Consider the following 288,358-nt stretch of genomic DNA (forward strand, 5'->3'; position numbering starts at 1 on the left):
AGCTCTGGCTTCCTCATCCTCTTATGAGAACATCAATCCCATCACAGGGGCTCCACCCTCATGACCTCATGTAAACCTCATTACCTCCCCAAAGCCCCACCTCTAAATATCATCACAATATGGATTAAGGCTTCAACATATGGATTTTTGGAGAGATACACACATTCAGTCTATAGCAAGATTTAATATTATTCACAGTTATTTTAAATTCTCTGCTTGTTCTACCTGGGTTTTCTCCAGGTCTAGTTCTGTTGATTGCTTTGTCTTTTGCCATTTTTTTTTTCTTTGCTTTCTTGTGTCTGACAATTTTTTAGTTTTTATTTTTGGCTAGGTTGTGCAGCAACTTTTGTATATAGTCCATTTTTTTCCTCCATCAGGCCCTACGTAGCCCCAGCCAGGTTATGCTGTGACTCAATTTTGATTATAGGCCTGGTAGCCAGAATGGGGACAGCTTCCAAAGGCACCTGTTGCCTTATGGGGGAAGACCTGTATATGGTCTTTATTCATGTTAGGGTGGGAGAAAGGGAGAGAGGGTAGTTCTAGCTCTTAGTGGGCAAAGGGTGGGCCTCTTCAGCAAATACAGAATGTTCAGAAACTTCTAGGGAGTGAAAATTGTTTGGGGCATCCATAAGATATCCCCATCTCATCTTCCAGGTTTGGTCCTAAACTTGACATAACATACCTGGCTTGGTTGAACATTTGTTGGCTGTTAGCTACTTTTACCATCAAATCCTGTGCTTGAATTTCAGCATTTTTCTTTTTTATTGAAATATAAATGACATATATCATTATATTAGTTATAGGTGGACAACATAATGATTTGATACATTGCAAAATGATTACCACAATGATACATACATTGCAAAATGATTACCACAATAAGTTAGCCAATATTCATTGCCACCGGTAGGTAAAAAATTTTTTTCTTGCAATGAGAACTTTTAAGATCTACTCTCTTAGTAACTTTCAAATATACAATATAGTATTATTAACTATAGTCACTACACTGTAAATTACATCCCCAGGACTTACTTTATTTTATTACTGAAAGTTTGTACCTTTTGACAACCTTCACCCATTTTTGCCCACCCTCTACCCCCTGCTTCTGGAAACCACCAACCTATTCTCTGTATCTATGAGTTCAGTGGGGGTTTTTTGTTTTTGTATTTTGTTTTGTATTAGATTCCACATATAAGTGAGATCATATAGTATTTGTCTTTCTCTGTCTGATTTATTTAACTTAGCATAATGCCCTCAAGGTCCATCCATGTTGTCACAAATGGCAGGATTTCCTTCATTTTTATGCCTGAATAATACTTCATTATATATATATATATACTATTTATTCATTCATTCATCAGTGGACACTTAAGTTGTTTCCATGTCTTGGGTATTATAAATAATGCTACAATGAACCTGGGGCTGTAGGTATCTTTTTGAATTAGTGTTTTCATTTCTTTTGGATAAATACCCAGAAGTGGAATTGCTGAATCATAAGGAAGTTCTGTTTTTAGTTTTTTGAGGAGCCTCCATATTGTTTTCCATAGTGGCTGCACCAATTTACATTCCTGTCAGTGATGCACAAGTGTTCTCTTTTCTCCACATCCTCACCAGCACTTGTTATTTCTTGTCTTTTTGATAATAGCTGTCCTAACAGTTGTGATTTTGATTTGCATTTCCCTGGTGATTAGTGATGTTGAGCACATTTTCATGTATGTGTTGTCCATCTGTTTGCCTTCTTTGAGAAAATATCTATTTAGATCCTCTGCCCATATTTTAATCAGATTGTTTATTTTTGCAATTGAGTTGCATCTCATAATTTTTAATTGATTGTCAGACATGGTATATAGAACAGTAAAAATCAATATAAATATTTACATCTTGAACTAGAAATACCTCTTCTGCTGGTCTGTTAGTGGGGTCAATCTAGTCAAGAGTTGAGCTCATTTTTTTTGTTGTCATTTTTGCTATGGTTATATTGGCTATAATCACCAACTTCAAAATCTTTTGGTGTTACACTGTGTTTAGAAGGAGGTAGGTTTGCTAGAGGATTTTTCTCAATGTTCACTTTCCACCCTCAACTTTAGGTCTTCCCTGTGTGCCTGCACATTAGAAAGTGTCTCTTTCCGTGTTTTTATACACTCTAAATGGTAGACTGTTGTTGCTTGTTACTTGGTGTTCACTAGCCTGGTGGTGGGGAGGTCATGATAGTTTTCTGTTATCCTAGATGAGCCTCAGTCTTTGACAGGCCCTGTGCCCCGCTGTCTGGGGGTGGAGATTTCTCAGTGATCCTGCCCTCTCCAAGTGATGAGAGACCTCTAATTATTTGAGTCCAGGATGGTTTCCTGTCCTTCTCCAGGGGTAAGGGTTTTTTTGTTTGCTTTTTGTTTTTTCCCCATTCATTTTTTCCTGCCTCCAGCAACAATAGGTCTCCTGTGCCTTGAGAGTGACAGGACTTGGTGTTCTTTCTCCAGTAGGGTGACCAACTCCTCCTGATTTTTCTGGGACTGTCCCGGTTTTAGTTCTGAAAGTCCTGCATCTTGGGAAATGCTTCAGTCCCAAGAAACTGGCTCAGTTGGTCATCCTCTCTCCCAGTGGCTTAAGGATTTTATTCCTCAGGGAAAAAAGGTTCAGGTGGGGCTTTGTGCCTTTCTTGCAGTGGTGGTTGCTACCCTCCTCCAGGACTGCCCAAGTCAGGAAACATTTTTCCAGTTTCTTGTCCTACCCCAATCTTTCTCATAACCATCTGGTGAGGTACATAAAGAAGAGCCTGTTATTGGGTGCAAACTTCTCTTGTGTCTGCAGCTTCTGGGTGTTTTCTGTGTTTATGCTAGCTCACACAGCCGTTAGCAATTCACTGAAAATTCAGCTGAATTCCGGTTATCTGCTTGTATGGAGGCCCCATCTTGTGCTCTGCTGCAGGTTTACCAGGTTGTTTCATCATGAAGGCACCCTTCTTTTCTTACATTTCAGGCTAGTTAGTGGCCCTGCAACCTCACCTCTCTGATAGATTCAATATAAGTTATGATTTTCAAGATTATTGACATTTTCTTGTTATTATTGATGGAACAACACTCTTTCTAGCTGCCTACATTCTAAGCAGAAATCAGTACTTGGTTTCTTTAGAAAGAATATATATATTTCAGTTTTGAGGTATAGTGTTTTATAAATGTCAATGAGATCAAGTTGGTTGGGAGTGTTGTCCAAATCTTTGGTATCTTACTGAATTTTTAAAATCGACTTGAACTGTCATTTACTGAGAGACAGTTGCTAAAATTCTCAACTATGATCATGGAATTTTAAAAATTCTTTCAATTTTGCTTCATGTATTTTGAAACTCTGTTATTACAGAGTGTATATACATTTAAAAATATATTTTCTTGATGACTTGATTTCTTTATTATTATGAAATATCCCCCTTTATCTCTAGTAATACTCTTTGTCTTGACATAAATGGCTATAAATAAATATATATATATAAAAATATATATATATATATATATACTTATATATAGTCTTTTAAAAAATATATTTATTTATTTGGCTGTGTTGTGTCTCAGTTGCAGCACACAGGATCTTCGTTGTTTCATGTGGGATCTTCATTGTGGCATGCGGGGTCTTTAGTTGCAGCATGTGAACTTCTTAGTTGCAGCATGTGGGATCTAGTTCCCTGACCAGGGATCAAACCCAGGCCACCTGCACTGGGAGTGCGGAGTCTTAGCCACTGGACCACCAGGGAAGTCCTGTATATGGTCTTGATATAAGTTGATATAAAGTTGATATACATATAGCCCCACTAGCTTTCTTATGTTCAGTATCTGTGTTGCCTATATTTTTATTCCCTTTTATTTTCAATCTGTCTGTGTCTTTTATCTTGACAATACCTTTCTAAAAAAACAGCAATTTGCTTTTTCAATTATTAGTCTGACGATCTGCATCTTAAGTGCATTAAATTTTCTATGGATTTCTCTTTATTTTTCTCTATGGGTTTTTGTTGTTATTGTTGCTTCATCATAATTGAAAGTCACCACATAGGAGTGAAAATTTCTTCTCTTCTATGAGGAGCTTGTCACTTGCTAGAGTTTAATTCATTTAGATTCTTTGCATTCTTGGCAATCTAATGAGTTTAACAAAACAAAAACACTTCTGTGTACCTGAAGGGCTTGTCAGTTTCTCCTTTTGCTTAGGACTGGGTAAATCCTAACTAGAAGCTATGAGTATTTTTTTTTCCTAGGGAGCAATATGTCAGCCTCCTTGTTCTCCCGAGAGACTTTATTCTCATTCTTTTGAAAGATCATTCTATTTTTTATGCTCTTGTAGGTAAAATTTTAGATGCCAAGGCATTCTGTTTGCAGGACTCAGGGAGGGCATTAGTAGTAGAGTCACCTGTTTCTTACATAGAGACGTTCATCAAGTCCCCCTGTTTTCAACCCCACCTCTCACTCCTATTCTCCATTGTACTTGACTTTTCAGAGGCTCTAGATGGCAGATTGTGATGTTTTCCTTGGATGTGTTAATATCATTCATGCATATTTTGACTGCTGCTTCCTCAGCCTTGGATCATTATTGTTGTGAAACTTATCACTTTGCTATATATCTTCTAGAAATTTGTTGAACACTCCTAGGAATCTTGAACTTGAAGATTATATCAGGATATTTGCTAAGTAACTGGAGAGTTAGAGCTGAATCCCAAGCAGCCTGATTCCTGGTCCAGTTTACTTTTCCTTAAACTTATCACTGCCTTATTTCATTCTCCCATATTTCTTTCTGTGTTGAGGTTTACTGAAGGCATTAGTGAAGAATCATCCAAGGAGCCACACTGTAGCAAGGATTCAGCTGACAGCTACCCCTGCAAGTGCACTCATGTTGATGAGCCAGCGCATAGCTAAAGACCTAACTCCATTTCAGATAGTGCTTCTTTGGACGTCACTGGAAGATGAAAAGGGAATCCTGTTTCATTCTCAAGCCTACTCTAGGGCCAGTGAAGTTGGTGAGGTGGACCTAGAGCATGCATCTTCTCTTGGAGGTGATTATGTAGGAGTCCACCCTATGGGTCTCCTCTGGTCCCTGAAACCTGAGAAGATATTAACTAAACTGCTGAAAAGAGATGTTATGAATAACCCCTTGCAGTTCCAATTAAAACTTTATGATTCAGATGTAATGGTTACCCACACCGCCATCACTACTCCAAAGGTCAGCCTGACTTTGGAGAGGTGGTATGTAGTACCTGGTGTCACTGGAATCCAAGTCAAAGAAAGCCGCCTTCGGGGAGCCCTCCTTCTCCCTCCAGGTGAGTGGAATTACCCTGGTTATTGTCATCTTTTTTTTTTTCCTCTTTTAAATCCCTTATCCTCCTAGAAGTTTACTTGGATGTGGATAAAATAGAGAGCATTTCTTTCCTGACTCAGAATCAGAGTTAACTTTGGGTCAGAACAAGAACGTGGTGATAACTTCATTCCAACTCAAGTTTTATCTCAGCAATTCTGGAGCCTAAGGATGTAACAGTAGTTTATGGAGTCCCTGCATTATGAGATTTCCATAGCTTTGGATTTATGTGAAATTCATTCACATTGAAGCCTAGCTATCTGAAGACCCACATCCTGATATGGAACTGTATCCCAGCTTCTTTTGGGGGTTCTGTCATGTCTGAGTTTTAATTTAGGCATAGGTTATTGCATGATTGTCACAATAAGCTGATGATATAATGGATTGAAATATTGCAAGAAATATAGAGGATGCAAAGAAACTTTATACCCCCTAGTTCCATAAATATTGCATATTTATAGGATATTCCATAAATCAGCAGCTAATATAACATGCTCCCTAATGGCTATAAAACTTTTCAGAACATTCAGTTTCTCATAGTGATCTCAACATACCAAAAAGTGGTTCAAAACACTATTGGTACATTTCTCAGAGTTTATTGTGGGGACTGAATGAAGCAAAGTTAATTTCCCAGAAGTAGCCCTCAGTAGGTCCAGGTTTCAGGTGTGTCTGAGGTTGCCTTATTCAGACATGTGCTTTGATTTGGGACACAGCCATCACATCGTCAGGATGTATTCCCCCTCTCTCCCTGCCTTTTTTTTTTTTTTTTAATAGTCACCTTCTAGAACTGAGGTGGGTTAAGGAAACCTGAAATGTTAGAGGTGGTTTCTGACAACATAGAGTGTTAGATGGCGTAAAAGGAAAAAAAGCTTCCCTTTGCAAATTCACCATGACCCATGCACCTTTTTGGGTAAATTTGAAAATTTTTTACCCCCAGTATTTAGCATATAGACCACTTTATTGTGTGTAGGGGTCAGGAAGTAAGTGGCACAAACCTCCTTGACGCTAATATTCAGTTAATCTGAATATTCGGCTCAGTGCTTTGTGATAACCTAGAGGGGTGGGATAGGGAGGATGGGAGGGAGGCTCAAGAGGGAGGGGATATGGGGACATGTGTATGCATATGGCTGATTCACTTTGTTGTACAACAGAAACTAACATAGTATTGTGAAGTAATTATACTCCGATAAAGATCTGTTAAAAAAAAGAATCTGAATATTAGTTCAGGCCTTTCACCTTGGGATGATGTGCTGGTTTAGGGTGTGCTATTTGCGAACGCTCTTAGACATTGTGTGTGCTGGGTCTCCTGATTTGGGTGCTTATTCTGTTGGGGTACAGAAAAGTGTTGTGTTCTGTGGAGCCAAAAACGGTTGAGTCAGGTCTCAAAGAAGTTCTCAACAACAACATTTTTCCAGAATAAGAGGCTCAGTACTCTTAAGTACTGTCAATCAGAATATGCAAAAACATCCCTATTCATGTATTCAAGTGGTACTTTTAAACCAAGATGTATTCAGTATCACTTTATTTCTCCTTTTCTCAAGGTGAGAAAATATAGCAATATTTTGTTTTGACAATTCCCAGTACTCCTTTAAATCAAGTCACTCCTTTCAAATATGGATAGGATCAGGCTTTCTTAGCTAAAATCACTTATACAATAATAGTATATCCCCAATAAGGGTATGATAAATTACTTTCAGTATGTGAGCTCTGCTTTATTTTGGAAGCAAGCTGCCTACACAGTGAGTGTAGAATGATACCCTGACCATCCCTATTTTGGTGTAAAATTTCATCACTGTATAGTCAGATGAGTGTAACAGAGCAGTGTTAAGTCAGGATTTTAGCTAACATAATCATTTCAATACTTTTTTTTTTTTTAAAGCCATATACTTCTTTGAGAACCCAATTAAATCTGTGGGTGCTCTCATCAGTAAAATGCACATATAAATGTATAGTCTTGCCTGTAATTTCAGGACCTTCGCTGATTTCCTGAAGCCTATTTGTGTAGGTTAAGAAGCCCTTGCCTAATTTCTTTGGCTTTCTTTACTCCAGCACTATAGATATGACTGATTAAGAGTCCTGAATTCTCTTTGGCTGTAGAGATTAAACATGTCAATGAACATGGTGTCCAGTGAAACTTCTGAATATTATGCTCCATTATATACTCAATCAGCTTTAATTCTGCCCCAGAAAAAAAGGCTGAAAATGTGGAAATTCTATTGAAATTTTATACATTAATTCTAAAATTTGTGATGCATTTCTTCATGTTGTCATATTTGTCTTCTCTTCTTCTCACCTTCCCTTCATACTCAATTCTGTGGTTTTTTTTGGTTTGGTTTTGTTTTCAGGAGAGGGCCGTTTCCCAGTGGTTATTGATTTGTTTGGTGGACTGATTGAAATCCGAGCCAGTCTTCTGGCCAGTCATGGCTTTGCTGTCTTGGCCTTGGCTTACTGGGACTATGAAGACCTCCCTTTCCAACTAGAGAAAGGAGATTTGGAATATTTTGAGGAAGATGCCAACTTTCTCCTGAGACATCCTAAGGTAAATTTGACCTTTTCAGTCAGTTTCAATCCCTATTTTTCAATAAGCATGATATTCTGTGACTTCTTTTAACTTCCAAGTATGATTCTCCCTCAGTGAACTTGAAATTCTATTACATATTTATATTTTACACATGATTTATTTTGTATCCCGTGTCTTCTGCTCAGAAAGATGAAATGCATAGTTAGCCTGTGTCTGTCATGGAATCAAAGGCATTGGCTTTGGATTCAGACAGAAATGGGTTTCATTTCTGGCTCCATCCCATCTGGTTGTGGGAATCTGGGCAAGTTACTAAGAACCCCTAATCCTCAGTTTCTTCCTCTATTAAATAATATTGTAGTGACACTACTTCATAAGGTTATTGTGAGAATTAAAAGGAATACTAGGGCTTGCCTGGTGGCGCAGTGGTTGAGAGTCTGCCTGCCGATGCAGGGGACACGGGTTTGTGCCCCAGTCCGGGAGGATCCCACATGCTGCGGAGCGGCTGGGCCCGTGAGCCATGGCCGCTGAGCCTGCGCGTCCGGAGCCTGTGCTCCACAACGGGAGAGGCCACAACAGTGAGAGGCCCGCGTACCGCAAAAAAAAAAAAAAAAAAAAAAAAGGAATACTAGAAGCCAAGTGCTTATTAGAGTAACAGGCAACACTAAATACTCAATAAATCTGATCAGTTATTATTATTATCACCTTCTCTGATAATTATTAAATCACCATACTTAACCAGGTAGATAATCTATTTCTTTGAAGAGTGGGTCAGAATTTTTAGTTACTTGACAGGTCTTAAACATAATGCTGTAGTACTTTATAATCCACATACCTTCTTTAAATTTTAAAATGTGCTTTGCTGTTGTAAGAGGGTTGATGCATGTTAGTCCTTATTTATTGCTAATTTTTTTTCTTAATAAGAAGCAGTCTAAGTAATTAAGACTCTGTACTGCATCCTTTCTCATATAAGGATCACCAAAGTACTGTGAGAATTGCAATTGTAAGATGAGCAACAATTGCTGACAATCTACTGATGCACTGAATTTTTAAATAGCTATTTTTGATGCATATAATGGAATTGTCCTTGAACTATCAAATAGGCATTGTTATCATTGTGCTAGCCCTCTGCTTGGCTTAGATGAGAAAGTAAAATGTTATGTGATTCTGCTTTTCACTCTTTTAGCTTGGGTCGCCTTGTAGGTGCTGCGTGACTTTTCTATCATTCTTTCTACCAATATCACACAGATGGCTAGTTAGTGACTAAGCCAGGCCTGGAAACCTGATTTCTTTCCTAGGCTCTGAGTATTTCCATTAAGCCTGCTTCACACTGTCTCTTCTGCAGGAGGATAGACCTCAGATACTTCAATTCCTTGAAAGTCTTATTTCTCCATCTGTTGATTTGAAGTGTCTTCTAAGGACTCTAAATTCCCCAACTGAAAATTTGGTGGCAGAAGTTGTAATAAGAGTTAGTGTTCTGCCAAAGGCCAGAAGTAAATTAGATAAAGCCTGCATATATCTGAGTCACCTTTTTTCTGTTCATCCATGTTATACTGGCTTTTACTTTATCTTCCATGGCCAAATCCATTCTGAGTTCTCATCTCTCCTTGCCATAACTGTGACTATATCTTTTAACTTGATATAGAATTTCAGAGCTTGAAAGTTTCTTTTAACCCAAAGGGCAGGGGGGTGGGTGGTTCAAGCCACTTCTCTTAATATGCAGGATGAAAAATGGAGTGTATATATGACTCAGTTTGTTTCATTTTTTTCCCCTTTACCATAAGAATTTCTCACATTTGTGTCAGCTAGATACAAGTGGTACATTCATTCATATTTTTCTAAATAGTAAGAAAAAAACCCCAAACATTACTTAATAAAATGTCTTTTTTTCCTAAGAAAATCTAGGGAATCAGTAAGGCTTTAGAAGAGATGTGACTCTCTGAAACTATCCTTGCATGGGGCCAGTGCTCAAGGAGAATGAAAGCTTTATTTTGTACCATAAAAAACAACATTTCATACCATAAACAACAACAACAACAAAAACTTTAACTCCTTCTTTTCCTTTGCTCTCCTATACCAAATTGGTAACTAGGAGCTGTATATTCTGCACTCATAACTAACTCGTTGTCTTGTTTCCTTTTTTTTCCTGCTGGTGCTGCTTAGCTCAGGGCACCATTATTTCTTGCCTGTACCATTGCAATAAGCTTGGCTTTTCTGCCTCCAATTTTGCAAGTCAGAGTCATAAGACTGGTTTTTCTAGAGCACAGTTATTTTACTCTCTTGCTTAACCATCTCCCAATTTACTAGGCTTCCTAGTCAGGCTTCCTAGCATGTTAGATAAAATTTTCCATAATCTGACTTCTGCGTACTTCTGCCTTATCTTATGCCTCTCCTTAAAATCTGTCCTGATTCTCCTCTGTAGTTTGGAAAAGAGTAAAGGCTGCTTATTAGCATGTTCTTCAAAGTCATTCCCTGTCAAGCTGCTGTTTTCTTTTCCAGCCTTATTTTGCTACTTCCCGTCTGATACTCTAAACTCAAGTAATGAAGAGCTACTATGGTTACCTGAACACACTGCTCCTGAGTTTTAGCACGTGTTCCTCCCATGGTGAATCCATTAGGAATGTTCTGGCTATGTTTCCAGAAAAGTCACTGAGTGTGGCTTAAACAATATCAACATAAGGCATTTTATTCTCTCATGTAACAGATCTGGAGATAGGTGGTTCTAGCTTTAGTTTGGAAACTCAGTGGAGTTTCTTACTGAGGAGACTGGATTGACATTTCTGTAATTTCCTGGCCTTCTCCTCAAGGTCACAAGATGGCTGTGGCAGTTTCAGACATTAAGTCAACATGCCAGCATTATCGGCAATGTTAAATCCATAGTATTCAGTCAGTAGAACCTGACATATTCTTGAAGGAGCATTTTCCTTGGACATTAGTTACATATTCCAAAACTCTAGAACTGGGCGTGTGGGTGGGATTAGTACATGCTTTGTTCCCACTGGCCATTGAAGTTTTTTGGTTGTTTGAGATTGTAGGGTTTTGCTAAATGATGGATAGAATCAACATCTCATTTCTATTATTTTTGGGACTATTGACCTAAAACAAATAGACCTTCAGATATTTCTCTAGTAAAGATGGGTTTATTTGAGATCAGCAGAGAACTGCAATTTGGTGTCTCAACCATGGAGAGCCACGTGCAAGTCCCAACACAGCAAGGGAAAGAGAGCACTTTTATGGAGGGGAAAAGGAAGTGGGCGGGGGAAGAGCTAGAGTAAACAAAGACTCTATGACCTTTCATTGGCTGAATCCTTGCCAGGAAAGAAGAGGAGTATTTCTTCTTCTAGTTGGACTTTGTTGTGGGGCGTGAGAGCTCCCCCTTCTAGTCTCCCAACTCTATTTAATTGAGATTTCTAGTTTATTAATTTTTTACATTTCCCCCTTTAGATCAAGATCTTTCTCTGAAAACATCACTGATCAAGAGTCAGGTTTTCCAGTTTCAGCAGCTTTTTGTCCCTCAATGCCAGGAAAGACCTTTCCTGGGTGTAGTGTCTCACACTGGAGGGCAAGTGCATAGATTGGAAACCAGTTGAGGTACCATGCAAGTAACAGGGAGGGACAACTATCAGGTACTTTTAATCTAAAATCCATATGTTATCAAGATCATCTAAAGCATTATGTCATCATCAAAAGTAGGCAAACTTCCAATAGGCCTGGTCTGAATATCTTGGGAAAGTTGTCTCATCAGATGTCATCTGCTTCAATTCTGGGAAATCTTTACTTTCAGGTCACTAGATGATATGCAGGTCTACTCAGGGTTTGATACTTTCTTTAGATGTGTCACATGAATCCAAGAGTCTATTCCTTGGAGTTTGGTGCCTAAGGGCCTTTCCTGTGAGGCTGAAGAGAGCTTTTATGGAAGTGTCTTTTCCAGTAGATGAAATCTCCAGGTTATAGAATATGAATCATAAGGTCCTTGTCTCCCAAGAGTACACTGTGAAAAGATTGCTGTACCAAAACATAGTTATTTTTAATAGAAGCAATTAGCCCTTTGCAATATTGGAGTATCTCTTCTTTTATCAGTTGTGGGTCAAAAGAAGCAAGAGCCAAAACGTTGGGTGTCATTTAACTGTCACAAAGGGTGAGAGTTTATGGGTTCCAAAAATTATGGATCTGAGATTTAGAAGGACCAATGGCAATGTTTTTGGTCAAAGTACTTAGAGGGCCTGTACCAATTTTGCTAACTGAGTCTTAATAATGCCACTGGTGTGTTCGACTAAGCCAAAGGTTTGAGGGCAGAAAGTACAGTGAAATGTGTAAAACCAGCCAAACAGCACAGACTTATCAAAGCACCTGGTCAGTAAAAGGGTTCCTTGATCACTATGAAATTGAAGAGGTACAGATAATCTTTTCCAAAAGGACTTTAGCCACAGAAGAGGCAGTAGCCTGTCTGTAAGGGAAGGCAACAGTCCATTGTGAAAACATACAGACCATGACTAAAACATATTTATATCCATGAGGTGGAGAAAGTTGTATGAAACCCATTTGTCAGACCTCGAATGGTCTATTAGGCAGTTAAAAATGTCTGGGAGCAGTATGAACAGGCTTCCTGGGTTGTATTTTGGACAAGTGGGACAAGTGAGTTATGAACTTTTCATGGGTTAGTTAGTGTTTCCCCAATATTGATTCATGAATGTTGTCATTTTGTCAGTAGATCAATAGTTTAACGCATGTGCAGTGGTGAGGAGTGGGAATTTTAGAGTCTCTGGTAGGACTGGGTTGTTACCTGGTCTAAACCAGAGCTTTCTCTTTTTATCAAACCAACAATTGTTGAACTTCCAATCTTGTTCTTCCTTTTCTGAGGCCCATTTTTGGACTTCTCTAGCGAGTTTTCTTAAGTTACCACTTGGGGAAATAACTCTTTAGACCATGACAAAGGTTTGGCTGCTGCTGGTCCCTTTAAGGCCAGACTTTTTTTGCAGAAATGATTTCTGCAAGGTGATTTCCTTAGCTTGCAGAGAGTCAGGGTTAGAATGCTCCCAAAGTATTAATAATAGCTAAGGCAGCAGGTAAAAATTTCTGAACATAGGGGCCATTTAAATTTTTATTTCTGCTGGAAGTAAAGAAGCCATGTTGCTTCTACAACATTTCAAAATCATAAGTTACTCTGAAAGCATATCTGCTATCAGTATAAATATTGCCAGTTTTCTCCTTGTCTAAAGTACAAGCCCATGTAAGAGTGTATAATTCAGCCTGTTTGGCCAAAGTAGCCATAGGTAAAGATTCATCCTCAACAACATCAAAGGAGTTGAAGTAGCTTACCCAGCACAATATTTGCCACTAGCACCTTTTAAATAAGAACCACCAGTGAACGATGAGAGGTCAGATTTACTCAAAAGATTTTCCTGTAGATCATTATGAGCAGTCAGGAGGTGATCTCTCAACGTTAAGCTGTCAAAAGGGACTTCGTCAGTGATGTAGAGAAGAGTAGCAGGGTTAAGCTTAATACAATATAGAAGAGTTATGTGAGGGGCAGTTAACAGAAGGACTTCATGGGGGTGAAGTGGCTGACTGAGAAATGTTGAGAGTGATGAGAATTCAGGAAAGCTTCTAATGCATGAAGTACAAAAAAGGTTAAAGGGGATCCCACAACGATTTTCTCAGTGTTTTTTTTTTTTAACATCTTTATTGGATTATAATTGCCTTACAATGGTGTGTTAGTTTCTGCTTTATAACAAAGTGAATCAGTTATACATATACATATGTTCCCATATCTCTTCCCTCTTGCGTCTCCCTCCCTCCCACCCTCCCTATCCCACCCCTCTAGGTGGTCACAAACCACCTAGCTGATCTCCCTGTGCTATGCTGCTACTTCCCACTAGCTATCTATTTTACGTTTGGTAGTGTATATATGTCCATGCCACTCTCTCACTTTGTCACAGCTTACCCTTCTCCCTCCGCATATCCTCAAGCCCGTGCTCTAGTAGGTCTGTGTCTTTATTCCCGTCTTACCCTTAGGTTCTTCATGACCTTTTTTTCCCCTTAGATTCCACATATATGTGTTAGCATACAGTATTTGTTTTTCTCTTTCTGACTTACTTCACTCTGTATAACAGACTCTAGGTCCATCCACCTCACTACAAATAACTCAGTTTCGTTTCTTTTTATGGCTGAGTAATATTCCATTGTATATATGTGACACATCTTCTTTATCGATTCATCTCTTGATGGACACTTAGGTTGCTTCTATGTCCTGGCTATTGTAAATAGAGCTGCAATGAACATTGTGGTACATGACTCTTTTTGAATTATGGTTTTTTCAGGGTATATGCCCAGTAGTGGGATTGCTGGGTCATGTAGTAGTTCTATTTTTAGTTTTTTAAGGAACCTCCATACTGTTCTCCATAGTGGCTGTATCAATTTACATTCCCACCAACAGTGCAAGAGTGTTCCCTTTTCTCCACACCCTCTCCAGCATTTATTGTTCCTAGATTTTCTGATGATGGCGATTCTGACCAGTGTGAGATGATATATCATTGTAGTTTTGATTTGCATTTCTCTAATGATTAATGATGTTGAGCATTCTTTCACTACTTTGTTGGCAATCTGTATATCTTCTTTGGAGAAATGTCTATTTAGGTCTTCTGCCCATTTTTGGATTGGGTTGTTTGTTTTTTTGTTATTGAGCTGCATGAGCTGCTTGTAAATTTTGGAGATTAATCCTTTGTCAGTTGCTTCATTTGCAAATATATTCTCCCATTCTGAGGGTTGTCTTTTCATCTTCTTTATGGTTTCCTTTGCTATGCAAAAGCTTTGAAGTTTCATTAGGTCCCATTTGTTTATTTTTGTTTTTCTTTCCATTTCTCTAGGAGGTGGGTCAAAAAGGATCTTGCTGTGATTTATGTCATACATTATTCTGCCTATGTTTTCCTCTAAGAGTTTTATAGTGTTTGGCCTTACATTTAGGTCTTTAATCCATTTTGAGTTTATTTTTATGTATGGTGTTAGGGAGTGTTCTAATTTCATACTTTTACATGTACCTGTCTTGTTTTAGCAGCACCACTTATTGAAGAGGCTGTCTTTTCTGCACTGTATATTCTTGCCTCCTTTATCAAAGATAACAGGACCATATATGCGTGGGTTTATCTCCGGGCTTTCTATCCTGTTCCATTGATCTATATTTCTGTTTTTGTGCCAGTACCATACTGTCTTGATTACTGTAGCTTTGTAGTATAGTCTGAAGTCAGGGAGCCTTATTCCTCCAGCTCCATTTTTTATTCTCAGGATTGCTTTGGCTATTCAGTGTCTTTTGTGTTTCCATACAAATTGTGAAATTTTTTGTTCTAGTTCTGTGAAGAATGCCAGTGGTAGTTTGATAGGGATTGCATTGAATCTGTAGATTTCTTTGGGTAGTAGAATCATTTTCACAATGTTGATTCTTCCAATTCAAGAACATGGTATATCTCTCCATCTGTTTGTATCATCTTTAATTTCTTTCATCAGTGTCTTATAATTTTCTGCATACAGGTCTTTTGTCTCTTTAGGTAGATTTATTCCTAGATATTTTATTCTTTTTTTTGCAGTGGTAAATGGGAGTGTTTTCTTGATTTCACTTTCAGATTTTTCATCATTAGTGTATAGGAATGCCAGAGATTTCTGTGCATTAATTTTGTATCCTGCTACTTTACCAAATTCATTGATTAGCACTAGTAGTTTTCTGGTAGCATCTTTAGGATTCTCTATGTATAGTATCATGTCATGTGCAAACAGTGACAGCTTTACTTCTTTTCTGATTTGGATTCCTTTTATTTCTTTTTCTTCTCTAATTGCTGTGGCTAAAACTTCCAAAACTATGTTGAATAATAGTGGTGAGAGTGGGCAACCTTGTGTTCTTCCTGACCTTAGTGGAAATGGTTTCAGTTTTTCACCATTGAGGACGATGTTGGCTGTGGGTTTGTCATATATGGCCTTTATTATGTTGAGGAAAGTTCCCTCTATGCCTACTTTCTGGAGGGTTTTAATCATAAATGGGTGTTGAATTTTGTCGAAAGGTTTCTCTGCATCTATTGAGATGATCATAGGGTTGTATTCCAATTTGTTAATATGGTGTATCACGTTGATTGATTTGTGTATATTGAAGAATCCTTGCATTCCTGGCATAAACCCCACTTGATCATGGTGTATGATCCTTTTAATGTGCTGTTGGATTCTGTTTGCTAGTATTTTGTTGAGGATTTTTGCATCTATGTTCATCAGTGGTATTGGCCTGTAGTTTTCTTTCTTTGTGACATCTTTGTCTGGTTTGGTATCAGGGTGATGGTGGCCTCATAGAATGAGTTTGTGAGTGTTCCTCCCTCTGCTATATTTTGGAAGAGTTTGAGAAGGATAGGTGTTAGCTCTTCTCTAAGTGTTTGATAGAATTCGCCTGTGAAGCCATCTGGTCCTGGGCTTTTGTTTGTTGGAAGATTTTTAATCACAGTTTCAATTTGAGTGCTTGTGATTGGTCTGTTCATATTTTCTATTTCTTCCTGGTTCAGTCTCGGCAGGTTGTGCATTTCTAAGAATTTGTCCGTTTCTTCCAGGTTGTCCATTTTATTGGCATAGAGTTGCCTGTAGTAATCTCTCATGATCCTTTGTATTTCTGCAGTGTCAGTTGTTACTTCTCCTCTTTTATTTCTAATTCTATTGATTTGAGTCTTCTCCCTTTTTTTCTTGATGAGTCTGGCTAATGGTTTCTCAATTTTCTTTATCTTCTCAAAGAACCAGCTTTTAGTTTTATTGATCTTTGCTATTGTTTCCTTCATTTCTTTTTCATTTATTTCTGATCTTTATCATTTCCTTGCTTCTGCTAACTTTGGGTTTTTTTTGTTCTTCTTTCTCTAATTGCTTAGGTGCAAGGTTAGGTTGTTTATTTGAGATGTTTCCTGTTTCTTAAGGTAGGATTGTATTGCTATAAACATCCCTCTTAGAACTGCTTTTGCTGCATCCCATAGGTTTTGGGTCGTCATATCTTCATTGTCATTTGTTTCTAGGAATTTTTTGATTTCCTCTTTGATTTCTGCAGTGATCACTTCGTTATTAAGCAGTGTATTGTTTAGCATCCATGTGTTTGTATTTTTTACAGGTCTTTTCCTGTAATTGATTTCTAGTCTCATAGCTTTGTGGTTGAAAAAGATACTTGATAAGATTTCAGATTTCTTAAATTTGCCAAGGCTTGATTTGTGACCCAAGATACGATCTATCCTGGAGAATGTTCCATGCACACTTGAGAAAAGTGTGTATTCTGTTGTTTTTGGATGGAATGTCCTATAAATATAAATTAAGTCCATCTTGTTTAATGTATCATTTAAAGCTTGTGTTTCCTTTTTTATTTTCATTTTGGATGATCTGTCCATTGGTGAAAGAGGGGTGTTAAAGTCCCCTAATATGATTGTGTTACTGTCGATTTCCCCTTTTATGGCTGTTAGTATTTGCCTTATGTATTGAGGTGCTCCTATGTTGGGTGCATAAATATTTACAATTGTTATCTCTTCTTCTTGGATTGATCCCTTGATCATTATGTAGTGTCCTTGTTTGTCTCTTGTAATAGTCTTTATTTTAAAGTCTATTTTGTCTGATATGAGAATTGCTACTCCAGCTTTCTTTAGATTTCCATTTGCATGGAATATCTTTTTCCATCCCCTCACTTTCAGTCTGTATGTGTCCCTAGGTCTGAAATGGGTCTCTTATAGACAGCATATATACGGGTCTTGTTTTTGTATCCATTCAGCTAGTCTGTGTCTTTTGGTGGGAGCACTTAATCCATTTACATTTAAGGTAATTATCGATATGTATGTTCCTATTCCCATTTTCTTAATTGTTTTGGGCTTGTTATTGTAGGTCTTTTCCTTCTCTTGTGTTTCTTGCCTAGAGAAGTTCCTTTACCATTTGTTGTAAAGCTGGTTTGGTGGTGCTGAACTCTCTCAGCTTTTGCTTGTCTGCAATGGTTTTAATTTCTCCATCAAATCTGAATGAGATCCTTGCAGGGTAGAGTTATCTTGGTTGTAGGTTTTTCTCCTTCATCACTTTAAATATGTCCTGCCCTCCCTTGTGGCTTGCAGAGTTTCTGCTGAAAGATCAGCTGTTAAGCTTATGGGGATTCCCTTATGCGTTATTTGTTGTTTTTCCCTTGCTGCTTTTAATATGTTTTCTTTGTATTTAATTTTTGATAGTTTGATTAATATGTGTCTTGGTGTGTTTCTCCTTGGATTTATCCTGTATGGGACTCTCTGTGCTTCCTGGAGTTGATTGACAATTTCCTTTCCCATTTTAGGGAAGTTTTCAACTATAATCTCTTCAAATATTTTCTCAGTCCCTTTCTTTTCCTCTTCTTCTTATGGGACCCCTATAATTTGAATGTTGGTGCGTTTAATTGTCCCAGAGGTCTCTGAGACTGTCCTCAGTTCTTTTCATTCTTTTTTCTTTATTCTGCTCTACAGTAGTTATTTCCACTATTTTATCTTCCAGGTCACTTATCCGTTCTTCTGCCTCAGTTATTCTGCTATTGATCCATTCTAGAGTATTTTTAATTTCATTTATTGTGTTGTTCATCATTGCTTGTTTCCTCTTTAGTTCTTCTAGGTCCTTGTTAAACATTTCTTGCATTTTGTCTATTCTATTTCCAAGATTTTGGATCATCTTTACTATCATTATTCTGAATTCTTTTTCAGGTAGACTGCCTGCTTCCTCTTCATTTTTTAGGTGTGGTGGGTTTTTGCCTTGCTCCTTCATCTGCTGTGTGTTTTTCTGTCTTTTCATTTTGCTTATCTTACTGTGTTTGGGGTCTGCTTTTCACAGGCTGCAGGTTCGTAGTTCCCATTGTTTTTGGTGTCTGTCCTCAGTGGCTAAGGTTGGTTCAGTGAGTTGTGTAGGTTTCCTGGTGGATGGGACTAGTGCCTGTGTTCTGGTGGATGAAGCTGGATCTTGTTTTTCTAGTGGGTAGGTCCACGTCTGGTGGTGTGTTTTGGGGTGTCTAGCCTTACTATGATTTTAGGCAGCCTCTCTGCTAATGGATGGGGCTGTGTTCCTGTCTTGCTAGTTGTTTGTCATAGGGTGTCCAGCACTGGAGCTTGCTGGTTGTTGAGTGAAGCTGGCTGTTGGTGTTGAGATGGAGATCTCTGGGAGATTTTCACCATTTGATATTACGTGGAGCTGGGAGGTCTCTTCTGGACCAGTGTCCTGCGGTTGGCTCTCCCACCTCAGTGGCACAGCCCTGACGCCTGGCTGGAACACCAAGAGACTGTCCTCCACACGGCTCAGAATAAAAGGGAGAAAAAATAGAAAGGAAGAAAGGAAGAGGATAAACTAAAATAAAGTAAGATAAAATAAAATAAAGTTATTAAAATAAAAAACAATTATTAAGGAAAAAATTTTCAAAATAAAGAGAAAAAAAAAACGGACGGACAATACCCTGGGACAAATGGTGAAAGCAAAGCTATACAGACAAAATATCACACAGAACCATGCACATATACACTCACCAAAAGAGGAAAAGGGGAAAAAATAATATATCTTGCTCCCAAAGTCCATGTCCTCAATTTGGGATGATTCGTTGTCTATTCAGGTATTCCACAGATGCAGGGTACATCAAGTTGATTGTGGAGCTTTAATCCACTGCTTTGAGGCTGCTGGGAGAAATTTCCCTTTCTCTTCTCTGTGCGAACACCTGCCGGGGTTCAGCTTTGGATTTGGCCCCGCCTCTGCGTGTAGGTCACCTGAGGGCGTCTGATCTTCGCTCAGACAGGACAGGGTTAAAGGAGCTGTTGATTCGGTGGCTCTGGCTCACTCAGGCCAGGGGGAGGGAAGGGTACGGATGTGGGGCGAGCCTGCGGTGGCAGAAGCCGGTGCGCCATGCGTTCTCCCGGAGAAGTTGTCCCTGGATCCTGGGACCCTGGCAGTGGCGGGCTGCGCAGGCTCCCAGGAGGGGAGGTGGGGATAGTGACCTGTGCTCGCACACAGGCTTCTTGGTGGCTGCCACAGCAGCCTTAGCATCTCATGCCCGTCTCTGGGGTCCACGCTGATAGCCACGGCTCGCGCCTGTCTCTGGAGCTCCTTTAAGCAGTGCTCTTAATCCTCTCTCCTCGCGCACCGGGAAACAAAGAGTCAAGAAAAAGTGTATTGTCTCTTCGGCAGGTCCAGACTTTTTCCCGGACTCTCTCCCAGCTAGCCGTGGCGCACTAGCCCCCTTCAGTCTGTGTTCACACCGCCAACCTTAGTCCTCTCCCTGGGATCCAAGCTCCAAAGCCCGAGCCTCAGCTTCCAGCCGCTGCCCGTCCCTGCAGGTGAGCAGACTAGCGTCTCGGGATGGTGAGTGCTGGGTAGCACCGATCCTCTGTGCAGGAATCTCTCTGCCTGGTCCTCCACACCCCTGCTGCGCTCTCCTCCGTGGCTCTGAAGCTTCCCTCCTCCGTCCCCTGCAGTCTCCACCCGCGAAGGGGCTTCTAGTGTGTGGAAACCTTTCCTCCTTCACAGCTCCCTCCCACTGGTGCAGGTCCAGTCCCTATTCTTTTTTCTGTCTTTTCTTTTGCCCTACCCAGGTACGTGGGGAGTTTCTTGCCTTTTGGGAGGTCTGAGGTCTTCTGCCAGTGTTCATTAGGTGTTCTGTAGGAGCTGTTCCACGTGTAGATGTATTTCTGATGTATCTGTGGGGAGGAAGGTGATCTCCGTGTCCTACTCTTCTGCCATCTTCTCCTGTCTCTCTCAGTGGTTTTAACTGAAAGAGGTGGGGCCTAATGACTCTAAGGCAAGGCAGGTATTCCCATATTACAGGGTCCAGTTGCTGGCTATAATACCCTATGGGTCAATGGTGGTCCCTGTGTTATGGGATGAGTACCCCAAGGGTATTTCCTTTTTCATATACAAAAAGGAAAAAGGAAATCTGATAATTGGGATGCCCCAGGGCAGGTGGGTTCTTCCAACTCTCCTTTAAGGCCTTGAAATCTACGTCATCTGATTTTTCCCATTAAATTTCACTGGGGTTGTTTTTCTTGAATAAAACATACAGAGGTTTGGCCATAAGAGAGAAATTTGGGATCTCATTTCAGCATAACCAACTAACCCAAGAAATAGTCACAGATAGTGTTTAGTTTGGGGTTTTGGGAAACTTAGGACACTATAAAGTTTATCTGGATATAAGTGTAGTTCTTGTTCTGATATCAGATGCCCTAAACCTGGGTTTGGACAAACTGCAGTTTTTCTTTGGTAATTTTATGTCCCTTTGAGGCTAAAAGCTTTAGCAAGTGGATGCTGTCTTCCTATGAGGAGGCTTGAGAAGTAGAACAAAGAAGCAAATCATCCACATATTGCAACAAAATAGAACCTCTAGGGTAATTCATATCATCCAGATCAGCCTTCAGGATTTGAGAAATAAGGAATCAGTTAAACCTGAGGCATTAGTGTCCAAGTGAATTGTTTTTCTTCCCAAGTGAAGGCAAAAGTTATTGGCTGGCTTGGTCAACTGGAATACTTGCGAATGCACTGCATAAATCAATTACAGTAAAGAATTCACTTCCAGTGAGAATGGATGTTAGTAACATATGAGGGTTAGGAACAACAGGGGGTCGAGGGATAACAGTGTTGTTTATTACTTGGAGGTACTGGATGAACCTCCATCCTGGGTCCTTAGGTTTTCTCACAAGTTAAATAGAAGTATTAGAAACATTAGTACAGGGATAATGGTGTCTTGAGACCTGTAATCTTCTATTATGGGCTTCATGCCTTGAAGGGCATCTTTACTTATAGGGTATTGATTAATTCTGGGAAGAGGTTTTGAGGGACTTATCTGAATCGTGATGGGAGGCATGCTGTAAATTTTGCCAATATCAGGTGGAGATTTGGTCCGTAGGAGGGTGGTAGCTGATTCAATAGGGACAAATAATCAGAGTTTTCAGAATCAGCTCTAGGACTGTCAGAGCTGAAGCAATTAAAGATGTCAAAGGGTGATTTAATTTACATGATCGGTTACTTTGATGACTATTGTCAAATCTAGAATTATTTCCCCCCTTTGGGATAAAGAAACTCTGCCATGCATACTTCTTTAAGAAGTCTTGACCTAATAAATGGATAAGGGCAGAGGAACTAAGGAGAAAAGGGTGTGTATCTCTCAAAGGGCCTAAACAAAAGGGAATAGGTTCAGAGATAGGAAGCTCTTGGGGTTCATTAGATATCCCACTGTTTGAACTGTTTTAGTACTCCAAGGCAGGGACTGCTTTGTAGTAGTGGCACTGAGTACCAAGATTGTGGTTCCATTGTCAGGACTGGAAGAGATTCATCCCCAATCTGGAGAAATGTTTCTCCAATTCTATTAAGTGGGAAGATTAGGAAGAGCCCCTGTAGTCCACCCGAACCCCATTGTTGAGAATTCAGAGGACATTGGAAAGACTGGTTAGAGGGCAGAAGGTGCCTAAAATGCTTAAATTTGTAACAATCTTTTTTCTGACATCCTGGCTCTTTGTGACAATAGCTCTTTGTAGCAAACTGGGGGGGTTTTGGTTTCATTTAGGGACCTTCATTTGCTGGAGTTGAAGATTAAGAATTTCAGTGGTTTTTCATTGAGGTGACTCATTTAGAGTGAGAGACAGCTGGTTTGCCAGATTCACTAGACTCTGGAGTGGAAAACTCTAGTTTCCCATCCCATCCTGGTTCTTTTTACTAGAAGGGAATGGTCCTGGTTCAGCCCATTAATAAATATAAAGTTTAAAGCTATCTGAGTGGAATCAACCTCTAAAAGAAGATCAGAATTTTCTTTAAAAATAATCTGAAGTCGATTGTAATAGTCATGAGCAGATTCATCAGGTTTTCATGTAAAAGCCTGAATTTTCTTCCAGTCAACAGGTTTTGAAAAAGTCACCTAGCAATTGCCCAAGCTTGATCATATGTAAGTTAGCAGGTTGGTCTCCGTGTTTTACTCTTAGGTGCTGATGGAAATAATCAATAACAATCTGTAATAGGAATAGAAAAGAATTTTATTTGCCAAACTGAGGACTGTAGCCCAGGAGACAGCCTCTCAGATAACTCTAAGAAACTGCTCAGTTGAAGCACGGTTTTTAGCATAGTCATATACCTTATCAGAGCAAAGAACATACATCAAACACGACAGGGGTATATTCTTCAAGTGTCCAAAAGAGACAGGTTTAGTATATAGAGAGTGAGACAACAGGACCCTGGTGTCTGGGAAGTGAACCTTTTCTTTCAGGGAGTGTTAATATGGATGTCGTAAGAAGGGAGTTTTTTTATCCTTATCTTCAAAACAGACATTCTTTACTTTAATGGTTAAAGCAGATGTGTTGTGCTCCCCCCACCCCCGCCGCCTTAGGTTGGCTCGGATGCAACCACTGTCAGCACCTCCCCCTCCTTCCCCGTCTTCACCCTTCCTTTCACTCCCTTCCCCTCGCTCTTTGGTTACGTCAGACGGACACGCCGATGAGCCAATCACGGCGCTGCGTTTAGAGGCCGGCAAGCGGAACTGGTCGGATTGGACCAATAGAAGCCCTCGGATCCGGCGCGCCCCAACCGGGCAGGGGTGCCGGGTGGGCGGTGCTTCTCCGTTAGCATGTGGGCGGGGACCAGCAACCGCAGAGGCGTCGACGACGGCGTCAGCGACGACTACGTTCCTCAGTCTTCGGGGTAGGCTCGGCGGCGCCGGCAGGGCTACGCGGAGCTGTCGGCGGTGGCCCTAGGGAGGCCGCGGCGCCATGGCGGGGCGGTAGACGTGCTCAGGCCGGCGAGGCGAGAGGCGGCGGTGTTCATCCGGGCCGCAGCGCACTTCGGCGGGGCCGGGGGTAGGGAGGACCGGGTCGGGGGTCGTCCCGGGCAGCGCGGGGCCGCGGGGCGGGGCTCGCAGGCCGTCGGGGTGCAGGAGGCCTGGGCCGCCGCGAGGAGCCACCGCAGGCCGCTGGTCCCCGCCGCCGGGCCGCTCGACGACGACGCTCCCGCGGGGGCCCCGCCTGAGCAGGACGCGGCCGCGGCGGCTGCGAGGCCGCGGGAGGCCGCGGAGGATGGAGGAGCGGAAGGAGGAGGGCGAGGCCGAGATCCAGGAGCACGGGCCCGAGCACTGGTTCTCCAAGTGGGAGCGGCAGTGCCTGGCCGAGGTCGAGCAGGACGAGCAGTTGACCCCTGAGCTGCAGGAGGAGGCGGCGGCGGCCGCACAGTCCGAGCACAAGCAGCAGAAGCTGTGGCACCTCTTCCAGAACTCGGCCAGCGCCGTGGCCCAGCTCTACAAAGACCGAGTGTGTCAGCAGCCAGGACTTTCTCTTTGGGTTCCCTTCCAAAATGCAGCCACTGCCGTCACCAACCTTTACAAAGAAAGCGTGGATACCCATCAGCGAAGTTTTGATATTGGAATTCAGATTGGCTATCAGCGACGCAATAAAGATGTGTTGGCTTGGGTTAAAAAGCGCAGAAGAACTATTCGTAGAGATTTGATCAGCTTCCTGTGTGGAAAAGTTCCTCCACCGCGAAACTCTAGAGCTCCCCCAAGACTGACTGTAGTGTCCCCTAACCGAGCTACTTCAACGGAAACTAGCTCATCTGTAGAGACTGATTTGCAACCCTTCCGGGAAGCCATAGCTCTGCATGGTAAAGCCGTTTAAACATATTTCTTTGGAAAAATGGTTAAGAGTGCGCCTGTGGACCCAATTTCACACTTAGGTTTAGGTCCAGATATATTGTCTGTTTTTTGTCTATTCTAGTTACTACTTGCTCTAGAAATGTTTAAATAGAATGTAAGCTAAGAACTTATATGGGCAATTTTTGGATGTTAGCCAGCCTATCCTAAAAAAAATGTTTTTAGAAAGTTAGTTTGAGCTGATTGGTGTTACAATAACAGCATTTTTTGCAACATTTATTAGAATTTATTGCTTTACACACTTATATTGTACATGTTTCCTTACTCTTCTGAGTCAAAGAGGAAGTTCTTGTGTCTTAAGAATACTATTGCATTTATAATTACCTGGAGAGCCTAGTCAGTTACGGGCAAGTAAGGCAGATAACTGTTGGGCTAGTTCTCATGGGAACTCCCTTTGACACCTTAGGTTATTGAGTGTGCCTGTAGAACGTGAGCGTTGATGACCCAAGAGGGAGTGGACAGATGTAAGAATAATTAACTTGACTTTCCTTATGTCTGTTGTCCCTTAGGGCCTAGCTTTGATAGGACTGTTAGAGAACAGGTCCATCACCATCTCCCCAGGCCAGACCTGCCATAAAAAAACATTCTTGGCTGAGGGGTTTAAGTATTATTGGAGAAGCCTGGGGTATGTAGTCAGTAAGTTTGTTGTTGCTTGTTCTCTAATACTGGCTTCCAGATAGAACTGGGAGAGGTACTTATAGGACATTCAATACTGCTGTAAAAATAAAACGACAAAATTATAAGACTTGGTTGAAGCCAAGATGAAAACATGGATTGTTCAAGTGACTAAACAGATAGAAGTAATTAGTGAGTTAGGTCATGAGTCCTGTTAAAAGTTAACATATTTCTGAGCCATAGTGTAGGTCATCTAAAATAAAATAACCTGGTGATAAAAACTGGGATGTATACAAAGGGCTTCTATATCGTCGAAGCTTTAATGCTTACAGAGATTCTTGTTCTCTTTGGCAAACATTGATTCTCTATCTAAAACCCCATTCAGAACATGGGAGTTGGAAAAAGTGTTGTGTTTTTTCCCCCTCCTGATTGTGAGTTTGTTTACGATAAGTTAAAAACACAAAAACATTTTATTGCAAGAAAGTCCTTGATGTATGGATGCAGTACGTAAGACTGCTTGCTGTTTCTAATATAGTGGAATAGTTGATGCTATCAGAAAGTTTGAAACTCAGGCAAAATGGAGATTGATCTGTTCTACTGAATTAGAGTTTCACATCTTTTACCGTTGTTCGAAAAAAATTACTAGAAGTGTACATAGTTTGTCAGATTAATTTTAGTGCATGGTAGTATTTGATGTAGTTGTGTTTTCCTTGAGCATTTTGATTTCCTTTGTCATCAAGTGGATTTATGATTCATTCCATATTTCTCTTGTTGAAGTGTCTTTTTTTCTGTATTATACTCCACTATAGAAGGTAGTTTTAAGAAGCATAAATGCCACTCTTGTTATAAAATCTTAATGCAGTTGTACACATTGTAAAAAGGGCAAGCTAGCAGCCCTCCCCCCTCCAACTACTACTATATTCTCCTCATCCCATTACATTTTCTTAAATTGAAAAAAAAAAAAAAGCAGATGTGTTGTGTGTGTTTGACAGGCTGTTTTAGTTCACACGAAGTTCAAGCTGAGCAATGTATAAGCCGAGATGACTTCTCCATACCTCAATGTGTGAAAATTTTCTCCATCGGGGGAACTTTCAGGATTTTCCCAATTAGGAGTTTTCATCTAATGCTGGGCCTGGCATTCACCGACAAGCATATGAACTAGTAGATATACGTTAGAAAAACCAGGTTTATAAGTTTGAATGACTATATTAAATTACTTACCAAACCTGTGAGGGTCTTCGGTTACTTTGGGAAAATCTTTGACTATGGCTCACAGTTCAGCTTTAGTTCAGGAAATATAAAAAATAAAGGCTTTGCATCCTCAGAAGGCTTAGTTTTAAAGGGACTGGCTCTGATAAGTTCAGAGAAAAAGGGTGTGGGGAGAGTTTCAGAGAGAAAGGGTATTTGGTAAGAGAATTCATATGAATAAATTGAGGGTATAGAGGAGGTGTAGGTGGCTTTGAAGGGAAGGAGGAAAATGGTGCCCGGGGCAGAGTCTGGGCATGAGTGAGGGAGGGAGACAAGACGACATCAGAGGCAAAGGCTGAGATGAAGAAGCCAAAGAAGAGTTTGAGGCTTCAGGAGCCATTTTATCTTTTTAAATCATTCATTTGCCTCAGTTAATCTTAAAACCTTATTTTGCAGAGAGGCAATTGTAGACTCCTGATAATGTTAGGAAGTCACTATGGATGAAAAATTAATCAACAGTTGATCTTAAGGAGAAGTAGAGAATTTTATTCAAGCCAACCTGAGGATTTTAACCCAGGGGACAGTCTTTCAGAAAGGAAAAGGACTGTTCCTTTTGAGGACTGTTCCACTTGTTTAGAAGTCAAAGGCACAGTTATATACATTCTCAAAACAAAGGATCATACATCAAAATGGCACACTGATGTTTTATGTAAAGTTCACCAAAGATATGTAGTCCAAAAACTGACATCATTTCCACTAAGATCAGAAACAAGACAAGGTTGCCCACTCTCACCACTATTATTCAACATAGTTTTGGAAGTTTTAGCCACAGCAATCAGAGAAGAAAAAGAAATAAGGGAATCCAAATCGGAAAAAAAGAAGTAAAGCTGTCACTGTTTGCAGATGACATGACACTATTCATAGAGAATCCTAAAGATGCTACCAGAAAACTACTAGAGCTAATCAATGAATTTGGTAAAGTTGCAGGATACAAAATTAATGCACAGAAATCTCTTGCATTCTTATACACTAATGATGAAAAATCTGAAAGAGAAATTAAGGAAACACTCCCATTTACCACTGCAACAAAAACAATAAAATACCTAGGAATAAACCTGCCTAAGGAGACAAAAGACCTGTATGCAGAAAACTATAAGACACTGATGAAAGAAATTAAAGATCATACCAACAGATGGAGAGATATACCATGTTCTTTGATTGGAAGAATCAACATTGTGAAAATGACTGTACTACCCAAAGCAATCTACAGATTCAATGCAATCCCTATCAAACTACCACTGGCATTTTTCACAGAACTAGAACAAAAAATTTCACAATTTGTATGGAAACACAAAAGACCCCGAATAGCCAAAGCAATTTTGAGAAAGAAAAATGGAGCTGGAGGAATCAGACTCCCTGACTTCAGACTATACTACAAAGCTACAGTAATCAAGACAGTATGGTACTGGCACAAAAGCAGAAATATAGATCAATGGAACAGGATAGAAAGCCCAGAGATAAACCCACACACATATGGTCACCTTATCTTTATAAAGGAGGCAAGAATATATAGTGGAGAGAAGACAGCCTCTTCAATAAGTGGTGCTGGGAAAACTGTACAGGTACATGTAAAACTATGAAATTAGAACACTCCCTAACACCATACACAAATATAAACTCAAAATGGATTAAAGACCTAAATGTAAGGCCATACACTATAAAACTCTTAGAGGAAAACATAGGTAGAACACTCTATGACATAAATCACAGCAAGATCCTTTTTGACCCACCTCTTAGAGAAATGGAAATAGAAACAAAAATAAATGGGACCTAATGAATCTTAAAAGCTTTTGCACAGCAAAGGAAACCATAAAGAAGATGAAAAGGACCCTCAGAATGGGAGGAAATATTTGCAAATGAAGCAACTGACAAAGGATTAATCTCCAAAATTTACAAGCAGCTCATGAAGCTCAATATCAAGAAACCAAACAACCCAATCCAAAAATGGGTAGAAGACCTAAATAGACATGTCTCCAAAGAAGATATACTGATTGCCAACAAACACATGAAAGGATGCTCAACATCACTAATCATTAGAGAAATGCAAATCAAAACTACAATGGGGTATCACCTCACACCAGTAGAATGTCCATCATCAAAAAATCTAGAAACAATAAATGCTGGAGAGGGTGTGGAGAAAAGGGAACCCTTGCACTGTTGGTGGGAATGTAAATTGGTACAGCCACTATGGAGAACAGTATGGAGGTTCCTTAAAAAACTAAAAATAGAGCTACCATATGACACAGCAATCCCACTACTGGGCATATACCCTGAGAAAACTGTAATTCAAAGAGTCACGTACCACAATGTTCATTGCAGTGCTATTTACAATAGCCAGGACATGGAAGCAACCTAAGTGTCCATCAACAGTTGAATGGATAAAGAAGATGTGTCACATATATACAATGGAATATTACTCAGCCATAAAAAGAAACAAAATTCAGCTATATGTAATGAGGTGGATGGACCTAGAGTCTGTCATGCAGAGTGAAGCAAGTCATAAAGAGAAAAACAAATACTGTATGCTAACACATATATATGGAATCTAAAAAAAAAAAAAAAAAGTGGTTTTGAAGAACCTAGGGGTGGACAGAAATAAAGACTCAGACATAGAGAATGGACTTGAGGATATGGGGAGGGGGAAGGTAAGCTGGGACGAAGTGGGAGAGTAGCATGGACTTATATATACTACCAAATGTAAAATAGGTAGCTAGTGGGAAGCAGCTGCATCACATGGGAAGACCAGCTCTGTGCTTTGTGACCACCTAGAGGGGTGGGATAGGGAGGTTGGGAGGGAGACGCAAGAGGGAGGAGATATGGGGACATATGTATATGTATAGCTGATTCACTTTGTTATAAAGCAGAAACTCACCATTGTAAAGCAACTATACTCCAATAAAGATGTTAAAAAATTAAAAAAAAAAAAAGAATGTTGTCTTTCAAGGAGTTACATTGCTGGTGTATGAAGAAGGGAAAATGTTGATCTTTATGGTCAAGCAGGCATTCCTGCTTTGAGGCAATTTGGTTAATGTATAATCAGGTGTACATTGCACATAGGGAGGGCCCAATACAGACAGGGACTATGTTATGCTTAAATTTTCTTGTCTGGACTCAAAACATAAATTTTATTCCATCACCTCAAAATACCAGTCAGAATAGACATCCCATTCAGTTCTGAAGATTTTTGAGCTCTTGTAATCCAATTTGGTTTTAAGAAAATTAAGTTCAGGGATTTCAAAATTACCCATAATGGCCATTGATATTCTAAATTGCGTGTGGTCAGGTCAGTCCATTTAATTAGAAATGTGCATGAGGAAGAACCAAGGTTTTTAAATATAAAATTGGCTAGAGTCTCAGTGTGGGGGGGGGTGTGCTATCAAAATATTTATATAACTGGGATCCCTTTTCTCAGAGATTTTTCTCTAGAGTAAAAGAATAATTTTCCAACAGCTTAAACAATTTACAGCTCAATTTAAACAGCTTGCATTCACAGTGTCTGCAGGCCTAATACCAGCCAGTTCTAAGGGAACAGCTTAGTTCTGGAGGAGCCAGGCCAAAGGCTTCTCAGCTAGTTCCCATGGAACAGCTCCTATTGCAAAGGAAGGGCTGATGGCTGAACTGACTGCGTTTCAGTGAAACAGCCCCTGTACCTGAAGGAACTCAGCTGACAGCTTCTCAGCCAGTTTCAATTGAAACTGATCTCAGAATCAGATTGAAGTGTCAAAAGAGTACTTGCATACAGAGCAAGGCTTTAACCAGAAACAATGAAACTTTAAAATAGATCCCGCACACAGCCTGAAGAGCTTCAAATGCAAAGAGGTGTCAACTGAAAAAAAAAAAAAATGAAAATAAGGAAAAAGAAAAGCACAACCTCAAATTTGAGAATTATGTTTTTGTGACAGACAAACTGAGGGCTTAAGCCCAGGAGCAGTCTCTCAGATAGCTCTGAGGGACTGCTCTGAAGAGGTAAGAGAGAAGCCAGGATATGTAGGAGTTTTGCAACAAAAACCTGGTACATCAAAAGATTACTATTAATTAAATAAAACCAGACATCTCAAGTTAATGAATTTAGTGCTTTTCTATGTACAGGAAGATGCAAGAGTCTGGACTCACTGAAATCATTCCTTTGATATGCACCTCAGCTATCTAAAGCCAGCATCCTCTTTGTTTCCATCCCAAGTTTCCTCAGGGCTCTCCATGGGGGGTTGGGGGTGGGCAGGTGCGGCTGTAAATGACTGATGGCTTGATGGCCACAACATCTTTTGTTTACTGATATGGCAGACCGCATTCTTATTCTACAGACCACAAGGGCTCAAATCCAGGAGAAAGATGTACCCTCAAACTCCAGGGTCAGCAAGAGAAGCAGTGAGCAATAAAGGGCTCAACCATGGATACTGCAACTCTTTGCTCGCCAGCCCTAGAACCTTTGGGGGTCTCCTCTGGTCCTTGTATGAGCCACCAAATGTTGCCCTAAAACAAATAGAATGCCAGATATTTCTCCAGCAAAGATGGAGTTATTCAGGATCAACTGAGATTGCAATTTGGGGTCTGAAACCATGGTGAAGCATGTGCAAGTCCCTGCACAGCAAGGGAAGGAGAAGGATTTTCTGGAGGGGAAAAGGAAGATGGGAGGGCTTACGGTAAACAAAGAGCCCAAGGCTTTTCCCTGGCTGAGTTCTTGCCTGGAAAGAAGAGCAGTCTTTCTACCTTTTGGGCTCTGCTGTTGTTGCAGGGTGTGAGAGCTCCCCCTTCTGGTCTCCGGATTGTATTTAATTGGGGTTTTTGTTTTTTTACAGGTCCTTAGCCTGGGTATTGGGGTAGTCTCCATGTCCAAAACAGCAGAGACTGGACTCTCCATGGCTCTTCACTAAAGCAAGTCACAGCTGCCGCGCTTATTAACGGGCCCAACTTTATTCTTGACATTCCACAGGTATATCATGGTCACATAAATCAGCTCTGGCCATTCTCTCCTCATTCACTATCCATCAGTACCTTAGGATTAGTAGAGTTACAGCACATTTTTGAGGATACTAGAGCTGAAGCCAGTGAGACATTCTTTCTCCCCATTGAAAAGGCCCAGGGACATTTCTTCTTCATTGTGGGAGAAGAAGATATGAATGTCAACAGCAAAGTATATGCAGAGCAAGCCACAGAACAGCTGAGGAGACATGGGAAGAACGACTGGACCCTGCTGTCTTACCCAGGGGTAGGCCACCTGATAGAGCCCCCCTACTCCCCACTGTGCTGTGCCTGGAGGGTCTCCAATCTCCACCTCTTCATGCACTGGGGAGGAGAGGTGATCCCACATGTAGCTGCACAAGAACGTTCTTGGAAGGAGATCCAGAAGTTTCTCAGGAAACACCTTATTCCAGTTGTGACCAGTTGTCTCTGAGAAGAGCAAATATTTCTGGAAATACAGAAGCAATAGGATGCTTTACCAGCCTCCACTTGATTTTTTTTTTTTTTTATCATTTTAAAAATTACCAACACAATGCAGAATTTATTGTATAAAAAAATAGAACATTAAAATAACCATAGTTCTAGCCTGGGAGAAAAACCCCTGTTAAACCTGTTTTTCTATTAGTATGTGCATCTTGTTATTTTTGGTGTTTTTTTACAAGGATAGAATTTTTTTTTTTTTTAACATCTTTATTGGGGTATAATTGCTTTACAATGGTGTGTTAGTTTCTGCTTTATAACAAAGTGAATCAGTCATACATAAACATATGTTCCCATATGTCTTCCCTGTTGCGTCTCCCTCCCTCCCACCCTCCCCATCCCACCCCTCCAGGCTGTCACAAAGCACCGAGCCAATATCCCTGTGCCATGCGGCTGCTTCCCATCCACTTGATTTTCATGGAACAATGCTTTTGACCTCTTCTTGTAAGAAGGAAGTTATGGCAAGAGAAGGCAGGAGGACTGCGAATGGTATGCTTTGACTTTGGAAAAGGAAAAATGGCTTCCTCTTAATCTAATATCATAAACTGAGGCGTTTATGTTTTTAGAAATATAAACTTAGAGCTCTGCCTGTTCTAAAATATTTCAGTTTACAATTACAGCAATTCTTAGGGAAAAAAATTACCAAAATTGAACCATAGAATCCCCTGGCTTGTAAAACAATCATGAATAGAATCAGGTGCTGATGAGTGATTTCTTCTTTATTTTTAAATTTATTTATTTTATTTTATTTATTTTTGGCTGCATTGGGTCTTCGTTGCTGTGCACGGGTTTTCTGTAGTTGTGGCGAGCAGAGGCTACTCTTTTTGGTGGTGCGCTGGCCTCTCATTGCGGTGGCTTCTCTCACTGCCAGGCACAGACTCTAAGCACGTGGGCTTCAGTAGTTGTGGCTCGCGACCTCTATAGCACAGGCTCAGTAGTTCTGGCACACAGGCTTAGTTGCTCTGCGGCATGTGGGATCTTCCAGGATTAGTGCTTGAACATGTGTCCCCTGCGTTGGCAGGTGGATTCTTTTTTATGGTTTTCTACTCTTTTTGTGTGTGTGTGTATATTCACTTTTTTTTATCATCTTTATTGGAGTATAATTGCTTTACAATGGTGAGTTTCTGCTGTATAACAGTGAATCAGCTACACATATACATATATCTCCTCCCTCTTGCGTCTCCCTTCCACCCTCCCTATCCCACCCCTCTAGGTGGTCACAAAGCATGGAGCTGGTCTCCCCATGTGAAGCAGCTGCTTCCCACTAGCTATCTATTTTACATTTGGTAGTGTATGTATGTCCATGCCACTCTCTCACTTCGTCCCAGCTTACCCTTCCCCCTCCCCATATCCTCAAGTCCATTCTCTACGTCTGCGTTTTTATTTCTGTCCACCCCAGATTCCATATATATGTGTTAGCATACAGTATTTGTTTTTTTCTTTCTGACTTATTTCACTCTGTATGACAGACTCTGGGTCCATCTACCTCACTACAAATAGCTGAATTCCTTAGATAGGATGTAATGAGTGACTGTGTCTGTGTGCCAGTTAAATTTTATTTATGAACACCAATGTTCATAAATAATTTTCTATTTTTTTCCAAGTGTTTACAAATGTAAAAACCATTCTTAGGGGCTTCCCTGGTGGCACAGTGGTTGAGAGTCCGCCTGCCGATGCAGGGGACGCGGGTTCGTGCCCCGGTCCGGGAGGATCCCACATGCCGCGGAGCGGCTGGGCCCGTGAGCCATGGCCGCTGAGCCTGCGCGTCCGGAGCCTGTGCTCTGCAACGGGAGAGGCCACAACAGTGAGAGGACCGCGTACCGCAAAACAAAAAAACAAAAATCATTCTTAGTTCTGGGCAGCAGAAAAAAGGGTTGTAGGCTGGATTTGGTTTGCAGGGCATAGTCTGATGACCATGGGTATGGAGCAATGCCAATTACTTTGTCCAAGGTCAAATTGGAGGTATGTTCTCTAAAGGGCAAGTCACAGGCCAGATATTCCTGAGCTACTGAATTGCAATGGATCGAAGTAGAGGAGATTGATGGATAATCAAGGTGAAAATGAAGCAGTACAAAAGTATTTTGAATCATTTTGTAGGTATGATGGGGAGCCAATAAATAGAGTAATAGAAGCAACATGAGGACACTTCAGTTTTATCTGCCTAAACTCTTATTATTTTATCTGCTTTCTGATACCCTCTCTGTTTTAGAGTAAAATTATTCCATTCAATATGTGTGGGGCTGTTAGCCTCCCTCCTCTCTCAGTCACAGAAGTTTTCACATTTCTGAGACCTGGCCAATCAGAATACCTCACTCCTTTAATTATAATAATCATGTAATTGCAATGGCTAATACCCCCTATGAGTTTTACTATGTATTAGTTATATATGTTACATGCTATATATATTAGTTATATATGCAATATGCAATATAATAGTTATCGTAATGAATATAATCAGTATAATTTTTCTTGTTTCCTGTTTTGGACTTTAGGAAGAATGTTGGTGTTTGGCCTGCTATATATCCTTGATTTATATTTTATGTATTTTTCTTTTAAACCAGGAAGGTTTGGGATTTTTTAAGTGTTTTTTCAGCATTGCTAGAAAAAATTATATGGTTTTCTCTGTAGATCTATTAATATGATGAATTATTTTTCTAGTATTGAATCATCTTTACATTTGTAGACTAAAACTCAGTTGGTCATGATGTATTGTTAATTAACAATAAATAAAATCAAACTTTTTTTGTGGGGTGTTTTTGGTCAGGTATTATATCAATGTTGTACGTGTTTCATAAAAAGAATTAAAAAGTTTTCCTTTTTTCCTATAGTAGTTTAATTAGGACAGAAATTATCTCTTCTTTAAAAGCTAGTTGCTCTATCCTGGGTATTACATTGTTCCTGGCAATTTTTTTTAAAAGACAACCTGGATTTTTATTGATATTTAGTATATTATATCTTTCTATATTATAGTGGATATTTTCAATCCAAATAAATTCTTTATATATGTATATATACTTTTTTGCATTTTATATATCAGAAAAATCAGAAACATTTAAGATTTAAATTAAACTATATGATAAAGTCTAAAAAATATAACAAAGTAAAAGAAAAAATCCCAGTTCTGGCATATTAATGTTGCTAGAGTTAAAACAAATGAATTCCACATTAATTTTATTTAATTTTTGAAATTATACAAACAAAACTTTATAGAACATTCTGGCTTTTTTTTTTTATTGTGGCAAATAGACAAAACATAAAATTGTCACTTTAACCATTTTTAGGTGAATATATGCTGAATTATACAGTGGTTTTAAGTACATTCATATTGTTATGCTACCATCACAATTATCCATCTCCAGAAGTTTTTCCTAATTGAAACTCAAAGCCCGTTAAACAATAAGTCCCCATTTCCCACTGCCCCAATCTCTGGTAACCATCTTTCTGTTTTTTGTTTCTATGAATTTAACTACTCTTTATATAAGTGGAAACACAATATGTGTCCTTTTGTGCCCAGCTTGTTTTACCTTCAAGATTCATTTATACTGTAGCCATGTGTCAGAATTTTCTTCTTTTTTAAGACTGAATAATATTCCACTGTATGTATGTATACCAAAATTTTGTTTATCCATTCATCCATCAATGGACATTTGGGTTCATGTGACATTTTGACTATTGTGAATAATGCTGCTATGAATGTTGGTGTATAAATATGTGAGTCCCTTTTTTCAATTCTTTTGGGTATATAAGTGGAACTGCTAGATCATATTGTAATTCTGTGTTTAATTTTTTGAGGAACCATCATACTGTTTTCCACTGTGACTACATCATTTTATGCTTCCACTATCAACGCACAATTGTTTCAACATCTCCACATCCTCACCCACACTTGTTATTTTCTGTTGTTTTGAAAGTACCCGTTGTGGCCGGGTATACCTTGAGTGAGGTGGCTTTATTCAGCTGAGGTAATCCCTGAAGAAGACTGACAGGTAAGATTTATGTCCCAGCAGTACTTCCAGCAGCTGGATTGTAAATCCTTTATTCCTGTAGGAGGATCACAGCATCACTGTGTCCACCGCATTGGCTTTCTGAGTTGTTACATATGGGTTCCCCCTCTCTATTTCTGAAATTTCCCTCTCTGCCTCACCTGGAGTTTAACCTTCTCAAAGCCATCCCTCTTCTAGTGGGGCTGTCTCTTTCTGAGAGTAAATATTCATAATTTGTTAGACTTATATGTCTTTTAGGTCACTGAAAGTGTGTTTGTTTGTTTTTGTTGTTTCCCATTTGTAATTTACTGATTTTCAGGAGAAGGGAAGATTTAGAACTAAGCAGCCACCATATTCTTATTGAAACTGAAAGTTAGGAAAATTCGTATAATTATCTTCGGGGTTTTTTTCAAGTCTTTGGGATTATTTGGATGAGCTGGAAGAAGAAAGAGAAATCTAGCATGATTCCCAGGTTTTGACTCAGGAAACTTGCCGGATGGACAACATTCATTGAGATAAAAAGTGTATATAAAAGAGAATGTCTCAGAAGGTGAAGAATTTGGTTTTGGATATGTTAAATTGGAGATACTTGTCTTATGTTCAGGGGGAGATAGAATCTGGTCACAGGAGATATGCCTGAGTTGGAGATATCAATCTGAAATGCTCAGCAGTTAAATAGGAAATCACCCAGGGAGAACATGCAGTATGAGGAGGGATGAGTGTCAAGGAGAGATTGCTGAGAAAACAATAAAATTTAATGGACAGGATAAGAAACAGGAACCTACAGGGAGGGCTAAGGAGGGCTAGTTGGAGAGGGTGAAGACATGCCAGATATGAATCATTTCACAGAAACTAAAGAAAGAAAGTCATAAGAAGCTGGATATGACTACTGTACAGTGTAGGAAACCAAATTCAGGAGGAAGTCTTCAAGAGGAAGACTAAAAATCTTTCATGAGATTTGAAAATTAAAAAATTCTTGGTGAGCTATTTTATTGGGATAGGACAGAAAATAGAGTGCAGCTGGCTGAGTGAATTAGAAAACAGGAGGTAGAGATTATGTGTTGCAGAACTCCCAGGCAAAACAAACTGGCTCATGATTTGTGTTTTGTTTATGGTACATGTTTTGTTTTTGTTATTAATTTTAAGTTAATATTGTCGGCCCTGGAGGTATCTTGGAATGGTAACTGAATCACAAATTAATAAAGAAGAGATGGTGTGTTAATGTGTATAAGCTTGAGCTAGAAGCATCTGAAATTTAAAAAGCCTTTCTCACTATTGCAGAGATTGGCACTAGCCTTGAGGTACTGTTCAGAAGAAACCCAGATTCCCCAAAGTACACACTTATTACCTCAAAGTCCTATCCCCTAGTTTCTGATATTTGACCCAAGTCTAAACATCAAGCTCTGTCATTAAAAAATTAACTAAATTGTATTTGTCATTTAGATTTCAATTTCACATGTATATAAATGACATTATATGAAAAACATTCATCCAAATTTTTTCTAATACTTTGGGAAATAACATACTTGTATGTTATTTCAAGTGATCCTTGCCATATTGTCCACTCTATATTTACTAGAGGCTTACGTTTTACTTCTAGAATCAAGAGTCAAAGTTATAATGCCAAGAAAAAGAAACATACCTCCTCTTAGCTTTCAGCAATGGTGGGGTTGTGTGTACATAAAATCATATTGAGCAGATGCTCACTAAACATTTTTCCTTAAACCCCACAATGCAATATTTTAATTTTTGCTTTAAGGAATCTGATGCATTTTAAAGAAAACTAAAGAGAAAAATGGTCTTTTATATTTACCCATATTTTTATTTTTCTAGTGTACTTTATTACTGCCTGAATATTTGACTTTCTGTTTGCCGAAGAACTTCATTTAACAATTCTGCTGGCAATAAATTCTCAGTTACTTTCATCTGAAAGTGTCTTCATTCTTGAGTGACATTTTCACTAGATAAAGAATTCTGGGTTGACATTACTTTTAAAGATGTAATTCTGCTGTCTTTGTCACCTTACTTCCGTTTCTGATTAAAAGTTAGCCATCAGAATGTTGTTCATCCACATGTAATGTGTCATTTTTCTCTGACTGCTTTCAAAATTTTCTTTTTATCTATGTTTTGGTATTTAGAATATGATCTTCCTAGGTGTGATTTTCTCTGAACCTTTCTTGCTTGGGGTTCACTTCTTGAGATCTATGAATTAGATCTTTCCCCAAATTTTGGGGAATTTCAGATATTATTTTTTCAAATAATTTCTCTGCTTTATTCTCTTTTCTTCTTCTAGGAATGTGAATGAACACTTGCACTTTAAACTTTTCTCTGGATATTTCCCAGAAATCCCTAAGACTTTTTTTTACCCGTTTTCTTTTCAATTTTTTTTCTGTCCTTCAGGTTGGTTAATTTCTATTGGTGAGTTCTCAAGTTTTTGACCCTTTTTTTCTAACTCCAGTCTTCTATTAAACCCATCTTATGTTTTTCCCCCAAATATTTAACTTTTTTTTAGTTCTACTATTTCCTTTTTTTGGGTATATTTTATTTTATTCTTTTATATTAAAAAAACTTTATTTAAATATAGTTCATTTACAATATTGTGTTAGTTTCAGGTGTGCAGAGTGATTCAGTGATACATACATATATATATTCTTTTTTTATATTCTCTTCCATTGTAGGTTATTACAAGATATTGAGTATAGTTCCCTGTGCAATACAGTAGGTCATTGTTCATTTTCTATTTTATATATAGTAGTGTGTATATTTTAATCCCAAACTCCTAATTTATCCCTGCCCCCCTCCTCTTTGGTAACCATAAGTTTGTATTCTATGTCTGTGAGTCTGTTTCTGTTTTGCAAATAAGTTCATTTATATCATTTTTTTTAGATTCTACATATAAGTGATATCATATATTTGTCTTTGTCTTCCTTCACTTAGTGTGAGAATCTCTAAGTCCATGCATGTTGCTGCAAATGGCATTATTTTATTCTTTTTTATGGCTGAGTAATATTCCAGTATGTGTGTGTGTGTGTGTGTGTATCTTATACTAAGTTTATATATATACACACACATATATATATATATATATATATAATATCTTTATCCATTCATCTGTTGATGGATATTTAGGTTGCTTCCATGTCTTGGCTATTGTAAATAGTGCTGCAATGAACATAAGGGGTACATGTATCTTTTTGAATTATGTTTTTTCTCTGGATATATGCCCAAGAGTGGGATTGGAGGATCATATGGTAGCTCTAGTTTTAGTTTTTTAAGGAACCTCATTACTGTTCTCCATTGTGGCTGTACCAATTTACATTCCCACCAACAGTGTAGAAAGGTTCGTTTTTCTCCACATCCTCTCCAGCATTAATTATTTGTAGACTTTTTGATGTTGGCCATTCTGGCTGGTGTGAGGTGGTGCCTCATTGTAGTTTTGATTTGCATTTCTATAATAACTAGCGATGTTGAGCATCTTTTCATGTGCCTTTTGGCCATCTATATGTCTTCTTTGGAGAAATGTCTTTAGAAAGCCCTGGAATAAACCCATGCACATATGGTCAATTAATCTATGACAAAGGAGAGAAGAATATACAATGGAGAAATGACAGCTTCAATAAGTGGTGCTGGGAAAACTGGACAGCTACATGTAAAACCTACACCATACAAAAAAACTCAAAATGAATTAAAGACCTAAATGTAAGACCAGATACTATAACACTCCTAGAGGAAAACATAGGCAGAATATTCTTTGACATAAATTGCAGCAATATCTTTTTCAATCCGTCTCCTAGGATAATGGAAATTAAAACAAAAATAAACAAATAGGACCTAATTAAAAGCTTTTGCCCAGCAAAGGAAATCATAAACAAAACAAAAAGGCAACCTACAGAATGGGAGAAAATATTTGCAAACAATGTGTCCAACAAGGGGTTAGTCTCCAAAATATATAAACAGCTCATACAGCTCAATATCAAAAAAAAAACAACCCAATCAAAAAATGGGCAGAAGATCCATGTGTTCTGTTTTTTGTGCCAGTACCATACTGTTTTGATTATTATAGCCTTGCAATATAGTCTGAAGTCAGGAAGCATGATAACTCCAGCTTTGTTCTTCTTGCTCCAAACTGTTTTGGCTATTTAGAGTCTTTTGTGGTTCCATACAAATTTTAGAATTATTTTTTCTAGATGTGAAAAATGTCACTAATATTTTGATAGGGATTGCCTTGAACCTGTAGATTTCTTTGGCTAGTATGAACATTTGAACAATAATAATTCTTTCAATCCATGAACATTGAATATCTTTCCATTTATTTGTATAAATGTTCAGTTTCTTTCATCAATGTCTTATAGTTTTCAGAGTAGAGGTCTTTCACCTCTTTGGCTAAATTTATTCCTAGGTATCTTATTATTTTTGATGTAATCATAAATGGGATTGTTTTCTTGATATTACCTTCTTTATAGTTCACTATTAATGTATAGAAATGCAAAAGATTTCTGTATATTAATTTTGTATACTGCAACTTTACTGAATTCATCTATTAGTTCTAATAGTTTTTTGGTGGAATCTTTAGGGTTTTCTATATATAGCATCATGTTGTCTGCAAACAAATAGTGATAGTTTTACTTCTTCCCTTACAATTTGGATGACTTTTGTTTCTTTTTCTTGTTTGATTGCTGTGACTAGGACTTCCAATACTATGTTAAATAAAGTGGCAAGAGTGGGCATACTTATCTTATTCTTGATCTTAGAGGAAAAGCTTTAACTTTTATTTAACTTTTATTTAACTTTTATTAACTGGATTTGTCATGAATGACTTTTATTATGTTGAGGTATGTTTCCTGTACACCAACTTTGTTGAGAGTTTTTATCATGTATGGCTGTTGAATTTTGTCAAATGCTTTTTCTGCATCTATTGAGAAGATAATGTGATTTTTTTTTTTTTTCGGTACATGGGCCTCTCACTGTTGTGGCCTCTCCCGTTGCGGAGCACAGGCTCCGGACGCGCAGGCTCAGCAGCCATGGCTCGCTCCACGGCATGTGGGATCTTCCCAGACCGGGGCACGAACCTGCGTCCCCTGCATCGGCAGGCGGACTCTCAAACACTGCGCCACCAGGGAAGCCCGATAATGTGATTTTTGTCCTTCATTTTTTTTAACGTGGTGTATCACATTGATTGACTTGCAGAATTTGAACCATCCTTGCATCCCTGTAGCAAATCCCACTTGATCATAATATTTAATTCTTTTAAAGTATTGTTGAATTCGGTTTGCTAATATTTTGTTGAGGATTTTTGCATCTATGTTCAGGGATATTGGCCTGTAATTTTATTTTATTTTTTGTAGTGTCTTTGTCTGGTTTTGGTATCAGGGCAATGTTGGCCTTGTAGAATGAATTTGGAAGTGTTCCTTCCTCTTCAATTTTTTGGGAATAGTTTGAGAAGAGAAGGCATTAAGTCTTCTTTAAATGTTTCATAGAATTCCCTTGTGAAGCTGTCTATTCTTAAATTTAAAAAAAATTTTGTTTGTTGGGAGGTTTTTTTTTTAATTTTTATTGGAGTATAGTTGAGGTACAATGTTGTGTTAGTTTCAGGTGTACAGCAAAGTGAATCAATTATACATATACATATATCCACTCTTTTGTTGATTTTTTTCCCATATAGGCTTATTGGGAGTTTTTGAATTACTGATTCAATTTCACTACTGTAGTCAGTATGTTCAGATTTTCTATTTCTCCCTCATTCAGACTTGGAAGATTTCATGTTTCTAGGAATTCATTTGTTTCCGCTAGGTTGTCCAATCCATTGCTGTATAACTGTTTATAATATTCTCTTATGATTGTATTTTTGTGATATCAGTTGTAACTTCTCCTCTTTCATTTGTAATTTTATTTATTGGGTGCTCTTTCTCTCTTTTTTTTTTTAATGAGTCTGGCTAAGTTTATCCATTCAAAAAACTAGCTCTTATTTTCATTGATCTTCTCTATTGTTTGTTTTTATCTCTATTTTATTTAGTTCTGCTCTGATAGTTATTATTTCCTTCCTTGTGCTAACTTTGGGCTTTCTTTGTTCTTCTTTTTTTTATTCCTCTAGGTAGAAAGTTAGGTTTATTTGAGATTTTTCTTATTTCCTGAGGTAGGCCTGTATCATTCTTAATTTCCCTTTTAGAACTGCTTTTTGCTATGTTCCATAGATTTTGAAGCATCATGTTTCTATTTGCATTTGTCTCAAGGTATTTTTTTATTTCCTCTTTGATTTCTTCATGGACCCAGTGATTTTTTAGTAACATGTTGTTTAGTCTCCATGTGTTTGTGTTTTTTCCAGTTTTCTTCCTGTAATTGATATGTAGTTTCATACCATTGTGGTCAGAAAAAAATGCTTGATATGATTTCAATCTTCTTAAATTTATTTATTTATTTATTATTTTTGACTACGTCGGGTCTTAGTTGCGGCACACAGGATCTTTGTTGAGTCATGCGGGATCTTTCATTGCAGCGTGTGGGCTTCTCTGTAGTTGTGGCATGTGGGTTTTCTCTTCTCTATTTGTGGCACGCAGGCTCCAGGGCACATGGGCTCTGTAGTTGTGGCACATGGGCTCCAGAGCACGTGGGCTCTGTAATTTGTGGTATGCAGGCTCTCTAGTTGAGGCATGCAAGCTCAATAGTTGTGTTGTGCTGTTTTCATTGCTGTATGGCATGTGGGATCTTAGTTCCCTGACCAGGGATCAAACCCACATCCCCTGCATTGTAAGGTGGATTCTTTACCACTGGACCACCAGGGAAATCCTAATCTTTTTAAATGTATTGAGAGTTATTTTGCTGCCTAGCATGTGATCTAGCCTAGAGAATGTGCACTTGAAAAGAACGTGTACTCTGCTTTTTTTTGGCTGGAATGTTTTGTAGATATCTGTTGAGTCCATCTGGTCTAATGTGTCATTTAAGACCATTATTTCCCTTCTGTCTGGATGATCTATCCATTGATGTAAGTGGGGTATTAAAGTCCCCTACTATTATTGTATTATTGTCGGTTTCTCCCTTTATGTCTGTTAATATTTGCTTTATATATTTAGGTGCTCCTATCTTAGATACATCTATGTTTATGAATGTTATATCCTCTTCTTGGATTGACCCTTTTATCATTATATAATGGCCTTTTTTGTCTTTTGTTATATACTTTATTTTAAAGTCTGTTTTATCTGATAGGAGTATTGCTACTGGAGATTTATTTTCGTTTTCATTTGCATGGAGTATTTTTTTCCCATCCTTTAACTTTCAGTCTGTGTGTACCTTCATCTCTGAAGTGAGTCTCTTGTAGACAGCATATAAATGGGTTTTATTTTTTTAATCCATTTAGCTACCCTAAGTCTTTTGATTGGAGCATTTAGTCCATTTACATTTAAAGTGATTTTTGATAGGTATGTACTAATTGTCATTTTATTACTTGTTTTATGGTTGTATTTGTAGTTCATTACTTCTAGTCTCTTCCCTTGTGGTTTGATTTTCTTTAGTGTTTTGTTTGTGGTTTCTTTTTGTTTTTGTAACTATTACTGGTTTTTGTTGTGTGGTTACCATGAGACATGTGTGTGTGTGTCTGTGTGTGTGTGCGTGTATTAAACTGATAGTCATTAAGTTCAAACACATTCTAAAATCTCTATATTTTACTCCTCAACACCATGTTTTATGTTTTTGATTTCATATTTTACATATTTATATGAATCCCTTAATTGCTTCTTTTAGTTATAGTTGATTTTACAATTTTGTCTTCTAACCTTTGTCCTAGATCTTTAAAGTGGTTGATCTGATGTCTTTATTATATATTTACCTTTACCAGAGAGATTTTTTCCTTCATATATTTTCTTATTTCTTGTTATGGCTTTCCCTGTGCACCCCCCCCCCCCCAACTTAAGGAAGACCCTTTAACCTTGCTTTTAAGGCTGGTTTAGTGGTGATGAACTCTTAGTTTTTGCTTGTCTGCAAAACTCTCTCTCTCCTTCAATTCTGAATGATAACCCTGCCAGGTAGAATATCCTTGGTTTTAAGTTTTTTCGTTTCAGCACTTTAAATATATCAGCCACTCCTTTCTGGCCAGCACAGTTTCTGCTGAAAAGTCAGCTGACAGCCTTATGGGGATTCTCTTAGTATGTGGCCCTTTGTTTTTCTCTTGCTGCCTTGGGAGTTCTACCTTTATCATTAATTTTTGCCGTTTTGATTGTAATATGCCTTGATGTGGGTCTCTTTGGGCTTATCTTGTTTGGGCCTTTCTGTGATCTTGGAACTTGATACCTGTTTCCTTCTTCAAGTTAGAAAAGTTTTTAGCCAATATTTCATAAATTTCATTTTCTGCCCTTTGTTTCTTCTTTTTCTGGGATCTCTATAATGCAAACATTAGCATGTTTGATGTTGTCCCAGAGGTCCCTTAATGTATCCTCATTAAAAACATTTTTTCTTTTTTCTTTTCTGATTGGGTGATTTCCATTATTCTGTCTTCCAGGTCACTTTTGCATTCTTCTGTAACACCTAATCTGCTGTTAATTTCCTCTAGCGTATTTTTCATTTCATTTATTGTATTCTTCAGTTCTGGTTGGCTCTTTATAATATTTTCTAGTTCTTTGTTGAAGTTCTCCTATTCTTTTCTCGAGTTTGGTGAGCATTTTTATGACTTTTTTTTTTTTTTTTTTTTATGGTACACGGGCCCCTTTCACTGTTGTGGCCTCTCCCGTTGCGGAGCACATGCTCCATTCGCGCAGGCTCAGCGGCCATGGCTCACGGGCCCAGCCGCTCCGCGGCATGTGGGATCTTCCCGGACTGGGGCACGAACCCGTGTCCCCTGCATCGGCAGGCGGACTCTCAACCACTGCGCCACCAGGGAAGCCCCCATGACTATTTTTTTGATTTAATCAGGTAAATTACTTTTCTCCGTTTCATTAGGATTTTCTTTTCCCCCCTGGATTTTATTGTGTTCTTTGGTTTGGAACATATTCTTGTGTTTTCTCATTTTGTTTGAATTTCTCTATTTGTCTCTATGAAATTAGGTGAAACAGATACCTCTCTTGGTCTTGAAGGTGTGTTCTTGTGTGGGAGCATCTCTATGCAGTCTGTATGTGCCCAGTGACTTTGGTGGGAGAGCTTGATCTGAAGCAAGCATGGGCCAGAGCTTTTTCTGGGGCACACTGAATCCATCACCTTGGTGGGGGTGGGCTGGAGCCTGGGGGATGGGGGGTAGAGCTGGAGCCTGGCATGGGCCAGGGCTTCTCCTGAGTTGCACTGGTGGCTGCCACCTTGGCCAGGGTGGACTGGAGCCAGGGGGCAGCTAGAGCTAGAGCCCAGTGCAAGCTGCAGCATCTCCTGGGGTGTGCTGGTGGCCATCAACTCGACGGGGGGCAGGACAGGAATTGGAGGGGCTGGAGCTGGAGACTGGTGTGGGCTGGGGTGTGTGCTGGGGCTGTCTTGGCAGGCCAGCCAGAGCACCAGGCACTTTTCAATGTGCTGCTTCTGTGCTGGGATTGGGAGCAAGCAAGTCTGTGTACATGCCCTTTAAAAGCAGTCTTGGTTTCCTACAGCCCTTCAAAAAGCCTCACTGCTTTTCAAAACCAGACAAGGAGGATTGCTGTCTCAGTGCTAGACCCCAATGTGGGGCTTGAACCCCTTGCTCCTCAGGCAGGATTCCCGTTTGTGGTTTCCCCCTCCTCTTCTGAGTTGCCCACTGGTGGTATGGGTCCTGAGTAGATTGCTTCTCTTCTCCTGCCAGTCTCAGTGTGGTTGTTGTCTTTATATCCTCAGTTGTAGAAGAGCTATTCTACTAGGCTTCAGGTCATTTTTGGAGAGAGTTGTTCTACATGTAGTTGTAGTTTTGTAGGTGAGCTAGGGTTTTCCTATGCCACCACTGATCCTGCCTTCTCTTTAATTTTCTGTAATAGAATCAGGCTTCCTTTCAAACACCTGTTTCCAATGATGATGGAAGGGAAAGAAAACATAAACCAGCTCATTAAAGGTATCTTAATCTTTTCTTGTTTCATACAGCCCATGTTCAGGTAAATAATTAATTTGAAGTTCAGATATTAGCAGAAATGTTTCTATTTCCTTCAAAGATACCCTGTACCCTCTTTTCCAAATCTGGGTGCAAGAGGGCTTGTATAATCTCAGGGCAAGGGTGTGTGGCAGGAACGCTAGATCAAATAACTATTCTTGGCCAGCTTCTCTAACCTGGTGGAAGTGTAACTCATCTGGTCTCCAGGCATTGACCTTTTGTGTGTATGCATTCATAACTCATGGTTGTTCTCTCAGAATGGTCAAGGCCAGGTGGCAAACTCACTCTCACCCTCTGGCTCAGGTGGTGAAACTACTCAAATCCTCTGGGTTTGCCCCACTTGTCCTTCATTGTCCTTCAAAATTCCCTGAGTGTCACCTGTGTCCTTTATAGATCCCTGGTAGAGCTACATACCCCATACCCTGTGCTAAAGAGTCACCTCACACATTGTCATAATGGTCCCCAGGGAGGTTTGCTGGCCTTCAACTCTTAGCTGCTTTCCATGCCCATCATTGTGAGAATATGGGGACTTCCTGAACCCTTTCACACAACAGGAGTGCAAAGAGAAACTTATGTGTGCTGTCTTTGCATCTCTCTCTGCTTAAACACACAACATCCTGTTTTACTCTACTTTCCAGAACTCCAAACAGGAAGCAGGACAAAATCTTCCTCTGGGGTTTCCAGTTTCTTGTAATTCATTCCCACTTTTGGTCAAGGCCTAGACCTTTTTTCTAGGCAGGGATGCCTTCTCCCCTAGCACAACAGGTCCAGGGTCTAGCCTTAATGTAATAAAGCTTCAGAGGAAGAACAAAACAATTACTGAGAATATAAACAAATTGGGAGGTATTAGTAAAGATTTTTCCTTGTAAGTAATAAGTCAGGGTGTACACAGATACAGCTGAACTTATGCAGATGCTACTTAATGACTGAAATATTTTGGAATACATCAGTATTTGGAATACATCAGTATGTTAGCCTTCTCATGTTACAGCTAAGTAATAGAGTCTTGGAGAAATTTTTACAATGAATTAAGAGCAGTGCTGGGATCAGAACCTGGGGATGTAGCCCTAAATTTTCTCTGTTACACTATGTTGAGATTTTTTCCCCATAGGCTGTTAAATTCTAAGGAAATTTGAAATATGTTTTGCTGTATTCACTAGCACTGTTTTTGTCTCCGGAGAGCTAGAAACACTTCCATTTCTATATTTACTCCTATTTAGGGAGTACATTTTTTTAGGTTCTAATGATGATTAGAAATATTGTTAGGTCTGTCACTGAAAGGGAGTCACAGTTTTCCACTGATTGTGCTGCAGCTCTGTGGAAGTTCAATGAAATCCCTTAAGTACACCTGGTGACTTTCACCCACCAGAATAGTCTTCATTCCATAATCACTTATTTTTGCTGCTTTTCTTTCCTCTCCTTCTAAGGAAACCAGAATATATCATCCCAAAATAGGCCTCTTTGCCATAAAAATACTAGCACTTTAGAAAAACAGCAGCTGCAAGAGAGCCCCTCTGACCCTCCCCCTTTTCTTCCTAAAAGCAGGAGATAAAACTCCCAGATGGAAGGTGTCCTCCCTACACCAGAAGGAAAGAAACATTCTTATCATCAAGGACAAGAAATTGAGACTGAGATAATTCTATACAAATAGACCTTGTTAAAAACAATTCTTATCTTCCTTTAGGCTCCCCACATAGTGTAATTACTTTTCCACAATTGCCTCTCTTTGTTCAATCTAATATAAAACAGGTAGGTTTTGCCATTGCTTTGGGTCTTCATTCCTTGTGAGGGCTCCTGTGTCACATAAAGCTTACACTAAATAAATGTGTATGCTTTTCTCCTGTTAATCTGCCTTATGTCAGTTAAATTCTACCCTAAAATTATATATTGATATAATCGTAGAGACAGAGACAGAGAGGGAGAGAGAGAGAAAGAGAGACAGAGACAGAGGGACAGATATTTTAAGGATTTGACTCATGCGATTGTGGGGACTGGAAATCTGCAGGGTGGGTCAGCAAGCTGGAGACCCAGGGAAGAGTTGATGTTACAGTCTTGGGTCTGAAGGCAGGCTGGAGGCAGATTCCTTCTTCCTCAGAGGAATTCAATCTTTTCTGCATGGTTCACACCTGCTACTGACAACTGCTAATGCCTCCCTTGTACATGGTTAGCACCTTACTGTCCAGTGTTCCCACCAATGTCCCCGCTCTTAATTTGCTACATTCTTTGAGGGTCCATGGAGTGCCAGGTCCCTGGTGTCTTCTGTTCTAGGCAGCAGAGTGAAGAAGGTCTGACTCTGTGCCAGCTTAGCATGCATCTCACTTTATTGCCTGGATGCTGGAGCACCCTTTCCTGTGCTTCTCTTAGAGTCTTAGTAAAAACAACACTATTTCTGCTGCGTTCCTCCCCAGCCCACCTCCCATCCTTGGATCAAGTCCTAGGAATTAGTCACTAAGCTGGGAGCCTTGCTAGCCTGCCAAGGTACCTCTCATCCTGTGTAAGAGCTGTGTGCTAAAACAGCCTCCTCTTCTCCCAGACATTCCAATCTGCCCATGACTTCCAATATTGGCCCCTTCTCCTCAAGGCTTATACTTCACTTTTAATACATTTTATTGTACCATTCCCATTTCACAAGTTAGAAAGCAGAAGCCCAAGGAAAGGTAAGTAATTTGCTTGAGGTCAGTCACAATGACAGATGTAAAGGAATCAGGATTCCAATCTAAGTCTTTCTGATTCCAGAGGCCAGCTACACCCCACTGGCTGCAAGAGATGCAAAAATTAAAAGACATGGTACCTTCCCTCAAGGAGTTCACAACCTGGACGCACAGTCTGCAATTTGTAGCTTGGATCACTTGTATATTTTGACAATGGGCACTGACTGATGGGATTAACAATAGGACAGATTTCAGAGGTTCTGGTCCTGAGGAGGCATTTTTGCATGGGGAGGGCTTTTGCTGTCCCTTTGAAGAGTGGTTTGCAAACTGGGCTATGCTTTAGAATCTGCTTTTAAAAGTACAGATCCCAGAAACTTACCCCAAACTTATCAAGTCAGAATCTCCAGCTGAGGGGCCTGGGAATCTTTATTTAACAGACTTGTCAGATGAGTCTGAAACCCGCACCACTCTGAAGATGGATATTTGGGACTCATCTTAGAAACCACTAAAAAGGCAGCTGCCTAAGAGACCACTGACTTAGAGGAGGAGATAGAGACGGAATTGAAGCAAAGGAGAAGAGAGCCAGGAGTTGAGAGGAGGAGTCCAGGGAAGAGGTGTAGAAACCAGACCTATGTGATGAAATAAAACATTCCTTTATGAAACACCTGGATTGAAAGGCACACCAGCTAAACAGAGCCTCTGCCCAGACCCTGTGGCAGCACGTGCTCGTAGCCCTGTCCCTGGGAACTTAAAAAAAAAAAAAAAAAGGAGCAGCTGATGGTTTCTATGGAGACAATCTCAACTTTGAACAGTAGGCTGGGGTATTTTGAACGATCTAAATTAGCAAGCAATAGGCAAGTGTCCAGTGCTTCTAGCCGGCTCAGTAAGCCATCCCGCTCCAGACTGCTTCCTGCAGCCGAATTCAGGGTGAGTCAGGGCTGTCGTGGCCAAGTAGAAAAGGTCTGCTTTCTGATTTCAGCAGCAGGGAACCGGGGAAGGCTGCTTTGTCTTTCTGTGTATGTTTCGCTCACCTCAGTGGGTAGCACAGTTCTCTGAAGAACCAGAAATTACTATCCCAGGTAGTTTATTGTTCAAACGCTGATTTATGTCAGATGCATAAACCTAACCAGAAGACTGTTTAGAGACTATTTTGGAGGTGAAATGCACACTTGGCTGCAAAAGTCAGGGTCCAGCCTAATGTGACCAATGAAGAGATTGTTTTTTATTTACATTTAATTAATTAATTTTTGGCTGCTTTGGGTCTTCGTTGCTGTGTGCAGGCTTTCTCTAGTTGCGGTGAGCAGGGGCTGCTCTTCGTTGTGGTGCGCGGGCTTCTCATTGCAGTGGCTTTTCTTGTTGCGGAGCACGGGCTCTAGGTGCGTGGGTTCAGTAGTGGCTTACGGGCTCTAGAGCGCAGGCTCAGTAGTTATGGCGCATGGGCTTAGTTGCTTTGTGGCATGTGGGATCTTCCCGGACCAGGGCTTGAACCCGTGTCCCCTGCACTGGCAGGCGGATTCTTAACCACTGCGTCACCAGGGAAGTCCCTGGAGAGATGTTTCTTGACTCAAAGAATTTTTCTCTGGGCTTTATTGGGAGGAGGAAGTGCTGTGATGAAGGAAGAAAAGCAACAGGATCCTAAAGGAAATGGAATTTTTGTTTCTTGATTGGTAATATGGTAATTTTAACTTCCACGGGACCTTTCGCTCTCTTTTATTCTTTGTTTCCTGCCTTCTGATGTGTTGATGTCCCGCCAGTTCTTGACTGCCCTTCCTCTAACAGGTCAAGGTCTCCCAGTGGTGCAGGCGTGATCCCCATCCTTCCCCCTGGGACTCTGGGGGGGTCTGAAACGTGCTCAACAATGCAGCTATCAGCTATCAGACCCTATCAGATTGCTTCCATTTTGCTGAGGGCTCCCTCTCCAGCCACCAGGAGGCTATGCCTGTGAGAGGCAGCTGAGTTCTTGTTTCTTGCCCTCTGGCTGCTTTCTATCTTTGGTTTCACTGACAGTCTGCAGTGTACATTAACTGTTTCATGGACAGTCCTGCCTTCTGCTGCAAAGACGTGAGGAACCCTGGAAATTGTATCCCATTGGATTTTGAGGAATTTTCCATCTTCAGAAGTAGCCTATAAATATTCAACTGGGCTTCTGTTCTGTCTTCACACTCTCTCTGAGATATGTCACTCAACTTTTTTTTGTGTGCTTTTTTATCTATCATTTATTCTTTCACTTCATTCCTCAAACATTTACTGAGCGATCACTATGTACTGGCACTGTTCTAGGAACTGAGAAGTAGAGTGTTGAACAAGGTATAATTCTTGCCCGTGAGGAATACTTTACAATCCAGAGTAGTGCTGTCCAGTAGGATATTCTGTGGTGATGGGAATATTCTATAGCTACATGGTCCAATACAGTAGCCACTAGTAACATGTGGCTACTGAGCAATTAAAATGTGGTTAGTGTGAATGAGAAGCTAAATTTTAAATGTCAATTTCATGCATTTTTAAGTGAATTGAAATTTAAATAGCTGTACATGGCTAGTGGGTACTATATTGGATAGAGCAGAAAAGGGAGAGACAGATAAAGAAGCAGATTTTGACAATATCCTATGCTAGTTTGTAATGAGATGGTTGCTTAGACTAGTAAATAGATTGGGGGGTGGTGGTGAAAGGCTTTGATTGAATTAGATGATAAAGCGTGTCAAACACAAAGGGAAGTCCAAGTCCAAGACTGACAGGTTCAGCTGGAAAAGAAATAAGGAGCCCCTTTTAGATTCAGACAGTTTATTACTTATATAGGCAGTGAAGGCAAGAGGTGCCAAGGGTGCAGCTCTCTGGGTCCTTGTCTCACCCACCAAAAGGATGGAACTGAAGCAAAAGGAACCAGACGTCTTCAACAGAGTTGTGAGATATTCAGTGGCTGAGGAGCTGATCCTAGACTGCAACTCAGTGGTCCTAGAGCCTGCAGCTCTGCCCTAAAGGGGTGTAAGTATGAGATGGAGAGTCCCATGCCTCTCTGGAACCAGGGAGGTGGATGGGAAAGCTGCCTCATGGCAGCCTCCCACAAGATAGGGAGAGACAGATGGGAAAACTGTCTTGTGAAGCCTCTTGTAAAGACTGCTTCTCATGCCATGCTCCTGGGAGGATCACAAGGCATTCCACCCAGATTTAGGTCATATGGTGGTTCAAGCTGTTCCTGTGGAAACATGGAAGGTCTCGAGGGTGCTATGGTAGAGCCATTCCCCTGCAAAGAGTCTTAAGTGCTAAGACAAAAGATTTAGACTTTATCCTCAAATGAATCTGGCTGCCACTGGAAGTTTAAAGCAGATGAGAAAATTGATTATTTTTGAGTTTTATAAAGATCTGTCTGACAACATTGTCGAGATTAGACTGGGGAGCAAAAGCAACTGTAAAGAGAGAGAAATAATTGGGTAAAAGGATGAGAGTTTATGGGAATGGAGAGGAAAATCCACAATCATTTAATGAATACATGGGATGTGAAGAGCTCCTGTGCAGTGAAAGTGACAAAGACACATCAGACAGGATCCTGCCTTCAAGAAATTTACAAACTAACAGGAGAGAGTACACACAGCATACATTACTCATTAATATTAAGTTCAAGAATTAAGTGCTCTGGGAGACATGGTGTAGAGAGAGCCCAGAGGAGGGACAGCCCTCTTCATCTGGGTGTCCCCGCACAGTGTAGGTGCTTCATTGATGATAATGACAATTGAGTGTTGAACAGGATAAGTTTTAAGTCTTCTTACAACTTATTTTGAAAATCTGTGAGGGATGGGCCCTGGCAGGCAATAAGCCTTAACAACTAACAAAGATATTAATCCCTATAGCAGTATGTGGATTAGTTGGGATTCAGTTAGAATAAGACAATAGAAATGGAATACAGGGAAAGCAGGAAAAGATTGTAAAGATTCAGCATGGTGAGAGGTGACAAGGAGAAGGTTTGAGGGCAGGGTTAACTTGCCATATACCACTGGAAATATGAATGGCTGAGTCCTCACTCCCACTTCCCATCCCCACATTCTTGTATTTTTATTTGACCTTGTTTTCCTTCTTCCTCCAGAGGGAGATCAGTTGATACTTATTGCTTCAGGAAAGAGAAAAACAAAAATTTTTTCCTGGCCTTTATGTTGCAAAAAGCCTAATAGATGATGTGAATTTCAGAAGTCACAAATGGGTGTATTTCATTTGGTGTCTTTCGTTTGGTCCACGCCTTGGGTTGTTTTTTCCTTTGGTTGGTTGGTGGTTGTTGTTGGGTAGTTTTGTGTGTGTGCATTTTTTTAATAGAATACATTTGAATGCCTTAGATGGGCAGGTAGTCTTAGGTTCACTGCAGTCTTACATTTTGTTCATCTCTGTCCATTATCTACAAATTTATATTACCTGCCTGGCCCCTATAGGTATCTGAATTTGGAACCACTGGTATCCATCGTAAAACAGGTTTAGAAGAATGCATAGTAACATATGAATAGGGTCTCCCAACCCCAAGTCTTTGAGCACTGCCACAGTCACAGGGAACTTCCTTGAGCTCCCAGGAAAAGCAGGATGCTCTGAATTCTGTGATTATATCTCTGCCATCTGGAGGAACAAGGACTCAAAATAGAAATTACTCTGAATTTAGAAAAATAGAAAAAAAATTACATTTCATGCACATGTGGGTTTGTGGACTAAAGTTTACTCCTACTATTCCATTACTAGTCCTGCCACCCTGTACACCAGGGTATATATTTTAACTAAAAGCTTCAGAGTTAGGGAAAGGGAAAGATGAAGTTAAGGTCAAAGAAGAAGTAGGAAAGAAAAACAAGAGGGGGAGGCTAGGAAAAGAATGAGCTCTCATATGTCTACCCTCATCTGGGGAAGATAAGTAAGGTTTATATGTAGGGTCAGACGGTACTGGTTAAAATTCTTGCTTCATCATTAACAACATAGGCAAGCTTGGGTAAGTCATTTAACTAGCTGAGCTCAATTTCCTAATTTACAATGTAAGGATAATAATAATTTTTTATTCCCACAGGTTTTTTGCAAGGGTCAAGAGAAATAATGGTCATAAAAGGGTACTGAAAAGTGAAAAGACTTTACTATGTGGATTCATATTACCCAGTGACTAGCCATTAGTAAGTGCTCAATAGTTGTTTGCCGTTACAGAAAAAAGGGCAACGAGGGGAGAGCTGAATTCCAAAGGCCACTTAAAATTACCAGCCCCTTTACTTGTCAAATAATTGTGATATTTTATTTGTCTTTTCCATTTTCCTGGAGCCATTGCTGCATTTTTTAGTTGTTTGTTAAAGACCATACCCAATGCAACAGGACAACTTGTATTACCAGCTGATGTAAATTCCACTGATAAGTAGCTTCACTGTAAAGACAGAGTGTTTCAATGTGTGGCCTCTTGTCAAATGACTCAGAAAATGGCAGTTCTCCATCACTAATCTTCTGAGTTTTGTCCCTAGTCCTTCAATTCCCTTCTTCCCATTTTAAATTTACCCTCAAATTTATCACTCCATTGGACCATCAGACATATTTGGAATGCTTACTGAAATATAAAAGAGTTTCATAATAAGTAACAAAATGAGAAAAATTCCCTAAAAAAAATTCCGTATGAAAATTCTCTTCTTACACTATCCACACTTCACAATGTTTACAAATAACAAAGTGTCAGGGTGCAGCTGACTACAGTGTGTAAAAATTCATTTTTCGGAATGCAACTTTCCTTCCATATTACACCAATAGAGTTTGTTCACTCCTTTAACTCAGTCCACGGAGCATAAGGGGAGTTTGGAGGAGGTAATTCAGGAAGGAGAGGCACACATCAGCCCACCATGCTCTTCTCCACATCGAGCTCGCCACTAGCCATCAACAGCCTCCCCTAATCTTGCATCCCAAACTGAGAATGGTCTCAGCCAATTGTATGTGATCCTTTCACACACCACCCTATGGGGCTGAACAACATGTAAAGGAACAGCTCAGTGACTGTCTCCCTCCATCATTGCATGCACTATCATCACATCACACTTGAAGTTCAAAAACTGTTTCTCATTTTTCCAATTAAGAGCTCTTGTGGAAACCCTAGTGACATTTTGCAGAGCCTCTGAGTTCCTCAGAAACCCAGTTGAGAATCCCTGGTGTATAGGTATCAAATCTTCTTTCATGTATGTGTGTGTGTGTGTATGTGTGTACAAGTGTATGTATGTATTATTTATTTTTGGCTGCGTTGGGTCTTAGTTGCAGCAGGTGGGATCTTTTGTTGCAGCGCTCAGGCTTCTCTCTAGTTGTGGTATGCGGGTTTTTCTCTTCTCTAGCTGTGGCATATAGGCTCTGTAGTTTGCAGCACGCAGGCTCTCTAGTTGAGTCTCCCAGGCTCAGAAGTTGTAGCGTGTGGGCTTAGTTGCCCCGTGGCATGTGGGATCTTAGTTCCCCAACCAGGGATTGAACCCATGTCCCCTGCATTGGAAGGCGGATTCTTTACCACTAGACCATCAGGGAAGTCCCCATGTGTATGTATTTAAATCCTGGATTTTTCTTGTTTCTTGAATATATAAGGGGGTGTTATATAAAGAACAGATGGCACAAGGCTTGAATAAGTCTGAGGTCTGATAGACTTACAACCAGCTTCTGAAGAGGTAATCTGTCAGACTGTGCCTTGGATCCCTACCAGATCTTCATGCGGGCACACCCTATCTTGTCAGCCTGTGAAAAGTGACTTTGTTTAGCCCATGTTCCAAAGGCAGTGACTGTGGGATTGCTGATCATGTGGCTGCTTCCTAGTCTTTGGTCAGGAAACCTGACACACCATTCACAAGCACACACTGTTGACTCATCAAGTGACCTCTCTCTCTCTTTCTCTCTTTGTTTCACGTGCTCTTGGGAGAACGCCTGCTTCTTATAGGAAATTTCATTATAATCTAACCCCTTGCATATACCTTGGTGCAAATGGCAAAAATCTAGACATAGAATACTAATGACCATTATGGGGAATTTCTGAGAAGTCAGAATCAATAACTTAACACATTTAACAGGAGCTCCAGAAAAATTAGGAGACAAAACAGTAAGCATAGTCAGCTAAGTGCCGAGACCCCAAAATAAAATTCTAGCTCTAAGATAGATTCCTTTCAAAGACTGAAGTCTTCTGAAACCTATCTTCTTCCATCTCTCTTTTCTCTGACACTTATTTATATAACCACAGACCTTCTAAATGACCTACCCTTTCTTTCTTCAGGGGTTTCTCAGGATAGGAGCAATCTAATTTCTCTTTGTCCCTGTATCTTTCTCTCTTTCCTCAAACTCCCGTACTCTACTGCAAGACTGTCTTTCTGTGATTATCTGGTTACAGCTTCTGAATTTTATGGATACAGCCACGTAAAAAGAGTCCAAGGCTAAGACTAGGCTGAGGCAAGAGGGCACCTGGAGTGCAAAGTTTCAGGACTTCAGGGACTTGGTCATGCAAGTAAATTTTGCTACCTAGGTGCCTTCTTGCTACACCTTTAGTCCTTACCTTGATAGAGTGACTGGTGACTCTGGGTCTCCATTCCAAACTGGCAAGGGGGGAACATCCCTGGCACACCTTGAATCAGGTGTCCAGTCCTGATCCTGTCAGCAACGGCCCCCCGGGGTGGAGGTCACATGGTATAAACATAGCTGCTGAGGGTCCATCTCTGGGCTTTAGGGAGCAGTTCTCAGATAAAGAGGGACCCTGACTTGGGAAGAGACTCTAATATTTTATATTACAAAAGCACTATGTAAGTAAAGTATTTTAATTACATTTTTGGTGCTATTTTTTCCTGCCCCTGTTATGAATTTCATAACTCTGAAGCATGCACATTGTATAATTTACTATATGAGTATCAATAGGGTTCCTAAAGTTTTAACACATAGTTGCTGCCCTTGAAGAATTTGCAGTCCACCTGGAAGAATAAGACCAGATGCGGGATGCACGCAGGAATGCAGGAGAATACTTAGGTTAATTAATTCAAATTAATTCAATTTGAAAACCAAATCTATATCGAGTCAATAAATTATATAGAAGTTTTGAGAAGGAAGAAGAATTTGTGGAATAGGGCACGCAAGTACCCCTTCTTAATGATCTCTTTTTGGGAAGAAGGAAAGAGCAGATACAGAGAGTTATAGGAAGGACCAGATCAGAAAATACCAAGGGAGCACTGAAATGTCACATGGGATGTGGGGTGTTCTTATTCATATTACAGGTCCCATTTCCCTGATACATATGAAAGACCCAGGAAGTTTGAATTGATGCCACCTTCTTCTGCCAAGAACTCTGCTGGTATTGAGGGAAAACATTCACAATCATTCTATTTATTCCAAATTATTCTATTGACCATGAGTTTTGAAATGGTCAGTAATGCTGGTTGTTGATGGGGGTCAGGTGGGAGGGAGTGCGTCCTTTGCAGAAAATCACTTTCTTAAAAGAAGCACAAAATGCATTTTTCCTTGACCCTCTCTTTCCTCCAAAGACCTGCTTTCAACAGTGAAGAACTGGGCATTAAAACCCCTCTTCTGCCCCTGCACTGCCAGAGCCTGTTTATTTTCTCCAGAATCTTTTCTGCTCACAAATCTAAACCCCAAAGGTTTCACTTTGCATTCCTCTGTAAAATAAAATCAAGGATCCCTTGGAGGATCAAGCTTTCTGAGAGAACACCTGTTACTACCATTTGTGTGAAGATACTGTTGGAAAAATGATGCATACCTATGTCAAAGTTTCATATGAGAAATTTCTTTTAGGAGAATATTGGAAAGGCCTCACTTTTTCCTTTCCTTTGAGAAACTGGTAACCCTTTCTATGAGACTAATTAGAACAACACAACTGAGGATTGCCTTTTTTCCTTTGGCTGTCATTCATTCAGTGTCTCTGATGCTACTTCATATTTTCCCAGATCCTATTTTATTTTTATTTGTTTATGCCTCCTTTATCTATAAGCAGGTTCAAATCCCTTGTGGAATGAGGTATAGAAGAAAGGAGGGAAAGTAAAGAAAGAAGGAATGTACAGAGGGAGGAAGGAGGGAGAGAGTACCCCCAAATTTTGCTCATAAAATGAGGAGAGTATGAAATAGCTGATCAAATGTATATTTCATTCTCTTTGCTACAAACAATATTTTATGTTTATCACTCTGTTGGAAAGCCACAAAAGCAGATCATGAAGTTTTATTTTCCCTTAAAAAGAACAAATAATGGGAACTCTGAAAAGAGCTGGCAGTCCGTCTTACAATGGCAGGGAGGGATTGGAAACTGAAAAAAGAGAAAAGAAAGAAAGAACAGCATAACATGTTTCTTGTTTATGTAGGTATGGGAGTTGAAAAGCAGCACTGATCCTTCCAATAAACCCTTAATCATGCATTACCCCCTCGGATCCTAACAAACACCAGTGAAATAGGTCACCTGGGAATGATCTCAACTGAAGATATGAAGCTCAACTTACTCAAAACCACAAAACTAAGATTTCCTACAGTGTTGTAATGGATAAGACAGGAGGCTGTAGTGTCAGACCTAGCTTGAATTTCAGGTTCTACTATTAATTATTTACAAGACTTTGAGCATGTCACTTAACCTGTTTCCTCATATGTAAAATGAGAATAATGAGTACTGTCTGCAACACCCTATTTTCCCTCCTCCAAACGTCCTGTGTATTTTGCACTAGTATCCAGAAATCTGCCTTGGCCAGACCTAATATAAGCCTTGTCTGGGCTTCTTCCTTGGAACTGAAGTCTCCAACTCAGAGTTTTCTCTTTCACTGCAGGGTAGGAAATACCACTTGGTCCCTTTGCCGGTTGCCAATGTTCCAGCTGACAGCCACCCCGGCAAGTGCCCTCGCGGATGAGCCCGTGCACATCCGAGTGACAGGCCTGCCCCCGCTGCAGACGGTGACACTCATGGCATCTATGAAGGATGAGAAGGGGAATCTGTACCAGTCCAGAGCCTTCTACAGGGCCAGCAAGGCTGGTGAGCTGGACCTGAAGCAGGCTCCTGCCTTGGGCGGCCACTACGTGGGGGTCCACCCTATGGGCCTCTTCTGGTCTCTGAAGCCTGAGAAGGCTTTTGAGAGGCAGATTAAGAAAGATGTGATGAACAGCCCCTTTTGGATCACTCTGGAGCTATATGACTCCGTTTACTTACAAAAGTCAGGGGAGGTTCAGCCCAGGGCCAGCCAGGTGGTGCAGCGTTGGTTCTCCAGCCCTCAGATGCAGCGGGTGCAGGTCCAAGAAGGTCGTGTGCGAGGAGCCCTTTTCCTCCCTCCAGGTGAGACTAATCTTTTATGATCTAGAAGACATGGTTCATGGAAATAAAAACAAAAACAAAGGGCATCAAACTGTTGGCAAACTAGTATTTCCCACAATATTTTAAAAGTAATAAGCCGTTTCGTTGTGTGTGTGACGGTGGAATTCATTCTGCTCAGCCTGTACTTTCGCTGGCACCTACTCGACCCTCTTGTTGCTCTTTGTGATCTCATTCTCTCCTCTTTTTTCTTGCTCTTAGGGGCAGGCCCTTTCCCAGGACTCATTGATTTGTTTGGGGGCATCGGGGGTCTAGTTGAGTATCGGGCCAGTCTTCTGGCCGCCCACGGCTTTGCAGTGCTGGCCTTAGCATATTTTGCCTACGCAGACCTGCCCAAGCAGTTGCAGGAGGTGGACCTGGAGTATTTTGAGGAAGCTGCCAACTTGCTACTAGCTCATCCCAAGGTATTTAAAATACTTTTCATTTTACCTGGCAACATTATAGCCAAAAAAATCAAAAATCACAAATGTCCGTTCTGTCTATATCACCAGTCTGTTTAGACTTGGGCACACACAGTTGAGTGAAAATGCAGATAATAATACGTACCTTGTAGGATTGTTGAGTTGGTTAGGATCAGCTTAGTGCTTACTGGCACAAAGAAGACAATAAATGGTGGGTATATTATGATTCTCTTCATTTGCTAGTTCAAAAATGTTCAAATATCAGGTATTTCTTACAGTTCAACCTGACAGGGTAAAACAACCGTATCACCTAATGTTTCTATTAAGCGACTATTTGTTAGACTCTATGCTAAATACTTTATATGCACTATCTCATTTAATGCTCATAATTACTGTGCGAAGTTAGTACTTTTGACATGGTCCTCATTTTTCAGATGAGAAGGCATACCCATCTCAGTTAAGTAAGAGGCCAACACTCCACGGCCAGTAAGTGACAGAGCCCTTGGGGCAATGTCTTTGCTCCAAACCGTTAAGTCATCCTGACTCCCCAACTTACATCGTTCTCTCCTGGAGCCTTGACTCTTCTCAAGAAGAGATAGGATATGTTTGCTATTGGAGCATCACCGGTATCCTCATCTTCAGTGTTATCATCATCATAATCAAATATACACGTGATTTTCCTAAGCATATTTGGCTGTGTTTAAAGGATTGCCTAGAAGGAATTAAATCCCAGGTAAAATGTTTTCAAGTTAATTTTTTTTTCCACTTCAAATTTAACTATTTGTGACATTGTATGAGGAGAAAGGGCAATTGCCAAAATTCAACTTGTAGTCAGATTCCACAGAAGAGGTTCAATTCCCACCTCTGCCCCTTGATACTGTTGTAACCTTGAGCGAGACTTACACTTCCTGAATCCCCGTTTTCTTGTTGGAGGGCCAAGCATATAGTAAATGCTCAATAAATCCACCTTGTCACCTGTGCCCATCTGGTTTCTTCCCTCTTCCTTTCCCCACACCCTCAACCCATCTCAAAGTGTTTTAGCTTCTTTCTCAGTACATCACACCCCTCCCTGCCGCTGTTTTAGTCCCTCATCATTGCTCAGCTGTGATGCTGCAATAGTGCATTAATCAATTTCCCGTCTCCATTGATAGCCCTCCTCCCTCACTTCCCAATCCACTCCTCACGTGGATGGTTCCCAGATGTGGATGCACACTGGATTTCCTTGGGGATATTTTATAGTATCAGATTCTTGGGCTCACTCAGACCTACTGAAGTAGCTCTCAAAAAACTGGATCTTAGGGGCTTCCCTGGTGGCGCAGTGGTTAAGCATCTGTCTGCCAATGCAGGGGACGCGGGTTCGTGCCCCGCTGGGCCTGCGCGTCCGGAGCCTGTGCTCCATGACGGGAGAGGCCACAACAGTGAGAGGCCCGCGTACCGCAAAACAAAACAAAACAAAACAAACAAACAAAAAAACTGGATCTCAGAAAGCTCAAGTTTTAAAAGTTTTTTTTTCAGCTGATTCTGATGATAGAAAGGTGCTGGGGATACAACTGTGAGCAAAGTTAACACACAGGGTCACTATGTATTTGCTATTGTTTGTCCAGAATGCCCTTCCTCTCCTCATTTATCCCTCAGACTTCTTCCCTTCCCTCTGGTCCCTGGGCCCACCCCAAAGTTAAGGACTCCCTCCTGTGACCTACTACTTTTCCTAGTGGACTGGGAACTGACATTCAGTTTTTTACAGAATCTAAGTCTTTCATCTTTACACTCCCAATCCTTCCAGGATTAGCCTTTGGTTTAACAAATATGCAAATCCTTTGTAGCTGTAAAATGCTGTTTAAGTATGAATTACACTTACCTAATATTTGAAAGAAACTGGGACACCTCTTTTACTAGCTGGAGAGAAGAATTCGATTCTTCAAAAATCTTACCTGCCTCTGCTCTTGTGATGTCTAATGTTGCTGGTGTATTAGACCCTTTTTGCCTTTATAGAGCTCTGCTTTGGGTGAAGAGTTTTAATTTCTATTTTTTCACTTAATCTTCATAACTGTCCTACAAGGTAGGTAATATTATCACCCCCATAAGACAGTAAGGCTTAGGGAGGGTAAGTAGGTAGTATTCTCTCTCAGTCGCAAAGCCGGTAAACCTTAGTGCCAGGACTCCCACCCCACATTTTCAAACTCTTCCCATCATACTAGCTTACTGGCCTGTAGGAGAGCTCCTTCTCAGAGAATGTCCTGTAATGGGTTTCCTTTATTTTCTCCTTCAGATCCAAAAGCCAGGAATTGGAGTAATCTCTGTGAGCAAAGGTGCAGAGATCGGGCTGGCCATGGCCTGCTACCTGAAGGAGGTGGCAGCCACTGTCTGCATCAATGGGTGCAATGCCATCTTTGAATTTCCGCTCAAGTACCGGGATCTGGTTATAACACCCATCCCCTCGTTGCCGGAGCGCATGGAGTTCAACATCATGGGCGCTTTGTGCCTCCGTCACTACAAGGGGAACCCCCGAGATGCACTGAATCAACACAGTGTGCTTCCTATTGAAAAGGCCCAGGGTGCGATCCTCTTCGTTATAGGGGAGGATGACGAATGCTTCAATAGCAGAGAGTACGCTGAGCAAGCCCTGGACCAGCTGCGGAGGCACGGCAGAAGCAACGGAAGGATGCTGCTCTACCCCGGGGCGGGCCACCTCATAGAGCCGCCCTATTTGCCCCTGTGCTATGCGTCCTGGAGCCGCGGCCTCTTCTGCCCCCTGCTTTGGGGGGGGGACCCTGTGGGCCACGCGGCAGCCCAGGAGCACGCCTGGGGAGAGATCCAGAAATTCTTCAGGCAACACCTTGTTCAGAGCAGAAGCACACTCTAAGGGTGATGATAGGGGAGGAGAAACAAAAAAATTGGATAAGGCAGGGATGTGGGTGGGGGAGGGGACTCTTGATTTCTCTAGATTCACAGTCATCTTGAATCAACTGGAAGGAAATTGGACAAAGTCAAAGAATCAGGTGCATCTGAAATATTTCTGACAAAATTGTGTGTGCTTTGAATTTTTGTAAATTGAATCTTGGTTTATATGCACCAGGTACGTTGCTATTTCAAAATTGTGATACCCTTGCAAATTGAATAACCTTTTGTACCCCGGTAAGGGAAACCTTGGATCCAGGTATTGCCAATCTAGACGAATGTTCTGGAACTTTGAAGTCACTTGTGAAATCATTTTCTGTTTAAACCATTGTGGGTTGAATTTGACATTTGATATGAAAAGTTCCTGATGCCACCATCAAGGGTAATCCTTGCTAGAGATTTCCAGTAGATACGTTAATTCTTTTTTAGAATAGTGATGCTTCTTTTTATTCCTAAAATATATTTCTTTTTTATAATTTTAATCAGGAGTGGGGCTAAATGCTCAAGTGCCTTTGGAGCATTTAGTGAAATTAAATGAGCTATATTTAAAGTGATTAAAAGAGAACCGGGCACATAGCAATTTCTATATCAGAGTTAGCTATTATCATTTTCATGATGCTTTTCTCCTATAATCTGTTAATGTGGTGAATTGCATTCATTAATGGACTAATTTTGCTTATTCATCTAATTCTACTAGATCAGTTTCTCATATTGACTAGTTTGGGCTTTAAAATTTCTTTTGAAGCCAACCTAGTCATTTATATTTTCTCAGAATTTCACCCCTATTTTCTGGAACACATTTTTCTCATAATTTTTTACATATCCCCTGTTGTTTATTTGCATGCTTTCTCCTTTTCCTTTCAGTCTGACTTGCTAAATATTTGTCTATTTTATTAAGCTTTTCTTAGAATAGCTTTTGGGTTGTTTATTGGTCAAATCTAATTTTTCCTGATTCATCAGTGTATGCTTCTTTGAAATAAGTTCATTCCTTCTGCCATATTTGTGTTTTCCTGGCTTTTTGATATGCAGTGTTCTCATTTTGTTAATGTCTAAATAGTTTCTGATTTGCTTCCTCCCTCCCCCCACCCTTAAACCCAAGAGTAATTTTACCAAAGTACAAAGTATCATCCTGTGGATAACTTGCTGGTTATAAGGACCTCACTTTGCAATGAAGGGGTCAGATTGTCTCCACCTGAACCCACTGATCAAATTTAGCATCTCTAAAAATGGTCAATTTGACTTGTTGTGGTTCATGACAAGATGTAATGTGGAGCGCCCAGCACTGCTTAGAACTATTTCTAACAACACTGTTCAACTTGAAGCTAATCAAGCCCTTAGATCAAACTTCTTACTAATGTGGTAGTTAGTGAACAACTTAAATGGTGCTACAAGGAGACAAACAGAGATTGTCCATCATTCTATGACCTGGTCTCTTCACAAGTTAATTACCAACTCACCTTGTCTCTTTTCACAAGTTAATTGCATGAAAAAATATGGAATTTTTCACTTTGTGGGATTTTGCTTTCCTTTTTGCATTGGAGTGAGCTGGGGGATTGTTCAAAATTAAAAGGGACTTAAGAGGCATATCAACCAAATGCTATGTGTGGGCCTGGTTTGAACAAAGTAACTGTAAAAAGACATTTGGGGGATAATTAGAGAACTCTGAATATGACTGGATATTAAACGATACTATGAAATTGTTATCTTGTTAGGGGTCAAAATGGTATTGGGGTTATGTAAAAAAGTAACTTTTTAGAGATGCATACTGACATATTTAGAGGTGAAGCGTTGCAGTATCTGGGGATTGTTTTAAAATACTACAGGAATCTGGCAAATGTGAAAAGTTATTATATCCAGATGATCGGTATAGTGAAGTTTGTTTTCTCTACTTTTATGTATGCTTGCAAATTTTTCATAATAAAAAAGTAAGAGATATAATCGGTATATTTACTTTTCTGCCCCAACAGACAAGAACTTTAGCATGCATTACATCTTTTCTCCATGACAACCCCATTAATTTCATATTAATTTTTTTGGAACCAATAATTATTATTTTTAAATTAATTTTGATTGGAGTATAGTTGCTTTACAATGTTGTGTTAGTTTCTGCTGTGCAGTAAAGTGAATCAGTCATTCGTATACATATATCCACTCTTTTTAAGATTTCCTTCCCATTTAGGTCACCACAGAGCATAGAGTAGAGTTCCCAGTGCTATACATTTGGTTCTCATTAGTTATCTGTTTTATACATAGTAGTGTATAAATGTCAATCCCAATCTCCCAGTTCCCACCCTTGGTAACCATAAGTTTGTTCTCTACATCTGTGACTCTATTTCTGCTTTGCAAATAAGTTCATCTGTACCATTTTTCTATATTCCACATATAAGTGATATTATACATTTGTTTTTCTCTTTGACTTGTTTCACTCTGTATGACAATCTCTAGGTCCATCCATGTCTCTGCAAATGGCACTATTTCGTTCCTTTATATGGCTGAGTAATATTCCATTGCATACATGTACCACATCTTCTTTATCCATTCCTCTGTTGATGGACATTTAGGTTGCTTTCAGGTCCTGGCTATTGTGAATAGTGCTGCAATGAACATTGGGGTGCATGCATCCTTTTGAATTATGGTTTTCTCCAGGTATACACCTAGGAGTGGAATTGCTGGGTCATATAGTAGCTCTGTTTTTAGTTTTTTTTTTTTTAATTTATTTAATTTATTTATTTTTGGCTGCATTGGGTCTTCGTTGCTGTGCGCGGGCTTTCTCTGGTTGTGGCGAGCAGGGAGTACTCTTCATTTCAGTGACTGGGCTTCTCATTGCAGTGGCTTCTCTTGTTGCGGAACACAGGCTCTAGGTGCGTGGGCTTCAGTAGTTGTGGCATGCGGGCTCAGTGGTTGTGGCTTGCGGGCTCTAGAGCACAGGATCAGTAGTTGTGGCACGTGGGCTTAGTCGCTCTGCAGCGTGTGGGATCTTCCCGGACCAGGACTTGAACCCATGTCCCCTGCATTGGCAGGCGGATTTTTAACCACTGCACCACCAGGGAAGTCCCTCTTTGCTTCTTATAAGAGGTTGATGAGGAGTATCCAGTGGTGATATTTTTCATATCTTCATTTCCAGGTGATGCCGTAGACTATCAGTATTCTCCTTACTACTTGAAATAGAGTTATTAGCAACTTTAAATCTAATCAGGTTGAAGAGCCAGTTCCAGAAACGCCAGAACCAATTCAGAAAATTCATCCTTAAAACTGTTTCTTTAGAAACACTCTCAGTACCAAAATCTCAGTCAGGGTTCTCTGGAAAAATAGAAGCAACAAGATAAATATACAGAGAGAGAAAGAAATTTATTATAAGGAATTGGCTCAGGCGGTTATGGAGGCTAAGTCCCCAGATCTGCAACCTGCAATCTGGAGACCCAGGAGAGCTGATGCTGTAATTGTAGTCTGAGTCTGAAGTCCTGAGAACCACAATAGTTAATAGTGTAAATTACAGTCCGAAAGCGGGCAGACTCAAGATCCAAGGAGAGCCGATGTTTCAGTATGAGACTGAAGGCAGGAAAAGACAGACGTCTTAGCTCAAACAGCTAGGCAGGAGGAGTTCCCTCTTTTTAAAGGAAGGTCGGACTTTTTGTTCTATTCAGCTTTCCATTGATTGGGTGAGGGCCACCCATATTAGGGAGGGCAATCTATTTTACTCAGTCTGTTGAATTTAATGTTAATCTCATCCAAAAACACCCTCACAGACATATGCAGAATAACGTTTGACCAAATAACTGGGATCCCTATGGCTCAGTCAAGTTGATACATAAAATTAACCATCACAGGATAGGTAGCCAGTAAATTATTTCCATTTTACAGGTGAGTAAACTAAGCCTTGAGGAGTTTTAACATACCTAAGCCGACACAAGTACAGATGACTTTACAATGGGATTGAGTTTATAGTCTTCCTCCAAAACTCATGTAACTATTATTTCACCTGCCTGACAGCAGTATCTACCCAGGTCGCAATAGCTAGGGATGAAATAATCCAGTCTTCTGTTGTCTGTTATATTATGGCTTCCACTAGAATTTAGGTTGGATATGGTGTCTTTATAATTTTTTAGTTTGGTTAGCTCAACACATAATATTAAAAGACAGACTAGTTCAAAGAAAGAGAGCCTTACAATACTTTAACTGATAATACCACACATACAGAAAGAAAAATTCAGACCAACCAGAGGTGTGTTCTGGCCTCAGGGAGAAAGATTTAGTGAATATCCATCATTGCCCTGAATGAGAAAAACTGGGTCAGAGAAGAAAATCCACCAATAGAGGAAATATAGATGGGTCAACAATAGAAAAGTTATCTTAGCCATGGGACCAGGACTGTGCAGCAGGCCTTTCCCATGGCTTATTCAATGATCTGTATACACTATTCACCTTTAAAAGAATTTTTTTTTCATGCTAACCAAGCAATATTTTAACTAATAAAATGGTTTTCTAGACACCCTGATTACAAGATGGGGTATGGGTAGGGGATGTCAAATTCTGGACACAAATTAGTGATGATTCCACCATCAATTAATAAATGTTTTTTTGAGCTTATATGTGGTGTGATAAAGATAATATTCGAAAATGTATTTACATGCTTTTCTCATCGCATTTCCTTGCTTTTATTTTTCCGCTGGTTCTATCTGAAACTGAGTAATGATTAGTCAAATCCATTTCACTTGCCTTCATTAATCAAGGTCGTTTTAACACTTGCATGTCCTCCAAGCAGCTCCTAGCCTAAACAAGATGTTTGCCTAAGTTATTTTCCAGGACCTTGGAGTCTCAGCTGTGTATAGTTCAAGTTGAGCTAGTTAAGGGTAGCACCATCGACCCTCCAGCTGGGCAGGTGCTAGTGTCCGCTGGGTGACCTTTTGAACGTACAGAGGCCTGTAGCTTAGCTACACCTGTGCAGGACCACGATTATCGCGCACCCTTTCCCAATCACCTTTCCCCACTCCCCCCACGCCTCAGCCTTCCCTGCTTCTTTATTGGTCATCCCATAAATAACCCAGCCCCTTGTCTTCTGAGAGGTGGATTTGAGGTTCGTTCTCCGGTTTCTTCTCTTGCCTGCCTTGGGAGTAAAACCTCTGCTTCGAGCCTTGGTGACTCAGCGTTTTGGCTTGCTGTGCCTCTTGAAAAATGAACCTGGCTCAGTAACAACTTTGGTGGGTCAACCAGGAGGTAAGTTCAGATGGGAATTTTGCCTGTTGGTTTGTTGGCCTCTTGCTGGTGCTGAGAGCCTGTGCACGAATCCAAGCAGCTGCCTGGTCCATTTGTAATAGGACCGTCCTTGGGATTTCTCTGGGGAGGTGCCACCAACCTTCAGCACTTAGTTTCGTTTTGCAGTGAAAAAATGGTTTCGGGGGCTTCCCTGGTGGCGCAGTGGTTGAGAGTCCGCCTGCCGATGCAGGGGACACAGGTTCGTGCCCCGGTCCGGGAAGATCCCACATGCCGCAGAGCGGCTGGGCCTGTGAGCCATGGCCGCTGAGCCTGCGCGTCCGGAGCCTGTGCTCCGCAACGGGAGAGGCCACAACAGTGAGAGGCCCGCGTACCGCAAAAAAAAAAAAAAAAAAAAAAAAAAAATGGTTTTGGGTGTTTGGGTTTGGAAGATGTCTTTTGGGTAACCTCGTTAAAGAAACACACCTATGCCCAGGTTGTTTGTGCGATCCTGACCCGGTCGTGGGTTGGAGACCCACCTGGTGGGATGTGGGCAGACAATATAAAAGGTTACAGCCATTGAGTTACCTGGGTTAAAGGCCCGGGGTTTTGTTTTTTGATCTTGTCAGGTGGGGCAAAATCCCTTAAGGCAAGTCCCCACTGGAGGTGTGATTGCTGAAATGGGGCAGCCGATGGGATTGACCTGGGCCCATTCTCCTTTTTCAACTTCAGATTTATTTAATTGCAAGAAAAATATGCCAACTTATAGAGATGACCCAAAGACAATGGAAAACTTTCTTTCATCGATTTCTTGCAACCCACAACCCGACCTGGGCCGGTGTTCAAAATTTATTAACCACCCTCCTCATTTCAGGAGCATGTAGAATGGTGCTGGGTAGAGCTGGGGAGGAGGCAGGTGAGCTTCATTCAGAAACCCCTGGCGGCCCGATACAGGCTGCTGCCAGCACAGCTGAACCAGCAGTGCATCCTAAGTGGGATGTGATGCTGGGGATAGGCCCAAACTTGGACATTATCGAGACTGCATTCTTGCAGGATTGTGAAGAGAGGGCCGAAACAAAGAAGCCTTAATGAAGCACGGGAGGGAATGCAGAAACGGAATGAGGAGCCTTCAGAATTTCTAGAGAGGATCTTTAAAGCCTATGGGCATATACAGATACAGTCCCTAAGGCCCAGAGAATTTAAAGATGGTTAATATGACTTATTGGTCAGAGGGCCTCTAATACACAGAGGAAAATGCAGAAGGTGGAAGGGGCTTTAGGAAGGGGCTTTAGGAATGCCTATGTCTTAGATTGCTGAAATTGCCTTTAAAATTTTTAATGGCAGGGACCATGTTTAGGGAAAAGGAACAATGGAGAATGAAACAACAGGCCACTCTGCTGGCGGCTGCCTTAACACAGAGAAGAGCTGGACCTCCACAAAGGACTCGGCAAAAGGTAGGGGGCCCCCGGCCCTAAACTTCCCCTGGAATGGTACCCGATAGTGGGTGTCACTCTGGCTTTCTTTCAGTTCTTCACATGTGTAAAACTCGTTTTTGCCCCAGGACGTTTGTACATGCTGCTCTCTTGGCTACTTTCTGTCTATTCATCTCCAACTCATTGTAATGTGTATGTCACTTTAAAGAAGACATAACACTTGCCCTATCTAAATTAGGTCTCCCTTCAAAGCACTAAATGTTTTGTGGTCCTCCTTTTCTTCCACTTGACCCAAAATTCCATAAGGGTGAGAAGTAGGTCAATTTTGTTGCATATTCCCAGTTCTTGGCATGACTCTTGACACATAATAGATGCTCATTAAATACCTTTTGAATGATTGTATCACTCAATCCTGGGATATTTGGACCAAGAACTAGGATGCAAGCAAGAGATTTGATGTTCATTCCAAAATTCCCGTGATAGTAGAAGGGATGACAGTAAATAACAGACACGTTCTAGTACACATCCTGAGTTCAGCAGGGCAAGAATAGTGTAACAGACTTAAGGCAACCTCCTTACAACGAACTAGGGCAATCTGGTATTTGTGTCTGCCTCCAAGACACTTAAACACCCTCGAAGTTCTGGTAGTTGCATATAATAGGGAAGTCAAGGCAATTTATTGGAAACAAAAATGCTATTCCTGTCTCTTCTGCTCTTTAAATCATACCAATAATGTCTGCTCCTCCTCCTGTATATGGCATTATGCCTGCTTGCATTTCTGATTCACTGGAGCTACATACAGTCCTTCTGTCTATTATAGTCTAATTAGAGAGAGCTCTAGAATTTACCAAGAGAGGCACCCACATCTTCAGAACTGCTGAGTGCAGTTTCCTCACCCTTATTTCTGTATCTAAATACACTTATCTTTCATTTACCTTCAGGCCCCATGCAAATTCTCTTTATTTCCAAGTGAGTCACAGTCTCCTTCAGACAAATTAAGTGGAACCCTGGAACCTGTCTATTTGACAAACTTGGCTCTGTCAGATCCTATTCTGGGTGCAGAATCAAAGAACTGAAAGATGTCATAAATATCCTCAGGGGCTAATAGTCTCATGAGGTTGCTTATGTCCACACACTATATCAGCCTTTCTTTTGTTTCTTCCTGCTTCCCTCTCACAGTGAGTCAGACTTCTCAGGCTCCTCTGGGCTTTCTTTAAAAAGAGGAAGAAAAGCTCATTGCAGAGTTCATCCTGAGGTGATAGAGTTCACTCCTCCTACTTACACAGAGGGCTTTGTCCTGGGTAAAAGGCCCATGTGGGGGGTCTCTAGCCTTATGAAATGAATCTCAAATGGCAGGCTTCCAAGATCAATGTGAAGCCAGTGAAATGACTTGGGGCTAAATCAGGGGTAATACTAAGGTTGCCTTGTCATAATGGGAGGAATCAGACTGGCTCCGTGATCCCAGGGATGTGAGCCCAGAGATGGTCCTTAGTTCCAAGTGCCCCAGTGTCGTGTCCTGTGGAGCATCCCTCACTGAAGTCATCAATAACATATCAAGGCCAGGAAACTGGAGTCTGTGGCCAGAGATCTCAGAACACTTCTAATTGGTTCTTCCAGATCGAAACCAGAGAAAGGAGGAGAAGGGTAACCCTCACTTGGTCAACTTACGTTCTTGGAAATGCCATATCTGGTAGTCAGATATTTAGATGGTCTCCCATTGTGATAAGAGATGGGCAATGTAAAATCAATAGAGTCTGCCAGTATTTTTCAGAATGTCTTATGAACAATGAAACTGAGCTCTCATTGCCGTTATTAAATAATTATATATTTAGAAGATGAATCACTCTGAAGTTGGGCAACATTATACTTAGGTAGTTTATACAAGATTGGAAGCCTCAGAGCTTACAAATTATTCCTTCTCATAACTAGAATGCATCTTTCTCATGATGTGCTTTGGTCAGCTACACCATCTAATTATACTCTAATACCTAAGTAGGTAGATGACATTGAAAAACCTCTGAAAAGATGTGGACTTGGTTTGCAGACATTTTGGTGTAGTGGAAAGAATGGAATTTGGAGTTGGGCAGACCTGGATTCTAATATCAATGCTGACGTGTATAGCACCGCCTTGGGGTCATCACAGCTTCTCTGGGTTCCTTGTTTTGAACAACCAGATTATGGTTGTGACGTAGCATCGGGGATGAGTAAGGCTTTCAACACTTTCCTTTCTTGCCCACTTTCCCAACTTTTAGTCAGACTTCACTCAAAAGATGTGTGTGAGTGTATATACATGTAAGTGCAAATAAGTTTAGGCCTGAATGAGACGGGGGATGAGTTTTAGCAGAGGTAACTTTTCCTAAAAATGATTCTGACTTTTTACTGACACCTTAGGAGTATCTATGGGCAAGCTGAAGACAAAGGTGGCTTGCTAGGCATCCAGAATGTGCCTCTGAGTGTCTTAATTTCAAGAATTCTTTTGTCTAAACACACACTCCTTCATGAAAGGACATATCAGTCATGCCTCTATTAGGATTGATCCCATAGGCCTGGAACTGAGGAGGATAAACACTTACTGAGGTCACGTCATTGTGACTCTTCAAATACCTTTGCCCAGTGGATGAAGTTTCAAACAAAGGACACGAGCCAAGATACATTTTGTGATAACTTTTTTCTTTAGAAAAAAAACATGTACAAAAAAAGCTAAGAAGAACCAACGTGGAAGTGTCGAGAAAACATTCTGATAGATACAGACAAGGGAGCTCCCGCTCTCAAGGAAGTTACACATTAGTTATTACCATGCTAGAAAAATGTGATGCAGTTAAAATTCTAGAACAATTAAAAGCCACAAAGTCAAGCTGTTGCTCTGGGGCTCTAGGTTGTAGATGCTCTGATACCCTTTCTGCAAAATAATACTGTGCAAACTGTAAAATATTCATTTTCATATAAAGTCCATACAATATGACCTACAAAACTGAGTTGACAGGGGACGCTGGTACCGGCAGTTTCTTGGGAAAGAAGGCTGCAGTGTCACCTGCCAGCCCAAAGACATAATTGCAAAAAGATCTTGAATTTCTTAACCAGGAGAGGCCATTACCTAAGAATCACACCCAACATTCCTCAAATCCAGGATTTCCTGCCATTGTTTATGTAACTTAGGTGATTTTATTAATATGTTACTTTAACTTCGAATGCAATCACATGTTAAGGAATCAGAAAAAGTTCTTTTTCAAAGCAATACTTCTTTCTACACAATTGATTTTGCGATTTACCATAAACCAACATTGTCTTCCCTGCAACTCAGAAGTTTTTTTTATTTTTAAATTCAAAAATTCTGGAGGAGGCAGCAACTGTGATAATAAAAGATTAAAGTGAATTATTTCATTTCAGTGTCTATAAAACTGAGAAAAGAAGGTTTGTGTACAAATATCACAAAACAACATCAACCATTGAATAAATGTGGTTCTTCAATGCACACCTGAAGAAGAAAATTTTTTTAAAATTCTGGCATAAATATATTAAAGCTGACTAAAAAAAAGAAAATCAGGGCAAGCTACATCACTTCCTCATACAAAAAATGTACAAAACATTAGCCTCTAACTAGATAAACATAATACTTGTCTTCACAGTTTGACATCAAGTAACTGTGTGCCTTGAAGTATCGAATTGGAGGGTGATTTAAAAAAAAAAAAAAGCAGCTTGTGACACGTCAGCCGTTTCAGGTAACTTCGGTCATAGAGGCAGAGTGATTCTGCGAACACAAGCAGATAAAACCTTAGTTGACTCATGCACACATTCTCCCCAGAATATCCTCTTGCTTTTCTGTCTCAAGTTCATTCTGCTCCCGCTCCCTGACATGCTCTTCCAAGGACCCTCGAATTGTTACCTCTTCTATTAAAACTTCCCTGATTTTCAACCCAAATAAGACCATGTCTTATATCATACTTAACTATATTCTATGAAACATTTGAAGATCTAAAAGTAACTTTAGCTTCACCCCACATCTTTTTTTTTTTTAATATTGTGGCTTTAATTTTGAACAGTTCTAATCTTTGAAAAATTTCTATATGATATATTCCGAGTCATGAGTTCCAGAGCAATGAGTTTAATATTTTCGGATGCACAGGGGTTTTTGGTTTAAGGTATCTTTGAATTTCCAGAGAATGTGATCTAGATGCTTTTGAAGTTTCTTGATTTGCTTTATAGCCTTGCATGTGGTCTATTTTAAATGTTTTGTGTGTTTTGAGAAGGATTATATATGTGCCTTAGATCAACTTTATTAATCATCTGTCTTTTATTATATTTCATTTGCTTATTACTGAGAGAAGTGTTAAAATCTATGATTGCAGCTTCGTCCACTTTTCCTTGTAGTTCCATTAATTTTTGTTTATGTGGTTTGTTCATAATAACCCTTATCTCTTTGGTTTTATATAACTTATATATAATCCCACCTTTTTTCAGGCCCAAGTCTTTCTCTTTTGTTTGAACTTAAAACTTCCAGTCCATGGGATTGGTAAGTACCTTAAGAAATGGTGGCTTTAGATCTAATTCATTATGGGTTTCCAGATTCCTGTTTGTTTTTAGGACGCTAGAGATGTATATTCTTGAGAGTTCAACTATGAATTTTAGAAACTGAATATTCCATATTTTTCAAGGTACTTTTGTCTCCTATATTTGTGAAAATTGAGGTTTTTATATTTCTTGCCATAATGTGAAAAATTTGTTTTTACTTTTATAATATGCTTTCTTTTTTAAACTTTTGGTCAATAATTTGGTCATTTATATGTTTATAAGAGTCCATTTAAAAGTGGGTGGTAAAGATAAAGTAGTTTAACAGCCTAAGATAACTAACTGGGTGACTTCGGGCAGATTTCTTTAACTCTCCGAGTCTTTTCTTTTTTCTATTTATAATTTGAAGTCTATAATATCACTAGTTCTAAATCAAGGGGTGGCGAGCATTAGAATTCCTCTGGGACTATTTTCTTATATGGCTTTGCACCCCAGAATGGCTGAATCAGAATCTTCTGGAATAAGGTCATAGGCATCTGAGTCTTGAGATAGATTGGATCCTTCTTTTTTGTTAAAGAAAAAAATATCATCTCCCCCCTATATCGCCCCGCCCCCATCAGGAGACACGGGAGACTTTATACCACACACAGTGAGTTAACACACTGGCTCATCTCTCATTTCTCTGTTAATATAAACTGTGTTCAACAAAGACACAGTTGCTCAACGCTAAGCTTGATTACGCAGGTGAAAGTGGGTATGAGGCCACAGGACGAGGATAGCTCGAAGCTGGTCTCTCTAGGACACAACAGCTCTGTTGCATCACAAAATAATGCTTTGGAAACTCGACCATTTTTGTTCCGTTTGGATTCTGTAATTTTACTTTCTGGCTTCTCTTTAGTTTGGGGAAAGATTTTAGAAAATGTACCGTCTCAACCACAGAAGGCAAATACTCAAATTTGAGTTGGTCTTTTGGAGAGGAGGAAAGAACACTGCAGCTCTGGGGCTCCGTGTGGCAAAGGGGAAAGGATGTCTCTGGAAGAAGGGAAGGGAGGGTGAGGGCGTTCCCTCCCCAGCTAGACAGTCTTCTCCTTGAGGCGCTCTGAAGAGCTGGATGGACTTCACGTGTGAGAATGTGTGCTTTAAAGACAGGTTCATATCTTCTCTCAGATCCCCCTCCCGGGAAGATGGTTCTATCCCAGAAATTACAAAGGAGCAGCTTCTAGTAGAAGCCATGGCTGCTGCTGTTGCACAGGAAGCCCTCGCCCACAGGGGAAAACACAGGGCATATTTATTTTGGAAGAGGTGTAGCTCAGTGTAAACTCTGCCAGCCCTGTGCAGCTCAGCTCACACACACTGTCCCCTAGAGCGTGTTTCCATATTCAATGCTGAGAGTTGTAGATTTCAAAATGGAATTTTCCTTAAACGTCAGGCCGTGTGGTGTATAAGAGCAAGCAGGGCCTTTAGAATTAGATGGGCCTGGGTCTTAATCTTGACTGGGTGACCTTCGGCATGTTACTTAAACTCTTTTTGCCTTACTTCATCTATAAAGTCGAATGATAATGCAGATTGCAGGATTATTGTAAGGACTGAATGTGAGGGCTTGCAATAAATGCTCATTTTCTCTTCTTGACCCGCAAATAAAGGGTATATCCTCCTCACTACCCATGTGGAAAGCAGATGCTTCGTTACTTGAATATCGTACAACTAGTATGGAAGGCATCACTTAAGAGGCAATACTTTCCATCCGGCTTCCTGTAGCTTTATTTTGACTAGCCTGCAGAAGTCCTGTTCATCATTACTCATAAACTTCTATTTACCATGGAGTTTCAGATATTGACTAGAGCCCAGTTTTAGGTTCTCAGTTTTGACTAGAGGGTCTAGTTCAGGTTTTGGTTCTGGCTTGCATCTGTCCATCTATCACATATTTATTTCACCCCTAGTGAATGCCAGGAAATATAGAGGGTAAGAAAGACCTGGTTCATATACTTAATCTCTCAGTCCTTGTGGGAGGCAGATATGAGGGGATTACTGACATTAATTGTGAGGGGCAGTCACACCTGGGGCCCTGGGGTCTCTTTGACCCAAGCCTGGTATTCACAAAAGGCCTCAAATTGTGCCCAGATGAGGGGATATACATGGAAATAAACATACATGGACAGATTTGAAAAGTTCAACTACTGCCTGTAGTGAATAATAAACTAATGCATATTTTTAAAGAATTTTTAAAATCTATATTGCGAATAGCAGGTTTTGAAATCAGGTTGGCACCTCATTTTTCAATGTAAGTAGAATCCCCCAAAACATGGCCTGGATGTCTCTTGGCCTGGTCAACTACTACTGGTCCTGAGGGAGAAGAGAGAATTCTGGAGAAGGTTTCAGACAGAAGGTGATGCTTGAGCAGTGCTGGGTAAAAGGATGGGGCAGAAACAGGGTGCTCTTTGACCAGGACATTCAGGGTAAAGTCGACAGCATTTACAAGGACAGACTGATATGTTTGTGGAACTTGGCAAACATCTCAGCTTGCTTTTCGAATTCACCTTTGTCATTAGTTGCTTCATCTCAAAAAATAGAGGGAACCACTCTGACCTCACCAGGTACAAGAACATAATCAGGGAAGAAAAACTAGGGAGAGTCTATTTCACCATTTCATTACAAGGTTTTATTATTTAGCTAATTCGTCATTAACTGGCATTAACTGGCTATATATAAATAAATCAGTAGTAAAATTTTCACTATGTTATTTCTAATTGGACCAAGTCAAAATTTTCACCTTAATACAGGTGAAGGGAAAACAAACAAAATACTTGGCACTGGGTTTAATGGAGAGCCATAAATATTTTTCCCAAGGTGGAAATAGCTTTTTTTTTCCTGGTTCATTAATAAAATTAGACTTCATTAAATGTGAAAAGAAGTAGGATAGTTTCTCAGATGTCTGATAGTTACTCTTTAAATAGTGAAATATTTTATACCGTATTGATAGGAAGTACATGATAATTCCAGTGGGAGGAGATTTGCTTCTCTTGCACTCTGTAAAAATGATTTAGTAAGGAAATGCCAAATACAACAAGATTTCGAGATAGACTATTACAGAAAATAAACACTTTAGCAGGACTCAGCTACATGAAGAACGTGTCATGACATAAAAACCCTGTTTTATTAGTTATCCCCATTCTGTCTGCTTAAAGAGCTACTCACCCCAGTTTTCCCACTTGCTGGCTATGTGGCTTGGGGAAGAAATTTACTGTTGCTATTTTCATATTCCTCTCAATCTGTGAAATGGGAATTATACTACTGATTCAGTAAGTTTTTGTTCAAATAAAAATATATTTGTAAAGCACCTAGCAACTGTCTCAGGCAAAAGTCAGTGCTTTATACCATGTTTCAGGGCTCATTTCAGGTGGCAAGTCTTCTCCGTGGCTTTCCCTGCCTTAGAATAAGTTTCTTCTTCATCTGTGTTCACAAAGTGCTTCGTGTATCTGATTCAGCATGCCATGTTATGATTACTGATTTATATACACCTTTCCTGATCATCTGTGAGTTCCGTGAGCACAGGACTATGTGGCTAGTTACTCATCTCTGGCATGAAGCAAGGTCCTGGTGTAAATAAGTGATCAGTTAGTACTGTTGCATTGAATTTTTGATGGTCATCAAAACAGATCCAAAAGGATACTTAGTTACCTTTCTTAATGTGCTGCCAGTTTACATCTATCACTGGATGTAACAAAGCATTTCTTTCCAAATGTTGTCCTAGTTACTAAATCAAATTGGCCTCCCACAAGGGTTGGTGTAAATTTCACAAGTGTGTTACTACATTGGAGGTCAAGGTATCCTGAAGCAGTTGGGGTTTAAGTTAGACATGACTAAGAACTTCCTGAGGAAGGGCCAAGCCCTGGAAGGAATACAGGATTAATTGAGGGAAGCTGTGAAGTTCTTGAGGGCCTTTATGTCAGATTTTTATTGTTGCTGGGTGGATTCAGTTATGTCCTGTTTTCAGTAGAGAAATGGATTAGTTGACCTCCAAGATAACAGGCCTGGAGCCTCCGGGTTTGGTTTGCTAAAACCACTTTACTGTACCTGTGCACTTAAGGTTTCCAGAGGGCTTTCTATCCTTGGGAAAGCCATTAGGGGTACTCCACGGGGGTCCTCGGGTTTGGGTTTGGAAGGAGATCCTTGTGTTCCTTTAAAGTTATGGACCACACACATTCCCTGCAGGATGAGGGGAAAAAAGATTGGGGTCAGACTGCGGCCGTCAAAGCCTGGCCATCTCTGCGGGTGGCAGGCCTTCCCCCTTAGAATGTCGTTGCATAGTGACTTGTGAGCCAGTGGGTAGGGACCATGGAAAGACCTGGGGCATGGTTCAGGCTGCCTGCTGCTGAGCACATTCTAGGTGCTGAGGAAGCATCTGTTTGATCACCAGATGGCCAGGGATGCTCAGTCTACCCCCACTGAGCTTGTTTCCTCACCTGTAAAAATGGGAATAATACCTACCTCATAGATTTACAACAATTAAAAGACATGAGGAATGTAAAGCACCTCATGATAACAGCTAACATTTACTGAGGGCCACTTATGTGTCTGGTACTGTCCTGAGGGTTTACCTTACTTCATCTAATCCGCTCAGCAATCTTATAAGGGAGGTACTATTCTCCTCTCCAACTTAGATAAGGAGGCACAGAGAATTTAGGTAACTTGCCCAAGGTTACACAGATTTAAACTCCATAGCCTCTAAATCACACCACCGCTATAGGATTCTGCCTCTTAACAAGTGCCAAACATACAGCAAAAATGCAACGTTAGCTAGTCTTTAACTCTTACCTAAGATGATTACCCTTAAGTTACTTAGCAAATATTCACATCATTTATTAGTGGCACTTTTATTGCTTCCATTAAAACTCCCTCTCTAAATTGCTACCCACTTGTCTTTATTTCCTACTGAGGCCGCTTCATAACTAAGTCTGTTCTAACCATCTTTTGTCTCTTTCCATACTCTCTTCCATTGTTCTGCATCGTTTTTTCTATATCCAGTGCCTCTGAATCTTTCCTGTAGCTCCTCAAACCCCACAGAACGTTCACATGAATATTCTCTACCTGGCTCTCCTCTACCTTACTCTCCAGCTCTGCTTAAACTTCCCCCATTCAGGAAATGGGAGAAGTGGAGGGTGTAGGAGCTCTGGGGTTGGAGAGAGCAGGTCAGATTCCTGGCTTACTGGCTGGGTGGCCATTGGGCAAGTTACTTATCTGCGAGCCTCACTTTCCTCTTTTATAAAATGAAGATAAGAATACTGTTAGGGCAAGATAAACAAAACAAACACAGAACCGGTTGGTGGTTACCAGAGGGGAAGGGGGGCGGGGGGAGGGCAAAATAGGTTAAGGGAGTCAATTCTATGGTGGCAGATGAAAAGTAGACTTTTGGGGGCGAGCATCTGTATACAGATGTCAAATTATAATGTACACATGAAACATACATTATAAACCAAAGTTACCTCAGTAAAAAACATTGTAAGGGTTGTCCTGGGAGCACATGATTTGGTGTATATAAAGTGTAGGGCATGTAGTAATTGTTCAACTAACTTCCTTCCCCTTTCCCCCACTTTCATCTTCATAAGAAACACAAAACCATAATGAGCACAGGCCACAAATATGCTCTCGTTCAGACTCCCCTTTTTCGGCCTCCTCCAAGTCTCTGCTTTGGAACGCTTCCGTTCTCTTCTACAAGGTCCGCTTCTCCCATTTCCCAGCTTGGCGAGTGTATATGTGAGGTGTGTACATGCAGATACAGTGGGGGACAGTGTGGCCTGCCTCCTAACAGACCCGTTCAACAGCAGGTATGGGTCTTACATAAAGATCATTTGTGGAAAACAAATTTTGACATTCATCATCAATTGGGAAGGCAATACAAGACTTAACAGTAACCAAGTGGTAGGAAAGAGGGCTGCAAGTTACTGAGAGAACACAAGTTTAATGTTAAAGCAGAATTTGTGTATGGGGCCTCGGCAAACACAAAGTTTTTGGATTTCATCCCATAAAGACCCCATGAAATTGCTTGGAACAGTCAGTACCGCTTTTTCTCTTTAGCTGGGGTTGAGCTGGATTCAGGACCGATGGGGACAGCAAAAGTGTTTCTTTGGAGTTCAAGCCTTCACTTATGTACTGTTGATCTCTGTTTGTAAAATCCTCTCTTCTCTTGAAGTCACCTGTATTCTCTCCCCCTTTTAAAAATCACCCTCAGGGAAATATCTTCTGAGAGTTCAACATCTCAGGATCATCTCAGCACCACTTTTCCTGCTGCTTCACCCAGAGAATTTGCATTTAAGTCCCTCATCTTTTACTTTAGAAAGAAAAACTGGATCCATTAAAAATAATTTTGAATTCAAATGGAACTTGCCAGTTAATGTTCTGAGTGAATGCGAGCATTTTCTGTGTGTATCTGAGCAGGTAAAAATATTGGGAAACTCTGAGTTAGAGGTTGGGAGAGGCATATGTGCATTTTGTATGTTGGGGAGGACATACATACAGAATCCCTGTATGGAAGGGGTAGGACAAGGAGCAGTTAGGTCATAGGCCTGTGAAATCTATCTGCGTGAGATGTTAGTCTTAACAGGTGCCTTGGACCAGAAAGGACAGAAGGGGAGGAAGGACATCCAGGCTGTGATGGCTTCTGTCTCCTAGGGGAGGCCTGCTGAATGTTATTAGGAGATTGATTTCATGCACAACATCTGCAGGCCTAGTGATTTACTGTAAATCCTTCTGGGTGTATTTTATTTTATTTTATAAATTTATTTTATTTATTTTTGGCTGCATTGGGTCTCCATTGCTGTGCACGGGCTTTCTCTACTTGCAGCGAGTGGGGGGCTACTCTTCATTGCGGTGCGGGGCTTCTCATTGTGGTGGCTTCTCTTGTTGCGGAGCACGGGCTCTAGACATGCGGGCTCAGTAGTTGTGGCATGCAGGCTCAGTAGTTGTGGCTCCTGGGCTCTAGAGCACAGGCTCAGTAGTTGTGGCATGCGGGCTCAGTAGTTGTGGCTCGTGGGCTCTAGAGCACAGGCTCAGTAGTTGTGGCACACGGGCTTAGTTGCCCCACAGCATGTGGGATCTTCCCGGACCAGGGCTCAAACCCATGTCCCTTACATAGGCAGGCAGATTCTTAAACACTGCGCCACCAGGGAAATCCCTTCTAGGTATATTTTAAATCCTGGAAGATAATTTTTAAAACTGAACCTCTATGGTATGCCCATGCAATGGAATACTACACAGCAAGAAAAAGGAATTACTGATAACATGCTTACAACATGGATAAATCTCAAAATAATTATGCTGGGTAAAGGATGCCAGGATAAAAAATACATACTGTATGATTCCATTAATATTAAATCTTAGGGTAATCTAATACAGAAGATCAGTGGTTGCTTAGGAATGAAGGGAAAGGAAGGGTGGGAGAGAAGGATGTATCTGTAGGTCAAAACTGGTCAAATTATACACTTTCTATGCCGTTTATTGTATGCCTATCATACCTCAAATCTGTAAAAATTTAAAAAATCAATATAAGTTAACCAGAACCCTTCTCCAGGAAGTATTATTTCGTTGAGAGGCCACTTACAGTGGAAATAAGATGCCTAAGAGGCATATTCAGATAAGAGTCCCCCTAAAAAGTCTGGGTGTGGTTAGCTGAGGGTTTTCATATCTCTGAGTGGGATATGCAAGTCTGGGCCAGAGTGGAATTTCTTGAAATGCTGGAGAAGGAGCTGCCTGCTTGTGTCAATATTTCGTTCTCTGTTCTTCCCCCAAACAACACTTAGCTTATGCTCCCAGTACGTTCTGAACAAGTATTTAGAGAATCATGGTTTGAAGGTATGCTAAATTGCTTCTGCCCAGCCCCAAGGCCAGGGCTGAAGCAAGTGGAGCAAGCCGTCCTTCCTGAAGCCATCCTACTCCTGACCCACAGGGGGAATATGCAGTCATATTTCTGAAAGAAAGGGCACAGGATACTTGGCGAGCAACTGCAACTCACAAGGTTGGGCCCAGAGGACCTTGGACTTAGACTGGAGTCTGGGGAGCCTGACTTGCCAGGATCCTGGGCAGCCTTTCAGAGGGCACCAGCGGGGAAAAAAGTAGAGGGAAGCTGACCTACCAGAAACAGGGCTACAGCAGTGCCCAGGATGAAGCCCGCGATCACATCGGAGCAGTGGTTCCGATACTCGGAGACCCGGTTGAGGCCCATCAGGAAGGCTGTGCAGAGGGTCCCGAGGCACAGCACCGGCTTGGCCAGTCGACTGCTTTTCGTCTTGATTGTGCTTGTGATGTACATCTAGGTTAGGACAGAGACCAGGGAGTGACTGGCAGCCTCTGCATACGGTGTATATACACACATGCACGGACATACACCACACACAAACGGGCCTGTACCAAAGCAAGAACGATGAATGAATGTACATGGGTCTCGGTGCTTTGTATTCTGGTGGGCATGGGAACAGAAATTACAGTGACATGAATGACTGCATAATAATCAGGTTCAGAGCATGCAGTTTTTATGCAACAAACTAAAGAATCACTTGGGGTATTAGGAAACCCAGATAAGAATCTCAGATGCCAAATAAATCTTCTATGAGAATTAATTTTATGGAGAAGACCAGGTAGGTGAGTGGCAATACATTTCACTTTTTGTGTCCTCCATAATCCTAGCGGATTCTTCACACTTTCAATGAATATAAAAGCATTAGTTAATTGACTGAATTAGAACTTGCAAACCAGTGTGTCACATAAATACGTTTCAGTTGTGCTGGGAAGTTGATTCTCACAATCCTTGTGATAGCTTGATCAGCCCTATCCATTCATTTACTCCAGCATGTTTTAAGATAAAATTTTCTATGTGGGTCACGACATATAAAAAGTTGGGAAGTCCTGATGTAAGTAAAGGATGATGCAACTTACGACATGTGAGTTGTAGGTTGTTCTTATTCCATTGTGAGGAGCTGGGTAAGACTCCTAAGTATTTCATAGGCTCAGTTACCAAATGTGTCCCTTGTGGCTTAGAGTTAGGAAGATGTGCCTCTTTCAAACAAGTAAATACTTTGTTACACAACCTTTGGTGGTGGTTACAAGAAACCACTAGAGGGCGTAATTGATCTATCATCGCTTCTTAACAAGTGTGCTAAATGAGTTTGCAACCCAGAAAAATAGTATGCCAATACTTAAATTACAATCTATGGTGTGCTTGTATGGCCTGAGCACATGTAAGTTCACACAGATGCATTTTAAAGTATTATAGTGGAAACTTAATTTCCTAGAATGATCCTTCAGCGCTGGTGTGAATACAGGAAGATGGGATTTTCTTTGTTACATGTAATAGATACCCTATAAAACTGTGGTTAGATCAGAGTTACATAAATCATATCATTACACCATTCTGAGGCTGTGTAGGAAATGTCACTTAACATCTATACTAGATATATTTAAATTTAGTTTTTTATGCTTCTATATTGTTTTTTAATTAAAGCCTTTATAAATCTTTCCTATAAGATTACAAACTTTTTTTTTTTTTTTTTGCGGTACGCGGGCCTCTCACTGTTGTGGCCTCTCCCGTTGTGGAGCACAGGCTCCGGACGCGCAGGCTCAGCGGCCACGGCTCACGGGCCTAGCCGCTCCGCGGCATGTGGGATCTTCCCGGACCGGGGCATGAACCCGTGTCCCCTGCATCGGCAGGCGGACTCTCAACCACTGCGCCACCAGGGAAGCCCAAGATTACAAACTATTAATAACATGGGCCTGTGGTTAGTTAGTATTCTTCACAGCATTAACTAGTACTTAGGAAATCCTTGTTGAGTAATTTCTGAAAGCACACATAATAGGGGCTCGGAAAAATGTTTACACAATTGGAATCTTGTATCAGGGTTTCTGATTATAGTCTGTCTGTGGGGCATGATTTGAATTGGATTATATCTGAATCCTTGAAAACGTGCTATATAAGCATCTATTCTGAGTAAGATAACTTCTTTCTTCCCAAGAGAAATTTATATCTCACTTGACGAGACAGTAGTTTTTGATGAGTAACAGATTTATTTTTATAACGATGTTGTAAAAATTGATTTCATACAACGATTACTTGAGTTCGATAAAAATACAGAAAAAGGTGCAAGAGTACATTGCTTCATATAACTTAGGTCCTAGATAATCTAAGATACAAAGCAATTATTTTGAAAACTGGAAACTATGCCAAATGCCTGAAAAGACTTTGTTTAAAAAATACGTGGTGTAGATTTTTTTGGGGAGTGGGCAGTAAAGCCCAGGAATCTCACTGAGCTAAATTGGTCTGTTTGTAAATCAGACTTCTGTATTATTTATGTTCATGTTTCCTTAATATGGGGGTAGCTGAAATCACTTTTGATATGTATTCATTAAAGAGTAGATCTAAAAGAAATAATTCGACTTATTTTGGAAAATTGATCCTACAGATGTTATCCTATAAATTGGACAAAAAGCGCCATTGTTTTAAAGAGAATATTCAGCAATTTCTTTCAAACTCTACTAAGTGGACCAGACCTGTAGTCAGTCACCTTTACTCCACCCTGAATGTATGTATTTGGGGCAATGGCATGGACACACTTCCATCAGAAGCAGACTCAGGGAGTGCAGTGACTGTCGTTGAATAAGAGGGGACATGCTCCCTGGGGGTGGGGCAAGGGCACACCCAGAGTCTCTGGGAAGACTGTGTAGTTTGAAAAGGGGTCTTTCCTCTGCCTCCTCCTACCTCACCTTTCACTGAGAATCACTAGACTAGTCACACCCTGAATATAAAATAAGTTGAAGGAAAAGGGGTGTTTTCAGCAATAGTCACTCATCCACAGGTAAATACACATGATATCCAGGAGTGGAACCTTTGCACTGATCCCTCTACTTCTGTACGCTTGGTTCTAAGGAAACAGAGGTCAGAAAAAGGTGAAATGAAGTCATTTCCAAAGTGGATGCAATTAAAGAGCAGGAAAAAAAGATGGACACCATCATTTCTTTTATTTTAAGATGTGAGACACATTTTGGGCTTTCTCTGTGATGAGAGCAAAAAGTTTAGAATATTATACCCCAGTGGGGGCAGTCAAAACTTGTGTGACCCAGGGAACAGTGAGAAGTAAACTTGTGGGTGTTCGGGGTCTTTTAGGATCACCCATCTGTCCTGGCAAAGTGATGAAGAGTATTAGGAGGAGCAGAGGAAAGCCATGTCTTTATCCGGGTTTGCCGCACTGCCCAGGCAGGCGTTCACACGAGGCACACACCTGCAAATTTGTAGACAAGTGTGAGAAATGTGTGCTGTTCTAGAAACAACCAAAGCTTTGGCAAAGAGTGCTGTTCTGGCCAGTGAAAGAACCCCATACCCGGTGCCAGGAGCCTGGGCCTCCGCTCTGACTCTGTGTTCTTAGCTACTCTCTGGGCCTCAGTCTCTGCATCTGTAAAATGGGAGGATGTGACTAAGTGATTATCAACAGTCTTGCCAGAATTAACATCCTCTGGCAGGTCTTAAATTGGGATGTTGAGGGTGGGGGCAACAGCATGATATAATAAAGGAGAAACATATTGTAACATGACTTTAAAAGTCACCAGAAGTAATGAAAGAATGGGGGGGAGGGTGGTGGAGAGACCCATCACAGCCACAACTCCACGTGGGTCATACTCACCGTGGCATATAAGGCGGAGTAAATGCTCAGAGCAGCATGTTTGGAGGGAAAGGACCTCCTAGCCTTCTCTATCACTTCCAGGTCCCCCGTACAGATGTTCCCGTTGTTGATAAACTGGTGGTGCGCCCGGCAGTCTGCGCTGGTGTAGTTGGGCTTGCACACTGTCAGGAAGTACGGCGTCAGGTGCCCCGTGACCACTTGTCCGGCGTTTACAAAAATGTCAGTAGCAAAAAGCCCAAAAGCAAATACCCCTATGAGGAGATTTAAAATAATTAGGAAAGTGACATACCCCATCGATTGGTTTTGTCCCTGAGAGAAAAACAGCAGTGAGAGTCCATGACAACCTATCAGAAAGGTCCTCCCCAGAGTCAAATTGTCCCCTCACCTTTATCTTTCCAGGGACTGGTGCCTGCTTCCCAAACCACTGTTTCTTCCAAATTGGTGCAGTCACGCTGCTGTTAGCATTTCATTATTTTGTATAAGTAAATTAGAAGCAGCGTGTGCTAACGGAAAGAATTTGAATTTTGGAGTCATGTAGAGCTGGGCTCCAGACCCACCTCTGGTGACTCGTTCACGGTGTAAGTTGTTGACCTTCTCTGAATCTTGGTACCCTCATCACAAAGTGGTTGGGGGGAGTGATACCTCAGAAAGGAGTTGGAAAGATGAAATAAAATATGTGCAAAACACCCGCTGCGTGCCTGGCATTAAGTAGTTACTCAACATTAGTTCTCTTTCCGTCTATAGAAAATATCTTCCCCCTGGTCCTGTTGGAAATGCAGATACTCCTTGGAGGGAGTTATCATGGCAGGTGAGAGAATGAGGTTGTTAGAGAGTCGTCCCTAAAAGAGAGAAAAAGATCACTCTAGAAACCTTGATTGAATTGGATGTTTCATTGGATGTTGGAAACAGAAAACGAGGAGGAAGAGTGTTAAAGATGAATGTTGTTGACTGTATCAAATTACCACAAACGGAGTGGCTTAAACCAACACAAATGTATTGTTTTACAGTTCCGGAGGTCAGAAGTCCCAAATAGGTTTCACGGGGCTAAAATCAAAGTGATGGCAGAGCCGTGTTCTTTCTGGAAGCTCCAGAGTAGAATTCATTCCTTGCTTCTTCCAGCTTCTCGCCTTCATTTCTTGACTTGTGGCCCCGCTCTCCCCCTGCCTCCGCAGCAGTCATATCATACGAGCTCTGCTTCCATTGTCACGTTTCTTTCCATGACTCACTCTCTTGCTTCTCTCTTAGAAGGTTACATTGTCTACCCGAATAATCCAGGATAATCTCAAAATCCTTAATCTAATCACACATATAAATTCCTTTTTGTCATGTAAAGTAATATATCCAGTTTCTAGGGGTTAGGACATAGACATGTCGGAGCGAGGAAGGCGTTATTTTACCCACCATGCTGACTTGGCCTGCTTGGCCAAGAACCCCGTGGGTAGGCTATATTTCCTGGATTTTATCTGTTCTCTGGTAAATTCCGTAGGAATATAGGATTACCGCCAACAAGCTTGAACATGAATAAGCAGAATTCCCTATAGGAAGTTTCACTGTGGACCTTTCAAAGCCTATACATACATCTATAGATTACCTGTGGACTATTTTCTGTTAACTATATCAAGAGCAGCTGTGCAGAGCCAAGGTACATACAAGTCATCTGAAGAGATAAAGAAGACTTTTCAAGTGCGACTCAATTATGAGAGAAGTTGGCAAGTGTGAGAGGCAGCGTTAACCCTTGTAAATGTCAAGGATCTGCTATATTTTCAATTAAATTTCTATCCAATTTTGACTTCCATATTCAATGTCTTGAATCTGCAAATTGTGCTGACTTCAGCAGCTAAAAGTCAATCCATTAGAGCAGAAGCAAAGACAAGTTTGGCTGAAACCTTCATCCGGTTTCCATTTTGACCTGTATTGATTGTTATAATTTTCTTTTTTGTGGCTTTGCCAGTATGTGCTTTATCAGAATGAGAACTGGCTCTTTTAATACCTTCAGCCGGCTCACACTCATAGCGTCTGACCTCTGAGAGTAGGCATTCGCTGATCATTCGTGGTAATTTTCACCCACAGGTTCTGGAAGTTTGGTTAGAAATTTTTTTTACATCTTCAAGCAAGATTCTCAAAGACCAGGTTCCTGGCTTTTTCAAGGGGCAGTAAGTCTGTCTAGACATACCTTTCCAGGAAACTAGGGTAACATGTGATTTGAAAAGGGAAAAGTGACAGCATCTTCCTCTGGGATTTTATTTGTCAGAATGCTTCCAATCAGGGCGAATTCTTTCTGAGATAGAGGATTTCTAGGCTCCTTGGATAGGTGTCTGAAGGACCAGGTCCATGGTCACAGTGAATCTGTGACGGGCAGATTTCCACTTTGCTGCCATGTGATATTATTGCTGAAAGTTGCTTTCCCCTCTTCTCTTTGCCTCTCCTGGATTTTGTCTGCTTCTCCTGATGGCTTAACAAGCATTTGCTTTCCAAACATTTCATTCTGGTGTATTTGATGTACCTTGAGAAAGGCAGTCCCGGGGATTCCACTTGCCTGGCATGGGCCATGCCAACAAAGTGTAGTGGAAGCTGCAGCGGTGATTCACAGACAATGTCAGATCCTACGGGGCTTTTGTAAGAAATTCCAGCTATTCCTCTGTTAATCCTGAGCTCCTTGTGTGTATGTTACAAGCCTCAGAAGCCAAACAGAGCTGCTTTTGTCCTCAGAGTCAGGTAGAACACTGTTTATGGTCTCCTGTACTGCAATATATGATTTGAAGGAGATGCTTTTAAAGTGTCTATATATCCTACCTTGGTGGCTAAAATTCTTTAAGTGAGATAATCTTTTTGAAATTTTAACAGATACATTTTTCATTCCTGTAACCCTCCCTAGCTGGTTCTACTTATCTTATGGCTCTGCTCCCAACGGTGTTCCTTGTCTCAGGGGAGCTGATCGCATTTCGGAATGGACTTATAGCAGACACAAAGTCTAAAAGTAAAGCTCCTTTGGCTTGCCAGGGCTATGTGCTTGAGACACGTACTGCTGTTTTTGTTTGGAATTCTGAAAAGACTTGGACGGGAAAACCAAGAGCCATGGTCTATAGGATAAGACCATTGAGTTTCTAAAATAAACCCTAGAATGGGGAAGATGAGGCTGAGGGTGTCTCCCAAGGAGACAGAACCCTGCCTGGTCTGGCTGTGAAGGAGTGAAGGGGCATCCCATGCTCTTTGCCTCATGCTGGCTGTCAAACCCCAGGGGCAGGGCAATAGAAACCTCCAGAATGATTTTTGGAAATCAAGTTGAAGCATGTCCTGTGCCTCCCAGGGATGTAGCTCAGGAGCCCTGGACAACTTTTAGAGAAGTTCCACATCCAGCACAGTATCAGAACTACAGGAGCCTGCACTGGCAATGTTGGAGGGAGGATCAAATTGTTTGAGCCCTAGGGTTCCTCCCAAGACCCATACATTCTGGCATGGAATGGGCTAAGCACCTGTGAATTCCCACATCCCTAAGGGGTGAGGGGCATTGGAATGCTGAGAGGACAAGGAGGCTAGAAAAAATGTGGCATTAGGACAGAGACTGGCATCTGTTGATGGTGTTGTCTGCGGTCCCTGTTTTGATGATACAGATCGCTAAGGTAACCTGAGCGTGCCTCTTCTTTGTGGCCTCAAAGGATCTGACACCCATCAGGCAAGTCAAAGGATGAAGAAAGAGGAGATGAAAGTGTTTTTTTTTTTTAAAAAACAAGTCCTTTTTCCCCCCTCTGAGAATTTTACCAGGATCCCTCTGATCTCAGACAGGACGTCTTTGGACAAATGAGGATCTTTGATCACTAGTAAATTAGGACACGTAGGTGAAACTCTGTGATCTGCTTCTTGCCAAGGAATCAGTGCAGAGTTCTATCCTTTTACTCAACCAAGAATGTAGTAGGGAAAGCAGTGACGTGCGCAGGAAATGCGTACGACAACGATCTTCTCAGCCAAAGGTAACTGGTGTACTGGCAAATGATAACAGGGCTCCTATCGGGATCTCTTTAGGCCTCCCAAACAGAGAACTGGTCAAAATACAGAAGCCAGACTGCTTGTTGCTGAGTCCACACAGGAGGCCTTCATTAGGAAGCCTAGACCCAGGCTGCAGAGTAATAATTAGCAGGGACTGGTGGGGTGAGCAAAGAAAGGAATAAATTCCTTTTAGCCACAAAGAACCTGTGACTTTAGGTGGAGCCTCTGAACTGAAGGCCAATTATTCCATATTAAATTATAAGTGTATAATTTTCCAGTTTAAAATGGCACTTTGCTAACAGCCTCTAATAGAGCACCTCTCAACTGTCCACTAAAACATAAACAATGGCAGTGAAAAAAGATGGAAACTCATAGTGCCAACCTGAAGGGCTAATCAGTGAGGGATTTCTATCTCTCTCTCTCTCTCTCTCTCTCTCTCTCTCTCACACACACACACACACACACACACAGTTTTACCTCATGGAAAACCTGAGCTTCTCCTCTGAAGACAAAGATCATGGGAGAAAACCTAGGGAGTATTTCCTTTCTTTCCTGTCTGCCCCCTGAATCAGAGATCCAGGATTTAGACTGCTCAGAAAATAGGGATGCTGTCACTCCACTGGATGAGTTCTGCTCTTTGAATTTGCCTGGGACTGTCTCCTCTCCCCCCTTATTCTTCTAAATGTATTTAGAGACACACTGGGACAACAACTAGGCAGGAAGTGGCAGGGGCACCGGCGCTGGTGTCTTGCTCCTGAGAGGAACAGAAACGCATGCTGGGCGCCATAGCTTTGCATGCACCGCACTGTCACGGCAGTGGCGGTATGAGGAGATGCCAGTTCACTGGAGCTGAGGCACTCCAGTAGGAAGCCTGCTGATTTGGGATTGGACTTAGCCCTGTGCACACCAACCTGCTCTTAAGCTTAAGCTCTGAAGAGTGGGCCAAGAACTTCTGTTGAGGAAAACTGAGTGTGTATAGATCTTGCCCCACTTAAGACTGAAGAGGGAGAAATAATCACACATCACATGGGGTCTTGGGGAAAAAAATACTTCTATTTTATTTTTATTTTTTTACGTTGTATGGTCAATTTATATGTAATGTCTAAAGTAGGCAAATCCACAGATAGAAAGTAGAATAGTGGACATCAGGGTCTGGGGAGAAGGGAAAATAGTGAGTGACTGCTAATGGGCATCGGATATTTTTGGGGGGATGAAGAAATTTTCTGGACTTAGAAGAAAGATGGTTGCTCAACTTTGTGAATGTACTAAAAACCACCAAACTGACCACTTTAAAAGGGTGAATTTTGTGGTATGTGAATTGCATCTCAGTAAAAATAAAAGAAACGATATGTTTGCATATTTGAGATATAGACTCAAATTCATAACTGCTATATATATAAAGCACTTTTGAGTTTATAAAGTTTTTGTTTTTTATTGAAGTATAGTTGATTTACAATGTGTTCTAGGTTTACAGCAAAGTGATTCACTTACACATATATACATTTTCAAATTCTTTTCCCTTATAGGTTATTACAAAATATTGAGGCTAGTTCCCTGTGCTATATAGTAGGTCCTTGTTGGTTATCTATTTTATATATTAGTAGTATGTATATGTTAATCCCAGACTCCTGATTTATCTCGCCACTTCCCATTTGGTAACCATAAATTTGTTTTCTATGTCTGTGGGTCTATTTCTGTTTTGTAAATAAGTTCATTGCATCATTTTTTTTTTAGATTCTACATATAAGCAATATCATATGATATTTTTCTTTCTCTGTCTGGCTTACTTAGTATGATAGTCTCTAGATCCATCCATGTTGCTGCAAATGGCATTATAGCATTCTTTTTTACAGCTGAGTAATATTCCATTGTATAAATATACCACATCTTCTTTATCCATTCATCTATTGATGGACATTTAGGTTGCTGCCATATCTTTGTTATTGTAAATAGTGCTGCTATGAACATTGGGGTGCGTGTATCTTTTCAAATTATGGTTTTCTCAGGGTATATGCCCAGTAATGGGATTCCTGGGTCATATGGTAGTTCTATTTTTAGTTTTTTAAGGAACCTCCACACTGTTCTCCGTAGTGGCTGTACCAAATTACATTCCCACAAATAGCGTAGGAGAGTTCCCTTTTCTCCACACCCTCTCCAGCATTTATTATGTGTAGACTTTTTGATGATGGCCATTCTGACCAGTGTGAGGTGATACCTCATTGTAGTTTTTTTTTTTTAACATCTTTATTGGCGTATGATTGCTTTACAATGTTGTGTTACTTCCTGCTGTATAACAAAGTGAATCAGCTCTATGTATATATATATATATCCCCATATTCCCTCCCTCTTGTGTCTCCCCCCCTCCCACCCTCCCTATCCCACCCCTCTAGGTGGTCACAAAGCACCGAGCTGATCTCCCTGTGCTATGTGGCTGCTTCCCACTAGCTATCTATTTTACGTTTGGTAGTGTATATAAGTCCATGCCACTCTCTCACTTTGTCACAGCTTCTCCTCCACACCCCACCCTGTCTCCATTCTCAAGTCCATTCTCTACGTCTGCATCTTTATTCCTGTCCTGCCTCTAGTTTCACCAGAACCTTTTTTTTTTTTTTAGATTCCATATATATATGTTAGCATACAGTATTTGTTTTCCTCTTTCTGACTTACTTCACTCTGTATGACAGACTCTAGGTCCATCCACCTCACTACAAATAAATCAATTTTGTTTCTTTTTATGGCTGAGTAGTATCCCATTGTATATATGTGCCACATCTTCTTTATCCATTCATCTGTCGATGGACACTTAGGTTGCTTCCATGTCCTGGCTATTGTAAATAGAGCTGCAGTGAACATTGTGGTACATGTCTCTTTTTGGATTATGGTTTTCTCAGGGTATATGCCCAGTAGTGGGATTCCTAGGTCATGTGGTAGTTCTATTTTTAGTTTAAGGAACCTCCATACTGTTCTCCATAGTGGCTGTATCAATTTACATTCCCACCAACAGTGCAAGGGTTCCCTTTTCTCCACACCCTCTCCAGCATTTATTGTTTGTAGATTTTTTGATGATGGCCATTCTGACCGGTGTGTGGTGACACCTCATTGTAGTTTTGATTTGCATTTCTCTAATAATGAGCAGTTGAGCATCTTTTTATGTGCCTGTTGGCCATCTGTATATCTTCTTAGATCTTCTGCCCATTTTTTAATTTTTATTTTATATTGGAGTATAGTTGATTTACAATATTGTGTTAGTTTCAGGTATACAGCAAAGTGATGCAGTTATACATATCTTCTGCCCATTTTTAAAATTTTTTATATTTTATTAACATCTTTATTGGAGTATAATTGCTTTACAATGGTGTGTTACTTTCTGCTTTATAACAAAGTGAATCAGCTATACATATACGTATATCCCCATATCTCCTTCCTCTTGCATCTCCCTCCCACCCTCCCTATCCCACCCCTCTAGGTGTAGTATTACTCTGCCAATTTTTTTTTTTAAATTTAGTTATTTTTGGCCATGTTTGGTCTTTGTTGCTGGGTGCGGGCTTTCTCTAGTTGCGGTGAGCGGGGGCTACTCTTTGTTGCAGTGCACAGGCTTCTCATTACAGTGGCTTCTCTTGTTGTGGATCACGGGCTCTAGGTGCATGGGTTTCAGTAGTTGTGGCACGTGGGCTCAGTAGTTGTGGCTCGCAGGCTCTAGAGTGCAGGCTCAGTAGTTGTGGCGCACAGGCTTAGTTGCTCTGCTGCATGTGGGATCTTCCCGGACCAGGGCTCAAACCCATGTCCCCTGCATTGGCAGGTGGATTCTTAACCACTGTGCCACAAGGGAAACCCTCTGCCCATTTTTTTGATTGGGTTGTTTGTTTGTTTTGATATTGAGCTGTATGAGCTCTTTGTATATTTTGGAGATTAATCTCTTGTTGGTCATATCATTTGCAAATATTTTCTCCCATTCTCTAGGTTGTTTTCGTTTTGTTTATGATTTCCTTTGCTGTGCAAAAGCTTTTAAGTTTAATTAGGTCCCATTTGTTTATTTTTGTTTTTATTTCCATTACTCTAGGACACAGATCCAAAAAGATATTGTTGTAATTTATGTCAAAGAGTGTTCTGCCTATGTTTTCCTGTAGGAGTTTTATAGTATCTGGTCTTACATTTAGGTCTTTAATCCACTTTGAGTTTATTTTTGTGTATGGTGTTAGGGAGTGTTCTAATTTCATTCTTTTACATGTAGCTGTCCAGTTTTCCCAGCACCACTTATTGAAGAGACTGTCTTTTCTCCATTGTATATTCTTGCCTCCTTTGTTGTAGATTAATTGACCATAGGTGTGTAGGAAAAAATACTCCTATTTTAAACTAGTATTGTACCGTTATGCTTCTTTTTTGTACCTCTTATCTCAGTAGGAAATTTATATGTGTGATTATTCAGTAATGTCCATCTCTCCCATTAGGATTGTAGAATATGCAAGCTCCAAAGAGCAGGGAACACATCTATTTTTGTTCAACACTGTATCCAAGCACCTAGTATCAAACCTGGTCCATAGCAAACAAATATTTGTGGAATCATGAATCAATTGCTGAAGAAACTTCAGAGAAGATTGACAGGAGAAGAAGGTAAAAGAGCATAGGAACTTGTCCAAATTTTCTAACTCATGTTGGTGTCTCACATCCCTGATTCTGTTGAACATGGGTTTGACATGAAACCACTTGGCATGTGTGATGTAGAGACCATTTTTCTTTTTAATAAGTGTCACAAAATCCTGCAGAGTGCTAGGCGCCTTAGCAAACAGGATAATTGAAAACTGGGGCTTTATAAGTGTCTCAGGAGTCAGAAAACTTGTAAATCATAATTTGGAAATCAAAGCACTCTCCATTTTCAATGCAGCAAGAATGAGAAAAGAACCTTAATTTGGAGTCTGATGATCTATGCTATACATACAGGAAAGACTTCTTACTGTAGACATTTGCAAAGGACAAGAAATTGGAAATCATGATGCACCTGGGTACAGTTTTACATAGACATGCACATCTTTGGGACAAATTGCCCCGTTTTTGATTACGAGAAGTTGCAATGGTTGTCAGTTTAAATATTAACGCATGGGTACATGAAAGCATGGCTCCTACGTATTTTTCATGTGGAGAAACTAACACATAGAATTAAAAAAAAAAAGGATAGTGGAAAAGACATAAAAACAAGTTATCTGGGTTAGGTTGGTAATAGTACTCTCTGAAAAGGGGAGGGGAATCTTACTCCTTCCTCAGCATATGTTCTCAACCTCTTATCAAACATTTCTGAAAAAGGACTGCTCTCCTGTCTATGTTAGCAAAACAGTGCAGTGAAAGAGAATTCAAGAACTGTGTTGTGTGAGATTAAGGATGGTTGAACGTTTTCTCATTTTCAGAAGTTAATCAGCTTTGTGAATCTTTTGTGGTAGTTCTACAACGATGTTCAAAAAACATGGAAACACACTCTCAACTCAATTCCTGGCCTTTATTTTAGTGGGAAAATTGATGAAGATCTTATCCCACACAAACAAGTACAAGCAAGTGGCATGTGGTCACCATTTTGACAGCAGAAGGGGAGACATCTAAGGAATTCTTATGTTCACTTTCCTCAAAGTACATTCTGATTCAATCACCAGGTCTTAATTCTAGATCACACCTTTGATCCAAGCACCATTGCAAATGGAATAGAAGATACAAAGAAATGAATACAGTTCCTTTTTGCTTTTCTTTTTGCCACATCAAGTTCCCTAGTGGGAAATCTCAGTGGAGAAAGTAATTGTGCTGTTGCAAATGTGCTCTCAATTCAGCTGTGAAGAGCCTTCCTTCAGGAAACAACCATTTCTTTAGAAAAAGAAGACATGGTGAAATGTTTCCTCCATAACATGTTTTATTCAAACTAGAAGTTTCCTAGTGAAGACGTTTTATCTGCAGTTACCATGTTCATCCCATTTCCTAGCAAAGTGTACTGAGCTGATGAGATGTCTAAATAAGATCGCCATGGATACTAGGTAATGATGATAATAATGTAGCCAATACACTGTGTTTAGTATGTATTAGGTATTATTCTAAATGCTTTGAAATATTAGTTCATTTACTTCTCACCACAACTCTTTGAGGTAGACACCGTTATCTCCATTTCACAGATGAGGAAATTGAGGCACAGAGAGGTCAATTAACTTGACCTAGTTCACACAGCTAGTAAGTAGAAGAGCTGGGATTCGACACTAAGTAGTTATGGCTCTAAATCCAAACTCTTATTCACAACCCTCTAAGCTTGTATTTTCATGTACTTAAGAAAATATATGGGTAGGTGTCAGGCCATGAAAAAAAGCACTTTAGTTCTCACCCACGCACTGAGAAGAGGCAAGGATTTAGAACATGCTCCCGATGAAATGTTTGCCTTGTCACAACAGAACAAGAATTCCTCAATATTTTAGCCAATAATTTTCCAACAAGAAGACGATAGAATACCTAAGATATGTCATCATTGAATGAGGCACTTTTCTCATCAATTTAGCAATGAATCTGACTTTGTTTCTAGTATAATACAAACACCATCAGTGCAAATTGATCTACAAACATCAAATATTGTGCTTCAAAAGGAAGTTTCTGACAGAATTAAATACATCAGTTCCTTGGATAGTTAATTTCAAGGGTTCACAGAACAAGATTCTTAGGTCTGTCTGTCCTGTGTATGTCACAGAAACACCAAAGGCTGACAGCAGTCTATTTTGTCTGGATGTCATGGTTTTAATCTGAAGAACAGATTTTATTAAAATCAATCTGAACCTCAGTTACTTTATCTGTAAAAGAGGTTTTAAATAGACCTAAATTACTGGGTTATGAACGCAAATCGTAGAAAATAGTTGTAAAAAACATTTCGTAAATTGTGAGATCTATGTAGATATTAGGGACTCATTTTTATAACTGAGGGATGTGGATATCCTCAGTAATTCAAATAAGTTGATTATAAAATTATTTTGAAAACAGAGGAAAGGGATAAGAACCCTATAATTCTAACAACCTCAAACATATTCAACTCTGTGTGTTATTCATCTTTTGTATTAATAAAGCACCTTTTTTACAATACAATGGTGTTTAAAGAACACTGTGTCATTACTATAACTACGCATCGTGGTAAGGGAAGAGGAAGAGGTTTTTTTTGCGGTACGCGGGCCTCTCACTGTTGTGGCCTCTCCCGTTGTGGAGCACAGGCTCCGGACGCGCAGGCTCAGCGGCCATGGCTCACGGGCCCAGCCGCTCCGCGGCATGTGGGATCCTCCCGGACCGGGGCACGAACCCGCGTCCCCTGCATCGGCAGGCGGACTCTCAACCACTGCGCCACCAGGGAAGCCCTGAAGTACTTTTTTAAACCTTCACAGCAGTGGATTTCGACGGAGGGTGATCCTGTCCCCAGGGGACATTTTGCAATGTTTGGAGACATTTTTGGTTGTTACTAATGGAGGAGGGGGTGTTACTGGCATCTGGTACGTAAAGGCCAGGAATGCTACTATGCATCCTACACCCTACAATGTAGGATGTCCCCTCCTCCATACAGAAAAGAATTAACTGGCCCAAGATGTCAGTAGTGCTGAGGTAGAGAAACTCTGCTTTACAGCAAATAAGTTCACTGAAATGCCGTGAATTTGCACTGGTTAATGTGAAAAGTGCTAGAGAAAGCAGCAATCTTTAGTCCTTTTAGTTAGTCCTTAAGCATCAATCTTTACTTGTCCTTATAGTTAGTCCTAAGCAGCTCAGTTAGACCTTTTATTTGAGTCCAGCCTCTAAACACTGGTGCTGGGAAGGGCCCTCAGAAAAGGGTCACTTGAGTTTCATGACTAAATAACTTTCCTCTTGACAATTAGAGTAACTTACAGAGTTCTGGGCCAGGAGTCTTGTTTGGGTCTGTAATGCTCTGGTTCAGTGAGGATGACATTCAAAGAGGAGCAGACTTGTTCTCTGCACTGAGCAGAGCAACCAAGAGCAGCCTCATCACAGCTTCTTGAGACCTGAGCAGAGCTTGACCCCTGGTTGTGCCTTTGAAGTCAGCCAAGGCTCCCAGCCTCAGCATGCCTCCCCTCCCTGCGTCCAGAGCCACTCCTGGTCCCTAGTGGGAAGCACCAAACATCTTCGTCTCAAAGTCTGGTGGCTTGGCTGCTCATGGGGTCCAGAAACTGAGGTTCCCTTTATCCCCTAAGATCCATCCTGGCTTTCTCCTCCTCATCTATCTACCTAGGCTTCAAATCTTGTTCTTGTTGCTGAGTTCTAGAAATATCTCCATCAACTTATAGGCCCATGCCCTGCCTTGCTTTTGACATTTCTCCTTTAATGTCCAGCCTCTGGACTCGGAACTAAAGTCGGGTGCCTGGGCACTGCAACTGATTTTAGACTAGGCAGTCAAGGTCAACTTCCACAGTCAGCACATGGAGCTGGCCTAGTTCCCTGGGCGCCCAGTTTCCTGGGATGGTCACTGTCCTGCTATGAAGTCACTGCCAACTCTAGACAATTCTCATTGTAGGGCAGCCTTTCCCTTCCCATTTAAAATTGCATATCTGCCTCCACAACCCCCTTATTTCCTTTTTCTACATTATTTTCCCCCATAACACTTACCTTCTCACAAACACTATGATTTACATATGATTTATGATTTTTAGTTTAATGCCTGGCTTCCCCCACTAGAATATAAATTCAATAAGAGCAAATAAATCTCTGTTTGGTTCAGTAATATGTCCTCAACACCTTAATCAGTGTTTTGCATATGGTACATGCCCAAAAAATTACTTGTTGAAGGTTGAAAATACGATCAGTCCCCCCCCCCATTTATAATTATAAATGCTGAATGCAAGTAGAAATGGACTGACTGAATCAAATGGAGTCTTCTTTCAGATAAAGTACATCTAAATGACTTTCAAAATTGAGAAGGATTTTCTAGTTCTTGAAAAGGCTGAGCTTGTCTCAGGGTATGAATTCTTACAACCATAAAACACTGTGACCTTTGAGGCTGCGTTTAAAATATTCGTGCTTCATTTAGATCACAATTTATGGCAATTAGCGTTACATGAATTAACGTTTACCATGGTACTTTCTATTCTGTCCAGTGCTACCTAATCCTTAGACCTGACCTAAATGGCCTAAGACTTGCTTGGTATTTAATTAAATTTTTATTGGAAGTAATAATGGAGCAACTGTGTGATCCCAAATGAAAAGCCCATAATAAGCAGTTTCTGGATGACAGGCTATTTTAGGTGCCAAAAGACAATCTAATCTTGGTATATCTGGATCAGTTTTTTCTTTAACTCAAAAGAAAGTTATTCAAGACGGCAAACAAACCAAAAACCCTCATGGAATTCTAATGCTTTTTATTCATGCTTTCAGTATTAAAGTAAAAAGTTAATATTTACAAGAATATGATTACTCAAGTATATTTGTGAATGAAAAGAATTTAAATATGACTTCCTTATTTTGTCTTTGTTGCTGAAAAGAGAATGTACAGGTTTATCTCTTTTGAGAACTTAAATCTGTGTATGGTTGTTGTTCAATTTAATGCATACCAAAGGAACTGATGTAGGAAGGGAAGGAATGGAGAGGGAAAAGTGAGGAAAGGGAGAAGCCTTACATATGTGTCACTAACTTGACCACATTTGTTTTGATAAAACGTTGGTAAAATTTGTTACTTCAGGCAATTTCTTTCCTCCCTTCCCACATCATGTAACGCAGTGTGAGAAATTATACAACAGTTTAGAAATGGTTACAGAAGTTAACTATGAGGGTTTATAGCTAAAGCCTGGGAGACCAGGCATCCTCTTTTTGTTTGTTTGTTTGTTTATTTGTGGAAGTATAGTTGATTTATAATATTGTGTTAGTTTCAGGTATACAGCAAAGTGATTCAGTTTTTTATATATATATATATTTTTCAGATTCTTTTCCATTATAGGTTATTGTAATAACAAGTTGTTGAATACAGTTCCCTGTGCTATACAGTAAATCCTTGTTGCTTATTTTATATGTAGTGGTGTGTATCTGTTAATCCCAAACTCCTAATTTATCCCCCTTGCCCTTTCCCCTTTGGTAGCCATAAGTTTGTTTTCTATGTCTGTGAGTCTATTTCATCCTCCTTATAATGATGAGAACCTTGGGGAAAAAATTTATTGTTGGATTTGTGAATCAGAGGAATTCAATCCTCTCTGTCAAGGTCAACACAATTAGCATTTGTCTACAGGAAGAGATGGTTTAATTTGCTTGTTTTCCTTTTGACTTGGCTATTGCCATTTTCTCAGTTAAAATTTACTTTGACTCTGTGGGGTGGGGTGAGGGGCTATCTGTTCAAGTCCCTGCCACATAGCCTAGAGAAGACAGGGAATTCGAGAGCCAAGGTGCCACTTTCAGCTCTGCTTTCGACGCCAAACACTGTGTTAAAGGACTTGGCCATCCTTTGGGATAGCCTCTATTTTTGCCACTCCTCCCAAAATGTCTAGCTCTTTTACTGATTTTAAAATTATACATATTTATGATTTAAAAAATTGGAAATTATAGAATAAAAAGCAAAAAATAAAATTATTCACCCATTAACGTACAATTCAGGAATAACAACAGTTAACTTCTACATTTCTTCAGTCTCTTTTCTATGGGATACATGTACACACACACAGATACATACACACACAAATACATGTTCAGATACATATACACACGTATGTATCATGTTGCATTCTTTTTATTTAGAAATAATCATAGGTTCCTAGTGTCTTGACTTTTTCCACAGTGTGATAACATGAATATTTCCCCTTTCATTAAAAATTCTTAATACCATTTTCTGAGATTGTACCTTATGGTTAGCATTATTTGTAAAAATTATATTATTGATATTTCTAATTTATGTTATGACAAAATAATTTTAGTCCATAAAAATTAATTTACATTTCCGATCATTTCCTTAGGAAAGATTATTTGAAGTAGGATTTTGGGTTAAAAAGGAGGCTTATTTTAAGGCTACTGAAATATATTGTCAAATTGCTGTGCAGAAAGGGTATATCAACTTAGTCTCACTAGACTTGTACTAGAATCCCAAGTTTTTTCTCATCCTTGTCAGCATAAAGCATTATTTTTTTAAAAAATATTTTGCTAGTCCACTGACTATTTTTGTGATGCGAAGCTGATTGTATTTGTTGGGTAACACTGTTGATAATGGGTTCTAGAATAATTACATAAACTGCAAGAGCAAAGTCATGCCATTTCAGCTTAATTAGAATAGTTAGCTGAAACAGTTGTTATTTTCTAATGCCAACTGCATGGTGTGTATTTTGGTGGCTACTGGGCTAGAATAAAAAGACTGTTAAGACCTTTACAATAACGTTTCTAATGCATTTTATTACCTTATTTTACTTTAATTTTTTCAAAGGAAACATCTCCATATAAAGGATCTTTACTTCAAGTAATATGTTTTTTTCTCTTATGGAAAAATTTAATCCACACATACTAAGTTACCCATCTCAAGATAGACCCCTCCCCCCATCTTCAACTCTCCTATATGAAAAGTCAGAATAGACTTTTGACTTTCTCTTAGAAATTGCCTTATTTATGTACCCTAATCTTTTAGAACTAAGCTGAAGAAAGGTAATAAAGTTAATTAAACAGGAGGCAAATGAATATTTAAGAATCAGCATTTCTGGAAGCAATTTTAGGCAAATCTATGATTTAACAGAGTTTAGTTTTTGCTCTTTACTCCTCCAAAAAAATTATGGAAAACCTACTATGTGCCAGGCATTTTGCAATATGCTGTTGATACAAAGTGAAAAAGATATAGTCCCTGCTCTCCAAGGGATCATAAATTACAGTAGTCCCCCCTTATCCACGGGGGTATGGTCCAAGACCCGCCCCCAGTAGATGCCTGAAACGGTGGATCATACTAAATCCTACATATACTATGTTTTTCTAATACATATATACCTATAATAAGGTTTAATTTAGAAATTAAGTACAGTAAGATATTAACAACAATAACTAATAACAAAATAGAACAATTATAACAATGTACTGTAATTAAAGGTGAATGTAATCTCTCTCTCTCGAAATATCTTATTGCACAAATTTAATGCCTTTTCTATCTTAACTAAGCACTTACCATGGCTGTGGCTGTAATTTTTGCAGTTTGACGTGTGACAGCAGAACTAGCATGTATTACTTTTTTCTTCTTTACAATTTCACAAACAGAAGATTTGTTCTTACTGTTCAACCTCAGCATGTGATTTTTTTCTTTCCTTACTGAGAACTTTTACCTTTTCACTTAAAGAAAGTGCTTTACGGCTTCTCTCTGGCATATCCAAATTGCCAGCATCACTACTCTTGTGCTTTGGGGCCATTATTATGTAAACTAAGGATTACTTGAACATAAGCTCTGCCATATCATGACAGTTGATTTGATAACCAGACGGCCTCTAAGTGACCGATGGGTGAGATAATTTGGACAAAGGGATAATTCACGACAGAGCAGGATGGCACAAGATTTCATCATACTCAGAATGGAGCATGATTTAAAACTTATGAATTGTTTATTTCTGTAATTTTTCATTTAATATTTTTGGCTGACTGTGAGTAACTGAAACCACGGAAAGCAAAATCATGGAATGAAAACTTAAAAGTTAATAATTACCATCATCTATTGAAAACTGGGTGTCAGGCACTTTATCATAGTATTTTTCATGCTTAGAAGATCCCTAATACAGGCATTATTAGCCTTACCCACACACTCACAGTCCTTGGGAACAGTTACTTTATCCCATTTTATATCATATTCTTCATCTGCACAGTTAGAACTATAACCTACCTTATAGGGTGTTGGGTGGATCAAACGAAATTATAAAGTGTCTAGTCCAGTGTTCTGTATAATAAATATTCTCGCCTCTCCTCTTGTCTTCCTTGAAGCCACTCTGGTAGCAGGTGACCAAACTCTGGATGTCTTTGAAAGGCACCATCGTTTGGAATGAGTAGACTAGATAGACGTGACATCATATGGATGAGGGTATACCCAATGAGCCGACTGCAGACGCCCACAGGTCATTCTGCAAATACCATCAGTAAATGCCGAAGACTATTTTAATGTTAAGGGTTACTTCTTTTAACTTAGGTTTTCCTAGCCTTCCCACTCTACTACTTCCCTAACTCCCATGCCAATGTTAGAAGTTACTGCATATTTTTTAAAATTTTTATTGAAGTATAGTTGATTTACAATGTTGTGTTTAATTTCTGCTGTACAGCAAAGTGATCCAGTTATACATATATATTCTTTTCATATTCTTTTCCATTATGGTTTATCACAGGATATTGAATACAGTTCCCTGCGCTACACAGTAGGACCTTGTTGTTTATCCATCCTATATATACTAGTTTGCATCTGCTAACCCCAAACTCCCAGTCCTTCCCTCCGCCCCCCACCCCACAACCATGAGTCTGTTCTCTATGTCTGTAAGTCTGTTTTTGTTTCATAGATATGTTCATTTGTGTCATATTTTAGATTTCATTTATATGTGATATCATATGGTATTTGTCTTTCTCTTTCTGGCTTAGTAGGATAATCTCTAGGTCCATCCATGTTGCTGCAAATGGCATTATTTCATTCTTTTTAATGGCTGAGTAATATTCCATTGTGTATATGTACCACATCTTTATCCGTTCATCTGTTAATGAACATATAGGTTGTTTTCATGTCTTGGCTATTGTAAATAGTGCTGCTGTGAACATAGGGGTGTGTGAAGTTACTGCATATTTGATTTTGATATGATCATTTGCTCATGACTTGAGGAAATTCGACCCTTTTCTATAACAGGAAGTAAAGGATTAAGGATAAGCAAAGGAGTTGTGTTCTGGCCCTCACTTTCTCAGTTGTCAGTTCCATATGTTCTAAATGGTATCATGGCTTGTTTTAGCACCATGTTGATACTTTCAGAGTTTTATCCTGGCTCCCATGAACACCTGACCAGTAGGTATTTGCAGGATCTCATTAGAACACTAATAGTTACTGAGTACTCACCGTGTAGGAACTCTGAGAGATCTATATTCCTACCTTTACTCACATACACATTCATTCCCATATTTATAATCATTATCCATATACCCTCAGGATTTTTATAAAAGTCCTAGAAGGAGGGTTATAGAAAACGTCTTAATTATTCCTCATCGTGAACACTAATAAAACTATTTGTTTTCCAACTTTGGAAAGGCATTCTTTTTAAGACCTGATGGATTAGATTTTCCATACTTTATTTAAAGTTCCCTGCATAACAAAGTTACTGGGTAGGAAAGTTTTGTCAGGAAAGTTGATTATTTCTAGTTCATTTTACTGGTGTCCCCTGATGCTGTACCCCCTTGCCTGACTCAGCTTAAGGGTATATGGCAATATCCAGTCAATATTAAAATATATGTCCCAAGGGAATCTCAGATAAGTATTGTGTAGGAAGAAAAAATCAAAGTTGAAATCATTTGTAAAACAATTTAATAAGTATTGCTTCACTTTAAGGATCAAAAATTTGGCTTGGCACCAGGATCAGGCTCAATTTCTGTACTTCCTGGAAAATCCCCAAAACAACTCTTGCTTTTAAAGTTGATGCTTCCATAGCTTAGGTTATTTTATCAAGTGTGTTCATCTTCAGTAAGTTTAGTAAGTTTTACCTATAAGCGAGGGCTTAGTCCAACATGCCCTTGTACTCACCTATGAATCTTACGATCCTTCGGAGTAAGGGATTCAGGTAACAGCATTCTCCGGTCAGAATTGTTTTCTCCTGGGCGATCAGAGATTCTCTGGTTGACTTTATGAAATACATGGATAGCTCACCAATAAAAATCTGGAAAAGGAATGTTGAAGAATTGTCAAGTTGGATAGCTGTCTGATAAAAGAGACCCACTAGCTTAAGAAAAAACTCAAAACTTCTGAGGCTTCACAATTATATTAGAAGATATCACGTTGGAGGGATGGAGAGTTAAATAGTAATTTGCAGTTAACTCTTCAAAAGAATTAGAGAAAGCAATAATTGATAATTTCAGATAGATTTCAGGCTATAATATTAAATTCTAAAGTCATATGAAACCTAAGTTGAAATAATAAATTGAATAATAGAATCTATGATAGGGCTCACTCAGGCTGGATTTGAATTTTTTTTTTTTTTTTTTTTTTTTGCGGTACATGGGCCTCTCACTGTTGTGGCCTCTCTCTTTGAGGAGCACAGGCTCCAGACGCGCAAGCTCAGCGGCCATGGCTCACGGGCCCAGCCGCTCCGCGGCATGTGGGATCTTCCCGGACTGGGGCACGAACCCGTGTCCCCTGCATCGGCAGGCGGACTCTCAACCACTGCGCCACCAGGGAAGCCCTTGAATATTTTTAACTGAATGTGTGCATTGCAATGATGCGGAATGACTGGGACAGCCCAGTAGGGCATTATACGCATCCATCGCAATATTACTTCATTACGTGGCAATACTACCATCTTTATTTGAACACATTTGCCTGATCAATATTCTCCTACTCTGAACTGGTTGACTGTCACACCTTTATGATTGGCACCTCTTGTTATCTTGAACTAATACGTGTATATTACCATTTAAATCATAACGCCTTTGTGTACATTGTAAGCTTCCTGATGACAGGGACCATATCTTATATTTCTTCATTATGCTTATAGCACCCAGTGCACTGTATTCCCATTTAAAATAAGGATCTGGCATGAGGGAAGTTGTCACCAACTTTGACACTGCCGCGGCTGAAGACTGAGAACCTTCAGTGAATAAAAAGTTAATAATTACCATCATCTATCGCAAACTGGATGTCAAGCACTTTATCATAATAGTTTTCATGGTCACAAAATCCCTAGTGTTGGTAGTATTACCTTTGCTTTACTGGTGAAGAATGAAAGTTCAGTGTAGTTAAGTAACTTACCCTCCAGAGCATACAACTGGCATGTGGAGGCACTGGGATTGGTATTCAGTACAACTGGGTTCCAAAGTCCACAGTTCCCACCACATCATATGCCACTTTTATTTTCTGAACCCTCATTTCAATATTTCCCCAGAAGAATGTGATCTTATAATTGTTCTTCTTTGCTATGTGTGTGCTTGTGGTTTTAGATAAACTTCATCAATGTTTTAAGAATTCCTATGCCTTATACTCTTCCTATCATTATAGAATATCTGTTTAGATGGATCAAGATGCCGTCATGAATGGCACATGAGAGATGGAAGTTAAGCTATAGAATAGTAAAACTGGAATCGTCTACAGATGTTTTCCCCTTCCTTTTATGAGGGAGGAACCCGAAAGTCTCAGGGACTTGGCCACACACAGCCAGACAGTGTCTGAAGCAGCTCTAGCAGGTGGTCTATAAATAAATACTGTTATCCCATTGTACAGATAAGACACCTGAGGCGTAGAGGGGTTAAATAATTTGTACAAGGTCGTCACGAATCCTAGCTCTGAAGCCAGGAAAACCTGGCTCCAGAGTCCTTTCTCTTAACTGCTACACTTTTACTCAGCAGTGATGCAATAAAATATTTGTTGAATTTGTGTTTAACGTTGACAACATAGAAAACAAATGCAATATGCTTTAAACACTAAAAAATGTAGATGATATTAAAGTACAAGATAGAATGGTGTAATGGAAATAGAACTATGGGCAAGTCAGAATGGGATGGAAGTTGGCAGGAAGTGACTGAGTTCAGGGTCAGACAGACAAATGATGGGCCAGCATGGATCACCTTGGCAGGTGCTGTCTATGTATGTCTAAGAATATTTTGTGCCTGACATCCCTTGGAATTAACAATGAGTTGATGCTCTGTCAGGTGAAAATATTTGAATAGTTTCAAGAACTCAGCCCTCCCTCTCTTCTCATTAGACCTATCTCTGCCAAAACAAGGTGCCAAGGGGCTTTGTTTGTCCCCACTGCAATGACGGCACTGCATTACTGTTCTTTATCTCAGTGAACAGATGGGGATAAATTCATGCATAGTCGGGTACATGAAATAGTATTTCCCTGAGGGAGCTTTCTCTGCTCCCACAGACTAGCTTAGGCATTCATGTTGTACGTGAGTCTCTTACCTTGTGTTTCTCCTTTCCATTTCTATCACAAATTACAATGATAGTACGATTACATGCTATCATTTTTATTCCTTGTTATGGGATGTCCCACATGTCTTATTCCGGTTATGTCCCCAGGGTATAGCCCAGTGTAAGGTACATAGTAGTTATTCAATGTTGAATGAATTAAGCGTATCAGATTAATGCAGGTTTTTTGGAATACAGGTTTAACGAGGTAGACTGTAAAGAAACTTTGCCAGGTCCCCTCGGGAAAAGGGAGATCCTGCCTTGTCATTGTTCCCACAACATATTACACAGATCTCTCTCCTGACATCTACCCAATTAATTGCAATTATTGTCTGTATGTCCCTTTTCATTTGACTATGATGTCCTTATGGGAAAGACTTGCCCTTCCTTGCATGGTAACTAGAACAGGGACTGGTATATAGTAGATTCAATCAATATTTGTTGAATGAATAAAAGACTAAATCTTTAGAGTACCTATGTATGGGTAGAACCCTCTGATCTTAACTTCTCCGAAGATTTCTCTGCAGGAAATTCCCAATATGGACCAGAAAGCATGCAATTTTTGCTGTATTGCTTAGGAATATAGTAAAAAATTAAGGATTAACGAATACAAAGTAAAGTATCTCTTTTAAACTAAATTTACTTTACTGAAGGTTGTCACTACTCACACAAGAGGCAAAAAAGCAAGAAAACGTGAGAGAAAATCTGCACAAAACATGTTCTTGTTAGAACCTAGGGGTAAGACAGGAATAAAGACACAGACCTACTAGAGAATGGACTTGAGGATATGGGGGGCGGGAAGGGTAAGCTGTGACAAAGTGAGAGAGTGGCATGGACATATATACACTACCAAACGTAAGGTAGATAGCTAGTGGGAAGCAGCCGCATAGCACAGGGAGATCAGCTCGGTGCTTTGTGACCGCCTAGAGGGGTGGGATAGGGAGGGTAGGGGGGAGGGAGACGCAAGAGGGAAGAGATATGGGAACATATGTATATATATAACTGATTCACTTTGTTATACAGCAGAAACTAACACACCACTGTAAGGCAATTATACTCCAATAAAGATGTAAAAAAAGAAAATACACATGTGCACACATACACACAGATCTAAACAAAATCACTCCGAGGCACACCAAACAAAACGTGTCATGTGAAAAGGGTACGGGGCTCAAATAAATCCGTAAGTAAAATGTCCTAAGACTCTCATGTCAAAGGTGATAAGCAGTATAAGAATTGATACTATTGGGACTTCCCTGGTGGTCCAGTGGTTAAGACTCCATGCTCCCAATGCAGGGGGCCCGGGTTTGATCCCTGGTCAGGGAGCTAGATCCCACACGCCGCAACTAAAAGAGCCCCGCGGCCAAATAAAAAAAACCAAAAATCAACAAACAAACCAAAAACAAGAATTGATACTATTGGTCAACAATATTCAAATCACAATTGAGGTATGAAATACAAAAGAAAAAAATCAGAGCAAGGATATATGCTAACCTATATATCTAATTACCGACATAATACTTTGAGTATATTAAGTAATAATGTTTACATAAGGAAGGAAGAAAGAAAGGAAGGGGGTCATTTTATAACTTCAAGGTAGGACAGTATTCCTGGTCCATCCAGTTCAGACTGTGATGGACATAAAGGTTGCTGATAAAATAATCCAGCTCTTAGATCTCAGTGAATGGGCTTCATGGATGTTCATTTCACTGCGTTTCTCTGATCACACTCAGGGTGCTATTTCTCCATCCACTGGGTTCCACAGTCTCATACAGGGCCTGTTTCTGCTTGGAGAGAGAGGGAGAGAGAGAGGGAAGATTCTGCTTGATAAAGGTAGGGGTCTCTTTTCTTTCCTGCCTGGCCCCAGCCGATGTTGGAAGCCGTCTACCCACTGGCAGATTTATGACTCTGGTTCTGGCAATGGTTGGGTTCCTCCATCTGTATCTTTGCCACACCCACTCTGCCTCTATCCACCACTCTTTTCAGAGAGCAGCTGGGACATGTGGGACTCTCCATGTGTTCGGCCCTGGCTGTCCTGCCTATTACGGCCTTTCAAATTGTTGGCTAACAAGCATCCTATCACTCATAGCAAATGAGCATACCCTCTGGTGAGAAATGATCAAGGCCAAACTCTAGACCTGGCCATGAACAAACAGCAAGTGAATTCCATTGGTGCATCTCTCATCCCCCAGCTATGCTGGCTACAATCACAAGTGACATGACCTAAGACACTTAGATAACAGTAAATATACTTTTAGTGAGGATAACTTGATAAATTTGTCTTTCAAATATGGAAACCCAAATGGCAAATAAGCAAATAACCCTGGAATGTAATACATCAGTTTGGTGTGTTATCTTGCAGACTTCACTTCTTTACAATCTTTAAAGGAGATCTGATAAGTCATAAGTAAGTGATATAAATGTAAAATATTTAGGGGATAGTGTTCAGATTTCAAAATATAAAATCTGCAGAAAAAGTCACTGGAAGATGTATTATAATTTCATATTGTAAGGGGGACTCACTGCATGTTCTATGTGGCTGTCATCATAAAGGTGTCTAGAATTCCTGGAATATATGTTTTGGGTTCACACATATGCTAGTTGTAGCTCTGGTACTTGGCAATATCAGAGTCATTGCTCTGTTTCTTGAATGTGGGCTGTTGAGTTGAAATCTCAGCTCCCTCCCTTCTTGATGTGACTTTGGGCAGGTAACTGAACCTTTCTGAGCTTCTGCTTTTCTTTTGTTCATGACTTTGAACATGAGGGTAATAACTATATCAGAAAATTATTGAGAGTATTAGGAAATGTATGTCAAAACATCTATAGGTGCTCAAAGAATGTTTGTTGCTGTCACTTACTGGTCGGTCTAGGCAAGAATGTGTATTGAAATTGCTTGAAAAATTGTCCTGGATTAAGAAAACATAGCTCTGCTCTGCCCCTAACCAGATATTCGATCTTGGACCACTTGCTTGACCTCTCTGGGCCTAGTTTCTCATCTGTCAGTTTCTTATCTGTTGGACTAGGAGAACTTTAAGTTGCTTTTCCAGCTCCAACATCTTTGCCTTTATGATAGGAACTGACAAGAGAGGGTTGATTAAGGGAACTGAAATCATGTAATTGGGCTTTAATTTCTCTCCTGTTGGTTAAGCTCTCCAGGGTCAGTGTAGTTTCTTGCAATGCTTCTTCCTTCAGCCTTCATTCACTTTTAAAATCCCATGGGGCTTTGCCCTCACCGAGTAATCTTCCCTAAAAGCAAAGTGGACGCAGCCTGCTCCAGAGTCGTCACATTGCCTGATACCTCTGTTACCTGTGTGCCTAAGGACAGCAGAGGCTAGTAGCTCCTCCCTGGATTTCTGTGTGTCATGCTCTGAGGAAGAGGAGAGCGTTCTTTGCATACTTCTCAATATTAATGTCTAAGTAGCTTCAGAGATTTCAGTCCCAGGGATTTTTAGATGCTTCCAATATCCTCCTTGGGAAGATTCTTTACTCGTGAGCATTTCCAAGAAAGGCAGGCATGGTTTTTGCCGTAGATTTTGTTTAAAAGTGACCCAGGGGATTTTAAATGTCCAGACTATGCTGCCAGTCCTGGCTGCTGACGTCTAAATGCTCTGCTTTCATCTTTCCTGATGAGTGCCGGTGACAACCCAGATGTGCAGAGAGGTTCTGGTCCTCTGACCTGCTGAGCTGTGCTTGGTTCAAGAACTCTTGACTTCTGCTTTATCACAGCTAAGTGTAAATAGAGGAATTCAGCTCTAGACACTTCTGTGCCTTTCAAAGCTGAACGCTTCAATAGAATTAAGGCCACGTGGATGATGGCGTTTTGGAAATCATTCAGCAACTCACATAATAAATGTTTTGTGGATTGCAGTGTCATTACTGGTCTTAATCCAGGGGTGGCATCTACCTATTCAAAACGCTCTTAAGTTGACACTTGCTATATAATGCAACACCAAGGTGGGATGCTACATTTCCAAAGGAGGGTATTCTCTTGAGCCCTTTTTTTTTTTTTCCTTTCTGGACGGTGGATGCAAGAGAAATGGGAATTTAAAATGAGTTAGCTAAAATACTGCTCTTAGTAAAAACTAAAATGCATTGTGATCACCAAGTAAACTGACCATCACACAATTTTAGGCAAACAGTAGTCTTTTCAAGAAACAAATTCTTAAAGCTCCTAACACTATCATCTATTCACCAATCCTTAAAAGGGGCATCTCAAAGGTGGTAAGCAAGTCTCTCCGTGGGACGATGTTAAGGGAAAAAATAATCTGTAAGGGAATTTGGAGCACTCATCTGCCGCATGGATAGTAAATAGGAAATCCACAACAATTAATGAGGCTATCTATAACCCTTTCCCAGAAAAAAATGTCAATTGTAATGACTAAGTACATTTGCAACAAAGAAAATGTGTTCACGGTAAAAAAAAAAAAAAAAAGTCATGAGATAATGTACAAAAGGGAAAAAGATGTGAATGATGAAGTGTTAAAAAGGGGTTTCAACAGATGAGGCTGTTCAGTACAGGCGCCCACACTGTCTCCTTTGCTCTGGCAGCTGCGTCCCTCGCCAGCCAGGCAGCAGATGTGCATTTACCCGGGGCCCACTCTCTGATCCACGCTGTGCACTGAGCTTTTGTATTCACTGCAGAGCTTATGGCCCAGAAACCCCCAGGTGAAGAGTCGCAGTTTCCTCCAGATTGTGCCTTTCTATCAAATTATGCTTGTCTCTTCCTTTCCCAGCAAATTCTAGATGAGTCTTGTGTGTGTGCGCGTGCCCACTTGCACACAAACTGTGAGCTGTGTCAATTCTCTCAGGCTGGGTGTCAAACGTTCTGCTGCTTCAGTTCTAAATACTCCCATCACTTTGTTGTGAAGCCAAAAAAAGGTTTACTAGCTATTTTCTCATGCCTGGGGTGCTGGGGCTGAGATAAAATAAGGGTCAATCAGATTCTCCACCGGGTTAAATCCTCTTCTCCAAACAGGCTCTCTGCCTTTGACTCTGAGTCCGAGAGTTTATTCAGGGGGCCGGAGGCAGTTGTTAGCCAGGGTTTCCACATTGGTCAGAATGCACCCTGCGGTTTCTTGGACGTGTGGCCAACACTTTTGGCTAAATCATTCCGGACACAATAAATCCCCCAAGCTCTAACCTTTCCTAAGTCCCTGTACAGCTTTCTCCTGTGTGGCCTTGCCTCAACATGATGCTGATGCTTTCTGACAGCGAAGCACAAAAGGAGAAATAGGAAATGACAGGTCAAACCCACGGCAGTCTCTTCCCTCATGCCTTTCTTGTGTGTCCCTGCAAGCGGCGCCCATCCTTGGAGGCACACGGCAGTTTAGGGTGGTAGGTTTTTCTGTGGTTAATGTGCTAGAGCAGTGGTCCCCAACATTTCTGGCACCAGGGACCAGTTTTGTGGAAGCCAGTTTTTCCACGGATGAGGGGGGGAAGTTCAGGCGGTAATGTGAGCAATGGGGAGCGGCAGAGGAAGGTTCGCTGGCTTGCCCTCCGCTTACCTCCTGCTGTGCGGCCCGGTTCCTAACAGGCTGACAACCGATACCGGTCCGCGGCCTGGGGTTTGGGGACCCCTGTGCTAGAGAATACACAGAGCACCAAGGACGAGTCCAGGTTGAACTACCTTTTTTGAGAATTGCCATTAGTTTGTGTCACATAAGTCACCCCCGAGGAGTCTTGCTTTCTTTCTACTACAGGGAAAATAGGAAATGGGTTTAAGAAGGAGCATGCGTGCGCGTGCATGCATACACACACACACACACACACACACACACACACTCTCTGTCTCTCTGTCTCTCTGTCTCTCTGTCTCTTTCTCTCTCTCTCTCTCTCTCTCTGTCTCTCTCTCTCTCTCTCTCCCATTCTCTCTCTCTCTCTCCCATTCTCTCTCCCATTCTCTCTCCCATTCTCTCTCCCATTCTCTCTCCCATTCTGTGAAACGCCTGGCCAGGCACAGATTGAACTCCCGAAAGAAAGTCAGGAGAGCCTAGGGAGTTGGGAATCTGACATTTGGAGTCTTCCAATTAGAAGGTTCTTTTTTCATCTCTCAAGGAATATTAGAACCAGAAAGATCTTGGAGATCATTTAGCCCAGCCCCACCTTTTGCGGATGAGAAATCGAACCCACAGAGGGAACATGCCTTAGCAGAGGTCACACAATTACTGGGGGCAAAGCCACAACTGGGATTCCTCCCTTTCCTGACAGATCAGGCCTGAGACAGGATGACTGCAGTGTGAGGATAATGAAGGATGCACACTCAGGGGCAGGGGGTGTGCTGAGCTAGGCACTTGGGAGCCGTGTTCAAGTGGCCCAAAAAAGACTGCTTAGGATACCCCATATCTCTCCAGGAAGGGGCAGAAGTAAACATGGCTCCTTGCTCCCAGGAGACGTCCCTGAGCATCAGGGGAGTTCTGCTTCCTGTCCCGCCATTGCTCACTTATTTTCAGGTCTTGGGGGGAAGATCAAGCGCCACAGCAGGGTTTCAAGGTCACTCAGCTCTCTGCCATTAACCCATCAGCTGTAATCAGCGCTGGTTCCTAGCAATGCCCCTCATTCGGGAGGAACATAAAAATAGAACCAAATGGGTGGGTAACTGTCTGATTACATACAGAACTAACTGCGACCTTCAGCAAATCATTTAGTGTAGCTAAGTCTCAAGTTACAAGTAACGTAGCTAACAACTGGCCCCCTGAATGAACTCAGAGTCAAAAATGAAGGGAATTGGGGGCTTCCCTGGTGGCACAGTGGTTGGGAGTCCGCCTGCCGATGTGGGGGGGCACGGGTTCGTGCCCCGGTCCGGGAGGATCCTGCGTGCTGCAGAGTGGCTGGGCCCGTGAGCCGTGGCCACTGGGCCTGCGCGTCCGGAGCCTGTGCTCCGCAATGGGAGAGGCCACAACAGTGAGAGGCCCGCGTACCACAAAAAAAAAAAAAAAAAAAAAGAAGGGAATTGGACCACAAACTTTCTCTATGTTCTTTGGGATGTCTCTTTTCTATTTCACTGGGATGCTGTGAGGATAAAGTAGGCAAGGACTGCAGAATACAAGTAAATTAAAAGATGTTATTCTTGCCATCATCATTTATGGAATATTCCTCAGCACATATCTTGGAGGGCTGCCATCATTATTGGTCACATTTTTCACCCAGAGAAGCAAAGGAATGGAACGGCTGACTCAGGGTTCCATACTTGAAAACTAGAGTAGAACTGTAGGTCCTTAATACTCGGTTCACTATCCATTGGCCATATCCCCATGGCTTCCCATCAGAGCATTTGACCCCATGTCAGTTTGTGTCCTTTGGGGAAAAGGAACTGGTGGAAGATATGTGATCAAAATTTGTAGGCGGAAGAAGAGTTTTTGCTGAAACTCTTAGAATGAAAGATCTATCATTTTTACCCAAAGAGAAGAGAAAATTCATCATAAAGTTCTGTTTTGTTTTTTGGCCATGTGTGTTTTTGTTTATTAGAATTGCTAGTTTCAAGTCTTATTAAAGATTGGTTATTTCATAATTATGTCAGAAGAACTGGAATGTTTTAAAAATATATCTTTCAATTTGAAAATACTGCATTGATGTAGAATTTAAACATACGTATATATAACACAGAAGAAAAAAGACTGTACCATTAGCACTCAGAGATGACAGCTGTACATTTTTAGTTTCTTACTAGTCTTTTATGTGTAATTATAAATTTGGGATTATACTTGTAACACACATGCTGTCTTGTTAGGGTCTATTAAATATTCAGACCCACAGACAACCACATGCTTCATCTGGCACTGGTCCACTTGGGAGGAACAATAGCTTGCCAACAGGGCAGCATCACATGCTGCTCTTTAGCACATGCCCTTGCAGTGGTCCAGTACAGTTCAGCTGCAAGGAGACTGCAGACATATCAGAGGACACAGGAGCCACCAGCTTAAAAGACTCATCATGTCCCATAGGAGTCAATATATGGTATAGCAACTCCATAGACATAGCTTCCAAGTTCCCACACTGGACATGCCAAGTGTCCAGAGTCACTGTACTTGGAAGTCACAGCATGGCACCTTTTCAGGTAATTATAGTTCTCTGAGTCCAGATGCAATTCACCAATCAGGGGTTAATTTTGCCTAGTAACATAGCTGATACATATCTTTTTCTAAGGAAACAGAGCTAGAAAACTAAGGGAAGTTCAAATTCTCTTATAAAAGAGAAAAACTTTTATCTGCAATACTATATACAATTTTTTAGCCTTCATAAACATCATTTCACTAAATCACAAGCAGTTTCTTTGCTATTAGAGGTTTTTCAGAAACATGACTGCCCAAAATGTGTTTAGACAATCCTCTAGTGCTGTGTATTTAGCCAAGTTTTCCTTCCACTCTTAAAACTATCACTGACATGAACATCCCTATATACAAATCTTTGTATTTATATAAAACTCTGGTTATCTCCTTAACATAAATTCAGGGCATGGAATTAATGACTGGGTCTGAAGTTTATAAAACTCTCAGTACATCTCGACCAGCTGCTCTTCAGAAAGAAAATGTCGGTTTACATTTGAATTGTATGAAAGTATCTGCACCTTTAACAACACGGGTTAAACTTTAAAACATTTGCCAAACTTATATTGGAAAAATACTGTATTTAAAGTAATTTTTCTTTGATAATTGATGAGTTTAGAAATGTTTATATGCATACAGTCAATTTATTGTTGTTAATTGTCTATTTTTGTCCTTTCTCATTTTTATTTTGGGAAGCTCATCTTTTTAAGTATTAGAAATATTTACATTGGAGTCTCATGCTGCAAAACTGTTTTGCAGTCTTTATTTACTTTTTCTTTTGGTAGAAATGCTTATTTTCAGGTAGACAAATCTATCCATCCTTTTCTATCTGCCTGCAACAACATTCCTAATTGAGGATGCTTTTGTGGGTGTGTATGTAGACTTTCTAAGTGTTTGAAATCCATATTTTTCTCACCTCATAATGTGCATTGAAAAGCTTTCCACTTATTTTAAGGCTCTGGAACAGTTTAAATAGTTATTCTTTTTTATTATTAATTTATTTTTGTCTGGGTTTTTATATTTGCGTGGGGTCTTCGTTGCTGCACGCGGGCTTTCTCTAGCTGCGGCGAGCGGGGGCTACTCTTCATTGTGGTGCGTGGGCTTCTCATTGCGGTAGCTTCTCTTGCTGTGGAGCATGGGCTCTAGGCGCGTGGGCTTCAGTAGATGTGCCACAGGGCTCAGTAGTTGCGGGCTCTAGAGTGCAGGCTCAGTAGTTGTGGCAGACGGGCTTAGTTGCTCCGCGGCATGTAGGATCTTCCCGGACCAGGGTTCGAACCTGTGTCCCCTGCGTTGGCAGGTGGACTCTCAACCACTGCGCCACCAGGGAAGCCCAGCTATGGGTTTTCTATCCCTTGAAAGTTTGAAGGAATTTGTACTATAGTTATGTGTCCCCAGTACTATTTTGTGCAATAAATTTTAGACATGTTTAAAAATTTGTATTCATTTATTCAGCTTTTCTACATTTTTAAAGGCATTGTTAGTAAGTTATCTTTTCATAGAATATTATCAATTTTATTGAGAAGTAAGCATGTATTGGCATAGAATTGAATATACAATTTAAATAAAACTACAGTGTAGACTTTAAAGGTTTATATATTTTTGCTTATATATTCTTTCTTTTTTTTTAACTTTTGCCTTTCATATATTAGACTAACCAGGGGGTTGTACATTTTACTTATTAATCCTATTGTTTTCTGATTCCCTGATTTTTCATAATTTTTATTGATCTGTTTCCCTTTCTTTCCTTAAGTGTTTTTGTTTTTTTTTTTAAAGGGAAAAAACTCTATAATTACAAAAAGTAATTGCAAGAGAACCTAGGCAATGATGTTTCCTGGGACTGGGAAGAAGAGAGGAAAATATGTTAGTCAGTCAATGGATCACTCAAGGATTTATGTCTGAGTACATGAGAAAATGATATGTTTATGTCACAGGAAGAAACCAGGACCTGATTCCAGACTAATTCTAGGACTAGGTAGAGCTGCCATTAAACCATTACAGATAGAACCCAATGTGGCCTCCAGGTTTTTTCTGAGGAGTGAAGTGTGTCACCTTTTAAGGTACTTAGAAGGGTGTCTTTTATGCTTTCTCTTAGTCCTTGGGCTGGTGAGAAAGGAAAAGGGAAAGGTAAGAGGAACACAGAGATCAGCCGTCCTCTGGGAGAGGGCACATCCCCCATCACTCTAAAGAGGAGGTGATACCAGGGTTTCAGTGGAATCTCCTTCTCTGCAGGGAGAGGAAGTTGGTCTGTGATCCTGAAGACGGTAAAGATCGGTTTCCAGCCAGGTTCTTTGTTTCCCCGACTTCTAACCATTTAGTCCATGACAGACGCTGTGCTAAGTCATTTGTATGAAGCGTCTTATTTAGGTCTTGACAACTCTGTGAAATAGGCGGTCACGTTATTCCCATTTTGGGGGGAGGGAACAGTAGAGTGACTTGCCTGAAGTCATATAGACAGGATGTGAACTCTGGAAGGTCGGACTGCAAAGCATGTGTTTTTAACCACTGTGATAGATCATGTTTCATCACTGCTGACCGTAATTCCTATGGTGTAGCCTTATTATTTAAGGGGGAACTTGTCAAGTCTAGGATCAACGATCAAAATGAACTTAAAGTACTACGACTCATTATGTCCATATTATTTCCTCCTCACAATTCTATTCTACTTCTCATCTTAAAGCAAATAAAACATTTGCATAGAAAACAATACTCGAACTGAATGTCTGAGCAATCAGTACATTCCTCAGCGTGCCAGTCGGTATTTTTATTACTGCTCCAAGGAGAAGGGGAGTGGGAGAGGGCAGGGAGGGGAGGAGGGAGAGTTGGGGGGGAGGCAGCTTTGGCAGAGAAAGGGAGGAAATAATAACTGAAATTACGTCCCAAATAATCTGACGTTGTAGCATGTTCAGACACAGAAATGTTTATTTAAAAACACTCACGAAGTCATTTTTTTAAAATCAAATTAAGATGTCTAAATGCTAAATCATTTTACCAGACAATACGGATCTATGAGCTTTATGCTTTTGAAATAGTCTTCCAAGAGGCCTGTCTGCCACTTTTTTTTTTTTTTGCCTCTTGAGAGAGAAGAATGCAATCAATGAAGGTAAATTTGCAACTTAATTGAATGTGATGTAATGTGAGCAGAGCCAGAGCCGCCCAGAACAATTCACAGCAGACTTCAGGTCAAGGGGTTTCTTTCATCTCTGGCCTCTCTGGAAGTTCAGTCAGAAGAGCAAGAGATACAGGCCTGGGGGATTCTATTCCACTCTGATTGAGGCTTTGTATCAAGGCCAGCATTTACATTCAAGACCTCTTCTGAATACACACAACGCACAGCATATTTTTTCAGGAGTACAGTAGCTGTTCTTAACCTGGCAGCCACTCAGGCCTGTTCATTTAAAAAATATATACGTATGACATTCAGACATTCTTTTAAAAATATATATGCATATATATTTAAATTCAGGAACCAAAAAGCAAAAGCCACCTATAAAAGACAAGACCTGTCTTAATGAGATTTTATGCACAGCTCTACTCACTCTGTTTGGGCTGAAACAGGGCATGCCTGATAAGGCTGCTGGTGAACGCCCAGGAAGAGAGGAAAGAGGAGAAAAGGCAGACAGAAAATGTTGTTTAGGATCCAACAGTAGAGAAGGAAATCCTTTTCTGTACTTACAATAGCAGTTGGGGTGGCAGCCAGCACACAATAGAGCACCAGAGGGGTGATGAAACTTTCTTCCTCTGTCCCCGGGTAAGGCTTCATTAAGTCTCCGTCCTGACAGAAGAATCCTTGGATATGCACCTGAAAAGTGTCAGTGCATTCGAAGTAGTAGGCAAGCAGCACTGTCCCAGCCATGATGACAAGCTGAAAATACAGCATGGCCACACAGAGACATTAGCAGGGCTTCGGAGCAGCGCCCGCCCCTCAGAGCACACTCCCTCCATCACCCAGCAGCTCTCCTTGTATTGGTATTGGCAAGTGTGTGCGTGCCTGGCTCCCTGGGCTCCGGGCTCAGGGAGTGTGTGCTTACTTGTCTGCCTTGTAACATCTGTTACATAAACCTTCCAGAAAAGAATGAACAGCTCCCACCTGAGAAGCAGACCACAGCAAGGCTTGTAGAGAGACCCAGGTTCTGCTGCGCCCCTCTCAGGGGATGCATGGGACCAAGGCAATACTGCCATTCAGGACAGAGGTGGAAAGTCAAAGGATAGTGGCATATGAATTGGCAAGATGTAGGGTGAGATCTGTTCGTGGGCAATTTCATAAAATGTTAGAGATAGACTCACTTTTTTATAAAGTATTAGAGGCAGGTAAATGACGCACGAATGAACGAACAGGAAAGCTGAAGCCTAGAGGTTAAGGGAAATCTTCAGAACCTACATTACCGCTGTGGATGAAAACACTGTACAGGTATCCTATATCAGTCACAACTTTTATCCTTTTCCAAAAAGATGTTGCCTTTATTCCAAAATGCTTTCTACCAGTAAGTAAAGGACTTTACTGATGATCACATCTTATTATAGACATATATCCTTCATAAGGTTTGGACACAAAAAAGGGACACAATTATCCTTTCATTTGATTCAGAAATGTCCCAGATACTCACCGAGGTTTAGATGTAGCCTTTAATAGGTATGAGGAGTTGGGGGAGTATGGAAATGCCATTATTTTTCTCATTCCCATTAGGAAACACCGAATGGCAAGATGAGACGGTGATAAAGGTAGACAGAAAAGAGGTCTTTGAGGTTACGAAATTACAGAAAGTTAAGCTGGAAAAGATCTTGGAGATCCTCCCATCTAAAATCTTTATTTCATAGATGAGAAAACAGAGGCCCAGCAAGGAGAACCGACGACAGCTGGATTTTCCAACAAGGAAACCAAACATGTCCTTAGACTGACAATCAGCAAAGCAGGGAAACTAAAATGGGGAAAAATATTTTAAAATGTTGATTTGTTTAAAAGTATCAAAGTAATCATTTTGGGAGAAGAATCAGAACTTGGTAGGGCATCTTTGTACATCCTTTATGGCTTAAAAATTGTTTCTATTTGGAAGTACATAAGGGGCAGGGAGGGGGAAACCATAATCTTTTAGGTTTTAGTCTCAAGTTCTTATTCCAGCCCTGGAATGACTAATATAAGGTCACATAGCTAGTTAGTGTTAGACCCAGGACTAGAATCCCACATTTTCTGATCCCCAGGGGGCAAAACACCTGGGTCACAGCATCAAAATCGCATCATACACAAAAGTGTGGAGAGTTGTGGGGGGAGGCAAAGTAGCTCAACTCCAATGCAGAGAGGCACCATTTGGCGTCTTTATCCACGTTCATATCCATTTCTTTAGCCACCACACTGAAGCAGAGCCTTGAACTTTGACCACTCTCTCACACCTGCTTCTGGTACGTTGGCTCTGCAATTCCTCCTCTAGCAGAAGGCATCATTTTCTTTAAGGGTCATTTGGATTAAGAATCTTCCCTCAGGACTTCCTAGTGACACAGTGGTTAAGAATCCACCTGCCAATGCAGGGGACATGGGTTCAGTCCTTGGTCCAGGAAGATCCCACGTGCTGCGGAGCAACTAAGCCCGCAAGCCACAACTACCAAGCCCGCATGCTGCAACTACTGAAGCCAGCGCACCTAGAGCCCGTGCTCCGCAACAGGAGAAGCCACCACAATGAGAAGCCCGCGCACTGCAAAGAAGAGTAGCCCCCACTCGCCACAACCAGAGAAAGCCCGCGCACAGCGACGAAGATCCAGTGCGGCACCCGCCAACCAAAAAAAAAAAAAAATCTTCCCTCAACCTTCCATTTTCTCTAACTCTTTGGTTAGAAGCCTTTCCTCTTTGGTTCAGAAGCCTCGAGTATCTCCAGCGTTAACGTGTCTAAAGTACAAACGCCTAACCATCCTGTTATAAAGGTCTTTACCTTTTGGCTGTATCCATCACCACCTTTATCTCCAGGTAGGCTCCAAATCATACTTTGCAATCACTCTCTCTCACACATGACTTGTTTCTGGCTCTACAAGGATTTTGTTCCATTATCTGACATGTTCTACCCCTTCTCCCCCAGTGGACCTCCTGGCACAACTTCTGACCATCCAGTAATCTCTAGACATTCGCGTGTGTTTCTCTGTGCCTGAAGTTGTTTATTGGCACGTGTAAATTGCCAATGCTCATGCCCGCCATCTCTACTGTTTCAAGCGTTTTGTTTATTTCTTATCTCTTCAGCAACAGAGAAGAGACTTGGATAAGGATGTTTCCTATAGGAATGAGAGATAGGTGCTCCCAAGCTGCCCCACTGATTGGTGCTCTTGCTAGTAGCTAGTTTATAAAGTCAAGGCCATGACGTTTCTATTTCTTTTGTGCTGCACTAGTCAATTGAGTCGACCCGACAGGAGGGAACCTAGCCAGTTGACCTGGATGTTTTGGAGCTAACGCTAGGATTCCAACAGTTTGGGGGCTCTGCCTCTGGGGCTGTTTCTGTCTCCTGCACAGCCTTGATCTGATTTCTCTGTATCTCATCCATGTGGCAGGAAACATATTTCTCTCTCTCAGCTTCATCAGCCCTTAGGAGAAATAAGCTTGGAGAACAGGCAGGATCGATGGGGGCTTTTTGGATAAAACAAAAACAAAAATGGCATCTAGCTTCCTCTATTGAGGAAGAATATTATATTTTACAAGGGACATTTGTGCTACCACTTCCATTTAAAAGAGAAAAAGGTGAAAATGAAGTAAATGAAAGCAAAATAGTGTGTGTGTGTGTATATATATGTATATGTATGATCTCTCTATACACGATCTATATGTATATATATTATATATGTATATATATTATATATATGTATATATGTGTATATATACGTAAGACGACTCAGAAAAATGAAGAATAGAAACTTTTAAAACAGAATTGTCTTAACATCAAATACATCATAATCAACAGTAACAATAAAAAAGCCAAGGTCAATATATCTAAATTTGCTATACATAGAAAAAATCTTGAAGAGCTGCTTGGCCAGTTTAACTATGGAAACAGCATTCAGAGAGAACTGAATGAATGAATGAATCAAGTGCAGGGCATAAAGAACAGAGAACCTTGGAGACGCAGGGTGGTAGAGGTAGATGGGAACTTCCACAGCCTACGGGACAGAACTGACCCATCAGCATGAGTCACCTTGGCCTTGGTTCCTCCCCTGAGCAGCCAGAAACCCCTTCCTGTCACTTTAAAGCCATCCTCAAGCTCCCTGGAGAGTCCTCAATAAAATACCAGTTAGAGATGCACAGAAGCAAATATAGAACAATTTGGATCTTGATTTCTAGGTTTCTTTTCTATTGAACATTCTCTTGCGACCATATATTAAAAAGAAGCTCATGCATTTACTGCAGGAACAGAAACAGTACGTTGATTCTGCTTCCACAAGCAGAGAGCTCTGCCTTGCAGCACTGATGACACACAATTAGCCGTCGGTGTCCTCCCTTCCTCTGCCCTGTCCTGGGCCATGATTCATCACTGTCTACGTTTGTGTCACTCGTGCCAGCTGGCACACTTGCCGTCTCCGCTGCCTTCTCCAGCCCCATTTAGGGAGGCATGGAGGGAGGCCATAATGTTGGTGTCACATGAGCAGATGGTGAGGCTGTGCTGGACCCAAGTGCTGGTGGAAGGGTTGACGGTATTAGTGTGAAAAAAGCAATTATGGATGTGCGGAGATAATGAGGTAGAAGGAGCTCATGTACCAGGGATTTTCCTCAGCTGTTGCTTTCTAAGAATGACAACCCGATATATGAAAATACATTAAATCCTGATCATTCCACAAAGATTCAGAAGGCAGAAGCCAGCAATATCTGAAATCCAGCCCCTCAGAGTTGAGAATACTGTGTTTCTACCCAGGTTCTCTGCTGATTGGAGAAAAATGAATGTCACAGAGGGATAAGTGGGGAGGTCACAAAGCTGAGAGAAGAGGCTGAGATGACAAGTACGTTTTTCTTTGGTCGGTAGTCTGAAGCAATTGTGGACCACTAATTTATATGACAGGATACAAGCTGGGAGAGCAGGGGATAGATAAATGGTGCTATGACTCATGTGAGTATGTATGTGTGTCCAGGGATGTAGGGGCAGACACATGACGTGGAAATGAGAGGACTGGTATCTGGTCTGGAGTGTAAAGGGCATAGTTTGAACTGGGGACTCCTGGAGCTAGGTGACCAACCATCTCAGTTTGCCCAGGACCAAGGGGTTTCCTGGGGCATGGGACTTTTCAGTGCTAAAATGGAGGTAGTCTTGAACAAACTGGGGTGCTAGGTCACTCTACCTGAGACAACGTTTCCCTCCCCAAAGAGCTTTCTTATTCTGGTCTGGCCAGGAGCTATCAAGACCAATGTCAATTAATCAGTCAACCAACAACTGTTTCTGAAAACCGCCTCTGTGTTCAGTTCCGAACTAAGTGCTGTGAAGGCGAGGAATTCTCAGACATGCTCTCTAACCTCAAGCAATTTGAGATCAAGCTAAGTGGGGAGTGCTCGCCAATACAGGAAACAGACAGTGATCTGTAGGAGGGCGTCAGCTGATCCCAAGCTGGGTTTCATACATGGCTGCATGGGTTTGGTGAGGGATGGGTATTGGCAGAAGGAGAACAAGGGAAGGGGCTCCTGCGTGGAGAAGGAGTGAGGGCAAGGGGATGGAGAGGGCAGCGTGGTGTGTGTTCAGGATATTGGTTTTGACTAAGCCTCAAGGACATATGTTCAATTCCATAGCAAGATGGGATAAAGGAAACTCAGCAGAAGGAACGCTGCATCCGAGAGCTGAGGTGATAAGGTTTGTCATGGTTGTGATGAGAAGCAAAGTCTTAGGACTCCAGGGGATAGTACACGTTAAAGATTTGCATGTTGTTCAGTATTGAGGAAGCATGTTAGGCACAAGGGTCAGTAGCTGCACGAAAGGGCTGGGCTGGGCAACCCTCAAGTGGCACTGATGGAAGTGGGAAACAAGGTAGTAAGTTAGAGGGGAAACACCTGAGAAAACTGACAGTGGAAACACCTGAGACCTCACTGGGAGCCCTTAGAAGTAAGGATAACACTTTGAGAGGGGCTGAAAGTTCTCCAAAAACAACATGGGCAAGATCCAAGGAGAAGAGGAAGGAGTAGGAGATGGAGGGGGACGTGATGGTGACGGTAACGGTGATGACCTATATTATGCATGTGTCCTAGGAACTTTTGTAAGCGCTTGACATAAACTAACTCTTCTTCTGCCCAGCCACCTTCTATGTGGTACATATATTATTTCCATTTTATAGAAGAGGAAACAGGCGCAGAGAGATTACATGAATTGCATTAAGGTCACACAACTTGGGTGAACCTAGGATGATTACTGTAATTATGATGTATTTCTCCACACAAACTTGGGCAGCCTGGGAAAAAGCAGCTTACAAATACGTCAGCGTAATATTAAGGGCTAAACTATGTGCTACAGACTTGAGTACTTTATTCAAATGTCTCCTAGTATCAATTTCATCTGTATGAAGGTTAATAATAATTCATAAATATGCACTGAGGCATGTTTATGTATTCTCATTTTGTTCCAAAAAGACGTTATACCAACTTCCACCAAATAAAGTAAGCAAGCATCCAAGAGCAGTTGGAACAGAAGAAGAAATAAATATGGAGGCAGGAGTTACATCCCTGAGTATAAGTTGTCTAATAGTCAACACAAAAAGGAAATACTGGTCATTTTCACATTTCACAGTAGCTATATGATAAAAACCAACCAGCGGTTGAAGAGTAGAATCTTTCTGATATAGTGACTGGATAGGAATTCATCCTGAGTTCTCATAAGGGACATGATAAACAATGACAATACTGAGTATGTTGGTGCCGTTCTTTATATGGGACCTCATATCAACTCAACATAGGCCAATGACATCACATCAAAGCTAAATGCACAAAAACAATAGTGTGAGATAGAAGGGAGGAGGTCAGCATTATGATTCGGTCTAGGTTGAACTTGAGAGATACAGCACAATGAAAGGTTAAGGCTGCTAGGCTGGAAACCTGCTCTGCTGCTTTTACTAGGTGTGTGACTTAAATTCCCGTGCCTCTGTTTCTTTGTTAGTAAAGTGGGGCTGATAATGCTACAGCACCTACCTCTTCAGCTCATCATGAGGATTAAATGAGGATTGTGTGGTATTTAGAACAGTATCTGACTCATAATAGTAAGCATGTTCTAAAAGAATGGGTAGACTATACATTCTTCACTCCTTCCTAATTATAGTTTCTCTCAGGTTAGGTTTTTAAAAACTACCGGGTAGCAGTGAATTAGATACTGCCTTTTAATAAGTTTCCTGCTAGTGAAATACAGACCTGCATCTTGTTTTAAACATGGATTTCATTGTTTAATAATACTACAATGTTATTATTAGAGTAGACTAGCGGAAGGAACCTTTGCTCAGGCTACCCTCTGTAGGACAAATCTTTTAACCTTTCCTCATCCCGGTTTCCTCTGTGAAAAAAGATTGAGTTACTTTTCAGGGTTGTAATGAGAATTGAGGCTATTACACATAAATATCAATGACACTATTTTGGCACATAGTAGATGCTTAATAAATGACATCCTTAGTTATTATTAGCTTCATTTAGTGTTACTGTGTCTTATATATGTCCCTTATTGTGGTTTTCCAAACTGCAGGTCTCAAACCATTAGTTGATTGTGAAACAAATGTATACAAGGTAGGGTTCAACTAGAATTTTTTTTTTTTCACGGTACGCGGGCCTCCCACTGTTGTGGTCTCTCCCGCCGCGGAGCACAGGCTCCGGACGCGCAGGCCCAGCGGCCACGGCTCGCGGGCCCAGCCGCTCCGCGGCACGCGGGATCCTCCCAGACCGGGGCACAAACCCACGTCCCCCGCATCGGCAGGCGGACTCCCAACAACTGCGCCACCAGGGAAGCCCTCAACTAGAATTTTTTAGTGAAAAAGAATGGAATAGAATTGAATATAGTAGAGTTTTATACATAGTAAGGACAAGTGTTTTCTTCTCAATTTTATTGAAGTACAGTTGATTTGCAATGTTGTGTTAATGTCTGCTGTACAGTAAAGTGACTCAGTTATACATATATACATATTCTTTTTCATATTCTTTTCCATTTTGGTTTATCACAGGATATTGAATATAGTTCCCTGTGCTATACAGTAGGACCTTGTTGTTTATTCATCCTGTATATACTAGTTTGCATCTGCTAATCCCAAACTCCCAATCCTAAAGACAAGTGTTTTTATGTGAAACTTTTGTTGAGTATGTAACATATAGGCAGAGGGAGAATGTATAATACAAAGTGAAATATATTTCTTACTATGGGTTGTATTTAAAAATCCTTCAATAAAATGTGATTTTATTAGATACTTGTCTCATCATAAGCAATTTCTTATACTTTAGTGCCTAAGGCACGTAGGTTCAAATCGCAAATCCACTAATTACTACTGTATGTCTTTGAACTTAACCTGTCTATGCCTTAGTTTCCTCACCTGTGAAATGAGTTCTCATGAGAGTGGTATGAGAACTATATGATTAAGTATATCAAAACCACTTAGCAGGCACTCAATAACTGTTAGCTGTTATTTTATTAAGACTTAAGTAGAATATATATTTTTTTCTGAATAAGCAAACAATACCACATGCACTAAAATACATAAGAGAATATGAAGTCATCACATTAGCCAGGACTGAATAATCAACTAGTTCTTCCATCTATAAAATGATGCTTCTTGACAAGCATCTTATTTCCACAAATATGAATTTTCAAGAGTCAAAGTATTCTTAGTCTTGCTATTTGCAAATGATATTATCTCAAGATATGAAGGAATAAAAATAAAATACTAAGCAGTCGGTCCTCTTATCAATGTATTTGATCACTGATTGTCTTATATTTTTGTATTTATGAAAGATTTTAAAAAATTATTGTGGTAAGAACACTTAAAGTGAGATCTATCCTCTTAACAAATATTTTAGTACCATATGTTATTGTTGACTATAGGTCCAACGTACAGCAGATTTCTAGAGCTTCTTCCTTTTGCTTAACTAAAACCTCATGCCTATTGATTAGTAACTCTCCATTTCCCCCTCAGTCCGGGATCTTTTAACTAATAGGCAATTAAAGTGTGGTTAAGAATGACATCCTCCTGTGAAAATTGAAAAACCTACAATGGACCAGTGCATGTATATGAGAATTCATTCCTTTAAGGAGAACCAAAGGTGTACCCATAGGCAAGGATATGTAGATGAAATGAGACTGTTCAGTTATTCAGCCAGTATTTATTGAGTGCCTACTGCTTGCAGACATTGGGGAGTTTCAGTCATTGAATAACAAATAAAACTTACAAAACACATGATTTTGGGCTCATGGGGATTTCTGTGGGGGAGACAGATATCATAAAAGCAAACCCAAGGGAATGATAATGACTCTCATTGACCCCATAACCAACTACATACCTTGAAATGCATTCTGTTACACGATCCTCATGCCACCCTGTGAGATGATGAGTCACCCTCATTTACAGCAGAGTACGTTCATCCAAGCTCACAGAACTAGTGAACGGTGGAGCCAGGATTTGAACCTCTGGTGTCAATTAAGCATTAAGAGATGATACCTGTAAAATGCTTAGCCTAATGCCTACTTAGTAAGTGCTCAGTCCTTTCTCTTACTCTTTGATTTCTGTTCACTTGTCCTTTTCAATGCTTCTGACATGGCTCTGGGGTAGGAGTGGGGGTTGACTGATCGCCACCCCCATCACTTTCCTTTCTTGGTATTTAGGAGCACTACTTTCGCCTGCCTCTCACCATACTGGCTCCTTTCATTTTTCCTTTTCTTCTACCTGGTCTGTAAATGGTAGTGCTCTCCTAGGACCTATCCTTTCCCCTCTTTTCATTTTCCTTCCATGTATTCTTCTTGGGAGATCTCATCTTTCTACGGCTTCCACTCTTATATTGATTCCATTGACCCTCATATTATTATTCTCGGTCCTGTTTACTCTCCTGACCACCAACCTTGTGCTCCACAGACACTCCAAATACCACAAGTCTGAAATGAAATTCAGCATGTCTTCTCCCCTCAATGTGCAACTTCTCTAGAGTTCACTATCCTGGTAAATCCAACCAACATCTTCTCAGTCACCCAGGCTAGAAATCTCAACATCATCTTAGACACTTCCACTTCCTCCAGCTTTCTTGTTCTTCCCACCCCATACTTGGTCAGCTCCCATGTCTTCTTACTGTAGTGCCCATCCTGTGTATCTCATTTTTGCTATGCCAACTGCCATGTTCTTATGCAGGCCTCCATATTCTCTCATCTACACTACTGAAATCTTGTCCTACCTGCTCCTGCTGCCTTTGAGATTTCAACCCCTTTATGCCATTAGTTACCCTGCTACTAAAGAGTTATGATTCTAAGGCACAGCTATGATTGTGTCTTTCTACTCCAAAATCTTCAGTGATAAGTATTTCAGATAAATCAAGCAATTTTCTGTCTATTTTAACACACTGGGCTCTGTTCCACTCATGTTTTTGATAATGGAGAGAAGCCTGCCATTTGAAGAGACCAACCCAGGAAACCCCATCAGGCATTGCTCCTCAGGTAGCAGAAAATATACAGGTCTACCTCTCAGCCTGGGCTGACTACACCTCCCTATTTGGCCACTCCTTAAAGAACAAATGCAAATACCATAACCTTGTCTTTGCGTGTGTGTGTTTCCATCCTCCAGCATCCTGTTGGTTATTAGTGAATGATATGAAGAAATGTAGAGTGTATGATAATATTTTCAGGTAGATTTATAGCTACACTGAGGAAGGGATTATTATTGGATCTATGTCAAGCTAAACTGGGCCACAAAATTTTCTCTTTGATATTCTGCCGTTAGGGATATGTATATTTTTAATTCATAGACACAGATGAATACATATAAGGAATGTTAAATGTATAGTGACACAAAACTGGCAGGTATAGCTAATATTAGAGAAAGCAGAAAAAAATTCAAAATGATTTTGATGTTTGAGAACATTGCTTGGGGACAAATGTAAAGTCCTACAACAAGGCTTTGCTATTCCTTAACTTCAGGGGCTGGTAGAGCGGAAAGCCTAGAACTCTGACCTGAGAGGCTCACCAGCCTTGGCCTTCACTGACCCTGCCCTTCCTCAGGGATGCTTCAGACTCAGAGACCGGGAAGGTCAGAGCTCAGTAGATGTTACACGTGTGGGAAAATGAGAGTGATGAGATGAGGAGTCAAGAGAAGTCTTTGAAAAGCAAGTCCTGGATGACGTTGATGCACATTTTATTTACTTACTTAGTAAGAGAGGTGGACGGAAGCAGTTTTGCAAATGATCCCTATGGTCTAAATGGCTGCAGTCCTACTACCTTTAAAAAAAAAAAAATTATCTGGAGCACCAGGTCTTAGTTGCAGCTCACCAGCTCCTTAGTTGCAGCATGTGGGCTCCTTAGTTGCGGCATGTGAACTCTTAGTTGCAGCATGCATGCAGGATCTAGTTCCCTGACCAGGGATCGAACCTGGGCCCCCTGCATTGGGAGCGCAGAGCCTTATCCACTGTGCCACCAGGGAAGTCCCACCTACTAGCTTTTTGTTAACAAACTAAGTTGATTTGGGTGATAATCTAAGGTTTCTCAGCAGAATCATTAGAAGTCAGCAAACTACTATGAACACCAACTATGTGCCAAATCCTTCAGCTAGTTGGTAGGAACTTAAAGATGAAGGAGTTCTTAGCTTTTCAAGGATATGAGCAAGTGACCAAATGATCGGTGTTTTAAAAAAAAATTTATTATTTTTTATTTTAATTTTATTGGAGTATAGTTGACTTACAGTGTTGTGTTAGCTTCAGGTGTACAGCACAGTGATTCAGTTATACATATACATATATTCATTCTTTTTCAAATTATTTTCGCATATGTTATCACAGAACACTGAGTAGAGTTCCTTGTGCTATACAGCAGGTCTTTGTTGGTTATCTATCTTATACATAGTAGTGTGCGTATGTTCATTCCAAGCTCCTGATTTATCCCTCCCCAACACATTTCCCCTTTGGTAACCATAAGTTTGTTTTCGATACCTGTAATTCTGTTTCTGTTTTGTAGATAAGTTCATTTGTATCATTTTTAAAAATCAGATTCCACATATGAGTAATATCATATGATATTTGTCTTTCTCTGTCCAACTTATTTCACTTAGTATGATAATCTCTAGGTCCATCCATGTTGCTGCAATGGCATTATCTCATTTTTTTATGGCTGAGTAATATTCCATTGTATATATGTACCACATCTTCTTTATCCATTCATCTGTCGATGGCCATTTAGGTTGCTTCTATTGTCTTGGCTATTGTAAATAGTGTTGCAATGAACACTGGGGTGCATGTGTCTTTTCAGATTATGGTCTTCTCCAGATATATGCCCAGGAGTGGGATTACTGGATCATATGGTAGTTCTATTTTTAGTTTTCTCAGGAATCTCCATACTGTTCTCCATAGTGGCTGTACCAATTTACATTCCCACCAACAGTGTTAGGAGGGTTCCCTTTTCTCCACACCCTCTCCAGCATTTATTGTTTGTAGATTTTTTGATGATGGTCATTCTGACTGGTGTAAGGTGATATCTCATTGTAGTTTTGATTTGCATTTCTCTAATAATCAGCAATGTTGAGCATCTTTTTGTGTTTCTCTTGGCCATCTGTATGTCTTCTTTGGAGAAATGTCTATTTAGATCTTCTGCCCATTTTTTGATTGGGTTGTTTGTTTTTTTGACATAGAGCTGCATGAGCTGTTTGTATGTTTTGGAGATTAATCCCTTGTTGGTCGCTTCATTTGCAAATATTTTCTCCCATTCTGTGGGTTGTCTTTCATTTTGTTTATGGTTTCCTTTGTTGTGCAGAAGATTTTAAGTTTAATTAGGTCCCAGTTGTTTGTTTTTGTTTTTATTTTCATTACTCCAGGAGTTGGACCAAAAAAGATACTGCTTCCATTTATGTCTAAAAGTGCTCTGCCTATGTTTTCCTGTAGGAGTTTTATAGTATCCAGTCTTACATTTAGATCTTCAACCCATTTTGAGTTTATTTTTGTGTATGGTATTAGAGAATGTTCTATTTTCATTCTTTTACATGTATTGAGAGCGGTCCAGTTTTTCCAGCACCATTTACTGAAAAGACTGTCTTTTCTCCATTGTATATTCTTGCCTCCTTTGTCATAGACTAATTGACCATAGGTGCATGGGTTTATTTCTGGGCTTTCTATTCTTTCTATTCTATTCTGTTCTATTCTATTCCCCCTGCTCCCACCTCTGGTAGCCACAACTCTGATCTCTTTCTCTGAGTTTGTGAACCTTTTCAAAAATAAAACACTAATACATATTGGTATAAACTGAAAATCTTTATCACTGGAATTAATATGTGGTATGTCTTTATTTTTCTAGACTTTAAAGTACATAAAGTAGAATCACACTGTACATGCTGTTCCACAGCTTGTATTTCTCCTGACATATTTTGACCATCTTTCTATGTTAGTACATAGAGATCTTTACAGTTATATGAGATAATACGTTCTCATTGACACAGGTGTATTCAGGAACCAGAATAAAAGAGGAGAGGTAGGTGCAAACTCGAAAGAGGAGAGCTCTGCATGGCAGGCAGAGGAAATCAACCTTTTATTATATACTCAAAAGGAAATAACTGAAGGATTTTGAGCAGAAAAGTGGCACCATCAAACCTGTCATCGAAGAGGGTGACCTTGATAGGAATCTGTATTAGACTGGAGCAGAGACCCTAAGCAGAGAAATCAGAGTTGGTATTGTACAAAGGTTAGTTTACGGGTCAGTTACCAGGTACTCGAGTACCAGTAATAGTGCAGTGCTATCACATTTCCAGAGCAAGCTCACGAAATCCTATTTAGCTTTCTCCCTCACAATGGAGTAGGAGTAAAATATTGTCTGTTGTACATTTAGTTTTCAACTACCATTGTGAAGATATAAAGTAATGCATTCATTAAACTTTTATTGATAAACTACTACATGATAGGCATTAGCAGTGCACAAAATAAAGTCTCTGTCCACATGGGGGAAGGCAATAGAAAAGAGTAGATTTAGGGGCTGGGGAAAGTAAGTTTAATTTCGAACATATAAATTTTGAGATGCCTATTAGACATTCAACAGAAATGTCAAGGAGGCAGTGGTGTATGTAAGTTGGAGACGTATTTTGGGAGTCATCAGAGTATGTGATCGCCTAGTTAGCAAGCATACACAGAGGAAAGGGGAGTCCAGGAGATGTGACGAATGAGCAAAGGCGAATGAAGAAGCTGGTGACAAGATTAGGGCTGGTGGGAAAGTAACAGTGAGCCAAGAACAAGAATCTCCAAAGATGGGAGATGGGGTGGTCCAGGACTTCATATAAGGGCACCAAGGAGGCAGAGTGAGTGGTACTGACTGACGGTATGAGCTTTCAAGCTAAGTGACTTTTTTTTTTTAATTGAAGTATAGTTGATTTACAATATTGTGTTAGTTTCTGGTATACAGCAAAGTGATTTAGTTATGTATACATATATATATACATACATATATATATATATACACATTATTTTTCATATTTTTTCCATTATGGTTTATCACAGGATATTGAATATAGTTCCCTGTGCTATACAGTAGGATCTTGTTGTTTATCCATTCTACATATGCTAGTTTGCATCTGCTAATCCTAAACTCCCAGTCTTTCCCCCCACCACCTTCCTCCCCCTTGGCAACCACCAGTCTATTCTCTATGTCCCTGATTCTGTTTCTGTTTCATAGATAGGTTCATTTGTGTCACATTTTAGATTCCACATATAAGTGATATCATATGGTATTTGTCTTTCTCTTTCTGAATTACTTTGCTTAGTATGATAATCTCTAGGTCCATTCATGTAGCTGCAAATGGCATTATTTCTTTTTTATGGTTGAATAATATTCCATTTTATATATGTACCACATCTACTTTAACCCTTCATGTGTCGATGGACATTTAGGTTGTTGCCATGCCTTGGCTATCGTAAATAGAGCTGCTGTGAACATAGAGGGGCATGTATCTTTTTGAATTATAGTTTTGTCTGGGTATATGCCCAGTAGTGGGATTGCTGGATCATATTGTAGTTCTAGTTTTAGTTTTTTGAGGAACCTCCATACTGTTCTCTATAGTGGCTGCACCAATTTACATTCCCACCAACAGTGTAGGAGGGTTCCTTTTCTCCACACCCTCTCCAGCATTTGTTATTTGTAGACTTTATGATGGCCATTCTGACCAGTGCAATGTGGTACCTCATTGTAGTTCTGATTTGCATTTCTCTTATAACTACAAGCTGAGTGACTTTTTTTTTTTTTTTTTTTTTTTTTTTGCGGTACATGAGCCTCTCACTGTTGTGGCCTCTTCCGTTGTGGAGCACAGGCTCCGGACGCACAGGCTCAGCAGCCATGGCTCACGGGCCCAGCCGCTTTGCGGCATGTGGGATCTTCCCGGACTGGGGCACAAACCTGTGTCCCCTGCATTGGCAGGCGGACTCTCAACCACTGCGCCACCAGGGAAGCCCAAGCTGAGTGACTTTTAAGGAGAGTCTACAAGAGGCAATGAGGAGCAAGGAAAACACCCACCTTGTCTCTAAGTCCAGTAGCACAAGGGGTATAGGAAATAAAACATGGCCAGTTGGGAGGGCTTCAGGGAAGCAATATAATTAAGAAAGCCAAGTTCACGGTAAGAAGAAGAAGGAATTGTTCAGACAAGGTTAAGATAAGGGGCTTTACTGATGACAGACCTGTGAGTTTTGGAGTTTGTAGGGCAGCAATGTAGGGGCTGAGGAAGGTGGGTGATGGGATCAATTAGAGATGCATGGAGCTGTGTGGGCATGAGAGACCACAGGGTGAGAGGTGATGTGGAGTCCTTGTTTTCTAATTGTGGTTAAGACAGACAGGGACGAAGGGCAGGACAGAATTAGCCCCGATGTTCTCTGAGGCAGATTAGTGGGGATGTACTGAGAAGGCAGGAAGAGACAGAGACAGCTCCTCTGCATTGTGTTGTGAGTTTAAAAAAAAAAAAAAAAAAAAAAGCCTGTGTGTGCTAATCCAGGAATGTGACCATTTAAAAAATGTTTCCTAAGTTGTGGCAGTTTCGCACATCTTTAGGCATCTCTAGGCAGCATGGATTCCACCCTTATCTCAACAAATAACATGTTGAATATCCACTATGGTACCAGGCATGGAAAAGGATGGAGAGAAGGGAAAGCAGCCATCTCCAGGAAACGTCAGTCCTCAGATGCAGCTGCGCCTGTTGTCTAGCAGGTGATAAGAAGAGACCTGGCGGTTTCAAAACCTTTTCTTGCTCTTTGGGATTCCAGGAGGTGCATTTCCCTCCCTGTCTCCAGAAGAGAAAGGGCCAGTGGTCCACTTCTCCAAGTACTCCCATGCTGGAGACTGTGGTTCAGAAATGCTTGTACCATTTTATAATAAGCATCTAACAAACTGTCAGAGAATGACACAAATATAGGACCATCTTCATTGTTCAAACTGCAGAGGACCTAAACCCACGCTCCCACCCCCAACCAGGTTTCCTTTCCCCTGTGTTTTTAAAGAAATGAGAAAATGCAAGGAAAAACAGTAGTTTGAAGTCAACAGAACTAGAAATGACAAAATCATGCCACACGCGCCATAATTATGACTGACAGCACCGGTTGTCAGAGAGTTGGGTCTTCAAATCACTCTCCACACGGCACTTCAGACAGTCATTACCAATCGATTAGAAGTAGGCCACCCCTGATGACATAAGGGGTAGCAGGTTTTCAGATGCATGACATGGGTCCTGAAACAGGTTAGGTTGCCATGAGGTTTTCAGTACATGCTTGAAGGGTTCCTGTGCTCCTTCAAAGTACTCCACATTCCTGAGACAAGAAAACTCTGGTTCCAGAGCTTCCTCTCCAGAGGAGAGGCACACGACAGGCAATCCAGCATGGGGTATTGCCAGACATTTGCTCATCAATGGTTTCTTTCAATTTTGGAGGAAGCCAGTAACTTCAGTAAAGATGGTTACCTCTTGCCCTAGGTAAGAACCCCAATTCTGTCAGCTGAGAATGCTGACTGATGACATCATGTGATTCAATTAAATTCACAGCATTGAATGGGACAAAGATTTTTTCTTCCCTCTAATATTAGGTTAAGTTGTCCCCAAACATATTTCGTTAGGAAGAGCCTATTATACCCCTCTAGCAATCCTAGGACCGCTGCTCAATTTGATTCTTAGCCTGAGAGGCTTTCTTCCCCGTGTCTTTGGAAAGAATGTCCAGCTATGTTGTCAATCACATAAGCCCGAGCTTTGGGGTTACTTAAATATTTTTTTAAATTAATTAATTAATTTATTTATTTTGGCTGTATTGGATCTTCATTGCTGCGCACAGGCTTTCTCTAGTTGCAGCAAGCGGGGGCTACTCTTCGTTGCAGTGCGCTGGCTTCTCATTGCAGTGGCTTCTCTTGTTGCGGAGCACGGGCTCTAGGCTCATGGGCTTCAGTAGTTGTGGCATGTGGGCTCGGTAGTTGTGGCTCATAGGCTCTAGAGCACAGGCTCAGTAGTTGTGGCGCACGGGCTTAGCTGCTCCACGGCATGTGAGATCTTCCCGGACCAGGGCTCGACCTGTGTCCCTTGCATTGGCAGGCGGATTCTTAACCACTGTGCCACCAGGGAAGTCCCTAAACAATTTCACTTAGAGAAGCAGACACTGAACAGATACATCTTTTTTGTTCTTATGTTCTCTCTAAATTGAACTAAGAACAGGCATTAAGCTGCTTAGAGATTTGAATTAGAGAAACAATTATTTTAATACACGATAGGAGAAAGGCTTTCAGAGCCTTTAATCTCCAGATCCTTATGAAAAACTGTCATTCTTTGCCTGACTGGAGGTTCTGCACAGCAATCTAAGCCCCCTTTTCTCACTTTTATCCTCTTGGGTTGATTTTTGTTCCTTGAAAATGATTGTTCCATTTTAAAACTTTCTGAACATGGCACAATGCATAATCTGTATCATTTAGCCTCTAAATACTCTGCCATTATACTAGGGTACTTATGACTGAGCATGCCTTTTCAATGGAAATTTATTCTCTGAGATGTGAAATTACTTTAGAAGACACATTTAGAGCATTTTTAAAGAGGAGGGAACACTTCTTTTTACTTATTTATTTATTGGTTGCATTGGGTCTTCATTGCTGCGTGCAGGCTTTCACTAGTTGAGGCGAGCGGGGGCTGCTCTTGGTTGAGGTGTGCGGGCTTCTCATTGCCGTGGCTTCTCTTGCTGTGGAACACGGGCTCTAGGCGCACGGGCTTCAGTAGTTGTGGCATGTGGGCTCAGTAGTTGTGGCTCGCGGACTTTAGAGTGCCGGCTCAGTAGTTGTGGCACATGGGCTTAGTTGCTCCGTGGCATGTGGGATCTTCCAGAGCAGGGCTCGAACCCCTGTCCTCTGCATTGGCAGGTGGATTCTTAACCACTGCGCCACCAGGGAAGTCCACATTTAGAGCATTTGATTTGAGCCAGGCATGTTGAGCTGAAAACGTTCAGGAAGTTAGTTATATTCTTAAGTAGTTAATAATTGTCCATCATAAGCTATCTTTTCATTCTTGACTGCTGTCTCTGCTTCTGACCTCACAAAACAGCCAGGAGAAGGTAGGGAATCTAGTATATGAAAGAACATCTCAATGGCATCTTCACATTTTCACATCATCTTTGAGGTCAGAACGGTTATAACTAGAGTGTGCAGTCAGGGTGCTGGTTTGAGCCCTACCAACTGACACCTTACACCTCCCTTCACATCATCCGCCTCTTACTGTGTCCAAAAGTAGCTTCTGAAAACTGTCAGTACCACTGTATGAGCTAACTCAGGCTTAGCCCCACCCCTTCCTAGGCACAGGCTCTCTGCTTTCTATGAAGTAGGATAGGATCTCTGTTCTCTAGGGATCAGGAAAAATATTTTTCGCTGGATGTATTGAAGAGGAGGTTATATTCACTCATAAAGACAGAGAGGTGTGGGAGACAGAATAGTAATAATCCTGCTACTTTAATTCCTAAAGGTAGTCCAATGGGCACTCTGGGTCTGGAAGAAACATCCTTCCACCTGGGAGACCGTGAAAAATCAGTGCAGCAGGCTAAGAGGTCCCCAGGGATTGTGAACACAGAACAGCTGTTGTGTTCCCAGAGCCTAGTGTAGGTGCTCCACGCGTCCTTGTTCAATAAATGAATGAAAACCAGAGGACAATCGTAAGACCCAGATGCCAGCCAGATGGGTGCCGGTCCACAGATGACCGTACCTACAGTCCATGTTCTCTCAGGTGCCTCAAGGCAACTATTAGCAACAAGCAGTGCCCTGGAAATTGCCACGTAGTAAATCTAAACCCTAGTAGAAACTGAAAACACTTTCCCGCATAAATGTCTCTTTAGATTCCCTTCCTCTCCCTGTGACAGCTGTAAAAATCCTCCTCTCAGACGTTACAGTGAAGGACAGGTTGATATAAGTACCCAGTTAGGTCATCTAGAAGCCTGAGAGGGGAGGAATGAGAGGGAGTTGGAGTTGACTTTGTGTTGCTTCTTTGAGTTTTCTCTCTCTTGTTGGAGAATCTTCTCTGGAGGTCAGATTTCTGAAGCCAGTTGTCTGAAGGGCTTGGCTCCAGATGACATGTTGTTGGGACCTCCCTCCTTTTGGGAGCCGCTGCCCATGGCCTCAGGGAAGAACCCTGACACAAGTGGAGAGGCCTTGTCATTGCAGCAAAAGCTTCTTTTTTGGTAACTCTCAGCAGATACTGTGGTAAGTGAATGGCCCCAATTCTTCTCCTCTCCCTGTGTCCACATCCCTTCTTGTTGTTCCTCTTACTGAAGAGCAGTGACTTACTTTGGCCAAGGGGATGTGTGCAGATGTGACTACAAGCAGAGGTGTGAAAAGCACTTGTATGTCCCCATTTGCTCTTGCACCTCTGCCTCTGCCAGGAGAACATGCCTGGGTTAGGTTGCTGGAGGGATGCCTAAACTACATGGAAGAGGGCCAAGTCACCCCAGATGACAGCCAACTAACCCCAGGATGTGTGAGCCCCTGACAATAGCTGGTCAGCTCTCAGACCTATGAGTGGGCCCAGCCAAGACCAGAACCGCCCAGTAAGGCCTAAGCAGCCATCCCATGAACTCGTAAGCTAAATAATACCCACTGTTCTATACCACGGAATTTTGAAGTAGTTTTTAATGCATCATGCAATAGACATCAGGCACAGCTACTTTTTTTTTTTTTTTTTTTTTTTTTTTTTTTGCTGTTGAGGAGTAGTATAGTTCAGTGATAAGTGGACCAGACTCTAGAAGCCAAGAGGTCAGATTTAAATCCTGCCTCAGCCACTCACTGACCCTGGGGTCAGTCGCTTAAACTTTCTATACCTGTTTCTTCACCTGTAAAATGGAGACAATAGTATTTGCCAACAGGGGCTGATGTGAAGGTTAAATGAACTCATTATATATGCTGGCATATAGTAAGCACTATAAATGTGCTATTATCATTTGCTACTATGCTGATTTGCAGTGGTGAAAAGAGAACAGAATAGTTTGATCCTGCAGGTCTGAAAGCCTGCTCCTGTCCTAATTAAGGAATGTCAGTGGGATTTTTCCAATTATTTTTATTTTTATTTTGCTTTACATGATGCTGCTGGTTTCTCTGGATGGTCAAGAGGTTTTATAAGTTGGCCGCAGTTTCTCTTCCCTTCTTCTGAGTCAATCTGTACCACATCTGTGGATATGTATTGAGATTTTTGTCATTGAATGTCATTTTCCTCTAGATTTCAGTGTTTCTACAAACTTTTCCTTGCTTTGAAAATCTTGAAAGGGATATGGGAAGGGTGATTAGGAAGCTTGTGCACAAGTAGCTATTTGATCCGGAGGTAAGACAGTATAGTTTCAAATAATCGAATGCAATCTTGTTTATTTAGTCTTTCCTTGTTTGAATTTTTCATTTATTTATAATAAGTTAGCAGACTAATATTCTTTGTCCCTTTCCTCATATTTCGAGTCTGTGTCAACGTGTGTAAACTGAAAACTAACTGGGGAAGTTCCTTTGTTTACATACTGTGTTATTTCTCTGGATCACGGGATTAGAGACTGTGGGAATTGGAAGGCACTTTGCAGATTAGCCAGTCTCTTTACTGATGAGGGAACTGAGGCTCAGACAAGCTAAGTCCCTTGTTTGAGGTACCAGAATAATTTAGCCAAAGACCCTGGATCAGAATATAGTGCTCTCCCAAGTCCAGTGGGTTCTTATTGTTTTTTATTGTTCAGTATTTGATATGTGTGAAATTAAGAGTTTGGGATTAACATATACACACAACTATATATAAAATACACAGTACTATATAAAACAGATAAACAACAAGGACCTACTGTATAGCACAGGGAACTATATTCAATTTTGTAATAACCTATAATGGAAAAGAATCGTAAAAAAAATGTATAATTGAATCACTTTGCTGTACACCTGAAACTAACACAACATTGTAAATTCACTATATATATATCTATATTTATTGAATTATAGTTTAAATTAGATACATAATAAGTACCTGAACATATCACCTCATGCCATAGACACTTCCTGTATACAGCTGACCCTTGAACAACCTGGGTTTGAACTAAATACATAGGTCCACTTAAATCCAAATTTTTGTCATTACACAATCCATTGGTTGGTTGAATCCTCAGAATTGGAACTGCAGATAGAGAGGAAGCACTGATGCAGAGTGCCTACTATAATTTATACTATACTTTTATCATTTAGAATTTTCAACCATTTGGAGAGTTGGCACCTCCAACCCCTGCATTGCTCAAGAGTTAACTGCATGTGCTCTAATCTCAACCTACTGGATCCTATAGCAACCCCAACCTAAGGCATCTCCCAAAGAGGCCACCATTTTCCCGAATTTTATATTCTTCATTTCCTTGCACGTTTGTATGTGTCCCATAAAATAAAGGAATACATGTATGTATGTATGTGTGAGTGTGTGTACACACACACACACACAGCCTACTTATGTCTTTTTTGCGCTGTCTTAACTGACTTGAAGTAATTTTTAATAAACTCTGGACACTAATCTTATCAGATACACAGGTAACAAATATTCTCATACATTAATTTATCTTTTTACTTTTTTAAAGACATCTTTTGAGGAAGACAACTTCTTGGTTTTAGCATTTTCTTTAGTATGGATTTTAACTACATCAAAGGTGTATTCTATTGTATGTCAACATACAAAACAGACTGTCTCCAAATTAGAGGGATTTGATATGTACAAATGTTTGTCCTAGTCAATCATACATCAAAAATAAGCTAAAGCAATTACTTCATCAGTTATAACCTCTTTCTGATAATTAATTCAAGCCACATTGGTAGTTGAGAAATATAATTTTGTGTACCTATTATGCCACATAACTTTTATTTTCCATTTGCCCCACAGTTCACATGCAATATTTATCAAATTTGCAGTTAATTTTGATATTCTTATAAAATAAGGCAGTGGATTATTTATAGGTAACCTATCAGATCAATATGCTCTAATCCATGAAGAATAATTAAATCAAAAATAAATTGCCTGAAGTGGACGTAGTAGGAAAACCCTGCCCATGTAACTTAGGAGTTCAGTGTATCTAAGAAAGGAAAGGTTGAGTTTGGTCAGACTCGTGAACTCATGAAAAAAAAAATTAAAAGATCTCAAGATGAAGCAGACATGGGTCTAAGACATGAGAACCTAAAAGAGAAATCGGTCTAGATCATTAAAATTCTCACAAATGAAGTTCTAATGAGAAAGAAAAGGAGAAACAACTGAAAGAAACTCTCTGGGCTGTATGGGGAGCTGTATGATGAGGCCAGACTTGGCAACTGGATGTATATAAGATGAAAGGAAAGAGACAGCCAACTGAGACCAACATGAGACAGGGGTTCTCTTTTATAGTGTGTTCAGGTGTCTAAAATCCAGAGTGTAAACAGTGGTTAACAAAAACGCTACAATTAAATTTGATGTAACAAGACAGAATGATGATGTGATATTGATAGATGATATTGATGGATGGATGAGAAAGATGCATTATTTAATATTTATTTGTCTGTCTTCCCTGTCTAGAGAAAACATCTTTAGATTTAAAAGGTGAGAATGGCATTGGTCCCAAATGTAGGGAGTGATCGAAGAAAGAACAAAGTTGCTTTAAATGAGTTTAAATATGCTTTACAACAGAAATCACATTCAGGACACTGAGAAACTTGCAAATGAGAGTTTTAAGAAATTGCTGAGAGTAAAAGAGAAGCAGGAAGGTTAGATATGGGCAAACATTATTTCCAAATTTCAAAAAATGAAGTATACAGACTTAAAAGCATTGCTAATGATGATGACTGAATTTTATAGTTATCCGGGGCATGACTGTAGAATGTTACAGGGCAACTTTCTTCGCTGTTAGAGGAGGAAGCACTGATCTCTCTGAGCAAGGATGGGTTCACTAAGCGTGAGTCAGGTCATCTTAGGCTGATCTTATTTCATTCTTTAACAGAACTGCTCAATTGGCATAGGAGGGATATGAGTTATTTGTGGTCTATCTTGGCTACATCCAAGAATCTGGCAAAAGTTGGCCTTGAGAAACCTGATGGACAAGATAGGAATGTGAACTGGATGACATGTATATTGAATACTGGATGAACTCAACATGAGTTTATTAATGAGTCAGTAGTAATACTAATGGAAGAATCTAGGTTGTGTGCATTTCTCAGTCTTATGTCAATGAGTTAGAAGTCAGCCTTACCAAATCTGTGAATGATGAATGTGAACTTTGAAGGGATAGCATCTATACCAAAAGAAAAAAATCAGAATCCAGAAAGTCCTCAGCAGCCTGGAATGAGAAACTGAAGTTAACTCAAAGAAATTTCATAGAGATAGAAAACAGAAGGCCTAACACTCGGGTCTAAAATAATCTATTGCTGAAATATTGGGTGGTGGATATGAGAGGGGCATAAATGTAACTTAACAGAACAGCAATAAAGAAACAAGACTGAGGAAAAAAGCTTTAAAAAACCTTTCCCCTCGGCTGTTAACTAATTTGTCTTTCTTGAAAACACTGCTTCCATTAGTTTTCTTCTTTCTGCATCTTGAACCTCTCCATCCTCACTGCTTTTGAGCACATCTTAAACATTAAAAACAAAATAAAACATAACACAGAACAAAAAATAAAACTCTCCCTTGATTTTATTACTGCCTTTAGCTACCAGACACTCTTTTAACTTTTCTACAGGGCAAAGCTACTCAGGGGTTAACTTCACTTGCTCTGGCCGGTCTTCTCAAATTGGCCTCACTTAAGTCATCAATGACATCCTCATTGAAAAACTCAAAACACTCTTCACTCCTAAGCTTATTTGATTGATGCCTCTGCAGCATTCGACACTCCCGGTCACTTTTTTTATTCTTGAATTTCTCTCTTCCCTTAGTTTCCTTTCTTTTGTGGTTACTTTCCTGGTCTCATAATTCCATTTCAAGTCTCTTTTGCCGCCTCTCTTCAAGTGCACTCCTCATTCTACCACTGGCTCTGTACTTCCTTCTCATTGTTTGTTGCTGGGGGATCTCGTACTCCCAGGGTTTCAACTGCCTCATATGCTGAGATCTTTATTTCTTACATAACCCCTTTCTTGAGTTCTAGACTTTACTTTCTCCTCAACTTCTCTAATGGCTTCAGTCACCACCTATACTTTGATTATTCACAGAAACTCTAACCCAGACCTCTCTCTTGAACTCTAAACCCTTATTTCTATATCCATACTCAACACCTTCCTCTAGATGTTTCTTAGACATCTTACACTCAAGATTTTCAATCTGAATCATATCTGTCCTCCCTCCACCTCCTAAAACCTCTTCTTGCAGTATTTCCTTCTCTAAAAAATCACACCACCCCCCATACAAGCCAGAAAATGAAGCATTGTGCCTGATTCTTCCTTCTTCCTTTTTTTTCCCCTCTACGTTCAGGCAGACTCCAAGTCTGGTCGATTCTATTTCATTAATATCCCACTGCCACTAGAGCACTTTTTCTTAAACTCAAGTCTATTTATTTCCTTTTCTGGAGGATAAAAATCCCAACTTCTTAGCATGTCACCCAGGATCTGATGAGCTGGGTCCTCTCCCTACCTTTCCAATCCCATCTCATAGTTCTTCCCTGAAAGTATCCAACAGACTAACCATCCATTTCTACTAAAAGTAAGGTTACCTACATATGTCTTGCTTCTGTTATACTTTTGTGCCTATTCGTATGCTTTTCCCTTTGCTTCAATTGTTCCTTCTTCCATTTTTTTTTTTTTTTTTTTTGCCTGATGAAATTCTTTGAGGCATAATTCCTTGTTTTCTCTAGGCAGCGTTTGAAACTTTCTCTTCTGTATTCCCATAGAGCCTCATTTTCCTATTATAGTGCAAAACACAGAGCAGTAATTACTTGTTTTGCATGACAATCTTCACCACTAAACTGTGAGCTCCTCAAGGAAGTGACTATCTTTGTAGCCCCAGCACTTAGCATAGTTCCTGGTACACAGTGAACACTTCATTCATGTTTATGAAATAGATTAACCCAATGTGTGTGAATACTACAGTGTCACTTCCACAAATTTGTTCTCTCCTGGCTGTTAACAGTTCTAGAACTTAGAGACAGTGATAGTGCTGCTTTTCTCTGGCTGCATATTTAGAATATTTTGCTTTGATGTGATGCTGCACTTACATTGAGGCAGCAATAAACTAAAAAACATTAAAGAAGTACAATAAGAAATCTAACACCATGTCAAAGGGGCAATGATTGAAGAAATGGGAAATATTTGTGTGAGGCACCACAAAAAGAAAATTAACAGTACCTATTGCAATAGTAGGTGATTGAAAGCAAGGCGCTTTTTTTAAAAAAATTGAGGTATAATCGACAGATGACATATTAGTTTCAGGTGTACAGTATAATGATTCAATATTTGTATGCACTGAAACGATCACAGCTGACACTATATGTAGTTACAAATTTTTTTTTCTTGTGATAAGGACTTTTAAGATTTACTCTTTTAGTGACTTTCAAATATTATAATACTTTCAGTATTGTTCACCATGCTGTACATTACATCCCCAGGACATTTTTTTTCTTTTAATATTTATTTTTGGCTGCATTGGGTCTTCGTTGCTGCGCATGGGCTTTTCTCTAGTTGTGGTGAGCGGGGGCTACTCTTCATTGAGGTGCACGGGCTTCTCATTGCGGTGGCTTCTCTTATTGTGGAGTACAGGCTCTAGGTGCCCCGGCTTCAGTAGTTGTGGCATATGGGCTCAGTAGTTGTGGCTCGTGGGCTCTAGAGAGCAGGCTCAGTGGTTGTGGTGCACAGGCTTAGTTGCTCCGAGGCATGTGGGATCCTCTCAGACCTGGGCCTGAATCAGTGTCTCCTGCAGTGGCAGGTGGATTTTTAGCCACTGTGCCACCAGGGAAGTCCCTCCCAGGACTTATTTATTTTACAGCTGGAAGTTGTACTTACTGACCCCCTTCACTCATTTTGCCCACTCCCACCCCCTCAAGCCACTCCTTTTCTAATAAAACACAACTTTGGCAGATTAAATATGATGACAGATTGCTGCTTTTCTCACTAAGAAGTGGAGTCGAATTATCCTACCCTTGAAGGTGGTTTGCTTGACCAACAGAATGAAAGAAAGGGACACAAATGTATTTAATATACGTTTTATATTAAATACAAATATTAAATACAAATATGAGAGCCTTCATAAGGAAATGAAGACCCAAAGAAACAGATCTGAGTATTTTATGCTAGGCTTGGTGAGGTGCACAGCAGTGGAGGAATCTGATAGATTAAGGAGTATGAGGAAATTGCAGTAAACTGGGGGAAACTTAGCAAGACATGTTAAGATTCTTAGCATCCCTTTGTCTTCAGAGATAAGGATGTTCCTTTTCTCTGGGTGTAGGGAGAGCACCTCTCACACGAGCATTTCTTGGCCTGTTTTCAGGGAAGAAGCGTGATGAAGGGGAGGTCAGTTAGGTCAGAAGAAACCTTGCAGTTTCTGCCTTGGTCTCTTGTAATGTTTCTTCTTGGGGTGTTTCCACTCCAGAATCAAGACACCCAAGGCACAAACAGGCCACATGAAGGTGCTGGTGGTGCCAGTAGAACTCCTGGCTGACAGCCGGTGGCGACTGCCATCAGTGAGTGAAGCATGCTGGACACCGACCCAAATGAGCCTTCAGAGAACTGCAGCCTCCACCAACATCTAACTGCAACCACATAAGACACTTAAGCAAGAAAGACCCTTTTCAAATTTCTGATTCACGAATTAAAAAATTTTAAGCACTGAATTTGGAGTTTTAAACCGTTAAAATACGTATTGCTGTACAACAGCCACTCTGTACCTAAAACAACAACTACAGATGTTGACTGACTGAAGAGTGATCTGGTAACAAGCCATAAACCACTGTGGCAAAAATGGAGATGCGTCATTCAGCTCTCCCCCTGCCAGAAGCACCTGCTGCCCAGCCTCGAGGAACGCGATTGGCCGGCAGCCTCCAGCAGTGAGCTCCCTCAGGGCCTACCTCATATTCTGAGCTGTGGGCGTGCTCTTTTCAGGACAGGCCCCAGCCAGTGACTGGGCAAGGCAGTTGTAGCCAAAGCCGTGTTCTTGGAGTGTTCCCAGTCAATGGCTGAACGAGATGTGGTACAAAGGCCTAGCTGCTTCTGTCCAACTGTGGGGCCTCCTCAAACGAGCAACCTTTGCTCTCGCGCTTCCCCCTGGGCTGGCAGAGACCTCCTCTGGTCTGCCCCGTGGGATGATGCCTCCACCTGCCCAGTACTGCGCCCGCCTTTCCACAGGTCTTACGCCCCCATGAACTTTTCTCATGCTCTTCCATCTCAGTGTCTGCTTCCCAGAGAATATAACATACACAACCATCTTGCATTCTCTTAGGAAAATGATAACAACAAAGAGCAACTCATTAGGACTCAGTGGCAGAACAAGCCCAGCGATACCAATGTGGCAGTGGTTCTGGGCTTAAGGTCATCGCTCGTTTTATGATTAAGTAAAACATAGCAATACCCTTGATGACTGGCTACCTGGACAGCAAAATTAAGGCTGCAGGTAAAAGGAGGGGAGGAGTGAGTTATACTGAGAGCACCAGGCATCTTGATTATGTATCTGCCTGAAGAGAAGGGGCAGAACTCAGTGGGATGACAAACATCTTGAAAAGATCCAGCGGTCTTGCGAGATATGTGCTACTTAAAAAACCTCAGTCTAAGTTTCAAACCTTGCTGGAAACCCTCGTGTAACACTGCTTGCTTAATTTAAGTATATGTGGACTGAGCAGGGACGTCTAACAATTTCCAGGCATTTATGAAGGTAGCCTTGAGATTGGATCTTCTTAGAAACCTTCAAATCACACTATCACAGAAGCCGAATTGTTCTCCTGCTTCCTTTACCAAGTTCAAAGATGACCATTTTTAAAGTATATTATGGTAACCGAGAGATGTGTGTGTGTGAGAGAGAAAGTAACAATTAGTACAACATTTGAAAACAGGAATTTTATACTCTACTGGCATTCTGTCCTAAATCTTTGCCCCTTTGATCTCACATTTATAGAAATATTTGCCTTTTCTCTAACAGTTGACATTACTCTTCCTGGGGAAAAGAAGAATGTCAGGGGAACAGCATGATCTTTCTGTTCAAATATTGAAGAATTAAGAGGAATTATAGTTGTTATATAGCAATCAAAGGGTAGAAATTCCCCAATATTTATTTATTTATTTGCGGTACGCAGGCCTCTCACTGTTGTGGCCTCTCCCGTTGCGGAGCACAGGCTCCGGATGCGCAGGCTCAGCGACCATGGCTCACGGGCCCAGCCGCTCCGCGGCATGTGGGATCTTCCCGGACAGGGGCACGAACCCGTGTCCCCTGCATCGGCAGGCGGACTCTAAACCACTGTGCCACCAGGGAAGCCCTCCATGAACTTTCTGTCAGAATTGTTCGAAGATGCAACGGGTTGCTTCGATAGGTGGTGTGTTCTCTGTCACTAGGGGAAACCAAGCAGTTACTTGATGGAGATGACATTAGAAGGGATTCCAGTAAATCTGGAACATTAGGTATTAAAGTCTTTCTATGCCTGAGTTCTAGAAATACTGAAGATACAGGAAGACACATATGAAGCTATTTGGAGTGACTTCCCCAATTAAATATAAACATAATGTAACAGGAATTACATTACCATAATCAAATGTTAGTTCTGGTTTGCATTTTGTCAGGTATAAAGCTCTGCTGATACCTTTAAAATTGTTTTTCTAATAAAGTCAGCCAAGCATGAAATAACTTCTAGCTGCTTTAGTAAAGACTAATTAGAGGAAATTACACTAATGAGAGGCTAAGAAAGCAGACTGAGATGACCCCAGAAGTACTCCTCCTTTTCAGACAAGGCCAGTGAACAGCATGCCTGTTGTAAGCGAGGGGTTTCTGTTCTCATTCTCCAAAGGAAGGTTTTGGGAAATTTACCAGTAGGGGGCACTGGTGTTCTATCAGCAGGAGACCTTGACTCAGAGAATAAGTGCTCTTGGTAATTCTGAGCATTTTATAATGATCACAAATCAAAGCAGAGAGGGAAACTATTTTTCTTAGAAAAATCCACATAGAAATGTCATCTGTTCTAAATGAACAGCATGTACATATTTGGTTTTTCCAATATAAATGAAAGATGCTGGAGGCCTTAAAATTTTTTTTTTTTTTTTTTTTTGAGAGTGAAAAAAATATCCCAGCAGCTGCAGATTCAGCATTTCCAAGTCCTAGGAATTGGGAAGACAGATGAATTGCCATCATGGTAAACTAGTATCACGAGTGCTTACAGCTCTCATTTAGCTGTAATGAGACTGAAATTAAACAGTTCTTTCTGTGTTAGAAACTTCTCTAATACAACAAATACTGGTCTGTTTTTCTCTCTCCCCTTTTACTGGCACAGGCAAAAGCACGTAATTATGAAAGGAATTGGGGGAAAGGAAAATACTTAGATTTGGAATGCACAGTATATGAGATAAAGAGCTGTCTTTCTTTAACACATACACAAGCCCCACATTTGGTCACGGATAGAAAGATTATTAAACAACAATAAAAATAAATGCAAAATTTCCACATCTACCATAACATAAATGCTAGATGGCAGATATAATTACTTAGGAATTATTACACTTTCTAGAAAATTTTCATATCCCATCTTTCTGGCCCCTCTATCCTCAAAATTCTTTTAGCTTTGTATCTTAGAATTCTGGGACTTCAAATTTGAGATCTTAAGGAATCACACAAAGGAAGGCTACATCAAAATACACATATACATATCTATAGCTTTCTCTAATTCAATTCTATTTCAAGCAGGGGAAGACTGCCTAATTCCCACCCACGCTTAACGCTCATCCAGCATTTTACCTTCATGCAACCCCTTCTAGGTACATGGCAGCACTGGCTAGGTACTCCTCTATAAAACTTGCCTTGATCTCTGGGGCCATACTCTGAACTCCTGGAACATGCGTTTCTAGTTGGGCATATTTTTCTCAATTTAATAAACCCTTCTAGCATTTCTTCCCGATGCTGCCTACAGTAACAGAAAGGAAAACAGCACAACTCTAAAAGAGAGTGGTGTTTTTGCTCCACTTTTGTTTTTGAATCAGCAGCTTTTGTGTTTCGTAAATAGCACCTGTTTTAGCCCTGCAAGTGTTTTGATCAATTAAGAGAGAGAGAAGGTGTCAGAGCAAGACAGTCCCTTGTTACTTCTGACGGTTGGGTTAGAGGATGTGGCTTAACGGAATCTCCTAATACTGAGCCACAGACTTAGGTGGACTGACCTACTCAGTCACAGAGAGCTAGAAAACCACAGTCCTTCCCCACATAGGAGGAACAGACTAGAACGCATGTTTCCTGTGGTACCTGGCTCCCACGGGGAAGGAAGAAGCAGCTGAGCTACGCATGCCCAGGTCTTCTTCCAAACCCACCAACAGTGAAACTTCCACCCCAGGGGAGGGGCAATTGAAGGGGGAGAGAGAGAGGGGCCAGACGTTATACCCTTATAAATATCTCTCCACACAACAGGAAGTACCAGGAGTGGGGAATATGCTTCTGAGAGCATAAATCATCTCAATTCATTCCCGTTTGGCAGGATGAATTGGATTTTACAATAATGAAATTTATTATAAGTAACAGAACTCTGCATCCATATCCTTAATCTTTCAACAGACCACATTTCATCACCCTGATGAATACATCTTGGTTTTATTCTGGAATGGCTTGAAATGAGACATGCTATGTCTGGCTTTTCCTTTCCTTTATTGAACCTTTTAAGGCATTTAATTTCCAGAGATAACTGGATCCTTAGCAGGGGAGGGAGGGGAGAAGTACGCTCGCATCTGTAATGATCTCTGACAGCGTGACACGGAGCACTGATTTTTACAGCAGTCACCAAAATTACAGTAATTAGAGAAAATATCCACATCTTTATAAACAGGGTGTTAACTCATTCAAAAGGAACTTAATGAGAATTTACAAGAGGAAGCTCACTTTTGCTGCTCAATATTAAACATTAATTAAAGTCAGAAGACAATAGTCAAATTGCCTCTCCACTTCAGTCACTTGGCAAGGCACGGAAATTGGAGAGGCTTTAGAATCTGCTGACTTTGCTGGCTGTGACCCTCCAAATACGTTCTCTAAATTTACATTCAGATTTGATGCTGAATTTTACTTCCTGTTAAAGATTTTGTTAAAATCTTACTGCAGAAACTGAGAGATGAAAACTTTCAAATGCATAGCATTTTATATTTAGGCATCTTATTTTTAAAAAGCATTTTTAAATGCCCTCTTTCTTATTAAGATAGGTAAATGAAGCCATATATGAAATAGAGTATGATCCCAACTATGAAATAAAATATGCATGGAAAATACTGGAAGGACATACATCACATTATTAGCAGTAGGTTGCTTTGAATGATTGAACAATGGATGATTTTTTTCTCCTTTTTCTTTCCTGTATTTTGTATGCATTGCTTTTATAAACGGAAAAAAATAAGTTTTAATTACTAAAAGTCTGCTTGTTCTCATGGAAGAGCTAAATCAGTGCCCCCAAATTAGCCATAAGATACTTAGGAGAACCAGCTTTTGTTTCTAAGATCTTGGGGGTGGCAAATTTGATGAACTGGAAAATAATAAACAGATTGATTGATGCTTACACTGTACTGTTTTATGACTGAATGATTGCCGATAGACTTTATTTTCATTTCAATAGAAAATTATGCTTAAGGATCAATGTGTAATAGTGGCTTTGATCCAATATCAAACCTCTGACCCAATAACAAACAAGACAAACTTCTTGAAGCAGACCTAATCATTTTTTCATTCTGTTAAGAACTGGCTGACTTTGACAGGGCGGGTCATGGAAATGGCCTATTTGGTCACATGAGTCTCCTTGGAGGCTGCAGCTCAAAACACTTTATACTGATTCCTAGGTAAATAATATAGTGACTTGCGGGGGAAGGAGGGAGTTTTCCTCATTTGATTCTTTCAGCTCACTTATTTTGTACTTCTCCCCTGAAATTTTCCATTAACTTCCTATTTTTCCTCCCCAGCTAACTCACTCTCCCAAAGATTTAGCTGCAACCCTGTCCAATCACCTTCTACCTCTACACTGAATTTACTATTTTATTCTTTTAGATGATGACTTGCCCATTTTCTGGCTGGCATCTATGATAAACTTAATTGGTTCTGCTTTTAAATAATCTGAATATATCATGTCACCAGTAGTCCCACTGTAATTTAATAAATTTAAATGAGGAATAAATTTAAATTTAATAAGTTTACTGTCAGTAAACTGTCAACCTCTGTCCAGTTTCTCTTCTTTTGTGTTTAAATTTGTTGATTAACTAGGCTTTATTTACCCTTTCTACTTCCTTATAAAACTTTTTTTGGGCTTCCCTGGTGGCGCAGTGGTTGAGAGTCCGCCTGCCGATGCAGGGGACACGGGTTCGTGCCCCGGTCCGGGAAGATCCCACATGCCGCGGAGCGGCTGGGCCCGTGAGCCATGGCCGCTGAGCCTGCGCGTCCGGAGCCTGTGCTCCGCAACGGGAGAGGCCACAACAGTGAGAGGCCCGCGTACCGCAAAAAAACAAACAAACAAAAAAATACTTTTTTTTACACTGCACTTTTAAGCATATTGTCACCAAGCCTCTGAGGCAAATACTACATCTACTTACAGATGAAAAAATTGAAGAAACTAAGATCCAAGTAAGGGATTAGAACCTAACTCCTTGCTTTCAAAATCCAGAGGTCGTATGACTGCCCCCTAACTGCGTGCGACTGGCCTGGATTGGCATTTGTACCAGAGCTTCAGTCAGATGGGCTTATGTTAGGCCTGGAAGAGGGTCCTACAGCGGGTATGAAGGAAAAGGAATTAGCAACATGATTTTTTTTCACCAGTTACATTGGTTTTGCCTGCACTCTCCAGTAGGCTGGGAGCTGCAGTGTGTGTGCACGCGCGTGTGTGACTTCCTCATGGAACAAAGTGCTCCAAACATACTAGGTACTCCCCTTGAGTTTGTTGAATCGACCCAAGCTGAAACAGCACCAAGACTGAAAAGCTAGAAACCTCACACCTTCTAAAATAAATTTGGGCTCTCCTGTTTCCATTCGGTCAAATGAAAAATGCACGGGTTTGGGGTGTTTTGTTTTTAATCTCAAAATGAAATTATGTGTTGCCTGAGCTACTGACCCATAATTTACTCTGAAACTCTTTTGAGGGAAAACGCTATAGGAAAGCCACAGCTCTGACTGCAGCATAATATAGATTTACTGATGGTCTCTTATGTGCCTGCATTTGTGCTGGTTTGAAGGGACACACAGTCCTATACACGAGTAATCACACACAGAGGGTCAAGTGCAGTTAGAGGTGCATTTACAAGATACAGTAGTCGTAGCCCAGAGCAGGGTATGTCTGGTCAGGAAAGGCTTCACAGGGCAGACAAAACCTCCACCACAGCGTAAACCTTTCCAGGGGCAAATCATTACCTTTTTTTTTTTTTTTTTTTTTTCGGTATGCGGCCCTCTCACTGTTGTGGCCTCTCCTGTTGTGGAGCACAGGCTCCGGACGCGCAGGCTCAGCAGCCATGGCTCACGGGCCCAGCCGCTCCACGGCACGTGGGATCTTCCCGGACCGGGGCACGAACCTGTGTCCCCTGCATCGGCAGGCGGACTCTCAACCACTGCGCCACCAGGGAAGCCCCAAATCATTACTTTTGAAGTTGGGTCTTTTCACACACTGAAAATAATGTTGCCAGGATTCCAGTTGTTGAGGCAAATGTAATACCCATGCTTTGATAAGATTTTAAATGCAAATATAGAGGTAAAAATCTTGGCTATAAACTAAGGTGTTAAAGAATCCCATCTTTTTTTTTTTTAAAGTCAATATCTGAGTTTGAGCCACCATCAGACTGGGCCACAGGAAATTTATTTGTTGTAACTCCTAGGACTCCCCTACAGGATCTTAGTGTATCAGATAGGCCCTTGGGATGATGGTCTATACTGGGTAGCCCTGAAGCTCACAATATCCAGCTCACATAGGTCCTTTAAGCTCCAGGGGCTCTGCTGCTTCTGTGTCACAGCTGGGGCACAGGCATCTCTGCTGGGCTCGGAACCCCCGGGCCCAAGGTCCAGCCTCCTTTGGTGTCCCAAGTGGTCATCACCTGTGAGGTCTTGCCAACTCACAGAAGTTCTGCCACCCAGCAAGATATATGTCCTATTAGTTGAAAGACCCATCCATTTTGTTCCTCTTTTCTAGTCTTGGGGAATATCCTCTTCCTCCCTCTGTCTGCTGGCCCTCAAAGACCCACCTTCTTCCCAGTCCCTCCAGGTCTCCTAGCATAATCGCTTTAAGGAGTATAAGCTTTGATAAAAGATAAGAGAAGTCAGTAAGTTTAAGTAGCTTCAGCTCTTTTTCCCTGGCATATACCTCTGCGATTAACAAAGAACACGGAGCCCCTGGCTGCTCGCTTGGTGTTGGAACAATGCAATGGGGTGAGGAGGGCTATATGTGTGTGTAGGGTAAGCATCCCAATACATTGCTCTACCACGTGAGCAACAATTTTCCCAAGAAATTCACTTTCAGAAAAAGCTACCATGCCACCTGCCCAGTAGTACAAACATTTGACCCATCAGGTCAGAGAGTAAACTTGGGAAGTGAGATTGTAAGAGATGAAAAGCAGCTGTGGTCTCTTTGGTCCTGGAGGAAGAACGCTAAACTGAGAGTAGGCGCCATGGGGTTTGGGTCTCACTTCTCTCACTAAACTTACTGTGTGACCCTGGACAAGTGACTTTCTCCCTCTGGGCCTCAGCTTTCCCAGCTACAAAAAATGCGTTGATCCTAAACCCCCTCCAAGCCCTGAGATTTGCATCTGGTTTGGTGTAACAGGAGTGGGTCTATCATGTTTATAAAAGCATCTTAATAATCATCATCTATACTATTTGGCACTTTTAAGTTATGTGGTTTGGCTAGACAGGTACAGGGGACAATGAGGGGACCATGTTAAGTGGGGCTGTATGAAGCGTCCAAAGGTGACTGTAGCATGTAAACAAGCACAGGGTGTGACAGGTCGTGCCAGAAGCATCTCACTCCCACTGCTGCTGTGAGCCTTTCTATTACTGCTCACTTCTAGCTGTCTGCATCTCTTTAGGTGCAGCTGCACAGGCAAATTTTGCAATTGGGATGAGAAGTTCCGGAAATCTGGGAGTTTGTGGGTGAATCCTTGTGTGGTTGTGGTCTGGCTCTTTCTTTGGGTGGGCTGTGTGGGGTCAGAACGAGCCAATCAGTGCTGCACAGCCAGGTGAGGCATGGTCCTTGTTATATCTGTCTGCAGGGCCCTCTATTTTTGGGAAGCAGCAATGTGAGCAGTGATAATATTTCACTCCACAAATGGCCCAAAAGAAACATGAAAGATGTCATGTGCTCGAAAGGAACGGACAATGATTCTTTTCACTTAAGAAGGAATTGCTGGTAAAATTCATTCCTCAAATGACTCCAAAAGACAGATTCTTCAACAGGCACAAATTCAGGCCCAATGTGCTAACACAGTCTTTTACACCCACAGATCTTCTCCACGGTGTCTGTAAACGCCCGCCCTAGGCTGTCTACAGGCCCTTGGAAAGAGCCCACAGTGTATTTTCTCTCCCAAGTAAAACTGCCACCAGAATGCCCTCTTTGTAAAGAAGAAGTAAAACACTCCCTCAAAGACTCAGTGACGGAGGCCTGAACATCAGTAACTCTGGGTTCAGTGAGAAAGGAAAAAAAATTCAGTCATCAAAATGGAAGCTTTTAATTATGTTTCCCTCCATGAACGAAAATAAATGCTCAAAATTCAATAGTGGATTGTATCTTCCTGGATATGGCGCTGGAATCCTCACTATTTTCCTAGCAGAACACTTTTAACCCTTGTTAGTGTGTAACCATTAACAATAGCAAAGACATTTACCACCTGATTCGGAGAGAAAATTCTTTTTGCGGAGTCTTTCTCCTTTATCCAGCCTCTTACGTTTGTCAATTGTCAGAGGCTAAAAGCACAATGGCAACTTTTTATTATTCCTCAAAATAGCTCTTCTAAGGAGGTGAGAGGCTTTGTGATTTCATCCTCATGAGACAGAGGGAGATTTAGACCCAGATACCAAGCTGCAGGTTCCAACACGTTAAGAGGAACAGGAGAGGAATTCGGGGAGGGGTTTCATCTTCTTATGTAAGTTGTTGAAAATATTTAAAAATACAAACTAAAAACTGACTACCTGTTTTTCTGCAATGATGAAGTACTGGTCTGGTTATATACATTTAGATATTATATGTATATGTTTCACATATATTCATATATAATTTTCTTTAAATGGACAGAACTGGGTGTTTCATTTTACACCCAGTAAAATTTAGAATCGTCATGTGATTTCTCAGAGGAGCTGAGAAAATACTGCAGAATTTTCCCACTCTGTGTCTTAAATGCATTTCCCAATACTCCTAGGTGGCAGGTCAGGTGGAAAATAGGCTGTAGCCTCCTTTCACTGCCCCACCAGTTGGGATGGACAATTCAAAGGCTTAAGGCCCTGATGCTTTACTTAGAACTTACTATAGGTTCTTGTTGGGCGAAGGTGAATTAGTAAAAGGATTTAATAATTGGGGAAGGAGGTGTCTCAGACTATGATGGATGATGGCCTTCCCAAATTTCTGGAAGTTCTATTTTCTGGATGTCATGCCCAGCACTATTATATACCAACCACTTGTTCCCATGCAAATTCAGGAGACACTTGCCCCCAATAGCTGGCGTCCTCCAGAGCTGCTGACTTCCATATTGTTTTAGGAGCTGTCATTCTGAGAATAACTCCGACATTTCAGAGGCAGAAATACGGTGTTTCCTTCTAGGACTGTGGCTTGTAAACCTTTGTTAGTTGTGAAATATTCGCAGACACAATCTCACATAGAGCTCCAATATTAGAAGCAGGTGCAGTGGAGGTGCCCGGGGGAAGGGGTGGAGGGAGGAAGCACACAGGCTTCCCCCTGGTCCCACCCCTTGCCATCTTTGAGACCCTCTCTCAGAGGCCTGTTCTCCACAGAACCCAATCTGAGGGCCCCTGCTCTAGGCTATCTGCAGCACAAGCCAAGTCATATACAATTGCCCGTGATCTTAAGACACATAATGGAGAAACATGACTATCTGTTTTTGTGTCATCCTGCTGTGTATTACAAATCATGGGCAAAGGAATGAGTTTAACTCACAACCTGTCCAAGTTTTACATGGGTTTAGGATGACAGGTATAAGGTACACAGAGACTGAGTTGGGTAGAAAGTTTGTTGCATTTTGATGCGGCTAAAAGCGATATTCTCGTCAGAGCTGAAAGAAATCCACATAATACCCTATCAGGTGGAGAGTACACACAAATGTTATAGCTACGTTAGCTTTTCAAGCTAAGCCAGGAATGAGCAACTGCTCTTCCTGTTTGTTCTATTCCAGACTGCAGAGTTTGAATTTTAGCAAAACCCATGTTTCCTGCGTATTGCTGTACCACCTTTCTCTAGCAGGAATTCCCTTAGGGCACACCAATCTAGGGGCAGAGCTGAAAGACTTTATGATGGGACTGGCGTCCATACTGCCCACTTGCCCTCTTTCTCAAATGCTGCTTTGATTGCCACATTGCTGCAGGGCTGCCCCAGCCACTGCTAATTTCTCTGGGGACTCGTGTCACTGCCTAAAGAAGTCTCACCCTGCGCTTCTGCTGAAGAAATTGCCTCACCATTGCTTCAGATGCTCTTGTTATTACACATTGGTTGCTGGTTTTCTAGGCACTGTGTGTACCACTGGGATGGCTAAGGATCTTCTCATTACACAAGGGTTTGATCTTTCCTATTTTCTCTCTTTCCCGCTTCCATTCATTCATTCCTGGGGAAAAGGGGAAATGCTTTATATTTACTCATATGTAAGTAATGTTGAGCATATTTCTTGATAAACAATAGATTTTAAATAAATACATATTCACTGATTTTCTTGAGGGTTCATGAAAAGCACAGGCTTTGGGATGAAAGACATATCAGTGAATCCACTTTCTGCCTCTTATAGGGGGTGTGACTTTGGACAAGCTGCTTCACCTCCCCGAGCTTCCGCTTCCTCATCTTTAAAGTGGGACACTAACACCTACCTCACAGGGTGGCTGTAGGAAGACATGATGCAGCATGTGGCACTTGCTTAGTACACAGCTGGCGCTCAAAAACAGTAAGTCCCTTTCCTTTGCTTGAGGAATGAAGTGCTATCCTACTTGCAGTGAGAGCAGTCTTGCCCTGGAGTCCCCATGATCGAGAGAAGCTGTGATTGAATGATAGGGACTGGCTGGGAGGCCTCGCCAAGAAGCAAGAGCCCTGATCTGGCCCTGTCCTAGGCTAAGACCTGCTCTGTGGGTGTCAGTTCACCAGACTGTAGACTTACGGTGCCTGGGCACTCGTCAAGGAGTTTCCAGCAATGCCAGGTAAAGGAAACATGTCTCTGGTAAAAGCTCTGTGATAGAACTGGGTGGGATGGGGGTTGTGAAATAATGAAAACTACTAACTGTAGCAGGCATGTTAACAGAATTGGTGTAGACGCATATCACTTGGTCCTCCCTAGCAACCATTTCCCCATCTTCTGGAAACAAATTCCTAACTTTCCTCGAGGAACCACCGGTTCTCAATTTTGGCTCTATTAATTTAAAGGGAATGGACCCCACAACTAGTCCAGAGTTGAGCCTTGAGGAGCTAAAGCAAATTACACATCCAACCTTCTGGCTGCACCGATTGGTTCAGGGGTGGGCATATGACGCAGTGAGAGCCAAATATTTTCTGGGGCTTAGAGAATCCATTCCTTTTTCTCTTTTCTCTTGGGCTACCACAAAAGAATCTCTCTTCTTTTTGGATGGTGTGAAATGAAGCTGTGAAGCCTGAACTACTACCATAAAGGGAGAGCCTTGATCTCCTGTGTAGAAGCTGAGAATGAAGCTGGCATTAAGAAAAGCAGCTGAAAGGTGGAGGGGAAAATGTCTTTGGTGAAAGTGTTTGAAACCCAGATCAAGCCTTACCTGAGGTCAGTATAATATCTGGATTTTTCAGTTATGTGAACCAATCAGTTTGAAATCTGTAATGTAAAGCTTCAACTGAGAGACCCAATATGTTGGGAAAAGAAAACTTCTGTGAATCTAATTACCCTCAAAGATAAATTACTTTCCATTTAACTAGAAGGCAGAATTATATGAAAATTATTTACTCTAAAAGATATTTGGCATTTTAATAATGTAATAACAGCTGAACTGATGTAGATCTTTGATGTTTTTCTTTGTTACTTTACTGCTCCATGGGTTATATGTATATTGTTATGAACTGAAGGTTTGTGTCCCTCCCAAATTCATATGTTGAAATCCTAAACCCCACTATGATAGTACTTGGAGGTGGGGTGTTTGGGAGGTGATTAGGTCATGAGGGTGGAGCCCTCATGAATAGGATTAGTGCCCTTATAAAAGAGACCCCACAGAGCTTTCTTGCTCCTTCTGCCATGTGAGGACAAAGGCAGAATACAAGCTATCTATGAACCAGGAAGTAGGACCCCACCAGACACCAAATCTGCCAGTGCCTTGACTTCCCAACGTCTAGAACTAAGAAAAATAAATTTTTGTTGTTTAAGCCACCCACTCTGTGTGTTGTCAAGGTGGCTCAAACTAAGATATACATATATAGTTAAATAATACTCTGGTTTGCACTGTTAAGTAGTAGAAAGAACATGAGAGTTGTAGTTAGAATTGTTCAAATCCAGATAGTACCACTTATTAGCTGTGTTAATATTTGGCAAATAGAACCTCAATTTCCTCACCTGAAAAATGGGTTTAATAATTCCCTTTTAAATTATAGGTGATGAATAATGATATTTAAATCACTGTGGTCGTTTAAGTGGAATTTGTACATAAGAGTGATCAGGAGGTCATACAGAAGTACCATCTAGAAGAGTGGCTTTTAACTAGGAGCTATTTCACACACACACCCCAGCGGACATTTGGCAAACTCTACAAGTATTTCCGGTTGCCACAGCTGGAGGGGAGCTGCTGGCACTTGGTAGGTAGAGACCGGGGATGTTGCTGAACATCTCACAATTCACAGCACAGACCCCACAACAAAGAACCAGCCAGTCAAGAATGTCACGAGTGCCAAGGTTAAGAAACTCAGATCTAGAAAATAAGGTCTACTGGTGTCAGGGGAGTGCTCAGATTGGGCCCGGATTTGCATTATTTCTGCCAAAACACTTTGGGGAAATGAAGGAGGAAAAAAGAGTGAGTACGTGAGGTAGTAGCACTGGGAGTGAAAACAGAGGGATTCCCTGCCCCTGTGCCAAGGCTGGGGGAGTTCTGCATGTGACTGATGGGTTTCAGAGTAAACGAGGGAGCTCAGGGCCCAGCTGAGGAAACATAGAGGTTATGGAGCACGGGAGAGTGCAAACTGGAGTGCCCAGCCTAGGGCTCATGACAGTGCCACAGCAAGAGGATGAATGTCGTCCCTGTGGGTAGGGGCATGGCAAAGCTCTAGACCAGAGTGCTCCCTGCATCTGTAAGTGCGGTGAGGTGAAGCACAGTTAAAACGCTGAGAACTTGGAGTTAGGAGGAATAGGCCATCTTACTTTCATTAACCAGCTACCGACCTTCTCTAGGTTATGTATTGTTTTATACTCCTTTAACATATTAGGTTACATTATATATGTGTATACACGCTGAGGATGTTTGCAAATCCTGGCATGGTGAGGAAACAGAACACTGCCTGGTTCAGTCTAACAGATATTCCCAGGCATGACAGAGAGATGAAAGGTGGGGAAGTCGTATAAGTCATAACCTGCCCTTTGGGGCAATGATAATCATCACAAGCTTGAAGAATAAGAAGTCCAGATTTACTGTGTTAAATGCTTCTTTTCTCACGAAGCTTCTTGGCACCAAGTGGCTAGAGTAAATTCAGTGTCATGCCAACCCCGAGACCTGGGGCAGAGTTGCTGAGAGTAACCCAACTGGGAACTCCCCCAGACCATCCAGCTACATACATGGTGTCTTGAAGCCCCGTTCATCTACAGTGAGAGGTGAGGACAGGGTCACGGACCAGGTGTGAACAGCAAAGCTTCCCGGCAGTAATGTGATGATGTGACTTCCCTTGCTCTCTCACCATGAGGGAGAAGCTGGGTGGAGGAGAGTGTTCATCACATGACTGGTTTAATAATTACCCCTTTCTCTGCTCCTCTGTTGACTTAATCAGCTTCCCTAAAGGACACAGGGATGTGTGTGAGTTTGCACGTGTGTGTGTGTATCTGGTGGCAGCTTTAATTATCGCCACTCGTTATCCTTCCCTGTGCTCATTCCAATTGTCTTTGTGACTTGTCTTACATAAGTTGCTAAGCAGTTTCAGCAATTCTTTTCTCTTTTCTATTGGTGAAATCTTTAAAATAGTCTTTTTATTGTCCCTGCTTTAATAGTTTTAGTTTGCTACCTGCTGAGATTGCTGTAGTCTTAATCATTACATTTTAAAAGACAGCTGTTAGAAGTTCCTTTAACTGCACAAATAACACCATAACAACTGAACTAAAAATGAAATAAACTGTTTTAATTTCCCATGCTTTGCTAATAGTCATAATAGCTAACATTTGAAAGCTTCCCATGTGCAAAGTACCGTGCTATATACCATATGTATCTTTTCACTTAAGTCTCGCAACATCCTCATGAGATAGTATAATGTTATTACATCTATTTTGAAGAAAAGGAAATTGTCTTAGAGAAGTTAAGTAACTTGTCCACAGTCATGCCAAATGGGGCCCTGCTGAACACCACAGGCCCAGGACTCCAGCTCAGCACTAGCCTGAGCTGGAACTCAAAGACTGTGTTCTAGTTGCTCTCTCGTTGGTTCCTTCCAGAATTTATCATTATCCATGCATAATTTTTACATTTCTGCAAACATAGCATTGACTGACTTTGTCTGCTCTTTTCACTTAGCAGAATACTAAAAACATTTTCCAAGTAGCTGTCTCATATTGATTGATAGTGCATATATTATTTCAAAAAATCAATACATCATACTTGACCTAAGCATGCTTCCATTGTAGCATATCTATATTGTTTTCAGTTTTTCACCTTTTTACAATAAATCTCTAGTAAACATCTTCATGCATGCAGTATTTTCTAATTTTGACTTATTTCTTGGGATAAATTCCTAGGAGTGAAGGTACTGAGGCAAAGGCTAGGTGCCTTTTTATAATTCTTCAAACATATTCTTCAAAAAGTTTTCTGAGTTATGCCCCTGTGAGTGCTTTTTGAGGCTACCAGGTTTACCATGATTTCATCAGTATGGAAATTCATCATTATTTTAAGTTTGTATTAATTCAGCAGTTGTCTTTTGTTAATAATCATTTCTTTGAAAATTACTGAAGTAGGACATTCATTTATGCTTCTTTTTTTCAATTTCTATATACTTTATGTATAGTATAGACAAGGGCAAACTATGGCTCAGGGGCCAAATCTGGCCCACTGCCTGTTTTTATAAATAAAGTTTTATTCAAGTATGACCACATTCATTCATGTACTGTCTATGACTGCTTTTATGCTACAACTGCAGAGTTGAGTAGTTTCAACAGAGAACATGTGGCCTGCAAATAGAACTGGCTACATAATTTGAAGGGTAAAAAAATGAAAATGTGTGGAGCCCGTTGTTAAAAGATTATTAAGAATTTCAAAATGGCAATGACAGAGCATTAAGTCAAGTGAAGGTCATATGCCCATGAAGCTGGCCCTGCCCACGAAGTCAGAAATATTTATTATCTAGCCCTTTGCTGATCCCTGGTATACATACTAATCTTAAATCTGTTATAATGTGTTTAAATGTTTTTCCGTGTCTGTAATTTTGTTTTTTCTAAATTATGCCACTTGTGTCAAAACACTGATGTTTGTTTTTATATATGATAGACTTTTTAGATGGTTTCCTTCAACAACCACTGCCCCAGAGATCAGATACATAGTTGATTCTATTCACAATGTTAATTTTAATGTGTAGTATGAAATCTGTGCAAATCTATTTTAAAATTGTTACTCACAATTCCAATCATAAACATTTTTCTTATTCATTGCCTAGTGATGCCTACTTTATCATAAATTTATCTATAATTGGACAATTTTTGAACTTTTAAATCTGTTTCATTAATTTCTGATTGTATTTTTTGTTCTTTAGCTCAGTGGTTCTCAACCAGGAATGATTTTGCCCCCCAGGGGATATCGGTCAGTATCCAGAGATGTTTTTGGTTATCATAACTGAAGGAGGAGGTACTACTCATCTAATGAGTAGAGGCCAGGGGTGCTGCTAACCATCTTAAAATTTCAGGACAGTCCCCATAACAAAGAATTACCTGGCCCAAGTGTCAGTACAATTGAGAAACCCTACTTTAGCTTTGTACTTTATAGTGACATGCTTCATTTCTGCTTCTTTTCAAAATATCAATTGGTCTTCCTGATTGCTTATTTTTACAAATGAATTTTACAATAGCCTCTGTCAAGGAAAAAGAAAATTCTTTTCAGATTTTGGCCAGAATTGAACTAGTGCTACAAATTAACTTATATTCCTAACCAATCAGCCTCCTATTATAGCTCTGGTTTGTAAGTAAGTCTTTACCAAGTAAAATTTCCAGTCAAACTTTCTAGCTTTCTTACTTTGTCATAAACATCTCTCAGGTTTATTCCTAAGTATTTTACAAGTTTCTTGCTCTGAAATGGGACCTCTTTGTTATTAAATGGCTATTTCTGGATACCAATTTTTATTTCAAACAATTTTATTAAAACTCATAATCTGAGTACAGTTTGCCTGGTTTGTTTCAATTTTCAAGCCATAAAGTAATATAATTTGTAGATTCTTTCCAATGCTTATTTTTGTTTGGTTCATATAGCATAGGCTTGGACTTCCAAACTAATTTTAATAAATTATGTTGATAGAATTAAAAATGTAAAATTTCAGAAGTAAGTAAATATTCTTGACTTTAACTTAAAATGATAAATGTTTAAACAGCTTATGGGACTTCCCTGGTGGCGCAGTGGTTAAGAATCCTCCTGCCAATGCAGGGGACACAGGTTCGAGCCCTGGTCTGGGAAGATCTCACATGCTGCGGAGCAACTAAGCCCCTGTGCCACAACTAAGGAGGCCCTCGCGCCTTAAACTAAAAATAGAGCTACCGTATGATCCAGCAATCCCAACTCCGAAAAGAACTGAAGTCAGAGAAGGACAGAGCTGCTGCATTGGTAAGCCATGCCCAGAGTTAAGGAGGTACAATTCAGATTTATTGTTCAGAATGGACATAAGCAAATAATCAACCAACTTATAGAATATTCTCTGGCCAAAGACTACCAGGAACACACCTGTGGTTGAACAAGTTGGGTTTGTTACTCACTGCAGTGAGAGACTGCACACCATGGGTAATCATGGGTTGTCTCAGAAAGAGGCTGTTACATTTATGATAAAAACTCTCCAGAAAGGGGGCATAGAGGGAAGCTACTTCAACATAATAAAGGCCATATACAACAAGCCCACAGCAAACATCATTCTCAACAGTGAAAAAATGAAAGGATTTCCTCTAAGATCAGGAAAAAAGACAAGGATGTCCACTCTCGCCGCTATTATTCAACAGAGTTTTGGAAGTCCTAGCTATGGCAATCAGAGAAGAAAAAGAAGTAAAAAGAATCCAGATCAGACAAGAAGAAGTAAAACTGTCACTGTTTGCAGATGACATGGTACTATACATAGAAAATCCTAAAGATGCTACCAGAAAACTACTAGAGCTCATCAATGAATTTGTTAACATTTTAGGATACAAAATTAATACACAGAAATCTCTTGCATTCCTATACGCTAACAACAAAAGAAAGAAAGGAAGGAAACAATCCCATTTACCACTGCAACAAAAAGAATAAAATACCTAGGAATAAACTCACCTAAGGAGGCAAAAGACCTGTGTTCAGAAAACTATAAGATACCAATGAATGAAATCAAAGATGACACAGATGGAGAGATAGATATACCATGTTCTTGGATTGGAAGGATCAGCATTGTCAAAATGAGTATACTATGCAAAGTAATCTACAGACTCAGTGCAATTCCTATCAAATTACCAATAGCGTTTTTCACAGAATTAGAACAAAAATTTTTACAATTTGTATGGAAACACAAAAGACCCTGATTGGCCAAAGCAATCTTGAGAAAGAAAAACGGAGCTGGAGGAATCAGATGCCCTGAATTCAGACTATATTACAGAGCTACAGTAATCAAAACAGTATGGTACTGGCACAAAAACAGAAATATAGATCAATGGAACAGGAAAGTCCAGAGATAAACCCACACACCTATGGTCACCTAATCTATGGCAAAGGAGGCAAAAGTATAGAGTGGAGAAAAGACAGTCTCTTCAATAAGTGGTGCTGGGAAGACTGGATAGCTACATGTAAAAGAATGAAATTAGAACATTTTCTTACAACATACACAAAAATACACTCACAATGTGTTAAAGACCTAAATCTAAGACCGGATACTATAAAACTCTTAGAGGAAAACATACGCAGAACACTCTCTGACAAAAATTGCAGCAAGAGCTTTCTTGACCTAGCTCCTAGAGTAATGAAAATAAAAAAAATAAACAAATGGGACCTACTTAAACTTAAAAGCTTCTTCACATCAAAGGAAACCATAAACAAAAAGACAACCCACAGAATGGGATAAAATATTTGCAAACGAAGCAACTGACAAGGGATTAATCTCCAAATTATACAAACTGCTCATGCAGCTCAATATCCAAAAAACAAACACCCCAATCAAAAAGTGGGCAGAAGATCTAAATAGACATTTCTCCAAAGAAGACATACAGATGGCCAAGAGGCATATGAAAAGATGCTCAACATCACTAATTATTAGAGAAATGCAAATCAAAACTACAATGAGGTACCATCTCACACAAGTTAGAATGGCCATCATCAAAAAATCTACAAACAATAAATGCTGGAGAGGGTGTGGAGAAAAGGGAACCCTCCTACACTGTTGGTGGGAATGTAAACTGGTACAGCCACTATGGAGAACAGTATGGAGGTCCCTTAAACTAAAAATAGAGCTACCATATGATCCAGCAATCCCAACTCTGGGCATATATCTGGAGAAAACCATAATTCGAAAAGATATGTGCACCCCAAAGTCCATTGTAGCATTATTTTCAATAGCCAGCACATGGAAGCAACCTAAAATGTCCATCAGTGGATCAATGGATAAAGAAGATGTGGTACATATATACGGAATATTAGCCACAAAAAAGAGCAAAATAATGCCGTTTACAGCGACATGGTGGACCTAGAGATTGTCATACTGAGTGAAGTAAGTCAGACAGAGAAAGACAAATATCATATGATATCGCTTATACATGAAATCTAAAAAATGGTACAAATGAACTTATTTACAAGACAGAAATAGAGTCACAGACAGAAATAGAGTCAAAACAAACTTGTGGTTACCAAGGGGAAAAGAGGGGGGGAGGGATAAACTGGGAGATTGGGATTGACATATACACACTACTATATATAAAAAAGATGAGCAACTAGGACCTACTGCATAGCACAGGGAACTATATTCAATAATCTCTGTAATGACTTATATGGGAAAACAATCCAAAAAAGGAGTAGATATATGTATATATATAACTGATTCACTTTGCTGGACAGCAGAAACTAACAATATTGTAAATCAACTCTATCCCAATAAAAATTAATTAAAAAAAGAATACTGACTATAGATTTTCTTATATGGTTTATATCTAAGCAGGTCTACTTTAAATCCCCATAGCATAATAGTAATAATAATAATAATATAAGAATATGAAAAAGAATATATATGTATAACTGAATCACTGTTGTACAGCAGAAATTAACACATTATAAATCAATTATACTTCAATAAAATTTTTTTTTAAACTGTAAAAAAAAAAAAACAAAAGGGTGTTAGCAAGGTTTAGGATTGGGACTTTGAGAGCTTTGAGGAGGGTCCAAGGAAGTGGGCTTCTGTCTCTGTTGGGTACTTTCAGAAAGCAGGGATGTTTTTAATTACTTAATGAATCTTATCTGAGGGCAGGGCAGACTAAACCTATAACTGATAGGGAAACAGCAGTCACTCCTACTAGCTGAGAGGGAGGATTGTTGGTGTTTTGTCTGTATTCAGATGTGAATTCAGAGTGGTCTTGTTTTCATCTTGATCCATCATACTCACAGAATGGCCTTGTCTGATGTTGATGTCCATGAAATTGTCTGTATGCAGGAGGAGAATGCCAAAACCTCACTGAAAGCACTCTGCCAGCTCATGGGTGTCAGGGTTCTTTTCTCTTTCTCACTATCTTAATGAAGCTCATTTCTGACTGGTGTGGATGACCCCTTGTGAAATCTCCAGTCCTGCCTGTTCAATTATTACTTCCAGCAGCAACATCTGAACCCTGAAATTAACCAGGGGCTCATAAAACCATAATTATGATTACAGCATGAATATAAAATTAAATTTAATTAAGGTTAAAAATGGAAGGATGCCCAACTCAATTGTGAAGATAAATAAAGAAGAAAATTGCATTCTTCTTTTTGTTTTGTTTTGTTTTTTTTTGCAGTACGTGGGCCTCTCACTGCTGTGGCCTCTCCCGTTGTGGAGCACAGGCTCCGGACGCGCAGGCCCAGCGGCCATGGCTCATGGGCCCAGCCGCTCCGTGGCACGTGGGATCCTCCCGGACCGGGGCACGAACTCGTGTCCCCTGCATCGGCAGGCAGACTCTCAACCACTGCACCACCAGGGAAGCCCACATTCTTTTAAATTCTAGGTTTTAAATGTCTATTTTTACAAGTAAAACTGGCCAACAGTAATGTGTAAATTTCATCATATTCATAGGATACAAGGCCAAATTTGGGAAAAAATTGATGGGAGACTATGAATTCTCTTATACTCTAAGCCCATTATAAAGAACGAGAGGAAGAAAGATGGCAAGTCAAGTACCCCCTGTAGAGGCCTCCGGAGAAAGGGGTGGGGATGAGTGCACAGACTCCTTCCCTGTCTGTTCCTAACCACTGGTCACTACCCACACGAACCTCACAGGGCCCAGGGAGCCCCTGTGCCCTGGAATTGGAATCTGGAGGCCTCCAAGCTACTTGTGTCATAACCTACACATGTCTTTATCTTCTCCCAGATGACCCTGCAGTGCTCTGAAGAAGTACCACAGGTCACATTAATTTCTGTGAGGTACATACAATTCTTATCCCACTACCTCAAAGTCAGCACTATTTTTGCCTATGAATGCCATAGTATATGGGATTGCGGCACTAACCATTGTTTACAGTGTTAGCAAGCACAGGTGATGAATGCAGCTTAAAGCAATTGTCAGGACATAGCAATTGTACATAACATTTGGTTTTATAATTCTAAAAATAATTCTATACCTGATGGAAATGTAAGTGATTATGAAACTAATCCCTATACTTCTAGGAAGTACTGCTCATTTTTCACATCTAAGTCTCCATTATTCCTGAGCTCAAACCCAGATTAACAGTCACTGCACAACCTGCCTGCAAGAATCAGTGTTCACCTTGAGAACAGAACAAATGATTAGATCAGTGAGTCTATGATGCAGAAGATAGCTGATGTGCTATTTTTAAAACTTGTCACTGGTATAAATCAACTATACCCCAATAAAATTAAAAAACAAAAACTTGGGCTTCCCTGGTGGCGCAGTGGTTGAGAGTCCGCCTGCCGATGCAGGGGACACGGGTTCGTGTCCCGGTCTGGGAAGATCCCACGTGCCACAGAGCGGCTGGGCCCGTGAGCCACGGCCGCTGAGCCTGTGCGTCCAGAGCCTGTGCTCCTCAACGGGAGAGGCCACAACAGTGAGAGGCCCGCATACCACAAAGAAAACAACAAAAAAAACTTCTCACTAGTAAAGTAATCCACATTTGCAGAAATTCCTTATAAGGAGGGACTATCTCAGTAGCTGAAAAATGGACAAACCTGGAATGGTCAGATTCCTTCACATTCATTTGATGTGGAAATCAAATACTTTGGCTAGAAAGAAAACTGCACTGTCAAAAACTGCTCAAAATATGTTGCTGATTTTACCCTATGCATCTTCATGGTTTACACCAAACAGAAGTCCCTCTTTGTGAACCTTCGATTCTATGTCTGATCAATAGACAGTGGAAAGGAGACTGTGTAAAGGGAAGAAGCACAGATTATTGGGCTGTGGAGGTGCTGGTGGGCTGAAGGTGCCCAAGAAATCTGAGAAAGGACCCTAAACAGAGAGACAGACAAGGAGTAGATGATTCATTCACTCCACAATTACCTTAAAGGTTGATCCTGTCTATACCATATCTATGCTGAAATAGCCACACAGCACACAGCTCTAGTAGACAGGAAAAACTCAGAGGAAAAAATTCTGCCTCTTTGGATACCATGGACCGCATGCCTTAGCTTATCTGTTTCGCTTCTGAGGAAGCTTTGTGAAGAAACTTGGAGTATAATTTATGTGAATGGAACACAAGACACTTGGGTTCTCAAAGGTTTATGTATGTCAGAATCACCTTGAGGGCTTGTTAACACATTGATTAGGGGGCCAACTCCTCGACTTTCTGGTTCATTACATCTGGAGTGGGAGTTCTGAATTTGCATTTCTAACAAGTTGCAAGGACGCTGAGGCTACACGTTGGGGCCTGCCCCTTGAGACCCACAGGTCTAATTCTTCACTCGATTATTAGTTTCTGAGTTCTCTGAGGGCAGGCCTCTTTCCTAACCGAGGTCTTAATGGGTTTGCTCAATAAATGATTGTTAGGGAGTGAATAAGGAAGCACAGAGAGAGGAAATGGCAGGCCCAAATTGGATGTTTCTCTTTGTTGAGCCAGGCCAAAGTGGGGAACTATTAAGGAGGATGACAGTGGCCAGAGAGATCTGTCATTGTAAATGTGAAAGGTACCAAATTACAGTTTATGAGTCATTAGAATTTGTATGAGTGTTTTACAAAACCACTCCAAAGGAGTCATTAGAACTTTTCTATATCTTTTTTTCTGACTGCTGTGGCAAAAGTACTTAATGGAATTACCTTTACAAGTGTATTAATTTATTCTACCCTGAGGATATTATATTCAGTGATTTGGCAAAACTAATCTGAATAACAGACACACATTTACTAAGACTAGGCAAATTTTCCAGTAGAGAGATACTTAGCCATTTAGAACAAATGAAGGTTGAGGTATAAAGATTAAAGAATGGCTGTAATGTCCAAAAGAGGTACTAGCAAGTGTTTACAGAGCAGCACAAATTGACTAAAATGCAAAGCTAAAATTTGTGCTGACAAAGAAAACTGTCACAAGGGGGCAGAAAGCCCACCACCACCACTACCAAGAAGTCTTCAACCACCAACAGATGCTCAGGTTCAAGAGATGTTCTCCATGCATGTGTCTCCTAAGGATGTATAAGCAAGAAACACACCTACTCAGAGCCTTTGGTTCTCTCCGGTGGAGTCAGGCAGTGACTGCCATTCACTTCCATTCTGCCAATGAAATATCCAGTGTGTACTGTCCCTTTGAAAATTCTAAAATCTACCCCACAGACCAGAGTTGAAATCTCGCAGCCTACAGGGACCAATATAAATGAGTGAAATTGAGAGAATATAAGGTAATAGGTAGTAATGGGTCTTGGTTAACCAAAAACTCTATGTTCTATTTAAAGGGGATGCTCTTTTCCAGCTCCAGGAGATTGTTGCATTATGGGATGTGATCCCAGTGTTACCAGATCTCCCAATTTTCCAAGAGGGATCAGAACTTGGAATTTCATGTAAAGTTTCCTGTTAAAATACTGTGTGACCCAAACAAAATATGTTTGCAGGTAGGATGAGGCTGCCATCGTTCCATTCAGGACCTCTCCTTAGACTATAGGAAGCCCTGTTTCCCTAGTTATGTCACTGCTTACTTCTGGATATGTATTCTGTCCCCTCCCTGAAGAGCACTCCTTCCATTTTCAAACTCTCTCATAGGCTCAGAATTCTTCCCCTAATTCCTGAAGGACAAGAGGTAGATCATGGTTCCATCAGAAATTCTTTGATCACTTCATATGTTAAGATACTGTCCATTACTGATGTATTCGCCATTGGTGGTGAGTGGGGGGGGCCTGATGTCACATAGCCTGAAGCTGACTTAAGGGGTAGAAGCTTGGGTTCTATTCCCCTTGCTTCCCCTCACTTTCTCCTCACCCCCATCATTCCATCTCAGGCTGCTGGAACAATATTCTGAAAATGCATGTAGGCTCCAAGAAAGCAAGCACGTTACCTAATTACTTAGAGTATGAAGACTATCAAACCACAGCTGGAGAAAACCAGGGTACTGGGAAAAAAAACCCAAAACTGAATAAAAGAATTAGAAGGTTTGAAGACAACTCTGCTTAATTCTTCCAGGCCAGGTGCAATTAAAAGATAGACAGCAGCGCTTGTACTAATCCTGCAGGTCAGTGTGGTCTAATGCTTCTAGTTCCTTCTCTATCTCATTCCTCTTCATTTCTCGGAAAAGGAACAAGTGAGGGGAAAGGAAGGGGGTTGGATATATTTTTCTTGAGGGTTTATTTACCTGTCTATTCACTGAACCAATATTTATTACCTTCATTTGTTATGCATGGAGCTTACAGTCTACTGAGTGAGACACAGAATAAAAAAGCAAATTTTAAAAATCACACACAAAAAAGCAAACAACTTATAGATTGTAAAAAGCGTAATCTAGCAAATAATCAAGATAATGCGAACAATCACATTTAGCTCACATGTATATTTTGTGTGTCCATACTCCCTACCTAGGGTAGGAGCAGGTAGGTGATGTCCTTTTTTGGAGGGATTCCAACAGGGAGGGGTTATATTCGCTCTAAGTCCTGGGCAGGCAATGGTGGGGTTACTCTGGTGGTCTACTTTATGCTCTTACAGGGGATGTCAAACCCCAAGGCCCTGTAGACCTAGTGATGCTGGGACCCACTTCTCCGCTGGTGGGTTCCTGGAGCAGCTCTGAGTTCCTGGAGGAAAGAGGGACTCCAGGTGCCGGTGGAAGTTCCAGAGAAAATATAATTATCCCACAGAAAGTCATATACTCAGCAGTTTAGCAGGAAAACCTGGGTGTCCTAGCTGGAAGCTGAATCAATGTTCACTTCCAACACCTTTCAAGAAGATAATCTGCTGACAAAGGATCCAAGTTTAAACCTTCTCTCTTCCTGTACCCACCTCTGCCCACCTTGCTGTAGAGCAAGAGAACCCTGTGTGCTTGTAACACAAAAGGACAGAAGAAGAAAGGTTTTTCTGTTCTATGCAGAGAGCTCAGACCCTGGGAGAAAGCGCAGGCTGCAGACTGGAGCGACGGAGTCTCGGGTTGGTATGTCAAAGCAGCGGGCATTTACTAAACATCCCCAGATATACTACCTTGAGAACCACTGGACAATGTCTACACTCAGAGGGGGCTTCCAGAAAGTTAATGAGAAGGCTAAGGGTGTGCGCCTGGACATCGCATGTGTTTGTTGTGTGTGTGTGGCCAAGTCTGTTCTACTATCTTCCTTTCCAGAGGATGGATTCAGACATTCAGTTTTTTGTTGTACTGACAAAGTCTTAAGTGAAAAAGGCTTCCAGGCAATCATAGTTTTTAAACCTTTTTCAGCCTCACTTTTGAGAAATAGTCTAGCTCCTATAAATCGTTTGGTCACCGTGACTTTAATTCTCACATTTGCCCAATCCCTGAGGAAATATGTTGGTGTAATTTGTGATCACACTCCAGCCCCCACCCACATGACCATCTTACCCTCTTCCAACCAACAGCTGAGGTTCTCTATAAGGATACACAGAGCACTCCTCTATGTCTTTCTCACCATTACAGGAAAGGTTATGATTCCTAAACTGAGCAAAACTAAGTAAGCGGCACTAAGTAAGTGTAAACAAAACTTACGTTTGACTGAGCCTGTGTATTGTACACAAGCCCCAGATTTGTATGACAGTCATATAACATTCACGGGAGAGTTCAAATGTGGCCTCACTTCAGTGCCAGCATAGGGCCCAGCACCAAGAAAACTTACAATAAATATGTATGTAATAAATGTTAAGTAAATCATTTGATTGAATATTTTTAAGGTCAGAGACTAGTCCATGATATGAAAGATCTTTTAAGTGGCTATATTTGTCATGTTCAAAGCGAATTTTCAATGAGAACTCAATAAACATCAAAAAATAGGTGAAAATATAAAACAAAATGCTTAAATGCCTATATGCCCCCAATAACAATAATGACTTTCGGGTGTGCATTCATACTTATTGGCTATTTTCCTATAGATGACAAAGCACTGCTTATCCATGATTTACTTCTGTTTAGAAACACCCAGTTTCTGGCAATGACAAGACCTCTTCTTGGAAAAGAGAGTTTTCAAAAACACTTATCATATGAGCGTCTCTAAAAGAGTTTTTCTTAAAGTAAGGTCCACCTGCCAATTGCATTTAGCATTATATGGAGTAATTGTTTAAAATGCAGATTCCTAATCAACCATCTTATCTGAATCTAATCTCTGAGGAGTCAGGAATCTACATTTCTAACCCTTCTATTGATTCTCATACATTTTGAAGTTTTAGAACCACTGCACTAAGACCTTGAGGGTAGAGAAAGATAATTTCCAAAAAGAAACAAAAAAATGCATTGAACTTATGAAGCCTCTTTGTAGATACAGAAGGATTTTGCAAGCATTAATGACTCCATTTTCCTTTCGATGGGCATTGAAACATAACCATTACCCACTCTAAGGTTTGTGCTAGACTAGACTGAACTGGGGTGAGCACGGGCTCCTACATTGTCCCCAGCTGTGAAACAGTTCCAAAGTTGAATTTGACTCAAAGGTCTGTTGGGAACTCAGACATACTGATTAGCCCAGTAAGAAAATATCAGCCCTACTAGAGAAGCTAGAGAATCTCAGAAACCCATTCTGTACTTCCAGGGCTCTGAGGACCCAGCCTGGAGTGGGGTTGGTCTCCAGGGAGATGAACAGGCATGCACAGTGGCAAAGCACTAACAGAAGGGCCTGGCTGTGGCTTTGCTCTCCCAATACACGGGGGCAGCAGCTGCCGAGTGTCCATAAACGCGGCTGGACCTCAAAACCGGAGTGAATCACATTCTGCATCCTCAGCTGATCGCCAGCCAAGCCCAGGCACACTCCCTTAAAGGACCCAAATGGGAAGGTCAGAATCGGGGGTGATTAGCTGTGGTGCTAGCCTAGGACGTGAACTTCCTTCTCTTCAACATCTCCATCACGACATAATGTTCATCTTTATCTCGAAATACTGGATTTCCCTATTCATAGTATGATGTGAAGTCCTCGAAGAGATAGGGGTTGGGGTACGTGAGCTCTACCAGTGGGTTTGAACTGGTTGCTCCCACCCCTTCACACACCACTCTGTATCTCTTGGGAACAAATAGGATAAAACCTTACATTTATTAGGGTACAAAACCAACACTTACGCTAAATTAGCAAAACAAATACAAAAACTGCAAGGTTGGGTTTGTTTTTTTTAACATCTAGAAATAGGGAATCCTTCTATACTGGTATAATCCTGCTGAGTTTATGAAGACAGATGGGAAATTAAGAGAAACTTACATTACCTGAGGAAGCAACCTAAGGTTATTTTAACACAGTTTGCAACCAACATTCATCTCTGCAGACCACTTAATCATGTCAGTCACAAGAAAACAAAGATAGAATTCTCATTCTCAAATTCCCTTTCCTGTTGTGATCCTACATGGAAAATATATTCTCATTTGTAAGTGGGAGAAGAAACCATTTGCTTTCAGAGGAAAGAATTATTAGAATAGGATATATTCTGAATGCCATAACAATTTGTTCTCTCATTTTTGGAATAAAAATAACTACAGAATAAAGACACACATGTTACAGAAATAAATATGTGTAATTTGCACATATGTGTAAGTCTGTATTTTTGTCTCCCAATCTCTACTTCATCCACATATGTACATATAATATATACAATATATATACACATATAAAATATACAAGTCCCATTGCCTTATTTCATAGGACAATCATACTTGAACCTGGAAGAAACCTTAGTGTTCAATCTATCCATTTCACAGGTCAGCAAATGAGGCTAGAAGGTTCAATGTGATTTCTGCAAGGCCACATGCCTATAAGGTCATGCAAGAAAGAATATAAAAGCTTAAACTCCCCAACTCCTGGCCCAGTACTGTTTCCAAAGGACCATAGAGTCTTTCTTCCCTAAGGTCTCTACTGAGATCCCATACTGTACCAGTCAGAATGGCCATCATCAAAAAATCTACAAACAATAAATGCTGGAGAGGGTGTGGAGAAAAGGGAACCCTCTTGCACTGTTGGTAGGAATGTAAATTGATACAGCCACCATGGAGAACAGTAGGGAGGAGTTTCCTTAAAAACTAAAAATAGAACTACCATATGACCCAGCAATCCCACTACTGGGCATACACCCTGAGAAAACCATAATTCAGAGAGAGTCATGTACCACAATGCTCATTGCAGCTCTATTTACAATAGCCAGGACGTGGAAGCAACCTAAATGTCCATCAACAGATGAATGAATAAAGAAGATGTGGCACATATATACAATGGAATATTACTCAGCCATAAAAAGAAACGAAATTGAGTTATTTGTAGTGAGGTGGATGGACCTAGAGTCTGTCATACAGAATGAAGTAAGTCAGAAAGAGAAAAACAAATACTGTATGCTAACACATATATATGTAATCTAAAAAAAAAAGGATCTGAAGAACATAGGGGCAGGACAGGAATAAAGACACAGATGTAGAGAATGGACTTGAGGACACAGGGAAGGGTAAGGGTAAGCTGAAACGAAGTGAGAGAGTAGCATTGACTTATATGCACTACCAAATGTAAAATAAATAGCTAGTGGGAAGCAGCCGCATAGCACAGGGAGATCAGCTCAGTGCTTTGTGACCACCTAGAGGGGTGGGATAGGGTGGGTGGGAGGGAGACACAAGAGAGAGGGGATATGGGGATATATGTACACATACAGCTGATCCACTTCGTTATACAGCAGAAACTAACACAACATTGTAAAGCAATTATACTCCAATAAAGATGTTTAAAAAAAGTATATAAGAAAAAGGAATGTAAAAAAGCATAAAAAGTACTTTTATTGCTCCATCTGTAACACAGCCTGGGTATGGAAGACATCCCAACGGTGTGATCGAGTTAGAATAAACACTGCCCTCCTGCTGCTTCTAGAGATGGCACTGCCCCCAAATCATTCAGCCCTGACAAAATTGATACTGTTGAAAACATGCATCTGCAGGAGGTGAGTAAAAATCAATGATTTCAGATCTTAGAGTCATTTGACATTTCTTATAGCTCTTGGCAAATTCCATTCAGTTCTGTACAATAAGAGTTTACTGAGCCTTACATCAGAGGTAGCCGGTGCCCTGCCCACAGTCCCTTGGCACTCACTGTTTTCTCACAGTGATCCTCTGCCTGAGGGCTTCCTGAGATGTGGGAGTGTGCTGGATGCGTGCAGGGCTGGCCAGAGCGCCCAGGAATCAATGTCCCTTGGAGTAAACCTCAAACAATGATGCAGCTACCATATGATAAATACTCCAGCTTCCTCATCCCTCAATTGAGATCACTCTGAGGCGTCTCCTAGGCGGCCTCTTAGGAGTCTCCAGCATGCACTGAGCCCAGTGCTTCACCCTGGGAACCTGCTCTCACCATGTCTTAGCTTTATTCCTTTCCCATTTCTAACAGGTACTTTCAAACTACTTGCACTCAAATCTTTGTTTTAGGGTCTGTTCTGGAGGAATCCAACCTAAGACAAGCATATATGCTCTGTACAAATCACTTTTCTATAATAGGTATCAGAGATCTGAAGAGGAAAAATATACCACCCTAGCCCTCAAAAGATAAGACCTCTAGGAATGTAACCACAAAGGTAAGACAAGAGAAGCCAGAGAAGCCAGAGTACACAGAGTACTTTGGGAGAAGACTGGGGATATATATAATACAACAAAAATATGTTCACTAATGAAAGACTCTCACAATAAAAAGTGGAATTTGCCGTTAAGGAATCAGCATGAAATTCTCTACACCAGGAAGGCATCAAACAACCTAAGTAGTAACGTTCCACACATCAAAGAAAAAACCAAGGTGCTGATTTCACTTGGAAATATGTGTTGGAGGATTTGTCATTACTTACAATGCAAGCTTGAATGATCAATCTAAAAGGAAAGATTTTATACAACCCAGGGTTGTTTTTTTTTTGTTTATTTGTTTGCGGTACGCGGGCATCTCACTATTGTGGCCTCTCCCGTTGTGGAGCACAGGCTCCGGACGCGCAGGCTCAGCGGCCATGGCTCACGGGCCCAGCTGCTCTGCGGCATGTGGGATCTTCCCGGACCGGGGCACGAACCCGTGTCCCCTGCATCGGCAGGCGGACTCTCAACCACTGAGCCACCAGAGAAGCCCCCAGGGTTGTTTTTTAGTGGCAAGGGCAGGTACATAAAGCCCTAAACTGGCTGGACAAGATCAATTGGCTATTTTGCATCTTGTGCCTGAAGAGTGTCAGAACTGTCTTCTCCTTCAGTTCTGTCAAAATAGACTAATTTCCGTGGAAGGCAAACAGTTAAATTTTGTGTATGTCACTAGGCTGAAAGTCAGCCATTTGGGTTTTCACTTGAGCTAGAGACTATGCCAAGGTCAGCCAAACGTTTGCAGATAGCAGACACCAGCTACACAGCCTCCTATAAATACCTCTCCTTCAGCCCAAGACAGTTACTGAGTAAAAATGACAGAACAGAGCGAGTTGAATAAAAGTAGATAAGAAACCTTAGGGCATTCCTGAGCTGATAAATGCTGGCTGTTTCATGGTGTGTGGTTCTAGCCGGGCTGTCTTGTGAGCTAATGAGTAGTAAAGCATCTACCTGCCATGTGCCAGGCATCTTAAAAACACTATTTCAGCCTTAAAACAATTTAATGAACCAGGTATTATTAGTATTATTATTATTACCCTTTAACAAATGAGAAAACTGCAACTTGGAGATGCTTAGTAAGGTCTGACAGCTGTTTTGTCAGACCCTCAAATTCAAACTTCTCCCAAATTTCATGCTTTAGGGCTGGAAAGAAAGCACACCAGATTTCAGCTTCACAGTGCCTTGTCTTAGGACACGCCAAAGGTAAGTTTGAACAATTGAGCCCTCAACTGTTTGGTCAAATAACATGTAGTTCCAGTGAAAATGAGTGTTTAAATTTTTTTTGTTGTTTCTGTTGGCTAAGCATTCTTTTGTCTACTATCAAAAGAAAATTAATTCCTCAGTTATCTAAATTACATGTAGTATACACAGAATTAATATTTATCTCCAGAAAAATCTGAAGATTTTCAAGAAAAAGCTGCAGGATTTAATATCAAGTGATTAGGATACTTTCAGAAGGATGGTGAGCACATTAAACTTCATAAGGGGATGCACACCCACACAAAAATAATAGCAAACAGTGTGAAAAATAAAATTGCCTGAATTGACTCAATTTTTTTTTTCCATGGAAAAACCCTCTTGTTTATTTGATTAAACAAAAATAAAATAAGCTGCATAGGAACAATTTTAAAGTCCAAAGAGACACCAACTTTGTTTTAAGGCTGCAGTAGCCGATACAGCATCTCCTTGCTACCTTCTCCAGCCTTCTCTGTGGACCCGAGCGATACATTCAGAAGCCTGTTAGCTAACACAGGAGTTTTTGAACGCTTTTCCACTGGTTCTTCACCTGCTCATTGCCTGTCATGCCTGAGGCCTGCAGTATATCACTTAAGATTTAAAAGTAAAAATCCAGAGGGCAGGAGAAAAAAAAAAAAAACCCACCCCAAACAAAAACCTACCTTAAAGGTTTGGGGGAAAAACCTTTGTTTCCCCATTCTCCACTTAATTGACAGGATCCGCACCACCACCGCGATGCCCATTTTTAAAAGTGTCAGGAGGCAGTCAGCACCCAGGTGGGCTTGCAGCATGGTTTCTGCGGCCCGGGCAGTTATTGACTCAATTTTAATTAGGTGGATTTAATTAAATTTCCTTTATCGAATCTCTTAAAAAAATTTTTTCACCCTCCATTCTTCAAATCTTATCCCCTAATTTCGCTGGAATGAAGTTGTTCTACTCCACATACAGTATATTCTCTGCCTTAGTCTGGGATCCGCTTCCCCCCGCCAAAGTGGACCTTGAGACAGTGATGTGGGTGCAAGGAGTTTATTTGTGAAGTGACCCAGGGAGCACCTGAAGGAGGGGGAAGGGAGACAAGGAAGGGAGGAGAGCCAGTGAAGGTGCATTAGTGAATAGGTTACCCCTAGGGGCAACTGGCATTCTACCTCGCTGGGAACCTCTCAGAGACTATGTGAAACTACCTTCAGAATAGTCCTGCTGAGGAGTGAGGAAGGTAGACAGTTTATCCACCATCATGGCCTTCTTCACTGGTCAAGGGGAACTGAAGGTAACCCCCCCAGCAATCATGGCCTCCTTAACTTGTTAGGCCTAGCATGTTTCTACAGCTAGAGAATGGCCTCTAGACAGAGGACAGAGAAACCTGTATGTCTGTTCAGGACTGTTTGCAAGTGCCCTGGGTCAAGGAAAAATGGGCAGGGTGCTGCCCGCATTTGCTGCACTGTGTCTGTCTACAATGAATTGCTTTATTGATCGACTTAGTTTTCAACTTTACTGGACATAATGACCTGAAAGACATAGAAAAATACATATCTCTAGCCCCCTGCCCCCATTCTGATTAAGATCAGTAGTTGGGTTCAGGAACCTGAATTTTAACAAGCACCCAATTGTTCCAAAGCAAGGGGTCCCTGGGCCACTGTGTGAAAATACTGTGCTAGTGGCGACAAAGACCATAAATTCATCCCATGTGTGTTAACCAGTGTCTGGGAGAGAAAAATCTCTAAATTGGCCACAGATGGATCTTACTTCCCTATGTCCCATTTTTTCAAATATAAGCTGTTGCTTGTAAGGGGACTATAATGAGAGTATGTGGATGGTTAGCACGTTGGAAGTCTAATTCTGGAAAGTCACTTTAAATATAGATGCAGCCAACTGATCATGGGTCAGGGGCAAAATTACCAGATACCCTTACGGTGGAGTGACCATGCTTTTCCAACAAGATGGTGTGATGAGTAGGAGTGAATATAGGGGAAAAATAAGAAGAGTTGACATTGAAACAGAAAATGAAGTCATTGTACCTACATGTGTTGGTCAGGATTCTTAGGAAAAAAATATCTTCAAGTCTTTGTTACAGGGAGCTTGCATATAAACCAGTGCAGCTTTGGGAAGCATCAAAGCCAGACCAACTGTTGAAACCATCTTTTTCAAAGTTTCCTGGGTTATGATAAAAGGTGACATGGTACTTCTAAAAGCAACTGGCTATGCTCAGAATTTTTTTGATGAAGTATTGTTCCTTTCACATTCTTCTCATCTGTCTGATACATATTATGGAGAGAGGGCAATGAGGGCCCTAGGTCCATGACACTTGTTCATCTCTCTAAGAATGCTGTTCTACAGTCTGGAGAGAGATGGTATCTATTGTAAATAGTGCAGACCTGAGCTCATGTTTCCTCTCCTTGGTTCCAGGTTCTCATCATCACTTCTCTCTGACATTTCCTGTTATCAGATAAGGCATAAACTTAAAATATCCAGAAGTATCCTGGTTTCCCAAAGCCTTTTGGATACATACATTGCTTAATATGGCCTGCAAGGTACTTCATGACCTGGCCTCTGTCTGCCTTGCCAGTCTCCTCTGTCACTAATCCCTGTCTTATCCTTTAAGCTCCAGCCTTATTAAAACTCTTCCAGCTTTTCAATTCTCTGTAGATCCTTAGTTCTTGGCTCATGCCAAGCTGTCTCTTCCTCCTAGAAGACTCCCCCCTCCTCCTTTTCCTTCAGTTGAGTGAACACTCACTAGTCTTCAGGTATCGCTCTAAATGAACTTTCTCTGGGATGCTTCCCCGGCCCCTTTGGAAGGTGAGTCAGAGCTGTTATAGGAATCTTTGTAGGCCCTGGGATCTAACACTTTTGAAGGCTCCTCCTCACATCACATTGAAGTAGATTCAGATATAATACATTATACATAATTGTTCTTGCTATAAATATTAGGAGATGATTTTTATATTTCTGCTTTTGAAATTATTTGGCTATGAATAATTTAATTTGCTATTGATTATGACAGGGTCAAGAGTTACAGGTTTGGTTGCTAACTCAGTTAATAACCAGCTGTGTGACCTTAGACAAGTCACTAAACCTCTCTGAATCTCAATTATCTGATCTGAAACAAGAGAGATTTGCAAAGTGATCTAGGCCCCCATTTAGCACTAAGAGCCTTTATTCTTAACTGTGAGGAGAGATATTTTTGGTGCTGCTAAATGTCTGGGGGTAGGAGTGGGACAAGGATTCTTTACTCCACTGACATAACAGGCAACAAGGAGATACAGCCACTGGTAGGCACTCTGGCCAGAGCTGCCAGTTGAGTAGAAAAGGACAGTTCCACAAATATGTGTAGAAAAGACAGTAGTTCTAAAACTGAAAATAAGAACAATCATTATTTTATATAATGAACAATCTAATATACCACCCTATAACCAGAGAAAAATCCAGGGCACTCAAATATATTTTCCTAAATATGTTTTTCTAAACAAGACTGACAATTGAAGCATGACTATATTTATAGTAATGCCCCCAAGGTTTCTGTTGGTGACAAACATGTAGTATGTGCTGTAAAAAAATAAGCCAGTGTTAGAAAGAGCAACCCTCACTATTGTTTCAATTAATTCTACACTGAGACATGATATGAAACTGCAGATTTTTTGTGAATGAGTTTAAGTTACAGAAGAAGTAGCCTGTTTCTATCTTTGTACAAAGGTATTTTCATATTTCATACTATACACATCAATAACTTAGTGTAATCTTAAAAGGGAGTTATTTTTTCTCTGATAGAAAAAGTAATCAAGTTCTATGCAAAAAATGTACTTCTAATCCCAACACCCAGAGACGAACACTGATTTTTGCACATCCCTTTTCTTTCTAGGCAGTTATATAGCCACATATGCATATTTCCAAAATGGCATCACGTTTTACAGCTGTGCTGCAGAATTTGAATGGAGAGGTTATCTGGCTTGGAGGCTACAATATCTACTGCCATGACCCGAACACACCTGGCATGTCTGAGAAGTCAATGCAGCTGATGGTCCACAAAACAACATTTTCCATGAACTAATCTGCATGGAAAAAGGGGAAGGAAAAACACGAATAGAGGAGACAAGTGTGTCTGCCTTAGGTTTTGGTTCTTCCACGAGTACGTGGATTCAGTCAGGTCTGAGTCCTGTGAACAGAAGGCTCTAGAGACACAGCAGCTCCCCCTGATGTTCAGGTGACCAAGTGAAACATCAAGTTGGGAGCAGGGTTTTCTCCTATCCTCTGTGTAGACAAGTACCAGTGGCTGAGATATTAGCACCCCCCATGGGAGCAAAGCCAGCAGTGGTAGGGATGAGGCACCGTTTTTTTTTTTTTTTTAGATGTTGGGGTAGGAGATTATTAATTAATTAATTTATTATTTTTGCTGTGTTGGGTCTTCGTTTCTGTGCGAGGGCTTTCTCTAGTTGTGGCAAGCGGGGGCCACTCTTCATCGCGGTGCACGGGCCTCTCACTATCGCGGCCTCTCTTGTTGCAGAGCACAGGCTCCAGACGCGCAGGCTCAGTAAGTAGTTGTGGCTCATGGGCCTAGTTGCTCCGCGGCATGTGGGATCCTCCCAGACCAGGGTTCGAACCCGTGTCCGCTGCATTAGCAGGCAGACTCTCAACCACTGCGCCACCAGGGAAGGCCGGGATGAGGCACCTTTATGTGGCTTCTTTGCTTGAGAAAATGGATATGCATGGCTGGAGCTGATGAACAAAATTCTCTAATTCTCTGGGTAACAAGAGCCCAGAGACTGCTTCATGAGCATTGGTATCAATCCCAGGCTTAACCAGGGAAGACTGGAGAGCTTCTGGAATCCTCCATGAGCAGGTGTGAGCAATAGACAGTAGAGAACTGTCTTGCGATTGCCAAGGGGGAGGGAAGGATTGAGATTTTGGGATTAGCAGATGCGAACTAGTATATATACGATGGATAAACAACAAGGTCCTACTGTATAGTACAGGGAGCGATATTCAATATCCCGTGATAAACCATAATGGAAAAGAACATCAAAAGGAATGTATATATATGTATAACTGAATCACTTTTCTGTACAGCAGAAATTACAGAACATTGTAAATCAACTATGCTTCAATTAAAAAAGTGTGCTTTTGGGGTCAAAAGGGGAGTATAAAGTCTTGAAGATTTTGGGACACAGTGCCAAGCTGCTTCTCCCTACAGATTGCTATTTCAACATTCCTATAAATTATAATTTTCATATGCTATGAGATAGATTTGAATTCGAGGGTTTTTTTTTTTGTTGTTGTTGTTTTAGAATAAATGATCATAACATTGCATTGGTTTAAAAATTAGGCTTGAATCCTAATTCCAAGATTACATCAAGAGAAATACAAAGAGTTTGGCCAGCCACACATATCGGTGACAACTTAGACTGCTTCATATTATATTTAAAGGATGAATTTTATCAGAAAAATGCATCACAAAGCAAAGAATGAATTCACCTGCAGCCTGTGCAAAATAATATACTGCAGTAGGGACAAGATGTTTTTATAGCTCTTGAAGAATATAACTGTTCAGTCCAGAGTCTGTCATTATTTTGGCATGATTGTCTGGGCTCGTGACCCATAGGGTAGAATGTAAAATTCTATGAGGATCAGAGTATTGGTGCATTCATGCAACATCATGAAGAATGCTTGGTTTAAGGTGCTTTGTCAATTATTAGGGAAACTGATAGGAGGCATGCTACCACATTGTATACAGCATGGGAATAAGGTGGTCTGGAAAACGACACCAAGTAGGTGGCTGAGTTAAGGAAAGCATTCTTGGGTAGAACCTGGGAAACGGCACTTGGGTGTGGATGGTTCTCAACGTTGGTATTTTGATAATATGAAAAATAGATACCTAAATATTGGCATCGTCCTTTTGCCCCAGTACTGCAAAGAGTAGTCAAAATGATGATTAAATAAGGAAATGCATGGGAAAGTACTTTACAACGTGCATTTGTCATTGCAAGTTTTAAAAGACCACAGATTTTTCATTACTTTGTTTGAAACCTTACCCGATAACATCTCAATATATTCCAAAAACATTATCCCCCTAAGACCAGGAATGTTGCATATCTGAGGATTAATCTGCCAGAATTCCTCTCTAATTGTCAGGGGTTTGGTGTCCATGTATATGTGTGTGTGAGTATGTGTTTGGTTAGTTTTATTTTTCATCTTTGTTGATTTTGTTTTATATTGGGTAGAATCTGTTATTTTAAATTATTTTTATGCTAACATTTATTAACCACTTATTACTTAACAAGCACTTTCAGGCGCATTACCTCATTTCTCAAAAGTGCTCAGGAAGAAGCTGTTTCTATTTCCACTTCACAGATGAAGCAACTGAGGTTCAAAGAAGGTGCGCAAGTTTCTAGCAGCAGTAAATGGCAGAGCCAGGACTCAAACCCAGTGCTTCTGACATCAAGTTATTTTCTCATTCTACTCTACTATGTATGAGGATAAGATTTTGATACTTTCTCCTTGCAAGAACCAGCAGAGTTTTTTTCTTTTTCTTTTAAAAGGAGAAAAAGATCCCAATGTGACTTAAATATAAATGCAATCTAAGTCTCAGAAACAAGGCAATCAGAGCTGCTAAATCTTAGCAGCTGCAAGTAAAGAGCAGAAAGCAAGGCCAAGCAACTCTTCTTTTAAAATTTGAGGCGCATGAAACAAAGATACTGAAATGGCACTCATTGTCCAAAAATGATGAGGCGGAATTCCTTAACTTCTGGCCCTGGAGAAAGACACTCAGAATCACCCAGTTCTTGCAGAACATCATGAGATTATTTACCTTCAGGCTGGGATTTATAACAATCACCTTGTAGGTTACAGCTGAGAAAAATGAGTTGTCAAAAAAGGCAACGACAATTGCAAGTACAAGCAACTGTCAAAATGATAAAACTGTCACATCTATACATATCAAGCAACAGTTGCATTCATTATGTACAACTCCTGGTACTTAATACTGTCTGCCAAGGAAGCTAAGCTCCATTTAGAGTTTTGCTGTTAGCACAAATATATTTGAAAGAGACTTGACTGAGTTTTTCATGATTTTACAGAGAATGCAGTGAAATTGTCTTGAGAGGAATCCACTGATATCTGGGGAAGATTTGTCAAAAGGGATATCTCAGCCTTAAGTATTTTGCAAAAGTACACCAGTGTTGATTTTGGGGACATGTGAGATCTCAAACAGCTTGTATTCTTATTTTTAGGGAAAAAAATTATACTTCAATAACCAGTTTGAGTGTGTTTTCCCTCAGGGAAATTCTCCGTTTGTAGATCTTCAAGCATGAGAGGTATTGTTGAAATGACAGAAAAAAGGAGAGAGAGAAGGAAAGCATGGAGAGAGGGAGGGGGATCAGAAATATAGTAAAAGGGAGAGACAGAGGTAGGGAAGGCAGAGGGAGAGGAAGAGAAAAATGGACTAAGGACGAAAACCACAAAGAATATTTGATTATTTTGATCACTTTTTTGAAGATACTTTGTTGTACATGTATCCTCACCCAAAATTAATATTATTGATTTCAAGGAGTAAAAATGAGGATGAGGAAGTTGATGTCCTCATGTTCATTTATAGGTTGGTAACTTTCTACCACTTTACCTACACCCTCTGACTTTTCTAGCTTTTGTCTAGTTCAGCATTTGCTCTTTTTTACTTGCTCTAGTAGAACCAGATCAGTGAAGAGATGAAAGCTGGCCAGAAATATTGTTGTGGGACATATCGGAACTTTAGTGATTCTGAAGTTCCCTCTCATTAGTGATAGAAAAGTTTATATTCTGGCCCTTAAAGTCATTAGTCTCTTGTCAAGGCCCTTCCATTTAAGAGGCTTAAGCCAGCATGGAAAGGTACATTTTTTTTTTTTTTTGCGGTACGCGGGCCTCTCACTGTTGTGGCCTCTCCCGTTACGGAGCACAGGCTCCGGATGCGCAGGCTCAGCGGCCATGGCTCACGGGCCCAGCCGCTCCGCGGCATGTGGGATCTTCCCGGACCGGGGCACGAACCCGTGTCCCCTGCATCAGCAGGCGGACTCTCAACCACTGCGCCACCAGGGAAGCCTGGAAAGGTACATTTTAAGGATTAGCTGACACTGGGAGATGTATACGAGACGTTTTTCTGAATATCTAACATTCGAGGGCTTGGTTTCTGGAAGCACCTGCATTACCCATTGCATATCATACTTCTCAATCTGTTCTGCTGTCCTCTCACTGTTAATCCCCTCATTTCAGCCCATTACCTTCTGTATGTACTCTCTTAATCTACAAACTTTGCTCTCTCTCCAGTGACACCGTAACCCTTATTTTGGTTTGTGACATTCAAGGATTACCTAGAGCAATGCTCTCCTGACTTGTTACCGTCATGAGAGCTTTCCTGCTGCATGCTGCTTTGTCAGATAGCCTCTCTAGCACTGTTTCAGCCTTCTAAGTGAAAAATTCACCCAGAAGGCAGGCTCCTGCTTTGTCAGCACATTTGAATTTTAGAGACTGGTTGGCATCTATTCTCCTCACCAATTGCCACAAATAAAACACACCCCCCCGGCCCCCAGTCAAAATTTTGTGCTCATATAGTTGAAATCACCAAGAAAATACACATCAGTGCTCCACCTGTGGGCACTTTGTGTCTCTCATCCCCACCCTCCATCTCCCACACATGTTAAACATGGCCCAACAGCCATGGACCTGCAAAAAACTTGGTGAGATCCAAGTTACAGAAACCTAGTTAGTATGTAAAGTATGCAAAAAGAGCAAAACACTTAATGACTTGGGAGAGAAAAATAAGTTCTAAAAAAGTGAGTGTTGAATGAATGAATGCATTCATGGAACAAAGATGGCATGAAAACATTCTAATGCAAACATCTACAAGCAATGGTTAGCGTTTTTCTTTCTTTTTAATTCACAGGTGAGCTCAATCAAAAAGCATACCGAAAATAAGAGTGGTAACTGAGTAAACTGATGATAGGTGAACCTAAGTGGGACTAGAGAAAGGGGTACATGTCAATCTTAGTAACAAGGTTTGGGTTTTAATGTCCATGAGGATAGGACATCCTGAGGACTTGATTTGGAACTGAGACTCCTATGTAAAACCCAGAATTCCTGAAAGCTTGCTTTTCACTTCAGAGAAGAAGTGTTCTATGTAAATCCACCTGCTGGCACAGGAAGACTACAAGGAAGATGAACTTTGATTAATTATACTTTGGGATTGTGCAAATTTGACTTACAAATATAGTAGTGTAAACCCAAGAGAAACATGCATGTAAAAACTTTCCAAAGAGATACTCTTAAACCCTAAGGCCCAGAAGCATTCTACAGAGGAAGCAAGCTCTGCCGAAAATGAGCTAAGAATAATTAAAAATAGAAATAAACAATCCACCATGAGCTAGAGACAACGCACACAACATACAGGAGGATCACAATATCAGGAATTTCAGAAAAGAGAATAATCTGAAAGAATAAAAAATAAAAACCATAAGCATAGAAATACCATAAAAACAGATTTTTTTTAAATGCACATAGAACTTCTAGATATTAAAAAAAGATGGGTTAAGAGACATGGACTATAGAAAGAATGAGAAGATCCAACATACATCAAATAGAAAAAGAGAACAGAGAATGGAGGAAGAGAATATTTGAAGATGTGATGTCTGAGAGTTTTATAGAATTGGTATAAACATGGCTTCATATTCAAGATGTAAAACAAGTCCTAGCCAGTATAAATACACACTTAGACATGTTATACTGAATTTCAGGACACCAAAGAAAAATGTAAAAGCAACTGGAGAGAAAAAGTGGATTACCTATTAAGAACAGTAATAAGAGAAAAGAGTTTTTATAGCAACAATAAAGACATGGGATGGAAAGAGAGTGAAATGGATTAACATTATGAAAGTTCTGAGAGTAGAAAATAAACTAGTCAATCTAGAATTCAATGCCAAGAGAGATCACCATTCCAGATTAATTGTAATGTAAAGATGACTTCAGATAAATATTAAGAAGTTTTACAATTCACTAGATCCTTCCTGAAACAACTACTAAGGGATAAATTTCATGAGGAAATTAAATCCTGAAGGAGAAGAATAAAAGGAGGAATGGTAAGAAAAAAACCTCCAAACTGATGAATATGCGGGTAAGTCACTGAAGCCCTGACTGAAAAATTAATGAAAAATTTAAGGAAGATATAAAAATCATGAATGACACTCCAGGTCCTGAAGTGACCTAAAAATAGCATTAAAAGAAGCATAGAGCTATTGATTAACCTCAATTTTTGTTGTTTATATATTTAAAATTTAGGACTAAGCTTTAAAAGAATAGAAATAAAATCTATAATTTGTAACATAAAGGGGGATTCAAACAAGGAATCTAATTTAGAAGGCAGAACAGAAAAACTAAGTCCATGCTTATTTATAATTTAATATTGAAACACTTGAAGTATTTCCTTTAAAATCAGCAACAAGGTAAGGATGTCCTCTACCACTGTCTTTATCCAATATTACACTGGGGGCCTTAGCCAAAGCAATAAGAAAAACAAATTAATTGTAACAATCAGAAAAGAAAAAACAGATCTGCTACTACTTGCAGATTATATAACTGAAAAAAAATCTAAGAAATATACAGATACTAGTAAAACCAATAATCAAGTTTAACAAAGTTTTTTCAAGAAAACTGATTTAAAATATTAATATTGTTTCTATAATGAAGCAACAAACAACTGGAAAATGTAATCATCTCCCCACAATTCCACCACTAGGCAATCCAAGGAAAGCCCTTGCACACATGTGCATAGAGACAGAAATAAGAATATTTCCTGCAGAAAAAGAAAAAATAAAAAAGCTGTAAGAGTATAAAACTTAAAAAAAATAAACAACAAAGAATCAACCAAACCATCCCTCAGTAGGTATAGTCACACAATGGGATAAAATGCAACAATTAAAAAGAATGAATTGCCAATCTGGACAAATCTCAGAAACATAATGTTGAATGAAAAGGTAAGTTGCAAAAAGAAAGTTCATTATGGTATCATTTATGTAAAATCTCCCTAAAATATAATTTATGAATATATGGACATGTAGGGAAAATATGAAAATATGCGTAAGAATCATGCAAGGGAATGAAGCCTCTAACTTCACATACATACAACTGACCCTTGAACGATGCGAGGGTTAATCCACATGTAACTTATAGTCAGAACTCCAGATCCATGGTTCCTCCACATCCACGGATTCAACCAACCATGGACTGTGTAGCACTGTAGTGTTTACTATTGAAAAACATCTCCATATAAGTGGAATCGTGCAGTTCAAATCAACATTGTTCAAGGGTCAACTGTAGTTACTTCTGGGTCTAGGATAATAGGACTTCAGCCATAGCTGTAATATTTTATATTCCTTGAAAAAATATTTGAAGCACATATGGCATAATTTTAAGATTTGGTCTTGATGGTAGGTGCAATGATGTCTGTAATATTACTTTCTCTGTTTGAATCTTTTCATAATTAAAAAGCAATGTGAAGAGATATTTATTGATCATATTGACATTTTAACCAAGTTATTTTTGATCAAGTTTTCTGATATTCCTGTTATAATGCAGGTAAATAATAAGTATTTTCTTTTGTTTTGTTCCCATTGGATCTTACTCAAAGTTTTGTTGCACAATCTCAGAAGAGACTTTAACAATTTTTTTTAACCTTTTGACTCCCTTTACCCACTTCTGTCCTCTTCACTGTACCCCCCCACCTCTGGCAACCACAAATCTGTTCTCTGTATCTATGAGCTTGTTTTTTTTTTCCTTTTCAGATTCCACATATGTATTCCACATATTTATATTTCACAATCGTACAGTATTTGTCTTTCTTTGACTGACTTGTTTCACTTAGTGTAATGCCCTTGAGAACCATACATGTCACAAATGGCAGTATTTCACTTCTTTTTGATGGCTGAATAATATTCCACCATATATATACACCACAATTGCATTATCCATTCATCTATTGTCGGACACCTAGGTTGTTTCTATATCTTGGCTATTGTAAATAGTGCAGCAATGAACATGGGGTACGTATAACAATAAGCATTTGATGAATGAAATGCATGAGAATCATGAAAGCCACTTTGAGAGTCACCTCTTCCCTTCTCAGTTTCTACTTTATTCTACTTCACTTCCTCTCTTTCTTTCTCCTGATTGTTTCAGATAAGTCAGTGATATGTCTTAAACCTCTATGCAAAGTAAGAATGACAATACAGCAAGAAAAAGAATAAGCTATCTTTCCTCTCCAAGATTTTTCTTATATTTATGTCTGTGTCAGGTTAAGGCATACAAAGACTAATTTATGTCTTTTGTTGTTTGCTCTACCCATCAAGCTCATCGTTCACACATTAGAGGGCTGAAAATCTTTAGAGATAGAGCTTCCAGAAATAAATTAAATCTCTTACTTTAAGGTTTGTTTCCTGTTCTATTTTTAAGAAAATTTAAAATAAAATTGCTACCATGAGGGTAAGGATGATGACAGGTGACTTATTCTAAATTTCCCCTAGTTTACTTTAAAATTTTATTTTTCTTATGACAAAAGAGAAAGGGTTTTAACATTGAAAAATATAGTGTTACAGCCTTCTACCATTTCCTCCATGAGCAGTGGGAGAAAGGACTCCTTTTTCTACATTACAATTTCAATATGAACAACAGTAAGTAGAACCCACAATATATATAATGTATAGTTATTGTCTGAAAGGAGTTATTCTTGGCCTTGTACAGCAAGATAAGAGTATTAAGAATATGTGTTTATGTTGAGAGATGAGTTCTTTGTTTACCCTTTCAGAGATATAGCTTGAGTCTGAGTATCTTAACTTCTATCAACACCTCTGTCCCAACCTAATCTCCTATATTTCCACCTGGTTCTGCAATACAAACAGGTTCACAAATATCACCAGAAAATAAATCATCTAGTAATATTTGTTCATCTAAACTACCAAGGGATATCTATAAGGTGAAACTCAAGGATCGGCCAAACATACATATTTGGCCCCAAAATCGGAATGCTCAAAATTATCCAACTGACTATGTAAACAGCTAAAGTTATTTCAAGAGCTAGAAGATAAAAACAAAACAAAACAAAACCCAAACTTGTTTCATTGATTCATAGGCTGTGTTTAAATAACATATGTACTGAAAGTACATTTTTGCTAATATCAGTAGTGGTTTAATTCAAGTGTCTGTTTTCACACAGGGAATAAAATGGATCAATGTGCCTAGTCCTCCCATACTCAGCCGAAAAGATCCCCTGCCCCGTAACATAAGAACAAGCTACAGCTGATCCTTGGGATGGAGAGACTATAGGGGCAGTTACCCAGAAAGGAAACTTAGGACATTTACTTTTTAGCTCTTTATATCGTCATATTTTAAACACAATTTTCAGGATTAAAAACCAATCTGTTAGATGCTCTATCTCTTGGAGTAGATGCTCTATCTCTTGGAGAAGGCAGATATAATATCGTCTCTGGCAAATAAACATCTTATTTTGAGATAACCTGGAGTAGCTTTTTTTTCCATCCTATTATTCCAAATTTCCTAAAATTTCCAAGTCTTTGTCTCTTCCATAGCAAACATTATAGAAAGGGAGGTACAGTGGGGAAAGGGTGCAGGAAGTTTAACCCAAAAGATGCTGGAGAAATTGTTTGCTGGTACAAAGTTGGAGCAACTCAACAAAATCATTTATGAACAAAAGAAGTTGCACACTATACAAGTTCTCAATATCCCACTAAAGAAAACTGCCCAGTGGAGAGAGTCAACTCTAAGATTTCTTTTTCTCTATATGGGCTCCAAGGCAAAAGGCCATCAACTAACATCATCTGTAAACCTCATTTATTGAATTCCTAAAACATGTTATTGATTTTTTAAAAAATAATTTAATCAAAATGCTGCATTCATAATTAATAATATATTCAAGTCACCACTGAAAATAAAAGAAATCTAATAAAACACATTTTGTACCCCATACATGAACCTTGTTCTATGGCTTCCTATTCAAGAAACACTTGGCATATCTCATTAATTCTTTACCAATATGTGTGCTATCAAAATTTCATTATCATAAGATTAAATAATTTTACAAAATAATCCAAGTTCTCAGCATAAAAACTGCTACAATTATTCCAATTTGTCTGTAAAGGCAAATAAATACACCTACCTCAACAAATATAAAACACGGGATGATGGAATAACTTCGTTGAGTGTTGTTTCCTACAGCCATTTCTTACAACATGTAGCAAGGCTGCCCCGTCTTAAACTGTCCAGGCTGAAATAGAAATAGATAGCATGGTGTTAAGAACCATATGTTTAGCAGTCCTTTAGGTATTTACATAAAAATATCAGCTACCCTCTAGATAAGCAAGCTGTGTACAAACAATGCAAAATACTAATCTACAACACAGTCAAGTCAGACTAATAATCAGTCCAGAGAAGAGAAAATAATGTATACTAGCCATGAACAGTCTTTGAGCCTAAATGACCAGGTAGGGAGCTCCTGTGCACACAGTTATAGTGAACAGAATTCTAATCACCTGGTGCTGCACAGTGCCTTAACCCAGTAGACTGTGCTCATGCCATGAACGCAGTTTTTGCGACAAAACATTTGTTATTGTCCATTCTGTATGAATCTCCTCTTTCTGTGCCTGATCCTTGCAGTTTGCCATCTAGGGACGCGTTTATTTCTGCCTTCGCCTCTCCCTTTGGAGCTGACATTTAGCACTGAGGCACTAATCCCTGACTTCCTTCCGTGACCACTCTGCCCTTGCTCCCTTGACTGCAGGGCTATTAACTACTCTGGATTAATACATCACTGATCCCTCTCACTGGGTTCCCTCAGCCGTGTGTGTGTGTGTGTGTGTGTGTGTTTTCCAAACACAAAACATTGACTATAAGAATGGAGTAGCTGGCCTATAGCAGAGTATTTTAAATATTTGTTAGAACTCTTCTGTCCTACTTTGAACTGAGAATATTCCTGTATTAAAAGATCAGTTAATTTTGGTTCTTCTTAAAACAATAACAACAACAAGTAGAGATTTTAGACTTTTCTGAAACTTCCACAGCCCAGTAAAAAGAATTTTCCACTATACCTTTTATTCTCTATCCAAAGCAATACTTGACATGTTTTAGGTATCTGCTTTCGAGAGTCATTATTTTTTGTTTGTTCTGTTTCTGTGTCAGATTTCCCAATAGTTCTTACGGATTGTGATACGAAGACTGGCAATGGGGACTGCTAGTCTATGCAACTGGCCAACCGCATTTTTTCTTAAAGGTCATGAATTAATGTTTTTAACTTAATTCTGTCTTTAAGTCCGTCCTTATGTTTTTCCAAAATAAAACTTTAAAATACATTTCATTCTCTTTTTGAAATGCCAGCTTCTCACGTGTCGACTAAAACTTTCCCTGATCAAATGTAACATTATGTGTAGTATTAAGTCCATGACAATCATAGTGTTTAAATTATTTAATTTTTAGGCAACTTAATTTTTTCAATTAAAATTGGATATTATCTGTTATACTCATAATATATCTGTGATTTCACCATCTATTTCATGATTTAGGAATCAATAATATTTGTTTACAATTAGAAAGGAACCCATCCATAGAACACACACTGAGTTGATCTGGCAACCATGTATTGGTTTCATTTTATCCTTACTTAATCCAAGTATCTTAGAATTCACTTATCAGTATTTATGATTTAGATGAGTCCTACTGTTAGCATCAACTAAACACAGAACCACACATCTGAAAAGAAAATTAAATTTTTAATCACCTTGAAGTAGGTAGGGGCACCAGAAAAAAACAAAGGCATCAGACATACCTAGTATTTTAGATGGCTTCTCCATACAATTAATAAAAAATAGCAATGAAATGGAGAATACAAGACAGGCTTTGGATATCATATAAAATTCTCCTTTCTATTCACTCTTCTGATTCAAAATACAAACTAGCTTTTCATATGTGTATGGAGGCTACATATATGCATATATATACACATATATGTATCTATGTATGTGTATTATACATAATCAGTAACTATAGTAAGGTATATTTCACATATAATTCACCCATTTCAAGTGTACAATTCAATGATCTTTTAGTAAATTTACCAAGTTGTACAATGATCATAAAACAATTTTAGCACTTTTTCCTTCACCCCCCAAAATGTCATCCCCACCATCACCTCCCTCACCACCTCTCCAGCCCAGCTAGTCACTATTCTCTATGTCTCTACAGATTTGCTTTTTTTGGATATTTCAAATAAATATAATCATACAATATGTGGTCTTTTGACCTGGATTCTTAGCATAATGTTTTTGAAGTTTATTCATGTCATAGTGCACATATCAGTAATTTTTCCTTTTTATTACTGAATGTATTTCATCGTATGGCTATAGAACCTTTACCAATTGGTGGCAATGTAGGTAGTTTCTAATTTTTGCTGTATCCAATATTAGGTTGTATCCAGTATTATGGATAATGATGCTAAGAACATCTGTATACTTTTATTGTAGATGTATACCTAAGAGTGGAATTACTGGGCCATATGCTAAATTGTTTAATTTTTTAAAGGAAACTGCAGAAGTGTTCTCCAAAGTGGTTGTGTCATTTTACACTGCCGCCAGCAACAATAAGGGTTCTCCTTTCTCCACATCCTAACATTTTTATTGCCTATCTTTTTTATTATAGTCATTCGAGTGGGTGTGAGATAATATCTCATTGTAGTTTTCATTTTGTAAATAACAAATGATATCGAGCATCCTTTCAGGTGCTTATTGCCCATTATTCTATCTTCTTTTGTGAAATAAATCAAAAAACACACAAAAGATTTGGATATTTTCAAGATATAAGTGTTATTTATATTATTCTGGATAATACAAAGTCCCTTATCAGATGTATATTTTGTCTTTTGACGATTAATGTGCCTTGGTGTGGATTCTTTAGGTTTATGCTGCTTAGAGATTTCTTACTACTTGAATCTATGGGTTTATGTTTTTTTCCCAAATTTGGGAAAATGTTCAGCCATTATTCCTGGAAAACTTTTTAACCCACTCTCTCATCTCTTTCTGGGACTCCCATGACATGAATATTAGATCTTCTGTTATAGTCCATCATGTCCCTGACACTCTTAATCACCCCTCCCCAAGTCTATTTTCTCTCTGTTGTTCAGATTGGATATTTTCTATTATTCTATCCTCAAGTTCACTGACTCTTTCCTCTATCATCCCCATTATGGTGTTGAGCCAAGTCCATCCACTGAGCTTATGTTAGTTGTTATATTTCTTAGTTCTAAAATTTATATTTGCTTTTTCTTTATATTTTCTATTTCTTTGCTGAAACTATTTCTTTGCTGAGACTATTTTTTCATGTTTCAAGCATGTCTGTAAGTATTTATTAAAGTACTTTTATGATGGCCACTTAAATTATTGTCAGATAATTTTATATCATCTTGGTTTTGGTGTCTGTTGATGGTCTTTTCTTATTCAGTTTGCGATCTTCCTGGTTCTTGGTATGAAGAGTGATTTTCGACTGACCTTGGGTTGTTACATTACAAGACTCAGGATCCTGTTTAAAGCTTATGTTTTATCATACTTCCTCTGACACTCCTCTAGTAGGTATGCGGAATGCCACCTTGTTAGTGCCATGTGAAGGTAGAAGTCCGGGTTCTCCACTTGGCTTCCTATGACAGCTAGTTGGGGAGGGACCCCTTTTGCTGGGCAGCAGTAGAGTTCAGGCTCCTCAATAGGGCCCCATTGATACCACCCTGGCTGGGGAGGGGGTTAGGTACTTCTTTGCGGCTCCCCACATGGCCTCCACTGACACTATGGCCTTGCTATTGTTGTGTAATAATAATACTGAATTTCCACTAGTCCCCCTCTGATAACCACTCCAGGGAGGAAGAAGTCGGGATGCCTCATTACTGCCTAAAGCGGGTAAAAGTCTAGGCTCCCCCCCGTGTTTTCCCCTGATACTGTAGAGCAGGGATGGAGGCCTACTCATTACTGCCCAGCATGAAGTAAAGTCCTGGTTCCCTACTCGGCCTTCTCTGATATGAACCCAGCAGGAGACTAGGGGAGCCTCCTTATAGCGTGGCAAGGGTAGAAGTCCAGGGTCCCCACTTGGTCTTTGCTGACAGAGACAGAGATAGGGCTGAAGTTTTTCTGTGGTTTTTGGATATAGTCAAAGGGTTATTTTCTAAAAGTTTGCTGCATTGCTAGGCTGCCCTTTTCCAGGCCCTTTGGCTAGAGAGGTGGCAGGCTTTCTTGGGGCTGTTTTGTCTGTAAGTATCAATAACCCAGGTTGCCAGCTTCTCCAATATCCAGTCTGAGATATGAGGTAAAAAGAAATCCTGGGAACTCAATATTGTGTTGGCTGTTATGTGAGGTCCCCAGCCAGTCCACCTTTTCTTTGTCTGAGTTTTGTCTACATGTAACGTCCAAGATTTTTGGTTGATTTAGTGGGAGGGATGGGGAATGTACATCTTACTCCATCCTCTCAGAAGCAAAAGCCTCCAGAAGTCTTTTTAAAAGAGTACCAAATGGCAGTGACCAAGGTTCTCGCATAGGCTAGCCCCGCTGTGTTCTCATGAATTTGAGTCTTTTGGTGCCCAAGGTTTCAAAATACCAGAATAGCATTATTTGTTTGTTCAGTTGTGAGTCCCTAATTCATGCCAGGTATCCCATTAGACACAACTAGAAGCAATGAATTAGCCAAATACCCTGTGTTTAAGGGACTAATAGTCATTAAGAATAGATTGCTATACTTGTTTGTATATTTGTTTTTCAATAGCAGCACAAATGACCAATTCTAACTCTTGAGGTCAGGGATCTCTTATCCACCTGGCATAGTAGATACACTGTCTAGGACCCATAATACTTTTAGGGGCCTTTGAAAACATTTAAAATTTTTTTTAAATAATAAATTTTTAGGTTAGGTACAAAAATATTTTAATATATTATTAAATTCAGTTTTATACTAATTCAACTATATAAATTTTAACTTTAATAGAGAAAAGGGTCCACAAAGGCAAAATTTCTTAAAGTCTACAAAAGTAATAAGACAGTCCTAGCTGGGAGAAAGTTAAGGAAAGGTTTCTTAGAGGAGATAGCTATTTAAGTTGATTAAAATAAAGGTAGCTGCTCCCCTATAAGAGGAGGACAAGAGAAGCATTTCAGCTAAAGGGAACAGCAAGAGCTAAGGTTCCAAAGATATAAGCTGGCCTAACATATGTTTGGGAAACTAAAATCACTACCAGCTCAAATGAAAACATTCAAGGATAAGTATAGATGTTACCAAAATTTATGTATAATACACATAGCGTTTTATACACAAACTCAGAAGCAGAACACCTCAAGGATAAGAAATACAAGGTTGGTTCATTTCCGTATCAGATAAGAACATAGGAGAAAAAAGAGAATATTGACAGACAGTACTGTTTCCTAGTAATTAACTCAGACAGAGCTCTTCATTTCTAGGCAGGTAAGTATATTATAAAACAGACCCGGCTAATAAAGGAGTCAATGACATCTCATGTATTTCCATTGGATTTTCCATGTAATTCCCTCTTGTTCATAAGAAGTGTAACAATTCCTACTCACCCCAGAACAAATACAAAAATAATTGCTGATTATAAAGTATCTGTTTTAGTGAGACTGGAAATGGATGGTGATGAAGCATGGTCATAGCTAGATGGGGACAAATGCATTGATTTCTAAGTTATGCAAAGTTGGCTCTAGCTGAGCAGTCAATGAAGTAGCAAGGAACAAAAATGCCCTTGAGAAAGAGTCACCATGTTTCAGTGGACCTTCTGCCCAGCCTTGGTGTGAATCTAGTATTTCCAGTGGCCAAAGGCACAGCCTGTGGCCCTCCTCAGGGGCCCAGAGTCTATGATTTTAGGGAAGCTAGAGCTTGCTCTTTCTATAGAATATTTTGAGTTAATTTGGCTAAAAATACCATGGTGATTCCCTTCAAAGTTAGAATGATATGAATTAATCGAGTTCACTAAGACAAAAATCTAAAAAACAAATAGGCAACAAGGCCAGCAGAAATGGTGCTTTTCTGAGTAAGCCCAACAATTCTGCATTCTGAGGCCACATTGATTTAGGACAGTGTTTCTCAACCCCATCACTGTAGATATTGTAGGCTGGAAAATGCTTTATTGTGAGGGGCTGTCCTGAGTACCGTTGGTGTTTAGTTACATCGCTGGCCTCTACCCACAAGACACCAATAGCAGCAACACTCCTCCCCCAATATTGTGACAACTAAAAATGTCTCCAGACATTGCCAGATACTCCCCTGCAAGGTGGGAAGGAGCAGGGGATGGAGATAGCCTTGGGGGAGAACCACTAATTTCAAAGGATTGAAAGCAGAGGCCCTAGGACATGAGAATTTTTGAGCTGGTGAAGAACTTGCTTCACCAGGGATAAAGGCCACAGTTTTGCCCAAGGGGACAAGCCTATTCCTGCCTAGTACCTAACAGAGGAAAATATGGAAATTGTCGAGATGCCTTACTGGCATTTGGGGAAACAAAGGTACTATAAGTGGTAGTTACTACCACTTTGAATCTCAAAAGAAAGCAGGGCTGTTTTACTCACTGGGGACTATAGGCCCAACTCCTAGGGCCTGTGAGCTATTTAACAACCCATGAAAATATATAAGAAATTAAAAAAAGGCAGGAAAACTATGTAAAACCAAATGAATAACTATGTAAGTGTATACCTAAAAATGTAAAATTCTTGCAATTTCTTTACTCAATTTAGTGTTAACAATTAATTTGAAAGTGATTTGTAGGTAAAATTCTTAATTCTAAAAATTCCTTTGCTAAGAAACTTTAAATAATTGTAAATTAATAGTTTCAAAAGAAGAGCCGTAAAAATCTTTTCATGCAAAATAAAGATTTACTGTCAGATCACTCATTATGTGTTTATCTTCATATGGAGTGGGGCCTCAAAAAGTGAGTGTCAAAAACAAGGTTAAACAACCTTAAAATAGCCCTGGAGGGATTTTGCTTTCAGCCAAGTGAAAGTAACTAAGACTGGATTTCATGCCTGGCACAACTAAAAGATACAGACAAAATAAATGAGCCGATGGTATTCAAGGCACTGGATGTGAGGCAATAAAGGGCAGTGATCCCTGAAAGATGGGAACAGAGGAAAGCCCTACAATTGCCCTAGCTTACTGCCTGGAGAGAGTCTCCAGTACACGGCACAGAGAGGGGAACCCAGAAGAATGGCCCGTGACCTCCCTGAGTTGAATAGACAGAGATGGGAATGTGGGGAGGCCCAAGGGACTGGAGTTCACAAGGCAGAGAACCAGAGAGAATTCTGCACAGATGGAGTTGGGTTGCCCTGCAGAGAGTCCCCTCAAGTCTTCAGCAGAGTACTGATGAGCATGGGAGAAACTAGCTAAGGCCGGGAGTGAAACCATCCAAAAGGATTAGAGAAAAATCATCATCAGGGCTCACAGGAGACTAAGAATACCTTCTGTTCCCACCAACCCAAGTTAAAAGACACCTAACTCACCAGATAGCAGGCAGAAGACTTTAGTTTGGGTTAACTAATAACTCCAATATTAAAACATTTCTCATCCAGGGACCAAAAGTATCCCTAGAGAGTTGTTTTTCTTTGTCGGTCGCAGGATACCCAGTATTTATTGAGATTCTGGGCCACTGAGTGATGTGCTTTTCCCTGGTGTCACGGGGCCCCAGAAGCAAGAATATGTTGCGTAATCCACGACCCAGGGCGCATCAAAGGCACCTCTGACATGAGTTCTACAACACGAACTTTCTAGGATTTCCTCAAAATTGGGTTGGTGTAAGATTGAAATGAGATTATGTCTAGCAAGGGGAAAAATAGGGCTTATTTCTATGTGATCTACATCTTAATTGGAGGTAAGGGGGGTGGGGATTGGAGTAGAAAAGGGAAAATTAAAAGGTGAAAAATGAGTTGTGAGAGTTACACTTCATTTTGTTCCCCAGTACTCAGGGTGAGCCGTAATCCCCAAATCCAGCTCATCTTTAACACGTGTTAAATAGGCATTAACTTCCTTGGTGGCACTGACCTACCCCTCGCTGTTCTGGATCATTTCTATTCAGTGCATTACCTCCAACCAGGATCACAGTGTGCATTTAATTTCCCAAAGCTGGGAAACCTAACTATGTATTTTTTTTTTTAAAAGCAACTGAAACATTAAGAGATAGGAAAAAATCGAAAGAGATTGTAGATGAGTGCAAAAGAGATTTCATCACAAGATGGTGTGGGATTTAGGACAGTACTACTCAGGCTTTCAAGAGAAATGCTTTACTCTGTTCAATTTCAGAGATGCTTTTCAAAGCTTATAAAGATGCTTTTCAAAGCTTGTAAAGAATGACAGTGTGAAAGCCCCACATTATAGGAGAGTAGCATTGACACCCCCCCACCTTTTGGTCCAGTCTCTCCCTTCCACAGTGTCTCACAGCTAGATCCATGGCTCAGCCCTTGAGTCAGCCCAGAATAAGGCAGAGAGATACAAAGAGCATGAGACCCACGATCCAGGAAAATCTAGAGTTCAGTCAAATCTTTACAAAATAAAGACTCTGGGGCCCTGTGAAGGTACCAGGGCCCCACATTGTTCTTGAGTGGCTTTTCAGACCCGGGGATAGTTCCAGGTTCCCTCTGGGCTCCCGTATTACATTGGCCTGGTCTCTATGACCAGCCATTGGCTTTGTTCCTACTGCTTAAATCTGATGACTCACTCTCATACCTCAGTCTCTTTCCAAGTCTGCAGTCCTATGTGGACTGCACTCAGTAACTAGGACTCAGATAGATGCTCATTTATCTAGGTGAGTCCTTTGAACCTACAAGTATGCCTGGTTCATACTTCAGCCCTAAGCCTGAATGGATAGTCTGCAGACAGCCATGTCCCCTTGCATCTAGGATCCCTGTTGCTGGACCTCTCACAGCTAAGGCACAAGATTGCCTGGCTAATGTCTGAGCTTGTTATAACTTTTAGACTGTTCCAGTCCCATTTTGCAACCATCTCCACCCCATGCCCATCCCCAGCCTCTTGGCACTCCAGCCACTCACTCAGTTTCTGCAACATGCCAAGCTCTTTCTCACCTCTGGGCCTTCTCATGTACTACATCTTGGAGAACTCTTTCCTCCTCCATTATTTGCTCTTCCTTCAGATCTGCAGTTAAATGCCATTTTCAATGGGTAAGTTTCCTTAATTGCCCTGACTGGTTCAGTTCTATTACACACTATCATGCTCCTTCAGAGTATTTATTGTGTAATTGTTTAATATCTATTCCTTTTCTAGGAATGTTTGTCTATCTTGCTCAGCACTGCAACTTTTGTACTTTGCACAGTGCCAAGCACATAGTAGGTACACAGTAAATGCTGACACTAACAGTGTGCCTCAGCCATTCAGCTCCATCGTTTGATTTCACATTTGCTCTGGGTCCATTCCTTACTCCTGATGCAGTCCTAATCTAGGTCTTGGTCAATCCTTTCCAGGTCGTGCATGAACTGAACAATATGGTACTAATGTAGGTCTGCCCACCCCAACCAGTTAAGACCCTCTATACCTTGGACCCAAAGAACAATGAAAAGTGAAGTGTCTGAAAGTCCTAGAAATCAAAATGTAAGCCAGAACACATTTCAAAATGTAAAACTGAAAGGGGAAATTATTCAGCTGGATTCTACCTCTGGGGTCTTTTGACTGTTAAAAAAAATTGCTTTAGATTGTTGCTTTAAAAGGTATATGCCTTAAAGTTAAAAGTTTAAATTGGAAAAAAAGAGTCCAAGTCTACCTAAAAGTAAGCTGTCTCTGTTAGAGACTGATCTTCTATAAACAAAGAGCACAAGGACGATGCAGACTGCAAAGCTCAGCAGGTGACCTGAGACAGCTGGAAGAAAGCAGAAAGCCTATGAATGTCGAAATGGCTGATGGGAAGGAGTACCTAGGACCATCGGATGGGCCACCACCAGGAGAACTACTTAATAGGAAGACAGCGCCCAAACCAGCAGGGTGTTTCCCTAATTTCTTTTTCAATTGTTGATATTGTTGACCCCTAATTTTATACGAGGAAAAAGAAAAAAAACAAAGCGGGAAGTAGCAGGCACAAAGAGCTTTTCTTAATTATGAAGCAGTGAGTTAATGTTTCTTTCAATAAAATCAAAGGCTAGAAGGAAATGAGGTTTTGATGCGCCATGAAACTGAAACCTTGAAGCATCGGAGCAAGAACCAGAAGTATGTGCGCGCGCGCGCGCGCACACACACACACACACACACACACACACACACACACACCCCTCCCCCTCAGAAATGCTTAAAGGTAGTAAACGTTGCCCCTCAGGCAGTGTTGTGCTCAGCTTAAAGTCTGGGGAGAAAATAGGCAGAGAACATGCTGAATTGCTCTTAATTAAAAAGTAGTGAATGTGATCTTAAATATAATTAAGTACAGGTCTTCCTTGCTTTATGGTAGAATTCCATCCTGATAAACCCATCGTAAACTGAAAATATCCTGGTAGAATTCCATCCTGATAAACTCATCATAAACTGAAAATATCCTGTCAAAAATGCATTTAATTCACCTAACCTACTGAACATTGTAGCTTAGCTTAGCCTACCTTAAACATGCTCAGAACACTTACAATTAGCCTACAGTTGGGCAAAGTCACTTAACACAAAGCCTATTTTATAATAAAGTGTTGACTATCTCAGGTAATTTATTTAATACTGTACTGACTGTGAAAAACAGAATGGTTGTATGGGTACAAAATGGTTATAAGTGTATCAGTTGTTTACCCTTGCGATCACGCGGCCCTCTGCGAGCTGCAGCTCAGTACCCTGTCCAGTATCACAAGAGTACTATACCTCATATGTTAGCCCAGGAAAAGATCACAATTCGAAGTACGGTTTCTGCTGAATGGCTTTCACACCATTGTAAAGTCGAAAAATCTTAAGTCCAACCATATTAAGTCGGGGACTGAGTGTTTCTCCTGTATCTGGCTCTGGTTATAAAATTTCAACTATAATTTCAAAAGTAATTGCAGTTAACAAAATTTATAATGATGTTATGATCTGTGTTATAGGACTGACTATATTAAAGGTAAAGATTGTTTTATTATGGTCTTTCACACCGTTCCAATGAAAAATGCCCATTGATAAGATTTAAGGTAAACTTGTACTATGTTAAAGTCTGTTCTAAAATGAGCCGCATTTTGGAAAGGCTCTGATGTACCTAGTACCGTAATGCCTTTTTACTAAACTATTTTGAAGACAGGCATTGAGAAGAGGTGCCATTTTGTCCATTCACCCATCAATGAGGTTTTATTAAATACTAAGTGCAAAGCCTTAGGCTTTGAGTGATGCAAATACAAGTCAGTCATTGACAGCCAGTAGCTTACAACCTAGTACGAATGCAAATGCAGTCAAATGCAGTCTATTTATAAAATGATATCATTGATGAGAATTCATAGGAAGGAGAGGCTGTTTCCATTGATGATATCTGAGGTGGACCAGTGAGGACAGGTAAGTGATCAACACGCCCAGGATGGATTTCTAGGCATTAGGACTGGAATGAGCAAAGTATGGAGTAGAACAGCCCTGACCATACCTACGGTCTGGAATTATGGTTAGGCAAGTTTGGCCAGCATGTAGGAGATGAAAATAGCATTGGGTATCGCTAGAGGACTGGGGCTGGGTTGTTGAATGCAAGCTAAGGATATTAGATTCTCTCCATTTGGTTTGGCTTACAGAATGTAAGAGGGGTGTGGGTGGGTGAAAGCAGAGTTAGCAAGACTTACGAGGGGCCACCATCATCTAGGTGAGACATAATCAGAACCATGCAAGAACTGGCTTCAATCTAGTTTTTTTTTTAATTTGAGATGAACAGGGAGAAGAGGTAAATAGGAGCACCTGTTTGAACTGGGGCCTCTGTAAAGTGGCCTAGAAGGGAACTTGTTATGTTATGAAGGTCAGAGGGACTAGAGTGCTCTTTCAGACTTCCCAGTCATTGGTCCCTCTATTTCCCTTTGAATTCTGTTCTGATTCGCATCTCCAGGGCCACCGTGGGTTTCTAATGATCTCTTCTAAGAGATGGGGTCACTAATTAAATGGAGAGAAACGAAGCAAAAGTTCAAGTCCAGGGTGAGAAACTGCCGGAGAAGAGAAGATAGGTCCCACAGTCTAGAATTCTAAAGAAGCTGCACAGGAAAGTCCTTTTGGGGACTGGTGGTTCCAGGATGTTAGACAGCCCTTTATGGTCTTGCCTGCAGGGGTGTATGTCACAAGCTGTTCTGAGCCGTGGGGAGGCTGTGATACTGTTGTTTGGCCAAGCAAGGCTGCATTTTCCAATTTAAAGCTAAGCTGCCCAGGAGCCAAGCGGTTTGTTTTCCAGAAGACAAGAAGAGAGAGGAGAGGAGAGGGGAGGGGAGGGGAGGGGAGGGGAGGGGAGGGGAGGGGAGGGGAGGGGAGAGAGAGTGTGTGTGTGTGTGTGAGACAGACACAGACACAAACGTCCGAGAGTTGAGATACCAAATCTCTCCTCATATCAACTCTCTGGAACAGAGTGATTCTGTTTTTGTCATTAGATCCTCAATCCTCGGGCGCCCTCAGAGATCACAGCCAGGAAGTCCCTATGCCCTCATGACAGGGTAATTAATTAGCTCTGTTGGACCCTGCTAGAGTCTCACAGGAGACAGGAAGAAACAGTGAAAGGAATTCCCTTTCACCACAGGAGATTTCAGAGGAGGATTAGACAACCCTGGCGTAGGCCTTGGTTTGCCTGCTGTGCACCCAAGGGAGGACTGCATGTATTCTGTGACGGACCCAAACTTAGAATTCTGCATGTGTATAATAATAACGATAACATTGTCCACTAGTCACCTTGATAAATACGTATTGAGGACTTTCCCATGCCAGGCTTTATACAGGGTTATGGTTTTAGCTTTTACATTTAACACTATAATATTTCTTGAGTTAACCTGCATATGGTATGGAGATATGCCGACCAGTCTTTTCAGTATTGCAGCCTGCTTCCCTCACCCAGCATTCCTGATCCTCCTTACCCTAGTCTACTTTCTCTTTTATCTATACCACTTATCATCCCGCATACTATGATTTATTTATTGTGCTTATTATCTTCCTCCAACGGCCAGAATGTAAGTGTCATGAGCCTTGCCTATTGTGTTCACCAGTTGTACCCCAAGTGTCTCTTGGAAAGATGACATCAAATAATTACAAGTGAGATAAAAATAATGTCTCTCTGGGACCTAATGGGGGGCCTAACCTCGTCTAGGGGGCCAGGAAAGTCTTCCCTGAGGAAGCAATCTTTGGCTACATAAAAGAGAGGGGAACTGTATTCGTGTCAAAAGGAAGAGCACATGGGAAGTTCCTGAAATGAGAGAAAGCAGTAACACATATGGCTGCAACATACAGAGCACGGGCAATAGACACATATTGAGGCCTGGGAAGAGAGGGCTTACAATGCAGGGCCAGGTGGGCCACGTTAAAAAGTTTGCGATTAGTTCTAAGAACAATAGTAACCTACTGAAAGGCTTTAAGGAACAAATCTGACACGCCCTGATTTGCTTTTACTAAAGATTGTTCAGGATATAGAGAGTGGTTTGCGAGAGTGGGACAAGAATGAATATGGTGAGGTGGCCAGTTGAAGGGTCCTGCTATCATCTAGGCAAGAGGAGAAGGTGGCTTGGGTTAGGGCTAAGGCAATAGAGACAGACAGGTCAGTGCATTCAAAAGATTAGAAGAGCAAATAATATTCAGTAATTGATTAAAGTAGGAGTGGGGGGAATATTAAAATGTCTTTTCTCATTTATTTAAATCCCTCAAACTAAACCGTGTATCTTACTTGTGCTATCTCCAGTAGTGATGAATAGCTTTCTGTTTATTCTCCTGTTAAATCACTTGCAGCCTCCCCTTTAATCTTTCCTCATGAATCCCAACCATGTCCTCTCATCCTTCAACTGGCCCAGAATTAGGCACAGCATGGAACAGACTATTCTTGAGAATCACCTCACAATATCTCCTTTTGAAATGCTGTGTTTAAAGAAAAACAACAAAACCAGTATCTTATTGTAAATTCATTCCTCAAGTAAGTTGGGATCCTTTAACATACACAAATACCCTTCCTTATTTTCTTTTTTTGCCTTTCCAATTCCTACGTATCCTTCAGAACACAATTCAATTTCTGCCTCTGCCAGGAAACTGCCTTAGTTTAGTCAGTCATTCACAACAATCTGCTTTGATCTGCCCATAGGCTGTGTACGCTGACTATCCGAGCCATTGATTTAGTGTTTAGTCACAGGCAACATTAGGACATCGATGGTAGGATAGGGTAAGGCGATGTCTTAGACCCTTCCCAGCCCACGGTTCCCTTTTGTATTCTCATTTTCATCTTTCAAACTCCAAAGTTCTTAGTTAACTGTCTATGGGCAAATGGGTTACATTGTCCAAACATGTCCAAACAGATTATAATCTGTTATAATCTGTTTATAACGGATTATAAACTACAAGAGTGATCTGACTTTTAAGTCTTTGTGTCCCTCACAGCATCTAGCCCAGTGCTAAATGACAATATATGGAAAGTATTTATGGTTATTTCAAAGAGAATTGTGCAGGAGATGACTACTACTTAGCTCCAGCTATCTCTCCTCTCACATCCCAGACCTCTACAATAATGCCCAGCTGGGCATCGAGTGGGCAGGCAGCACATGCTGGCTGTAATAACACTGTCAGAGCTTCTGTGAGGACTAGATGATTAAAGCAGAGTCAATTCATGAATGTTCATATTAGAAGCGAAATGAATGAACTCAAGCTACTGATCTAATTTCAGATCAATAGACTCACCTGTCCTTTTGCTAAAATTACTTAAAAACACAAAACACTAAGTACTTTTAGTTTTCCTTCCTTTTTCCCTTTCTATTTTTAGTGGAAACATTTATAAAGGTGTCAAAAGGCCAGGATCAAAGGGATGAAGGCAATAGCAAAATGTATACAGCAATTACTTAACAGTCATACATCCTATGAAATATTTAGATCCAACTATGCATTGTATTTTGGGGAGAAAACAGACAGAGAATTTAAGCAGAGCGCCCAGGATCCCATAGGTGGTGAGTGTCCAAGCTGGGATTTATAACCTAGGCACCTGACCCTAAAGTTTTTGTACTCAGTCACTGCATCACTTTCTTCTCCAGAAAAATGAAAAAGGAAGCAAAGGGCTTAATCTAAACCCCTGGTCCCAGCCTGCTAGCTAATGGTCAGTTTGCTCTCTGATGCACTGGTTCTTTTTAGCGTCCAATAAACATCCAAGGATTGTGATTCCCTGATGTGATTCCCTGTGATTCCCAAGTTATCCCTAATTTTAAATGAACTTCCACAAGTTGTGGACCAAGATACCTTCAATGACTGTACTTAGGAGACCTCTCGTTCTTTTCTGTCTCACTGAAATGCCACACTTCAGAGGATCGTAAAATTATTCCAGGGACTTGGTGTTACTTTGTGGCCCAATCTAAAGTTTCCTAAGAGTAAACGTTAGCCCCTCAAAGGCACCTGTTTGCTGATGAAACATTCAGTATCTATAAACAAGCTTTGGGATGAAGTGAACACCTGTTCCAGTGTTCTCACCAAGTGTCCTCCTTTCTCTCTGCACTTTACTGGCATGTAACCTACAGAGTGAAACCTGGGCAGGTTCATTACCAACCTCCCCAGTAGAATGCCACCAGAACAGGGATTTCCTTCCTGGGACAGCACCGACCATCATCACATGAGTAAAAGGAACTCTGCATCTAGATGAAAAAGCCCCAGTTCCATGGCCTTGAGCACTAGCTTTAGAGTCTGATGGGTGTGGCTCTGGACCCAGGTCACAAGGAACCAAAGTAAGTAAATTAGGTTAAGTCCCTGTGGCTTGCCGTGTTTTCTATGCCTCGGTACTGTTGTGGCTGCCCTGGGGTAATTGTTGTGAGGGGTAATGACATGATGTGTGCAGTGGTTAGCATATGCCAGGTGTTCTGTAACATTGGTTGAATGAAAGCTCGCTACACCCCTCACTCATAGTCACTTTTCTACTCTTGTCCTTCAGTGCCAGACATCACCAATGAGGGAAACACTGCTATACTGTTCCGCTTAATGAGAAAGGACTGTTTGTAGACAACGTTAGCCATACTCATTAAACATTCTCCTTATTCACCCAGATAAAAAGATTATTAATTACTGAGCTTTGGCTAATTCCTAGGACACCTAATTTGTGTATAGAAGGAAAATATATTAAAAGCAGCAAGGGAACAACAACAAATAACACACAAGGGAATCCCCATAAGGTGAAAACATCTATTTTCAGAAAACCTTCAGATTTGAATGAGTTAATTTCACTATTTTTCTTTGCCCTCATAGACAAACCACAGGGCAGGCAAGCAGGTAGCAGTACGCAGGCTACATCTCAGCCAGTGGGGCTTTATAAGGAGGAAATTCATTCTTGAGATTGGAGGAGAAAGGTGGGTAATGAGAGAAGGGAAGCGATGGGAGGAGACCTTCAAGATGGCAGAGGAGTAAGACATGGAGATCACCTTCCTCCCCACAAATACATCAGAAATACATCTACATGTGGAACAACTCCTACAGAACACATACTGAACGCTGGCAGAAGACCTCAGACTTCCCAAAAGGCAAGAAACTCCTCACGTACCTGGGTAGGGCAAAAGAAAAAAAAAAAAAAAAGAATAGGGACTGGACCTGCACCAGTGGGAGGGAGCTGTGAAGGAGGAAAGGTTTCCACACACTAGGAAGCCCCTTCGCGGGCGGACACTGCGGGTGGCAGAGGGGGGAGCTTCGGAGACACGGAGGAGAGCACAGCAACAGGGGTGCGGAGGGCAAAGCAGAGAGATTCCGCACGGAGGATGGGTGCAGACCAGCACCCACCAGCCCGAGAGGCTTGTCTGCTCTCCCGCTGGGACGGGCAGGGGCTGGGAGCTGAGGCTCAGGCTTCGGAGGTCGGATCCCAGGGAGAGGACTGAGGTTGGCGGCGTGAACACAGTCTGAAGGGGGCTAGTGCGCCACAGCTAGCCGGGAGGGAGTCTGGGGAAAAGTCTGGAGCTGCCGAAGAGGCAAGAGACCATTGTTTCGGGGTGCGGGAGGAGAGGGGACTCAGAGCACCGCCTAAACAAGCTCCAGAGATGAGAATGAGCCGCGGCTATCAGCGCGGACCCCAGAGACGGGCATGAGATGCTAAGGCTGCTGCTGCCGCCACCAAGAACCCTATGTTCGAGCACGGGTCACTATCCACACCTCCCCTCCCAGGAGCCTGTGCAGCCCACCACTGCCAGGGTCCCGGGATCCAGGGACAACTTCCCCGGGAGAATGCACGGCGCGCCTCAGGCTGGTGCAACGTCACGCCGGCCTCTGCCGCCGCAGGTTCGCCCCGCATCTGTACCCCTCCCTCCCCACTGGCCTGAGTGAGCCAGAGCCCCCGAATCAGCTGCTCCTTTAACCCTGTCCTGTCTGAGCGAAGAACAGACACACTCAGGTGACCTACACGCACAGGCGGGGACAAATCCAAAACTGAACCCCGGGATCTGAGCAAACAAAGAAGAGAAAGGGAAATTTCTCCCAGCAGCCTCAGGAGCATCAGATTAAATCTCCACAATCAACTTGATGTACCCTGCATCTGTGGAATACCTGAATAGACAACGAATCATCCCAAATTGAGGAGGTGGACTTTGGGAGCAAAGATATATTTCCCTTTTTCTCCTTTTGTGAGTGTGTATGTCTATGCTTCTCTGTGTGATTTTGTCTGTATAGCTTTGCTTTTACCATTTGTCCTAGGGTTCTGTCTGTCCGTTTTTGTTTTTTTTTTACTTCTTAAAAAATTTTTCTTAAGAATTATTTTTTATTTTAATAACTTTATTTTACTTTATTTTATCTTCTTTCTTTCTTTCTTTCTTCCTTCCTTCCTTTCTTTTCTCCCTTTTATTCTGAGCTGTGTGGATGAAAGGCTCTTGGTGCTCCAGCCAGGCATCAGAGCTGTGCCTCTGAGGTGGGAGAGCCAAGCTCAGGACACTGGTCCACAAGAGACTCCCAGCTCCATGTACTATCAAATGGCGAAAATCTCCCAGAGACCTCCATCTCAACGACAAGACCCAGCTTCACTCTACGACAAGTTACAATGCTGGACACCCTATGCCAAACAACTAGCAAGACAGGAACACAATCCCATCCATTAGCACAGAGGCTGCCTAAAATCATAATAAGGCCACAGACACCCCAAAACACAACACAAGACGTGGACCTGCCCACCAGAAAGACAACATCCAGCCTCATCCACCAGAACACAGGCACTAGTCCCCTCTACCAGGAAGCCTACACAAACCCACTGAAACAACCTTACCCACTAGGGACAGACACCAAAAATAATGGGAACTACAAACCTGCAGCCTGTGAAAAGGAGACCCCAAACACAGGAAGTTAAGCAAAATGAGAAGACAGAGGAACACACAGCAGATGAAGGAGCAAGATAAAAACCCACCAGACCAAACAAATGAAGAGGAAATAGGCAGTCTACCTGTATAAGAATTCAGAGTAATGATAGTAAAGATGATCCAAAATTTTGGAAATAGAATGGAGAAAATACAAGAAACATTTAACAAGGACCTAGAAGAATTAAAGAGCAAAAAAACAATGATGAACAACACAATAAATGAAATTTAAAATTCTCTAGAAGGAAACAATAGCAGAATAACTGACACAGAAGAATAGGAAAGTGACCTGGAAGCTAAAAGAGTGGAAATAACTACCGCAGAGCAGAATAAAGAAAACAGAATGGAAGGAATTGAGGACAGACTCAGAGACCTCTGGGAAAACATTAAATGCACCAACATTCTAATTATAGGGGTGCCAGAAGAAGAAGAGAAAAAGAAAGGGGCTGAGAAAATATTTGAAGAGATTACAGTTGAAAACTTCCCTAATAGGGGAAAGGAAATAGTCAATCAAGTCCAGGAAGTGCAACTGTCCCATACAGGATAAATCCAAGGAAAAACACGCCAAGACACATATTAATCAAACTCTCAAAAATTAAAGAGAAGGAAAAAATATTAAAAGCAGCAAGGGAACAACAACAAATAACACACAAGGGAATCCCCATAAGGTGAACAGCTGATACTTCAGCAGAAACTCTGCAAGCCAGAAGGGAGTGGCAGGACATATTTCAAATGATGAAAGGGAAGAATCTAAAACCCAGATTACTCTACCCAGCAAGGATCTCATTCAGAATCGACGGAGAAATTAAAACCCTCACAGACAAGCAAAAGCTAAGAGAATTCAGCACCACCAATCCAGCTTTACAACAAATGCTAAAGGGACTTCTCTAGGCAGGAAACACAAGAGAAGGAAAAGACCTACAATAACAAACCCAAAACAATTAAGAAAATGGGAATAGAAACATACATATCAATAACTACCTTACATGTAAATGGATTAAATGCTCCAACCAAAAGACACAGGCTGGCTGAATCGATACAAAAACAAGACCTGTATATATGCGGTCTACAAGAGACCCACTTCAGACCTAGGGACACATACAGACTGAAAGTGAGGGGATGGAAAAAGATATTCCATACAAATGGAAATCAAAAGAAAGCTGGAGTAGCAGTTCTCATATCAGACAAAATAGACGTTAAAATAAAGACTATTACAAGAGACAAAGAAGGATACTACATAATGATCAAGGGATCCATCCAAGAAGAAGATATATCAATTGTAAATATTTATGCACCCTACATAGGAGCACCTCAATACATAGGGCAATTGCTAACAGCCAAAAGGGGGGGATCGACAGTAACACAATCATAGTAGGGGACTTTAACATCTCACTTTCACCAATGGACAGATCATCCAAAAAGAAAATAAATAAGGAAACACAAGCTTTAAATGACACATTAAACAAGATGGACTTAATTGATATTTGACATTGATTGTATGATAAATGAATTGACATTCATTCCAAAAACAACAGAATACACTTTCTTCTCAAGTGCTCATGGAACATTCTCCAGGATAGATCATATCTTGGGTCACAAATCAAGCTTTGGTAAATTTAAGAAAACTGAATTCGTATCTTCCAACCACAACACTATGAGACTAGATATCAATTACAGGAAAAAATCTGTAAAAAATACAAACACAAGGGGGCTAAATAATACACTACTAAATAACCAAGAGATCACTGAAAAACTCAAAGAGGAAATCAAAAAATACCTAGAAACAAATGACAATGAAAACACGATGACCCAAAATCTATGGGATACAGCAAAAGCAGTTCTAACAGGGTAGTTTATAGCAATATGATCCTACCTCAAGAAACAAGAAATATCTCAAATAAACAACCTATCATTACACCTAAAGCAATTAGAGGAAGAAGAACAAAAAAACCCCAAAGTTAGCAGAAGGAAAGAAATCATAAAGATCAGATCAGAAATAAATGCAAAACAAATAAAGGAAACAATAACAAATATCAATAAAACTAAAAGTTGGTTCTCTGAGAAGATAAACAAAATTGATAAACCATTAGCCAGACTCATCAAGAAAAAAAGGGAGAAGACTCAAATCAATAGAATTAGAAATGAAAAAGGAGAAGTAACAACTGACACTGCAGAATTCAAAGGATCATGAGAGAGTACTACAAGCAACTATAGGCCAATAAAATGGACAACCTGGAAGAAATGGACACATTCTTAGAAAAGCACAACCTTCTGAGACCGAACCAGGAAGAAACAGAAAATATAAACAGACCAATCACAAGCACTGAAATTGAGACTGTGATTAAAAATCTTCCAACAAACAAAAGCCCAGGACCAGATGGCTTCACAGGCGAATTCTATCAAACATTTAGAGAAGAGCTAACACCCATCCTTCTCAAACTCTTCCAAACTCATTATACAAGGCCACCATCACCCTGATATCAAAACCAGAAAAAGATGTCACAAAGAAAGAAAACTACAGGCCATATCACTGATGAACACAGATGCAAAAATCCTCAACAAAATACTAGTAAACAGAATCCAACAGCACGTTAAAAGGATCATACACCATGATCAAGTGGGGTTTATCCCAGGAATACAAGGATTCTTCAATACACGCAAGTCAATCAACGTGATACACCATATTAACAAATTGAAGGAGAAAAACCATATGATCACCTCAATAGATGCAGAAAAAGCTTTCAAAAAATTCAGCACCCATTTATGATAAAAAACCCTCCAAAAAGTAGGCATAGAGGGAATTAACCTCAACATAATAAAGGCCATATATGACACACCCACAGCCAACATCGTTCACAATGGTGAAAAAGTGAAACCATTTCCACTAAGATCAGGAACAAGACAAGGTTGCCCACTCTCACCACTATTATTCAACATAGTTTTGGAAGCTTTAGCTACAGCAATCATAGGTGAAAAATAAATAAAAAGAATCCAAATCGGAAAAGAAGAAGTAAAGCTGTCACTGTTTGCAGATGACATGATACTATATACAGAGAATCCTAAAGATGCTACCAGAAAACTGCTAGAGCTAATCAATGAATTTGGTAAAGTAGCAAGATACAGAATAAATGCACAGAAATCTCTTACCTTCCTATATACTAATGATAAAAATCTGTCAGAGAAATTAAGGAAACACTCCCATTTACCACTGCAACAAAAAGAATAAAATACCTAGGAATAAACCTACCTAGGGAGACAAAAGACCTGTATGCAGAAAACTATGAGACACTGATGAAAGAAATTAAAGATGATACAAACAGATGGAGAGATATACCATGTTTTTGGATTGGAAGAATCAACATTGTGAAAATGACTATACTACCCAAAGCAATCTACAGAATCAATGCAGTCTCTATCAAACTACCAATGGTATTTTTCACAGAACTGAAACAAAAAAATTTCCAATTTGTATGGAAACACAAAAGACCCCGAATAGCCAAAGCAACCTTGAGAAAGAAAAACGGAGCTGGTAGAATCAGGCTCCCAGACTTCAGACTATACTACAAAGCTACAGCAATCAAGACAGTATGGTACAGGCACAAAAACAGAAATATAGATCAATGGAACAGGATAGATAGCCCAGAAATAAACCCACACACCTATGGTCACCTTATTTTTGATAAAGGAGGCATGAATATACAATGGAGAAAAGACAGCCTCTTCAATAAGTGGTGCTGGGAAAACTGGACAACTACATGTAAAAGAATGAAATTAGAACACTGCCTAACATCATACAAAAAATAAACTCAAAATGGATTAAAGACCTAAATGTAATACCAGACACTATAAAACTCTCAGAGGAAAACATAGGCAGAACAGTCTATGACATAAATCACAGCAAGATCCTTTTTGACCCACCTTCTAGAGAAATGGAAATAAAAACAAAAATAAACAAATGGGACCTAATGAAACTGAAAAGCTTTTGCACAGCAAAGGAAACCATAAACAAGACAGAAAGACAACCTTCAGAATGGGAGAAAATATTTTCATATGAAGCAACTGATAAAGGATTAATCTCCAAAATATACAAGCAGCTCATGCAGCTCAATATCAAAAAAACAAACAACCCAATCCAAAAATGGGCAGAAGACCTAAATAGACACTCCTCCAAAGAACATATACAGATTGCCAACAAACACATGAAAGGATGCTCAACATCACTAATCATTAGAGAAATGCAAATCAAAATTACAATGAGGTATCACCTCACACCAGTCAGAATGGCCATCATCAAAAAATCTACAAACAATAAATGCTGGAGAGGGTGTGGAGAAAGGGGAACCCTCTTGCACTTGGTGGGAATGTAAATTGATACAGCCACTATGGAGGTTTCTTAAAAAACTAAAAATAGAACTACCATATGACCCAGAGATCCCACTACTGGGCATATACCCTGAGAAAACCATAATTTAAAAAGAGTCGTGTACCACAATGTTCATGGCAGCTCTATTTACAATAGCCAGGACATGGAAGCAACTTAAGTGTTTATCAACAGATGAATGGATAAAGAAGATGTGGCACATATATACAATGGAATATTACTCAGCCATAAAAAGAAATGAAATTGAGTTATTTTTAGCGAGGTGGATGGACCTAGAGTCTGTCATACAGAGTGAAGTCAGAAAGTGAAAAACAAATACCACATGTTAAGACATACACATGGAATAAAAAAAAATGGTTCTGAAGAACCTAGGGGCAGGACGGGAATAAAGACACAGACATAGAGAATGGACTTAAGGACACAGGGAGGGGGAAAGGTAACCTGGGATGAAGTGTGAGAGTGGCATGGACATATATACACTAGCAAATGTAAAATAGATAATTAGTGGGAAGCAGCCACATTGCACAGGGAGATCAGCTCAATGCTTTTTGTCCACCTAGAGGGGTGGAATAGGGAGGGTGGGAGGAAGATGCAAGAGGGAGGAGATATGGAGATATGTGTATATGTATAGCTGATTCACTTTATTATACAGCAGAAACTAACACACCATTTTAAAGCAATTATACTCCAATAAAGATGTGAAAAAAAAAAGGAAGCGATGAACCAAACAGCAAGAAAAATTAAAAAGCACCTGCAGGTTGTGCCTGAAGCTCTTAATTAACCACATTCTCCACAACACAGAGCAAACCCATCTGGGCAACCCAGGAAATAAAAACACAGCATGTAGAGCTCAGTGATGGGTCAATGCTGGCAAAGTGGTAGGTTAAACCCTGAACATAATAGAAGCCCCCCAAACTCCCAAAGCAAGAGCAGTGGTGAGGCTGAAGCTAGGATGCGCTCAACTTCATGAACTAATACATCCAGTTCTTCAAATTCAGCACATCGTGCTAAGAAAACCTTGCCACCACAGCTCTACAGAACGGGAAGCGAAAGCCACAGAAACATGTACTTAAGCTGCTGGCAGAAAATTTCACAAGTTCTTCCCTAAGCAAATAAAGCCAGTCACATAATCATCTGCTTTGCCCTTTGGATGCCAGGCACTTTTGTCGCTGGTTTGTGGACGAGCCAAAACTGTTTCTAACCAAAGCATTTTATTTAAGGCCTTTATATTAACACAAACTGGGTACAATCTCAAAATCTTACATCCTAACATTTGGGCAAGGTAGAAGATATTCCTACTGTTTAGAGAGTGGGAATAAAACACTGTCAGGCTGTGTTTAATCATGCAGGCACACCTGGCTAAAAAGTGAAAATTGTAGTCAGCAGAAAAATCGTTTCCTGGATACCCAGTAGTATACGATATAACATGGACTAATTCATTACATCTTCATTCCAGATATTCTGGATATTATTTTACCCTCATTTTACAGTTGTGGATATTGAGGCTCAGAGAGGTTAAGGAACTTGCCTCAGGTGGTTACCAGCTAACAGGTATTGGAAGCTAGGATTTAAACTAGGTCCACAGGGCTCCAAAGTCCACTGAGTTCCACTCCACCACGCTAGTTCCTCATCCTACACAATGCTTACCCAGGATAGCCAGGCTCTTGATATTTGGCGAAAATAAATATGGAAATGTTTACCCTAAGTGAATACTATGAATCAAATATTCAAAATAACAGAGTCTCAGAGTAGGAAGCTACCTCATGAGTCATCTAGTCCAAGAACCCATCCTATGCTTAGAATTTCAGAAGAGGACTTTTACATAGTTTGAAATAAGGTAGTAACTTTCCAGAGAGATGAGTAGTCTTGGGGTTTGGGAAAATCCCCTTATGAGATACTCTTTTCTCCTCCTTTTAATAAATAATATATTTTGAATGTCTCCCATGTGCTAGGCTGCGCTAAGCTCCAACACTGCCTTCAGAATCCCCACAATGATCTTATAAAGCAGTGTATCATTGATATCCCCATTTTACAGATAAGGAAACAGGTTTAGAACCATAGCATAACTTGTCGCACAACAAGTAAGCCTTAGTACAAGGATACAAACCTAGTTTATTCACGTGGTCTTCAAGGTATGTGGAGACACACACTGACATACAGAAGTGAACCTAATGACTTGTTACTATTCTCTAGCTTGATATCAGTAGACAGTTGTGCTTATTTGCAAGTTTGTGGACAGGTGGCGAATAACCCAATACTTTCTTCCATCTAAGGCATGTCCAAATACTTCTCTCTGGTTTCCTAGGGTCAAAACATCTTGGGGTAACTGAGCTAACATGTTACCTACCACTTACTGAGCATGTATTTGAACATCTCCAGTGAACAAAAACACTTATAGCTTGTTCCATCTATGAGCAGCTCTGATGATCAGAAAATCATACTTATATTCAGCTGACAATACAATTCAGTTAGGAACCTCTCACTTGTATCTCTCATTGGGTCAAGGGCAAAAAATCATGCTGATGAAGTGACATTACCAAAGCAAAGAGGTTTAATACGATTCATTGAAGCACAAGTGATCTTGAAGGAAATTGAGAGAGATTCTTTTTCAAGAACAGCTTTAATAGCTGAAGGGGAATAATGTTTTATATCCAGTCAACCATCCAGCTACAGACAACTTGTCACACCAAAGTGGTTAAATTTTTTTTTTTTTTTTTAGTATTTCAATGACATTTTGAACGCACATAAGAGGTTAGAATGAACAAGGAAGTTAAGGACTTTTTTAGAAATCACATTTGCATTTAACTTGAAAATCTCTCCAGTCCTACGATTTTTGCATAAACACTTATGGACTCCTGACAGCTTAATTGGATTATAAGCTTTTTATCTAGGAATTTGTCCAATTTTATGCTCTCCATGAAACCCGAGCTCTTTGCTGATCTTGGTTTTGTCCATGTTAAATAAGCAATTGTTTTTAACATCCTTAAAGGCTATATTTTAAATTCTCACATTTGTTATGCATACTACATCATGAAATTTATAATCCTTATTTTTAGACAAACGTTTGAAGACCCAAATACCATGATAAAATGGATTTCTCATGTGAAAACATTCATTCTGATCAAAGAGTAATAAAGTACCAATTGCCCCCCCAAAAAAGAGCAAAAAGCACAAATCAGCACTTGATATCATCAGCCAGGCAGCCTTTTGCATAGATGACTTCATGTGATTCCCCACAACCACCCCTGGAAGTGGAGATTACCATTCTATTTTACTATGAAAGAAACAAAGGAGTAGAAAGGCTGAGTAACCTATTCAGTATCATGTAGCAACTAAGCAGAAACAGTTCTCGAGCCAGTCCTCAGATGCAACACCATTGCTTTATAGTTACAGAGAAAGGCAGCTCACAACTACCCAGAAGGGAATAGATGGTTCTGTCCTTGTTCTGCCCATTTCTAGAAGGCTCATGCTCTCCCCAGGCATACACTTTAGGAATCTCTCAACAGGTTCTCAGGAGGCCTTTTCATTGATGCTTAGCACCCTCACTCCAACATCTTATCCCTTAAGGGTAATGCTCTCACCGCCACCACATTTTTCTTGGCCCAGAAAAGACTTGCATTTTGTTTGGGTACCATCATGTTACAAGAAGCAAAATAATACCTTTTTGAGGAAGAATCTTAAGTTACAGTCTGAAAAGTGAGATGTAAAGGCTATAATATCAACACACAGCTTGGAACATGAGGCCTGTTCATTTTAACCAGCTCAGTCCCCACCAATGCCCTCTTCCCCTCTGTGGATGTGTTTCACATGATGCTCCTTTGTGCTTGTGTGTGGAAGCGGCCACTTTATCATCCTCACCTCCCAGAACTTTGTTCTTCTGCACTACAGTTCTGGTACACCACCTCTTTCCATTTATCTCTTTTAGCCTCTTTGTTCCACAAAACATTTTTAAAAGTTTCTATGAAAAAATAAATGTATGTGCCAAGTTTAAAAGGTCAAGTAAAACTAGCAATTTATGACCCCATTAGCAGTCTCCCATTTTGCCTTTCTTCACCCTGATGTCCCATCCTTGAGAGGCAATTACTTTGAAACATTTTAGTTGTTTCTTCTCATATTTAGTGACTAGATTCACACATTAAAGGGAAAATAAAGTGATTAGTATCATTATGTATGGGAAAAATCATTTTCAGTTTGATCAAAATCTAAGAGAAGTCTAGAATAAACATATCACCACAGCCTAAACTACCACTCATATCTTTCACAGCAAGACAACTCAAAATAAAATAAATCTGAGGTCAATGCCTATGTCTGTCCCTATAAGAGAGCCCAAATATTATATGACTTATCTTAAGGTTATGAAGTCTGTGGGGTCTTTTGCACCTTCAATCCCCCTCCTTAAATACCTAGCCCACCTCATTGATGATTTTGAATTTCTATGTACTTAGTCACAAACTTGATTTTTCACAGTAAAATTCCGTTTCCAGGTGCTCTTGCAAGATCAGTTACAATAAATCAAATAACATCTTATATGGATTGAGAATGAAGTCTTACATCAAGATTTTTAATTATCTATATAAGATGGGGGAAAAGGTTTTTACCTTACAGATTACTATTCAAACATAATTTTAACTCTTAAAATTGCTATATGATGAAGATATTAGCTAAATTTAGCATACACACACCAATTACATGAAATGTAATGGAGAATCCACTCAATCCCATGCCTTCATTTACTCAGCAAAGAGTCAATCTTCCAAGCTGTAGGAGAAGCTGTTGTTGCCCAGCACATACCTCCTGAGTATTACTATTTCAGTTGACCTGGCCCAACTCACAACCTGCAGCACCTACAACATCTCTTCAGCTGGGGATATTTTATCAGAAGTAGAAGATAACTGCTCAGCCACCTGCAATGCAGGCTGGAAGTGCCAGGGAATTAAAACTCCTGGAAGCAGCAATTCCTCAACCAATGTCTGATGGTAGTCAGAGTAAAATGCCCAAGATTCCCCCATCATTAGGATGAGAAAACTCTGCGGCACGCACTTCTCCCTGTTTCCTAGACTTTCTCCATGGGGTTAAGCTCCAGTCACCCACAGTGGTAGCTGGTTTGAGAGTTTATCCTTTATTGGCTGTCTTCCTTCCCTGTCCCACTTTTCTACCTTCGTACTGTTATTTCCTGAACTCTTGAAGAAACTACTTGCCCTTGCCCTCTTGTCTCAGCATGTTTCTAGAGAGATCCAAACTAAGATGAATACCAGCTCCTTCACTTGAATTCTGTTCCTATCGTTTCCCATCTTACTCTGTGCTCCATTGACTTCCGCTTCTTCCTAGGAGCCGATTTTCTCTCACTCTATGAAGAAACCCTCTTGCATCCCCTTCTGGTTGTTATCCTAATTTCCACCCCCCTTTCTTTTTCATCCAATCTAAAGAGTGCCCTGTACGTTGTAACTTTCTCATCTTCACCAACTGCAATCTGACTTCTTTATCCATCTCTATTGAAGCTCTTTTCACCAAATGTCAGCAGTGACCTTATAAATGCCAAACCTAACACTTTTATGTCCCCACTTCACTTCCCTACATTACAAAAACCATCTTCTGGACTTCCCTGGTGGCGCAGTGGTTAAGAATCCGCCTGCCAATGCAGGGGACACGGGTTCGAGCCCTGGTCCAGGAAGATCCCACATGCCGTGCAGCAACTAAGCCCGTGAACCACAACTACTGAGCCCGCGTGCCACAACTACTGAAGCCAGTGTGCCTAGAGCCTGTGTTCTGCAACAAAGAGAAGCCACCACAATGAGAAGCCCACGCACCACATTGAAGAGTAGCCCCTGCTCACCTCGACTAGAGAAAGCCCACGCACAGCAACGAAAACCGAACACAGCCAAAAATAAATAAATTAATTTTTAAAAAAAGAAACCATCTTCTTTAAATTTCATTAACCTTGACTTTTGTGACCTCACTCTCTTGATTTTTCTCTTATATTATATATGACTACTCCTTTGCAGACTGCTTTGGATTCTATTCTTCTGCAAACTGAATGTTGATGCTCCCCAGGGCTCTCTTCTCAGGTTCTCTTTTTACCACACATGCTCTTTCTGGGTAATTTCATTTATCCCCCTGGTTTTAACCATCATAATATGCCAACAATGCTGAAATCCGTAATTTTTACGATTGACAACTCTCTTGAATTTAGATCCATATATCCCTTTGGACATATTTACTGAATGTTCACAGGCATCTAGATTTCATACATCCAACACTGAGTTCATCAGTTTTTTAGCCCAAACCTCCTACAATATGCATCTTACTCAGTAAAACCTCCATAAGCTCAATCACCCGTCTTCTCTCCCAGGGATCATGACCTAAAAATTAACAAGTCCTGTGAATTTTACCTCCTAAATATTTCTCATATGTGTTCTCCCCTTTTCTTCTCCATTATCACACAAAAAGTAAAGTGGAAACAAAAAGTGTAAAATGGATTAGGTATTTGGATTTGGGCATTTCGAATTTGTCATTATAATATTCCTCATTAGCTCCCTCACACGGTATCATAACCTATTTGTGTTCCTTAGCTCCAGGCTTTACTTCACCCATCAATCCATCCTCAATACTGCCACGAAATGATCTTTCGGTAACAAGTGGGACCATGTCAATGTCGGTCTAATCAGTACAAAAAACAATAACAAAGTTTAAGCTTCTTTATATGTCATGGAGGGATCTTTATTGTGTTAAAGGCTATCACTTGCCACTCAGAATCACTTATAGCTCTCTGCAAACACTAGGCAGCGGCTCTCCTTTGCTTTCGAATTCTGGCTATTTCCTCCATCTGGCAAGCCTCCCTCTCTGTGTGTACCTGCCCACTGACACCCTATTCAATCCATTACAGCCTCCCTTGGGTATTCCCTATGTGTTCTTCCCTGACTCCACAAAATGGAATTAATCATTCTGTCCTGAGCACGCCTTCTATTCCTTGTACGCAACTATTCTATTGTTCGTGTCACATCAAGTTCTACTTGTTTGCTTCTGTGGCTATTTCTATTACTAGATGGCAAACCCCTTCACCCACGACAAACTCAGAGCCCCCATCAAACACTAAGAGCAGTGCCCTTCTACAACTCTGAGGCGCTTTATGTACTTGTAATTAGCTAACCATTACATGTTTTGATCTCCCACCTTCCCTTCTAGACTACGTGTTCCATGAGGGCAAGGTCAGGGTTTGTTTTGTTCACTGCTGTAACCCGGCATTGCATCTGCCAAAGGAAGCGTTTAATAAATATTTGGACTAACTGGCTAACTTCTTGAAGACAGGGCCTACATTTTATTCATCTCACCCCAGTTCAAATAGCACCCAGAGTAGGCATCAGTACGTTTTTGAACTGAATTTCAGTCACCCTATCCAAGCATCATGGAAAACAAGCATATGGAATGTTTTCTGATAGGTAGGAAATCTCATTTTCTTCGCATAATTTCACATTTCTGCCTGCTCATTATTTTGGGAATACCATCAAATCGAGAAGACCAGCGGTGAGTTAGAGCAGGGGTGGTAGGCAGACTGCTTCTGTCTTGCCATCTTGAATAAATTCATAGTAGATGCTTTTGTGATGGGAAGGATTGATGCCATGTTTGATCTCAGTGTAAGGTGTAAAATGGTAAGTTAGCACTCAGTCAGGGGCTCAGCAAGAGGGGAGCAGCAGCATGTGTGCTATATAGTTGCCATCTCTTTATAAACCAAAGAAGGGGTAACAATAATACAGCCACACAAAAGGCTTCCCTGTACATGCTCAAGCATTCATCCAGAATGTCAGAGAACCTGACAATTAACTCATTACTTATTAACATGTTGCTGTGCTATGTGGTCTGATTGAATAATATTTTAAAGCAACAAGTCCTTACCTCTTACTTCTGCAAGAACTCATGCCTTCCCCTGCTTAAAGAACACTAACATAGTTTCCTTTTAAAATAAATACAAATATTTGATGCCAAATCAATAAAAAGGCCTTAGGGTATCCCAACCAGTAAATTTCTTAAAATGACCCAGATTTGTATAAACTCTGTTCTATAATGAATATTACCTTACACTTAAACACTGTCTAATATTTTTAAAGTTGTTTCCCATCCATTATTTCATCTGACAAGGGTTCCAAGGAATTACACAGCCAACTCATAATGGCAGCAAACACCCATTACTTTGGTGTTATCTAATTAATAGAATATTTTTTACTAGCCACACACGGCTTTCTTTTCATCTGATTTGGTCTTTAAAGACATTATCTGGACCTTTGCTTAAAGATGTAGAAGTGTTTCCATTTGACTCTATTCTCTCAAATACTACACACACACACACACACACACACACACACACACACACACACACACACACACACAAGCTATCGAGGAAAAAAATTCCATTTATTTGGAAATGGCAATGCTGTCCCAACTATAAAGCATATCTGACCCAATACTGTGAAATCTGTATGTGTGAGAATGAATACACCTCCTCAAAATGCAAGCGGGAAGTGGATTTCACCAAGAGCAGGAGGCATGGCCATAAAGACTCCTTGAAAAGTCATTTTGTTGAAGCAATGAGATTTGGGAGCCCAGGCAGGTCAAATCACTGCAGATCTGCAAGGAAGGGAATCTGAAGAGGAACCAAACCTGAGTGGCTCTTTCTACAGTCCACAGTATCACCATCTAGTTGATAGGGACCATCAGAGACGAACAGGGTGGTGGATGGATAAGAGGCAGCAGTCCTCGGATCATGACACTGACAGCCTGTCAAGAGGTTTCGCTAAAAATGACACCAGCTTTCTGAATGACAAAAACTTAGTCAGGGCCCTGAGTGTAAGATAAACAAGCATAAAGCATAACAGATGTTGTGAAAAGGTATTTGAGACAAGTCTCAACCAAAATTGTACAATGCTCCAACTTAAAAGCTCTCTTTCACTCCACTCTGAAATATTCTTCTGAAACTAGTAGCCCAAATCAAAGATAATAATCAGAAAGGAGACCTATGCATAAAAGCTACAAAACTAAAGTAAGCAATTAAACACTAAAACCCCACAACAGGAAGAGAGGGAAAAATGAGATTAAGACCACTTTACAGAAAAAGAAACCAACAAAATGTTTAGACCAATGAATCTCAGTAGACACAAAAATATTAGAGAGCTGTAGAAAGAGCTCAAAGAAGAGATACAGGATTTTAAGTAGGCAAATATTATTGATATTATAGAAGACTTTAAAAGTTGGCAGTGCTCAAGAAATGCAGGGGACTTCCCTGGTGGCGCAGTGGTTAAGAATCCGCCTGCCAGTGCAGGGGACACGGGTTCAATCCCTGCTCTGGGAAGATCCCACATGCCACAAGCAGCTAAGTCCATGCGCCACAGCTACTGAGCCTGCGCTCTAGAGCCCACGAGCCACAACTACTGAGCCTGCGTGCCACAGCTACTGAAGCCCATGTGCCTAGAGCCCGTGCTCTGCAACAAGAGAAGCCACTGCAATGAGAAGCCTGCACACTGCAAGAAAGAGTAGCCCCCGCTCTCCACAACTAGAGAAAGCTGGCACGCAGCAAAGAAGACCCAACACAGCCAAAAATAAATAAATAAAAAATAAAAAAAACAAATGCAAAAGTAAAGTAGAAGCTTGACAAATGAAAGCCTCATTAAAAGAACAAATATAAAATGAACAACTGAAAACAGAGCTAGGGATACCGTGGAGAGGCTTCAAATGACATAAGACAAGAACACAGATATTAACATGATTATAAGGAAAATGATGGATTAGAAGGCAAAGGAAATATGACATCCCTAAAACTGGTGTTCCTGAAAAAGAGTACAGAAAAAAATGGAATAAAAACAAAGATATTAAAGAAGAAAGCAATCCTGGATTAAAGATTTGAAGCTGCAGATAAAAGACATACCATTTCCTAAGAAAACCTGATCAAGTACTAGGGAAGCTGCTGAACTCCAAAGATAAAAAAAAATTCTATAGATATCCAGCTGTGAAAAACAGCATAAAAAAATTATGTTGCCTCTGACTTCTTTCTAACAACATTAAATATGGAATAGTGAAATGATATGGACAAAATTCTAAAGCAAATGTGACCTAAGAATTTCATAACCAGACAAACTGTTCTTGTTTTCCTAACTGCCTCTAGGACAAGCCATAGGAACTCACTGTGGGTCCAAGACTGTATACACAAAGAGGTAACCCCAGATAACTGGAAGACTGTGTGGCCTTCTAGAATTCTGAGGATTCATAGATAAGCCCAAGAAGTGTATGAAGTGGTAACGGTCACGAGTAGAGTCAGGGTTTTTTCCTACTTAAAAGCTGAGCTTAAGAAATTTTAATTTGCCTATTTTAGCCATTCATTTATCCAACAAATATTCATCAAGTCCCTGTTATACTCCAGTGTCTATACCCTACATGCTTTATTTTAAGTATATGATCAGTAGTCCTTCATAGCAATCACGTCTTTTAACCATAACTCTGGTGAGTGTCTCCCCATTATCTGAGAACTGTGGAGGGAACATGGGAAGCATATGTCAACTGGTCAATTCTATGAAGCAAATTCCTAGAAGGGTACATAACACAGGTACTTATTACCTAAATATTTCTAATACAAAATTTTAAATGTAAAGACCCCTAAAACAGTTTAATGCTCTGTGATGGGAGTTCAGTGATGGGAGATAGTCATCTCAGGCAGAAAGGGGGAGGAGGGCTTTAACGGAAGGTTTTTGTGGTAACTGGTACTTGAACCAGGCTTTAAATTACAGATGGATTTTGACATTTGGGGATGAGGGAGAATGACTTCCAAGTAGGGGGATTGTGGGAATGAAGGCACAGAAGTGGGAAAAGTTCTGGATGTGTTCTGGAATTGAGAATGTTGGGTGGGGACCCTAGAAAGTAAGGTGGGATGAGTCTCTGTGGGACCCAGTAGAGGGCCATGAAGGCAGGACCATGGCGTTGGAGTTTCATCCTGTGATCAGTGAGATGCTACTGAGTCAACATAGAGCAAAACCAACATTGCATTTAGGGACGATTAATCTGGCAGAAAATCTATAAAATGAGTAGAGAGAACACAGGCAGGGGGCCATTTACAGGGCTAAAGGAGGGTTTAGCAAAAGATTGGGAGGACTTGGCCTGACACAGTGGAAGTAGGAACACAGTGCTGGAGAGAATGTTAGATATTCATTCTGGGGGTGAAGCAGCAGAGAACCAAGTTGGGCAAAGGAATGAAAATGAAAATGCCAGATGAGAGAAAGGAGGGGCAGAACCCAAACCTCAAGTGGTTACTTGGGAGCTGACAGCAGTTTCCTCGCGAGGCAAATGAGTCCATGGCAGGGTTTACAGTCAGATCAGGAGCACCTGAGACTCTCCTAATCCAGAGGCAATGAAATACAAGACTGGAGAAAAGATCTGGGCATTTACTCTATGAGGGCCCCTGAGGAGAGAGAATGGAAGCCACTACCCGCTTCGCAGTTACACCAAGGGAGGGAGCCTGGGCACCTGGGACTCTGTCAGTCCACTCCAAGCAGAGGTCACTTGGAGACTGTGAGGCAGCTTGGTGCCAGCCCAGCTGCACATGTAGAGGACCCTCTCCCAACACCCACTCTCAGGTGAGTGGGCATCCAAGTCTGACTGCCTTTATGACCATGGTTTGCAGAGCACCCTGAGCCAGGAAAAAGACGGTGCCTCAGATGTGGGACCATTAGGAATGGGCTCTGGGGGCAAAACACACCTGGGCTTAAATTCCCTTTCTGCCACTTAGTGACATGAGGCAAGTGATGTAACTTCACTGAGCTAGCTTGGATAGTAACACCTCACAGGGTTCTTATGGGGATGTCACAAGATAATAAAAGTGGATGGCAAAGAGCCTGAGACGTTTCAACACTTAGCAGATGAGCGCCCTGTACCCCTCACCCCATGCTTCCCAGCGTACCTGCCGCATCAGCTGCTGGTTTTCTGCAAAGTCACCTCCAGTTCCTGAAGCGGCATCTTCTATCTTCTTCCTGTACGTCCTCCACTCTCCCTCTCCTTCCCTGGGACACTTTTCTCTCTGTCCTGTTTCCTAGGAATTCGGTCTCTCTTCCTCCTCCTAAGTCTTGCTCTTCTTTATTCTTAATTTGAGTATCTGTCTCTTTATGCTTTTTGCTATTTTCCTCCCTCCTAAGAGGTTACGACTGACTCAGGAGGAGCCCCAAAGGCACTTAGTACAAAAACTCATCTCCTTCTTGATTTGCAGAGCAGTTGTGAATATCATACCCTAGTATTAGGAAGAAATGGGCGTCTTTCAGAGACAGACAGTGACTGTTTTTCGAAAGCCCACCCAAAGACACAAAACTGTGGTAATTCCCACAGAAAGCCTTACTGTGGATGAATACAAGACATTCCTCACAAATTATAAATATGCAGACATGGGAAATATACTAGACCACTAGGCACTGGGTAGGATTCTGCTCTGAGCCGCAGAGCTTGTTTGAGTGAAGTTCACATGAGGCCGCTGAACCAACCAAAAGGTAATTCCAGGCACAGCACCTATTCTGTGGGGTGAGGATGGGAGCCACTCTGAGCCCCACACGCGGCTCCTACTTAGTTCTAAAGTTATCAGGTGGCTGGACTGTGACCACACTGTCAGAACTGCTGAAGTGCCCTTTTGCCCAACAACGTGATCTTACAGTATCCTAGTCCTTTCTTATTAAGCAAGATAAACCAGAAACAGAAGCCTCTTTCAATTCTTAATGCCGCGTGGAATTGAAACAGGGCTTGAAAATCGCAAAGTATCAGTTTTAACAAATCATCTGTCTCCTCTATGCGCTAATGCCAAGCGTTCTGGGCAGCATTTTAAGTTTCTTGAAGGCGCAGACCTTGCCTGCTGGCCCTAGGATAAGGGTCTGTCATCACTGTGAGCTCAGAGCTTACAATGGGTTTGTCCTAGTTTGGGGGAGGGGAGGTTTAGGAAGAGATCCTTCCTTCCTCTGCTGGGGAGGAAGGGAATTCACTCCTTTGAGGCCTCAGGCTCAGAAACTGTTTCCCCAGGTTATTCAGCGGTACCTTCACGGGTGATGTTTCCCTGGTTTCTGTTGATGTAATGTCTAGGCAATTCAAGCTTGGATTTTCAAACATTTCTTTCTGCATAATCAATAGATCTCTTCTCTTTTATTGGCCTGGCTGGCTGGGTGGGCTAACCGGTGGGGGCTTCTGAGGGACCTTCATTTTCTGCCTCACAGGCTCCTGTCCAGCAAGGCTTAACATTGGCACAGTATCAGGTATTCTTCCTACTTTTATTCAAGACTGCTCTGAGGGGTCTTCTCTGGCCACCGTAAGCATCCACCTACCTAACCAGTCATTTGCCAGCAAATGACTCTTGAGCATCTGCTATGTGCCAGGACCTGTGCTGTCACTGGGGGTATAGAGATAAATAAACTGTGGTTTCTCAAAGCAAGAGACATATAAAGAGTCATGTTATGCTGTGAGAAAGAGAGAAAACGGTGGGAAGATGGCGGAAGAGTAAGACGCAGAGATCACCTTCCTCCCCACAGATACATCAGAAATATATCTACACGTGGAACAACTCCTACAGAACACCCACTGAACGCTGGCAGACCTCACACCTCCCAAAAGGCAAGAAACTCCCCACGTACCTGGGTAGGGCACAAGAAAAATGAATAAACAGAGACAAAAGGATAGGGACGGGACCTGCACCAGTGGGAGGAAGCTGTGAAGGAGGAAACGTTCCCACACACTAGAAGCCCCTTCGCGGGCGGAGACTGCAGGTGGCGGAGGAGGGGAGCTTCAGAGCCGCGGAGGAGAGCACAGCAACAGGGGTGCGGAGGGCAAAGCGGAGAGACTCCCGCACAGAGGATCGGTGCCGACCAGCACTCACCAGCCCGAGAGGCTTGTCTGCTCACCCGCCGGGGCGGGAGGGGGCTGGGAGCTGAGGCTCGGGCTTCGGTCGGAGCGCAGGGAGAGGACTGGGGTTGGCGGCGTGAACACAGCTTGCAGGGGGTTAGTGCGCCACGTCTGGCCGGGAGGAAGTCCGGGGAAAAGTCTGGACCTGCCGAAGAGGCAAGAGACTTTTTCTTGCCTCTTTGTTTCCTGGTGCGCGAGGAGAGGGGATTAAGAGCGCTGATTAAAGGAGCTCCAGAGACGGGCGCGAGCCTCGGCTAACAGCGCGGACCCCAAAGACGGGCATGAGACGCTAAGGCTGCTGCTGCCGCCACCAAGAAGCCTGTGTGCGAGCACAGGTCACTCTCCACACCTCCCTTCTGGGGAGCCTGTGCAGCCCGCCACTGCCAGGGTCCCGAGATCCAGGGACAACTTCCCCGGGAGAACGCACGGCGCGCCTCAGGCTAGAGTAACGTCACGCCGGCCTCTGGCGCCGCAGGCCCGCCCCACATCCATACCCCTCCCTCCCCCACGGCCTGAGTGAGCCAGAGCCCCCGAATCAGCGGCTCCTTTAACCCCGTCCTGTCTGAGCAAAGAACAGACGCCCTCAGGCGACCTACACGCAGAGGCAGGGCCAAATCCAAAGCTGAACCCCGGGAGCTGTGTGAACAAAGAAGAGAAACAGAAATCTCTCCCAGCAGCGGATTAAATCTCCACAATCAACTGGATGTACCTGCATCTCTGGAATACCTGAGTAGACAACGAATCATCCCAAACTGAGGAGGTGGACTTTGAGAGCACGATTTATTATTTTTTTCCCCTTTTCCTCTTTTTATGAGTGTGTATGTGTATGCTTCTGTGTGAGATTTTATCTGTATAGCTTTGCTTTCACCATTTGCCCTAGGGTTCTGTCCGTCCGTTTTTGTTTTTTTTTTTTTTACTTTTTAAAAACATTTTTTTCTGAATAATTTTTTTATTTTAATAACTTTATTTTATTTTATCTTACTTTATTTTCTCCTCTTCCTTTCTTCCTTCCTTTCTTTCTACTTTTCCTCCCTTTGATTCTGAGCCGTGTGGATGAAAGGCTCTTGGTGCTGCAGCCAGGGGTCACTGCTGTGCCTCTGAGTGGGAGAGCCAACTTCAGGACACTGGTCCACAAGAGACCTCCCAGCTCCACGTAATATTAAACAGCAAAAAACTCCCAGAGACCTCCATTTCAACACCAACACCCAGCTTCACTCAACGACCAGCAAGCTACAGTGCTGGACACCCTATGCCAAACAACTAGCAAGACAGGAACACAACCCCACCCATTAGCAGAGAGGCTGCCTAAAATCATAATAAGGCCACAGACACCCCAAAACACACCCAGACGTGGACGTTCCCACCAGAAAGACAAGATCCAGCCTCATCCACCAGAACACAGGCACTAGTCCCCTCCAACAGGAAGCCTATACAACCCACTGAACCAACTTTAGCCACTGGGGACAGACACCAAAAAAAACGGGAACTACGAAGCTGCAGCCTGCAAAAAGGAGACCCAAACACAGTAAGATAAGCAAAATGAGAAGACAGAAAAACACACAGCAGATGAAGGAGCAAGGTAAAAACCCACCAGACCTAACAAATGAAGAGGAAATAGGCGGTCTACCTGAAAAAGAATTCAGAATAATGATAGTAAAGATGATCCAAATCTTGTAAATAGAAAAGAGAAAATGCAAGAAACATTTAACAAGGACCTAGAAGAACTAAAGAGGAAACAAGCAACGATGAACAACACAATAAATTAAATTGAAAATACTCTAGAAGGGATCAATAGCAGAATAACTGAGGCAGAAGAAAGGATAAGTGACCTGGAAGATAAAACAGTGGAAATAACTACTGCAGAGCAGAATAAAGAAAAAAGAATGAGGGCTTCCCTGGTGGCACAGTGGTTGAGATTCTGCCTGCCGATGCAGGGGACACGGGTTCGTGCCCCGGTCCAGGAAGATCCCACATGCCGTGGAGCGGCTGGGCCTGTAAGCCATGGCCGATGAGCCAGTGCGTCTGGAGCCTGTGCTCCGCAACAGGAGAGGGCACAACAGTGAGAGACCTGCGTACCACAAAAAAAGAAAAAAAAAAAGAAAAAAGCATGAAAAGAACTGAGGACAGTCTCCGAGACCTCTGGGACAACATTAAATGCACCAACATTTGAATTATAGGGGTCCCAGAAGAAGAAGAGAAAAAGAAAGGGACTGAGAAAATATTTGAAGAGATTATAGTTGAAAACTCCCCTAATATGGGAAAGAAAATAGTTAATCAAGTGCAGGAGGCACAGAGAGTCCCATACAGGATAAATCCAAGGAGAAACACACCAAGACACAAATTAATCAAACTGTCAAAAATTAAATACAAAGAAAACATATTAAAAGCAGCAAGGGAACAACAACAAATAACACACAAGGGAATCCCCATAAGGTTAAAAGCTGATCTTTTAGCAGAAACTGTGCAAGCCAGAAGGGACTGGCAGGACATATTTAAAGTGATGAAGGAGAAAAACCTACAACCAAGATTACTCTACCCAGCGAGGATCTCATTTAGATTTGATGGAGAAAATAAAACCTTTACAGACAAGCAAAAGCTGAGAGAGTTCAGCACCACCAAACCAGTTTTACAACAAATGCTAAAGGAACTTCTCTAGGCAAGAAACACAAGAGAAGGAAAAGCCCTACAATAACAAACCCAAAACAATTAAGAAAATGGAAATAGGAACATACATATCAATAGCTACCTTACATGTAAATGGATTAAATGCTGCCACCAAAAGACATCGACTGGCTGAATGGATACAAAAAAAAGACCTGTATATATGCTGTCTACAAGAGTCCCACTTCAGACCTAGGGACACATACAGACTGAAAGTGAGGGGATGCAAAAAGATATTCCATGCAAATGGAAACCAAAAGAAAGCTGGAGTAGCAATTCTCATATGAGACAAAATAGACTTTAAAATATAAAGAATATTGGAAGAGACAAAGAAGGACACTACATAATGATCAAGGGATCGATCCAAGAAGAAGATATAACAGTTGTAATTATTTATGCACCCTACATCGGAGCACCTCAATACGTAAGGCAAATGCTAACAGCTATAAAAGGGGAAATCAACAGTAACACAATCATAGTAGGGGACTTTAACATCTCACTTTCACCAATGGACAGATCATCCAAAAAGAAAATAAATCAGGAAACACAAGCTTTAAATGACACGTTAAACAAGATGGACTTAATTGATATTTATAGGATATTCATTCCAAAAACAACAGAATACACTTTCTTTTCAAGTACTCATGGAACATTCTGCAGGATAGATCATATCTTGGGTCACAAATCAAGCTTTGGTAAATTTAAGAAAACTGAATTTGTATCAAGTATCTTTTCCGACCACAACGCTATGAGACTAGATATCAATTACAGGAAAAAATCTGTAAAAAATACAAACACATGGAGACTAGATAATACACTACTAAATAACCAAAAGATCACTGAAAAAATCAAAGAGGAAATCAAAAAATACCTAGAAACAAATGATAATGAAAACACGATGACCCCAAATCTACAGGATACAGCAAAAGCAGTTCTAACAGGGACGTTTATAGCAATACGATCCTACCTTAAGAAACAGGAAACATCTCAAATAAACAACCTAACCTTGCAACTAAAGCAATTAGAGAAAGAAGAACAAAAAAACCCCAAAGTTAGCAGATGGAAAGAAATCATAACGATCAGATCAGAAATAAATGAAAAAGAAATGAAGGAAACGATAGCAAAGATCAATAAAATTAAGAGCTGGTTCTTTGAGAAGATAAACAAAATTGATAAACCATTAGCCAGACTCATCAAGAAAAAAATGGAGAAGACTCAGATCAATAGAATTAGAAATGAAAAAGGAGAAGTAACAACTGACACTGCAGAAATACAAAAGTTCATGAGAGATTACTACAAGCAACTCTATGCCAATAAAATGGACAACCTGGAAGAAATGGACAAATTCTTAGAAATGCACAACCTGCCAAGACTGAATCAGGAAGAGATAGAAAATATGAACAGACCAATCACAAGCACTGAAATTGAAACTGTGAATAAAAATCTTCCAACAAACAAAAGCCCAGGGCCAGATGGCTTCACAGGCGAATTCTATCAAACATTTAGAGAAGAGCTAACACCTATCCTTCTCAAACTCTTCCAAAATATAGCAGGGGGAGGAACACTCCCAAACTCATTCTATGAGGCCACCATCACCCTGAGACCAAAACCAGACAAGGATGTCACAAAGAAAGAAAACTACAGGCCAATATCACTGATGAACACAGTTGCAAAAATCCTCAACAAAATGCTAGTAAACAGAATCCAACAGCACGTTAAAAGGATCATACACCATGATCAAGTGGGGTTTATTCCAGGAATGCAAGGATTCTTCAATATACGCAAATCAATCAACGTGATACACCATATTAACAAATTGAAGGAGAAAAAAAATATCATATCAATAGATGCAGAGAAAGCTTCCGACAAAATTCAATGCCGATTTATGATAAAAACCCTGCAGAAAGTAGGCACAGAGGGAACTTTCCTCAACATAATAAAGGCCATATATGACAAACCCACAGCCAATATCGTCCTCAATGGTGAAAAACTGAAAGCATTTCCACTAAGATCAGGAACAAGACAAGGTTGCCCACTCTCACCACTCTTATTCAACATAGTTTTGGAAGTTTTAGCCACAGCAATCAGAGAAGAAAAGGAAATAAAAGGAATCCAAATCGGAAAAGATGAAGTAAAGCTGTCACTGTTTGCAGATGACATGATACTATACATAGAGAATCCTAAGGATGCAACCAGAAAACTACTAGAGCTAGTTTGGTAGAGTATAGAGATACAAAATTAATGCACAGAAGTCTCTTGCATTCCTATACACTAATGATGAAAAATCTGAAAGTGAAAGTAAGAAAACTCTCCCACTTATCATTGCAATGAAAAGAATAAAATATCTAGGAATAAACCTACCTAAAGAGACAAAAGACCTGTATGCAGAAAATTATAAGACACTGATGAAAGAAATTAAAGATGATACAAATAGATGGAGAGATATACCATGTTCTTGGATTGGAAGAATCAACATTGTGAAAATGACTCTACTACCCAAAGCAATCTACAGATTCAATGCAATCCCTATCAAACTACCACTGGCATTTTTCACAGAACTAGAACAAAAAATTTCACAATTTGTATGGAAACACAAAAGACCCCGAATAGCCAAAGCAATCTTGAGAACGAAAAACGGAGCTGGAGGAATCAGGCTCCCTGACTTCAGACTATACTGCAAAGCTACAGTAATGAAGACTGCATGGTACTGGCACAAGAACAGAAATATAGATCAATGGAACAGGATAGAAAGCCCAGAGAGAAACCCATGCACATATGGTCACCATATCTTTGATAAAGGAGGCAAGAATGTAGTTGAGAAAGGACAACCTCTTCAATAAGTGGTGCTGGAAAAACTGGACAGGCACATGTAAAAGTATGCGATTAGAACACTCCCTAACACCATTCACAAAAATAAGCTCAAAATGGATTAAAGACCTAAATGTAAGGCCAGACACTATCAAACTCTTAGAGGAAAACATAGTCAGAACACTCTATGACATAAATCACAGCAAGATCCTTTTTGACCCACCTCCTAGAGAAATGGAAATAAAAACAAAAATAAACAAATGGGACCTAATGAATCTTAAAAGCTTTTGCACAGCAAAGGAAACCATAAACAAGACCAAAATACAACCCTCGGAATCGGAGAAAATACTTGCAAATGAAGCAACTGACAAAGGATTAATCTCCAAAATTTATAAGCAGCTCATGCAGCTCAATAACAAAAAAACAAATCCCAAAATGGGCAGAAGACCTAAGTAGACATTTCTCCAAAGAAGATATACAGATTGCCAACAAACACATGAAAGAATGCTCAACATCATTAATCATTAGAGAAATGCAAATCAAAACTACGATGTGGGGCTTCCCTGGTGGCGCAGTGGTTGAAAGTCTGCCTGCCAATGCAGGGGACATGGGTTCATGCCCCGGTCCGGGAAGATCCCACATGCCGCGGAGCAGCTGGGTCCGTGAGCCATGGCCGCTGAGCCTGTGTATCTGGAGCCTGTGCTCTGCAACAGGAAAGGCCACAACAGTGAGAGGCCTGCGTACTACAAAAAAAAAAAAAAAGAAAACCCCCAAAAAACTACAGTGAGATATCATCTCACACCAGTCAGAATGGCCATCATCAAAAAATCTAGAAACAATAAATGCTGGAGAGGGTGTGGAGAAAAGAGAACACTCTTGCACTGCTGGTGGGAATGTGAATTGGTTCAGCCACTATGGAGAACAGTATGGAGGTTCCCTAAAAAACTACAAATAGAACTACCATATGACCCAGCAATCCCACTACTGGGCATATACCCTGAGAAAACCAAAATTCAAAAAGAGTCATGTACCAAAATGTTTATTGCAGCTCTATTTACCATAGCCCGGCGATGGAAACAACCTAAGTGCCCATCATCGGATGAATGGATAAAGAAGATGTGGCACATATATACAATGGAATATTACTCAGCCATAAAAAGAAACGAAATTGAGCTATTTGTAATGAGGTGGATAGACCTAGAGTCTGTTATACAGAGTGAAGTAAGTCAGAAAGAGAAAGACAAATACCGCATGCTAACACATATATATGGAAGTTAAGGGAAAAAAATGTCATGAAGAACCTAGGGGTAAGACAGGAATAAAGACAGAGACCAACTGGAGAATGGACTTGAGGATATGAGAAGGGGGAAGGATGAGCTGTGACAAAGCGAGAGAGAGGCATGGACATATATACACTAACAAACGTAAGGTAGATAGCTAGTGGGAAGCAGTCGCATAGCATAGGGATATCAGCTCAGTGCTTTGTGACCGCCTGGAGGGGTGGGATAGAGAGGGTGGGAGGGAGGGAGACACAAGAGGGAAGAGATATGGGAACATGTGTATATGCATAACTGATTCACTTTGTTATAAAGCAGAAACTAACACACCATTTTAAAGCAATTATACCCCAATAAAGATGTTAAAAATAAATAAATAAATAAAATAAAAAATTAAAATGTATCAGATGATAAAAAAAAGAGTCATGTACCAAAATGTTCATTGCAGCTCTATTTACAATAGCCAGGAGATGGAAGCAACGTAAGTGTCCATCATCGGATGAATGGATAAAGAAGATGTGGCACATATATACAATGGAATATTACTCAGCCATAAAAAGAAACGAAAGTGAGTTATTTGTAGTGAGGTGGATGGACCTAGAGTCTGTCATACAGAGTGAAGTAAGTCAGAAAGAGAAAGACAAATACCACATGCTAACACATATATATGGAATCTAAAAATATATATATCATGAAGAACCTAGGGGTAAGACGGGAATAAAGACACAGACCTAGTAGAGAATGGACTTGAGGATATGGGGAGGGGGAAGGGTAAGCTGTGACAAAGTGAGAGAGTGGCATGGACATATATACACTACCAAATGTAAAATAGATAGCTAGTGGGAAGCAGCTGCATAGCACAGGGAGATCAGCTCGGTGCTATGTGACCACCTAAAGCAGTGGGATAGGGAAGGCGGGAGGGAGGGAGACACAAAAGGGAGGAGATATGGGAACATATGTATGACTGATTCAGTTTGTTATAAAGCAGAAACTAACATATCATTGTAAAGCAATAATGCTCCAATAAAGATGTAAAAAAAAAAAAAAAAAAAGAAAGAAAAGAAAGAGATATCATGAACGTGCTATGGAAGCCCAGAGGAAGCAGTCATTAGTTTTACTCAAATGATGGGATAAGGGAAGGATTCCCAGCTGTGGTTGTGTTTAGGCGGGGACTCGAAGGATGAGGATTTCACCAAGGAGAGAAAAGAAAGAGCGTTCAAGGCAAGAGAAAGAGCATGAGCAGAGGTAACAGATGATGAAGCACTTGGCATGTTGAAAGTGCTGCAAACAGTCTGGCTAGAACACTATCTAAATGAATGAGAGAGTGGAGAAGTGAAGTTGGAAATAGGCTGGCTTACTTTATGAAGGAGTTAGCAAACTGTTCTTCAGGCCAGTGGTTTTCAAAGTGTGGTCTCCAGACCATCAGCATAAACTGAAAACTTGTTAGAAATGCAAATTCTCAGACCCCACCCCAGACCTATCTCCAGACCTATGGCATCAGAAACTCTGGTAGGGAGGTGATGAGAGTGAGGGAGGAGACGGCAGTCAGTGTGGTTAACTCTCCAGGTGACTGTCACACATTAAGGATTGAGAATCACTGTTAGGCAGAGGGGGCATCAGAGATCTCTAGTCAGAGCAACAGTATAGCACCCCTATGTTTACAGAGAACATGCTAGCATCGATATGGAGTTGGGTAGAGGTGAGAACTGGAGGTAAGGGGAACCACTCCGCAGGCTTTTGCAGTGACCTGCATAAGAGATGAGGAAGAAGTGAAGAAAGTCATCCATCCACCTTGCCCATGCCTCATCCAAGCAGGCAAGTTACAGGAGAAAAAAAAATACCCAACTGGGATCACTGGTTTCACAATAGATTCATGAGCACCAACTTCACAGACGCTTTAGATACCATCAGACCACCCCACTATGCTCTCTACCCCCAAGTTTGATTCTTTTCATTTATCACAATCTGGATTTTGGTTAGAATCTCTTTCCCTACAATGAGAACTTCTTGAGGTTGGAGCCTTGTAAGTCGTGTTCCTCACTGAAATCTTAATGCCAAAAAAATGGGCTACATGAAGGAATTAAAGAAGTGACAACAGAAAATGAGAGGAGACAGAGTCAAGAGGTAAAGTTTTAGGAGAGTATGGGAAGGATTCTAGGCTATTCCTGGATTCCATCTGGAAGGCTGTCCTTAAGGGCAACAGGGAATATAGGAGAGGAGCTAGCTGAGGCCATGAAAGAGTCAGTGGAGCAGCCACTCTGGCCACGTAGGATGCTGGGGCAAAGGGAAAACTAAGTCATGGAGGAAGTTCCTGGTAGGAGTGCCTGTGGTCTTGGGGGAAGAACCAGCCCAGTAAAAGCAAGTCCAAAGGCATGTGGAGTTAGGCCACGTTTAGAACAAGCCTAATGTCAAGTGACAAAACTAAAACAAGTTAGGAGTCCGATGTCCTTTATTCAAGAGAAAATACTCCATGGACTGGGGGCGTGCAGTGCCTCAGAAGCAGTGGAGCATTCTTCCCAAGGGATTTTGGGCAAGAGTGAGTTTATAGAGCATTAGAAGAGGCAATGTGGAAACAGGGCATGAGTGGCTAGGAGGTCAGGGATTTCCTTACAAGGCCGGTAGGTCCTATTTTCTAGGGCAAGGTGAGCTAGCTAAAGCCAAGTTGGAGGATTGTGATTGGTGTATGTCAGGTTTCCTTGACAGGCGTTCCCTGTAAGTGCAGGCTGGCTTAGGTTTACTTTTGTGACATGGACCAGGCTACTAAGGTGGCCTCCATTTAGTGGGTCCCAATACAAAAGTTAACCTTATCAGTAAGCTTCAGAAGTACAAGCAGAGATGGTCTGGCTACTATGGGCCAGGAGCAGGCCAAGTTTCAAATTCTGGTCTTGAATCCATCCATTCGTTGATTAATTGACTCATCCAAAATATATGACCAGAGAGGCAATATGGCATAGTGGTTAATAGGGCAAAGTCTATAGCCAGACTGAGAAGGTTTGAAACTGAGAACTGCCATCACTAGCAGTGAGACTTGGGGCAAGTTACTTAAGCTTCCTGTGCCTTGTTTACTTCTATGTAAGAAACTCTACGAGGTATTTTCTTGGTGAAGGAGGAAGCTTGGATCATCTAGTGAGAGGGATGTTCAGATAGAGTTCGACTGAGCAATGTGGTAAAGGTTTGGAAGAGCCACTGCAGGACAAAGAACAGAACTGCTGACCAATCGGGAGAAACAAGTCGGGGCTGCGAATGATAAATATGCAGTGATGGGGCCAATTAGCAGGTTATGCTTTTTTTCCACCTGTACTGTTAGGTATCAAAGGAACAGGAGCAGAGAAAGTCAGCAATGAAATTGATCTGATGTGGGGAATCACGGAGTAGGTAGAGGAACTGAAATTCCAGAGCACATAGGGATAAAGGATGTTGGTGATGGACGTTCAAAAACCGGGTAAGGATACGTGTCCTAATGCAGTTTCCAAATTTCAGTTACTTACATACTTATTCATGTCTTTCCCATGTACATCCTATTGCTAGAAAATTACCTTAAAGTCTACCATTTTTACTTAGTCTCATTCTAAGAACAAGAACAATGAAATCATGGGTTAGATTCTTTTAAAATCCTCGTTCAGTAAATATATGTTTTAAAATTGTTCATCCAAATACAACCAAGAATCCTCTTGCTCATTCTGTGCTAGGAAAAATCCATCAAGATATTGTTAAGAACTTGGGCTTTGACCTGAGTTCAATTCCATCTAATAGGAGTAGTGAGATTTTCCACGTAAAGTGTGATTTTTTTGGCAATGTACTTAAATCTCTCTAATCAAGTTTCTAATCTGAAAACTGGCAAGGACACTATCTACTTCGTAAATCATCATGAGAATTAAATAAAGTAATTCACACAAAAGGCTTACCCCCGCTCACCTCCCCCAAGTGATAGGCACAGAGTAGATGCTCAATAAAGTATGGCTATATTTGCTATCTCAACTCCCATAGTGCCTAAGCACTTACGATGTTAATGATTAAATAAAATGAGACAGTACAGCTAATACTTTCACTGACTGGAATCTTCCCTGTTGCCAGAGGAGATTCCCATAGGTTCTCCTAGGAGACCCATCTGTCCTCCCAATGTCTAACAGGATGCCATGTCCTTTGTGGTTGGAAATTAATGCTTATTTTCTATTCAAAGAATCCTTATTCCTTATGACACTCCTACACAGGGATATAGGAGTGCCATTTTCTTCCAGACAGAAACTCCCATAGTTGGATCATTTTCTCATGGGATTCCTACCAGGCGTCATCCCTGTGACACCTCTAAGCAGAATATTACCTACTGACAGGCTCTGAGGTCACTCACCTGTGGAGCACACTCTCCACCTCTCCTCACGTTTGCCTGGGTCTTGTGTTGCTGCTTATTTTATTCTCTCATCCTAGTACTGAGTTATTCCTGCTGTTTGGCTAGCAAGAGGACACACATATCAAATTGTGGGGTTCAGTATGTCTTATTACACAGTCCACCAAGACAATCTTCCCTACAACACTTGGGCCAAATTCTACTGTAGGTAACCGGCTGCTATCTTCTGACCCGTTTTCCCTCACTGTCTCTAAGGGGTATGACAATCTTGTTGGTTTCTTCTGTTATGTCATATGTCATTAAACAGCTGTCATACTGTACCCTCTAGAAAGAGCCATTTATCCCACAGCAGATGAGGTTGGGGAGCTATTTAAATGAGGGGAGGTCCCTGAAGAAAGGGGCTGGTCTGTAAATATATAAGGTACCCTCCTTCTGACTTTTAAGCACTTGCCAATGCACGTAGAATGCAAAGAACATTTTACACACCCAGTGATTTCTGTGCTAACAGGGTCAATGCTGTTTTGTTTTTGCTGGTGTTTAAAATACCTGTTTCTCCTATGTGCAGTACTAAGTGAAGATTCTGGTATACAGTAGACCTCAAACACTTGAATGAATGAAACTTAAACTTAGCTTTAATCCATATGGGGAATCTATTTCTTTCCTATCTCTTAACCTTGTTTTTGTGTCTCTAGGAAAAGCCAAACCCATTCAGCAAAAGTAATTTTTAGGAGAATGTATACAGTCTTAGCCCTTTAGGGTAAAAAAAGGAGGGGGCAATGACCCCCTTCTAACTCCTTCTGTACTCACATTATCCCTCTCATTTGGGATACCACAACTTCACAGGTTTTGCCTCATTCATTCTATTAAGCAGTCTATGTGTAGTAGATGTTTACTCCATTTGTTAGGGGAGCAGTTGAGGCACACGGCAGGGGAAAGCTCTCCAGCCGATACAGATCTGGATCTAGATTCCAGTTCCTCAGCCTTTGATTCTGGCCTGACACCCACCTATTTTACTTCAAAATAGCCATTTTATTAACCAACCCTAATTATATTATAATCTTTAGTTTACATTTCCATGCCTACAAAAATTAATATAACGATGCCACTTCTAATGCGAGTACAACACACTGTCTTCACTCTGCAGTCACCTCCCGCATGTTCTCCGACTAACCCCTTCGCTGCACTGTTAGCCCTGAGAGGGAAGAAGAACTCATCTTGGAGGAGCTCCCATGCGTGCCAGGCACTCTGCTAGGTCTGCTCCATCTGCGGTCTCCTTTCGTCCTCACGGAGTGCCTGCGAAGCAGGAGTTCTCACCCTCCTGTGAGAGCAAGGCCACGGCTCAGTGAAGATAACACCTCACCTAGGACAAGAAAGCTAGGAAGTGGCAGAGCTAGGATCTGAACCCGTGTATTTATTTTTATTTCAAAGTTCACATTTTGAAGGCTATCTCTGTAGTGGGGTTTGGTAGGACTGGAGCTGCCTCTATCAACTGTGACTATATCTGGGTGCCTATTCTATTGCTGGCACCCAGTCACCTGCATTTCATATTAAGCAGGGGTGGCGGGGGCGGGCCTCCAGCAACTCTATTTTTATTAGAACTCATTATAACTATTTACTGTTTTCTAAATATTTTTCCTGTTTCTGAAAGGTGAAGCAATATAGCTTTCACAACAAATAGAGAAAAAACCCCTGCCCACTGCAATATTAATTGCTTTACCATGAGGCCTTTTGGGATGACTACATCATAAAGACAGAACTGTGTTCACCACCATATGGGATGTTAGTCACTTCTGGCTGCTCCTCTACATCCTTGGAAAGAAGCCAGCATCAATGTCTCTCGTGCTGTGAGACCTGTGAGAACATGCATCGCCAGATCTAATAAGGGGTATGTTTGTGGGTTTTTTTTTTTTTTTTTTTGTGGTACGCGGGCCACTCACCGCTGTGGCCTCTCCCGTTGCGAAGCACAGGCTCCGGACGCGCAGGCCCAGCGGCCACGGCTCACGGGCCCAGCCGCTCCGCGGCATATGGGATCTTCCCGGACCGGGGCATGAACCCGGTTCCCTGCATCGGCAGGCGGACCCTCAAGCACTGCGCCACCAGGGAAGCCCGAGGGTTATGTTTAAAGGAGAAAAAAATCATCTATTGGTGCCCTAAGAAATTGTCATCACTGAAAGCATGATGGGGGAAAGAAGCTGGCTAGTCAGTCTTCAGAAATTAGGCTTCCAGTTATTTATCAACTGAAACCTTTATATGATATTTATTCTTGAGGCATTTTAAAAGTGGTCATGAATTTTGGATTTTCAATTGGAAGAGGAAATTCTCATTGATCAAGCATCTGTGTTACATACTGTGCTAGGTCCAGTACCTACTTTTATTTAGTCCTTACAACAATTCTTTTTTTTAAATTTAAAAACACTTTTATTGATGCATATATAATTACATACTGATACCAACTTTTCTATTAACACGAAGAATTAATCAGAATCTGAATCTCTTCTATCTCCCAGAGCAGACAAATCCTTAGCTTACTTTCTCTTTAACAATGCACTGCATCACCAATTTACATTTGAAGAGTTTTTGGAATCCTTTTGGATTGATTTGGGTGTATTTGCATCCTCTTCTATCATTGTGTTTCCGATTGCTGATGAATCATTTCTTGGCAATTGAATTAACTTTAAAGTCAATTGTCAATTGCTACTTGAACTTAACTGCAGGCTTTATCTTTTATTTGCTCACAGTTTTTCCTTATATGAGCCTCTTTCTTAAATTCTGTTTTTAGTTATAGTACATTATTTTGTATTTTTTCAGAAAGATTATTGGTGTTCAACTCTTAGACTTTTCATATTATTATTTGCCCTGCCTTTTAAATGATAGTTTACTTCTTACAACAATTCTAGTAGCTGTGAGCATAAGCTTTAGGATCAGACAATCCTGTGTTTGAATCCCAGCTCTGCTGTGTGACCTCTCATGAGTTACTTCACTCTCTGTGCCTTGATTTCCTCACCTGTAAAATGGATGTCATCACACCCGGCCTGCAGCTCTGTGGTGAGGAATAAGTAATGTTTACAAAGCACTCAGCCCAGCCTAGGACCCAACATTCAGTAAACTGTAATATCCATTAATTCCTTCAAAAAATATACATTGGACAGCTATTTGTGCCAGGTATTGTTTTTGTCTTTGGAGACACAGTGGTATATGAAATGGACAGAAGCCCTGTTTTGTGGTATTCAACATTCATAATTATGATTCTTAACAACCTAGTGAGTTATGGGGTAGATATTACTGGCCTCAGTTTACATGTGAGGAAACTGAGGCACAGGAATTCATTTCTCCAAGTTACCTTGGTGGCAAGAATCTACCAGCTCTACTGGTACAGACAAGATGACACAGTAATTAAGACAGTAATTAAGTAATTAAGACAATTACTGCATATGCGTGAGGAGTGGTCATGGTCATTCACAAACGCAGCCTCATTTATTCTGTATGCAGTCAATGTGGGTAGCCTGACACTGCAGCAAAGCTCAGCATTTACAGTCAGAGGGTTTGATTTAAATCATGACTCTGCCACTTACTTGATGTCATGTATCCTCTGTGAGCAACTTGATCTCTTTAAACCTGTCCATCTACACAGTGGGGATAACAGGATACTCAGGGCTACGTGAGGGATCAAATGAGGCAGGGAGATTCAGGAACTTTGTAAATCCTACTACATTATTGAAAGGAATATTAGAATATGACCATTTCAGAGCAGACTGTTTTCTCTTCAGAGGTAATACATACTAAAAGTTGTACCACTGCTTTTTAGAGGATATTCTCGATCTACACTCAGAGTTGCCATGGACAGTATGCAGGCTGTGCCTTGCCCAAGGGCACTGAACCAAGGAGGCAAACAGTGACTAAAATTCAGCCTACTCTCTGTTTGGCAAGCCATGCACCCAAATACTGGACCACTTTTACCCAGAGGAACCAGCACCTTCTTCTAATGTTGCCCCAAGGCAGAGTTATGGGCTAGCAGTGTCCTTGCTTAAACTCTCTTCTCCTTAAACTATCTTCCATCTACTTCTGTCCAAATAATTCTTATTTTCTTATCCCTCCAACTTCCATTCCTTCTGGCCTGTGCTCGTCTCTCTTCTCCCTGACTTTTTTTCTCACCTGGAAGTCCTTCCAACAGCTTGTTTAAACCAACATAGCACTTCTCCCTGCCAGTCACTTTTCTTGCCTGTATGTATTTACCAAGCCCGATGTGCAGAACATCCCTCCATCCCATCTGCCACCCAGTCTGCCAAAAAATGTCACCTCTTGGACTGCCCTTCAGGCCTAAAGGAACAGGTGCTATGAGGAGAGCCAGGCACTGTCACTAAGAAACCCAGTAACCACATTCAAATCCTCACCATGCAATTGTGACATAAAAGTAACCATACAACCCATTTTCACACATAGAAGTACATAAAGCTCTTAAAAGCAAATATAACAGAATAAATACAATTCATAAAGAAAGACAAGTACACCTAAGTGACTAAAAACTGAGTGGGTGGGGGGGCTTCCATGGTGGCGCAGTGGGTAAGAATCCGCCTGCCAATGCAGGGCACACAGGTTCGAGCCCTGGGCCAGGAAGATCCCACATGCAGCGGAGCAAGTAAGCCCGTGCCCCACAACTACTGAGCCTGTGCTCTAGAGCCCACGAGCCACAACTTCTGAAGCCCGCACACCTATAGCCCATGCACCGCAACCAAGAGGAGCCCCTGCTTGCCGCAACTAGAGAAAGCCTGCACGCAGCAACGAAGATGCCACGCAGCCAAAAATAAATAAATATATATATTAAAAAAAACTGAACAGGGAGGAAGGGATTTATGAGTGAACGATTCAATAGTAATAAGTAAATGTAGAGAAACTGGAACCTTCACTAGACAATAAAAGCAGCTTAATGTCAGAGGAAAAGAGAACATCGTCATGCAAAGCACGTGTTGAATGGCGTCAAATACGATCAGCAAAGGAGAACCCAGAAGACTATTTTTGTTCCCGGATTTTAACTCATCCAGTGAGATAGGTCTCCGATTTGATGTACAGACCTGCACATATTCTCTCAACTCTAATGCTGGCAGTAAAAGCTGTTCCTATAAACATGATGTTTCTTCAGGGCGCTCTGGGTACTTTGCAACCTGCAAGCAGTATCTCAGGTTTTAAAGGGAAGTGGGCTGGTGATAAATGCTGATAGAGAACATAATTATTCCCCCACTAATTCTGATTCACCTGCCACTAAGGGCTGTGAAAGGAAATAGAGGGAAGGGGAAGAGGAGGAGGAGGTGAGGGTGGGAAAAGAACTCTGAAGTAATTTACACCCACTCAGAGGTGAAGGGGAGGAATTGAAGCTGATTAAAAAAATAGCAGAGAAACTTCCCTAAATCCCTGCAACCTCAGTCACAGCACATACTATCTACTTTGTATTTTATGTGCAGAGTTTCTGGCCTGTCTCCTCTTCCCCGAACAGCCATCTGAAATAAACCACGGCTGTGTTAACGTACATGATTGACTTGACTCTCCTGCTGCTCCTTTCCTCATTGACAGCCTGCTGGGCACACAGTGGCAGGAGGGGAAAAATGGGAAGGTGAAAACAACTGCACCAGACGTAGAGAATGGCCTTGAGGACATGGGGAGGGGAAAGGGTAAGCTGGGACGAAGTGAGAGAGTAGCATGAACTTATATACACTACCAAATGTAAGGTAGATAGCTAGTGGGAAGCAGCCGCATGGCACAGGGAGATCAGCTCGGTGCTTTGTGACCACCTAGAGGGGTGGGATAGGGAGGGTGGGAGGGAGACAGAAGAAGGAGGAGATATGGGGATAGATGTGTATGTATAGCTGATTCACCTTGTTAAAACAGCAGAAACTAACACACCATTGTAAAGCAATTATACTCCAATAAAGATGTTAAGAAAAAAAAACCCAACAACTGCACCAGCATATAATGGCAAACAGGGATCTCCCGAGGATGTATGTGTTGGTTTTTATCAAGAAAGGACTCCCGCAGCAATAGGACCTGCAACCTTCAAGCCAGAGATAACTCAGAGGAGGAGGAAAACATCATTCTAATCTAACCTACAAGATTCAGGAACACAATGACAGAATATAGACTCCAGCTCAGCAGATCTCAGGAGCAACAGGCAGAGCAATCCTAGAGGCTCCATTTAGGCAGATGATAACACTTCATTGATCTTAAGGGGGTTGGTAAAAGTGAGAAAATGAATCACACTCTGCAGAGGAAAAGAACAAAAACAAAAACCTGAGTCATTTAGCCTGGCAGGGATTGAAATAAGGAGATCCTTAAGAGAAGGGTTTGAAATCATAGTAAATTAGTACAAGTGGTGGGATACAGCGGAAAGCACTCTGCCCTGGGAATCGGATCTGGGTTCTAAGACAACGCTTCAATAATCAAATTACCTATTTAGGGTGGGTGTTCAAGTGGAAACTGATGAAGCCCTCGTTTCGGTGGCCTGTGAATTAATATTTGCTTTTTTCACTCTAGGAAAAATGGACAGAAAAAAGGGCATCAATTAATCTACAAAATTAGAATTGTGACCATGTGGGGAGCATCTAGGGAATTTTTCAGTCCTTTTAAGGATCTCTGTCATCTGACCCTGCAGAGTGATGCAGTTGCAAGTTCACTAGCCAAGGAGTCAGGGCTGATGGGGTCTCACACCAACTAGTAAGCGTAACTTGGTGTTCTTTATACCTCAGTCACCTCATCTATAAAACGAGGGGTGCAAGTTAAACCATAAACTTGACTCTTTGGCGGTCTTGTTACCCGGTGTGCCATGCTCAGTTCTCACTATTTGCTCATAGACACCCTCTGGGGTTTTCATTCCTCTGCTTCTCCCCTCCACAAATGCCATGCCCAGTCCCACCACCTCCCCTTTGCTTTTGCTGTTCTCTTGAACTAGAACTTGAATCCATCCCTACTCCCTTCCAAACTCTACCATAAGAGTAAGTTATTCCCAGCTCCTCTGATACCTGTCATTCTTTGCAATTTTCCTCTTCTTACAGACCACAACATATCGCTTAGCTCTTGATTTTATTATCTGATGCTGTCCTCAAATTATTTTCTATGACTTAGGCTTGTCTCTTTAACAATATATCAAATTCCTTAATTCTTCAACTTCTATATTCTTTATGGTACGAAACTAGTCAATAAGGCTTAATAGAGAGATATTGTCTACCTAGCTTGACACAAGTAGAAACTCTGAATGGACACCAACCTCATTTTCACAGAGTAGGACAAAACTGCACATTTCCTAGAACTCCAGACCTAAACTTGACTTTCGTTGTTGTTTACACTCCGCAGTTTCCTCGACTATTCTTGAATATTAGTAATTCAAGTATTTTGAACGTTTTCTATATTCTAAATGCCTTATATATATCATCTCACTTAATTCTCACAGCCACCCAGTAAAGTAGTATATTATTGATCCAGTTTTGTAGATGGAGAAAATGAAGCACCAGCAAGGTTAAGCAGCTTGCCCAAACCCACAGAGAAATAAAGGGTAGCGCTGGGGCTTGAGCCCAGCTTGTCTAAATTCAGAGCCTGGTTGATAACCACCATACAATACTACTGTATGGCTTCAGTACGATTTTGCTTTGCTGTAGTTTCCTTCACTTCCTTACAGGGATAAACTTGAGAATAGTAGGCATAAAATAGTCATCCTTCTTCGAGTATGAAACTTTCCTATTATTTAAGCTGAAAACATTGAATAACAGTGATTTACAATTTGCTGCTCACTCAGTGCCAGACACCAGTACAAGCATTCACATATGTCATATTATTTAATCCTGATTGCCTAAGGCTAATATGTAAATATCATGTATAGTAGATACAAATGATTCCTTTTTTAAAAAACAGATAAAGTAATTGAAGCTTAAGTTCAATAATTTATCCAAAGTCAAAAGTTTTTAGATGGTAAAATTAGAATTCAAACTCAGTCCCTTTTGATACTAGAGGCCAAACTCAACCTGTAAACTATCCTGCTTTCTTGTATTATCTATTATAGTGCCTCTATGATGTAACACAAGTGTTCCTTTTTAATGAACATAAAATCAGGGGAAAAGAGTTAAATCCATTCCACCTGGCAGTAAACCCTACACTTCTTAAAGGTAATGGTATAAAGTATAAGCTAGTTTTCAAAAGCATGTGTTACATAAGGAAACAGGTGCCATGTGCAGTAAAGGGTATTGGTGGAGACAATCCATATAGATGAAAATAAAGGAACACTTTTGTTATTTCTAAGACTGTTACTCAAGCTTATCTTTCTGTAAGTTTCCTAACTGAAGCTTGATCCCAAGGGATTTATACCACAGCTAAACACTAGTTCAGTTACATGGTTTTATAGCATGATTGCATCTATCCAGTGGTCAAACTTAGACGCGAAATAACACGAACCATAATCCTTGGTTAATCATTCAAGACAAGAAAACGTTCCAGAGACTGATGGAAAAAGAGTGAAAAAAAGCCACCTAAGTGCTAGAATTCCCCATTGCATTTTTCCTTCTTTAGGGCCTGTGCCCCGCTCATTTCTAGGGATTTAGTGGTGCTGATGGAGCTTAATCTCCTCTTAAGACTTTCAGGAGTTGTCTGTGTACAGCCCCCTCAGTTTCCAAACTATCTCTGTTTTCAAAACTCTGTTTAAAAAGCTGCAGTGTCTTAAGATGCTACTGGCCAACCAGTCTAGGAGGAATAGAGTATGGAAAGCCAGAACAATCCCACTACACCAAATCTTTTCTTATGAAACCGACTAAGCAATGGTTCAAAAAACAATAATCAACATCGATGCAGCACTTCCTATAAGCCAGGTACTGCTCTGAGCACTTTGCTTTGACTCATTCGATCAACAGCCCTATGAAGTAGGTACGATTACTATTCATTTTACACATAGGGAAACCAAGACAACGTGAGGTTAAGTAACGTGTCCCAGATCACACAGCTAGTAAGTAGCCGAGATAAAAGTTAAGCCCAGGTAACCTGAGTACAGAGTCTATAGTTTTAATCTCTTGGCTAAAAATTTCTTTCGAAGCAAAGTTCTTCACTACTTGTTTCTCTAGGACTTGGCTCCCCATTTGCAAAATTAGATTAAAATGTGTACCTTTCTCAAACTTTCAAGACCCCATGGAAAGTGAGCTAAGAAACAGAAGGTAAGTGGTGATGAACCTTTCATACCCAGGAGCAGACGCTGGTGTCTGAGGGAGAACACTCACAGAGTAGGTCACAGGGCTTCCCGCCCGGAGGAGAGTCCACACCCCTGCTCCTCCGGTCTCCCTTCTGCTTCCACCTTCCCAACTGAGCTTCTGAGGGCTGCTCCTTCTCAGGTGGTCCCTTTAAACCTGATGGCGCCATGCAGATACACCTGGGCCACGGAACGTAGGCAAGCCTTGGGAATTAGAGGCTTGGCGTGGGCACCTGCCTTCACTGCTTTGAACCAAAAATACTGCTTTAGTTGCCTTCCTGCACTTAGACGGTCTTAATGTGATAAAATTTTCTCCTTAAAAGAAATATTAATGGAAGGATTCAAGTGATCAGGTAATCACATTTACACACACACACACACACACACACACACACACACACACACAATTATCCCAGAAGTTTAGTAACCTATCCACGGCTTCCCAAATGAACAGTAAGTGGCTGAGCTCACATTTAAAGTCCGACTGTGTAAACCAAAACCCACAGTCTTTCAAGTACCTCTCCATGCTGTTCAGTTTATCAATTCCTACTTTGCCCCTGATACACATTTTCTGAATTATCCTATTCTCCACTTAGAACATCTGAACACACTTACACATGTGCTAGTAATTCAGCTTAGCACAAATGATGGAGGATTAAGTAGACAGGTGCCCAGAAGTGATTCTGTATTATTTATATTTTCAAGCATAATCTGCTCTCTGTCAGTTGCTTTATTCTTAGTAATTGGTTAGGCATCAACAAGAATTAAATCAAGCTGAGAAAGGTCTCAATAAATGTGTGCCAGTCTTGTAAAAAAAAAAAGGTTCTCAACAATATATAATAAATAGTAGCTACCACTTACGAAGTGCCAGGCCTTTTATCTATTTTAATTTTTATAACATTCCTCTGAGGTTGGTATATTATTCGTTCCATTTTCTAGAAGAGGAAGAAAATGAGGTCTAAGGACACTGAGTAGCTTGCCCAGGGTTATACGGCTGGTAAGAGGCACACCTTGGATCACACCAGCTCTGTCTGACCTAAATGCCCCGATCTGCTTCATGTCATCTTGCATGCTGGTCTCAAAGAGGAAGCTTCCTGCCATGGAAACACAGCAGCGAGATACTGAAGGGAAAATGATACATGTAGAATAATTTTGGTAATTTCAGTACTTTTTTAGCTTCCTGAGGCATAACTGACAATAATTGACCAGGCATATTTAGAATGTAAATTTGATGACTTTTGACATATGTATATATCTATTAAACCATCACCATAATCAAGATAATGAGTATATTCATCACACCCAAAAGTTTCCTCATTGCCTTTATAATCTCCGCACCCTGCTCTCCCATCCCCAGGCAACAACATGATATGCTGTCATTATACATTACTTTGCACTTCCTAGAATTTTATATAAGTGGAATCATACAGTATGTACTCTTTTTTTGGTGAGGCTTTTTGCATTCAGTATAATTATTTTCAAATTTAGCCATGTTGTATATATCAATAGTTTGTTCCTTTTTATTGCTAAGTAGTACTCCATTGTGTGGATATACCACAATTTGCTTTTCCATTGCATTTTTCATCTAATGGACATACATTTTGGTTGTTTCAAGTTTAGGGCTATTACAAATAAAGCTTCTATGAGTATTTTTGTACAAATTTTTGTGTGGATGTATGCTTTAATTTCTCTTGAATAAATAATTAGGAATGGAATGGTTAGGTCATATGGTAGATGTATGTTTAACTTAAAAAAAAACCTTCCAGACTCTCTTCTAAAGTGGTTGTACTACCTTATATTCTCACCAGTAGTGAATGAGAGTTACAGTTGCTCCATACCTTTGCCAACATTTGGTATAGTCAGTCTTCTATATTTTCAACAAGGAATTATTGGGCCCTAGAGTGTTTTCTGCACTGTGCAAGAGGGCATGGGGGGTTGAGGAATTAGAGGACTAGTGACTCTATCTCATGGAGCTCAAAGTCTATCTGGGGAGACAATGAAGTAGTTAGAGCACGATTAGTATAATTGCATATCTATCTATCTAGCTAGCTAGCTAGCTAATAAGAAGGATTAATATGATAGGATAGGATATCTAAACATGATTAAAAGTATTCAAACGGGAATATAAAATAAGAGCATAACATTATTACGTATAGTTGGTCAGGTGTTGCTTCTGGTAAAAGATAACTTTTGTATCAACCTTGAGAGAACCACAGGACTTATACTGTTAGAAGAAAAAGATGGTGTTTCAGAATCCTCTACTGACAGGCTAACATGGGTCACTTATTTAACTTCTCTGTTCCTCATAACAGGGGGTTATCATGCAAAAGACCCAAATTAAACCACAAGACAAAGGACTATGAAATCATCTCCTTCCAAAGTTCTCATCAAAGAAGTGTGTCAACCCTGCACATTACATGGGCTCAGGCAAAGAAATGAATAATTACCTACATATTTTGAGAGATAGCACTGATTAACTTGGGCACGTCAACAGAAAAAAATGCCACCCTCCCATCACATTAAACTTGTGCTGTACTGTGTGCCAAAAACTATCCAGTCACTGCTTTGAAGGGAGTGTGGGTTTTCCATGGAAACTGAATTTGGCACTCAGTAAACTGTCTACCACAGACTGACTCAAATAATATAAAGATTTGGCAGGAGTAAATAAGATCATCATCACATCTCAAAGGAAAAATGATTTCTTCACATAGAAAAAAAAAGCATTCATTCTTTTAAGGAAACAACTTCTCAGAATTTAAACAAAAGGCTATAATGGTAGGTTGGGATGAATCATGATTCCAGTGGGGATTTTCTTCCTTGGAATTTCTTTACAACTGGATGTTTTGATGGTTGTACCATGTGAGCTGCAGACCTCTTGGTTCTTCAATAATAGAGGTCCCAGGTTTTCCTTTAATGTATCTCCAGACATAGCACCCAGGTTCTCAAAGAAACTTCCCACTATCCCAAAGTACCTATTCTTTTCTAGATTCTCTGAACTACTCTTTCTAGGAATTCTGTCAACCTTTATCTCCACCCACATCCCAGCCCAATATCCCCTACATTGCCTGATGTGATTTAATTCTTCCTCCTCTCCCTCCCTAAGTGATTCTCTTGAAATGATACTCCAACTACCTACTTGGTCTCACTCCACTTATACCCCACCCCGCCCCTCACGTGCACCAGCCATCACCAGACACGTTACATTTATGGTACCCACATTTGCCCTTACTGGTGGGACCAGACCCAAGCTGTCTGATTTCAAAACTTGGAGGCCTCACTGTGAAGATGCTCTATTTCTTAGTGTCTCAAAAGCCTTGTGATGGACTTAAAGGTAGAGCTATTCAACATTTCTAATTTGGGGGACTTTCAGATTTATAATGTTTGGGCTCAATTTTAGAGTCTGGACCCCTAATTTAGGGATTTAGAAATATATAGATACATTGATTTGGCTTACAGGGAACCATCCACAACAAATTCTTGGAGGAACTTCAGGAACACCAGTTATTGGGCATAAGCCCAGGTGAATCTACTGTACTGAAACTAAATTCAGGTCTAAGGGAAAGAATGCTGTTATGAGGCCCTTAACCATTGCACTTAAGATAAAGCCATTTATATTCAATGTTACTTTGCAATTGTGGAAACAGATATAGAAGAATTCTGACCTAACTTCTACGGACAGACCTGAAAGCCAGCAGTCTCTGACAGTAACCAGGTGCTGACTAGGTACTAGAAGGAATATGGTTTAGGGGTTGGCAGCGATGGAAGTAGTATACAAAAGGCAACAACTCCAATTCAGAGTTTACCCTGGGTCTGTTTTCAAAAAGGCTATTTTTTCACAGGGATACCAACTGTCTCAAATATATTTAATTAAGTAAAGCTATTGACTCTTATTAACTACAGAAATTATTAAACAGTAAAAAATATGACTCTACAAATAACTTCTAGAATACACATCTTTGAAATTGATTGTGTTTTGTTTAGTTTTAAATTGAATATCTACTTTAAAGCTAGCAGGGATTCTTATTTCAACTTTTTATTTTTTTCCTAGTCTATTAAGGAAAAAAAAAAGCTGGATGTAGTTTCTATCTCTGTAAGATGAGAATCATCACAAAGTTGCTGTAAGATAAAAAGCTCTTAAAACAGTGCTGGGCACATAGCAAGTGCAATTAAGTGTTTGCTAGTAGTATTATGAAAACCAACAGTTGTCGACAATGGCAGTGTTTGTACAACAATGGGAAGATGAACAAGTTTTTAAATGCCTGGAAAAGGGTATATATCTTTATGATGTATGACAGTGTTCCTATAGTGAGATTAGCTTTCAGTGACAGATCAGGGAAGACTGCCAGATAAGATTCCTTGTTATGGTTCAGATGTTACCTCTGAAAAATCCTTCTCTGCACATTCAAAGAGAATTGCAAGAGCAAACCTGGAAAACAAATGAATACAAAGCAAATTCAATGTCTGTTTTTATATGAAGGAAATAAATACCAAAAGGCTGACTGTGTGGATGGCTCCAGCCTTCCAGAGCATTGGGAAATGCTCCAGCCATGTTCCTGGGGGTGACTCTGGTCTTAGTTCTGCAAACCACGAATTAATGGACTCAACCGTACTGTCATGGTCACATTTGTGATCAGCCCTCAAGCAGCTAGCTGAGTGCACGTCCTATAGCTAAAAAAGAGGAGATGGACTCAGCCGGTATAACAGCAAGGGGAAAAGCTGCTACCCTCTGGAAGAATTCACTGTTCTCACCTGCCCACACTCACAATTCTCACAGCATAACCAGTTATAAAAATCTTGCGACTCCTGTCAATCTAAGGCCTTCAATCATTTTTCACCTTCCTTGAGCGCCACATCCCCTGCACTTGCTGACATGAAATGTGAGAACAAACCGACTGTGTATATGTTGTGAGGTGAATGCAGAATGAAGCTGAGCTATGTTTACCCTGCAGTCACTTATAAAAAATTACAAACTGCTCCTTGATCATAAATTACTGTTGTAAATGTTGTTACTTGTGACTAAAATGCATGGTATACTCAGAAGGACAGAGCCTTGGCAAGCGTAGCTTTCAATTCTTTATTAAAGGTGGCCTGGTGTACTGAAAAGACAGACCTTCAGACAGACCTGGCTCCAGATTTGGGCTCTGCTATGATGTGAACTTGATCAAGTGACTTAAACCCTCTGAGTCTCAGTTTCCTTACCTGTGGAATGAAAAGAATAAAAAGAAAAGTGCTTGACACAGTATACAGTAACTCAATGAATGCAAATGTATTGTTCGTCTGCTAAAAAGAAGCTAGATACTGTTTCTAAGATGCACTGCACTGTTCCACTGGCTAAGATTCAGGCATCAATAGGAACTTGTAAGAAACCCATTCTAGAAGGCCATGATCATTATGTGTCCTGAAGGCTATAAACAATCTGAACATGAGAGAGAACCGGTGTTAGCAAGTGGCCTTCCATCCTCTGCCTAAAACGCCAGTGACTGGTGTTCATCCCCTTGTGAATCAGCTTCATTTGTCTTTGGGAGATTCAACTGTTAGAAAATGCTTATTTAAGTTGAGCCCATATTTATTTATCTGCAATAATCACCCAGTGATGGGTTTTGATTCTGTCTTCTAAGCCATCAAGAATAATTCCAGTAACTCCAATGCCAGGGATGTGATTGTGGTGATGAGAGGGAAGAGCCACTAAATCCTGGAACTAAGAGAGCGGGAAAGGCCTCACAGGGTCATATTCTTTCCCAAGGTACAGAGATTCTGAAGCCAAGAGAGACTGGTGGCTGAGCTAACTGATTCTCAAACTTTTCCTTTGGTGATGACCCTACACATATCTATTTAAAGAGGGAAGAATATGACTGTAAGTAACTATTTCCTTTGTTCAGCTTAAAAAACAGAATGGTCCTAGGATAAAATAAGGGGATGGTACTTAGCATATAATAGGCACTCACCCAACCATTCATTCAGTAGCACCTATTGCTAACTGAATAGCACGTGTTAACTGACTATGTAAAGAAGAGCATGAGTAAGTCACTTAGAAAGATACCAGGCAATGAATGAAGTTCGAGCCAGTAAGGATATTTATGATGCTTCTTTGAGCAACAATAAATTTAGATGATAAAAACACAAAGACAGGGCTTCCCTGGTGGCGCAGTGGTTGAGAGTCCGCCTGCTGATGCAGGGGACACGGGTTCGTGCCCCGGTCCGGGAAGATCCCACGTGCCGCGGAGCGGCTGGGCCCGTGAGCCGTGGCCGCTGGGCCTGCACGTCTGGAGCCTGTGCTCCGCAACGGGAGAGGCCACAGCAGTGAGAGGCCCGCGTACCAAAAAACACAAAAACAAAAAACCCCACAAAGACATTGATAAGATACATTGGCCAATAAACTTGGAAAAAAGTAAATGGAACATTCAAACATTATCTCTTCTAAATAAGTCACAAAGCCTACAGTCAGTAATTCTAACCATCAAAACTAACAAAAGGAATTCACAATTGGTTCCATTGGCTGTTAGGTGGGTAGGGTAAAAGAAAAAAAAAGGAAAAGAGGAATTTCGAGAGAGTGAGTACACCTCATTCCGTATCTCTTTCCTCACACTTTGTGGATGATTATTTTTATTCTTGTGTGTGTAAAGACATTTTTTCTCCTGGGAAGCCTTAGTAGGAGGAGGCTGGAACACTACGTTAGGTGTGAAAATGTGGGTAAATCAGCCACCAGAAAGAAGCCAGAGATCTTGCCTAGCCAGTAAGCAGAAGCTCAGTAAAGCACAGGCTAAAAGAAGGGAAGAACATCTCCTAAATTCTGCTAGTCATGGTAGTAAACTGAGGCAGACTGTCCCTAGTGAGGCTGTAGAGATGCCAAGGAAAACCCAGGTTTTCCCTTCAGTGTAGGACCAGCCTCCTCAGCCAGCTAAAGAAGAAACACACGAGACAGAAATGAGTGGTTTAGGTGGGAGGGATGTGGAAAAGAGTATTGGGAGGGAATTCTTCCAGAGCCACTGCATTCTCCAAGGAAGTAAAGGGCCTAGAGGTCATCTGCGGTTCTCTTTGACGTCCTCTGGAAAATGTGTCTCATCCAGCTCACCAAGGACTCTGGTGGTGTGCAGAACACAAAGGGACTGTACAGTGGTGCTAGCTGTGCCTTTCTCCACGTGCTCAGCTAAGGTTTTTAGTTTCCCATTGGTAGTCCCCAGCCTAGCTCAAGGCTTTCAAGGGGCAGCTTCTCAGTTTCCCTACAGCCCAACCTTGCTCCCAAGGTGCTATTGACTCTTCCTCTTGGTTGTTATGAGCCCTTCCCTGTCACCTGTGCACTCTCAGTGCCCCTGCCCAGAGACATCTGGTGGTTCAGTGGACTCTAGAGAGAAGTTCCCTTGAGAAGCGCCCTCCACCGGCCACACTTGACGGCCAGGGTTTGTGCCTCAGCTCCGGGCAGTACGATGTGAAGTGGTTTTACTCCAAGCATCTGCCAGGAGACCAGGAGGGCTGCCACACTGCCAAAGCAGCACACCACCAAGGATACCATAACACTGGGGAAAGCACCACTCTGAAGTCCCCATCTGTGGCTATCCTTCAAAGAAGAGGTACCAGTCTTTCACCTATTAAACACATGTTGAGGGCTGTGTGCTGAGCGTATGGTAAGACTGAGAAGACACGAAAAAGAGAAAAAAGGACTCTCAGGAAGCTTCCAGTGCTACAGGCCCAATTACAGCTTGCGCATTCCCAGGGGCCCAATTCTAGTGCAGGAGGTGGTAACTTGCTACCTGAGCCCCAAGCCCAAGGCCTTCAGGAGTTTCTGGAAACAAACTTCTCATGGGATGTCATCCAGATCTGCACTTTATCCTTGTCCCTTTTTATTTTTGAAGGGATCAAAATCTAAGACACAGGTCTTCAAGGAATTTCACAACTGGGAGGAAGACAGTCATGGAAAAAAATAACTATAACATAAATCGTGATGTGGCAAAAGCCAAGCTGCGTGGGAGTGAGGAGGAAGCAGCAATTAGGACTGTGGGTATAAGAAGACCGTGGCCTTCCTGAAACAGAAATCTCATCACTCCACTTGCTTGTTTAAAAAGCAGGAGAAAATAAGAAAGGAATTTGATGACTCTCCATTGTCCATAGGCTCAGACTGAACTCCCTGGGAATGTCTAGAGTAGGCTTCCTAATCTTCCCCCTACCTGCCCTAGAGCCTCTCTCATCACTCTCTAACATCTGCTGCTCCAGCTGAAGTCGCATCTTTACCTCAAACCGCTCGAAGCTGGAATCCAGAGAGAGTGCCAGGCGTCCCCTTGCAGTTCATGGGACAAGTCCTAGATCCTCTGTGCTTCACTCCTCCTCAACTTCACTTCGTCTCATGTTCCATTCAGCTCTCTCTTTTAGACCCTGTTTCCCAGAAAGCAAATTTAGTCTCTAACATGTGAGTCCAGACACATTCACTCTTGGGCAGTAATGTTCTTTGTCTCCCTCCTATATTCCCCAGAACCCCAGCGAGCAGCACCTGTGTCCTGTCTGTGAGGTGAAATTTAAGATTCTTGACTATTACTGCCCAGGACAGGTTATGCTCGCTTCTATTGGCTTCTTGCCCATCCATGTCCTAGGATGAATCAAAACTGATACAGCTGCACTGTCTTAGGTAATTTCTCTGGACTCAGCCTCTAACTTCTCCTCTGAACACTTGATCTTATCTGTTTTTTTCCTCCATTGGCTGCCCTCTGGATTGTTCCTTTATGCTTTCCCCCTTGAAACCACTGCTGATAGAAAATTTGTCTCTGTTGATGGCATCTGACAAAGCAGCCCTTGGGTAGGAAATCCCCAATATCCTGGAGCCCTACTTATTTAAGAAGAGGGAATCAGATATAACGAAAGTAATGATGAGAATACTGGTAGGATTAGGTGATGTCTACTGAGTGCTTACCTGTGCTAGGCGCCACACGAGGTATGTCATTTCATCCTCACAACTAAATTTTGAAGATGTTCTTACTATCTCCATTTAAAGAGAAGGAAACTGAGACTTCGGAGATTAAATAACCTCCCTAAGGTTTTGACACATCTGATTTCAGAGCCTGCACTCTCAACCACATGTTTTTTTCCTGGTTCCCTGCCTTACAGATAGTAAGCACTCCATAGCTGTTTATTAGATTGTCTAGATGATATTGGCATTTGGCCACAGAGCCACAGTGAGATTTGTGGTCATTCCTAGAGAATCTTCAAAGTTTTGTGTTTCTACAGAAGCTTCCTTTTCATTTTCTGGAAAACTGGGAGGACTTGAGTAAATTCAAGAGCCACTGCTAAGTAATGAGAATGATGCGAAACTCAGCAAAAAGTGATTGTCCTTAATGAGGTGACTTACTGTTGCTATTATTAGCTCTCCTAGCTAAACCTGAGGGAATTCTATGAGTACAAAGAAAGCAAGAAATCCCTCTCATTAAGATGGGATGCAGCTAAGTGTACATTCAAGTTGTAGATAAAAAACGTAATGCACACATGCCATATGGAATATATGCATATCTTACCATCAGGTTTTATGTAATGGTTGTTTAAAAGGCTATTACGCAATATGGTTTTTTATGTCTCTCACATCTATGATTTTTTAAGCTCTATTCTTTGCCGTCTCTTATATTCCCTAAGGGAGGGAAAGACACATCCTTCAATCTCAACTGGTAATTTGTATTTTTAAAAGTGAAATTCTGAAAGTACGATGACACCGTGTCTGTTTTGTTCATCATAGTAGCCCCAAGTGTTTGTCCCCTGGTAAGCACTTGATAAATAATTGCATAATTGAGATCAGTCACCGTTCATTCCCACAACTATCACAGCTGCCCTCGTAGGTTAAATTTATGCAGGTTGCTGATCCTCTATGTGAATCAGCCTTGGAGCACAGATATATGCAAATGTTTACGCTGCCTCTTTTCCCATATGTTCCTGAAGCTCCCTTTGGAAGGAAGAAAAAGATCTTCTAGGAGTGAACTGGGCACTTTTTCTCACTGGGGCTCTGTTGGGAGAATGGAATGAGGTCTCCTAAATGAATGTCCTTCCTGTTCTGCGGGGATTGGACAGAACGTGATGAGGCAGCAGAATCAAACACAGGCTGGCCCCAGAGTGTGATGCCGAAATTACCTGGAGAGTCATCTCCAGCAGCTGCAAGCCTCAGACTATTCTAAGAAACATAATTAACTACAAGAGGTAGCAAAATAAAAAGGAGACCTCTCCTCCACCTCTGAAAAGCACTAGGTTAATTAATAAATGGTCCTTAGCTCTCCCCTATAGAGAAGGATGTTCAGCAACATCTACCTACTCTGCTTTTCAATGAGTGCAGGAAAAACAGCAACCTCTCGCTGATCCTTCAGGTCTTCATTACATCAGGACCAGCCCTGATTAAGCACTATGTACCAGAGACACAAACATGTGTCATTGTTAAGAGCATCTGTTACAGAACCAGATTAAGTTCAAATCCCTGTTCCATTGCTGCTTGCCTCCACATGGACCTTTCTTATCCTGTTCTGTGTCCCTAAGGGCTGATCTATGCGGATCACATCACTGGCTCCCTTGCCTTCCTGCTTCCCAGCAGGGAGCACTATAGCAGGAGATAAGGGAGAAAGGAGAGTGTGGTATGGTTTCCTCCCCTCCTGCCTCCCTCTCTGCTACATTCCTCACCTATGTCTCAGTCTTTTACAGATGATCCCTTCCACACAGCCCTATCTATTTCCTGGATCTTTAAGTTTAAGGGCTCCTTAAATCAGGCAAATCCAAGTGTACTGTCTCTCCCTTGCTGGGATCCTGGCTGATATACCCTTTGCTAGTATGTGTTGATAGTTTGGGCAACTTACTCGACCTCTCTGGGCCTCAGGTAGCCATTTATGTTGGGGAGGATGGTAGGACCTCGGTAACACAGGTGACAGGTAGAGGGCTCCAGACATGGTGTAACTGGCAAGGGTCCTATAAATTAGAAAGTCAGGAAAGACCTCTCTGAAGGAGGTTACACTGAAGCAGAAACTTGAAGAAATAGCAGTCAGCCAAGTTGAGGACAGTGGATGGGAAGTATGGGGGCAAACAGGATTCCAGGCAGAGGAAAGAGCATGTGGAGAGGCCCTGAGTAGGGAAAAAGCTTGAAATGTTGGAAGAACCACAGGCAGGTGAATTTGCTGGAGCACAGCAAGCAACAGGGGAGTGGAGAGAAAGATGGGGCTTGAGGGGAAAGTGAGAGCCGGATTTTGTAGGACTTTTCAGGCCTGGTAAAGACGGGATTTTTTTTCCCATGGGCAATGGGAAGCCATTGCTAGACGCTCAACCCTTGCTCTTGATGCTGCTGTTTGCTTTGCTGATTTTGTCAACAGTACTGATTTCAGGCTCCTGTCCACTTTTCAGGACACGTCCATGACGCCTTACTTGATCTCCTGTGGTGCCGCCCAAACTGCCCCTATTGTCTGTCATCTTCCTCCCTCCCCTGCTGCCCAACCCCCTCAGAACCCTCAGTATTGGTTCTGATTTACTCAAATCAAAACTATGCTAAGGGCTTCCCTGGTGGCGCAGTGGTTGAGAGTCCGCCTGCCGATGCAGGGGACACGGGTTTGTGCCCCGGTCCGGTCCGGGAAGATCCCACATGCCGCAGAGCGGCTGGGCCCGTGAGCCATGGCCGCTGAGCCTGCGCATCCGGAGCCTGTGCTCCGTAACGGGAGAGGCCACAACAGTGAGAGGCCCATGTACCGCAAAATAATAATAATAACAGTAAAAAAATAAAGCACCTTATGAAGTTGGGAGAGAGGAGCTAAGGTTGAAGCAAAGCTGTATGTATTTTAAAAGATTACTTGAGAGAATAAATTCTATTCATTTCTTCTACTACAAAGACTTTCTAATATTTAGGTGCACTTTAAATGTATCTTTATCAGTGGTGGGTTGGGTTGGCAGATGCCTTAACATGATACAGTTCAGTTCAGCCAAGCAGAGAGCAGCTCATGCACTGGCAATACTCTGCGGTCAGGGAGACTCAGAGAGTCATAAGGTACAGTTTTTTAACTGTGCGATTAAGGTTTTACCACCTAGTATCTGAATTTTCACAAAGTAAATGACAGTGCTTCATAGTTTTTCTATCTAACCAAAAAAAATAATAAAATCTATTTATAAAATGCCAGAGTATCATCAACAGAATATTGATAAACCATATCGAATCTCATTGCTCATTTAATATAGCTTAGGTACACAAATACAGGTACAACAGGAAAATACTGTCCCTCAAATATTTCACTACACAAACTCCAACATACTTTTATGAAAGGAACTGACTGCTGAATAGACAGGTCTTATAAATGCATCAGTTATATGGGAATTCCACTGCATGTAAGCCTAGCAGTAAGTAGCATTACTAAACTAAGAAAATAGTTGGGTCATGAAAATATGGAATCACATGTTCTAACAATGCTAAGAGGAGATTAATTTACTCTTAGCAGGAATATCTAAATGTCTTAGCCTTTATTTTTATTTTCTTAAAATGACCTGGGTTGTGTTTTTTTTTAAGCACTTAGAAAATACAGATTTTTTTTTAAAAAAAGAAAATAAAAATCAATCATTATTCCACCACTAGTCATGTTTTGATACATCTCATCCCAGATATCTGAGTTATACTGCACATACTTTAAGGGGCACCATCTAACAATATGGTATAAATATTCTCTCACAATATCATTTTTAGTAACACACTATAATTCATGTAATCCATTTTCTGTGACTGGTCACATATTGCTTCGAATCCTTTACTTATTAACAATGCCAAAAGACCATCTTAGGACCTGGGCTCTGCATACATACATAATTATTTCTATAAGATTAATTCCTTAAATTTGTATTGCTGGATCAAAAAAGATAAGAATTTTAAGGCTTTTTATTAAAATGTTTTTAATTATAGGAGTAACACTTGAACATAATCTATCAAAAAGCAAAAGTCTCTTTTACCTTCTTCCCTGACCCCAACCTACAGTCCACCCTTCAGATGTAACTACTGCAAACAATTTCTTATTTATTCTCCCAGAAATTTTATATTCATACACAGAGATATATGCAATTTATACATATTACACAAATGCACCATTACACAAATGGAAGCATGCTATATCTTAGCAAGATATCTTGGAGATCAGTGCCTATATCTCTACCTCAGTCCTTTTAATGATTTCATTAGATTTGGTTGCCTGAATATATCAGAACTTACTAAAAAAATGGTCCCCATTGATGCATATTTCCATCATTTAATTTTTGCTATTACAAACAATGATATACCATCCTTGTACGTGTATTTTGCAAACTTACATAGATGTTTCGGTATAGAGGGAATTTGTTAAGTAAATGGATATATGTCTTTTAATTTTTCTAGACATCATCATATTGCCTTTTCTAAATGGTTATTTTATTTACATTTCTTAGCAACACTATTATGCAATCTTTTAATCCTTGCTACCCTGAAAGATAAGACCCTGCATTATTTATGTTGTATTTTCATTTGTATTTCTTTAATTATGAGTGAGATCAATCACTTATTCAATCTGGACCTCAAATTCTAAATTCCAAGTGAATCATCATATGGATTCTGAAGACTGGGGAAAATCTTGCCCCTGCCGTTCTTCAACTAACTAATTCACTAGCTAAAAAACTGTATTGTGATTTATATCCTTCACTTCACATTCATATTCTCCTGCTTTTATATATGATAACTTAAAACAATAACAAAAACTATTGTGTCTTGGCACTGTTAACAATGGCCAAACTGTTTACATGTTTGGGATACTTTGCTGGGAGAATCATTTAACACAAAGTCTTCCCACTTTTCCCACCCCAAAGCAGAGTCACTCAGCTCCACATAATGGCCTTTTGCGTGTGCCAAGATTTCAAAGTAACTTTGAAAGTGCTGTCACGAATAAACCACCATATATATTATATATGGCTGGTTAATTATGATTAAAACTCATTAAAATATAGGGTAGTAGTCAAATTCTCAAAACCACACCTAAAAAAATAAGAATTACTCAAAAATGTTCACAGTGATTATGCCTGGGTAGTAGGATTGCAGATTACTAACTTAATCTTTCTGTGGAAATGCTAAAACATCAACACCAAGTGCTCTGGGTAGGAACCTCCTACCTATACCCCTTGTAGAACATACTAGAAGGATTTCTAAAAGTTCATTATAACCATTGATTCAATGAGTATATCTGAATACTTTCTGTGAAGCTATAATTGTGCTCCAGACCAGAAGTACATATGGCAGTGCCACAGATACATATCTGCAAGAGAAATGATTAGCAATGTCAAAAGAGAGATGAGAAAAAATGCTGATTTAAATGCAACAACTACACCCTTGAGGAAGTCTAGGTCTCCATTTCTTTACTGCGAAATGATGGCATTAAGCTAAAGTAGATGAAAGTTTCTTTTTTTTTTTGTCTCAGGATCCCATTACACTCTTAAAAATTATTAAGGCCCCAAAAGAGCTTTTGTTTTGTGGGTTATTTCAATCAATTTTACTATGTTGGTAATTAAAACTGAGAAAATTTAAAACTATTTATTAATTCAAGGGTAACATTAATAAACCCAATGCAGGTTAACATAAAAACATATTATTGAAAAATAACTAGATTTTCCAAAATAGAAAACAACTAAAAGAGCAGCTCTCCTACAATGCTGCAAATCTTCTTTATGTTTAGTAAGTGGGAGACAGCTAGATTCTCTTGTCTATGTCTACATTCCATCTGTTGTGATAACACATACCACGTAGCCTCTGGGAAACTCACTTTACACTAGTGAGAGTGAAGATGCAGGTAGCATCTTGGTATTATTACGAAAATAATTTTTACCTTGTGGACCCCTTGCAAAGGTCTTGTGGATCCACGAATTATACTTTGAGGATCTCTGAATGAGAAGATTTCTAAGGTCTCATTCAGTTCTGACATGTTATGACTGTATGATTCTCCCCCTTTAAAAAATGCCAGAACGAAAAATATAGAAAAAAACTGCAGCAAACTAAGATCTAACAGGAAAAACATACCAAAAACAGGAAATTTTTCTCTAAGCTTTTGTCTTCTGGAATTTGCTCTCTCCCAAAATTCAACTGACCTTCCTGAAAAGGAAGGTTATACATATATTACAGATCTCCAATTTAATGGCCAATTAAGATTTTATTTTATTCTATATGTTTTTGTGGGTGGGGTAAGGTGTATAAAAGGTACAAAAAATGTTACTTAGCCATAATAACTTAACCAGAGGCAGGAATTCTGTGTGTGTGTGTGTGTGTGTGTGTGTGTGTGTGTGTGTGTCTGTGTGTGTGTACACACAAGTATACGAACATTCAGATTTTATTTATAGGGTACACTTTAGCCATTTCATAAACAGATGAGATCTCTCTAAATAGAAAACAATCCTAGTGATCAGGCATTTCCTCTACAGGGGGAATTTCTATAATAAAGGAATTCTGGTGTCCAGTGGGGCTTTTAGACATATGTTACATTGAATATACCAGCCTTAGGCTGAAATGAATACATTAAATACATTTTTAATCATCACCTATGTTAAAAATAATAGTAAAGCCCTATAAAGCTGACTGGATCACCCGATTGCAGGCATTAAGAAGCACATTCATTTAATGTAAATGTGATTAACAATAACTAATTTTTCTTCATTCCTTACATGAATTTACATCAGAGAATGGTCTGTTTGCACAGTTGAATGAATGCATTAACCCTTATAAAAGGAGTAGGTTCTGGCAAAACACTCCATAAAAAGCTTTTTGAGATGGCATGGCAGGAGCAGAGGTGAGCTGGAAGTGTGCTTATCATCATTTTCCCAACTGTATTTGAAATAAAATTTAAAGCTTCAAAAAGGCATTTTAAAAACTCAGCGTTTTTGTTTTTCTTTTTGGAGTATAGTTGCTTTACAATATTGTGTTAGTTTATACTGTACAGCAAAGTGAATCATCTATACGTATACATATATCCACTCTTTTTTGGATTTCCTTCTCATTTGGGTCACCACAGAGCACTGAGTAGAGTTGCCTGCACTATACAGTAGGTCTCAATAGATAACAAATGAAAACTCAGGGTTTTAAGGATACATTCTGGTTTCTCAAACCAAAATGGTGCCTTGCAAAATAAACAAGTCTTTAATATAGGTTCATTGCTAGTCTCTACTCCTTAGCAGGAAAAGCTGATTACTTAATTTATATAATTCATGTATGATATTCAGTTTACTCATCAGTAAAATGGGGATGAAACGAATAGTGCCCACCAATTGCAACAGGATTATTTGAAGGGCAAAGAAAACAATGCATATGAACAGCTTTTAGCAGAGTTCCTAGCCCAAACTAAGCTCTCAGTAAATGAGAGCTTCAATGAGGATGATTCTGTTTCTCTTTTTAAAATGCTACTTGGAAATACAGACCCACAGATACATGGAAATCTGAGCCTGCACTGAAAATCTATGGAAAAGAATGGCCTTTCCATAAAACAGGCATTTGGACTAGTTATCCATAGGAAAAATTAAATTAAATTTGTCCCATCTCATATCATACACCATAATTAATTCCAAGTAGATTTAAGACTTAAATGCAAAAGGCAAAATTCTACAGCTTTTAGAGAACAATACAGGAGAATATTTTATGAGCCAAGGCAGTATATGTTTTCTTAAATATGACACAAATGGGTTGACAATTAAAAGAAATAGTTAACTTTGATCACACGGAGGGGAAAAAAAACTTCTTCCAACATAAAAATTTTTAAAAAATGCGCTGAAACTCAAACCACAAGTTGAGAGAAGGTATTTGCCACACATATAACTAACAATTCATTAGTGCCCCCAATATATAAAGAATACCAACAAATCAATAAGAAAAAGACAATCAAGTAGAAAAATAGGCAGAAGATGTGACTAGGTACTTCAGAGTAGGGAATCCAAATAGTGGATAAATGTATTAAATAATAATTACACTCTTTGTAATCAGGAAAATATAAATTGAAACCATAATACAGTACCATTTATAACCACCAGATTAGCAAATATTTAAAAGCTGAACAATATCAATTGTTGGCTAGGATATGTAGGAATTAGAAAATTCACATGCTCCTAGTGGTATTTCAGTTTATTTTACCCATTGAAGAAAATAATTAGACATAACCTAGTAAAACTAAAGATGTGAATTATTTATAACTCAAAATTTTCCCTTAAATTCTTGCACTTTCACACAAGGGCACAAGTAAAAGAATGTTCATAGGACTACTGTGTGTAATAACAATAACAAAAAAGAAAACAAAGCCATGAAATACTTAATAGTATGAAGATGGGTGAATTTTGGCCATACAGAGCAATATGAAATATAATTAAATTACAGGAATATTACAGTAAGAAGAAATAAAATCCAAGAATATGTACAATATAATTTCATTAACGTCAAGTTAAAAAATAGGCAAAATTAACTTATTGGACTTCACTGACATTATTAACTGTTTTCTAAAGAGAAGGACAAACAGTAGTGTAGAACCTGGCAGCATCCTAATGTTATCACTGATGATGCCCAGAGCAGCTACAAGATGTTTATCTGTTTAGGCCTTCACAGTTTCTGTACTGTTCCTTACAGTTTATAAAGCACCTTCACATTAAGGTTCCCTTAATATTGTAACCTTCACAACATAACCTCTTTTCATAGGAGTAAAAAGGGGCTCAGAAAGGTTACATGAATTCCTCAGGTTCACACAGACATCTGAAGAGCAGAGTATGACTTTAGCCCACAGCCTTTTCTTCTAACTCTAAAGTCACTCTTCCACGCTGCCTGAAAGTTAGTTTGACCAGAGGATTCTGCAATCCACAAACAGGAGATGAAGCCCATAAATGCAATTGTAGCCCCAGTTCATTCCCAACACCACGGGCTCTAGAGACTAGCTAGTTCTAGCCTGAGCTACCTAAATGGATCTAATCTAAAGTGGATAGAAGTGAAGGCTGCACTACGATCCAGAGATGCCTTAGGAAGAAACTTCAGACCAAAGCAGGCTGGGAACATTTGCGGTAAGCAAGAGGGTTAGGAGGGCAGTATTCCCAGGGAAATGTTTATTCTCTTTCCATAGGTTAAAAAAGCAAAAATGCAAATCATTACAACAATTTACCCCTCCAGCCGGCAGGCAAATGCCCAATTGCTCTCTGGGATGTTTTGAGCCTGCCCTCCAGTTTTTAGGACCTCTTGGAGTTAGGAAGGATCTTGGGACTTCCAAAGTAAATAATATGTGTAGCTTAATTATTTAGAGTTAATTTATGGCATGGGGTGGTATTTAAAAAATGTTCAGGGGAACTGCATTGCAATGAATTGGCTTTTATTTTCCCTAAACAAAAATCTACTTTGTTCGTATCATCTTGATCCATAGGGTGACCAAATTTCCCAGTGTGTCTGGGAAGTTCTGGTCTATGCCTGATATCCTGGCATAACTACAAATGGTGCCCGCCTTCAGGAACGAAGAGTCCCAAGTTGGACAATAAATTATCGAATCACACTACTTATCCAAGACTGTCATTTATGCATGTGTTTATTTCATTCAACAAGCATCTATCGAACACTTACTCTGTGCCAGATTCTATGGTATAGGTCAGGAATACAAAATGAAATAAGCCTTTGCAAGATGTTTACAATCTAAGCAAACCCATGGTTCATGGACGGATCAACTGGTTGATTTAATCATCCATTCATTGATGCAATAAGTCTCCCTCAACGAATATTTATTATCTCCATCTAAAACCTGGAAATACAATGGTATACAGATAAAAGTGGTTCCTACCCTCATCAAGTTTATAAGCTTATAGTCTATGGAAAAGATAGAATAACTAGAAATGTGATAAGTGGGAAAGAGTGGTATTCTATAAACAGCATTAAAGAGGTGATGGCAGAATTCTCTTTGGGAGGAATAATGCTCTTGTATTTGGAAATATTCTTTTAAGGGCTTCTAGCCTGGTTTTAAAGGAAGAAGTTTAAAAAAGAGGAGCTAATCTTCTCTTTAGTGTACCAGTGTATGTGGGTTCGTGAATTTATTCTATTAATATATTTAACAAATAGTTTTTGAGCAGCAGTTTATGGGTATAAAGTGATGAAGAATGTAGAAAAAATCTTTGCCCTTAAGGACCTTACAGTCTTGTGTAAGGGTTTGTTGGAACTACCCAGTTCATTAATATCTAAAGGGTCTATAGATTTATTCTTTCATTCATCCATTTATACTGTTTACTCAACAAGATGGCCATATATCAGGTAAAGTATCCAATAAGAAATTTGAGGAAGAGTTGTGTCTGATGCCCAACTATTAGTTTTTCCTTTTTGTCCCTTCTTAAATTACCTCAAGCTATCCTCAGGTCCTTACTAAGCGTGTCAACCATTCTCCAGAGCTGGTTCTGGAGCTTCATGCAGCTGGACCCAGAGGGGACATATGACAACAAAAACTCAGAAGCATTTACAGCAAACACTCAGATGTTTTCAGAAGGGGACTAGATTTCCTTTATGACGTATTTAGTATTGAGATACTAAATAAAAGAGTGATCTCATAGGTCTGGAAAATCTAAGAACATTCAAATTATATTTTGATGGGGGAAATATATAATGTTACATGAGTAATCACTAGAGCATTAACCCAGTCTAAATGCACACACATTTTACTTGAGAGAGTTCCTAACGTTGGTAAGTCCTCAAAGGGGTTCATGACTGCCACTACCATCTCTTACCACACAAGAAAAGTCAAGAACCACCAGTAAAGAATGAAAGAAACATAAACTAATTATAATATAAAGCAATAAGTATTATAATAAAGGAATGTACAAAGTGGCTGCAGCAAGCTAAGCAAAACACAAGCAGCAATGGGTAAAAAATGTACATTTCTTAAGGTTTAATTTACTTGCATATGCTTTTGTGTAAACACAAGTACTGTGCAGTGGCTCAAAGAGTGGGTTTGGGAATCAGGTAGACCTGTGTTCAAATCCTACTCCACCGCTATCTAGCTCTGTGACTTTGGGTGAATAACTTTGCATCACTAACCTCAGTTCTCTCAACTACAGAATGGGGGAAATAATTGTCCTAATTGTGGGCTCTAACATTATCCAAGGAGTCTTAAGAATGGGGTCCTACGTAGAGAATGGACTTGAGGACACGGGGGCAGGGGAAGGGTAAGCTGGGACAAAGTGAGAGAGTGGCATGGACACATATACACTACCAAATGTAAAATAGATAGCTAGTGGGAAGCAGCCGCATAGCACAGGGCGATCAGCTCGGTGCTTTGTGACCACCTCTGTGACCACCTAAGAACTAGGGTGGGATAGGAAGGGTGGGAGGGAGGTGCAAGAGGGAGGGGATATGGGGATATATGTATACATACGGCTGATTCACTTTGTTATACAGCAGAAACTAACACAACATTGTAAAGCAATTATACGCCAATAAAGATGTAAAAAAAAAAGGGGGTCCTAACTGTGAGGATTAAATGATAAAGAACTTGGAAAAGCACCAGGATTCAAAATGCTCAATAAATGTGAACTATGATCAAAACTAAACACAGACACACACACACACAGACACGCACGCACATAGAACAAAGAGTAAATTATCTCTGACAAACTGTCTTTAAGTCTATCCCATATATTATCAGACTATAGTTCCTTAAAATTTCCTAAATGCTAGCATATAAAAATGTGTGTTCTAAAATACATTTACATAATAATTATAGTGTTTTCAGGGTTTGAGAGCAATGAGGTTGTATTTCAAGCAGGTAAGCAGGGCAAAGTGTGAGGAATTAGGATGGAGGACGTATACAGAGGCAAGCAACTCAAATAATACCTTGAAATGAAATTCTAGGTTTTTTTACAAATAAAAATAAAATGAGCAGAAGGTAAAACCCAACTCTTACTTCTTTCCTGGGTGCAGCCTTTAATCCACTTGGTCACTTTAGCCTCCCTTTTCATGGAGGTGAGGATGGTTTTGCATTGCAAAATAGACACTGTCACCACAAAGGTAAGATCTCATCTTCTCAATTTCCCTGCGCCACAGACTTTGAGTCAGACTTCTTTATCTTTCCACCTTGCTGGGTCCTAAATTTAGTCGGGGATCCATGTTAATAACCCACTTTTTGTCCATCTCACATTTTTCTAGATAATGTACATACGAAAAAATGCCAACCATGTGACTCTCATAAAGGAAGTAATGAGACACTCTGACCAGGTGTGATAAAAGGAAGAGGAATACAACACAATACTAGCAAACAGAATCCAACAGCACATTAAAAGGATCATACATGATCAAGTGGGGCTCATCCCAGGAATGCAAGGATTCTTCAATATACTCAAATCAATCAATGTGATACACAATATTAACAAATTGAAGAATAAAAACCATATGATCATCTCAATAGATGCAGAAAAAGCTTTCAACAAAATTCAACACCGATTTATGATAAAAAACCTCCAGAAAGTAGGCATAGAGGGGACCTACCTCAACATAATAAAGACCATATATGACAGCGCCACAGCCAACATCATTCTTAATGGTGAAAAACTGAAACCATTTCCTCTAAAATCAGGAACAAGACAAGGATGACTATTCTCACCACTATTATTCAACATAGTTTTGGAATTTTTAGCCACAGAAATCAGAGAAGAAAAAGAAATAAAAGGAATCCAAATTGGAAAAGAAGAAGTAAAGCTGTCACTGTTTGCAGATGACATGATACTATTCATAGAGAATCCTAAAGATGCTACCAGAAAACTACTAGAGCTAGTCAATGAATTTGGTAAAATAGCAGGATACAAAATTAATGCATAGACATCTCTTGCATTCCTATACACTAATGATGAAAATCCTGAAAGAGAAATTGAGGAAACACTCCCATTTACCACTGCAACAAAAAGAATAAAACACCTAGGAATAAACCTACCTAAGGAGACAAAAGACCTGTACTCAAAAAACTATAAGACACTGATGAAAGAAATTAAAGATGATACAAACAGATGGAGAGATATACCATGTTCTTGGGTTGGAAGAATCAACATTGTGAAAATGACTCTACTACCCAAAGCAATCTACAGATTCAATGCAATCCCTATCAAAATACCAATGGCATTTTTCACATAAGTAGAACAAAAAATTTCACAATTTGTATGGAAACACTAAAAACTCCAAATAGCCAAAGCAACCTTGAGAAAGAAAAACGGAGCTGGAGGATTAAAGCTCCTGGACTTCAGACTGTACTACAAAGCTACAGTAATCAAGACTGTATGGTACTGGCACAAAAACAGAAATATAGATCAATGGAACAGGATAGAAAGCCCAGAGATAAACCCACGCACATATGGACACCTTATCTTTGATAAAGGAGGCAAGAATATACAATGGAGAAAAGACAGCCTGTTCCATAAGTGGTGCTGGGAAAACTGGACAGCTACATGGAAAAGAATGAAATTAGAACACTTCCTAACACCATACACTAAAATAATTCAAAATGGATTAAAGACCTAAATGTAAGACCGGACACTATAAAACTCTTAGAGGAAAACATAGTCAGAACACTCTTTGACATAAATCACAGCAAGATCCTTTTTGACCCACATCCTAGAGAAATGGAAATAAAAACAAATAAATGGGACCTAATGAAACTTAGAAGCTTTTGCACAGCAAAAGAAACCATACACAAGATGAAAAGACAACCCTCAGAATGGGAGAAAACATTTGCAAATGAAGCAACTGACAGAGGATTAATCTTCAAAATTTACAAGCAGCTCGTGTAGCTTAACATCAAGAAAACAAACAACCCAATCCAAAAATGGGCAGAAGACCTAAATAGACATTTCTCCAAAGAAGATATACAGATTGCCAACAAACACAGGAAAGGATGCTCAACATCACTAATTATTAGAGAAATGCAAGTCAAAACTACAATGAGGTACCACTTCACACGGGTCAGAATGGCCATCATCAAAAAATCTAGAAACAGTAAATGCTGGAGAGGGTGTGGAGAAAAGGGAACCCTCTTGCACTGTTGGTGGGAATGTAAATTGATACAGCCACTATGGAGAACAGTATGGAGGTTCCTTAAAAAACTAAAAATAGAACTACCATATGACCCAGCAATCCCACTACTGGGCATACACCCTGAGAAAACCATAATTCAAATAGTCATGTACCACAATGTTCACTGCAGCACTATTTACAATAGCCAGGACATGGAAGCAACCTAGATGTCCATCCACAGATGAATGGATAAAGAAGATGTGGCACATATACAGAATGGAATATTACTCAGACATAAGAAGAAATGAAATTGAGTTATTTGTAGTGAGGTGGACGGACCTAGAGTCTGTCATACAGAGTGAAGTAAGTCAGAAAGAGAAAAATAGAAACACATATATATGGAATCTAATTTTAAAAAATGGTTCTGATGAACCTAGGGGCAGGACAGGAATAAAGATGCAGATGTAGAGAATGGACTTGAGGACGCGGCGAGGGCGGAGGGTTAGCTGGGACGAAGTGAAAGAGTGCCATGGACTTATATACACTACCAAATGTAAAATAGATAGCTAGTGGGAAGCAGCTGCATAGTACAGGGAGATCAGCTCGGTGCTTTGTGACCACCTAGAGGGGTGGGATAGGGAGAGTGGGAGGGAGACACAAGAGGGTGGGGATATGGGGATATATGTATACATACAGCTGATTCACTTTGTTATACAGCAGAAACTAACACAACAATGTAAAGCAATTATACTCCAATAAAGATGTTAAAAAAAAAAAAAGGAAGAGGAATAATCAGCCACCACATTTTCCCCAAGCCCATGACTCCTTCTTATTTTTCTGCTATATTTTGAGAAACAAATAATCACCCGTCCCAGTGAATGCATCAAGGAAACAATTTATTACGGGTCATTAGTGGAAGATGCTCTTTGGACTCAGTGTAGCACAGGATCCTCAGATGCCTGATGGGGAGAGGAGGAGGGGCACTGTCTGGCGAGCCATATTTTTTTTTTTTTAGTGTATTTGCATTTTATGTTAGTTTTTTTCCCATCGGAATTATTTTTTCTTGACTGTGTAATATATGTCAGAAATCAGAAACCAAATCCTTCTTCCTAGTCAATATTTAGGTCATAAATGTCTACTGAGTGTCTCACCCCAGGATCACAGACAAAAAGAGAAACAAGCACAAAGAGTGTTGGGCTGGAAAAGACTTCAGGGATGATCTAATTTAACTTCCTCCATCATCATGAAGTCGTGGGTTTTGTTGCTGCTGTTGATGGGTTTGTTTGTTTGAACACTCACTCTGTACCAGGCATTGTGCTGAGCAGTTTATGTGGCTTGTCTCTTTAAATACTCACACAAAACCAACCCACTACTGTTTGACTTATTGTATAGGAAATTGAGGCTTAGAGGGATTAAGTAACTTACCCAGGGTCAAAGAACTGGGAAATGAATGCCTTCAGGATTTTAACCCAGGACTGAGCAACTCCAGAACTTGCCCTTGTTAACAAGAGTTCCAAGGACAGTCTTTAAACTCTCGTTCACAGGCAAAACAGAAACTACCAAGCTCTTGTTCTCTCACAGTCAAGATTGCCTTATCATTTTTCATATTTTAAAACTGAGGCCCAGAGACTCAAATTAATGAACCAAGGCCACAAAAGTACCTAGTAGCACAGCCAGGATGGAACGCGGGACTCCCTCTTGAACCGCCAACTCTCAATCCAGAACCATCTGCAAATCATTTAAATGAAATGGATTTCCCCCAACTTTTAAAGGAACTCAGTGTTTCACGAGGTCACATGATTCTGCATGCCTCTACCTTTCTAACATTCCACCTAATTTCCTTTTACTTGAGTCTTCATTTGCCTACCCCTCAAATGTTGATGATCCTAGGTTTCCCCATCTTTGGCCTCTTTGCTCTTTACTCTTCTCACCAACGTCTGGCCATTCCCATGAGTGTAGTTATCACTAACTAATCATTTCCAAATTTCTGTCTTTGGCCTGGACTGTCCCCTGAGCTCCAGACCCAAGTGTACAACATCCCTTTCTGAATGTCGAAGAAGCACCTAAATTGACGGTATCTAATACTAAATATACGATTCTTTCCAATCCATTCTCCCATATTCCCTGTCTCTCCCATTCGTTCCAGCTGAGACTCATGACCCACCAGGTCCACAAGTCCTGTGGACTTTTATCTCCTAAAATAGATCCTAATTTTGTGACCCACCAGGTCCACAAGTCCTGTGGACTTTTATCTCCTAAAATAGATCCTCATTTTTTCCCTTATTTTCCACTGCATTTTTTATAGCTTAAGACCTCATCATCTGTCATAAATATAACAGATGTTGCAGTAGACTTCCTGCTCCATTCCCAATCTATCTTCCATTCACACTCCAGAGTGATATTTCTGAACATAAACCCATCACATTAATCCCCTGCCTAAAACCAATTCATTGATTTTGTATCATTTACTGGGGGGAAAAAAACACCATATTCTATATCATGGCTCACAAGGATCTCCATGATCTGATCCATTGGGAACCCTCTAGCCTCAGCCCCTGCTCCCACATCATATTTTATTCTCAAAATCCCAAACCACTTTTGGTTCCCCAAACACACCAAGCTATTCTGTGTTATGCCTTTGCTTATGCTGTGCTCTCTTACAGAAAGACTTTCCCCACCTACCTCCACCTGTCATTCTAGAGAATTCCTAACCAGTTTAAAAAAAAAAAAAAAAAAAGCTTACAGCACTGGGTATTCCCAGTTGGTCTCCTATCCAAATACTAGCCAAGCCCGACCCTGCTTAGCTTCTAAGATCAGATGAGAAGCAGCACATTCAGGGTGGTATAGCTATAGACCTAATCAGCGTTTAAAACAGACCTCACAGGTCATCTTCCACCTCCATTCTCCTCTAGTAGCTTCTGCTCCTAGTGTAGCTATTGTTTCTTGCCCATCTTTATTCCCTGGACACTCATTGCTGCATTTTCCAGGATGCACAGTAATTATTTGTACAGATGTCTGTCTAGTCATATAGACAATGAGTGCCTTCAGACGTAAAACACATACACACCGTCTAGATATATCTACTCGGATGGTACTCAAACTCATTCAGATACTCCATGTGTCCTCATATTTATACATGCTTATTCAGATGTTTTTGCAAACATACTGAGGTTCACTTATGTTCCTCACACATCATTCCAATGTTACATGGGCTTGTATAGCTTTCACAGTGTTTGCTCAGGGGATACGTATGTCCCTTAAATGTTACCTGTGTTCACTTAGATCTGCCATGTGCCCATGTAGCTGTTAATCAGCTCACTGAAATGCCACACATAGGTATCACTCATACTTGAAACAGTAGTTCTCAAAATGTGGTTCCCGGACCAGCAGCACCAGGATCATCTGAACACATATTCTTGGGCCCAACCCCAGACCCTCTGATTCAGAAACTCTGGGGAAGAGTTCCCAGCAATGTGTGCTTAACAAGTCCTGTAGGTGATTCTGGCACACGCTCAAGTTTGAGACCCACCAACTGAGATGTTACACATCCTCATTCATATGTTCTACTAACACAGGTGACACACACGTTCACTAAAATGTTACACATGTTAGTTGTTTTAAAAACAGATTCATTTAGATAGTAAATAGCTCAAACATTACACACTGATATTCAGATCGTGCTCATGCTTATTCAGAAAGTCACACCTGAGACATCACAAACCCTCATCAGACACTACACATGCTCACTGGGATGATACACGTGTTTGCTGTGTTGTTAAAAATGCTTACCTAAATCTTACATATGTTAAACTATTCACTTTGATCTTCCACACTCACGTGTTTATTTAGATGCCACCTACCCTTTTTCAGATAATACATCAATACATGTTCACTCAGACCTTACACATGTTCATACATGTTTCACAATGCACACAGATGTTTCACAAGCCCATTCTGATATTAAAGGTGCTTATTCAGATCACACGTGCTCACTTTCACGTCCATGGGACCATTCAGTTGTATGCTCACTCATTCAGAAACTGCCTTGCCCACCCCATATGCACTGCTAACCAACCCCTGCTACAGATGAAGGGTTATATTCTGCTCTGGCCATTTCCCATCTTGAGGATGGTATCTTCTTTAGAAAGGTGCCCCTTGCCTTGGTCTCCTATGGCACCTGCCCCCTCTCCTGACGCTGTTGCTGTGTCTCTCCCTTTGTAGACTCTCCTGGCTCATCAGCTTCCTCACAGTTTCTGTGATCTCAGGGTAGCTCAAGCTCACCATTGTTAACACGGAATTCATACCTGTTCCCCACACTCAAATACCCTCACCTACTTGGGGAAAGTTGCTCCAGCAACTGTCAGCCTTTCACTGGGTTTGAATGTGCTTTTAACCACATCTTCTGTTACCTTTGGCAACCCCCAGTTATATACCTACAAGGCTTTCTGAGTTCAGAGAAGCTTTTGATTGGTTCCACTTCATAATTTTATCATTGCCTTGGCCACAATCAATAAGAGAGGCTTATGCAGTGACACTAGATCAACATCCAAAACAGGGAGTATTCATTGAGCACTTAGCATGAACTCAACCTCCTTTAGTGGCCCAGAAACACTTCTGTGCTTGTCCCAAGTGTTTCTTCCTCCAATTTACAGAGTAAAAGCTATTTTATGTTTGGAATCAGAATGTTACTAATTTGAATCTTGGTTCTACCACTTACTGGCTATGTGATCTTGAGAAAGTCATTTAATGACTAAGTCCCTTGGAATAGTGACTAAGTCAGAAGTTTAGTCCCACTGATTGAGGCACCTGAGGAATAGAGGACTGGGTACAAGGGGATAATTCTAGGATGGACAGTTTCAAGGTCTGAGAAAGGAATAGAGAGCTTGATAAACACGGATTATAGGGTCACTGTTCAGATACCACACTCTGAGTCAGATGAGCTGCAAAGCCACTGACAGCATGGCTTGGAACTTGTAGTCACTGCTTGGGCCTGACACTACCACTCGTTGGGGAGGAGGACTGGGGCTTCTTGAAGCTTCCTGCCTTAAGAGCAGATTGTTTCTAGAACTGAGATAGACTGAAGCATGCAGGGATGTCACTAGTGAGCTGAGAAAAGTAGAAGCAAGGAAATGGGGGTCCAAATTGGTGACAGAAGGGCTGCTAGCGTGGGTTTCACATTTCTGTGACATTTAAGTCATAAGGCAGTGCATATTAACCAAAAAGGCCGCCAGGCTGTACACATTCACTCCTTAAATAGGTAACATGTACAGAGTGCTTAGAACAGTGCCTGATCCAAAATAAGGACCACATAAGTGTTTTCTAGTGTGATGGTATTTATGAATTAACTCAACAAATATACAGTATGCACCTGCTATGTTTCAGCTGTTAGGGATAGACAAAATAAAACCATAACCCCTTACCTCAAGAGAGAAATAATCTGTTAATGACCTAATTTAAAGAAACATAGAAACAAAAGGAAGGAATGTCCAATTCTGCCTGGGTCTGGTGAGGCAGGGGTGTCGCAGGGAGCATCTCTGATGTGTTTGCATGGACTCTTGGGTAGTCAGCAAGAAGACGGAGAAAGTAGGGTATTCAGACAGAACACCAGCAAGTGCAAAGGTAATACATTCAAGGAAATGGAGGGAGCCAAAGGAACTATCCAGAGAATGGGGAAAGGTCAGGCAACAGAGGAAGGTTAGAACCAAATCACAAATGGCCTTGAATGTCTTGATAAGAGATTAGGCCTAAATCTGTAGGCAGTAGGGAGCTACTGAAGGTTTTTTTTTTTTTTTTTTTTTTGTAGTATGCGGGCCTCTCACTGTTGTGGCCTCTCCCGTTGCGGAGCACAGGCTCCGAACGCGCAGGCTCAGCGGCCATGGCTCACGGGCCCAGCCGCTCCGCGGCACGTGGGATCTTCCCGGACCGGGGCACGAACCCGTGTCCCCTGCATCGTTAGGCGGACTCTCAACCACTGCGCCACCGGGGAGGCCCCTGAAGGTTTTTGAGCAGGAGAATGACTTGAGTTGATTTATGTTTTAGAAACATCTTTCTTGCTACAGTGTGAACGATATCAGGAGGAAGGCAAGGCAGGAAGAAGGGAGCCCTGCTAGAATATTCTGGCTGCAATTCAGATGGAAGATGATGATGATCTGGATAAAGTAGTAGCAAGAAGGATGGAGATGGGAGGACAAACACCAAAGAGAGTTAAGAGGTAGGAAAAAAAATGACAAGATTTGATGATCACTTGAACAGGGGGCTGGAAAGAAAGGAAATATGTCCTTATCACACTCACGGAAAAACCGTAGTTTTAAGTAAAGTATCCCAGTGCCGCTGGGAACTGATCTGCGCTGATATCTGGCACTTGTTCAGGGCCACCCCCTCAGTAAAAGATCTAGGAACCCTGACAATGATTCACAGATTCCAATCCTTCATGCACTCTAGAGCCTTGACTGCTTCTTCTGGGATGCTACAGCAGCATAGCTGACCTAATGAAAAGAGACAGTCACAAGACCCATTTCAGTTAGCCAAGAAGATGGAAGCACCCACCACAGCAACGCACTTACATGTCAGATGAGTCGATGAATGGAAATTCTAAAGTTAAAGCAGAAGGACCCAGGATCAAATACAAAATTGATCAGTGACGATGGTATATTTTCTGAATGTATCCAAACAGACAAGAAACTCATTACATGACTTCTGGGTGGACAAAAGCTTGACATTCTGAAATTTCAAAGCTCTATTATAGCTGCCATTACCAAAATATTCAGTTTAAAATGTCAGGGCTACATATGAAGTGGGCACTCAATTGAGTGAATAAATGAATGAATGGATTTCTCTGACATATTAAATCTAGCTTTCAAGATTTCCTGGTGATTACATTATCAGTCACATTTTCCACATGGCTTTGGTGACAGCATATTAATAACTGAGAGTGTTAATTAATGGATCAGTATTAACTTGAAGGGAAGTTTTAGTAGGATTCCCAGGTTTCTGTACATAGCTCAATCCTGTTCAACATTTTCATCCACAGTTTGGATGAAAGCACAACTGTCACTCTTATCAAAATAACCCACAGCTGGGGATGTCCCTCTCTCCTTCCTTCCCTGTCCACTGTGATGATCAGGGTAGGTCTGATCTTTAAGAGAAAAATGAGAACTAGAGATCGCCTTGTTGCTTTATATTATTTGGGAAATGAAGTAGGGAAAGGGAGGAGGGAAGGGAAGTGCAGAGGGAAACAAAAGGACAAGGGGAAGAGGAAACAGGAGAAAGGAAGGAAAGAAAGAAAATAGAAAAGGAGAGGAGGAAATGGGGAGCAAGGGAAGAGGAAAGGAAAAATGGGAAGAAGGAAGTAAGGGTGGGAGAAGGAAGGAGGTAGGGAAAGAAGTAAGAGAAGAGCCACCAAACACAAACAGAATGGCAATGGTTGAAAGGAATAGAACCTAGACAAGAGTCTTGGGCAACGGAAGAGAGTCCCTAATACCTGCCTTTAAAAATATGAAGGGAGTCACGTAGAAGAGAGAATAACTTTATCATTTATTGCTGCAGAGGGCTGAAATGGGATAAATGGGAGGAATTTAAGAAGATGGTTGTTGGTTTGGTAAATGGAGAGTTTTCAAACAATCAGAACTGTTGAAAAATATAACAAATTGAAATGTCATGAGCTGCCAGCAACGGAGAAAGTTCATAAGTTATCAGCCCAAGCCTCAGGCTGGGGGAATGAACTTCTGCCTGGTATGGAGATTGGTCCAGACAACCTCACGAGTCTTATATAGCTATTCTAATGTAGACAAAGAAACACTTTGTGCTCACGTGTTTATGATAAGTTGCCCTAGCTAGCACAGTGAAGAGTAGAGAAAAGGAGTAAGGGAGAGAAAAAGGGAGAAACTCAGAGGATAAAAGGATTCATTCATTGCTTTTTTTTATCCAACAAATATTTATTGGTGGCTGAATGGGAATAAAATGATAAGTCAAAATAGATAGTTCCTGTTCTTATGGAACCTAGTCTGTTAGTGAGACGAACATTAATTAAATATCCCCTCTAATGAATGCATAAATACTGAGATGATTGCTCTAACATAAGTGTTTTTGAAGAATATATAACAAGAGAGCTTGACTGGGAAAGGGGATGGGGTGTGTCTTAGTCAGCTCAGACTGCTGTAAACCATAACAAAATACCATAGACTGAGGGGCTTAATACCATAGACAACAGACATTTTCTCACAGTTCTGGAGGCTGGGAGTCCAAGATCAAAGTACCAGCCAATTCAGCGTCTGATGAAGACCCTCTTCCTGGGTGCAGATGGCTGCCTACTCACTGTGTCTTCATATGAAGAGAGAAAGACAGCTCTAGTCTCTTCCTCTTCTCATAAGGACACTAATCCCATCATGGGGCCCACGCTTATGACCTCATCAAAACCTAATTACCGCCCAAAGGCCCGATCTCCACAGTTTAATGTTTCAACATATGAATGGGGAGGCTGCACAAACATTTAGTCTATAAAAGGGGGACAGTCAAGAAAAATTTCCCCGAAGAAGTGATCCCTGGGCTGAGATCTGCAGGAGAGGTATGGGCACAGGAATTCATTCCAGGGAGAAGGTATAACATAGGCAATGTTCCTACAGCATGATGGAGAAGGCGCCCTTGGCAGCACTGAGAGGCCAGTGTGCATGGATCACAGAAAGGAAGAGTGAGAGACAGGCAGGATGAATTTCAAGAGGTAGGCAGGGCTGAACCAAGCAAGGCCACTTTATTTGATAAAGGACCATACTGATTTTTTTCTCTAACTCAACAAATTTATATCGAGAATTTAATATATGTCAGGTACCAGCTAGGCACTAAAAATACACCAGGGATGATAAGCAAGACAGATATGATGCTTACAATGCAAAAATAGTAAGTGCTGATATAGGGAAGTAGGGACACATAACTTCCGGAGGATGGGGAATAGCAAAAGACTTCCTAAAGGAAGGGATATTTTAAGTGAGTCCTGAAAGAGAAATAAAGTAGACTTTAGCAAAGTGAAAACTGAAACACACCTTATTGCAGTTTTAAGGAGCAGGTATGCAGGCCTGGAGGGAAGAGAGAGTACCTTGCGTTGGAAGAAGATGACAGAAGTTCAGAAGTAGCTAAAATAAAAGGTACAAGGAGATACTAGCAAGAGATGGTGGTGAGGTTGTAAGCAAGGGATATATCGTGAAGGGACACATACTCCATGTTAAGAAGTATAGCCCACATCCTGAGGGAAAGGGTCGTGTAGAATGGATTGGGAAAGAGAAAGCCAAACACTGGGAGGCCAGTTAGGAAACTATTAGCATAATTGAGGTGACAGTTGATTAGATCTGAATTATTTTGGAGACAAATGAGGAAAAGGGAATTGGATGGGATTGAGACATATTTAGGAGGCAGAAGTTATTAGACCTAGTGTTTGATTATCTAAGTAAGGTGTGGTAGGCAGTATCACAGCCCCCCAAAGATGTCCCTGGAACCTATGAATATGTTAGGCTATATGGCAAAGGGGAATTGAGGTTGCAGATAGAATGAGGCTGCTAATCAGATGACCTTAAACCTGGAGATTATCCTAGATTATCCTGGTAGGTCCAGTGGAATCACAAGGGTCCTTAAAGTGGAAGAGGGGGCAGAAGAAAGAGAACCAGAGATGGCAGTGTGAGGACTGACCTTGCTGGCTTTGAAGATGGAGGAAGGAGGCCACGAGCCAAAAAATAGTGGTAGCCTCTAGACGCTGGAAAAAGCAAGGAAATAGATTCTCCCACAGAGTCTTCAGAAGAAATGCTGGCCTGCCGACATCTTGATTTTAGCTCAGTGAGAGTCATTTTGGTCTTCTGACCTCCAGAACTGTAAGATACTAAATTTGTATGATTTAAGCACTAAATTTGTGGTAATTTATTATAGCAGCAATATGAAACTAACACAGTGACAGAGAGGAAAGATCCAGGATGATGCCAAGATTCTGTCTTTACAACATTGTGGAATGGTGCTTCCACTAGGGAACATAGGAAGAGGAGGAAGAGGTTAAGGAGATAAATGTTGATTCACTTTTGAACACACTGATTGTGGGGTTTCTGCAATACTGATGCCAGGTAAATGTGTCAGTCTGGAGAATCAAAAAAGAGTTCTAGATTAGAGATACAGATTTTAGAGTCATTAACATATGTGGTAACTTACCTGCCAAGTACAGGTGATCATCTAGGGAGAGAGAGCAAACATTTTTTAAAAAAGGAAGAGGAAGAAGAAATGGACCTGTATGCAGAAAATTATAACACACTGATGAAAGAAATTAAAGATGATACAAATAGATGGAGAGAGATACCATGTTCTTGGATTGGAAGAATCAATGTTGTGAAAATGACTATACTACCCAAAGCAATCTACGGATTCAATGCAATCCCTATCAAACTACCACTGGCATTTTTCACGGAACTAGAACAAAAATTTCACAATTTGTATGGAAACACAAAAGACCCTGAATAGCCAAAGCAATCTTGAGAAAGAAAAACGGAGCTGGAGGAATCAGGCTCCCTGACTTCAGACTATACTACAAAGCTACAGTAATCAAGACAGTATGGTACTGGCACAAAAACAGAAATATAGATCAATGGAACAGGATAGAAAGCCCAGAGATAAACCCACGCACATATGGTCACCTTATTTTTGATAAAGGAGGCAAGAATATACAATGGAGAAAAGACAGCCTCTTCAATAAGTGGTGCTGGGAAAACTGGATAGCTACATGTAAGACTATGAAATTAGAAAACTCCCTAAACACCATACACAAAAATAAACTCAAAATGGATTAAAGACCTAAATGTAAGGCCATACACTATAAAACTCTCAGAGGAAAACATAGTCAGAACACTCTTTGACATAAATCACAGCAAGATCCTTTTTGATCCACCTCCTAGAGAAATGGAAATAAAAACAATAATAAACAAATGGGACCTAATGAAACTTAAAAGCTTTTGCACAGCAAAGGAAACCATACACAAGACAAAAAGCTAGCCCTCAGAATGGGAGAAAATAGTTTCAAATGAAGCAACTGACAAAGGATTAATCTCCAAAATTTACAAGCAGCTCATGCAGCTCAATAACAAAAAAACAAACAACCCAATCCAAACATGGGCAGAAGACCTAAGTAGACATTTCTCCAAAGAAGATATACAGATTGCTAACAAACACATGAAAGAATGCTCAACATCATTAATCATTAGAGAAATGCAAATCAAAACTACAATGAGGTATCATCTCACACCAGTCAGAATGGCCATCATCAAAAAATCTAGAAACAATAAATGCTGGAGAGGGCGTGGAGAAAAGAGAACACTCTTGCACTGCTGGTGGGAATGTGAATTGGTACAGCCACTATGGAGAACAGTATGGAGGTTCCTTAAATAACTAAAAATAGAACAACCATATGACCCAGCAATCCCACTACTGGGCATATACCCTGAGAAAACCATAATTCAAAAAGAGTCACGTACCACAATGTTCATTGCAGCTCTACTGACAATAGGCAGGACACGGAAGCAACCTAAGTGTCCATCGACAGATGAATGGATAAAGAAGATGTGGCACATATATACAATGGAATATTACTCAGCCATAAAAAGAAAGGAATTTGAGTTATTTGTAGTGAGGTGGATGGACCTAGAGTCTGGCATACAGAGTAAAGTAAGTCAGAAAGAGAAAAACAAATGCCATATGCTAACACATATATATGGAATCTAAAAAAAAAAGGTTCTGATGAACCTAGGAGCAGGACAGGAATAAAGACACAGATGTAGAGAATGGACTTGAGGACATGGGGAGTGGGAAGGGTAAGCTGGGACGAAGTGAGAGAGTGGCATGGATATATATACACTACCAACTGTTAACTAGATAGCTAGTGGGAAGCAGCTGCATAGCACAGGGAGATCAGCTCCTCGGTGCTTTGTGACCACCTAGAGGGGTGGCATAGGGAGGGTGGGAGGGAGACGCAAGAGGGAGGAGATATGGGGATAAGTATATGTATTGCTGATTCACTTTGTTATATAGCAGAAACTAACACACCATTGTAAAGCAATTATACTCCAATAAAGATGTTTAAAAAAAAGTGGACAGGGCTTCCCTGGTGGTGCAGTGGTTGAGAGTCCGCCTGCCGATGCAGGGGACACGGGTTTGTGCCCCGGTCTGGGGAGATCCCACATGCCGCGGAGTGGTTGGGCCCGTGAGCCATGGCCGCTGAGCCTACGCGTCCAGAGCCTGTGCTCTGCAACGGGAGAGGCCACAACATTGAGAGGCCCACGTACTGGAAAAAAAAAAATGGACAAAGAATCTAAATAGATATCTTTACAAAGAAGATATATAAATGGCCAATAAGCACATAAAAAGACGCTCAATGTTATTAGCCATGAGCGAAATACAAATAAAAACCACAATGAGATATATCTTCATAACCATTAGGATATGTACAGTCAAAAAACATTTAATAAAACAAGTGTTCGTGAGGATACAGCAAAACTGGAACCTTTATACTTTGCCAGTGGGAATGTAATATGGTGTGGCTACTTTGTATATCAGTTTGCATTTCCCCAACATGTTAAATATAAAGTTTCCACATGACCCAACAATTCCATTCTTAGGTATATATGCAAGAGAAATGAAAACATACATCTACACAAAAAGTTGTACATGAATGTTCACAGCACTGTTATTCATAAAATAGCCAAAAAGTGGAAACAATTCAAATGTCCATCAGCTGATGAATGGAAAAATAAAATGTGGTATATCCCTACAATGGGCTATTATTTGGCAATAAAGACACGAATTATTCATATATCTACAACACAGATGGTCCTTGAAAACACTATGCCAAGTGGAAGAAGCCAATCACAAAAGGCACATATTATATGAATCCATTTATGTGCAATGTCCAGAATAGGCAAATCTAATGAGACAGAAACCAGATTAGTGGTTTCCTAGGGCTGGGAGTGGGACCGTTGAGAGAGAAATGAGGAGTAGCTGCTAATGGGGACAGGATTTCTTTGGGGTTGGAGATAATGTTCTACAATATATTGTCATTGTGGCTGCACAACTCTGTGAATACACTAGAAGCCATTGAATTATATACCTTCAATGGTGAATTGTTTAACACATGAATTACATCTCAATAAAGCTGTTTTGTTTGTTTGTTTTTTTAAACATAGCTGGCAAGAGAAAGCATGGAAGATGTTCACAGAATATGTTCAGGATGTGTTATATGTTCCCTGATACTAAGAAGGTAGCAATACCCTTAGAGTTCAGATCCAGATGAAGATGAAGCCAGTATAGCCATCCTGGTCCACCTCCAATGAGAGCAGAGGTCCCCTAAGAAGCCAGGGTAAGTTCTGAGACAATCTAAAGAAGTGAGTCCACTGTACAGACTGCCCCAGTACCTCCAGCTTCACCTCCTCCTTTTGAAAACTAGTCCCAGCTTCCCCTCCTTTAAGAGCCCTGTCTTTGACCTACTGAGAAACACCAGAATCCATTTTCCAACAGCTTTCAGGCAAAAGCTCATTAATTATGGCTTCGGCTTCAGTTCCAAATAGGAACTGAATTTTTTTTCTTATCAAATTTTTTCCCCCAATTCCCTTAGTATCCTTTTGTCTTCTAATTTTGACTCCAGCTGTTTGGTTTTGAGTACCCGTGTCTCTATGTTTAGGCTTACGAGTATAGATGGCCCCAGCTGGCTGTGTGCTCTCTGGATGGATGCAATACTCCCATCTTTGACTTTCTACCTCCTTCGTCTCCCTTACTGGGTTCACAGGCAGCCCTGTGAATTAATCAAGTCACTTTTAGTTACAAGTGGCAGAAACCCCTTAAACTAGGTCTGGCTAAAAGAGAAAGAGGAATATCTTGGAAGGATATTCTAGAGTATCATTTTCTATAACTGAAGAAATCATTGAACAACTCACAGGAAAGGTACCACTGGGCCTTAGGGTAACTGGAACTGGGGATACGAATGCCATCTGGACCTTCCATTATCTCATCTCTTGTCTCTGCTTCTCTCTGCAAGCCTACTCCATTCTCGCTACAGTGGCATCCTTCAAAGCACAGCATGGCCGTCAGTAGTTCCTAAACCTCCATACCAAAATTTCCATATCACAGAGGTAAAGGTCTTATGTTTTAATTTTAATATGAAAAATCACAGAGAAAATATGCTATTGGTCAAGAAATTAGCATATAGCTAGTCCATGAGTTGCAAAATAATGCCAGACTTAATCCAGCCCAGAGAGGGGTTCTGGTCACATGGCAGGAATTTTTGTTGTTAATGCCGTTTAATTGCAACATCTCCAGTTGGCCTCAGTCCTTGCCATCCTCATTGGTGTCATGCTGCATGGCTGCCCCTGAAAGAATTTGAGTTTGTAGCCGAGTTTGGGCTGAACTTCTTAAGGACAAACATTGTGCCATTTTCATTTCCCTATGCTCAGTCCCCAGCCCAAACCCTGCACACAGTATCCCAAAGAAATCCTCAAATCAAAAATTGAGCTGAATTGTATAGAGGAGCATTGCAAAGTGAACTGCCGTCTTTTGCATCAGGAAAAAATGACTCCCTCAGGGAGATAATTAAGATGGCAGAGTAAGAAAATGTATAGCTCATGTCCTCCCGTGAACACATCAAAAATACATCTACATGTGGAACAATTCTCACTGAAAACTAACTGGACCGTATGGAAGCAACCCAAGGATCCTACAACAGACAAATGGCCAAAGAAGATGTGGTATACGTATCAATGGAACATTACTCGGCCATAGAAAAGAATGAAATTCTGCCATCTGCAGCAAGGTGGATGGACCTAGAGAATATTATGCTTAGTGAAGTAAGTCAGACAGAAAAAGATAAGTGCCATATGGTATCACTTATATGTGGAATCTAAAAAACAAAACAAATGAATGTAGATAGCAAAAAAGAAACAGACTCACAGATATAGGAAACAAACTAGTGGTTACCAGTGGGGAGAGGGAAGGGGGGAGGGGTGAGATGGGGTATGGGATTAAGAGATACAAACTACTATGTATAAGACAGATAAGCAACAAGGATATATTGGACAGCACAGGGAATTACAGCCATCATGTTGTAATAACTTTTAATGGCATATAACCTGTAAAAATACTGAATCGCCATGCTGTACACCTGAAACTAATACAATATTGTAAATCAACTATATTTCAATTCAAAAAAATGACTCCTGTGAAGCTCTGATTTTCCACATTTTTCTTTATTAACAGAAGTCAGACACTTTATTTTCTTCCCTGTAAACTTGGTATGATAATAATACCAACCTCATAGAGTATTGTGTTGATTAAAGAAAATAAAGTAAGTAGAATGTTTGGTTCTGGGCCTGCACAGGGTAGCATTTAATAAAATAAGTCATTAACACTGTCCTTATTTTCATCATCGTCATCATTACAGCCATTCCGCTTTCACTGTTTCACTGCCCCATCCACGTGGATCAAGTGACATATGACAACGTTTTAATTCTTCTCTCCCATGGTAGGAATTGTCACTGTGTACTTTACTGCACACAGCATCCCAACCCACCCAGATCCCAAAATTTAGGAAAGAGAAGAGGCCCTAGTAAGTCCCAAAGGCATAGCACAGACCGCGTTGCTCCAAGAACTGGAACCACCTGAACATTTCTCACAGATTTTCGCTGTTTCAACAGTCTCCAGGCATCCCATACAGGAAGCTCTGAGTCAAAGTCCCCTTGTGTACAAAGCTTAGAATGGGCTTCATTATTGGCACTGTAGAGACTCCTTTAAAACCGCTATTCAGGGCAAATACAATTTATCTTCTATGTTCCACAGTTATTAGATCTACAGATTGAGGGACAGTAAAACTGCATCCTCCTTACGGACCAACTGTAAAGATTAATTAGGTGATATCAGCCAAGCGGAGTTCTCCTGAGAAGTACAAATAAATGTACTCCCTCTTGCTATTATGAGGCTTGGAGATATTTTTTCTCTCTGTTATTTAAGATAGTGAATCTGATCATTAATAAGTAAACAGATGAAGGGCTAAAGCTTATATTCAATACGGCAAGGACTAGACATTGTATTCAATAGGGCATTCCTCAATCAAACCATCTCCTTTAAAAAAGACAACAGAATCTGTATTAAGATGCTGCCTGGTGGGCAATCAGCCGTCTTAAGGGGCCACTTCTTCAGAATGTGGACGCAGCTTCCAATACCATTTTGAGTCCATCTTTTATTAAAGATCTAACTTGAGGAGGCAATTGATTTTTGTTAGTCCCTAGAGTGAATGCTTAAAGGAGGCTTCATTGTATTTATTTTAAGAGGTTCCTGCTCCTTTATGAAATGCATTTGATTTGATACACAGGAAAAAGAAAAGCCTTCATTTACTAAGTGTTATTCTTTCCACAGTCAATTTTGCATAACTTTAAGTATTTTAATGCAGGAAACCCAGTTCTGAATCACGGATCCTTTGAATCCTGTTTATTTTTCAAGCTCACTTTTTTTTTTTTTAATACTCTCTCCAACTCCGAAAATGTATCAGCTAGAAGGTTCGGATAATTTTCCACATTTTCTACTTTGTACAACTACTCATATGAATATTTGGACATTTTAAAATATTTTAGTTAGGGACTTCCCTGGTGGCGCAGCGGTTAAGAATCCACCTGCCAGGGCTTCCCTGGTGGCGCAGTGGTTGAGAGTCCGCCTGCCAATGCAGGGGACACGGGTTCGTGCCCTGGTCCGGGAGGATCCCACATGCCGCGGAGCGGCTGGGCCTGTGAGCCATGGCCGCTGAGCCTGCGCGTCCAGAGCCTGTGCTCCGCAATGGGAGAGGCCACAGCAGTGAGAGGCCCGCGTACCGCAAAAAAAAAAAATCCACCTGCCAGTTCAGGGGACACGGGTTCGAGCCCTGGTCGGGGAAGATCACACATGTCATGGAGCAACTAAGCCCATGTGCCACAGCTACTGAGCCTGCACTCTAGAGCCTACAAGCCACATCTACTGAGCCTGCGTGCCATAACTACTGAAGCCCGCGTGCCTAGAGCCCGTGCTCCACAACAAGAGTAGCCACCGCAATGAGAAGCCTGCGCACCACAATGAAGAGTGGCCCCCACTCCCCGCAACTAGAGAAAGCCCACGCGCAGCAACAAAGACCCAAGGCAGCCAAAAATAAATAAATATATAAATTTTAAAAAATTTTAGTTAAAAACAATATATTTAAGGCTTTTTATTGCTCTACTGGGATTCTCTCAACAGTATCAATGTTCACTGCCTGCTGAAGTTGGACACAGGTAAGGAAGAAGCGTTCTTGTAAATGGGACTTTGAAATAGTATGATTTACTGAGCTTTTTCTTGGGGCCTAACAAGGATGTCTGGTGTGTGATAAGATAAATTCTAGGTAGAACTAGTGGACATTCGATAAAGCAAGATTGATTTTCTAGTCTGTGCTGTGGACCCACATTTATGCAGATCTTCCACTAGATTCTACAGGAGGAGTAGGCTGAGCTCACTGGCCTTTGCTCACCCCCAAGTCACTGCTAAAATGCCTTTTCCCACTTTTCCCCTAATGATGATTCCAGTCTTTCTTTGAATAGTAATAACAGCAATAATAATCATGGCAATGACAGGAGCTGTTTACTTATATTTGCTCATTTAATCTTCACAGCAGTCCTTGGAAGAGCACAGACATCATTCTTATTTCACAAATAAGGAGGCTGGGGTTTAGAGAGACTAACTAGCTTGGTCAAAGTCACTCACACACATCTGGACCCAGGTCTGTCTCACTCCAAAGCCCATACTCTACTCCTGTGCAACACTGCCTTTAGAAATGTGGGATTAGAAAATCCTGGGCAAATAAATAAGCATTGTATCAGTGTTGTCCCGCAAATTCAAAACCCAGAAAAGGCAAGGAGGGGCCAAGCTTCCAGTACAACGTAGTAAATGACACCTTTATTTTCTTTATTTTGACTCTGCAGCCAAACATAAATCCAACCCAATTTCATGGCAGGGCTAGGATAGCTTTCTCCCTGCAGCATTGGTTTCACACTATACAGTGACACACGCACCTAAAGGGAAATTCACATGGGTGAACCATGCTCCGTAATCCCTTTCTTGGAAAAACGAAAGCTTTCCTGCTCACGGCGACACCCCAACCCTCAAAGTAAAACAGACAAAAAATCACCAGAAAATATCCCGATGAAATTATGTCTGTAAGTAACATGAAGGATAACAGAAAAGGAAAATAAAAGGCAGAGCAGGTAAACCGAAAGACCCTGCGAAAGTAGAGAGGTAATCAGCTATCACTTCTCAAACAATAAACTGGAGAATATATTATTAATGAGCAGGTCGTATGTGGCATTTTTCATAGCAGCTGCTACATCCCCCTCCTCCCCTCTACCATCC

General features: G+C 40.6%; 4 protein-coding genes across 4 annotated transcripts; 3 read left to right on the forward strand and 1 right to left on the reverse strand.

Moving 5' to 3' along the window:
- Positions 1–4,213: 4,213 nt before the first annotated feature.
- Positions 4,214–31,841, forward strand: BAAT (bile acid-CoA:amino acid N-acyltransferase; the record flags this gene model as incomplete). The annotated part of the gene is given in 5 exon segments (XM_082656881.1): positions 4,214–4,217; positions 4,778–5,290; positions 7,671–7,864; positions 31,163–31,232; positions 31,235–31,841. Coding segments are annotated over 5 exon segments (1,305 nt in total). The 3' UTR covers positions 31,759–31,841.
- On the forward strand, positions 23,875–24,493 carry LOC309824317 (HUWE1-associated protein modifying stress responses-like; the record flags this gene model as incomplete). Its single annotated transcript, XM_082657127.1, has 1 exon — positions 23,875–24,493. The coding sequence occupies one exon, from the start codon at positions 23,875–23,877 to the stop codon at positions 24,466–24,468; it is 594 nt and encodes a 197-aa protein (XP_082513253.1). The 3' UTR covers positions 24,469–24,493.
- A 17,424-nt stretch (positions 31,842–49,265) lies between the features above and the next one.
- On the forward strand, positions 49,266–64,008 carry LOC309824316 (acyl-coenzyme A amino acid N-acyltransferase 2-like). Its single transcript, XM_082657126.1, has 4 exons — positions 49,266–49,390; positions 58,228–58,727; positions 58,965–59,167; positions 61,434–64,008. The coding sequence occupies exons 2-4, from the start codon at positions 58,265–58,267 to the stop codon at positions 62,025–62,027; spliced, it is 1,260 nt and encodes a 419-aa protein (XP_082513252.1). The 5' UTR covers positions 49,266–49,390; positions 58,228–58,264; the 3' UTR covers positions 62,028–64,008.
- Positions 64,009–72,400: 8,392 nt separating this feature from the next.
- On the reverse strand, positions 72,401–190,134 carry PLPPR1 (phospholipid phosphatase related 1; the record flags this gene model as incomplete). The annotated part of the gene is made up of 7 exons (XM_082657434.1): positions 72,401–72,433; positions 77,266–77,397; positions 81,320–81,496; positions 84,855–85,105; positions 103,546–103,678; positions 117,640–117,828; positions 190,072–190,134. The coding sequence occupies 7 exons, from the start codon at positions 190,132–190,134 to the stop codon at positions 72,401–72,403; spliced, it is 978 nt and encodes a 325-aa protein (XP_082513560.1).
- Between the last annotated feature and the right edge of the window lie 98,224 nt (positions 190,135–288,358).

The sequence above is a fragment of the Grampus griseus genome (assembly GCF_964374135.1).
Source record: "Grampus griseus genome assembly, chromosome: 6".
In the NCBI taxonomy this organism is placed as follows: domain Eukaryota; kingdom Metazoa; phylum Chordata; class Mammalia; order Artiodactyla; family Delphinidae; genus Grampus; species Grampus griseus.

What these genes read in the sequence shown, in the direction of transcription:
- LOC309824316 (XM_082657126.1), top strand. Translation starts at nt 58,265, where the DNA reads ATGTTCCAGCTGACAGCCACCCCGGCAAGTGCCCTCGCGGATGAGCCC. An exon ending in AGCCCTTTTCCTCCCTCCAG is followed by an intron (nt 58,728 to 58,964) that starts GTGAGACTAATC and finishes TCTTGCTCTTAG; the next exon opens with GGGCAGGCCCTTTCCCAGGA. An exon ending in TGCTACTAGCTCATCCCAAG is followed by an intron (nt 59,168 to 61,433) that starts GTATTTAAAATA and finishes TTTCTCCTTCAG; the next exon opens with ATCCAAAAGCCAGGAATTGG.